Below are 288358 nucleotides of genomic sequence, written 5' to 3'. Positions count from 1 at the left end.
TACTATAATACTGCTCCTATGTACAAGAATATAACTACTATAATACTGCCCCCTATGTACAAGAATATAACTACTATAATACTGTGCAGTGTTTAGGGGAAGGATGTGACACCAAGAGATGTATTTATGTTGATTATAAAGTAGATGTTAAGAAAATTAGAAAATATAATAGAAGTGGGACGTGCTGAGACCCCATGGCGGTTTCCTTCAAGATGGATTTATGTGATCATTACCTTAGTTCTACTCATACGGTATAAAATTCATCGTGAGATATTATGTTATGTTAGATGCCATTGCTATGTGTTAGATGTTGAGGGCCTAAAGTCCATCTGGCTGACATGGACCATTCCCGCCCCTTCCCCGGGGTCACCCATGGGCGGTCAGACTTTGCATATTCCATTAATGATCTTCATATGTGTTTACGGTAAGCCCCCCCACAGGTCGGAATAACAAGACCATAACCCCCTACCCCCCATCTCCACCACCACTCCTGTGTTTGCCCCCCAGCTGCCCATACACGTTGAAGAAGACTATTATACATGATACAAGATGGCTCTTTGTCTTCCGTGGAGCCTGGTGTGTTTGAAGTCGGGCCTTAGACAAAAGTATTGTTCTTTTTTTAGATGCCCAGAGGGGCAAATTGACTCTTCTCTATAGAGTGACACACATAGGCATTCTTCACATCTAGCCCGGAGTCTTGGATTTCCTTCCAGGAGACCGGTCCGACCGGTTGTTCCAGGGATCGTATTCCTGAGTGGATTGTAGATTCACAACTCATAGCCTGAGGATTGATGTCTGAAGAAGGTAACACCTTAAAGGGACAGCTGTGGCCGCCTGGCATGTGAGGAGGAATGCTCCTGTGACATGTCGAGAAGCTGCGAGGACTTGTCTTGGAAGGTGGGGTCGCTGGCTGAGGAGCATGACACATCTTCCAACCTATTCTTCTCATTAGCCGTAGCTCTTAATTACGGCTCGGGAAGCACAAGGAGCACTTTCATCTGCTGACGAATTCATGGAGGACATCCTCGCGTCTTAGGTTAAGTCTTGGATTGAGCGAGGAACGTTAATTTCATTAAAAACCTCATAAAAATACTTAGGGGGAGTTGACTTAAGACCGGCGTAAAAAACTCTCTCCTCTGGCATCCGATGTGACCCAATTATTTGGAAGCACACGCCTCTCGTGTGCAGGTCCGTGGGTCAAAGCGGAGACCTACAGGTGTGGATCTGCGCTATAATCTGTGCCAGCTTCCTGCCGTGGGTTATAATATATCTGACGGACCGCCCTTACCGCTCTCCACTTTGGAAAGCGGTGAGTAAAACCTCTAAAAAGTCACCATTTTTGCACAAATGCAGGGTGCGCCAGTTTGCAACTTTTTAGTGACACTTTTCTGTAGCAGAAGGGATGACATCCATGAGATGACATCCAGGCTTCATAAATGATCAAGTCAAAAGTCAGAAAGATACAAAGTCTAAAAAAGGGATTTATAGATGGTAGCGGAGCAGGCTGGTCAGCCATTAATGGTGGTACCGGGTTATTGCTGATCAGGTGTGATACTGTCTGCTGAGATGGTGTATCTGAGCCTATCAGGTGTGATACTGTCTGCTAAGAGAGTGTATCTGAGCCTATTAGGTGTGATACTGTCTGCTGAGATGGTGTATCTGAGCCTATCAGGTGTGATACTGTCTGCTAAGAGAGTGTATCTGAGCCTATTAGGTGTGATACTGTCTGCTGTATCTAAGCCTATAATGTGTGATGCTGTCTGTTGTATCTAAGTCTGCCATGTGTGATACAGTCTGCTAAGCTGCTGTATCTAATCCTATTATGTGTGATACTGTCCGCTGTCTTGTGTATCTAATCCTATCAAGGGTGATACTGTCTTCTGAGCTGTGTACCTAAGCCTTTCATGTGTGAGACTCTTTGCTGAGCCATGTATCTAATCCTATCATGTTTGATACTGTCTGCTGAGCTGTGTACCTAAGCCTATCATGTTTAATACTCTTTGCTGAGCCATGTATCTAATCCTATTGTGTGTGTGATACGGTCTGCTGCGTTGTATCTAATCCTGTCATGTGTAATACTGTCTTCTGAGTGGTGCACCTAAGCCTTTGATGTGTGATACTCTTTGCTGCGCCTTGTATCTAATCCTATCACGTTTGATACTGTCTGCTGAGCTGTGTACCTAAGCCTATCATGTTTGATACTGTCTCCTGAGCCATGCATCTAATCCTATTATGTGTGTGTGATACGGTCTGCTGCGTTGTATCTAATCCTGTCATGTTTGATACTGTCTGCTGAGCTGTGTACCTAAGCCTATCATGTGTGATACTCTTTGCTGAGCCATTTATCTAATCCTATCATGTGTGTGTGATACGGTCTGCTGAGCTGATGTATCTAATCCTATCGTGTGTGTGATGCAGCCTTCTGAGCTGGTGTATCTAAGCCTGTCATGTCTGTTACTGTCTTGTGAACTGGTGTATCTAAGCCTATCATGTGGGATACTGTCAGCATTAACCCTTAAGCATTAGATGATGTCACTCCTATAATACATACATATATGTTCAGGACGGGGCCGTCTGTCTCGGGGGTCACATGACTCACTGAGCCGCCGTCGCCCATATCCAGTGAGTCACCCGGTGCAGGCTACACCTGGGTCTGAGGAGTCTTGTCACGTTATAACCTGTCCATTATAAGGAAAAATCCGTCCTCTTGCTGCGAAGAAGAAGGAATCGGACGACGTCCTGGATTTCAGTATCCTCTGTGGATCCAAACTGCAGCCCAGAGCCTCAGGGTGCCTGTACTTATGCAATCTGTACCCGTTCTACAAAGCAGACCGATGATAGATACAGCAAATTACCTTATCATTGGATGAGGATGAAGCTTCACTTATATAAAACTCCTCTATTAAGAAAGTGTTGATGGAAGTTAGAAAGTACGTATTGTACCTTGCAAATGTAATCAACCCCTAAACATATATATAAGCCAAGGTTACTTACTGTATATAGATTGCTCCAGTCTGTTTTCATTGCAATCCAGTATTTTCTAAAAAATACTTTTTCAAAAACTCATTTCAGTTAAGGGGTTGAATACTTTTGCAACACTTATTTATGAAAATTAGGCATTGTGAACTTCGTCAGTCTGTGCCAGCATATATTCCAGATACTGGCCGGATCCTACTATCGTCAGTTTGGCTGTGCTCCTCTTACAGAACAAACTTCTGGAGTTCACAACCCATATGTGAACTTAGCCTTAGAAGCCTCCTTAGATATTGGCTCTATAAAGGAACCAAAAGGGCTTCTGCCAAGTTTACAACATATCCCCTATCCACAGGAATGGAGGTAAGAGTCTGATCAGTGGAGGTCCAAGCAGTGGAACCCCAACTGATCACGAGAACCGGGGTCCTATGTTGACCTTATATGTGTTACGCTGTATCCTTGGCATGACACTAGTGACAGCTGGAGGTACCTTAAGGGCCACCAAAGGGACTACGCCAAGGGCCCACCCTTCACCCATTAGATCCTCACATGGTGGTCTTGTTACATATATTTGTTACTTTGTATCACTGGCATAACCCTAGTGTCAGCTGGAGGAACTTTGAGGGCCTCCAGAGGGACTACACCCTCTATCCATAATATCTTAACACGTTGACCTTGTTACATATGTTATATGTGTTACATTGTATCACTGGCATGACCCTAGTGTCAGCTGGAGGTACCTTGAGGACCACCAGAGGGACAATACTAAGGGTCTACCCTTACCACAGTCCATATTAATAGAAAAATAACCCAAGTGACCCCATCCTTCTACCAGGAGCTTCAGAAGAAGTGTCTACTCCTGAACCTCTTGGTTCCTATGATCTTGTCAGAACGTTGACCCATCAGAGGTTCCATTTTTGGAAGGGTAGAGAATCGAGCTCACAATGACATAAATCACTTTTATTAAAATCATTTCATTTGTACACAGTGATCCAGAATATACACATTAAAGGTAAACCCCGACCACCCTGAGACCCCAACTCCCCTCCAGTGATAACCTGCACCCCAAATTCTTCCAAATTCCATTTCAAATGGAGACAATGATAAAATATCAATAAATATATATTACAAATGTGGAAATAGAGTCTATAATCTCAAGTCCTTCGGCAGTGGCCACTAAACGTAAGTGTCGCAGATCCAATAAAAGTCCAGAGGTCGGTGCTAACGTCTGGTTGGGTTCTCTTGAGAAGATGGGGAGTCTGCTGCTGCTCGAATTAAGAGCCACCTAGAGCCCAGGGCTTTGGAGAAATGGTCTTCTACTGAGCTGTAAGAGGAATGAGATGGAGGGGAACGGACACTTTGTTGAGTGGTGCAGGAGTTGAGACTTCTTTGGAAATGTTCTTCTACTTCAGGAGAGCATGTCCTGGGTGACCCTAGAGACAGATCAATGTTAGATTTAGGACTAATTCTAATAGTCATACAATGCATTCATTACAAGTGAAGGTCCAAAAACCAGGAACTTACATTGTGTCCGTGAGTCTTGGACAGGGCTTGTTGTCTTGTTGTCTACAGTTGGAGGTGGATTTGTTTTAGGTCTGGATATGCAGGTGATTACAGAAGGTCTCATCTGAAAGTGGAGAAGCAAAATCATATTAGGCATGGCATAAGTGTACCTTAAGAAGACAAGGAAACTTCTGGAGACCATTCTAGGTTAGTCCTGAGGACAGAACCCACCTGTTGCAGCATGGCTGAAGTCAGCATTGGTTGCTCGCTTGGCTTTTCCAATCTTTTGACCAAAGCTAGAGGCTGTTCTTCTTCTGTTTGTTGGTTTTCCTTCCTTTCCAAGAGTCTCTGCTCGGGTATTAACCTTTTCAGAACATTTTTCAGGTCCACATGAGTGGCCAAGACTTTAGGACTCCTGGGTGGTGCTGCTGAAGGCTGTCTTGCTGCACACTTCATAGTCACTGGAGAATGGGAAGACTTTTCCCTGTAACAACATAAGGAAGTCAATATGGTATTTCCTCAAAACAACGGGTTCACAACACTATCGGAACATTCTTGAAAGTACAATGTGACACATATCCAATACAAAAATTTACATTTATCAAGGAACTGCTGGGACAGTTGGGTCTATCCTCTGGAATGTACTATTTGCAAAGAAGTTTTTGGGATCTTCTGCAGATGTTCATGTAGGACAGTGGAGTAACAATCTGCAGATTTTTGGTTAGGTGAGAATATCTTACACAGTAGAACAATGTTTACCTGTTCTGGTGGCCGGAAGAACAAAGTCTCTTCTGAGGTTGTGAAGGATCTGGGCTCAGTTTGCGCTTGATGGGGTAGATGGGTATTCCATGGTTGGTTAATGGACGGTAGCGATCCACGTTGCGTGCGCTGTGCTGCCCTGCAATGATACACTGAAGATTAGTAATGCATGTGGACACCCCCTTGGCGTGTTGCCTGCTGAGACCCTACACAATATGTATGCTCAAAGACAATAAAACATGGGAGGTCCTCAATTCAATGGTCCGATGGCCAAATACATTTAAAAAAAAAATCAACCCACCCCACAAGGTCCACCTAGATTGGAGAGTTGACTCTACATGGTCCACTATTGAATGGTCCGTGTAGGTCAAATGCAACCATCAATAATAAGGGGTAGACCACCAATGCATTCGAATCGGGGAAAGTAGATGGTACCTACCTTCTAGGATGTAGACTTTGAAGCCACTGGAGATGCCCATGGTGTACTGCAGGCTGGAGACGGCCATTGTAAACAGCTGCAGGATTACAGACGATTCTACCTGGAGCTGCACCGTGCTGGTTTTATATTTACCTGGATAAAAGGGCAGCCAATCAGAGGTGGAGTTGCACCTGGCTCCACCCACCCCCTCACCTGGATGATCACCTTTCAGAGCATGCAAACCCCCCTCCATCTCATCACCTGTGTTGTCAGAGCCTACAGTGGGTGCACCTTTGTAAGCAAATGCCATGGGGGGATAAAAGAGGCTTAGGAAGACATGCTAATGTCACATAGGTCACGATGTCCACCCATCGACAGATCTGCACATCTTCAGGCTTCACGTGGCTCGTGCACTATATGATCAAAACATTTGTGGGGGCTTCCTTGTATTTTCTGGAATGAGAAAACTAAATAATAGCGCCATATAGCAGGTCGGCATACTGAGCCCAAATAATATCTTGCACGAGATCACCATAGAGTGTCCCACTAATGCTAATATTCATTGCATAAATAATATCGCCATACAGTGTCCAAGCAGTATCAGTATATGTGCTATGCCCAAATAGTGTCACAACACAATGCTTGCACGAGATCAGAGAGTGCCCCAATAATACCAGTATTCATTGCCTAAAAAATATCGCCATACAATGCTCAAATAATACTAATATACAGTGTTTGCACGAGATCATCCTACACAGCCCCAATAATAGAAAATAATATTACCAGCCAGTGCCCAAATAATACCACACAGCGCTCATTTATGCCACTATTCATTGCCACAATAATATTGCCACCATACAGTGCCTAAGCAATACTACCATACAGTGCCCAAATAATACCACAGTACAGTGCTGGCATGAGATCACCATGCAGTACCCAGATAATATTACCATATAGTGTCCAAATAAAACTACCACACATTGCCCACATGAAACTAGATTACAGTGCCTACATAGATCACCCTACAGCACCCGAATAATACTACCATACAGTGCTTGCATAAGATCACCCTACAGCACCCGAATAATACTACCATACAGTGCTTGCATGAGATCAGCATACAGTGCCCAAGCAATGCTACCATACAGTGCTCAAATAATACTCCTGTACAGTGCTGGCATGAGATCACCATGCAATACCCAGATAATATTACCATATGGTGCTCACATAATACTGCCATACAGTGCTTTAATAAGATCACCATACAGTATCCAAATAATACTGCCATACAGTGCTTGCAAAAGATCACTATACAGTATCCAAATAATACTACCATACCGTGCTTGAATAAGATCACCATACAGTATCCAAATAATACCACCATACGGTGCCTGAATAGGATCAGAATACAGTATCCAAATAATACCACCATACCGTGCTTGCAAAAGATCACTATACAGTATCCAAATAATACCACCATACGGTGCCTGAATAAGATCAGAATACAGTATCCAAATAATACCACCATACCGTGCTTGCAAAAGATCACTATACAGTATCCAAATAATACCACCATACGGTGCCTGAATAAGATCAGAATACAGTATCCAAATAATACCACCATACAGTGCTTGCAAAAGATCACTATACAGTATCCAAATAATACTACCATACGGTGCCTGAATAAGATCAGAATACAGTATCCAAATAATACCACCATACCGTGCTTGAATAAGATCACCATACAGTATCCAAATAATACTACCATGCGGTGCCTGAATAAGATCACCATACAATATCCAAATAATACCACCATATAGTGCTATACAGTACCCATAAAATAGCAGCAAGCTACCATGATTTACTGCCCGAATCTGTACACCGCGCCTCTATGTGGCGGATGATTGTCCCAGCAGATATGACCCACGGGGGCTGCAGATCTGATCTGCCCTGAATCTACCTGCCCCTCCTAGTCCAGATATTGGGCGGTATGTGCCCCATTACCTCCGAAATTCATGACCTCTAATCTATTGCTCTCTGTTATCACCCACATCCATCTGGGGGCGGAGGCCCGACCGCAGTGATCCTCCATGAGGTGAGGGTCAGGCGAGGGGGTGGGGTGGGGGGGGGGGGTAAAGCATGCACCTGCCACATATCTGCCATTTGTTACAATGTATCAGCGCAGGTTAAGTGATGAAATTCCCAGATTCCAAGAAACCTGTTGCAGGAGACTCACAATCCCAAATGTAAAACCAAAAATGTTTCCCTTCACTGCCAGCAAGCAGAGATCTTGCAAACGGTGAAGAATCGGAATGGCGAGTCTGTTCGAAAAAGTTTTTAAACTTTTTCGTTATACCACGATGTGTCTGTTTGGCCGGGGCGGGGGGGCGGGGGGGAAGGGGGGTTGTGACAGCGGTGAGGGGCATGATATGATGGCGGGCAGACAGAAGCAAGCGCTGGTAGTGGCTGCGTGGTGTGGCACAGGCCCGCACAAGTACGAGGCAGGCAGCGGGCGCATTCCCTCATACAATCCAGTCGGTTTACATACTTGTCATTCCTCCATAGGATCACAAGGTATGCGCAGGAACATGTTGCGGCACAGCAGGCATTGTTTGGCCGTATTACTGATCCAGCACATGACACAGAGCCCCCGAGGTGGTGGCAGCGGTTGGGGGGGGGGGGGGGGGGAGTGCGCAGGAGCGGCTGTCGTCCTCATGATCGACCACCCCGTTGTACTGTGTGACCCTATTGCAGTGCGGTGGCCACTTGACCACCGTCGGGGCGTTGCAAAAGTATTCAACCCCCTATAAAAACCATTACCAGATATGGAAAAATGACGCATGACGCTGGCGCCCACCATACCCGGTCCGCTCACGGCTGGGCCCTCGCTTGGGTCACTGCCGGATCCCCGCTTCATTTTCTGAAAAATTGCGCCATGGGAGTACGACAGCACGACGTTGGCACTTGTATTATTGGGTTAATTATCAAAAAACAATGAATTTGATAAAAAAAAATGGGGGTTAAATACTTATGCAATACGCCATAATGGGGTTAACAATTACCGGTTTGCAATGAATAGACTCGTGGGGTTTTAGAAATTATGTCCGTCCCTTCAAAGCCCATTAGGATCCGCCGTGGCCAAAGGGACCCCAGGAGGGTTATACGGCGGCCATATATATACCGCCAGACCGTGTCCGCCAGGGCCTCTTTTCGCAGTAGGCCTTGGGGGAAGGGGGGATCTCCTGGAATGCCGTTCTCCTAGCTGAGGCGCAAAGCATCATGGTCCTGAGTTGTGGCACCAGGAATCGTGCCCTAAGGGGGCGCTTTTTTTTCTTTTCTTTTCTTTTCTAAAAATGACCCTTTTATGCATCAAGTTAGATTGTATCCAAGTTCTGTAGGTGAGATACTTCTTAAAGGGGACCTGCCTGATTTACAATATGGGATGGATGCCGATTTATATTAGCCCCCCCCCCCCCTTTAATATAAAGTAGTGATCCCGGGGGCAGTGATTTTTTGGGACTAATCCCATTGAAGTAGTTGTACTGTCCCTTTAAATAGCTATATCCTGCAGCGGGATAAACCTGTAATTTCCAGCTATGGAAGGGAACGCCCGTTGTTGTTGTTGGAGGGTGATGGAGAAAGGGAAGCGTTCCGGAGTAGTCATCAGGGCTGGAGCGTGACGGGCATGGCGCTCAGTATGTAATCACCAGTTACCCCGTGTGGGGCATCATGCCCCCGGGCTACGGATTGAAGTGCGTTGTTATGAACTGATATTTCCTGATCTGCCCCCCCCCGACATAAGGCCAGGCATAACGCTGACATACCTTCCCCAACCTCACCCTGCCCCGAGGGCGCCGCAGCGAGCCAGACTCTGCACACTTCCAGGGAGCGGCACAAGCCTGATCCGTGCCTCGTTCCCTGCCCCTCCGAGAGCTGTCAGCGAGGGACGAGCCCATGTTTACTTAACCGTCACTCACTAAATGCGGAGTCGAGATCAGAAGGAAGAAGAGTTGACACTTCGCCGCCTACCTCCTCTTACACACCAGCATCCCTCATCATCTCATCTTCCATCCATTGGAGAGAAAAAAACGGAAGGCGTCTGGAGATGTTGAGGGTTATACTTCAGTTTTTATTTTGCGCGCGTGAAAACTGCATCAAAAACACTGAACACAGTCATAGACAAAACTGATATAACCTGCGCGCAAAACCATCAGTTTTTACACCTAACAGATCCTGACTCGCCTTAAAGGGGTTCTCCGCTTTAGACGAATCCCTTTTTTTATTTTTTTTTAGCTAGGAAGGGTCCTGCTTCTGGGACCCCCAACTATCAGCTGCAGAGGTGCAGACCTAGGAGAGCCCCTCACAGGGTAGGACACCAGCAGTGGGCCGCGACAAGATGAGAGAGGCCTTTTCAAAGGGTGTGGGATCAGACGGCCAGAACAGACTCCTATATTAATATCAGACCAGACCCCCTATATTAATATCAGACCCCAGTATTAATATCAGACCCCAGACCAGACCCCCTATATTAATATCAGACCCCAGACCAGACCCCCTATATTAATATCAGACCCCAGTATTAATATCAGACCCCAGACCCCAATATTAATATCAGACCCCAGACCAGACCCCAGTATTAATATCAGACCCCAGACCAGACCCCAGTATTATTATCAGACCCCAGACAAGACCCCTATATTAATATCTGACCCCAATATTAATATCAGACCCCAGACCAGACCCCAGTATTAATATAAGACCCCAGACAAGACCCCTATATTAATATCAGACCCCAATATTAATATCAGACCCCAGTATTAATATCACACACCAGACCAGACCCCAGCATTAATATCACATCCCAGACCAGACCCCAGCATTAATATCAGACCCCAGACAAGACCCCGATATTAATATCAGACCCCAGTATTAATATCAGACCCCAGTATTAATATCACACCTCAGACCAGAACCCCTATATTAATATCAGACCCCAGACCAAACCCCAGTATTAATATCAGACCCCAGTATTAATATCAGACCCCAGACCAGACCCCAGTATTAACATCAGACCCTAGACCAGACCCCAGTATTAATATAAGACCCCAGACAAGACCCCTAAATTAATATCAGACCAGACCCCAGTATTAATATCAGACCCCAGTATTAATATCAGACCCCAGACCAGACCCCCTATATTAATATCAGACCCCAGTATTAATATCAGACCCCAGACCAGACCCCCTATATTAATATCAGACCCCAGTATTAATATCAGACCCCAGACCAGACACCCTATATTAATATCAGACCCCAGTATTAATATCAGACCCCAGACCAGACCCCCTATATTAATATCAGACCCCAGTATTAATATCAGACCCCAGACCAGACCCCAGTATTAATATCAGACCCCAGACCAGACCCCAATATTAATATCAGACCCCAGTATTTACATCAGACCCTAGACCAGACCCCAGTATTAATATCAGACCCCAATATTAATATCAGACCCCAGACCAGACCCCAGCATTAATATCACACCCCAGACAAGGCCCCAATATTAATATCAGACCCCAGACAAGACCCCAATATTAATATCAGACCCCAGTATTAATATCAGACCCCAGCATTAAAATCAGACCCCAGTATTAATAGCACACCCCAGACCAGACCCCAGCTAATATCACACCCCAGACAAGACCCCCTATATTAATACCAGACCCCAATATTAATATCAGACCCAGACCAGACCCCAGTATTAAAATCAGACCCCAGACAAGACCCCAAACCAGACCCCCTATATTAATCAGACGGCCAGACCAGACCCCCTATATTAATACCAGACCCCACTAATAATATCAGACCCCAGACAAGACCCCAATATTAATATCAGACCCCAGACCAGACTCCCTATTTTAATATCAGACGCCTACATTCAGTGTAAGACTGGGGTTGTTGCTTGGGCCCACCAGAGGAAAAATTCTTGGGGGTCTAATAATGTCTAGGTTTTGATTGGCTCAAAAGGCAGCTCCCAAAGAGGTTTTATCTACTGGACCTTTGGGGCCCTCAATGGTATCAGACCTTGGGCCCCTCTGGTGGGCCAGTCCGACACTGCCTATATTAATGTCAGATCCCAGACCTTCTATATTAGACCCCAGACCAGACCCCCTACATATATATGTAGATTAATCAGACCCCAGATCATGCCCCTTCTATGTTAGACCCCAGACCCCTCTACTAATACCAGATGCCACTCCAGCCCCCCCTTCCCCACGTATCACTTTATCGCCTACCATACATGTCTGAAAACAAGGGTCCCCGAGGGCCCTGTGTAAATGGCGAGGTGGTACCCATGTGTGAGCACCCCTCCGTTCACTTCTATGGTACTACTGAGTAGATGGAGCGGTGGCCACACCTGCGCACTACTACTCCATTCACACAGGTCACCCCCTTTCTCATGATCAGTGGGGTCCTATCAGTCGGACCCCCAGTCGCCTATCCAGTTGACAAACCTGCAGCTATAATCTGTGGGGTATCCAAGCAACAAGTGTTCAATTCCCATGCAGCGCCCCCACAGGAGAAACGAAGAATGACACTGTGACCATAAAAACCAATAGACTGCACTGCCTTGATGTGTTGGGTCCTCCACAGACGGAGGCCATCTTTGTAGGTGCTGCCCGGAGTGCTCCTTTAATTGCAGTGTATCCTAGTAGAGATCTGTCCTTCATAGTCATGCCACAATTTCTGGAAAAACCAAGGCAAAAAAAAAGGCCTGGACCGCGACCCTTACGCTAGGGCTACACGGCATACGTTTTTTTCTTCTGCGCTCTCTCCGGCTCCACCTGCAGGACACAGGCGCAAATTACAACCCCTATATCAAAGGCTCCCCCAACCTGCGGCTCTCCAGCTGTTGCAAAACTACAACTCCCATTCTGCGCTGACGGCGGTATTATCCGCCAGGGGGATTTCCACGTCGAATAATGTGATACGGGAGCGTGCGCGGCGACAAGTCTTTTCACATCCGCGAGGGAAAAAATAGAATTAGGTCAACAGGTGAACAAGTTGTGACGGCGCGTTGTTCCAATATGGCGAGGGGGGGGGGGGGGGTGTCGTGACTTGTGCACATAATGATCCTTTCACAAGAAGCACACACTCCTCCATTGTCTGATGAGGCAGATTAAAGCGGACAGAAGGGGGGGGCCCGGCCTCCCCGCCCCCGACCTCACCCCCCCACCACTCATCTGCTCACTTGTTGAGTGAAGGCTTGTGCCAGCCATCTGCCTCTGTTTACTTTGCAGGGTGTTTGCTCAGGAATGTCAGCCCCCAGGGCACTTGTGTGGGGAGGGGTCAGCGGGAAGGAGGGGAAGGAGGGGCGGATGGGGATTTTGGAAAGATAAAGATCCCCCCCCAGGGAGGGTGGACATTGGGTCAGAGATGCTTCCTGTGAAGAGGGAACAGAAAGATGACAAATCATAGAGGTGGCGGCAACATCTGGGCGATCGCTGTGATCAGTGGTGATCTATGGGACAAAGCGGACAGAGAGGGGCCCATAATACAGAGAGGGGCCCATAATACAGAGAGGGGCCCATAATACAGAGAGGAGGCCCATAATACAGAGAGGTGCCCATAATACAGAGAGGGGGCTGATAATACAGAGAGGAGCCCATAATACAGAGAGGGGCCCATAATACAGAGAGGTGCCCATAATACAGAGAGGTGCCCATAATACAGAGAGGGGCCCATAATACAGAGAGGGGCCCATAATACAGAGAGGAGGCCCATAATACAGAGAGGGGGCTCATAATACAGAGAGGAGCCCATAATACAGAGAGGGGCCCATAATACAGAGAAGGGCCCATAATACAGAGAGGGGGCTCATAATACAGAGAGGTGCCCATAATACAGAGAGGGGGCTGATAATACAGAGAGGAGCCCATAATACAGAGAGGGGCCCATAATACAGAGAGGTGCCCATAATACAGAGAGGGGCCCATAATACAGAAAGGGGCCCATAATACAGAGAGGTGCCCATAATACAGAGAGGGGCCCATAATACAGAGAGGGGCCCATAATACAGAGAGGGGCCCATAATACAGAGAGGTGCCCATAATACAGAGAGGGGCCCATAATACAGAGAGGGGCCCATAATACAGAGAGGTGCCCATAATACAGAGAGGGGGCTGATAATACAGAGAGGAGCCCATAATACAGAGAGGGGCCCATAATACAGAGAGGTGCCCATAATACAGAGAGGTGCCCATAATACAGAGAGGGGCCCATAATACAGAGAGGGGCCCATAATACAGAGAGGAGGCCCATAATACAGAGAGGGGGCTCATAATACAGAGAGGAGCCCATAATACAGAGAGGGGCCCATAATACAGAGAAGGGCCCATAATACAGAGAGGGGGCTCATAATACAGAGAGGTGCCCATAATACAGAGAGGGGGCTGATAATACAGAGAGGAGCCCATAATACAGAGAGGGGCCCATAATACAGAGAGGGGCCCATAATACAGAGAGGGGCCCATAATACAGAAAGGGGCCCATAATACAGAGAGGTGCCCATAATACAGAGAGGGGCCCATAATACAGAGAGGGGCCCATAATACAGAGAGGGGCCCATAATACAGAGAGGTGCCCATAATACAGAGAGGGGCCCATAATACAGAGAGGGGCCCATAATACAGAGAGGAGGCCCATAATACAGAGAGGTGCCCATAATACAGAGAGGGGGCTGATAATACAGAGAGGAGCCCATAATACAGAGAGGGGCCCATAATACAGAGAGGTGCCCATAATACAGAGAGGTGCCCATAATACAGAGAGGGGCCCATAATACAGAGAGGGGCCCATAATACAGAGAGGAGGCCCATAATACAGAGAGGGGGCTCATAATACAGAGAGGAGCCCATAATACAGAGAGGGGCCCATAATACAGAGAAGGGCCCATAATACAGAGAGGGGGCTCATAATACAGAGAGGTGCCCATAATACAGAGAGGGGGCTGATAATACAGAGAGGAGCCCATAATACAGAGAGGGGCCCATAATACAGAGAGGTGCCCATAATACAGAGAGGGGCCCATAATACAGAAAGGGGCCCATAATACAGAGAGGTGCCCATAATACAGAGAGGGGCCCATAATACAGAGAGGGGCCCATAATACAGAGAGGGGCCCATAATACAGAGAGGTGCCCATAATACAGAGAGGGGCCCATAATACAGAGAGGTGCCCATAATACAGAGAGGTGCCCATAATACAGAGAGGGGCCCATAATACAGAGAGGTGCCCATAATACAGAGAGGGGGCTGATAATACAGAGAGGGGCCCATAATACAGAGAGGGGCCCATAATACAGAGAGGGGCCCATAATACAGAGAGGGGCCCATAATACAGAGAGGTGCCCATAATACAGAGAGGTGCCCATAATACAGAGAGGGCCCATAATACAGAGAGGTGCCCATAATACAGAGAGGGGGCTGATAATACAGAGAGGGGCCCATAATACAGAGAGGGGCCCATAATACAGAGAGGGGCCCATAATACAGAGAGGGGGCTGATAATACAGAGAGGGGCCCATAATACAGAGAGGGGCCCATAATACAGGGAGGCGCCCATAATACAGAGAGGAGGCCCATAATACAGAGAGGGGGCTCATAATACAGAGAGGAGCCCATAATACAGAGAGGGGCCCATAATACAGAGAAGGGCCCATAATACAGAGAGGGGGCTCATAATACAGAGAGGAGCCCATAATACAGAGAGGGGCCCATAATACAGAGAAGGGCCCATAATACAGAGAGGGGGCTCATAATACAGAGAGGTGCCCATAATACAGAGAGGGGGCTGATAATACAGAGAGGAGGCCCATAATACAGAGAGGGAGCTCATAATACAGAGAGGAGCCCATAATACAGAGAGGGGCCCATAATACAGAGAAGGGCCCATAATACAGAGAGGGGGCTCATAATACAGAGAGGAGCCCATAATACAGAGAGGGGTCCATATTACAGAGAAGGGCCCATAATACAGAGAGGGGGCTCATAATACAGAGAGGTGCCCATAATACAGAGAGGGGGCTGATAATACAGAGAGGGGCCCATAATACAGAGAGGGGCCCATAATACAGAGAGGGGCCCATAATACAGAGAGGTGCCCATAATACAGAGAGGGGGCTGATAATACAGAGAGGGGCCCATAATACAGAGAGGGGCCCATAATACAGAGAGGGGGCTCATAATACAGAGAGGGGGCTCATAATACAGAGAGGGGCCCATAATACAGAGAGGGGCCCATAATACAGAGAGGGGCTCATAATACAGAGAGGGGCTCATAATACAGAGAGGGGCCCATAATACAGAGAGGGGCTCATAATACAGAGAGGGGCCCATAATACAGAAAGGACCCCATAATACAAAGAGGGGCCCATAATACAGAGAGGGGCCCATAATACAGAAAAGGGCTCATAATACAGAGAGGGGCCCATAATACAGAGAGGGGCCCATAATACAGAGAGGGGGCTCATAATAGAGAGAGGGGCCCATAATACAGAGAGGGGGCTCATAATACAGAGAGGGGCCCATAATACAGAGAGGGGCCCATAATACAGAGAGGGGCCCATAATACAGAGAGGGGCTCATAATACAGAGAGGAGCTCATAATACAGTGAGGGGCCCATAATACAGAGAGGGGCCCATAATACAGAGAGGAGCTCATAATACAGAGAGGAGCTCATAATACAGAGAGGGGCCCATAATACAGAGAGGGGCCCATAATACAGAGAGGGGCCCATAATAGAGAAAGGAGCCCATAATACAGAGAGGGGCTGATAATACAGAGAGGGGCCCATAATACAGAGAGGGGGCTCATAATACAGGGAGGGGCCCATAATACAGAGAGGGGCCCATAATACAGAGAGGGGCCCATAATACAGAGAGGGGGCTCATAATACAGGGAGGGGCTCATAATACAGAGAGGGGCTCATAATACAGAGAGGGGCCCATAATACAGAGAGGGGCCCATAATACAGAGAGGGGCTCATAATACAGAGAGGGGCTCATAATACAGAGAGGGGCCCATAATACAGAGAGGGGCTCATAATACAGAGAGGGGCCCATTATACAGAGAGGGGCCCATAATACAGAAAGGGGCCCATAATACAGAGAGGGGCCCATAATACAGAGAGGGGCCCATAATACAGAGAGGGGGCTCATAATAGAGAGAGGGGCCCATAATACAGAGAGGGGGCTCATAATACAGAGAGGGGCCCATAAACCAGAGAGGGGCCCATAATACAGAGAGGAGCTCATAATACAGAGAGGAGCTCATAATACAGAGAGGGGCCCATAATACAGAGAGGGGCCCATAATACAGAGAGGGGCCCATAATAGAGAAAGGAGCCCATAATACAGAGAGGGGGCTGATAATACAGAGAGGGGTCCATAATACAGAGAGGGGCCCATAATACAGAGAGGGGCTCATAATACAAAACGGGGCCCATAATAAAGAGAGGGGGCTAATTATACAGAGAGGGGCCCATAATACAGAGAGGGGGCTCATAATACAGAGAAGGGCCCATAATACAGAGAGAGGCTGATAATACAGAGAGGAGCCCATAATACAGAGAGGGGGCTCATTATACAGAGAGGGGCCCATAATACAGAGAGGGGCCCATAATACAGAGAAGGCTCATAATACAGAGAGGGGCCCATAATACAGAGAGGGGCCCATAATACAGAGAGGGACACATAATACAGAGAGGACTCAAAATACAGAGAGGGGCCCATAATACAGAGAGGAGCCATTCATTTAGAGAGGGGCCCATAATACAGAGAGGGGCTCATAATACAGAGAGGGGGTTCATAATACAGAGAGGGGCTCATAATACAGAGAGGGGCCCATAATACAGAGTAGGGGCTCATAATACAGAGAGGGGCTCATAATACAGAGAGGGGCCCATAATACAGAGAGGGGCCCATAATACAGAGAGGGCTCATAATACAGAGAGGGGCTGATAATACAGAGAGGGCCCATAATACAGAGAGGAGGCTCATAATACAGAGAGGGGCCCATAATACAGAGAGGGGCCCATAATACAGAGAGGGGGCTCATAATACAGAGAGGGGGCTCATAATACAGAGAGGGGGATGATAATACAGAGAGGGTCCCATAATACAGAGAGGGGCCCATAACACAGAGAGGGGCCCATAATACAGAGAGGGGCCCATAATACAGAGAGGGCTCATAATACAGAGAGGGGCTGATAATACAGAGAGGGGCCCATAATACAGAGAGGGGCCCATAATACAGAGAGGGGCTGATAATACAGCGAGGGGGCTGATAATACAGAGAGCGGCTCATAATACGGAGAGGGGGCTGATAATACAGAGAGGGGCCCAAAATACAGAGAGGGGCTCATAATACAGAGAGGGGCTGATAATACAGAGAGGGGCTCATAATACAGAGAGGGGGCTCATAATACAGAGAGGGGCCCATAATATGGAGAGGGGCCCATAATACAGAGAGGGGGCTCATAATACAGAAAGGGGCTGATAATACAGAGAGGGGCCCATAATACAGAAAGGGGGCTCAAAATACAGAGAGGGGCCCATAATACAGAGAGGGGCCCATAATACAGAGAGGGGGCTCATAATACAGGGAGGGGCTCATAATACAGAGAGGGGGCTGATAATACAGAGAGGGGCCCATAATACAGAGAGGGGCTCATAATACAGGGAGGGGCTCATAATACAGAGAGGGGGCTCATAATACAGGGAGGGGCCCATAATACAGAGAGGGGCCCATAATACAGAGAGGGGCCCATAATACAGAGAGGGGGCTCATAATACAGGGAGGGGCTCATAATACAGAGAGGGGCTCATAATACAGAGAGGGGCCCATAATAAAGAGAGGGGCCCATAATACAGAGAGGGGCCCATAATACAGAGAGGGGGCTCATAATACAGAGAGGGGCCCATAATACAGAGAGGGGCCCATAATACAGAGAGGGGCTCATAATACAGAGAGGGGCCCATAATACAGAGAGGGGCCCATAATACAGAGAAGGGCCCATAATACAGAGAGGGGCCCATAATACAGTGAGGGGGCTCATAATACAGAAAGGGGCCCATAATACAGAGAGGGGCCCATAATACAGAGAGGGGCCCAAAATACAGAGAGGGGCTCATAATACAGAGAGGGGCCCATAATACAGAGAGGGGCCCATAATACAGAGAGGGGCCCATAATACAGAGAAGGGCCCATAATACAGAGAGGGGCCCATAATACAGAGAGGGGGCTCATAATACAGAGAGGGGACCATAATACAGAGAGGGGGCTCAATACAGAAAGGGGCCCATAATACAGAGAGGGGCCCATAATACAGAGAGGGGCCCAAAATACAGAGAGGGGCTCATAATACAGAGAAGGGCCCATAATACAGAGAGGGGCCCATAATACAGAGAGGGGGCTCATAATACAGAGAGGGGGCTCATAATACAGAGAGGGGCCCATAATACAGAGAGGGGCTCATAATACAGAGAGGGGCCCATAATACAGAGAGAGGCCCATAATACAGAGAGGGGCTCATAATACAGAGAGGGGCCCATAATACATAGAGGGGCTCATAATACAGAGAGGGGACCATAATACAGAGAGGAGACCATAATACAAAGAGGGGCCCATAATACAGAGAAGGGCTCATAATACAGAGAGGGGCCCATAATACAGAGAGGGGCTCATAATACAGAGAGCGGCCCATAATACAGAGAGGGGGCTCATAATACAGAGAGGGGCTCATAATACAGAGAGGGGCCAATAATACAGAGAGGGGCCCATAATACAGAGAGGGCTGATAATACAGAGAGGGGCTGATAATACAGAGAGGGGCCCATAATACAGAGAGGAGGCTCATAATACAGAGAGGGGCCCATAATACAGAGAGGGGCCCATAATACAGAGAGGGGGCTCATAATACAGAGAGAGGGCTCATAATACAGAGAGAGGGATGATAATACAGAGAGGGTCCCATAATACAGAGAGGGGCCCATAACACAGAGAGGGGCCCATAATACAGAGAGGGGCCCATAATACAGAGAGGGCTCATAATACAGAGAGGGGCTGATAATACAGAGAGGGGCCCATAATACAGAGAGGGGCCCATAATACAGAGAGGGGCTCATAATACGGAGAGGGGGCTGATAATACAGAGAGGGGCCCATAATACAGAGAGGGGCTCATAATACAGAGAGGGGCTGATAATACAGAGAGGGGCTCATAATACAGAGAGGGGGCTCATAATACAGAGAGGGGGCCATAATACGGAGAGGGGCCCAGAATACAGAGAGGGGGCTCATAATACAGAGAGGGGCCCATAATACGGAGAGGGGCCCATAATACAGAGAGGGGGCTCATAATACAGAAAGGGGCTGATAATACAGAGAGGGGCCCATAATACAGAAAGGGGGCTCAAAATACAGAGAGGGGCCCATAATACAGAGAGGGGCCCATAATACAGAGAGGGGGCTCATAATACAGGGAGGGGCTCAGAATACAGAGAGGGGCCCATAATACAGAAAGGGGGCTGAAAATACAGAGAGGGGCCCATAATACAGAGAGGGGCCCATAATACAGAGAGGGGGCTCATAATACAGGGAGGGGCATATAATACAGAGAGGGGCTCATAATACAGAGAGGGGCCCATAATAGAGAGAGGGGCCCATAATACAGAGAGGGGCCCATAATACAGGGAGAGGATCATAATACAGAGAGGGGCCCATAATACAGAGAGGGGCCAATAATACAGAGAGTGGCCCATAATACAGAGAGGGGCCCATAATACAGGGAGGGGCTCATAATACAGAGAGGGGGCTCATAATACAGGGAGGGGCCCATAATACAGAGAAGGGCCCATAATACAGAGAGGGGCCCATAATACAGAGAGGGGGCTCATAATACAGGGAGCAGCTCATAATACAGAGAGGGGCTCATAATACAGAGAGGGGCCCATAATACAGAGAGGGGCCCACAATACAGAGAGGGGCCCATAATACAGGGAGGGGATCATAATACAGAGAGGGGCCCATAATACAGAGAGGGGCCAATAATACAGAGAGGGGCCCATAATACAGAGAGGGGGCTCATAATACAGAGAAGGGGGCCCATAATACAGAGTGGGGCCCATAATACAGATAGGGGCCCATAATATAGAGAGGGCTCATAATACAGAGAGGGGCTGATAATACAGAGAGGGGCCCATAATACAGAGAGGGGGCTAATAATACAGAGAGGGGCCCATAATACAGAGAGGGGCCCATAATACAGAGAGGGGGCTCATAATACAGAAAGGGGCCCATAATACAGAGAGAGGCATATAATACAGAGAGGGGCTCATAACACAGAGAGGGGCCCATAACACAGAGAGGGGCCCATAATACAGAGAGGGGCCCATAATACAGAGAGGGCACATAATACGGAGAGGGGCACAAAATACGGAGAGAGGCTCATAATACAGAGAAGGGCCCATAATACAGAGAGGAGCCCATAATACAGAGAGGGGCCCATAATACAGAGAGGGGCCCATAATACAGAGAGGGGGCTCATAATACAGAGAAGGGCCCATAATACAGAGAGGGGCCCATCATACAGAGAGGAGCCCATAATACAGAGAGGGGGCTCATAATACAGAGAGGGGCACATAATACAGAGAGGGAGCCCATAATACAGAGAGGAGCTCATAATACAGAGAGAAGCCCATAATACGGAGAGGGGCCCATAATACAGAGAGGGGTCCATAATACGGAGAGGAGCCCATAATACAGAGAGGAGCCCATAATAAAGAGAGGAACCGATAATACAGAGAGGGGCCCATAATACAGAGAGGGGCTCATAATACAGAGAGGGGCCCATAATAAAGAGAGGGGCCCATAATACAGGGAGGGGATCATAATACAGAGAGGGGTCCATAATATACAGAGAGGGGCCCATAATACAGAGAGGGGCCCATAATACAGAGAGGGCCCATAATACAGAGAGGGGGCTCATAATACAGAGGGGGGGCCCATAATACAGAGAGGGGCCCATAATACAGAGAGGGGGCTCATAATACAGAGAGGGGCCCATAATACAGAGAGGGGCCCATAATACAGAGAGGGGCTCATAATACAGAGAGGGCCCATAATACAGAGAGGGGCCCATTATACAGAGAAGGGCCCATAATACAGAGAGGGGCCCATAATACAGAGAGGGGGCTCATAATACAGAAAGGGGCCCATAATACAGAGAGGGGCCCATAATACAGAGAGGGGCCCAAAATACAGAGAGGGGCTCATAATACAGAGAGGGGCCCATAATACAGAGAGGGGCCCATAATACAGAGAGGGGCCCATAATACAGAGAAGGGCCCATAATACAGAGAGGGGCCCATAATACAGAGAGGGGGCTCATAATACAGAGAGGGGCCCATAATACAGAGAGGGGGCTCAATACAGAAAGGGGCCCATAATACAGAGAGGGGCCCATAATACAGAGAGGGGCTCAAAATACAGAGATGGGCTCATAATACAGAGAGGGGCCCATAATACAGAGAGCGGCCCATAATACAGAGAGGGGGCTCATAATACAGAGAGGGGGCTCATAATACAGAGAGGGGCCCATAATACAGAGAGGGGCTCATAATACAGAGAGGGGCCCATAATACAGAGAGAGGCCCATAATACAGAGAGGGGCTCATAATACAGAGAGGGGCCCATAATACAGAGAGGGGCTCATAATACAGAGAGGGGACCATAATACAGAGAGGAGCCCATAATACAAAGAGGGGCCCATAATACAGAGAAGGGCTCATAATACAGAGAGGGGCCCATAATACAGAGAGCGGCCCATAATACAGAGAGGGGGCTCATAATACAGAGAGGGGCTCATAATACAGAGAGGGGCCAATAATACAGAGAGGGGCCCATAATACAGAGAGGGGCCAATAATACAGAGAGGGGCCCATAATACAGAGAGGGGCCCATAATACAGAGAGGGCTGATAATACAGAGAGGGGCTGATAATACAGAGAGGGGCCCATAATACAGAGAGGAGGCTCATAATACAGAGAGGGGCCCATAATACAGAGAGGGGCCCATAATACAGAGAGGGGGCTCATAATACAGAGAGAGGGCTCATAATACAGAGAGAGGGATGATAATACAGAGAGGGTCCCATAATACAGAGAGGGGCCCATAACACAGAGAGGGGCCCATAATACAGAGAGGGGCCCATAATACAGAGAGGGCTCATAATACAGAGAGGGGCTGATAATACAGAGAGGGGGTCCCATAATACAGAGAGGGGCCCATAATACAGAGAGGGGCTCATAATACGGAGAGGGGGCTGATAATACAGAGAGGGGCCCATAATACAGAGAGGGGCTCATAATACAGAGAGGGGCTGATAATACAGAGAGGGGCTCATAATACAGAGAGGGGGCTCATAATACAGAGAGGGGGCCATAATACGGAGAGGGGCCCAGAATACAGAGAGGGGGCTCATAATACAGAGAGGGGCCCATAATACGGAGAGGGGCCCATAATACAGAGAGGGGGCTCATAATACAGAAAGGGGCTGATAATACAGAGAGGGGCCCATAATACAGAAAGGGGGCTCAAAATACAGAGAGGTGCCCATAATACAGAGAGGGGCCCATAATACAGAGAGGGGGCTCATAATACAGGGAGGGGCTCAGAATACAGAGAGGGGCCCATAATACAGAAAGGGGGCTGAAAATACAGAGAGGGGCCCATAATACAGAGAGGGGCCCATAATACAGAGAGGGGGCTCATAATACAGGGAGGGGCATATAATACAGAGAGGGGCTCATAATACAGAGAGGGGCCCATAATACAGAGAGGGGCCCATAATACAGGGAGAGGATCATAATACAGAGAGGGGCCCATAATACAGAGAGGGGCCCATAATACAGAGAAGGGCCCATAATACAGAGAGGGGGCTCATAATACAGGGAGGGGCTCATAATACAGAGAGGGGCCCATAATACAGTGAGGGGCACATAATACAGAAAGGGGGCTCATAATACAGAGAGGGGGGCTCATAATACAGAGAGGGGCCCATAATACAGAGAGGGGCCCATAAGACAGAGAGGGGCCCATAAGACAGAGAGGGGCCCATAATACAGAGAGGGGCTAATAATACAGAGAGGGGACCATAATACAGAGAGGGGCCAATAATACAGAGAGTGGCCCATAATACAGAGAGGGGCCCATAATACAGGGAGGGGCTCATAATACAGAGAGGGGGCTCATAATACAGGGAGGGGCCCATAATACAGAGATGGGCCCATAATACAGAGAGGGGCCCATAATACAGAGAGGGGGCTCATAATACAGGGAGCAGCTCATAATACAGAGAGGGGCTCATAATACAGAGAGGGGCCCATAATACAGAGAGGGGCCCACAATACAGAGAGGGGCCCATAATACAGGGAGGGGATCATAATACAGAGAGGGGCCCATAATACAGAGAGGGGCCCATAATACAGAGAGGGGCCCATAATACAGAGAGGGGCTCATAATACAGAAAAGGGGGCCCATAATACAGAGAGGGGCCCATAATACAGATAGGGGCCCATAATATAGAGAGGGCTCATAATACAGAGAGGGGCTGATAATACAGAGAGGGGCCCATAATACAGAGAGGGGGCTAATAATACAGAGAGGGGCCCATAATACAGAGAGGGGCCCATAATACAGAGAGGGGGCTCATAATACAGAAAGGGGCCCATAATACAGAGAGAGGCATATAATACAGAGAGGGGCTCATAACACAGAGAGGGGCCCATAACACAGAGAGGGGCCCATAATACAGAGAGGGGCCCATAATACAGAGAGGGCTCATAATACGGAGAGGGGCACATAATACGGAGAGGGGCACAAAATACGGAGAGAGGCTCATAATACAGAGAAGGGCCCATAATACAGAGAGGAGCCCATAATACAGAGAGGGGCCCATAATACAGAGAGGGGCCCATAATACAGAGAGGGGGCTCATAATACAGAGAAGGGCCCATAATACAGAGAGGGGCCCATCATACAGAGAGGAGCCCATAATACAGAGAGGGGGCTCATAATACAGAGAGGGGCACATAATACAGAGAGGGAGCCCATAATACAGAGAGGAGCTCATAATACAGAGAGGGGCCCATAATACGGAGAGGGGCCCATAATACAGAGAGGGGTCCATAATACGGAGAGGAGCCCATAATACAGAGAGGAGCCCATAATAAAGAGAGGAACCGATAATACAGAGAGGGGCCCATAATACAGAGAGGGGGCTCTTAATACAGGGAGGGGCCCATAATACAGAGAGGGGCCCATAATACAGAGAGGGGCCCATAATACAGAGAAGGGGCTCATAATACAGTGAGGGGCTCATAATACAGAGAGGGGCTCATAATACAGAGAGGGGCCCATAATAAAGAGAGGGGCCCATAATACAGAGAGGGGCCCATAATACAGAGAGGGGGCTCAAAATACAGAGAGGGGCCCATAATACAGAGAGGGGCCCATAATACAGAGAGGGGCTCATAATACAGAGAGGGGCCCATAATACAGAGAGGGGCCCATAATACAGAGAAGGGCCCATAATACAGAGAGGGGCCCATAATACAGTGAGGGGGCTCATAATACAGAAAGGGGCCCATAATACAGAGAGGGGCCCATAATACAGAGAAGGGCCCAAAATACAGAGAGGGGCTCATAATACAGAGAGGGGCCCATAATACAGAGAGGGGCCCATAATACAGAGAGGGGCCCATAATACAGAGATGGGCCCATAATACAGAGAGGGGCCCATAATACAGAGAGGGGGCTCATAATACAGAGAGGGGCCCATAATACAGAGAGGGGGCTCAATACAGAAAGGGGCCCATAATACAGAGAGGGGCCCATAATACAGAGAGGGGCCCAAAATACAGAGAGGGGCTCATAATACAGAGAGGGGCCCATAATACAGAGAGGGGCCCATAATACAGAGAGGGGGCTCATAATACAGAGAGGGGGCTCATAATACAGAGAGGGGCCCATAATACAGAGAGGGGCTCATAATACAGAGAGGGGCCCATAATACAGAGAGAGGCCCATAATACAAAGAGGGGCTCATAATACAGAGAGGGGCCCATAATACATAGAGGGGCTCATAATACTGAGAGGGGACCATAATACAGAGAGGAGACCATAATACAAAGAGGGGCCCATAATACAGAGAAGGGCTCATAATACAGAGAGGGGCCCATAATACAGAGAGGGGCCCATAATACAGAGAGCGGCCCATAATACAGAGAGGGGGCTCATAATACAGAGAGGGGCTCATAATACAGAGAGGGGCCAATAATACAGAGAGGGGCCCATAATACAGAGAGGGGCCCATAATACAGAGAGGGCTGATAATACAGAGAGGGGCTGATAATACAGAGAGGGGCCCATAATACAGGGAGGAGGCTCATAATACAGAGAGGGGCCCATAATACAGAGAGGGGCCCATAATACAGAGAGGGGGCTCATAATACAGAGAGAGGGCTCATAATACAGAGAGAGGGATGATAATACAGAGAGGGTCCCATAATACAGAGAGGGGCCCATAACACAGAGAGGGGCCCATAATACAGAGAGGGGCCCATAATACAGAGAGGGCTCATAATACAGAGAGGGGCTGATAATACAGAGAGGGGCCCATAATACAGAGAGGGGCCCATAATACAGAGAGGGGCTCATAATACGGAGAGGGGGCTGATAATACAGAGAGGGGCCCATAATACAGAGAGGGGCTCATAATACAGAGAGGGGCTGATAATACAGAGAGGGGCTCATAATACAGAGAGGGGCTCATAATACAGAGAGGGGGCCATAATACGGAGAGGGGCCCAGAATACAGAGAGGGGGCTCATAATACAGAGAGGGGCCCATAATACGGAGAGGGGCCCATAATACAGAGAGGGGGCTCATAATACAGAAAGGGGCTGATAATACAGAGAGGGGCCCATAATACAGAAAGGGGGCTCAAAATACAGAGAGGGGCCCATAATACAGAGAGGGGCCCATAATACAGAGAGGGGGCTCATAATACAGGGAGGGGCTCAGAATACAGAGAGGGGCCCATAATACAGAAAGGGGGCTGAAAATACAGAGAGGGGCCCATAATACAGAGAGGGGCCCATAATACAGAGAGGGGGCTCATAATACAGGGAGGGGCATATAATACAGAGAGGGGCTCATAATACAGAGAGGGGCCCATAATACAGAGAGGGGCCCATAATACAGAGAGGGGCCCATAATACAGAGAGGGGGCTCATAATACAGAGAGGGGCCCATAATACAGAGAGGGGCCCATAAGACAGAGAGGGGCCCATAAGACAGAGAGGGGCCCATAATACAGAGAGGGGCTCATAATACAGAGAGGGGACCATAATACAGAGAGGGGCCAATAATACATAGAGTGGCCCATAATACAGAGAGGGGCCCATAATACAGGGAGGGGCTCATAATACAGAGAGGGGGCTCATAATACAGGGAGGGGCCCATAATACAGAGAAGGGCCCATAATACAGAGAGGGGCCCATAATACAGAGAGGGGGCTCATAATACAGGGAGCAGCTCATAATACAGAGAGGGGCTCATAATACAGAGAGGGGCCCATAATACAGAGAGGGGCCCACAATACAGAGAGGGGCCCATAATACAGGGAGGGGATCATAATACAGAGAGGGGCCCATAATACAGAGAGGAGCCCATAATACAGAGAGGGGCCCATAATACAGAGAGGGGCCCATAATACAGAGAGGGGCCCATCATACAGAGAGGAGCCCATAATACAGAGAGGGGGCTCATAATACAGAGAGGGGCACATAATACAGAGAGGGAGCCCATAATACAGAGAGGAGCTCATAATACAGAGAGGGGCCCATAATACGGAGAGGGGCCCATAATACAGAGAGGGGTCCATAATACGGAGAGGAGCCCATAATACAGAGAGGAGCCCATAATAAAGAGAGGAACCGATAATACAGAGAGGGGCCCATAATACAGAGAGGGGGCTCTTAATACAGGGAGGGGCCCATAATACAGAGAGGGGCCCATAATACAGAGAGGGGCCCATAATACAGAGAGGAGCCCATAATACAGAGAGGGGCCCATAATACAGAGAGGGGCCCATAATACAGAGAGGGGCTCATAATACAGAGAAGGGCCCATAATACAGAGAGGGGCCCATCATACAGAGAGGAGCCCATAATACAGAGAGGGGGCTCATAATACAGAGAGGGGCCCATAATACAGAGAGGGAGCCCATAATACAGAGAGGAGCTCATAATACAGAGAGGGGCCCATAATACGGAGAGGGGCCCATAATACAGAGAGGGGCCCATAATACAGTGATCCCTTCCATACACATGCATTCTCGGCTTAGCAGAAGGTGCCTGCATTGTGATTGGTGGAGGGGAGAAAGCCACTACCCGATGCCTCTTTTGGCAGCTTATACCCCAAGAACAATTCGGGAGACCTCCATACCCTTCAGATGGTCCGACGATCACACCTGCATGCATGTAAGTTGATGAGATTTCCAGGACGGGATCTAGTCTCATTACATAGAGGTATAGGACAGTCTAGAGGTGAGGAGTGCAATATGGAGATCAGTCTGGAGGAAAAGGGATCCATAATCAGACGGATGCCAAATATACAGAGATCCAGAGTCGCAGTACAGAGGATCCAGTCATGGTACAGAGGATCCAATCACAGTACAGAGCATCTAGTCACATCGTTTTCGATGAGGACCTTAAATCTAATAGATCTTCGGCCACTAGCGATGGATCCTTAGATAATAAGGCCTATGTTAGCATTAATTGTTTTGTTACTGAACAGACAAATATGGATGTTTTTGTCTAAGCATTTGCAGCTTTGTGTTTACGAAGTGCAGGCTTCTCCTGTGCTAGGATTAAAGTGCACGCTTCTCCTGTGCTAGGAATGAAGTGCAGGCTTCTCCTGTGCTAGGATTAAAGTGCACGCTTCTCCTGTGCTAGGAATGAAGTGCACGCTTCTCCTGTGCTAGGAATGAAGTGCACGCTTCTCCTGTGCTAGGAATGAAGTGCAAGCTTCTCCTGTGCTAGGAATGAAGTGCACGCTTCTCCTGTGCTAGGATTGAAGTGCACGCTTCTCCTGTGCTAGGATTGAAGTGCACGCTTCTCCTGTGCTAGGATTGAAGTGCACGCTTCTCCTGTGCTAGGAATGAAGTGCACGCTTCTCCTGTGCTAGGAATGAAGTGCACGCTTCTCCTGTGCTAGAATTGAAGTGCACGCTTCTCCTGTGCTAGAATTGAAGTGCACGCTTCTCCTGTGCTAGGAATGAAGTGCAGGCTTCTCCTGTGCTAGGAATGAAGTGCACGCTTCTCCTGTGCTAGGATTGAAGTGCACGCTTCTCCTGTGCTAGGAATGAAGTGCACGCTTCTCCTGTGCTAGGAATGAATTGCACGCTTCTCCTGTGCTAGAATTGAAGTGCACGCTTCTCCTGTGCTAGAATTGAAGTGCACGCTTCTCCTGTGCTAGGATTGAAGTGCACGCTTCTCCTGTGCTATGAATGAAGTGCACGCTTCTCCTGTGCTAGGAATGAAGTGCACGCTTCTCCTGTGCTAGGAATGAAGTGCACGCTTCTCCTGTGCTAGGATTAAAGTGCACGCTTCTCCTGTGCTAGGAATGAAGTGCACGCTTCTCCTGTGCTAGGAATGAAGTGCACGCTTCTCCTGTGCTAGGACTGAAGTGCACGCTTCTCCTGTGCTAGGAATGAAGTGCACGCTTCTCCTGTGCTAGGATTGAAGTGCACGCTTCTCCTGTGCTAGGATTGAAGTGCACGCTTCTCCTGTGCTAGGATTGAAGTGCACGCTTCTCCTGTGCTAGGACTGAAGTGCATGCTTCTCCTGTGCTAGGATTGAAGTGCACGCTTCTCCTGTGCTAGAAGATCCAGTCACATACATAAGATCCAGGCACAATACAAAGGATTCAGGCACATACAGAGGATCCAGTCACAGTACAGAGGATCCAGTCACATACAGAGGATCCAGTCACATACATAAGATCCAGGCACAATACAAAGGATTCAGGCACATACAGAGGATCCAGTCACAGTACAGAGGATCCATTTATACTTATAGTAGGAGACAGCGCACCGATGGATTTATTTGATTGCTTCTTTTATTTAATTAAATTCAGTTATTCTCAACACCAGTGGTAACAAGTAAGTATTAGTACAAAATACTGGATCAGTGCAGATGTAATATTTAGTACTAATACCGCCTTGTTACCACGGCAGGCTGTCTCCTACTATAAGTATAAAGGTGCACACGGTGCAACAGGTGGAGGGACACCGACCCGGGGACGGGCACCCACAGAAGCCATTCGGCAGAGTGTCTCACTGAATACTAAGGATCCAGTCACAATGCAGAAGATCCAGTCATGGGGATCTGGAGACATTATAGAGGATCCAGTCACAGTAATAAAGTTCTGAAGCCATGATCCACGCTGATGTTACTGGGGAGTTACACATAATAAAGGGGGGGACATTTATTTCGGGAGTTTATAAAAATGGCGGGGTGAAGATGGAGGGACACAGGCAACAGGTGGAGCAGGGCAGGGACCCAGGAGCCGGCGTGCAGGTAGTTTTTCCAGAATTTCCCTATTTTCAAGATCACTGCTTGCTGTCAGTAAATGAAAGCATTCCTGTTTGCACCCAGAGGCTGATATCCTGTCCGACAGCTGCACGAGCAGGACAAGATGCGCCCCAACCACTGCATACACCTGGATTCTCTCCGGATCACTGCAAGCCCTACATTAAAGGGGCACCCCAAGTAAAACTGTCTGGTCCTGGGCCCAAGCATGACTCTGTGCTCTTCCAAGTACTGTGCCATGCTCTGCACTACACATAACGCAGTGTTCCCGGAGTGTTCCCTTAAGTTGCTTCCAGTTTAGCTCCACTGAAGTGAATGAGCCTCGGCTGCAGTACCACATGCAGCCCACAGACAGGAGTGGCGCTGTTTTTGGAAGAAAGCAGCCATGTTTTTATAGTCCTGGAGAGCCCCTTTAAATTTCCTCTGCAGGCTGCAGTGTTATATTGCGCTATAGCCAAGCTTTGGCGTTATGTAAAAAAAGGTTATAATGACTGCGGTTCTGCTTGGAGTAAGACTGCTGCCAATGGACAGGTGACAGGTCGCCATCTAGGGGTACTGCGTGGGAACTGCAAGCCTCCAGTCCTGCAGTGCTTCACAAAGCTCATGAATGGTTACGCAGTGGTCGGCTCTGCTTCATGTAATCATTTATTCATAACGAGCACGGCCGCCGGGGCGACAACATAATACCGTAATATTGAACAGATGTAGACTGATATCACGGCTCCTGATTTATGTGATGTGTGGAGCTGCGTGCATAGGGTCCTGTCCTCTGAAAGATGTGGATATAATATACGGCATATTATATGGCGCCATTAACAGCGCTTGTATCTGCCATCATCAGCGACTATCACATAACCACCGCGCCCTCCACTACGTCCACTACAAATACCAGTACATTCCAGTTATAGGATATCTGAGCTGCTGGTAAGATCTGCAGCTGTCAGGCAGTATGATCTGTAGTCATCAGGCGGTATGATGTGTAGTTATCAAGCGGTATGATGTGTAGTTATCAGGCGGTATGATCTGTAGTTATCAGGCGGTATGATGTGTAGTTATCAGGCGGTATGATCTGTAGTTATCAGGCGGTATGATGTGTAGTTATCAGGCGGTATGATCTGTACTTATTAGGCGGTATGATCTATAGTTATCAGGCGGTATGATCTGTACTTATTAGGCGGTATGATCTGTAGTTATCAGGCGGTATGATCTGTACTTATTAGGCGGTATGATCTGTAGTTATCAGGCGGTATGATCTGTACTTATTAGGCGGTATGATCTGTACTTATTAGGCGGTATGATCTGTACTTATCAGGCGGTATGATCTGTAGTTATCAGGCGGTATGATCTGTAGTTATCAGGCGGTATGATCTGTACTTATCAGGCGGTATGATCTGCAGTTATCAGGCAGTATGATCTGTACTTAGGCGGTATGATGTATAGTTATCAAGCGGTATGATGTGTAGTTATCAGGCGGTATGATCTATAGTTATCAGGCGGTATGATGTGTAGTTATCAGGCGGTATGATCTGTAGTTATCAGGCGGTATGATGTGTAGTTATCAGGCGGTATGATCTGTACTTATTAGGCGGTATGATCTGTAGTTATCAGGCGGTATGATCTGTACTTATTAGGCGGTATGATCTGTAGTTATCAGGCGGTATGATCTGTACTTATTAGGCGGTATGATCTGTAGTTATCAGGCGGTATGATCTGTACTTATTAGGCGGTATGATCTGTACTTATTAGGCGGTATGATCTGTACTTATCAGGCGGTATGATCTGTAGTTATCAGGCGGTATGATCTGCAGTTATCAGGCAGTATGATCTGTACTTAGGCGGTATGATGTATAGTTATCAAGCGGTATGATGTGTAGTTATCAGGCGGTATGATCTATAGTTATCAGGCGGTATGATCTGTACTTATCAGGCGGTATGATCTGTAGTTATCAGGCGGTATGATCTGTAGTTATCAGGCGGTATGATCTGAAGTTATCAGGCGGTATGATCTGTAGTTATCAGGCGGTATGATCTGTACTTATCAGGCGGTATGATCTGTAGTTATCAGGCGGTATGATCTGTAGTTATCAGGCGGTATGATCTGAAGTTATCAGGCGGTATGATCTGTAGTTATCAGGCGGTATGATCTGTACTTATTAGGCGGTATGATCTGTAGCTATCAGGCGGTATGATCTGTAGTTATCAGGCGGTATGATCTGTAGTTATCAGGCGGTATGATCTGTACTTATTAGGCAGTATGATCTGTAGTTATCAGGCGGTATGATCTGCAGTTATCATGCGGTATGATCTGTAGTTATATGGCGGTATGATCTGTAGTTATCAGGCGGTATGATCTGCAGTTATCAGGCGGTATGATCTGTAGTTATCAGGCGGTATGATCTGCAGTTATCAGGCGGTATGATCTGTAGTTTTTAGGCGGTATGATGTGTAGTTATCAGGCGGTATGATCTGCAGTTATCAGGCGGTATGATCTGTAGTTATCAGGCGGTATGATGTGTAGTTATCAGGCGGTATGATCTGCAGTTATCAGGCGGTATGATCTGTAGTTATCAGGCGGTATGATGTATAGTTATCAAGCGGTATGATGTGTTGTTATTAGGCGGTATGATGTATAGTTATCAGGCGGTATGATGTGTAGTTATCAGGCGGTATGATCTGTAGTTATCAAGCGGTATGATCTGTAGTTATCAGGCGGTATGATGTGTAGTTATCAGGCGGTATGATCTGTAGTTATCAGGCGGTATGATGTGTAGTTATCAGGCGGTATGATGTGTAGTTATCAGGTGGTATGATGTGTAGTTATAAGGCGGTATGATCTGTAGTTATCAGGCGGTATGATCTGCAGTTATCAGGCGGTATGATCTGTAGTTTTTAGGCGGTATGATGTGTAGTTATCAGGCGGTATGATCTGCAGTTATCAGGCGGTATGATCTGTAGTTATCAGGCGGTATGATGTGTAGTTATCAGGCGGTATGATCTGCAGTTATCAGGCGGTATGATCTGTAGTTATCAGGCGGTATGATGTATAGTTATCAAGCGGTATGATGTGTTGTTATTAGGCGGTATGATGTATAGTTATCAGGCGGTATGATGTGTAGTTATCAGGCGGTATGATCTGTAGTTATCAAGCGGTATGATCTGTAGTTATCAGGCGGTATGATGTGTAGTTATCAGGCGGTATGATCTGTAGTTATCAGGCGGTATGATGTGTAGTTATCAGGCGGTATGATGTGTAGTTATCAGGTGGTATGATGTGTAGTTATAAGGCGGTATGATCTGTAGTTATCAGGCGGTATGATGTGTAGTTATCAGGCGGTATGATGTGTAGTTATTAGGCGGTATGATCTATAGTTATCAGGCGGTGTAATCTATAGTTATCAGGCGGTATAATGTGTAGTTATCAGGCGGTATGATCTATAGTTATCAGGCGGTATGATGTGTAGTTATTAGGCGGTATAATCTATAGTTATCAGGCGGTATGATGTGTAGTTATTAGGCGGTATGATGTGTAGTTATCAGGCGGTATGATGTATAGTTATCAAGCGGTATGATGTGTAGTTATCAGGCGGTATGATCTGTAGTTAACAGGCGGTATGATGTGTAGTTATCAGGCGGTATGATGTGTAGTTATCAGGCGGTATGATCTGCAGCTGTCAGGCGGTATGATGTGTAGTTATCAGGCGGTATGATCTGTAGTCATCAGGCGGTGAGATGTGTAGTTATCAGGCGGTATGATGTGTAGTTATCAGGCGGTATGATGTGCAGTTATCAGGTGGTCTGATGTGTAGTTATTAGGCGGCCTGATGTGTAGTTATCAGGCGGTATGATCTGTAGTCATCAGGCGGTATGATCTGTAGTCATCAGGCGGTATGATCTGTACTTATCAGGCGGTATGATCTGTAGTCATCAGGCGGTGAGATGTGTAGTTATCAGGCGGTATGATGTGTAGTTATCAGGCGGTATGATGTGCAGTTATCAGGTGGTCTGATGTGTAGTTATTAGGCGGCATGATGTGTAGTTATCAGGCGGTATGATGTGTAGTCATCAGGCGGTATGATCTGTAGTCATCAGGCGGTATGATGTGTAGTCATCAGGCGGTATGTGTAGTCATCAGGCGGTATGATGTGTAGTCATCAGGCGGTATGATGTGTAGTCATCAGGCGGTATGATGTGTAGTCATTAGGCGTATGATGTGTAGTCATAAGGCGGTGTGATGTGTAGTTATCAGGCGGTATGATCTGTACTTATCAGGCGGTATGATCTGTAGTCATCAGGCGGTGAGATGTGTAGTTATCAGGCGGTATGATGTGCAGTTATCAGGTGGTCTGATGTGTAGTTATTAGGCGGCATGATGTGTAGTTATCAGGCGGTATGATGTGTAGTCATCAGGCGGTATGATCTGTAGTCATCAGGCGGTATGATGTGTAGTCATCAGGCGGTATGTGTAGTCATCAGGCGGTATGATGTGTAGTCATCAGGCGGTATGATGTGTAGTCATTAGGCGTATGATGTGTAGTCATAAGGCGGTGTGATGTGTAGTTATCAGGCGGTATGATGTGTAGTTATCAGGCGGTATGATCTGTAGTCATCAGGCGGTATGATGTGTAGTCATCAGGCGATATGATGTGTAGTCATTAGGCGGTATGATGTGTAGTCATCAGGCGGTATGATGTGTAGTCATCAGGCAATATGATGTGTAGTCATCAGGCGGTATGATGTGTAGTCATCAGGCGGTATGATGTGTAGTCATCAGGCGGTATGATGTGTAGTCATCAGGCGATATGATGTGTAGTCATCAGGCGGTATGATGTGTAGTCATCAGGCGGTATGATGTGTAGTCATCAGGCGGTATGATGTGTAGTTATTAGGCGATATGATGTGTAGTCATCAGGCGGTATGATGTGTAGTCATCAGGCGGTATGATGTGTAGTCATCAGGCGGTATGATCTGTAGTCATCAGGCGATATGATGTGTAGTCATCAGGCGGTATGATGTGTAGTTATCAGGCGGTATGATGTGTAGTCATCAGGCGGTATGATGTGTAGTTATTAGGCGGTTTGATCTGTAGTCATCAGGCGATATGATGTGTAGTCATTAGGCGGTATGATGTGTAGTCATTAGTCGGTATGATGTGTAGTCATCAGGCGGTATGATCTGTAGTCATCAGGCGGTATGCTCTATAGTTATCAGGCGGTATGATGTGTAGTCATCAGGCGGTATGATCTGTAGTCATCAGGCGGTATGCTCTATAGTTATCAGGCGGTATGATGTGTAGTCATCAGGCGGTATGCTCTATAGTTATCAGGCGGTATGATGTGTAGTCATTAGGCGGTATGATGTGTAGTCATTAGGCGGTATGATGTGTAGTCATCAGGCGGTATGATGTGTAGTCATCAGGTGGTATGATGTGTAGTTATCAGGCGGTATAATGTGTAGTCATAAGGCGGTATGATCTGTAGTCATCAGGCGGTATGATCTGTAGTCATCAGGCGGTATGATGTGTAGTCATCAGGCGGTATGCTCTATAGTTATCAGGCGGTATGATGTGTAGTAATAGCACTGACAGCTCGGTCCCTGTACGCTCCTCGTATTCCGATGTCTTCTTTATCCCCGTATGTCTGGATGCAAATATTTGTCAGACGAGCTCCACAGGAACCTCCTTCCAGATATCTCCAGCAGATTACCGCTGTCACTGCAGACCCCGCACGTCACCAGACACCTGTCCCTCCATCTGTAGCAGGGTTTTTGTTTGTCCGTCTCTCCCAGTTTTCCGGTTTATGTCCTCATCAGACGCGGATTGTCTGTCTGTCCACACGGAGGTCGCGGGGAGGAGGTCGTCTTCTCTCCAGATTAAGTCTTCTTCATATAGACGAGCCACTCCTCAAAAGCTTTTATGGCTGCCAACTCCCCTGCAACATTATGTGGAGCATTCCAAGATCAGACAAAGTCCAATGCAGACAGAACCAATCTTGGGCTTGGTAGGGGTGCTAGTTGTGGAAGCCCCACGACCATACTTTTGCAGCAGGACAACCCCCATTGACAGGTCCACATCCACTTATCTTGGTGTGAAGATGGTGGAGACCTGAGGCCTGAAGCATACTGTCCAAGTCTTCTGGAAAGTCCGAGACTCCCAGAAAGCGGGGAAATATCTGGAAGATCAGGCAAATCTCTTGGGCTCGGCCTCCCCTCTCTGGGTGAACATTAGACCTTCCATTGATCCCACCGCCGACAACAACTCATCAGTGATCAGCCCCCCGCCCACATCAACAAGCTTTATTGATGTAAGTGGTGTCACAGAGGACATAGGGGAAGGGCTGCTCTTCATGGCTGACGTCTCTACCTCCTGCAACCCAGAGCGTCCCCCTAAGGAGGCTTATATATAGCTGTCTCCTACGAAGGTGTGTGTCTCATCTGCTGTCTCTCCCGAGAGTGGGGGAGGGGGGTGCTGCTATCTCAGGGGGTCATAGAATCCACCTATATAATGTGCAGTATATAACACGTCAAGGTTCCTGCCCATGCATTTCATTTTAAAGAGGAACTCCACCCTAAAACCATGGATCGAAATTATTAGCAAGTGGTCATTAAGTCGGGCCGAGGTCTGACAACTCTGTTCCATGAGAAATCTAGGTGTCAAGAGGACAGTTTCCAGCAGAACCTATACAGGACTCCCAATGTGATATCACTGTGGTCCAGGACGCTGAGACGTGGTCAGTGCACCAGAGACGTGGTCAGTGCACCAGAGACGTGGTCAGTGCACCAGAGACATGGTCAGTGCACCAGAGACGTGGTCAGTGCACCAGACACGTGGTCAGTGCACCAGAGTTGTGGTCAGTGCACCAGAGACGTGGTCAGTGCACCAGAGACGTGGTCAGTGCACCAGAGATGTGGTCAGTGCACCAGACACGTGGTCAGTGCACCAGAGTCGTGGTCAGTGCACCAGAGACGTGGTCAGTGCACCAGAGACGTGGTCAGTGCACCAGAGACGTGGTCAGTGCACCAGAGACGTGGTCAGTGCACCAGAGACATGGTCAGTGCACCAGAGATGTGGTCAGTGCACCAGAGACATGGTCAGTGCACCAGAGATGTGGTCAGTGCACCAGAGACGTGGTCAGTGCACCAGAGACGTGGTCAGTGCACCAGAGACATGGTCAGTGCACCAGAGATGTGGTCAGTGCACCAGAGACGTGGTCAGTGCACCAGAGATGTGGTCAGTGCACCAGAGACATGGTCAGTGCATCAAAAACATGGTCAGTGCACCAGAGACATGGTCCTCTGTATACCCCCAGACCCCCTCTCTCTGCAGTCTCTTCTCTCTACATACCCCCAGTCTCTCTTTCTGTGCAGTCTCTCCTCTCTCTCTGTGCACTCTCCTCTCTATGAGCAGTCTCTCCTCTCTGAATACCCCTAGTCCAGTGATGGTGAACCTCTTAGAGACCGAGTGCCCAAACTGCGACCCAAACCCCACTTATTTATCGCAAAGTGCCAACACAGCAATTTACCCTGAATACCAATACAGTATATCTTCCATGTACTTTATCATTTAGCTATAATAGCCTGCCTACATTCAGTGCGCTGCCTGCGCTGTACATGGTGCGCCTGCGCTGATGAATGGCAGGAAAAGTCATAGACCTTCTCCAGGGTGCGGGTGCCCACAGAGAGGCCTCTGGCACCCGTGCCATAGGTTCGCCACCACTGCTCTAGTCCTTCTCTATCTGCAGTCTCTCCTCTCTGTATACCCCCAGTCTCTTCTCTCTATGTGCAGTCTCTCCTCTCTATATACCCCCAGTCTCTTCCCTCTGCAGTCTCTCCTCTCTGTATACCCCCAGTCTCTTCTCTCTCTGTGCAGTCTCTCTTCTCTGTATACCCCCAGTCTCTTCTCTCTATGTGCAGTCTCTCCTCTCTGTATACCCCCAGTCTCTTCTCTATGTGCAGTCTCTCCTCTCTGTATACCCCCAGTCTCTTCTCTCTCTGTGCAGTCTCTCCTCTCTGTATACCCCCAGTCTCTTCTCTCTATGTGCAGTCTCTCCTCTCTGTATACCCCCAGTCTCTTCTCTATCTGCAGTCTCTCCTCTCTGTATACCCCCAGTCTCTTCTCTCTGTGTGCAGTCTCTCCTCTCTGTATACCCCCAGTCTCTTCCCTCTGCAGTCTCTCCTCTCTGTATACCCCCAGTCTCTTCTCTCTCTGTGCAGTCTCTCTTCTCTGTATACCCCCAGTCTCTTCTCTCTATGTGCAGTCTCTCCTCTCTGTATACCCCCAGTCTCTTCTCTATGTGCAGTCTCTCCTCTCTGTATACCCCCAGTCTCTTCTCTCTCTGCAGTCTCTCCTCTCTGTATACCCCCAGTCTCTTCTCTCTGTGCAGTCTCTCCTCTCTGTATACCCCCAGTCTCTTCTCTCTATGTGCAGTCTCTCCTCTCTGTATACCCCCAGTCTCTTCTCTCTGTGCAGTCTCTGCTCTCTCTATACCCCCAGTCTCTTCGCTCTGTGCAGTCTCTCCTCTCTGTATACCCTCAGTCTCTCCTCTCTGTATACCCTCAGTCTCTCCTCTCTGTATACCCCCAGTCTCTTCTCTCTATGTGCAGTCTCTCCTCTCTGTATACCCCCAGTCTCTTCTCTCTCTGCAGTCTCTCCTCTCTGTATACCCCCAGTCTCTTCTCTCTATGTGCAGTCTCTCCTCTCTGTATACCCCCAGTCTCTTCTCTCTATGTGCAGTCTCTCCTCTCTGTATACCCCCAGTCTCCTCTCTCTGTGCAGTCTCTCCTCTCTGTATACCCCCAGTCTCTCCTCTCTATGTGCAGTCTCTCCTCTCTGTATACCCCCAGTCTCCTCTCTCTGTGCAGTCTCTCCTCTCTGTATACCCCCAGTCTCTCCTCTCTATGTGCAGTCTCTCCTCTCTGTATACCCCCAGTCTCTTCTCTCTATGTGCAGTCTCTCCTCTCTGTATACCCCCAGTCTCTTCTCTCTCTGCAGTCTCTCCTCTCTGTATACCCCCAGTCTCTTCTCTCTATGTGCAGTCTCTCCTCTCTGTATACCCCCAGTCTCTTCTCTCTATGTGCAGTCTCTCCTCTCTGTATACCCCCAGTCTCCTCTCTCTGTGCAGTCTCTCCTCTCTGTATACCCCCAGTCTCTCCTCTCTATGTGCAGTCTCTCCTCTCTGTATACCCCCAGTCTCCTCTCTCTGTGCAGTCTCTCCTCTCTGTATACCCCCAGTCTCTCCTCTCTATGTGCAGTCTCTCCTCTCTGTATACCCTCAGTCTCTCCTCTCTGTATACCCTCAGTCTCTCCTCTCTGTATACCCCCAGTCTCTTCTCTCTATGTGCAGTCTCTCCTCTCTGTATACCCCCAGTCTCTTCTCTCTCTGCAGTCTCTCCTCTCTGTATACCCCCAGTCTCTCCTCTCTCTGTGCAGTCTCTCCTCTCTGTATACCCCCAGTCTCTCCTCTCTATGTGCAGTCTCTCCTCTCTGTATACCCCCAGTCTATCTATTTGAAGTCTCTCCTCTCTGAATACCCCAGTCTCTTCTCTTTCTGTGCAGTCTCTCCTCTCTGTATACCCCTGGTCTCTCTGCAGTCTCTTCTCTCTGTGCAGTCTCTCCTCTCTGTATACCCCCAGTCTCTTCTCTCTATGTGCAGTCTCTCCTCTCTGTATACCCCCAGTCTATCTATTTGAAGTCTCTCCTCTCTGAATACCCCAGTCTCTTCTCTTTCTGTGCAGTCTCTCCTCTATGTATACCCCTGGTCTCTCTGCAGTCTCTTCTCTCTGTGCAGTCTCTCCTCTCTGTATACCCCCAGTCTCTTCTCTCTGTGTGCAGTCTCTCCTCTCTGTATACCCCAGTCTCTTCTCTTTCTGCGCAGTCTCTCCTCTCTGTATACCCCTGGTCTCTCTGCAGTCTCTTCTCTCTGCGCAGTCTCTCCTCTCTGTATACCCCTGGTCTCTCTGCAGTCTCTTCTCTCTGTGCAGTCTCTCCTCTATGTATACCCCTGGTCTCTCTGCAGTCTCTTCTCTCTCTGTGCAGTCTCTCCTCTCTGTATACCCCTGGTCTCTCTGCAGTCTCTTCTCTCTGTGCAGTCTCTCCTCTCTGTATACCCCTGGTCTCTCTGCAGTCTCTTCTCTCTGTGCAGTCTCTCCTCTATGCATACTTACCAACATTATAGGTCACATGTCAACAACCTTCAGCAGTCCAGCTGCTATGACACTACAACTCCCAGCATGCACACTTGCCTGGCAGTTCCTGTAACTCCCACAGAAGTGAAAGGAGGATTCTGGGAGTTGTAGTTCAGACCAGCTGGTAAAGTCGGCAACGCTCGTTTATTGGGTGAAACAATCCTTCATGCCGACACCTAACTCGTCCTGTCTAATCACCCTCTGATGCCCAAAAACAATTACTCCCCATGAGGACAAGTCAGCACTCTTCCCATACAGTGGAGGGGATCTCTGCATGTAAATGCAGTTTTATCCTCCACTGACGAGCAGAACCCTTCCTTCCCGCCTTTAGCCACATGTTCTCATTGCCTTACTGGCCGCTGCGGCTCTCAGCTCCGTGGCGACTGCAGCCAACGTCTGGCGGCAGCAGTGACGTCTCACCCATATATCGGGAGACCCCAGAGCTGCAGTGTCCAGAGGGCAGTGAAGGAGCCGAAACCCAGCGGCAGGGATCAGATAAGCCTGATTCTAAGGAGTGGCCCCCGGGGGTGAACAACCCCCAGATTAGTAGTGAGAGGTTCGCAACATATTGTCATTCTATGATTGTCCAGCAGGCGGCGCTGTGTTAACATGTCACTTGGTTGTAGAAGGTGTCGGCAATCAGATGTCATTTGTGCATTGGATCGTCGGCCCATTTCGAGCAGACACTTAGGGGGTCATTTATTAAGACCAGCGCTGGCAGTAGATCCGCTGAAGTTATGTAAAAGGGCGGCCTGTTCATGACTTTGGCGCATCCACCGCCGCTTCTAAATCTACGCCAGCTCCCTTTGCTGGACTAGATTTAGACCATCTTCTATGCAGGTGTAGAAAATGATGAATGACAGGGTCCTGCCGGCTCGTCCCCCTTTCTTGCCCACTTTTGGGGAAAAGACGCAATCTGCACCAGAAATACGTCTAATATAGACGTTTTCTGTTAGTAAATCACCCCCTTACCCCTTTTTCCAGGCAGTCTCTCCTCATCAGGGTCAAGGTCCTCCGAATTTTTGGATCCTGCAAGAGAAAGGAAACGTCTTTGATGAGAAGACCAGAACATGCGGGTTATGCTCTACATGGCAGCGACACGCGTCGTACACACCCGAAGATCGTCGCAGATTTCATCGAAAAAACTAAACTGGAAACAACTCATGGAAGTCGTGTGGATCCACAGCTAGTGTGAAGGGCAGGCGGGGGCCCTGTTACAGATTTGGCACTGGGGCCCAGGAGCTTCACATTATGGCTCTGGTGGTCTAGGGCATAAAAGGGGTTGTGCCAAGTTAATGTTATCCCCTTATCCTGTGGACCGATCGCCTGGTGGTCTACAGCAGTGAGAGGAGTTACCTAAGCATCCCAAGTGATCTAGGGTAGTAAGGTGTCAAGGTGAGCATCCCTAGTGGTCTAGGGCAGTAAGGGGTTAATGTGAGCATCCCTAGTGGTCTAGGGCAGTAAGGGGTTAATGTGAGCATCCCTGGTCAGTAAATGCTTTCAATGGCCTCCCATGTTCTTGGACAATGAGAGAAAAGGAAGGAAAACACTATGATCCTCATTATAAGGTTGCTTGCTCAAAACCAAGTGCTGTTTTTCGCCTTTTTATAGGGGGTGGGCATTGTGACATCATCGGTGGCCATTCGACTCGGGTCCTCTGATTGGCTGCAGCAGTCACATGGTGTGACCACTTCGGCCAGCAGGCTGAAGTAGACATACAATGTAACTGCCGATGTCCGGCTTCTCAGCCTGCCTCTCATCTCCCTACTAATAGAGTCCATGGAGGGAGATGAGAGGCAGGCTGAGAAGCCGGACATCGGCAGTTACAAGCTTTATTGCAGCCTGCAGCCCATACGTCTGCAGCCCATACGAATGTCGCTGTATCCATGAAGATTAGTGACCCATGCTTTGGTCATGTGTGTGGCGCCCTCTGCAGGTTCATAACTGTCAGGATGCAGCAGGAGCCTCAGGTGACTCCTCTGAGAGCAGTGGCCGGCCTCTGCAGTCGCTAGTTCTTTCTGGGAGTGAGAAACACTAATGACACTTCAGTGGGCTGCCTCATAACTACCCCTGTCCATAGGCTCTATTTATGGACATCATAGAGGGTGGTCCGCACTCAAGACTCCCCCCCCCCATGAGCCAAAAAGTGGTGGACCTGGCCAATCCATCGAAAACTAAATGTCCGCCATCACATGGACTGGATTTCCTGCACCGTGCGGACGTGCCATACATGTCTCAGTGGGTAAAACTCTCTTACGTTTTATTGTGGCCCTTGGGATTGATTCAGTCTGAAAATGTGGCCCCTGGACCAGAAAAAGTCGGGGGCGTCACTGGCAGAGGGCTTCAAAATTTACGGTGTAAATGGGATTTATTACTAAAAACACAGAAAGCGATAATTCCACTAATCAGCGGCACATGGTGTGCGGATCACCAGACTTTCCTCATTACTGGATGGAGGAGTCAATAACGTTTTATGAAATATATGATGTCCAGTGTACGTCCAGTCTCTGCTCTCTCTGTGCAGTCTCTGCTCTCTCTGTGCAGTCTCTGCTCTCTCTGTGCAGTCTCTCCTCTCTCTCTGTGCAGTCTCTCCTCACTCTGTGCAGTCTCTCCTCTCTCTGTGCAGTCTCTCCTCTCTCTGTGCAGTCTCTGCTCTCTGTGCAGTCTCTGCTCTCTCTGTCCAGTCTCTGCTCTCTCTGTGCAGTCTCTGCTCTCTCTGTGCAGTCTCTGCTCTCTCTGTGCAGTCTCTCCTCACTCTGTGCAGTCTCTCCTCTCTCTGTGCAGTCTCTCCTCTCTCTGTGCAGTCTCTGCTCTCTCTGTGCAGTCTCTGCTCTCTGTGCAGTCTCTCCTCACTCTGTACAGTCTCTGCTTTCCCTGTGCAGTCTCTCCTCTCTCTGTGCAGTCTCTGCTCTCTGTGCAGTCTCTGCTCTCTCTGTGCAGTCTCTCCTCTCTCTGTGCAGTCTCTGCTCTCTCTGTGCAGTCTCTCCTCACTCTGTGCAGTCTCTCCTCTCTCTGTGCAGTCTCTGCTCTCTCTGTGCAGTCCCTGCTCTCTGTGCAGTCTCTCCTCACTCTGTACAGTCTCTCCTCACTCTGTACAGTCTCTCCTCTCTCTGTGCAGTCTCTGCTCTCTCTGTGCAGTCTCTGCTCTCTCTGTGCAGTTTCTCCTCTCTCTGTGCAGTCTCTCCTCACTCTGTGCAGTCTCTGCTCTCTGTGCAGTCTCTGCTCTCTCTGTGCAGTCTCTGCTCTCTCTGTGCAGTCTCTGCTCTCTCTGTGCAGTCTCTGCTCTCTGTGCAGTCTCCCCTCACTCTGTACAGTCTCTCCTCACTCTGTACAGTCTCTCCTCTCTCTGTGCAGTCTCTGCTCTCTCTGTGCAGTCTCTCCTCTCTCTGTGCAGTCTCTGCTCTCTCTGTGCAGTCTCTCCTCACTCTGTGCAGTCTCTCCTCTCTCTGTGCAGTCTCTGCTCTCTCTCTTTGCAGTCTCTGCTCTCTCTCTGTGCAGTCTCTCCTCTCGCTGTGCAGTCTCTCCTCTCTGTGTGCAGTCTCTCCTCTCTGTGTGCAGTCTCTCCTCTCTCTGTGCAGTCTCTCCTCTCTCTGTGCAGTCTCTCCTCTCTCTGTGCAGTCTCTTCTTTCTTTGTGCAGTCTCTTCTCTCTCTGTGCAGCCTCTCCTCTCTCTGTGCAGTCTCTCCTCTCTGTGTGCAGTCTCTCCTCTCTCTGTGCAGTCTCTCCTCTCTCTATGCAGTCTCTCCTCTCTCTATGCAGTCTCTCCTCTCTCTGTCCAGTCTCTGCTCTCTCTGTGCAGTCTCTCCTATCTCTGTGCAGTCTCTGCTCTCTCTGTGCAGTCTCTGCTCTCTCTGTGCAGTCTCTGCTCTCTCTGTGCAGTCTCTTCTCTCTCTGTACAGTCTCTCCTCACTCTGTGCAGTCTCTCCTCTCTCTGTGCAGTCTCTCCTCACTCTGTGCAGTCTCTGCTCTCTCTGTGCAGTCTCTTCTCTCTCTGTACAGTCTCTCCTCACTCTGTGCAGTCTCTGCTCTCTCTGTGCAGTCTCTGCTCTCTCTGTGCAGCCTCTTCTCTCTCTGTGCACTCCCCCCACTCTCTACAGTCTCTCCTCGCTCTGTGCAGTCTTTACTCTCTCTGTGCAGTCTCTACTCTCTGTGCAGTCTTTACTCTCTCTGTGCACTCTGCTCTCTCTGTGCAGTCTCTACTCTCTCTATACAGTCTCTCTTCTCTCTGTGCAGTCTCTGCTCTCTCTGTGCAGTCTCTCCTCTCTCTGTGCAGTCTCTCCTCTCTCTGTGCAGTCTCTTCTTTCTTTGTGCAGTCTCTTCTCTCTCTGTGCAGCCTCTCCTCTCTCTGTGCAGTCTCTCCTCTCTGTGTGCAGTCTCTCCTCTCTATGCAGTCTCTCCTCTCTCTATGCAGTCTCTCCTCTCTTTGTCCAGTCTCTGCTCTCTCTGTGCAGTCTCTCCTATCTCTGTGCAGTCTCTGCTCTCTCTGTGCAGTCTCTGCTCTCTCTGTGCAGTCTCTGCTCTCTCTGTGCAGTCTCTTCTCTCTCTGTACAGTCTCTCCTCACTCTGTGCAGTCTCTCCTCTCTCTGTGCAGTCTCTCCTCACTCTGTGCAGTCTCTGCTCTCTCTGTGCAGTCTCTTCTCTCTCTGTACAGTCTCTCCTCACTCTGTGCAGTCTCTGCTCTCTCTGTGCAGTCTCTGCTCTCTCTGTGCAGCCTCTTCTCTCTCTGTGCACTCCCCCCACTCTCTACAGTCTCTCCTCGCTCTGTGCAGTCTTTACTCTCTCTGTGCAGTCTCTACTCTCTGTGCAGTCTTTACTCTCTCTGTGCACTCTGCTCTCTCTGTGCAGTCTCTACTCTCTCTATACAGTCTCTCTTCTCTCTGTGCAGTCTCTGCTCTCTCTGTGCAGTCTCTCTGCTCTCTCTGTGCAGTCTCTCTCTCCTCTCTATGTGCAGTCTCTGCTCTCTCTGTGCAGTCTCTCCTCTCTCTCTGTGCAGTCTCTGCTCTCTGTGTGCAGTCTCTCCTGTCTCTGTGCAGTCTCTCCTCTCTCTGTGTAGTCTCTGCTCTCTCTGTGCAGTCTCTCTCCTCTCTGTGCAGTCTTGTCTCTCTCCGTGCAGTTTCTGCTCTCTCTGTACAGTCTCTCCTCACTCTGTGCAGTCTTTACTCTCTCTGTGCAGTCTCTCCTCTCTCTGTGTAGTCTCTGCTCTCTCTGTGTAGTCTCTGCTCTCTCTGTACAGTCTCTCCTCACTCTGTGCAGTCTCTCCTCTCTCTGTCCAGTCTTTACTCTCTCTGTGCATTCTTTACTCTCTCTGTAGTCTCTCCTCACTCTGTCCATTCTTTACTCTCTCTGTGCAGTCTCTCCTCTTTCTCTGTGCAGTCTCTCCTCTTTCTCTGTGCAGTCTCTTCTCTCTCTGTGCAGTCTCTCCTCTCTCTCTCTGCAGTCTCTGCTCTCTCTGTACAGTCTCTCCTCTCTCTCTGTGCAGTCTTTACTCGCTCTGTGCAGTCTCTGCTCTCTGTACAGTCTCTCCTCTCTCTCTGTGCAGTCTCTGCTCTCTGTACAGTCTCTCCTCTCTCTCTGTGCAGTCTCTGCTCTCTGTGCAGTCTCTCCTCTCTCTCTCTGCAGTCTCTGCTCTCTGTACAGTCTCTCCTCTCTCTCTGTGCAGTCTTTACTCGCTCTGTGCAGTCTCTGCTCTCTGTACAGTCTCTCCTCACTATGTGCAGTCTCTGCTCTCTCTGTGCAGTCTCTCCTCTCTCTGCGCAGTCTCTCCTCACTCTGTGCAGTCTCTCCTCACTCTGTGCAGTCTCTCCTCTCTCTGCGCAGTCTCTCCTTACTATGTGCAGTCTCTGCTCTCTCTGCGCAGTCTCTGCTCTCTCTGTGCAGTCTCTCCTCACTCTGTGCAGTCTCTCCTCTCTGTGTGCAGTCTCTCCTCTCTCTGTACAGTCTCTCCTCTCTCTGTACAGTCTCTCCTCTCTCTGTGCAGTCTCTGCTCTCTCTGCGCAGTCTCTCCTCTCTCGGTGCAGTCTCTGCTCTCTCTGTACAGTCTCTCCTCTCTCTGCGCAGTCTCTCCTTTATATGTGAAGCCTCTATTCTTTCCATGCAGTCTCTTGTCTCTCTGCAGTCTCTCCTCTCCCCGGTCCCCGCTCTCCTCAGACCCGTGCCCGCTCTCCTCTCCCCGGTGCCCGCTCCCCCGGTGCCCGCTCTCCTCTCCCCGGTGCCCGCTCTCCTCTCCCCAGTGCCCGCTCTCCTCTCCCCGGTCCCCGCTCTCCTCAGACCCGTGCCCGCTCCCCCGGTGCCCGCTCTCCTCAGACCCGTGCCCGCTCTCCGCTCCCCCGGTGCCCGCTCTCCTCTCCCCGGTGCCCGCTCTCCTCTCCCCGCTCCCCACTCTCCGCTCCCCCGGTCCCCGCTCTCCTCTCCCCGGTCCCCGCTCTCCTCTCCCCGGTGCCCGCTCCCCGCTCCCCCGGTGCCGCTCCGTCAGGCTCTCCCTTCTCTCCATCACTACTGCTTTGCTCCTCTCCTTTGGGTACCGGACTGCACCATTTCCCGCAGCACAGAGGGAGGGATGCAGGTGATTCACGATCACCGCCCCGCAGCCCTTTTTTTTCGCTTGGTACATTCTAGCTCTGCGTCTTTCATTGCAGGGAAGGACTATTCCATGGTCGCACACAGGGGAGTCCGATGGACAGACCAAGTGGCGGGGGGCAGGGAAGAAGATGCTCATCACGCTTGGTCGTCGAGGAGACAGATAGAAGAGCAGCGAGCGGAGCGGCCGGAGCAGCTGGCGGTTCCCCGGTCTCACGGCTCCGTCCCTAGCTGCCTCTGGGTAACGGGTCTGTGAGCGACCTTACCGTCTACCGGACCGGTCACAGTCTATAGCAGGAGCGGGTCTGTGACAGGAGCAGCCCAGGCCGTGACACCGGCTCCCTACCGAGCGCTCCCCGGTGACGGACCGGCCGTCTCTAGCGGAGAGTCCCCGACAAGCAGCAGCCCCGGCCGCGACACATGATGAATTACCTGCGGCGCCGCCTCTCGGACAGTAACTTCATGGCCAACCTGCCCAACGGCTACATGAGCGACCTGCAGCGGCCGGACCCCCCCGCCCCGCCGCCCGCCGTGTCCCCGGTGCCGCCGGCCGTGTCTCCGGAGCCCAGCGCCGGGGGCGGCGGCGGCTTCTTCTCATCCCTCTCCAATGCGGTGAAGCAGACGACGGCCGCCCTCAGCGAGCAGGTGTCCACGGCGGCCGGGGGGGTGTCCGGGGCGGCGGCCAGAGGGGCCAAGGTGCTGCTGGTGGTGGACGAGCCGCACTCCGACTGGTGAGGAGGATGGGGGTGGTGGGAGCGGAGGATGGGGGTGGTGGGAGAGGGCAGGGGATGATGAGGGTGATGGGAGAGGGCAGGGGATGATGTGGGTGATGGGAAAGGGCAGGGGATGATGAGGGTGATGGGAGAGGGCAGGGGATGATGAGGGTGATGGGAGAGGGCAGGGGATGATGTGGGTGATGGGAGAGGGCAGGGGATGATGAGGGTGATGGGAGAGGGCAGGGGATGATGAGGGTGATGGGAGAGGGCAGCGAATGATGAGGGTGATGGGAGAGGGCAGCGAATGATGAGGGTGATGGGAGAGGGCAGGGGATGATGAGGGTGATGGGAGAGGGCAGGGGATGATGAGGGTGATGGGAGAGGGCAGGGGATGATGAGGGTGATGGGAGAGGGCAGGGGATGATGAGGGTGATGGGAGAGGGCAGGGGATGATGAGGGTGATGGGAGAGGGCAGCGAATGATGAGGGTGATGGGAGAGGGCAGCGAATGATGAGGGTGATGGGAGAGGGCAGGGGATGATGAGGGTGATGGGAGAGGGCAGGGGATGATGAGGGTGATGGGAGAGGGCAGGGGATGATGGGGGTGATGGGAGAGGGCAGGGGATGATGGGGGTGATGGGAGAGGGCAGGGGATGATGAGGGTGGTGGGAGAGGGCAGGGGATGATGAGGGTGGTGGGAGAGGGCAGGGGATGATGAGGGTGATGGGAAAGGGCAGGGGATGATGTGGGTGATGGGAAAGGGCAGGGGATGATGAGGGTGGTGGGAGAGGGCAGGGGATGATGTGGGTGATGGGAGAGGACAGTGGATGATGAGGGTGATGGGAGAGGACAGTGGATGATGAGGGTGATGGAAGAGGACAGGGGATGATGTGGGTGATGGGAGAGGGCAGGGGATGATGAGGGTGATGGGAAAGGACAGGGGATGATGAGGGTGATGGGAGAGGGCAGGGGATGATGAGGGTGATGGGAGAGGGCAGGGGATGATGAGGGTGATGGGAGAGGACAGGGAATGATGAGGGTGATGGATGAGGGCTGGGGATGATGAGGGTGATGGAAGAGGACAGGGGATGATGAGGGTGATGGGAAAGGACAGGGGATGATGAGGGTGATGGGAAAGGGCAGGGAATGATGAGGGTGATGGGAGAGGGCAGGGGATGATGAGGGTGGTGGGAGAGGGCAGGGGATGATGAGGGTGATGGAAGAGGACAGGGGATGATGAGGGTGATGGGAGAGGGCAGGGAATGATGAGGGTGATGGGAGAGGGCAGGGAATGATGAGGGTGATGGGAGAGGACAGGGGATGATGAGGGTGATGGGAGAGGACAGGGAATGATGAGGGTGATGAGAGAGGACAGGGGATGATGAGGGTGATGGGAGAGGGCAGGGAATGATGAGGGTGATGGGAGAGGGCAGGGAATGATGAGGGTGATGGGAGAGGGCAGGGAATGATGAGGGTGATGGAAGAGGACAGGGGATGATGAGGGTGATGTGAGAGGGCAGGGGATGATGAGGGTGATGGGAAAGGGCAGGAGATGATGAGGGTGATGGATGAGGGCTGGGGATGATGAGGGTGATGGAAGAGGACAGGGGATGATGAGGGTGATGGAAGAGGACAGGTGAGAGGATGTTAAGATGGAAATGGGCTTAGGAAGGACAGGATATAGGGGTGACTCGTGGAAGGACAGGATATAGGGGTGACTTGGGGAAGGACAGGATATAGGGGTGACTTGGGGAAGAACAGGATATAGGGGTGACTTGAGGAAGGACAGGATATAGGGGTGACTTGGGGAAGGACAGGATATAGGGGTGACTTGGGGAAGGACAGGATATAAGGGTGACTTGGGGAAGAACAGGATATGGGGGTGACTTGGGGAAGGACAGGATATGGGGGTGACTTGGGGAAGGACAGGATATAGGGTTGACTTGAGGAACGACAGGATATAGGGGTGACTAGGGGAAGGACAGGATATAGGGGTGACTCGGGGAAGGACAGGGTATAGGGGTGACTTGTGGAAGGACAGGATATAGGGGTGACTCGGGGAAGGACAGGGTATAGGGGTGACTTGTGGAAGGACAGGATATAGGGGTGACTCGGGGAAGGACAGGATATAGGGGTGACTTGTGGAAGGACAGGATATAGGGGTGACTTGGGGAAGGACAGGATATAGGGGTGACATGAGGAAGGACAGGATATAGGGGTGACTTGGGGAAGGACAGGATATAGGGGTGACTTGGGGAAGGACAGGATATAGGGGTGACTTGGGGAAGGACAGGGTATAGGGGTGACTTGTGGAAGGACAGGATATAGGGGTGACTTGTGGAAGGACAGGATATAGGGGTGACTTGGGGAAGGACAGGATATAGGGGTGACTTGGGGAAGGACAGGATATAGGGGTGACTTGGGGAAGGACAGGATATAGGGGTGACTTGTGGAAGGACAGGATATAGGGGTGACTTGGGGAAGGACAGGATATAGGGGTGACTTGGGGAAGGACAGGATATAGGGGTGACTTGGGGAAGGACAGGATATGGGGGTGACTTGTGGAAGGACAGGATATGGGGGTGACTTGGGGAAGGACAGGATATGGGGGTGACTTGTGGAAGGACAGGATATAGGGGTGACTTGGGGAAGGACAGGGTATAGGGGTGACTTGTGGAAGAACAGGGTATAGGGGTGACTTGTGGAAGGACAGGATATAGGGGTGACTTGAGGAAGGACAGGATATAGGGGTGACTTGTGGAAGGACAGGATATAGGGGTGACTTGGGGAAGGACAGGGTATAGGGGTGACTTGTGGAAGAACAGGGTATAGGGGTGACTTGTGGAAGGACAGGATATAGGGGTGACTTGAGGAAGGACAGGATATAGGGTTGACTTGTGGAAGGACAGGATATAGGGGTGACTTGGGGAAGGACAGGATATAGGGGTGACTTGGGGAAGGACAGGATATAAGGGTGACTTGGGGAAGAACAGGATATGGGGGTGACTTGGGGAAGGACAGAATATAGGGGTGACTTGGGGAAGGACAGGATATAGGGGTGACTTGGGGAAGGACAGGGTATAGGGGTGACTTGGGGAAGGACAGGATATAGGGGTGACTTGGGGAAGGACAGGGTATAGGGGTGACTTGGGGAAGGACAGGATATAGGGGTGACTTGTGTAAGGACAGGATAGAGGGGTGACTTGTGGAAGAACAGGATATGGGGGTGACTTGGGGAAGGACAGGATATAGGGGTGACTTGGGGAAGAACAGGATATAGGGGTGACTTGTGGAAGGACAGGATATAGGGGTGACTTGGGGAAGTACAGGATATAGGGGTGACTTGGGGAAGGACAGGATATAGGGGTGACTTGGGGAAGGACAGGATATGGGGGTGACTTGGGGAAGGACAGGATATAGGGGTGACTTGGGGAAGGACAGGATATAGGGGTGACTTGTGGAAGGACAGGATATAGGGGTGACTTGTGGAAGGACAGGATATAGGGGTGACTTGGGGAAGAACAGGATATAGGGGTGACTTGTGGAAGAACAGGGTATAGGGGTGACTTGGGGAAGGACAGGATATAGGGGTGACTTGAGGAAGGACAGGATATAGGGGTGACTTGTGGAAGGACAGGATATAGGGGTGACTTGTGGAAGGACAGGATATAGGGGTGACTTGGGGAAGAACAGGATATAGGGGTGACTTGGGGAAGGACAGGATATAGGGTTGACTTGAGGAACGACAGGATATAGGGGTGACTAGGGGAAGGACAGGATATAGGGGTGACTCGGGGAAGGACAGGGTATAGGGGTGACTTGTGGAAGGACAGGATATAGGGGTGACTTGGGGAAGGACAGGATATAGGGGTGACTTGGGGAAGGACAGGATATAGGGGTGACTTGTGGAAGAACAGGATATAGGGGTGACTTGTGGAAGGACAGGATATAGGGGTGACTTGAGGAAGGACAGGATATAGGGGTGACTTGAGGAATGACAGGATATAGGGGTGACTAGGGGAAGGACAGGATATAGGGATGGTTTGGGGAAGGACAGGATATGGGGGTGACTTGGGGAAGGACAGGATATAGAGATGGTTTGGGGAAGGACAGGATATAGGGATAGTTTGGGGAAGGACAGGATATAGGGATGGTTTGGGGAAGGACAGGATATAGGGGTGACTAGGGAAAGGACAGGATATAGGGGTGACTAGGGCAAGGACAGGATATAGGGATGGTTTGGGGAAGGACAGGATATAGGGGTGACTAGGGAAAGGACAGGATATAGGGGTGACTTGGGTAAGGACAGGATATAGGGATGGTTTGGGGAAGGACAGGATTCAGGGGTGACTAGGGAAAGGACAGGATATAGGGGTGACTTGGGGAAGGACAGGATATAGAGATAGTTTGGGGAAGGACAGGGTATAGGGATAGTTTGGGGAAGGACAGGATATAGGGGTGACTAGGTGAAGGACAGGGTATAGGAGTGACTTGGGGAAGGACAGGATATAGGGATTATTTGGGGAAGGACAGGATATAGGAATGACTTGGGGAACGACAGGATATAGGGGTGACTTGGAGGAAGGACAGGATATAGGGATGGTTTGGGGAAGGACAGGATATAGAGATGGTTTGGGGAAGGACAGGATATAGGGATAGTTTGGGGTAGGACAGGATATAGGGATGGTTTGGGGAAGGACAGGATATAGGGATAGTTTGGGGAAGGACAGGATATAGGGATGGTTTGGGGAAGGACAGGATATAGGGATGGTTTGGGGAAGGACAGGATATAGGGATAGTTTGGGGAAGGACAGGATATAGGGATGGTTTGGGGAAGGACAGGATATAGGGATAGTTTGGGGAAGGACAGGATATAGGGATGGTTTGGGGAAGGACAGGATATAGGGATAGTTTGGGGAAGGACAGGATATAGGGATGGTTTGGGGAAGGACAGGATATAGGGATGGTTTGGGGAAGGACAGGATATAGGGATGGTTTGGGGAAGGACAGGATATAGGGATAGTTTGGGGAAGGACAGGATATAGGGATGGTTTGGGGAAGGACAGGATATAGGGATAGTTTGGGGAAGGACAGGATATAGGGATGGTTTGGGGAAGGACAGGATATAGGGATAGTTTGGGGAAGGACAGGATATAGGGATAGTTTGGGGAAGGACAGGATATAGGGATGGTTTGGGGAAGGACAGGATATAGGGATGGTTTGGGGAAGGACAGGGTGTAGATAGGAGATGCTGGTGAGTTAAGAGGAAGTGACGGGAGGTTGATTTGTAGATGTTGGGGGGACATAGGCAGTAAATTAGGGTTCAGGGGTGATATGAAGTAGACTAGGAGATGAGGAGAGATGAGTAGGGGCTCTGAACAATAGTTAGGGTTATGGGGAGCTCACTAGCGCCCCTGCTGGTCCTACAATGTACATTTTCTGGGGAATTTTATTATAAGATTGAATTTTACTCATTTTAGGCTAACAAGCATTATTTTCAATTAGTCTTTAGTAAAATGTTCAGCTGTTTTTGAGATACAAAGTTAAAAAATCAGTCTGCTTGCACAGTATCACTTCTCAGTCCCTTCATCTGTCGGGTCCTGTGAAGCCTTATCTCTGATCTCCTGACCTCATAAACACTCATTTAAGCCTTATTCTTATTACTTTAATGAATTTACCTGTAATAAGTGTTTGACCAGGTCCTGTAGCGCCCCCCTTGGGCAGTTTACTGGACGTTGCTGCAGATATTTGATCGGAGGGGTTGGTAGGGTCGGGGTCCACCGTGGACATGGTTATATGGTTGGGGCCCAGTCACACATTCCTTGGTTACGAGCAGTTGCGCTGATTTCGACCTTCTTTCTACTGAACCCCTTGAACGTACACGATTTACCATAAAACACTTGGAGTATTACTCCCATCGTCCGCGGCATGTGGTCAAGTTGCAGCCATAGGCATGATCTGGAGCTGTAAGCCTTGCAGCTAATAACCTTTGAGGCTGAGCAGATGGCCTCCTGTAATTTGGCCAACGATGTGCATGAACTAATTGCAGCAACCTGGTTCTCTTTCTGAGGTCCAGTGTCCGTCACAGGCCGGGGGCAGAGATACGTACCGTCCTGGTGGGGGGTATGTTAATGGTGTGTGACTAGAGGGGTCTTCAGCCTAGTCCTCAATGTCTTTGTCTACTACTACTCCCAGTCAAGACTATCAGAAGATCTATCTGGAGTCTATAAAGGTTTGTTCACACATAGGTATCATGCAGTTGTTTTTTTTTTTACAGGTGAATCTTGTCCATTAAATGTTTCACCTCAAATTACGATTATGTTTTATCTGCCCCTCAACCGCTACGTGTGAACATACCCTTACGTTTTTGGTGGCGGCTCCTCTTATTTTAGCCTACATCATTGAGGAGGTTGTCTGTGGAGGCAGCAGAGGATCACCATGGATCTTGGTCCTGGGGTCTCCAGCGATGGAGAGCATAATCCATGGGGGGGTGGGGGTGGGGAAATCCCAATAGAAGAAAAATGAGCGATTTGCCGCTCGTCTTTGAATCGTTCATACTTATTACATCACATGGTTCTTGGTCGTTTTTGCCCGCATGCATCAGAATCTGTACGATATTCGCTCCATGTAATAGGGTCTTAAAGATCTAAGGTCAGGAGTAAAGGTTAGTTATTGGACAGAGGAGTAATGGGAGATTGAGGAAGGTCAGTGACAAACAGGAGATGACATCTGTGAAAGAGGAAGACAGATTGTTATCAGAGCTGAACTGCAGGATACATGGAAAAGGAGGAAAGAAATACAAGAATAAACTACTATAATACTGCTCCTATGTGCAAGAATATAACTACTATAATACTGCTCCTATGTACAAGCATATAACTACTATAATACTACTCCTATGTACAAGAATATATCTACTATAATACTGCCTCCTATGTACAGGAATATAACTACTATAATACTGCTCCTATGTACAAGGATATAACTACTATAATACTGCTCCTATATACAAGCATATAACTACTATAATACTACTCCTATGTACAAGAATATATCTACTATAATACTGCCTCCTATGTACAGGAATATAACTACTATAATACTGCTCCTATGTACAAGGATATAACTACTATAATACTGCCTCCTATGTACAAGAATATAACTACTATAATACTGCTCCTATGTACAAGAATACAACTACTATAATACTGCCTCCTATGTACAAGAATATAACTACTATAATACTGCTCCTATGTACAAGAATATATCTACTATAATACTGCTCCTATGTGCAAGAATATAACTACTATAATACTGCTCCTATGTACAAGAATATAACAACTATAATACTGCTCCTATGTACAAGAATATATCTACTATAATACTGCTCCTATGTGCAAGAATATAACTACTATAATACTGCCTCCTATGTACAAGAATATAACTACTATAATACTGCTCCTATGTACAAGAATATAACAACTATAATACTGCTCCTATGTACAAGAATATAACTACTATAATACTGTATCCTATGTACAAGAATATAACTACTATAATACTGCCTCCTATGTACAAGAATATAACTACTATAATACTGCTCCTATGTACAGGAATATAACTACTATAATACTGCTCCTATGTACAGGATATCACTACTATAATACTGCTCCTATGTACAAGAATATAACTACTATAATACTGCTCCTATGTACAAGAATATATCTACTATAATACTGCTCCTATGTACAAGAATATAACTACTATAATACTGCCTCCTATGTACAGGAATATAACTACTATAATACTGCTCCTATGTACAAGAATACAACTACTATAATACTGCTCCTATGTACAAGAATATAACAACTATAATACTGCTCCTATGTACAAGAATATATCTACTATAATACTGCTCCTATGTACAAGAATATAACTACTATAATACTGCTATATACAGGAATATAACTACTATAATACTGCTCCTGTGTACAAGAATATAACTACTATAATACTGCTCCTATGTACAAGAATATAACTACTATAATACTGCCCCCTATGTACAAGAATATAACTACTATAATACTGCTCCTATGTACAAGAATATAACTACTATAATACTGCTCCTATGTACAAGAATATAACTACTATAATACTGCCCTATGTACAAGAATATAACTACTATAATACTGCTCCTATGTACAAGAATATAACTACTATAATACTGCTCCTATGTACAAGAATATAACTACTATAATACTGCTCCTATGTACAAGAATATAACTACTATAATACTGCTTCTATGTACAGGAATATAACTACTATAATACTGCTCCTATGTACAAGAATATAACTACTATAACACTGCTCCTATGTACAAGAATATAACTACTATAATACTGCTCCTATGTACAAGAATATCACTACTATAATACTGCTCCTATGTACAAGAATATAACTACTATAATACTGCTCCTATGTACAGGAATATAACTACTATAATGCTGCTCCTATGTACAAGAATATAACTACTATAATACTGCCTCCTATGTACAACAATATAACTACTATAATACTGCCTCCTATGTACAAGAATATAACTACTATAATACTGCTTCTATGTACAAGAATATAACTGCTATAATACTGCCTCCTATGTACAAGAATATAACTACTATAATACTGCCTCCTACGTACAAGAATATAACTACTATAATACTGCTCCTACGTACAAGAATATAACTACTATAATACTGCCTCCTATGTACAAGAATATAACTACTATAATACTGCCTCCTATGTACAAGAATATAACTACTATAATACTGCTCCTATGTACAAGAATATAACTACTATAATACTGCTCCTATGTACAAGAATATAACTACTATAATACTGCTCCTATGTACAAGAATATAACTACTATAATACTGCTCCTATGTACAAGACTATAACTACTATAATACTGCTCCTATGTACAAGAATATAACTACTATAATACTGCCTCCTATGTACAAGAATATAACTACTATAATACTGCTCCTATGTACAAGAATATAACTACTATAATACTGCTCCTATGTACAAGAATATAACTACTATAATACTGCCTCCTATGTACAGAATATAACTACTATAATACTGCACCTATGTACAAGAATATAACTACTATAATACTGCTCCTATGTACAAGAATATAACTACTATAATACTGCTCCTATGTACAGGAATATAACTACTATAATACTGCTCCTATGTACAAGAATATAACTACTATAATACTGCTCCTATGTACAAGAATATAACTACTATAATACTGCCTCCTATGTACTAAAATATAACTACTATAATACTGCTCCTATGTACAAGAATATAACTGCTATAATACTGCTCCTATGTACAAGAATATAACTACTATAATACTGCTCCTATGTACAAGAATACAACTACTATAATACTGCTCCTATGTACAAGATTATAACTACTATAATACTGCTCCTATGTACAAGAATATAACTACTATAATACTGCCTCCTATGTACAAGAGTATAACTACTATAATACTGCCTCCTATGTACAGGAATATAACTACTATAATACTGCTCCTATGTACAAGAATATAACTACTATAATACTGCTCCTATGTATAAGAATATAACTACTATAATACTGCTCCTATGTACAGGAATATAACTACTATAATACTGTATCCTATGTACAAGAATATAACTACTATAATACTGCCTCCTATGTACAAGAATATAACTACTATAATACTGCCTCCTATGTACAAGAATATAACTACTATAATACTGCTCCTATGTACAAGAATATAACTACTATAATACTGCTCCTATGTACAAGAATATAACTACTCTAATACTGCTCCTATGTACAAGAATATAACTACTATAATACTGCTCCTATGTACAGGAATATAACTACTATAATACTGCTCCTATGTACAAGAATATAACTACTATAATACTGCCTCCTATGTACAAGAATATAACTACTATAATACTGCTTCTATGTACAAGAATATAACTACTATAATACTGCTCCTATGTACAGGAATATAACTACTATAATACTGTATCCTATGTACAAGAATATAACTACTATAATACTGCTCCTATGTACAAGAATATAACTACTATAATACTGCTCCTATGTACAAGAATATAACTACTATAATACTGCTCCTATGTACAAGAATATAACTACTATAATACTGCTCCTATGTACAAGAATATAACTACTATAATACTGCTCCTGTGTACAAGAATATTACTACTACAATACTGCTCCTATGTACAAGAATATAACTACTATAATACTGCTCCTATGTACAAGAATATAACTACTATAATACTGCTCCTATGTACAAGAATATAACTACTATAATACCGCTCCTATGTACAAGAATATAACTACTATAATACTGCTCCTATGTACAAGAATATAACTACTATAATACTGCTCCTATGTACAAGAATATAACTACTATAATACTGCCTCCTATGTACAAGAATATAACTACTATAATACTGCTCCTATGTACAAGAGTATAACTACTATAATACTGCTCCTATGTACAAGAATATAACTACTATAATACCGCTCCTATGTACAAGAATATAACTACTATAATACTGCTCCTATGTACAAGAATATAACTACTATAATACTGCTCCTATGTACAAGAATATAACTACTATAATACTGCCTCCTATGTACAAGAATATAACTACTATAATACTGCTCCTATGTACAAGAATATAACTACTATAATACTGCTCCTATGTACAAGAATATAACTACTATAATACCGCTCCTATGTACAAGAATATAACTACTATAATACTGCTCCTATGTACAAGAATATAACTACTATAATACTGCTCCTATGTACAAGAATATAACTACTATAATACTGCCTCCTATGTACAAGAATATAACTACTATAATACTGCTTCTATGTACAAGAATATAACTACTATAATACTGCTCCCATGTACAGGAATATAACTACTATAATACTGTATCCTATGTACAAGAATATAACTACTATAATACTGCCTCCTATGTACAAGAATATAACTACTATAATACTGCCTCCTATGTACAAGAATATAACTACTATAATACTGCTCCTATGTACAAGAATATAACTACTCTAATACTGCTCCTATGTACAAGAATATAACTACTATAATACTGCCTCCTATGTACAAGAATATAACTACTATAATACTGCCTCCTATGTACAAGAATATAACTACTATAATACTGCTCCTATGTACAAGAATATAACTACTATAATACTGCTCCTATGTACAAGAATATAACTACTATAATACTGCTCCTATGTACAAGAATATAACTACTATAATACTGCCTCCTATGTACAAGAATATAACTACTATAATACTGCTCCTATGTACAGGAATATAACTACTATAATACTACCTCCTATGTACAATAATATAACTACTATAATACTGCTCCTATGTACAAGAATATAACTACTATAATACTGTATCCTATGTACAAGAATATAACTGCTATAATACTGCTCCTATGTACAGGAATATAACTACTATAATACTGTATCCTATGTACAAGAATATAACTACTATAATACTGCTCCTATGTACAAGAATATAACTGCTATAATACTGCTGCTATGTACAAGAATATAACTACTATAATACTGTTTCCTATGTACAAGAATATAACTACTATAATACTGCTCCTATGTACAGGAATATAACTACTATAATACTGCCTCCTATGTACAAGAATATAACTACTATAATACTGTATCCTATGTACAAGAATATAACTACTATAATACTGCTCCTATGTACAGGAATATAACTACTATAATACTGCCTCCTATGTACAAGAATATAACTACTATAATACTGCTCCTATGTACAAGAATATAACTACTATAATACTGCCCCTATGTACAAGAATATAACTACTATAATACTGCCTCCTATGTACAGGAATATAACTACTATAATACTGCCTCCTATGTACAAGAATATAGAGAAGGACAGTGAAGTGTAGAGATGTGAATGTCGTAAGGGGGTTTATGTTTTACATATGTGAAGGAGTTGGGGGTATTGATCTTGACTATGGCTTTTGTGAGGTGGATGTTGTATAGCGGTGGTATCAGTTTTGCACTTTTTGAGGTATGTGCGGTCTGTCCAGCATTGGGTTATATGTGTCGTTTTTGAGACACTTACCGCACAGTGATGCTCATGTTGGTTTGTCAGATGTTATAGTCCTGTTATACTGCACCTGTATTAGCTGGGGGGGGGGGGGGGTCATTTTTCTGGAGTCAGGTCAGTTTTCTCAGATACAGCCTATCAATTTTAAGGGGTCCTTTTCCCGCTTGATGTTCGGCGCTGGTTCCTCCTTTCTCTCCTTGGTTTAGATCCCCCGCTTCCTCCCACCACAATGCCTGTGCCCGTAGAAAAGTCCCCTGATAACGCCGCTGTGGAGCTCTGTGCCCTGGGCAGTCAACAACTGAGGTATACCTATATATTCAAAGGGTTAATTACTTCTGACAACTCCTGTATGTTAGAATGTCCCCCGTGCTGAGACCCCCCCGTGATCCAATGTATTTTATTGCTCTGCAGCGCCACCGCTGGGGAAATGAAGCATTGCACATTCAATTTAGTGAGCCGTTCTCGGAAGACTAGGCTCGCGGCGTAGACATCAAACCTATCCATTTGTCTGTATTCACTTGGCAGAGGGCTGCAGTGTAAAGCATGGGGCAGGAAGAAAGTGACAGCTGAAATCTGTGCTGAGACAGGAGGTCTGAACAGGCTCGTAGCTGATCAGTTCTGATCTGGTGGTCCCAGAGACCCTTAAAGGTCATGTCCACCCAGGGGGAGGGGTAGCGACAACGGCTCATCCCAGGGTCGTGTCAGCGGTTGTCATGGTGACCTCGCCCAGATTCCCCTCACATCTCAGGGTCCAGCGCCGTTGTGCCGGATGCTTAGGTGAATGTCAATATAAGACCGATTTGCATCTGCAGCCTGATCACATGACGGGGGGGGGGGGGGGGGGGGGGGCAGAAAAGAGCAATTTAATAGCTTTACTCATTGCCACGTTATATAAGGCTCTGATTTATTTATACCTCTGTTTTTCCGGTCTGCTGCCATCCCCTCCCCCGCCCGCTAGCAGCAGCATTGCAGATTATAACCTCAATGACCACTATAAGAGTCGAGCTATAAAGCTGCTGCCTTCCCCCCCTTCCCCCGAGTGCCTGTCGGTCTTCATTGGCGCGGTAATCAGGAAGCGCCGCAGCAGCAGGTACAGCAGACCCCAGAGTACCATTGCTAAAGTGAGAAGCGCGCACCTCGATTGCACGTCGTCAGTGCAGAGCGTATACCGACTCAAGCTGACTGCAGGGCTAAGCCGCCCCGTTGGTTTCCTCCTCTGGTAATTGCACCCTATTTCCGAGTGGAGGGGGAGGAGGGAGGGGGGCGCCGGCGTGATTACATCGCTATCTCACAGCTCTGGGGGGGGGGGGGGGGGGGGCAGAGATCTGCAGGATGAGACGTCTTCAGACTTCCCCCTGCTCTGCCTGCGTACAGAGGCTGCGAACGTCCACCGGGCTAGGACAAGTGATGTCATAGTGCCCAACCAGTGATGTCACTTCAGGGGATTCTGTGCAGGAGCATCCGGTGACGGCCATCGCGTCTTCTTCCGCAAACAACACATCATTGACTCCTGTAATGAGAGAGGAGTCAGAAGCTAGCAGTGATGTGGGGGCGTCCATCCTTGAGCCATGTCAGTTAGGACCCCTCAGCTCGTCAGGTCCTTGCCTCAGTCTCCGCCAGGGACATCCACAGGCTGTTTTATGGCGGTAGATTCATATGTAGCCTATGAAATCCAGACCTGCCACCATCTCCGGCCTCCCCCGTTACACTCGCCTTCTGCAGCCTCCATCACAGGGTATACGGCTCGTTTTTTAAGGGAAAAGTGCTAAGTAATTCCACAGTCTCGCCCCCTCACTCCAGAAATATGTGCCGCACAGATAATAGACAGCCGAGCCATCCGCTCCAGAATTATGGGCAGGGATTCACATTGTGCAAGGAGCAGAGGGATGATAAGACGCAGAGACAGAGATAAATAGGCTTAAAGACTGCAATTCTCCAGTGCGGAGGGATTGAGAAGCCTCGGGGAAGGAGGGCGGCAGCCATTCGTTGCATTTCTGCAGTCAGGGATTCATCTGCTTTCTGAATTTAGCACCAAGATCTCCTGGCCTCCTTATGTACGTTTAGCCAAGATCTCCAGGGCAGTGAGGTCTACAGAACCCTGGTCCCCACCAAAGATAGAAGGAACCGGTGTCCCCCTCCTTACTATCACTTGTGTCACTGATAACCTTCCACTATCACTTGGGTCAGTGATAACCTTGCCTTGTCTGGGTGGAGAAAGCGCCCTTACACCACCCATGGACACAGGGTTTAGGGACCACCAGAATTTAGGGTGCCCTCACACGCCAATATCGCCATGACTCTCGCCATCACCTGGATAGTTATCACTTCCCTAGACGGTGTGTTGCATTCACATACTGGAGATATGGATTCTCCAAACCATAATCCATTTGGCTCTGGTTTACACTGGATTGTGTAGATCCCAGGTTTTCACCCCTGGACTCTTCTGCCAGAGCAAGCTCGGATTGCAGACCCCAGAATTGTCAGCACTGGTGTAGTAGTAGCATAGTCAGGAATGGAGCCAAGGGTAGTCACCGGAAAGACAGGCTGAAGGACAAGGTGGAAACGTAGTCGAGAACAGAGTCAAGGGTCAGTGCCAGGTGCAGAACAACAAGTACTGGACAAATAATCCAAGGGTGAGGCAATATCCAGGAACAGCGTCAATCAGGAGTCAAACTAGGAACACCAGGACACAGCATTGGAACCAGACGAGGTAGAAAGGCACAGTGAAGAAGACCTTGTAGAAAACCAATCCCAGGCTAGCATACGTTTTAATGATCCAAAGCATTATGGGTCTGAAATCTGAGCCCGTGAAACTCCCCTTAGCTGTGTTTTCTGGTGTTGTATATACAGACCTGCTGATCTATAAGGGTGGAAGGGTCCTTTAAGGCCAGAGCTTTGCTACCTCTCTGCCTGGTCGAGTAACCTAATTGCATCTCCAGTGGAACAGGATTTATAGCGGAGATGTCGGCCTGAGGTCAGGTAGCTGGAAATTCTCCAATTTCATCTTTTGGTGCTGCCAATACATATTGAAGCGTCTGCAAACTGACGCCCCAGAGCCGGGCAGGATGCGTGAAGAGCGCCGCAGTGACTTTCTCATGCTCTCTGTTTCCACGTGACGTGAGCAGAGTCTGGAAGAATTGACTGCCGCAGTAACATCTGCATCTGCCGTAGCCGGTTAGTTACTGGAGTCTGTGAGATCCAGCAAAGCAAGAGCTGAGGGACCTTGTTATGGAGGAAGAATGTCATTGTGACCACATAGATGTGATGTGAATCCAATAGGTCCCCAGCTAGAATATCTCCGGGCATCCTTATGGTGGCCTTAGCTTGCTATACCTCCTGATACGTGTAGACCAGGCAAGGCAGAACATGCATGTATTATTAGTTGGGAGGAGGTAATAATCAGTCATGAATGAAGCCAAGTCAGCTTTTAAGTCAATTAGGTCAAACATCGACTAAATGAAGCAAGAATGCAGGCAGACCCCCACCCTGATGGCTTTGGTTCCTGTAGTTTTCCCCCATGTGCTCATATTTATGTATGGTCAGATAGAGATGGTCATACTGAAGCCAGATCTCCAATGCTTGTGATGTCAGTTTGAGAGATTTCAGAATGCTCTTCATAAAAATTTTAGGAGCAGCGTGAAAACCTCAAGCTGAACAGGAACCTACTCATGGTGCTCAGGAGGTCCAAGAAGGTCCAAAAACAGGCAGAGGTGGCTTCCCATACTTCTCCATCTTCGTGGGGATTGTGATGCTTTGTGAGCAGGCGTCGGATTGAGACATCTACCATTGACGTCAAGGAAGTAGAGCATCTTGTTTGGGCTCCTCTAACTCCCTCCCGATGCACAGGCCATTACTCCAGAGATTAGGGAGACTCCAGCAGAGCATGAGTCATCTTGTGGTGTAGATCCTACGGTGGTGAGGATTTTCTTTATTAGGATGGAATTGCTTTTTAATTTCTCGACTCGCTCCCTCCAGCGTCAGCATTTTTATAACCACCGGCCTTATTTCAACCCGGCTTGTTACAGTGGCAGAGCCGGTATTCTGCTAATCACAAAGTACGGCCGGTCCACTGTCAGACTACAAGGGTCTGGCCACCGGGAACCTCATTGATAACGAGAGTGGAGGTCCTGAGTCCCCTTCGAATGGAGCCAAATACAGAGTGGAGTGGCCTTCAAGGCTTCGTGACTTGTCGTTTTAGATGTATGTAAAAAAAAAAGGTGAACTAAACACCTTAAGAAAACATGGGTGGTCGCCCCCAGCACCCAGTGTAGATCTTGTGCAGTCAGGGCTCTTAGGGAGGAGAGGACGAATGGCGTTTTCTCTATTGTCATGTACATCAGGACACATTGTCTGGTACATTGCATTGATCAACGGCGCGGAGAAGGCTCTGGATTCACACAGCAGCAGGATAAGGATTACGACTCTCTAAATTGACTCTCTTCAAACCATTCAGCTGTATGTAGCTCTTAGAGCGGGGGAAGGTCAGCTCGGCACCTATGTTGCATGGTGGACAGAGATTATTTGGGCCTACCCCTCACTTTTCAGGCAGGCCCACTTGAATGGGGATTTCTGACGTCTGGAGGTTAAAAGCCTCCGATTTAGGGGTGTAAATTAGGGAATTCTGAGTTAATGGTGGGGGGGGGGGGGGAGAGGTACCTCATCTCCATTATTAACATGTCAGTGCATTACATGGACAGGCTTTTTTATTGAACATTATGTAATCCTTCATTTCCCCTGCGGGGGCGCTGTCTGGAAATGAAACACTACACTGGAGCTTGCTTTAGTAAATGGAATGACTCACCAATAGGCAGTGGCTGCACCTAAACAGCATGGCCATTGGTGATGTCATCTCAATCAGTTATGTTCCCCTAGTACCCAAGGGCAGTAGTGCAGCACAGGTTTTGGATGATGCAGCTCGCCTTGTGCTCCAGTCACACCGAGAGCTGCATTCCAAATGCTGCTGGTTTCAGCAGTGTTAAGACCTCTTACCACAGATCAGTACAGACACTGAACCATCAGGGCACAACAGTGAGATGCCAGCAGAAGAACAGAGGGATGGATTTTTTGAATGCTGCTCTAGCTGTGACTGGAGCGTTAGACATGCTTTATGATGGCTTACTAAGTCATTTCTATTTCATTAATCTCACAGGGTGAAGATTTTTAAAGGGAAGAAAATCAGTGGAGAGTTTGACATCAAGGTTGAACAAGTAAGTGGAGACAATCCATCTACACCTGTCATATCAATATGGAGTCTGAAGATTTCCCCAACCATATACAGACCCCAGGCCAGAACCCCTTGTATACAGACCCCAGAACAGACCCCCCTTTTTATACAGACCGCAGACCAGACTCCATTGTGAACTGACCCCAGGACCATACACCCTGTATACAGACATAATAGCAGCCCTGTTGTATACATACCCCAGAGACAGATCCCCTCGGTACGCACTAGCACTGAGTCACTTTGGCCAGATCTTCCCTGTATACAGACCCTAGACATCACCTCTGTATTCACACCCCAGGCACAATCACCCCGTATGCAGACTCCAGACATATATAGACCCAAGATCAGAACTCCCCCCCTATATACATGTTCAAGGCCAGAATCTCCCTCTATACACAGCGCAGACCAAAATGTCTCTGTATACAGACCCCAGACCAAAAGCCCATGTATACAGACCCTAACGCATAGACATTCCAGGCCAAACCCCCTGTATACAGACCCCAGACCAGACCCCTCTGTGGACAGATCTCAGACCAGACTCCTCTGTGAAGAGAACCCAAACCAGACCCCTCCGTTAACAAACCCGAGACCAAACCCCTCTGTTGACAGACCCCAGACCAGACCCCTCAGTGGACAGATTTCAGACCAGACCCCTCTGTGAAGAGAGCCCAGACCAGACCCCTCTGTGAACAGACCCAAGACCTGACCCATCTATGAACACACCCGAGACCAGACCCCTCTGTGGACAAACCCCAAACCAGACCCCAGACCAGACCCCACTGTGGACAAACCCCAAACCAGACCCCTCTGTGAAGAGACTGCAGACCAGAATACCCTGTATACATACCCCAGACCAGACCCCTCTGTGAAGTCTCGAGACCAGACCCCTCTCTGAACAGACCAAAGACCTAACCCCTCTGTGGATAGACCCCAGACCATACCCTTCTGTGAAGAGACCCCAGAACACCCTGTATACAGACCCCAGACCAGACCCTTCTGTGAACAGTCCTTTCCCAGGCCAGAACCTTCTCTGAACAGACCAAAGACCTAACCCCTCTGTGGATAGACCCCAGACCATACCCTTCTGTGAAGAGACCCCAGAACACCCTGTATACAGACCCCAGACCAGACCCTTCTGTGAACAGTCCTTTCCCAGGCCAGAACCTTCTCTGAACAGACCAAAGACCTAACCCCTCTGTGGATAGACCCCAAACCATACCCTTCTGTGAAGAGACCCAAGAACACCCTGTATACAGACCCCTCTGTGAACGGACCAAGACCAGAACATCCTGTGAACAGACCCCTTTATGAACATACCCCAGACCAGACCGCTGTGTGAGCAGACCCCAGACCACACCTGTTTGTGAACTGACCCCAGATCAGAACCCCCATATAAAGACCCCAGACCAAACCCCCTGTATACAAACCCCAGACCAGAACCCTTCTGTTTCAGACACACAAGACCAACCCCCCTGTATGAAGGCCCCATACCTGACCCCTCTATGAACAGACCCCAGACCATACCCTTCTGTGAAGAGACCCCAGAACACCCTGTATACAGACCCCAGACCAGACCCCCTGTATACAAACCCCAGACCAGAACCCTTCTGTTTCAGACACACAAGACCAACCCCCCTGTATGAAGGCCCCATACCTGACCCCTCTATGAACAGACCCCAGACCATACCCTTCTGTGAAGAGACCCCAGAACACCCTGTATACAGACCCCAGACCAGACCCTTCTGTGAACAGTCCTTTCCCAGGCCAGAACCTTCTCTGAACAGACCAAAGACCTAACCCCTCTGTGGATAGACCCCAAACCATACCCTTCTGTGAAGAGACCCAAGAACACCCTGTATACAGACCCCTCTGTGAACGGACCAAGACCAGAACATCCTGTGAACAGACCCCTTTATGAACATACCCCAGACCAGACCGCTGTGTGAGCAGACCCCAGACCACACCTGTTCGTGAACTGACCCCAGATCAGAACCCCCATATAAAGACCCCAGACCAAACCCCCTGTATACAAACCCCAGACCAGAACCCTTCTGTATGGACACACAAGACCAACCCCCCTGTATGAAGGCCCCATACCTGACCCCTCTATGAACAGACCCCAGGCCAGAGCCCTCCTGTATAGACACTGTAGGCCATCCCCCGTGTAAGAAGACCCCATACCAGATCCCTCTGTGAACGGACCCCCATGTATACAGACTCCAGGCCAGACCCTCCTTGTTTACAGACCTCAGACCAGCCGCTCAGCTATTGACCTCTCCCAGCTATTCTGCCTCCCTCCATTCCCAGACGGCGCCGCATTCATTGCCCCCTGGCATCAGGACACTGTGGCAGTGCAGGACGGGGAGAAGCGAGTATGTGGGGGACCTGGGGGATTTTCTGGCTCTTCTAGGAGTCCAGGAGATCTCCCCTTTTACTGGGAGAGTTGACAAATATGCCCTAACTACCCCTTCATGTATACAGTGGGACGGCCATATTGATCGCCTCTGCATCTTGCTGTTACCGTCAGCCGTCAGTGCTGGAAATCATCCAGTCCTTTCTCTAATTCATCCTCGCCGGCAGCCATTACCAGCTCCTGCGGGACGAGTGTGCGGAGTTTTATGGGTCGAAATAGAAATAGCTGGTTTTATAAAGGATCCATAAAATGCGTTTAAAGCTGGAGATTAAACGTCGCTTCTTCCAGCCGCAGATGATGACGGCAGAACCTCTGCGGGAAGCATAAAATCATAGCATTCACACCGAGCAGTCAGCGCTCGCTCGTGTAGCTGTCCGATTTCACAGCGGTCGTCATCCACAGGCAGGCTTCCTTATGATGTCCCTTTATATCCTCTCCGTAGGCCGAGTTCTCGGATCTGAACCTGGTGGCCCATTCTAATGGAACCTTCTCCGTGGACCTAGAGGTCATGAGAAACGGCGTGAAGGTGGTCAGGTGAGTTACCATTTACATTGCTTACCCCGTGTGGCGGTTAAAGGGGTTGTCCAAGTGTTTTATCCTGCTGACCTATCCTCAGGGTAGGTCATCTGTATGTGATCGGTGGGGGTCCAACTTCCAGCACCCCCACAATCAGCTGTTTGAAGAGACCACCGCGTTCACCGGAGCTTACCACGTCGCCCATTGGATAGCGGCTGTGCTTGGTATCACAGCTCAGCCCCATTCACTTGTATGGGACGGAACGCTGCGTAGGTCATGTGACCAATGAACGTGACGTCACTGGCAAATCAATCAAACGGCTGATCTGTTGGGATGTTGGGAGTTAGACCTCCGATGATCACATACAGATGGACAAGGACCCGATTGGAGCTGCTGAAAGGGTTTGGAGGAGGAGACCATTACATGATGACTACTTACCTGTCCCTTAAAGGGGTCGTTCACATTTATAAAGGGATGGCATATATCATTTTATAATAATGAGGGGGGAGTCTGACCTCTGATTCTGAGAATGAAGGGTCGGCCGTGTTGGTGTAGTGCACCAGCCAGGGAACAGCAGCACAACGCTGACACTACACCAGCACTGCCACCCCTTCATTCTCAAGATGAACGGGGGTCTCACAGGTCAGACCCCCTCCAATCATAAATTGATATATATACCATCATTTTATACGATATGCCTAATATAAGCCTATATCTGGATAGTAAATGACCCCCATAGTTTCTCCTGAGATAAGCGGTGGCAGGGCTATCTGGCAGCCTCTTGTCTGGACAGTTGACGAGAGAGAACGTTTCGATAGCTTACTTACATTGGTTTATACTGCGATTCCAGGAGGCCTCACGATTTCATGCTCTCAGCACTGGTTCATAAATATAAAGCCAAAATGACAGTGAAGACTGACACAGGTAGAGCAGCAGGATTTAGCTGTCACTCAGGGTCTGTAAAAAGTTGGGTGACAGACTATAGGGTCACCGTAGTCACAGCCCCTAGTGGTTGTTACCAGTCATTGCAGAACATATGAACACCAGGGTAATGTTGGGGCTTGTCTGTAATTTTAGTAAGGTCTGTCCGCCATCAGTGCTTGTATATACGCGGTAGTAACTCCCTCAGTGGTAGCGTACCGCCATATACGTCACACGTGTATCGCCGATGCCCAGGACGGTGGGCGACGGCTGCTCTGAAGGTTATATGAGGTGAAGATGGGGCGTCGTTCACACACAGCAGCTGCATTCATGTCACTCATTTACTAATAGCAGCTCGTGCTGCTACCGCTGAGCTCGGCTCATTGTGAAGGGAGCCCCCCTGTGGAGATAATGGAGTACTGCAATATAGTAACCACTCATTTAGCCGTTTGTGTTTGGCAGAAAAGCCTCAGGTATTTTCTAACCATCGTAGGAAGCTTTGTGCTTTAACGACATTTGACGTGAGAACCCTCGTCAGCAACATGAAGCAGGCGGCATGGGCATAGTGATTGTAGATGAGGCAGGCGGCATGGGCATAGTGATTGTAGATGAGGCAGACGACATGGGCATAGTGATTGTAGATGAGGCAGGCGGCATGGGCATAGTGATTGTAGATGAGGCAGGCGGCATGGGCATAGTGATTGTAGATGAGGCAGGCGACATGGGCATAGTGATTGTAGATGAGGCAGGCGGCATGGGCATAGTGATTGTAGATGAGGCAGGCGGCATGGGCATAGTGATTGTAGATGAGGCAGGCGGCATGGGCATAGTGATTGTAGATGAGGCAGGCGGCATGGACATAGTGATTGTAGATGAGGCAGGCGGCATGGGCATAGTGATTGTAGATGAGGCAGGCGGCATGGGCATAGTGATTGTAGATGAAGCAGGCAGCATGGGCATAGTGATTGTAGATGAGGCAGGCGGCATGGGCATAGTGATTGTAGATGAGGCAGGCGGCATGGACATAGTGATTGTAGATGAGGCAGGCGGCATGGGCATAGTGATTGTAGATGAGGCAGGCGGCATGGGCATAGTGATTGTAGATGAGGCAGGCGGCATGGGCATAGTGATTGTAGATGAGGCAGGCAACATGGGCATAGTGATTGTAGATGAGGCAGGCGACATTGGCATAGTGATTGTAGATGAGGCAGGCGGCATGGGCATAGTGATTGTAGATGAGGCAGGTGGCATGGGCATAGTGATTGTAGATGAGGCAGGCGGCATGGGCATAGTGATTGTAGATGAGGCAGGCGGCATGGACATAGTGATTGTAGATGAGGCAGGCGACATGGGCATAGTGATTGTAGATGAGGCAGGCGGCATGGGCATAGTGATTGTAGATGAGGCAGGCGGCATGGGCATAGTGATTGTAGATGAGGCAGGCAACATGGGCATAGTGATTGTAGATGAGGCAGGCGACATTGGCATAGTGATTGTAGATGAGGCAGGCGGCATGGGCATAGTGATTGTAGATGAGGCAGGTGGCATGGGCATAGTGATTGTAGATGAGGCAGGCGGCATGGGCATAGTGATTGTAGATGAGGCAGGCGACATGGGCATAGTGATTGTAGATGAGGCAGGCGGCATGGGCATAGTGATTGTAGATGAGGCAGGCGGCATGGGCATAGTGATTGTAGATGAGGCAGGCGGCATGGCCATAGTGATTGTAGATGAGGCAGGCGACATGGGCATAGTGATTGTAGAGGAGGCAGGCGGCATGGGCATAGTGATTGTAGATGAGACAGGCATGGGCATAGTGATTGTAGATGAGGCAGGCGGTGTGGACATAGTGATTGTAGATGAGGCAGGCGGCATGGGCATAGTGATTGTAGATGAGGCAGGCGGCATGGGCATAGTGATTGTAGATGAGGCAGGCGACATGGGCATAGTGATTGTAGATGAGGCAGGCGGCATGGGCATAGTGATTGTAGATGAGGCAGGCGGCATGGACATAGTGATTGTAGATGAGGCAGGCGGCATGGGCATAGTGATTGTAGATGAGGCAGGCGACATGGGAATAGTGATTGTAGATGAGGCAGGCGGCATGGGCATAGTGATTGTAGACGAGGCAGGCGGCATGGGCATAGTGATTGTAGATGAGGCAGGCGGCATGGGCATAGTGATTGTAGATGAGACAGGCATGGGCATAGTGATTGTAGATGAGGCAGGCGGCATGGGCATAGTGATTGTAGATGAGGCAGGCGACATGGACATAGTGATTGTAGATGAGGCAGGCGGCATGGACATAGTGATTGTAGATGAGGCAGGCGGCATAGGCATAGTGATTGTAGATGAGGCAGGCGGCATGGGCATAGTGATTGTAGATGAGGCAGGTGGCATAGACATTGATTGTAGATGAGGCAGGCGACATGGGCATAGTGATTGTAGATGAGGCAGGCGACATGGGCATAGTGATTGTAGAGGAGGCAGGCGGCATGGACATAGTGATTGTAGATGAAGCAGGCGACATGGGCATAGTGATTGTAGATGAGGCAGGCGACATGGGCATAGTGATTGTAGATGAGGCAGGCGGCATGGGCATAGTGATTGTAGATGAGGCAGGCGACATGGGCATAGTGATTGTAGATGAGGCAGGCGGCATGGGCATAGTGATTGTAGATGAGGCAGGCGGCATGGGCATAGTGATTGTAGATGAGGCAGGCGACATTGGCATAGTGATTGTAGATGAGGCAGGCGGCATGGGCATAGTGATTGTAGACGAGGCAGGCGGCATGGCCATAGTGATTGTAGATGAGGCAGGCGACATGGGCATAGTGATTGTAGAGGAGGCAGGCGGCATGGACATAGTGATTGTAGATGAGGCAGGCGACATGGCCATAGTGATTGTAGATGAAGCAGGCAGCATGGGCATAGTGATTGTAGATGAGGCAGGCGACATGGGCATAGTGATTGTAGACGAGGCAGGCGGCATGGGCATAGTGATTGTAGATGAGGCAGGCGGCATGGGCATAGTGATTGTAGATGAGGCAGGCGGCATGGGCATAGTGATTGTAGACGAGGCAGGCGGCATGGGCATAGTGATTGTAGATGAGGCAGGCGGCATGGGCATAGTGATTGTAGATGAGACAGGCATGGGCATAGTGATTGTAGATGAGGCAGGCGGCATGGGCATAGTGATTGTAGATGAGGCAGGCGACATGGACATAGTGATTGTAGATGAGGCAGGCGACATGGGCATAGTGATTGTAGATGAGGCAGGCGGCATGGGCATAGTGATTGTAGATGAGGCAGGCGGCATGGGCATAGTGATTGTAGATGAGGCAGGCGGCATGGCCATAGTGATTGTAGATGAGGCAGGCGACATGGGCATAGTGATTGTAGAGGAGGCTGGCGGCATGGACATAGTGATTGTAGATGAGGCAGGCGACATGGCCATAGTGATTGTAGATAAAGCAGGCAGCATGGGCATAGTGATTGTAGATGAGGCAGGCGGCATGGGCATAGTGATTGTAGATGAGGCAGGCGGCATGGGCATAGTGATTGTAGATGAGGCAGGCGGCATGGGCATAGTGATTGTAGATGAGGCAGGCGGCATGGGCATAGTGATTGTAGATGAGGCAGGCGGCATGGGCATAGTGATTGTAGATGAAGCAGGCAGCATGGGCATAGTGATTGTAGATGAGGCAGGCGACATGGCCATAGTGATTGTAGGTGAGGCAGGCGACATTGGCATAGTGATTGTAGATGAGGCAGGCGGCATGGGCATAGTGATTGTAGATGAAGCAGGCGGCATAGGCATAGTGATTGTAGATGAGGCAGGCGACATGGCCATAGTGATTGTAGATGAGGCAGGCGACATTGGCATAGTGATTGTAGATGAGGCAGGCGACATGGGCATAGTGATTGTAGATGAGGCAGGCATGGGCATAGTGATTGTAGATGAGGCAGGCATGGGCATAGTGATTGTAGATGAGGCAGGCATGGGCATAGTGATTGTAGATGAGGCAGGCATGGGCATAGTGATTGTAGATGAGGCAGGCATGGGCATAGTGATTGTAGATGAGGCAGGCGACATGGGCATAGTGATTGTAGATGAGGCAGGGGGCATGGACATAGTGATTGTAGATAAGACAGGCATGGGCATAGTGATTGTAGATGAGGCAGGCATGGCCATAGTGATTGTAGATGAAGCAGACAGCATGGACATAGTGATTGTAGATGAAGCAGGCAGCATGGGCATAGTGATTGTAGATGAGGCAGGCGACATGGGCATAGGTATTGTAGATGAGGCAGGCGGCATGGGCATAGTGATTGTAGATGAGGCAGGCGGCATGGGCATAGTGATAGTAGACGAGGCAGGCGGCATGGGCATAGTGATTGTAGATGAGGCAGGCGGCATGGGCATAGTGATTGTAGATGAGACAGGCATGGGCATAGTGATTGTAGATGAGGCAGGCGGCATGGGCATAGTGATTGTAGATGAGGCAGGCGACATGGGCATAGTGATTGTAGATGAGGCAGGCGGCATGGGCATAGTGATTGTAGATGAGGCAGGCGGCATGGGCATAGTGATTGTAGATGAGGCAGGCGGCATGGGCATAGTGATTGTAGATGAGGCAGGCGGCATGGGCATAGTGATTGTAGAGGAGACAGGCATGGGCATAGTGATTGTAGATGAGGCAGGTGGCATGGGCATAGTGATTGTAGAGGAGACAGGCATGGGCATAGTGATTGTAGATGAGGCAGGCGGCATGGGCATAGTGATTGTAGATGAGGCAGACGGCATGGACATAGTGATTGTAGATGAGGCAGGCGGCATTAACATAGTGATTGTAGATGAGGTCGGCGGCATGGGCATAGTGATTGTAGATGAGGCAGGCGGCATGGGCATAGTGATTGTAGATGAGGCAGGCGGCATTGGCATAGTGATTGTAGATGCGGTTGTCACCCTTACAGTGTGGCACGACATAGCCGGGTATGTGGCCGTACTTCGTCCAGCTGCCATATCTCTACATAAATAACTAGATTTGCCATTCAGGCCTCCTATACGTCTGGGTGACAACTCCTATGGGGTTGTAATGGCGGCCATATCTCCCCTAGCTTTTCCAAAAACAGACCACTTGACAGACGTGTGCAGCTCATCCTTGATAAGAATATCTGATATTGTGGTGATATGTTTTAACCCCTCAGTGCTGGGACTGATCGCCTCTGATTTATAATTGCTTGTTCCACCCTATTGGTTCTCATAGGTCTCTGAAGCCAGACTTTGTCCTCATCCGTCAGCACGCTTTCAGCATGGCACGGAATGGAGATTTCCGCAGCTTGGTGATCGGCCTGCAATATGCCGGCGTACCGAGCCTGAACTCCTTGCACTCAGTATATAACTTCTGTGATAAGCCCTGGGTGGTGAGTACTATTATTTTTTAGCTCCCCAGTGAAAAACATCCTGCTGTTCTCGGCCCCAGAAAACTTGAGGCGATAGGATGAAAATAACAGAGCTCAGTTTCACAGCAGGCTGTAAAACGAGTGGTTTCTTAGTGAAATCTCCTTTGCTGACATCTAGTGGTCAGTATGAAAACTGCAGTATTTTATAATACAAGATGCCAACTAGTTGTCTTTATTAGTTCTGTTCTTTGGGATAATCTTTTGTCATTTATCTTTCAGTTTTCTCATCTCGTTCGCCTGCATAGGAAGCTTGGGCCCGAGGAATTCCCTCTAATTGAGCAAACTTACTACCCTAATCACAAAGAGATGGTGAGTCAGAGACCACTGATATCTGTTTGATGTCCTGCACAGGTCTTCACTTCACATACTTCCACCTACAGGACTATATTCCGGAGCTGATATCATGAATAACACCTGGTTTGGGGTCCTGTGTCCTGTAGTGACCCCCCAGACAGAAGCAGCAGGGCTCACACTGTACTTTCCATGTTATGTGTCCCTCCAGTCCGGAAGCAGGTTACGTGCCAAGCAATAGGTTTTTAAATCTGCAGTCGGAAAACCACTGATGTAAAACAGATGTTTATCTATAGAGAGCTGTGTGTATCCGCTGGTTCACTTTCAGTGTCACATTGAGATCTGTGCTACTACTATAATACTGCCTCCTATGTACAAGAATATAACTACTATAATACTGCCTCCTATGTACAAGAATATAACTACTATAATACTGCTCCTATGTACAAGAATATAACTACTATAATACTGCTCCTATGTACAGGAATATAACTACTATAATACTGCCTCCTATGTACAAGAATATAACTACTATAATACTGCTCCTATGTACAAGAATATAACTGCTATAATACTGCTCCTATGTACAAGAATATAACTACTATAATACTGCCTCCTATGTACAAGAATATATCTACTATAATACTGCCTCCTATGTACAAGAATATAACTACTATAATACTGCCTCCTATGTACAATAATATAACTACTATAATACTGCCCCCTATGTACAAGAATATAACTACTATAATACTGCCTCCTATGTACAAGAATATAACTACTATAATACTGCCCCCTATGTACAAGAATATAACTACTATAATACTGCCTCCTATGTACAAGAATATAACTACTATAATACTGCCTCCTATGTACAAGAATATAACTACTATAATACTGCTCCTATGTACAAGAATATAACTACTATAATACTGCTCCTATGTACAAGAATATAACTACTATAATACTGCTCCTATGTACAAGAATATAACTACTATAATACTGCTCCTATGTACAAGAATATAACTACTATAATACTGCTCCTATGTACAAGAATATAACTACTATAATACTGCCTCCTATGTACAAGAATATAACGACTATAATACTGCCTCCTATGTACAGAATAGAACTGCTATAATACTGCCTCCTATGTACAAGAATATAACTACTATAATACTGCCTCCTATGTACAAGAATATAACTACTATAATACTGCCTCCTATGTACAAGAATATAACTACTATAATACTGCTCCTATGTACAAGAATATAACTACTATAATACTGCTCCTATGTACAAGAATATAACTACTATAATACTCCCCCTATGTACAAGAATATAACTACTATAATACTGCCCCTATGTACAAGAATATAACTACTATAATACTGCTCCTATGTACAAGAATATAACTACTATAATACTGCTCCTATGTACAAGAATATAACTACTATAATACTGCTCCTATGTACAAGAATATAACTACTATAATACTGCTCCTATGTACAAGAATATAACTAGTATAATACTGCTCCTATGTACAGGAATATAACTACTATAATACTGCTCCTATGTGCAAGAATATAACTACTATAATACTGCTTCTATGTACAAGAATATAACTAGTATAATACTGCCTCCTATGTACAAGAATATAACTACTATAATACTGCCTCCTATGTACAAGAATATAACTACTATAGGGGGGCGGAGCCTGACCTTGGAGCTGAATGGTTGCTTGTTCCTGAGCTCCTCTCCCTGGCAGCTATTATAGCCCCTTTTATTAGCTATTTACTCAGTGCCAATGGGGAAACCAGGCAAGAACCGTCACCCTGAGACTCCAGAGCCGACTGGGGCCCGTTCCAGGCAACCGGAGATGGATAAATACCTCAAGAAACAGTCCAGGACTCCTGCTGCTGAAACAACCAGAAGGGCGCGGCAGCTCTCAGAAGCAGAGGAAGGTTCAGAGGCAGGAAGCACTTCTGATGTATCAGATTGCAGACCACTGCGAACAAACTCCTCACTCTCCAAAACAGATCTCAGGGACATCCTGGAATCTGCTCTTGCACCTCTTAAAAAGGACTTGGAGGAGATAAAAGGAGACCTGCGGCAAATTGGGAATCGTGTGGAGTCCCTGGAGCTAGCACAGGAAGCCATCCTGGTGCATGAGGGTAAGACCCGTGCAGCCCTGCAAACCCACAGAGACTTGCTAAACGACGCGCTGATGCGCATAGAGGATCAGGAGAACCGGAGCCGGCGGCGAAATATTCGCATCCGCGGCCTACCCGAAAATATTGCGATTGACGCGCTTCATTCAGTCGCATGCGAAATTTTCTCCTCCCTGCTGGGAGCTGAGAGAGCAGCTCCGATTGTGATCGAGCGCATCCACAGGGCCTTAAGGCCCAAGCCAAAACCTGGTGAGCCACCGCGGGATGTTGTTTGCGGCATATTAAGCTACGTGGACACTGCTGCACTGCTCAAGGCGGGAAGGGAGGCCGACCGCATCATGTACGGCGAGACCCCAGTCCTATTCTTTCAGGATCTGGCCCCCTCCACCTTAGCCAAGAGGCGCATCGTGAAGCCGCTCCTAGAGGCCCTTAAAGCCACAGCTACGCCATTCCGATGGCTCTATCCCTTCGGTCTGGCCATCTTGAAAAACGGGAGGCAGTATACGGTGCGGACCCCGAGTGACCTGAAAGCTATTTGGGGCCCTCTTGGGATTGAACCCATCACAGTTCCCTCGTGGATGCCGGCTGATCAAGGGGATCCCCTGCCTACCCCTCCGGGTATAGATTCGTGGCAGCAAGTTTCACCTTCCAGAGCTGGGAAACAAGGAAAAGGACGGTCGCAAGTACCTGTTACCTGACTCTGTTCCGGGAGGCGCTGAAGGCGCTTTTGTTCACTCTTCACTGAGTTCAATGTTCTGTGACTTTGCTGGGTCCCAGGACGTAGGAACTCTGTCTGGCTCTGTCTGAGCTGAATTTCCATAGTTTGTCCATAGGTTTTGGACTTATTTTAGGTCTTGGCCCACTGCCCCGTTCTCATGGGTTTTGGGCCTGACCCTATGCTTTACTACCTTGCCTGCATGAGATGCGGGTTACGAGCTGTGCATTAGAGCACTGAATGCAATGTTAGTTATGCGGGGGTTATATGTCTGCACTGTTGTCAGTTATGTTACTGATTATGTCCTCTCCCTCACCCCCGGTGGCCCCACAGGAGCCCCCCTCTGATAGATCCCGGCTGTCCGCCGCTATGAAAAAGGATCTCCATCATATCAGATGCTGGGTGGGGCCACGTGCTCCCTGTCCATGGGGAGACATTCTTTGTTATTTGGGTTGTGTTACTGTCTCATTTGTTATGTCTTTTATTTTTCTTTTGACTTTCCCTTTGTCCTCATTCCTCCCTTTCTTCTCCTTACTCCGTCCGTGGCTTTCCAGACTGGATGTCCTCTTGCTCTGGGCCGACAGGCCTCCTCTGTCTTCACTATGGCCTCTGTTATAGTTGCCTCACTGAATGCCAAGGGTCTGAACGAGCCATGTAAGCGGTCTCAGGTGCTCTCCTTGTTACTGAAAGATGAAGCCTCCGTTGTATTCCTCCAAGAAACTCATTTTAAATCAGGGAAGATCCCGAAGTTGTCCCAAAACGCATTCTCACAATGGTTCCATAGCTCTTTTGCCTCGGCTAGCAGGGGTGTCAGCGTGGCCGTCCACAAGCGCCTACCCTTCAAACACTCCGCTGTCCTTGCGGACACTGATGGTCGCTTCTTATTCGTTAAGGGGCACATCGCTGACGCGCCTGTTACCCTGGCTAATTTATATGCCCCCAATAGGGGTCAGATCCCCTGGCTCGTTCGGACTCTTGAGCAATTACAGGCTTTTAGTGAGGGCATGCTTATACTAGGAGGTGACTTTAATGTGACTATGGAGCCTGACCTTGACTCGTCCTCTCAGAGATCTGAGTTATCCCACAAACTTCTGCGACGTCTGAAGACTGCGCTGAAGAAGTTGCGGGTTATTGATGTGTGGCGCACTATGCATCCCTCTGGTAGGGATTATACGTTTTATTCAAACGCTAAAAAATCCTTCCATAGGTTGGACTACTTGTTTTTATCCTCCCCCCATATTTCTCAGGTGGTAGATACGAGGATTGGGAACATTACGCTTTCTGATCACGCCCCAGTATTTCTCCGAGTGTCTATGACAGCTCTTCCTAAACGAGAGAAAATATGGCGTCTTAATGACACATTGATCTCCGACCCTACCAATGCAGCTAGAATCTCCCGGATTATGTCTGAATTCTTCTCTCTTAATGCAGTGGGCGACCCTCCTCCCTCCCCCTCCATCTTGTGGGAGACTCATAAGGCAGTGGTTAGAGGAGAATTAATTTCCCTGGGCTCGCATGTTAAAAGACTGCGCTCCAAGGCTGTAGACGACCTGTTGTCCCGCATAGCGAGTCTTGAACTGACCCATAAGCAAACCCAGGCTCAGGCTGTGGCTGCTGAATTAGCGGAGGCCAGGACGGGACTGAAAAACTTGCTCAACGCCAAATCAGCGAAACTTATATTCCGCTCCAGGTTTAAAGCTTATGCTCATGGGAACAAAGGGAATAAACTGATGTCTGCCATGGCTAAGCAACGCCACGCGGATTCATTTATCCCTGCTATTTTAGATGCGAAAGGCAATAAGCACAAGTCGACTCACGATATAGCGAAAGCGTTTAGTGCTTTTTATGCGGATCTATATAACCTCCCCACTCCAGACCGTCCTGGTTCAGCCTCTATTGAGCAAGCCACAGATGAGTTCCTGTCCACTCTGATGCTGCCCTCTGTTAGTCCCCTACAAGCTTCCCAACTAGTCGCCCCTGTATCAAGAGAGGAAATTGGCAAGGTCCTTTCCTCCATTCCTTCAGGTAAAAGTCCAGGCCCGGATGGGCTCCCTATATCGTATTACAAGACCTTCAAAGACGTTTTGACTCCTCACTTTCAGGCACTCTGTAATTTCCTCCTGTCTGGAGGTTCTCTACCCCCCCAAACGTTAGAGGCCCACATAACTATAATCCATAAAGAAAACAAAGACCCCCTCCACTGTGGCAGTTATCGCCCGATTTCACTGCTAAATGCGGATGTCAAGTGGTGGGCCAAGATTCTGGCGCAGCGAATACAGCTGATCCTGCCGGATCTTATTGATAGCGAGCAAGTGGGGTTTGTGCGTGGCAGACAGGGCTGTGAAAACACAATACGTTTGCTCCACCTTATGGATTGGGCTAGAAGCTCCTCTACGCCTCTGGCTTTGCTGAGCACGGACGCGGAGAAGGCCTTCGACAGGGTCGGTTGGCATTATATGTCGCGGACCCTGTCGAGGTTTGGTTTCCCAGATTCGTTTATATCTGCGATCTTCACTCTGTACTCAGCCCCGTCTGCCAAACTCAAAATAAATGGTACGCTTTCTCCCTCCTTTTCCATATCCAATGGGACGAGGCAGGGTTGCCCCCTCTCCCCATCTCTGTTTGTCATAGTGATGGAGACTTTGCTGTGTAAGATCCGGCAGGATCCTGCGGTTAGGGGCTTGACCATTGATTCTCGGACCCACTTGACAGCCGCATTTGCAGATGACCTACTTATCATGACCTCCAATCCCGAAACATCCTTCCCTAGGCTTTTGTCTCTTTTTGAGGAGTTTGGCTATGTGTCAAACTTTAAAATCAACTATAGCAAGTCAATGGCCCTAAATGTTACTTGTCCAGAATCGGTTAAAGAGGCCCTTCAGAATACTACCCCCTTTCACTGGGCTACAAAAGACATAGTATTTTTGGGAGTGCACGTCCCGGCTCAGGCGAAGGACTTATTTGCTCTGAATTATGCCCCCTTATTGTCCTCAGTTAGGAGGCAGCTGCACTCTATTAGACTGCCGTTTATTTCCTGGTGTGGCAAGAGAAACTACCTCAAGACCTTTATAGCTCCTAAATTTTTGTACCTTCTGCAGGTGTTGCCTATCTGGCTGCCGCACTCATTTTTTGTAGACATCCGCAGAGTTTTTTCCCTCTTTTTGTGGGGAAGTAAACCCTCCAGAATTGCTTATTCGGTGCTGACCAGAGAGAGGAGGTTTGGCGGCTTTGGTCTGCCCGACATACGTTCCTACTATGTGGCCTTTCAACTATTTAGAGATCTATCCCTCCTCAATAGCACTTAAGGTGCTCCATATGTGTGTCTTGAGCGCTCTCTGCTCTCCACTAGAATGAAGCGGATTCTCTGGGGGCTGTCCCCTTGTTCTCCGGGTGGTTCCTCTTTGCCACTCCTATGGAAGGGTATGTTTGTTGAGTGGGCCAAGCAGTTTAAGGATAGAACACTTGAGTTTCCCATACCGGGTACTCCGCTTTCCTCTTTACAGTTTTATGTCCATCCGGAAGCCGAGAAGCCCTCAGGTATCTGGCCTCTTTTGGCCGAGATCCCTTTAAGTGAGATTAGATCCCTGGATGGGTCCCTGGATTGGTCCACGGTCTTGAATAACCCTATAGTCAAAAAAGCTTCCTTCCTACAGAGTTTTGCCCTGCAGAAGGAGATTAAGATGATTAAGCTACCACCCCCCACCACCTCTGGAACCCCCTCTTGGCTGTCTAAGAGACTATCAGATGCCCGTAGGATCCCTAAACCGCTGTCTACCCTTTATAAGGAGTTACTCTCAGCCTCCCCTCCTGAGCTACATTTCCTTTCTTCATGGGAAAGGGAATTGTCCATCCACCTTACAGACCCGGAAAGGGCTTTTGTCCTTACACACTCTCACGGCTTTAGCCGCTGTATTAAGGTACAAGAAAACTCGTATAAGCTGCTCACGAGATGGTACAAGTCCCCGGAGTTCTTGCATAGGCTTAATGCAGATTTCCCAAGTGAGTGCTGGAGGTGTAGAAAAGACGTAGGCTCTCTGTCACACATTTGGTGGCACTGTGAAAAGATTAAAGCATTCTGGACCAGTATAGAAGCTCTGATAAATGAGGTGTGTGCTAAGCAGGTTAAGCTGGATCCTAAACTGATTCTGCTTTGGTGCCCTAATGACTCGCTTTCCCCCTGTAGATCTGATCTTCCTACTATGCTCATCACGGCGGCGAGACTGCTCATCCCGCTGCTTTGGAAGGATACTGAACCTCCCACTGTTTCGATGTGGAGGGATAAGGTGGATCAGATCTACAGGTTTGAAGAGCTGGCCCACTGGGAATCTTTCACGCGTTCCCGCTTTCTGAAAATCTGGTCGCCCTGGAAGACATATAGAAAGTTCCCCTGACGGAGTTGGGGAAAACTCCCCTACCCCCCCCCCCCCCTCCCCTTTCCTTTCCCTTCCTTTCCCTCTCTTTTCCTCTTATTTGTGTTATATTTGATTTTTATTGTCTGTCACATTTGATGTATCATTTTGTACAACATGTGTTGCACTGACATGCATTTGTGGTCACTTCCATGACCGATTTGTGACTTTGCCTTACCAGTGATGCTACGATGGTTTGTGATCGATTGATATGCCTTACTTACTTTGAATAAAAATACATTTGGTTAAGAATATAACTACTATAATACTGCTCTTATGTACAAGAATATAACTACTATAATACTGCTCCTATGTACAAGAATATAACTACTATAATACTGCCTCCTATGTACAAGAATATAACTACTATAATACTGCTCCTATGTACAAGAATATAACTACTATAATACTGCTCCTATGTACAAGAATATAACTACTATAATACTGCCTCCTATGTACACGAATATAACTACTATAATACTGCCTCCTATGTACAAGAATATAACTACTATAATACTGCTCCTATGTACAAGAATATAACTATTATAATACTGCCTCCTATGTACAAGAATATAACTACTATAATACTGCCTCCTATATACAAGAATATAACTGCTATAATACTGCTCCTATGTACAAGAATATAACTACTATAATACTGCCTCCTATGTACAAGAATATAACTACTATAATACTGCTCCTATGTACAAGAATATAACTACTATAATACTGCTCCTATGTACAAGAATATACCTACTATAATACTGCTCCTATGTACAGGAATATAACTACTATAATACTGCTCCTATGTACAAGAATATAACTACTATAATACTGCTCCTATGTACAAGAATATAACTACTATAATACTGCTCCTATGTACAAGAATATAACTAGTATAATACTGCTCCTATGTACAAGAATATAACTACTATAATACTGCTCCTATGTACGGGAATATAACTACTATAATACTGCTCCTATGTACAAGAATATAACTACTATAATACTGCCTCCTATGTACAAGAATATAACTACTATAATACTGCTCCTATGTACAAGAATATAACTATTATAATACTGCCTCCTATGTACAAGAATATAACTACTATAATACTGCTCCTATGTACAGGAATATAACTACTATAATACTGCTCCTATGTACAAGAATATAACTACTATAATACTGCTCCTATGTACAAGAATATAACTACTATAATACTGCTCCTATGTACAAGAATATAACTACTATAATACTGCTCCTATGTACAAGAATATAACTACTATAATACTGCTCCTATGTACAAGAATATAACTACTATAATACTGCCCTATGTACAAGAATATAACTACTATAATACTGCTCCTATGTACAAGAATATAACTACTATAATACTGCCCTATGTACAAGAATATAACTACTATAATACTGCTCCTATGTACAAGAATATAACTACTATAATACTGCTCCTATGTACAAGAATATAACTACTATAATACTGCTCCTATGTACAAGAATATATCTACTATAATACTGCCCTATGTACAAGAATATAACTACTATAATACTGCCTCCTATGTACAAGAATATAACTACTATAATACTGCTCCTATGTACAAGAATATAACTACTATAATACTGCCCCTATGTACAAGAATATAACTACTATAATACTGCTCCTATGTACAAGAATATAACTACTATAATACTGCCTCCTATGTACAAGAATATAACTACTATAATACTGCTCCTATGTACAAGAATATAACTACTATAATACTGCCTCCTATGTACAAGAATATAACTACTATAATACTGCCTCCTATGTACAAGAATATAACTACTATAATACTGCCTCCTATGTACAAGAATATAACTACTATAATACTGCTCCTATGTACAAGAATATAACTACTATAATACTGCCCCTATGTACAAGAATATAACTACTATAATACTGCTCCCATGTACAAGAATATAACTACTATAATACTGCCTCCTATGTACAAGAATATAACTACTATAATACTGCTCCTATGTACAAGAATATAACTACTATAATACTGCCTCCTATGTACAAGAATATAACTACTATAATACTGCTCCTATGTACAAGAATATAACTACTATAATACTGCCCCTATGTACAAGAATATAACTACTATAATACTGCTCCCATGTACAAGAATATAACTACTATAATACTGCTCCTATGTACAGGAATATAACTACTATAATACTGCTCCTATGTACAAGAATATAACTACTATAATACTGCCTCCTATGTACAAGAATATAACTACTATAATACTGCCTCCTATGTACAAGAATATAACTACTATAATACTGCCTCCTATGTACAAGAATATAACTACTATAATACTGCCTCCTATGTACAAGAATATAACTACTATAATACTGCTCCTATGTACAAGAATATAACTACTATAATACTGCCCCTATGTACAAGAATATAACTACTATAATACTGCTCCTATGTACGGGAATATAACTACTATAATACTGCTCCTATGTACAAGAATATAACTACTATAATACTGCTCCTATGTACAAGAATATAACTACTATAATACTGCTCCTATGTACAAGAATATAACTATTATAATACTGCCTCCTATGTACAAGAATATAACTACTATAATACTGCCTCCTATATACAAGAATATAACTGCTATAATACTGCTCCTATGTACAAGAATATAACTACTATAATACTGCTCCTATGTACAAGAATATAACTACTATAATACTGCTCCTATGTACAAGAATATAACTAGTATAATACTGCTCCTATGTACAAGAATATAACTACTATAATACTGCTCCTATGTACAAGAATATAACTACTATAATACTGCTCCTATGTACAAGAATATAACTACTATAATACTGCTCCTATGTACAAGAATATAACTAGTATAATACTGCTCCTATGTACAAGAATATAACTACTATAATACTGCTCCTATGTACAAGAATATAACTACTATAATACTGCCTCCTATGTACAAGAATATAACTACTATAATACTGCCTCCTATGTACAAGAATATAACTACTATAATACTGCTCCTATGTACAAGAATATAACTACTATAATACTGCCTCCTATGTACAAGAATATAACTACTATAATACTGCTCCTATGTACAAGAATATAACTAGTATAATACTGCTCCTATGTACAAGAATATAACTACTATAATACTGCTCCTATGTACAAGAATATAACTACTATAATACTGCCTCCTATGTACAAGAATATAACTACTATAATACTGCCTCCTATGTACAAGAATATAACTACTATAATACTGCCCCTATGTACAAGAATATAACTACTATAATACTGCTCCCATGTACAAGAATATAACTACTATAATACTGCCTCCTATGTACAAGAATATAACTACTATAATACTGCTCCTATGTACAAGAATATAACTACTATAATACTGCCTCCTATGTACAAGAATATAACTACTATAATACTGCTCCTATGTACAAGAATATAACTACTATAATACTGCCCCTATGTACAAGAATATAACTACTATAATACTGCTCCCATGTACAAGAATATAACTACTATAATACTGCTCCTATGTACAGGAATATAACTACTATAATACTGCTCCTATGTACAAGAATATAACTACTATAATACTGCCTCCTATGTACAAGAATATAACTACTATAATACTGCCTCCTATGTACAAGAATATAACTACAATAATACTGCCTCCTATGTACAAGAATATAACTACTATAATACTGCCTCCTATGTACAAGAATATAACTACTATAATACTGCTCCTATGTACAAGAATATAACTACTATAATACTGCCCCTATGTACAAGAATATAACTACTATAATACTGCTCCCATGTACAAGAATATAACTACTATAATACTGCCTCCTATGTACAAGAATATAACTACTATAATACTGCCCCTATGTACAAGAATATAACTACTATAATACTGCCTCCTATGTACAAGAATATAACTACTATAATACTGCTCCTATGTACAAGAATATAACTACTATAATACTGCTCCTATGTACAAGAATATAACTACTATAATACTGCTCCTATGTACAAGAATATAACTACTATAATACTGCTCCTATGTGCAAGAATATAACTACTATAATACTGCCCTATGTACAAGAATATAACTACTATAATACTGCTCCTATGTACAAGAATATAACTACTATAATACTGCTCCTATGTACAAGAATATAACTACTATAATACTGCCTCCTATGTACAAGAATATAACTACTATAATACTGCTCCTATGTACAAGAATATAACTACTATAATACTGCCCCTATGTACAAGAATATAACTACTATAATACTGCTCCTATGTACAAGAATATAACTACTATAATACTGCTCCTATGTACAAGAATATAACTACTATAATACTGCTCCTATGTACAAGAATATAACTACTATAATACTGCTCCTATGTACAAGAATATAACTACTATAATACTGCTCCTATGTACAAGAATATAACTACTATAATACTGCCTCCTATGTACAAGAATATAACTACTATAATACTGCCCTATGTACAGGTGGACGCAATATTTTGGGTATTTGGTGAAATAATTCCAGACGTTCGTACAAAAATCCTATAAACATTTATTAAACAGTATAATACATATAAAGCAGTGAGATCCGGTGACGGTAGCACTTGGTGCACAGGGTGGCGCTCACTAACAGCAGAGGTTCTGCTCCTCGGTCGCTCTGTGCGGTTTAGCGCCCTGGTTGGGTCCGGTGAGCTACAGGGATGTCATGTGACTTGGTGGGGGCCAGGAGTGGTGGTCGGCGCCCCGGTGACGCAGTCGTTCTCAGGCCGCGGTGTTGCTGCTGGTGGTTGTGTCGTACGTGCGAGACTTCAAGCTGTTCCAGATGCACAGACCTTCGCCCTTGTTCACACAGGCCCAGGTCGCGGCCTGATGACTGGCGTACAGAGACTTCTTCCTCATCAAGGGGTCGGTCCAGAGACACTGGAGGTCGTTGTCCACCTGGCACGGCAGGCCGAAGCACTGCTTAATCTGCAGGGGAACAGAGTCTCATTTAGGACCATAAAATGGAATGCATCTAGTGGGGGGCTTGTGCTTACACGTGGCAGCCAGTCTAAGAAAACAGAGCTGCAGTGTAAAGCATGTGGGCAGAGGAGCAGCCTGGTTTGACAAGGCAGGGAGTGGATATTGGACAACCTCAGACGGCAATAGGCAATGTAGTTCAGCCAGAGCCACTGATTATAATTGTGGAGTATACCTGCAGTGTAAAGTATGGGGGAAGGTAGAGCAGCAGCCTGAGGCTCTGTTGGGACAGGAAGTGAATTTCAGACTCCGGTAGACAATGCAGTCGAGCTGGAGCCACTGATCATAGCTGTAACCTGATGAGGTATAGCTGCAGTGTAAAGTATGGGGGGCAAATTAAGCAGTAGCCAGAGGCTCTGTTGGGACAGGAAGTGAATTTCAGACTCTGATAGACTATGCATACTGCAGCCTCTGATCATAGCTGTACCCTGATGGGTTATAGCTGCAGTGTAAAGTATGGGGGCTGAATCAACAGCAGCCTAGCAGACAATGCAGTCAAGCTGCAGCCGCTGATCATAGCTGTACCCTAATCAGGCCACCTCTGACTCCGGTAAGACAAGGCAGCCAAGCTATCCTCAGTGTGCCCAAAATGTAACAAAACTGCAGTATAAAGTATGGGGGAAAGTCAGTTGAAAAGGTGGCGCCTCCGGGAGGGGTGATCTTACCTTGCAGTCGCAGTGCTTGGCATACACCTGCAGGAATCCCCTCTTCTGGCCCATGGTCAGGGTGGCCCATGGCACCACGAAGCTGCAGCTGGTGATGTACGCCTTGCCATCTACGATGGTCGCTGTGTGGAGAGGAAGAAGAGGAAGGTTACCCTTGAGGAAAAGGCAGCAGGGCGCAGCATGGTGGACGACAGTGGAGGATAGATAGATGGATGATGGGGATGGTAGCTATGGAGTCTGATTGGGACTACAGAGAGATGATGGGTGTACTGGTGGTTACCATAGAGGGATGATAGGAGTTGGTGTACATATTGGTGGTTAGTATAGAAGGAGGATCAGCAGTGGGCAGTAGGGGGCAACATGTCGATCATACTGACCGGCGACCAGGAACTCCTCGCTCTTGTTGGTGGAGGGGTGCTCGTAGCCGCACAGGCCGTCCGACTTGGGGCTGTACAAGAACTGGATGTCGTCGAATTCTTTAGGAGCCTTGAAAATCTGTTGATAAAGGATGAAGACATACATGATATGTCGTCACATGGCGCTGTCAGATTACCGGCCCTTTAAATACCGCTGGCACATTTCTGGTTGGGTGTCGCTATGGTATAACACAGCATGGTGAACGAAAAGCCAAAATGTGTGCCTGTGCCTTTAAGACTGTGCAGTCTGTAATGCAGAATGCCTCGTGTTGCATGGGTATGGCGCCATGTTCGGCTGCCTGGACCTTGCAGGAATTGTATTGTAGTGCAGCACCTCGCTGGTTAATTGAGCAGAGAGTGGAGAGGTCTGCGGGCAGGGATTACCCAGCATGCCGAGTTCTGATCCTGCGCCTGCACTGTGTGGTCAGACCGCAGACAGAGCAAGAGAGAAAGATATTTCGGCTGCAGCTGGAGGGCACAGAGCGGCCTGGCACTCGGGAGAGGGTCCTACCTTGGTGGCTTTCACCTCGAACTCCCTCCAGTGCTCCCGCACCACGCTGTCTTTCTGCCCGACGAACTTTGCCCGAAACACTGCAGAGAAACAAACACTGAATTAGACAATGCCACCTGCTTCGGAACTACAACCCCCAGCATGTACCACAGGCCAGCAGGGAGAGCTGGGAGCGGCGGTTTCATAGCAGATCACTGGCGTGCGGCCCCAGGTGTCAGTGGCAGATCGGTACCGAGCCCATGTGACACACATCTGAAACCCGAGGTCACCTGCCCAATTACAGGTATCACCCAGTAAGCACATCATACACCCACTCATCAGAGCTGTGGCACGTGCGCCCGTCTACGGGAGGGTGTGCTCTCAGGTGTGGGCGCACAGTAGCCGTGCCCTTACAGGAGCAATCTGCAGAAGTCGGGTGTCACTCGGTGACATCTCCTGTTCTGTCCGGGTTCCCAGTGCATGAATAATTAATAGAATATCAGGAGATGTCCGAAATCATAGATCCATCTCTCCTATGGACTCCGTACTGGAATGTCCTCTGCAGATTCCTCACTGCCTGTCTATTCACGGAGTACAGACTACCAGAAACGCCAAGGTGTAGCCTAAGGTGGTCATGCATTACCCTTCCTATATTATACTCCAGAGCTCCACTCACTATTCTGCTAGTCGAGTCACTGTGTACATACATTACTTATCCTGTACTGATCCTGAGTTACATCCTGTATTATACTCCAGAGCTGCACTCACTATTCTGCTGGTGGAGTCACTGTGCACATACATTACATTACTTATCCTGTACTGATCCTCAGTTACATCCTGTATTATACTCCAGAGCTGCACTCACTATTCTGCTGGTGCAGTCACTGCGTACATACATTACTTATCCTGTACTGATCCTGAGTTACATCCTGTATTATACTCCAGAGCTGCACTCACTATTCTGCTGGTGCAGTCACTGTGTACATACATTACTTATCCTGTACTGATCCTGAGTTACATAATGTATTATACTCCAGAGTTGTACTCACTATTCTGCTGGTGCAGTCACTGTGTACATACATTACATTACTTATCCTGTACTGATCCTGAGTTACATCCTGTATTATACTCCAGAGCTGCACTCACTATTCTGCTGGTGCAGTCACTGTGTACATACATTACTTATTCTGTACTGATCCTGAGTTACATCCTGTATTATACTCCAGAGCTGCACTCACTATTCTGCTGGTGCAGTCACTGTGTACATACATTACTTATCCTGTACTGACCCTGAGTTACATCCTGTATTATACTCCAGAGCTGCACTCACTATTCTGCTGGTGGAGTCACTGTGTATATACATTACTTATCCTGTACTGATCCTGAGTTACATCCTGTGTTATACTCCAGAGCTGTACTCACTATTCTGCTGGTGCAGTCACTGTATACATACATTACATTACTCATCCTGTACTGATCCTGAGTTACATCCTGTGTTATACTCCAGAGCTGCACTCACTATTCTGCTGGTGCAGTCACTGTGTACATACATTACTTATCCTGTACTGATCCTCAGTTACATCCTGTATTATACTCCAGAGCTGCACTCACTATTCTGCTGGTGCAGTCACTGCGTACATACATTACTTATCCTGTACTGATCCTGAGTTACATCCTGTATTATACTCCAGAGCTGCACTCACTATTCTGCTGGTGCAGTCACTGTGTACATACATTACTTATCCTGTACTGATCCTGAGTTACATAATGTATTATACTCCAGAGCTGTACTCACTATTCTGCTGGTGCAGTCACTGTGTACATACATTACTTATCCTGTACTGATCCTGAGTTACATCCTGTATTATACTCCAGAGCTGCACTCACTATTCTGCTGGTGCAGTCACTGTGTACATACATTACTTATCCTGTACTGATCCTGAGTTACATCCTGTATTATACTCCAGAGCTGCACTCACTATTCTGCTGGTGCAGTCACTGTGTACATACATTACTTATTCTGTACTGATCCTGAGTTACATCCTGTATTATACTCCAGAGCTGCACTCACTATTCCGCTGGTGCAGTCACTGTGTACATACATTACTTATCCTGTACTGACCCTGAGTTACATTCTGTATTATACTCCAGAGCTGCACTCACTATTCTGCTGGTGCAGTCACTGTGCACATACATTACTTATCCTGTACTGATCCTGAGTTACATCCTGTATTATACTCCAGAGCTGTACTCACTATTCTGCTGGTGCAGTCACTGTGTACATACATTACTTATCCCGTACTGATCCTGAGTTGCCTCCTGTATTATACTCCAGAGCTGCACTCACTATTCTGCTGGTGCAGTCACTGTGTACATACATTACTTATCCTGTACTGACCCTGAGTTACATCCTGTATTATACTCCAGAGCTGCACTCACTATTCTGCTGGTGCAGTCACTGTGTACATACATTACTTATCCTGTACTGATCCTGAGTTACATCCTGTATTATACTTCAGAGCTGCACTCATAACTCTGTCTTGAGAGATCTTTGCACCAGGCTCTTTACAGGAATCTAAGGTAGGATACAGTAAGTGCCCCCGGCCTTTTAGGTGCTGAGCTGTTAGTGACTTATCTGACTATAATCTTGCTGACTGTTTCCAGACTGCATATTCAGTCCTCATTGGTTGTGGATCAGCCGTATAGAGCCACTGAATGTGTGTGCTGTGTAGTCTGCGGTGGGTGGTCAGGGTGGCACACCCCCTCTTTGGGCACACTCTGCAGACTCCAGGCGGTAGCAAGGCGCTGTGATGTGGTCTCACTATCTCGCTAACTTCTCCGAGAGGTGTGAATGAGCGCTACTGTTCCCCCTCCGCCTGCACCCAGTGCTTTGGCACACAGGATATTTCTCCTTATGAGAGACCCTTTGTGCGAAATATCACGTGGCCTTACCGATTGGTGAGTCACAGTAGACGGTCTGGGGGTGACGGGGGCCGCATACACACGACCAGGCTTCTTTGCTCAGGGACCCCAAAATCATCAGCACCACCAGGGAGAACATTGTGGAAGCCGGGTACTGGTCCAGTCTGTAAAAACAAAGGCGGATGTTACACAGGGGTCCCTAGGATGGCATACATGTGGGGGGGGGGGAGGGTGCGTGCCATCAGGCAGGAAAGGACTTGAAATGTGCTGAGGATCTTGCACATCGAATGACAGTCCGTGTGGTTTGGGCAGGAAATGGGTTGACGCCTTGACACGGTGGAGTGTAAACAGTGTTATTTCGGGCGCTGGGAGTGAAAGTGTGCATTACTGGTACGAGATGGGATGCATTGATGATGAGTTTAGCTACGCAGGGATGATGGGTGTAGTGGTTGCGTTGGGTTTTTGGCATAAAAAAAGGTGCAGATCTCCAGTGGAAAGTGGGGGGTGGCAGATAATGGGTTTGTGTCTAGGATTCAAAGGCATTAAAAAAAAGTTGAGCCAAAAAGTTAGAAGCCATTGAGAAACCTCTAGAGTCACCGGGCCCCTGCGCTGTGTGAAGCCCTGGGCTACCTGCGGTGGTGCAGGGTTGCAGCAGAGATCGAGTGCCATGGAGGATCCTGGCTGATAATTGGTTAAGTGACTGTGCAAGGTTTTGGGAAACAAGGGGTGAAGTGAAATTTTGCAGCCCCCAATTGGAAGTTGTGAGGGTCGGCGGCAGATAAAGGGTTAACGGTCCCTGATTGGAAGGGGTTAAGCCATGCAAAGAGAGAGTCGGGTAGTGGCAGAGGTGCCGAGAGGCGAGCGGCTGCTTACCTGGATCTCAAGAGTTGTCAGCGGGTCTGAAGCTCAGCTCTGCATCTCTCCCCATTCCACGTCTGGAATTTAAAGCGTCCCCGTCCCCCCAACCCCTCCCTCCCACCCGTGATGTGATTGGCCAAGAGCCCAGCTCCAGACGCCTTGCCTATTAGTCAGAAATTTCAAAACAGGAAGAGATCATACGGGAGAGCTTGGGAAATTATTCATGTCATGCAGAGTGACCCCGGCCAGGGCACTCCGGGGGTAGGGTTACCGGACTGACAACCTACTGTAGGCTTTATTCCATCAGGTTGTAGCGGGGATGGCGTGCATGTTGGGCAATCTATAAGTTTGCACAGTTAGCCAGGACATGGAACGTCTAAAGCAGGCATGCTCAACCTGCGGCCCTCCAGCTGTTGCAAAACTACAACTCCCAGCATGCCCGAACAGCCTACAGCAATCAGCCTACAGCAGAGCATTGTGGGAGTTGTAGTTTTACAACAGCTGTAGGGCCGCAGGTTGAGCATGCCTGGTCTAAAGGGTTCTGGGTGGGATCGGCAGTGAAAACCTCCTGTGCGTCCCAAACGGTTCATACATGTACAGTGCAAGCAAAGATGGAGGTCCTTGTTGAGGCCTTCCCACTTTGGGTTGGCATGGACTTTTAAGGATGGCAGTGGAGATCCTTGACCACATAAATCCAGAAGTAGGCCATGGAAGTAAGATTTGTGGTGGTACCACCTTCTTAGTCCATGAAAGTAGGACAAATACATCCATGTTTGCCCTGGTGACCGTCACCATAGACCCACCAGAACATGATATTAATTGTATGGGTATCCCATAGAAGTCTGCTGGATACATAGACAAGTAGCCAGGTTGACTCCCCATTTGACACATGTTTCGGGCTGCAGTCTTCATTTGTTCATGCCGGACGTGTGTGCCCAGGATGCTGCTGCCTTCCTCCTGCCTAGTGTGTGCATTGCTCTATCCTCAGCCTATGTGATCTGCCCTCTTTATATGCTTTTCTCCCCTCTCCACACTCTGATCTTCTGTGTACAGCCTCCTCCCCTTCCCTGCCGGTAACACTGAGAGAAGGGAGACCAGAGAGAGCCATCAGAAACAGGAGCCGAGCTCTGATGGATTTGTCAGATTCAGCAGCACCTAGGTGAAGGACTGACATGCACGCTGCAGAAGCACAGTAGTAGAGGGAGAACAGCAACCAGAAGCGCCATGAAGATGACATTGAGATGCCTGAAGATCCAGTGGAAGATGGGACATCCTGGAGAAACCATACATATGTGGTCACCAGAAGACAAAGCAAATTAGTAGGAAAGAAACTATGGTCCAGGAGTCATATTAGCCTTCTCCATTTAGTAGGTGCTGTCACACCCGGGGCTCGGTTCCTGTGGTTCACCAGTATTATCAATGGCGCATGGAAGGTGGCGGCAGTGTTACAGACTTTGCATTAGACCCCAGGAGCTTCACGTTACACCTCTGCCTTCACATACTTCAAAGGTTCCTTGCTCCACTAACAAAGCCATGAGGGACACCCGCTCAGTACCCTGCATCCATTCGTGAAGGTCTGGTCCTCGTTAGCACATTTCAGTAGTTCAGATCCTCAGGTTCTCCTCTGGGGGTTTTATTTTTAGACGGCGATCCGAAGCCATTACGATGCAATATCTGCACTGCAAATCCCCTATTGTGTGAAAGCCTTATGGTCCTAATGTACGACATCTGTCACTGCGAGCCCCCAGGCTTCCCTCCAACTGCAGAAAAACGACGACCGGTTTCCAACCTTGTCAGAGTCGGAGAATGTGTAAACACGGCTCAGAGGAGATGAAGCCACAACCATAAACCTGGCCCAAAGCAATGTGCATGAGGATGTAGGAAGACTGCTCATAAGGAGACTGTGTCTTCATTGTCTCAGTGGTCCTATAGCCATGGTGCTGGCGTTTTGGGGTCTGGATTGTGGTTCTAGAGGGCAACCCAAAGACCAGAACCAGGATGGAGTAACTTCCAATGACTGAAGATGTAGTAGGAAGCCATGTCCCACAGACTGGTGCTCTCCAGAGGAGGTGCCAGCAGTATAACATGGGGCCTCAACATGTTCAAGACATCTCCTGACCAGAGCTTCGTTTGCAGTGGCCAAAGTGATGGTAGATACGTCCAGGTCTCAAGTGGAATCAAATAGTAAAGCCGGGAAGTGGTCCGCAAGCATTTCACCATGAAAACGCGTTTCGGAACCGGGCTGCTTTCTTAATTGGGTCACAGTCATTAGATCGCCATGACCTGGTGAAGATGCCTACTGTTCTGAAGAAACGTGTTGTCCTGGACTAAAGCTGGCCATGCATCTTCAGTAGCTGGTGGTCGACTCCCCTATGCGGGAGATACTTCTACCTTTTTCTGCCCCAACATCTGCCGAACAAACATTGGCCGGACATCTAGCGCACATTTGATGGTCGGACCGTCCTGCTTGGAGTAATCTTAGTCTAATGTGTATGGCCAGATTAATCTTGGGTACAGATGGTCCACCATTATAGCAACTAAACCTACTACTATCGGCCTGGTATTCATGGAAGCAGACGCTGAGGTCCAGAGCTGACCCCTCCACATCTGAGGAGATGGATTTTCCAGCAGAGGTGACACCACCCTGCAGTAATTCAGGCCTTGCATTCATGCACCAGGATGAGCTTAGGGCCTTCTTTCAGGTCCGATACCCTTTAGGCGCTGGAAGTACTGGACAGAACTGGTTACTACAGCATTCACTTCAATGCAAGCAGCCCAAGACAACGGCCGGAGGTAGCACCGAACAGCTGATTGGCAGCGGTGCAGGGTGTCGGACCGATCAGATATTGATGGCGTATCCTGATTGACATTAGTATGACTAGTATGGCCACTTACCTTTATGATTCACCATAGAAATTAGGGCTATCGTCAACAAGGGTCCTAAAGACCCTGTTGTCCAGCTGGCTTATGACATGTAAAACCAGTAAAAACCAGTTTACAGTAATGTGGATTTTTTTTCTTTTGCTGAGGTCATAGGTGGAAGGAGAAAGTGAAATGTACACAACAAGGCAGCGGTGACGTCAGCCGCATTCTTGCCAGTAATGCAGAGCCGTTCGTCATTCCCTGGGGTTTCCCCCCTCACTATCTGTCTCTTCTGTACTGTTCCTCTCTGCCGCACATTGCTGATAAACGCCTCTGTGCTGGAACTCACCCAAATCTCTCACAGGCGTCCTCTGTCTGGACTTCAAGGCAGTCACGTGCCTTCCTGAAAACACCACACCAATGGCTTCATAGTCAGGGACTCCGCTCAGCAGCACCAAAAGCATAAGTCCTTGTATTCAGCTGTCTGGGAAAGCTGGATGACATCCAATATGGCCTCCTAGACAGCTTAAAGAGTTGCCGTCCAGATTCCCTACAGAGGTGCACAGTATAACTGGGTGGGTTTGCCTTTCATTTGGGTGGAAACAACCCTTGTAGGACCTGGATTGGTGGCCATATCGGCACCCAACTTCTCCTGAGGGGGGGGGGGGGGCTGAATAGGATTTGTGACAACAGACGGGGACGAAGGACTCATCTTTAATGGTCACTTCCGTGACTGTAACCCCACGACTGGAAAAGCAATTTATTTTTCCATAGAAAACTCCAGGTCTGTAGACCACAGGATGATGATCCTCGATCCCCTCGAGACCACGTCTGCTAAAAATAAACCACCAGGTAATGATATAATTATAATAGCCGGTCAGGAAGCGGTGACGTGAGGGTTTTAAGTCCAGATCCTTCTCAGTTCTACCATGTCCTTTCTTGACCACAGTTCCCTCAGGCTCCTGTAATCCAATCTAAACAAAAAACAAGGTGACTGTAGACAACCGCCATATCTTCCACCGCTTTTGGGGGACAGGAATGTTTTGACATAAGGTGGAAGCTTTCCGGCTGTGGCCTGACATTGAGCACACACGTCATTGTTGATTCTGCATCGCTCAAGAAGTTAATTACCGGCAGCTCTCGAGAAGAACAGCGGAGGAGCTCCATGATCTGAAGGATTACGTCAAGTTTGAGGAATGTAGGTGAAAGTCAGGGATAAGAAAGTTGGAAGCTACGTCAACAGTGAAATCCATACATGTTTTCTCAGGAAGATGGCTTTGAAGTTTCTACCCCCCATCATAGGAAATTGGGAAGAGCTTGACATGCAATGTCAGTGACAGGAGCTACATGTAAAGTCAAGGAGGATCACGTGTTTTCATTTCACCTATCGAGGTGCCAGTTACCTGCTGCCAGATACCATTATCTCCTGTATATTGGGGGCATATTGAAATCCAACAGCCCAGTCCTTCTTTCCCCCAGCATTGGCCATCCGAGGAGAGTCTGCACAACCCCATACTTATTAGGTGGTTGTCCAGCCCCACTGAAATTGGTGGGTTTGGACAACATTCATCTAACACAGGGAGGCACAACCTGCGGCCCATACAGCCACCCTGTCCCTAATGCTTCCTCTATTGGACCCCGCGATTACATGATCACTTGGCATCTTGGGGGCAGAGCAGAGCTGCAAGGTCTTGGCAGACCCTGATCAGCTCTGTCTTGTACAAAGCCCCCATAGGGAGACAGTGGAGAAATACAAAATTCAAAAAGAAAGTTTCAGAGAGACATTGAAAGACGGTTTTTAAAATATATTTTTGCTACATAAGTAAAAATATTTAAAAAAGATAAAAACATAAAATACACATAAAAGAAACGGACAAAAGGTGCATAAAAATCTCAGCTGTTGTCACGTTCGTCAGCTAAACCGCTAACTGTTTCCAAGGGAATCCAGAATTCTTGGAGGCTGTCCAGATCGTTTGGAGATCCCATTGAAATTTGCTGAGTCCAGCTGCAGGTCTGTGGTCAGTGGTGGCATTGTGACCATCGAACAGGCGAATGGGGCACAGCAGCAGTGTTATTAAGGTGGCCATGCCTGTCGATTTTGCTCCTTCTGACTCTCCCTTGATGGCAGTGAACCATCGGAGAGTTGGATTTCAACATGCTCGACCATTTGGCTTCCAAGGAGGAAAGCCACCTGCCAGAGGACTCCCGCCAAAACCAAGAATGCCAAACCAAGAATGCATGTGTACAGGGGGAAGAGTGGATCGGCTGACAGCTAGCTAATGGGTTTCGTTGCTGTCAGTCCGTATGTGTTTCAGTACGTATGGTCTGTAGTACAGGGGGGACCTTTCACCTACAGTCAGTCTGACAGGGCTGATAACAGGGAACAGTAGATGCCCCTTTAAATGTTCTGCCAGCCCTGAGACTGAAGCTCTCTGTACTCATCTCAAGATGGGGGTTGCGTTACTTGATTTCTGTACCAGCGGTGGTGGAATGCTCCTGTCAGAATATACTGCACTTTCCGTGACCACAAAAGAGAGTGTAAAACCGCAGGAGACGGAGAGACGCACGGGGAGGAGGGGGCCACTGCCAGGACCACGCACCCTCTACTCACCTCCCCTCCCTTCCTGTATTTCCTCACTTTGCCAGCTTACACTGAACTCTCTCACCCCTCAGTCCGGGCGAGGATTAGGAGAAGTGACTGCGGACGACGAGAGATGGACGTCACATTGTTGATTGTTCTGGGCAGGAAAATAAACACAAAGTCTGGGCTGATCTCAATCTTTTGTCTTCTGGTGTGACCGCAGACTTCTAAAATGAGACCACCCAGTCATCCTGTACAGATAGAGGGTTCCACTTGCAGGCTGAGCTGGCCCACCGGTCATTCTGGACAGATAGAAGGTCTTACTTGTGGACTGAGCTGGCCCACCCGGTCATCCTGGACAGATAGAGGGTCTCACACGCGGGTTGAGCTGGTCCACTTGGTCATTTTGGACAGATAAAGGGGTCCCACATGCGGGCTGAGCTGGCCCACCTGGTCATACTGCACAGATAGAAGGTCCCACACATAGGCTGTGCTGGCCCAACCAGTTTTCTTGGACAGATAGAGGGTCCCACATGCGGACTGAGCTGGCCCACCCGGTCATCCCTGACACACAGAGGGTCTCACACGCGGGCTGATCTGGCCCATCCGGTCATTCTGGACAGAAAGAGGGTCCCACATGTGGGCTGAGCTGGCCCACCAGGTCATTTTGGACAGATAGAGGGTCTCACACGCGGGTTGAGCTGGCCCACCTGGTCACCCTGGACAGAGATAGAAGGTCCCACACATAGGCTGAGCTGGCCCAACCAGTCGTCATCTTGGACAGATAGAGGGTCCCACATGTGGGCTGAGCTGGCCCACCTGGTCATCCTGGACAGATAGAAGGTCCCACACATGGGCTGAGCTGGCCCAACCAGTCATCTTGGACAGATAGAGGGTCCCACATGCGGACTGAGCTGGCCCATCCAGTAATCCTGGACAGATGGAGGGTCCCACACATGGGCAGTGCTGGCCCCACCCAGTCATCGTGGACAGATAGAGGGTCCCACACATGGGCTGAGCTGGCCCACCCGGTCGTGGTGGACAGATAGGGGGTCCCACATGCGGGTTGAGCTGGCCCACTTGGTCATCCTGGACAGATAGAAGGTCCTGTACATGGGTTGAGCTGGACCACCTGGTTATCCCGGACAGATGGAGGATCCCACACATGGGCTGAGCTGGCCATCCACATGAAGAAAAGTGGAGATGCCATGTTGTAATATATATGAGCTCTCTGTTGGCATCTGTGCCAATGTTAGGGTTGGTATAGACCCCTATAGTGGAGAACTCCACATGCAAGGCTGGTATATGATCTGAGGGCCATAGGCAGCTATGTGGCCCAGCAGACACTTAGCATGATCAAACTGGTATATAGTTTGTTTGTAGGGGGTAAGCGGCTGCTAGATACCTAAAAGCCGCTTGTCTCAGGGGTGGGGGAGACTCCTCAACAATAGGAAAGAGATTGCCACCTTAGACATTGTATCATTGGTGGATCCTGTTGTGACTGGTGCCATTTAAGGTCCATGGTGCCCACACGCTGGCCTTTATCAATGACAGGGCTCTGGAGGTCCTCAGCACATAGTGGTCATGGGGGCAGTCATTCTCTCCCCAGGCTGACAACAGAGAGCAATAGATTGTATTTAACCGCTGTTGGGATGATGATGCTTGTAGTACTATAATGACCTCCATCTCTTTTCTCTTACAGCTGACCGCCTCCAAGTTTCCAGTGGTGATCAAGATGGGCCACGCTCATTCTGGTATGGGCAAGGTAAGTAACGATCAGAGGTTCACCCCAGGGCAGAGAGCAGAAGGACATACGGGTCACCGGTCGGCCATACATTACACAATGCAACTTGTCTTTATGGGGATTCACCCTAGAGGTGTCACCCGCAGGTCACCTGCTTCCTCTTGCACTTAATCTCTATTCAACTCCTCTATTTCCTCTAAGCACCGGGGCATTGCACTTGGTTAGTTTTGGCTTTTGATTGCATCTTGTCTTGTGTCATTACCCTGAGTCATTTAGATTACATACAATGAGTAGTAGTATTTCAGTTGCACCATATGTCCCATTGACTTGCGTGGAGAGGAGGATGAGGGCCAGCTACCAGAAGTGGTTCTTTTAATAGCACTATAATAGTACTAAAACTCTCTCCTGGTCAATTTCTTAATATATCATTCTAGCAATCTTAGCTTTGTCTGTTATCCAGCTCCACATCCTCAGCATAGTTCCTAATAAAATTGTACAGCCTGCAGCCACCACTAGGGGGAGCTCAGGAGCATACTGCAGACTATGTTGTAATCATTGTGCAGTGAGCTCCCCCTAGTGGTGGCTGCAGGCAGACCGAATTTTCTAGATTGTAATTTGTAGCTGCGAAGTCTATCCTCACCGTTGAGTAGATAAGCCATGAGTCTGATCAGTAGAGGTCTGACCACCAAGATCTTAGATGGGAAAGGGTTGGTCATCATTACTATTCAAAAACATGCCCTGACTGGGGCTCTGTTATGGAGGAAGTGTGGTACCGGTAGTCCGATGGTCATTTAGGTCATCTCTAGTTCGGACTGTCCGAGGAAGGCTCCAGTGATAACTTCATGCCTTGCTTTCTTATTCCAGGTGAAGGTGGACAACCAGTATGACTTCCAGGACATCGCTAGCGTGGTTGCCCTAACTAAAACCTACGCCACTTCTGAACCGTTTATTGACGCCAAGTATGATGTCCGCATTCAGAAAATTGGAAATAATTACAAAGCCTACATGTAAGTGCCTAGCACCCTGAAACCATAAACCTTAATCACATATGGACCATGTCAGCTCCTCATGGGAGGAATCGTGTAAAACCTTATTAAACAGCAGCTAAAACCTAAGGAGGACCGCCATGATGGAAAGTTTTGCCGCAGCATTGACTCCGCCCATTGACCACGCCCTTTGACCCGCCCCTTTTTTCTCGGCCACCTATTTAATGGTTGTTGCATGCAACATTTTACTTGACCAGCTAATTTTAGATATTCTGCAGCAGTCCTATTACAATCCCCCCTCCCCCCAAACAGCCTTTCGACCAAATAATAAAAATAGTAAAATAGAACATTTAATTAAAACATTTTCTCATATGCAAAACATAAAATAGCAGCATTGCACATATACAGCAGCACGTACCTGTCCCATCCAGGGCCTCCAGGTGACGTCTATTCTGTCATCATCCCCCAACCTGGAGCCCCCACAGTGTTATCCTGCTGCTCGCTGTGCCCCGGCCCCAATACCACAAATACTATCCTGAAGAAATAATAGTGCCGCCATAGTAATAGTGCTCCTCATAGTCCCACCAATAGTAATTCCCTTCTAGAGTGCCCTCATTAGTACTACTGCCCCCTACACTGCCCCACATTAAGTAACATGCCCCCCACACTGCCCCACATTAAGTTATATGCCCCCCACACTGCCCCACATTAAGTAATTTGCCCCCCACACTGCCCCACATTAGGTAATATGCCCCCCACACTGCCCCACATTAGGTAATATGCCCCCCACACTGCCCCACATTAGGTAATATGCCCCCCACACTGCCCCACATTAGGTAATATGCCCCCCACACTGTTCCACATTATGTGATTTGCCCCCCACACTGCCCCACATTAAGTAATATGCCCCCCACACTGCCCCACATTAAGTAATTTGCCACCCACACTGCCCCACATTATGTAATTTGCCCCCACACTGCCCCACATTAAGTAATTTGCCCCCCACACTGCCCCACATTATGTAATTTGCCCCCACACTGCCCCACATTATGTAATTTGCCCCCACACTGCCCCAGATTATGTAATTTGCCCCCACACTGCCCCACATTATGTAATTTGCCCCCCACACTGCCTCACATTATGTAATTTGCCCCCACACTGCCCCACATTATGTAATTTGCCCCCCACACTGCCCCACATTATGTAATTTGCCCCCACACTGCCCCACATTATGTAATTTGCCCCCCACACTGCCCCACATTATGTAATTTGCCCCCTACACTGCCCCACATTATGTAATTTGCCCCCACACTGCCCCACATTATGTAATTTGCCCCCCACACTGCCCCACATTATGTAATTTGCCCCCACACTGCCCCACATTAAGTAATATGCCCCCCACACTGCCCCACATTATGCAATTTGCCCCCACATTATGCAATTTGCCCCCACATTAAGTAATATCCCCCCCACACTGCCCCACATTATGTAATTTGCCCCCATACTGCCCCACATTATGTAATTTGCCCCCCACACTGCCCCATATTAAGTAATTTGCCCCCCACACTGCCCCACATTAAGTAATATGCCCCCAACACTGCCCCACATTAAGTAATTTGCCCCCCACACTGCCCCACATTAGGTAATATGCCCCCCACACTGCCCCACATTAGGTAATTTGCCCCCCACACTGCCCCACATTAAGTAATATGCCCCCCACACTGCCACACATTAAGTAATTTGCCCCCACACTGCCCCACATTATGTAATTTGCCCCCACACTGCCCCACATTATGTAATTTGCCCCCCACACTGCCCCACATTATGTAATTTGCCCCCCACACTGCCCCACATTATGTAATTTGCCCCCACACTGCCCCACATTATGTGATTTGCCCCCACACTGCCCCACATTATGTTGTTTGCCCCCCACACTGCCCCACATTATGTCATTTGCCCCCCCACACTGCCCCACATTATGTCATTTGCCCCCACACTGCCCCACATTAAGTAATTTGCCCCCCACACTGCCCCACATTATGTAATTTGCCACCCACACTGCCCCACATTATGTGATTTTCCCCCACACTACCCCACATTATGTGATTTGCCCCCGCACTGCGCCACATTATGTGATTTGCCCCCCACACTGCCTCACATTATGTAATTTGCCCCCCACACTGCCCCACATTATGTGGTTTGCCCCCACACTGCCTCACATTATGTAATTTGCCCCCCACACTGCCCCACATTATGTAATTTGCCCCCACACTGCCCCACATTATGTGATTTGCCCCCACACTGCACCACATTATGTAATTTGCCCCCCACACAAGTTAATTTTACCCCCAGACCACCCTGCATTATGTAGTTTGTCCCCCCCTCCCCCGTACTTGTGTCGCTGATCCTGTACAGTCTGTACTTGAGCTCAGTTAAGTTCAGTGTCTTTGGCGCGCAATCCCGAGGTGGGTCTCGCGGGATTACGGGCCGAAGTGACTGAACTCATGCCCGCACAAGTACAGGATCAGATCAGCGACACAAGTACAAGGGGGCGGGTGCTAGTGTTGTTGGGAGCTTGGGTCCGGCGGGTGACACTCCATCAGACTGGTGTCACCCGGTGCGGTCCGCATCCGCCACACCCACCTAGCAACGCTACTGGCGGCCAGACGCCAGAGCGCCGGCACCCCCAGCAAGAGTGGCGCTCTACGCTGTGGCCTACTCTGCTTATGGGTGGCGCCAGCCCTGGGTGTGTAGAGAACCAGGAAGCCAAACTGACACTTGGGGTACAGGATAATGACACTGACACTCGGGGTGCAGGATAATGACGCTGACACTCGGGGTACAGGATAATGACGCTGACACTCGGGGTACAGGATAATGACGCTGACACTCGGGGTACAGGATAATGACGCTGACACTCGGGGTACAGGATAATGACGCTGACACTCGGGGTACAGGATAATGACGCTGACACTCGGGGTACAGGATAATGACGCTGACACTCGGGGTACAGGATAATGACGCTGACACTCGGGGTACAGGATAATGACGCTGACACTCGGGGTACAGGATAATGACGCTGACACTCGGGGTACAGGATAATGACGCTGACACTCGGGGTACAGGATAATGACGCTGACACTCGGGGTACAGGATAATGACGCTGACACTCGGGGTACAGGATAATGACGCTGACACTCGGGGTACAGGATAATGACGCTGACACTCGGGGTACAGGATAATGACACTGACACTCGGGGTACAGGATAACGACGCTGACACTCGGGATACAGGATAACGACGCTGACACTCGGGGTACAGGTTAATGACGCTGACACTTGGGGTACAGGATAATGACGCTGACACTCGGGGTACAGGATAATGACACTGACACTCGGGGTACAGGATAATGACACTGACACTCGGGGTACAGGATAATGACACTTGGGGTACAGGATAATGACACTTGGGGTACAGGATAATGACACTGACACTTGGGGTACAGGATAATGACACTGACACTTGGGTTGCAGGATAATGACGCTGACATTTGGGGTACATGATAATAACACTGACCCTTGGGGTACAGGATAATGACGCTAATTCTCGGGGTACAGGATAATGACGCTGACACTCGGGGTACAGGATAATGACGCTGACACTCGGGGTACAGGATAATGACGCTGACACTCGGGGTACAGGATAATGACGCTGACACTCGGGGTACAGGATAGTGACGCTGACACTCGGGGTACAGGATAGTGACGCTGACACTCGGGGTACAGGATAGTGACGCTGACACTCGGGGTACAGGATAGTGACGCTGACACTTGGGGTACAGGATAGTGACGCTGACACTTGGGGTACAGGATAGTGACGCTGACACTTTGGGTACAGGATAATGACGCTGACACTCGGGGTACAGGACAATGACACTGACACTCGGGGTACAGGATAATGACACTTGGGGTACAGGATAATGACACTGACACTCGGGGTACAGGATAATGACGCTGACACTCGGGGTACAGGATAATGACGCTGACACTTGGGGTACAGGATAATGACACTGACACTTGGGGTACAGGATAATGACGCTGACATTTGGGGTACATGATAATAACACTGACCCTTGGGGTACAGGATAATGACGCTAATTCTCGGGGTACAGGATAATGACGCTGACACTCGGGGTACAGGATAATGACGCTGACACTTGGGGTACAGGATAATGACACTGACACTTGGGGTACAGGATAATGACGCTGACATTTGGGGTACATGATAATAACACTGACCCTTGGGGTACAGGATAATGACGCTAATTCTCGGGGTACAGGATAATGACGCTGACACTCGGGGTACAGGATAATGACGCTGACACTCGGGGTACAGGATAATGACGCTGACACTCGGGGTACAGGATAATGACGCTGACACTCGGGGTACAGGATAGTGACGCTGACACTTGGGGTACAGGATGATGACACTGACACCTGGGGTACAGGATAGTGACGCTGACACTCGGGGTACAGGATAGTGACACTGACATTTGGGGTACATGATAATAACACTGACCCTTGGGGTACAGGATAATGACGCTAATTCTCGGGGTACAGGATAATGACGCTGACACTCGGGGTACAGGATAATGACGCTGACACTCGGGGTACAGGATAATGACGCTGACACTCGGGGTACAGGATAATGACGCTGACACTCGGGGTACAGGATAGTGACGCTGACACTTGGGGTACAGGATGATGACACTGACACCTGGGGTACAGGATAGTGACGCTGACACTCGGGGTACAGGATAGTGACGCTGACACTCGGGGTACAGGATAGTGACGCTGACACTCGGGGTACAGGATAATGACACTGACACTCGGGGTACAGGATAGTGACGCTGACACTCGGGGTACAGGATAGTGACGCTGACACTCGGGGTACAGGATAGTGACGCTGACACTTTGGGTACAGGATAATGACGCTGACACTCGGGGTACAGGACAATGACGCTGACACTTGGGGTACAGGATAATGACACTGACACTTGGGGTACAGGATAATGACGCTGACACTTGGGGTACAGGATAATGACGCTGACACTTGGGGTACAGGATAATGACACTGACACTTTGGGTACAGGATAATGACACTGACACTTTGGGTACAGGATAGTGACGCTGACACTTTGGGTACAGGATAGTGACGCTGACACTTTGGGTACACACTGACACCACTGATCTTACACATCATGGTGCCCTTATCCCATCCCAGAACGAACTGCTGGAATTGCGTTCCTGGTTGTCAGGACCATTTCCCTGGGATCGGGGGAGGGGCGGCTGATAACCACGGCTCTTGTGCTGTTTCTTCAGCAGTTGCTGCTGTTTTTATGACTCTTTCTTCCCATGAAGCTGGAAATAGATTTCTCAGTTTACCTCAAGCTAAAAATACCCTGGTATTGGTCTCAGTCATACTTTGGGTCTGTCTCCCTCCCTGTCTGCCATGCGGGTTTTTCTGGTTCCGTACAGCCTAATCTCAGCCTCTCCCTTCTCTCTTCTCTGTCTGACATGACCTGGCATGAGTCTTTGAAACACCTAGATCCTGATCAGCCCTTCTCTGAGAACACACTGATCCGTGAAAGTAAAGCGCCTGCAATCTCATTATATCAGGCTGGCAGGGATTTGGGGGTTATTAGTGGTCACAACTGCCCATAATTCTGTTTATGAGACCCATGGTAGGAAGCCGCCGTTCAGCAGGAAGGATTTTATCACCGTCAGATGAAAAGAGAGAAAGGAAAATTCCCAGAAAGCCGACATTCCTAAAAATCCCACATTCAGAAAAATGCAGAATCATCTGGTCATGATTAACTAACCATTCAGTACCTGAGAGCACTTCAGAAGATGAAAGAGCAGGAGAAACATGAAGAACATGCCCTAGAGTCTGTCTCCTGGAAACTTGAGGCATGTGAACTGGCGTCCTAGAACTTTAGAGCAGGCGTGATAAGAACCTTGAAGTTGTAACCTGAAAACAATAGAACCAGTCACACTCCTGTCCTAGTAAGGATATAGACGAGAACTAGTGAGGCGTCTGAACATGTGGCTTCAGACCAGTGAGGAGAAAATCAGCCAAGTGCTAGACCTTGTGTCCTACAAGAGATGTAGAAATGATAAGATATTCGATCTGGTATTCTGGACCCATTCTGTACCAGGACCAGTCATAGAAAAGAACTTGTGTCCTAGATATAGGTCACAAAGTAATAAAATAGCGCATGGTCTAGAACAGGCATGCTCAAGCTGCGGCCCTCCAGCTGTGGCAAAACTACAACTCCCAGCATGCCCTAACAGCCTACAGCAGGGCATTGTGGGAGTTGTAGTTTTACAACAGCTGGAGGGCCACAGGTTGAGCATGCCTGGTCTAGAACAAGTGTTTTGTAGGCCAACTATGGACATGGGCTTGAGCTGAAGAAATGAGATGACTTGTGGTCTAGAACACGTATACACTAGGACCACTCATGGACAAGGATTTGAACCCTAGGAGTGGTATAGAATAGAAATGGTCTAGAACAAGTATACAACGGGACCAATGAGGAGACAATTTATGATCTGGAAGAAATGTACAGTAGGATCACTCATGAACGTGAACTTTGGTAACAGAAGACGTGTAGAGCTGAGGCAAGAGAACTTTTGAAACAAGTATACAGCAATCAGGGACAAGATCTAGCTCCTAGAGGAGGTATAGAACAAAAGTAAAAAGACAACTTGTGGTCTAGAACATTTATATAATAGGATCAGTTATAGACAAGTATTGAGTCCTAAAGCTGACGTGATAAGACAATGTGTGGTCTAGATCAAGTATACAGTAGGATCAATGATGGACATGACCTTTAGTCCAAGAATTTTAGCGCACAAGTGATGAGAAGCGTTAATTTTAACGTAAATTTGTTTTCCCTTAGTCCTAACAGCAGCACAAGTGGGGAGTTATCCCCTGTGAAACTAGTAGGACAGGTGGAATTTTTATTGATTAAAATTGCTACCAAGACAATTAAACAATTAACCCACCCCTGATAAAGGGACGCCCGCCCTTAAACCAGTGCTTTATCAGCAAGTACACAAACAAAAATAGGGTGGAAAATTTGTGTGCTGCTGTTAGGACTAAGGGAAAACAAATTTCCGTTAAAATTAACGCTTCCCTTACGTCCTAACCAGCAGCACAAGTGGGGACCTAGGAAGGAGCAACAGACGAATTGGGAGGGTTCCCCTTTTTTTTTTAATGAGAGGGCGGCACTGAGAATGGTACGTCCAAATGCCACTCCCTCAGAGCGTCTAGAATCTAGGCGGTAATGCTTCATAAAGGTGCTGTGGGAGCTCCAAGAGGCTGCAGCACAGATTTGTTCTAGCGGGACCAAACTTTTCTCCGCGTACGAAGTAGATACTGCCCTTGTAGAGTGGGCAGTGACAAAGGATGGAGGAGCCAACCCCTGGGCTAGAAAAGCTTCATGGATTGCCTCTTTTAACCATCTACTCAAAGAGGGTTTAGAGGCCTTTAGACCTTTGTTTTTCCCCGACAAGGACAGCAGGTGGTGTTCGGATCTTCTGAAGTCCGCAGTTCTGTTCAGATAGATTCGGAGATTTCTTGAAATGTCCAAGGAATGGAGGGCTTCTTCCTCTGGAGATGAGGGAGAGGGACATAAAACCGGTAAGGTGATGGTCTGATTAGTATTTCTAAATGATGGTACCTTGGGGACAAAGGTCGGTAGGAACCTCAACAGAACTCTGTCCTGGAGGAAGACGGTACAAGGCTCAGCGGCCGCTAAGGCCTGCAGTTCTCCAATCCTCTTGGCCGAAGTTATGGCCAGTAGAAATGTGACCTTCAAAGATAAAAATATAAGGTCCACATTTTCCAAGGATTCAAAGGGGGGAGAGGATAGCCTCTTCAGAACCACAGATAAATCCCATTCAGGGATAGGTCTCAGGATTCTAGGTTTTAGTCTTTCGGCTCCTTTGAGGAACCTCCTGAGTAGGGGGTCTTGAGCTAAAGGTCTACCTAAACAGGCAGAAAGCGCACTGGTATGAACTCTGAGCGTTGACGGGCTTAGACCCTTGTCCAGGCCGTCCTGTAGAATCGCTGAAAGAGGAGGATCTGAGGGTACAACCTCTTTATCAGCACACCACTGAAGGAAGATCTTGTATATCCTTGAGTAAGCTTTGTTTGTAGACTCCGCCCTGGAGTGTGAAATGGTTCTCAAGACCTCCGCAGAAAGCCCTCTAGCTTCTAGTAGGGACCTGTCAATCTCCAGGCTGTCAGGTTGAGTTTCCTCAGATCTAGGCAGGGGTCTGTGTCCTGATACACAAGGTTCTGCGTTAGGGGAAGTCTCCAATATGTGCCCTGACTCATCTTCATGAGCTGGGTGACCCAAGACCTCTTGGGCCAGAATGGTATTATCGCAATGACCGGGGTCTGGTCTTGCTTGATTTTCGTCAATACCCTTGGTATCATGGAAATTGGAGGGAATATGTAAGCCAGCCTGAACCTCCATGTTATGGACAGAGCATCTATCGCCAGAGGATTGTCCTCCTTGTAGAGGGAGCAGAATCTGTCCACCCTGGCGTTCAAACGGGTCGCCATCAAGTCGTTCTCTGGAACACCCCACCGGAGTGTGATCTGGGTGAAAACATCTCTGTTCAATGACCATTCGCCTAGAACTGGCAGAGCCCGACTCAGCCAATCTGCAACTACGTTGAGATTCCCTCTGATGTGAACAGCCGAAAGGTGGGATAGACTGGTTTCTGCCCAAGCAAGAATTAAACCAACTTCCTGGAGGAGAGGTTGAGATCTTGTGCCTCCCTGTCTGTTGATGTAAGCGACTACCGTCGTATTGTCCGAGCGGACTCTTACAGCCTTCCCGCGGATAAGAGGAGCAAAGTGGTAGAGAGCGAGACAAACTGCTCTTCATTCTCTCAGTTTGAATGAGAGAAGCCTCTCCTGTGGACTCCAGGTACCTTGTACTGGATTCTCCTCCAGATGGGCTCCCCAACCTAGAAGGGAGGCGTCTGTGGTCAACGTGATCCAACAAGGTTGAATCAAGGACCTCCCATCTGATAGGTTCCTCCACCACCTGAGGGAGGAACGGACTTCGACTGACAGGGACTGAGTCTTGTTCAACCCCTTGGGGTTGCGATTCCAGACTGCTAACACTTCTTTCTGAAGTGGACGTAGGTGCCATAGGGCCCAAGGAACTGCTTCCGCAGATGCTGACATGTGGCCTAACATCTTCATGAGAGGTGCCATGAGGAACTGCGCGGCTCTTATCACTGGATCCTTCCTCTCTGGAGAGAGGGAAAGGGTCATCCGTTTGGAGTCTACAAGAAAGCCCAGAACATCCTGGAAGTAGATGGAATGATCTCCGATTTTTCCCAATTTATGAGCCAGCCTAAGCGCAGGAGAGACTGAAGAGCCAGCTGAAGATGAGATAAAAGAACGTCTAGGTATGGCACGATTTCTAGCCCTTGAAGCCTGAGTTGGGCAACAACCGGAGCCACAACTTTTGTGAAAGTGTGGGGAGCGGAAGAAATGCCAAAAGGCAGCACAGCAAACTGGTAATGTTTTACCACCCCTCTTATGGAGACCGCAATTCTTAAAAATCTCCTGTGAGCTGGATAAATGGGGATATGAAGGTAAGCATCCTACAGATCTAAGGTGATCATTAGATCGCCGGGGTTTAGGATGCTAATGAGTGATCGAATGGTCTCCATTCTGAAGCGCTTTGGTCTCATGAACCGATTTAGGTAACGCAGGTCTATGATCATGCGCCAATCGCCTGACGGCTTCGGGACTAGAAAAACAGGGGGAGTATACTCCCAGCCCTTGTTCGCGAGGAGGAACTTCCTCTAGGGCCATTTTTTGAACATAAAGGAGAACAGAATCCTCTAAGATAGACTGTTTGGTCTGGTTTAGGGTTCCGGTTAAAACAAATTTCTCTTGGGGAGGGGACAGAAAATCTATTTTGTACCCCAACATAATTATTTCTAGGACCCACCTGGTCCGGAATATTTTGCAGCCAGGCCTGCTGAAATAAACTTAGACGACCTCCAACCAGAGGGGAACTGAAATTCTGAGCATCGCACAGACGATTTGGAGGGGAAGGGGGAAGGTAAGCGGGAGAGTCATAGATCCGCTTTACGGTCCTTTCCACGACCGCGACCCCGTCCGCGTCTGGACGACTACTGACGTCTCTGAGACCTTGAGGGGCCCTCTGTTCTAGAACTTCTGGGCCTACTCCGGCCCCGAAAGGTTTGTTGGGGGAGGGACTTCCCCTTTTTATCCGCCAGGCTCTCCATTATCTTATCTAATTCTGAACCAAAGAGTCTTCCTGGTTCATATGGTAAGCCACACAGATTGAATTTGGAGGCGTTATCGGCAACCCAGGGACGCAACCATAAGGGCCGCCGACTGGCGGAAGAGAGAGCCATGCCTTTGACGGCTAATTTCAGGTGCTGTGTGGAAGCGTCACACAAAAAGTCAGTTCCAAGGAGCAAGGTCTTGAACTGGTCTAGCACGTCAGTTCTGGGGACTCCAGATCCGACTGAATTCTGAGAACGCGGGAGCGAACAAACTCTGCGACTTCTGAGGAAGCAACTGCAACTGAAGCAGAGGCTGCAGCTGCGGAATAGCTGCGCCTCAGAGTGCACTCGGCCCTCCGATCTAATGGATCCTGAAGGTTGCTTCCGTCATCAGAAGGAACTAAGGTCCTCTTAGACAACTTGGAGATCGCCATATCGACCTTCGGAGGCGGTACCCACAGTTCTGATTCCGACTCCTGGAGACAAACATCAGTTTAAATCTCTTCGTGAGAACTGGACCTTTTTCAGGATACTTCCATTCAGTTAACATAAGCTTTTTTTTTTTTATCTTTGTCCACTTTAAAGGCCCTTGGCCCCCTAGAGGTGGACGGTGGATCTTCCCCTCGCTCAACATCATGATCCCTTGATCGGATGGAGCGTAGAAGTCTTTGCGTCTTCTCAGCAGGAAAAAGATAGGTGGCATCATCTTCATCAGAAGAGGAGGTGGAACGGTCTTCAACCGAAATAATGTCTTCAGCCATAGGCACAGGACCTGGCGATAAAGCTCTAGGCCTCTTAGAAGAAAGGGCACTCTTGAGCTCCATAATGGAATTACCCATGAATTCCTTCATCCAGCCAAACATGTCACCCATCGTGGGTTGGGTCGGAGGAGGACGGCATAAAGGACACCTATTGTATTCATAGGAGTCCGGCATCGGCATCTCGCAGTTGGAACAAGTTAGGTGCTTCTGTTTATGGGAGGATTTCCCATGCTGGTCACCATTGGGAGACGCCATCTGAAAAAACAACTTGGAAAGTAGTTTAGAATAGACTCACTGCAGGCAGAGAGAGAGAGTCTGGCGTCTGCTGAGCTTTTATAGCTAACATACCCTCCCCCTAGCGTAAAAACACAAGGACCAAGAACTTGGCAGCAAACGAATCAAAAAGGTAACAGGCAGCGCCTGAACCTGTCCTCAGTCCACAGGACAGATAAAAAAGCACTGGTTTAAAGGCAGGCGTCCCTTTATAGGGGGTGGGTTAATTGTTTATTTGTCTTGGTAGCAATTTTTATCAATAAAAATTCCACCTGTCCTACCAGTTTCACAGGGGAGAACTCCCCACTTGTGCTGCTGGTTAGGACGTAAGGGAAGCTTGAGGTCTGGAATAATTATACAGTAGGCCATTCATGGACATGAACTTGAAGCCTAGAAGTGGTATAGATCACAGGTGATAAAACAACCTATGGGCTAGAACAAGGACATAGTACTGCAGGTCAATCAGGGACAAGAACCTTAGAACTTAAATTATGTCAAGCTATGATCTAGAATAAATATGTAGTAGACTACCAAGGACTTGAACTATAAGCCTAGAAGAGGTATAGAGCACAAGTGATAAAATCAGCCTATGGTCTAGAAAAAGGACACAATTAAACCATAGACAAGTATACAGTAGGCCAGTGAAGGACAAGAACTATCTCCTAGAAGAGGTGGGGACCGGTGGCCTATAAAAAAATATACAGTAGGCCAGTCATGGATAAGATCTAGCTCATAGAGCACAAGTGAAAGGACAACTTGAGGTCTAGAACAAGTTGAGAGTAAGACTATTGGATATGATCTTTGGTCTGAGATGAAGTATAGAACAGATAACTTACAGGTCTAGAACAAGTGTACGACAGAACCAATCATGGACATGAACTTTGGTGTTAGAAGAGGCTTAGAGCTGGGCTATGTTTGCTGCAACTTTTAGACAGGTATACAGTAGGATCAATTATGAACAAGAACTGGAGTCCCAGAGCAGATGTGACGAGACGTTTGAGTTGCCACGGGTATGCTAAATCCTAGGACCAAGTAGGCAAAGGTCACCTAGAAATTGCTCTTGGCCCCTAACCTTTTGGGCTGTTTTCTTGCTCGTGACTCCTCAAGTCTAGAGTAAGAACCTATAGTTTGGTGCCAGTATACAGTAGGACCAGTAATGTTCATCGATTTGGCCCCTAAAAGGTCTGTACAGCATGACTGAGCGGACGCAAGTTTTGGGTGAACTCTAAGACCAGAACATGAACTCGTCTGCATTTCGCGAAACGCCTTAGTTTCCCGACCAAGAATCCGACTTGAAGTTCTTAAGACTAGATTACTGTTCTGGGCAGCACCCCCAACGTTCCCACCCTGAGCCTGACTTCTCTATTGTCTCCGGCGCAGTATGAGCGGTGTGGGCGGCTGCCGTCTGCTCATGCTGTGTTATGGCCAAGATATATGATCTGTTCGTGCAGCGCGAGTACGAAAAGTGGGCAGCATTGTTCTTTAACTGTTAAAGGGACCTTACACCAGCAATCTATCTTCTCTAGGATAGGCCTTCACTTTATGTTTGGTGGGACCCCCACAATCCTGAGAAGGAGGGACCACCGCTGCACTGACTTAGTGCCTCACTCTGTGTGTAGGGAACGGCAACTATTTACTGGAATGGCCCATAAAGGGTCACATATCAAAGGTTTAGATCGGTGGTGGTCTGAGCGCTGAGACCTCCAATGACCTCTAGAATGAGGGAAGAGAAGCTTGCGCTTAGCACGTTCTCTCTCCTCGCTGCAGGACGGGAGTGAGACGGACTCAATAGAAAGTCTTTGTGCCCGTCTGGTTGCAGCAAGTAAAGAGAGCGAACTAAGCGAGGGCTTCTCTCCACTTGTTGTAGAGATCTTGAGGGTCTCAGCACTCAGACCCCCACCCTTTTAACATATCAAACGTTTTCCAAAAGCACGGTGACCCTTTAAGGGGTCAACCAACGCTTAGTCAATAATTACTACCCGGCGCTCTTTCCTCACGATAGAGTTATAACGCGAGCCTCCTGGGTGGAGGAGGAGGTCGGCCCTGTGCGGTTCTAGATGATGACGTCACATAAATGGCCTCATGGAGATCAGTGTCTAGTGGATGGGGATGCTGGAACCCTGAGGGCCGAGGGGCCCACCAACATCCGAGCACCTGCCACAAGGACATGTTCTAGATGCTGGTGCAAGTTGGCACTGGCATCTAGAACACGCGATCTTCACTGCTCTCCAACCGTGACCAATGCAAGGCTCTGTGCACACGACGCTCGAGCCTTTCGCCGGAGGTATACGTCCGGAAGATTTCCCAATGTACTAAAGGAGGAATCCAAATGGACCCCCTGGGTGAAAGGGGCCCTATTCCTACGCTTTACATCTTGCCCCCCACCCATTGCTGGAGACCATGGCACCTACTGCCTGGCACCTTCTATAGTCGTGCCCGATGTAACTGCTCTCATAGATTACAGCAGAGGCAGGGCAGATCTCATCTGTCGGTCTATGGGGGGGGGGCGTACAATTCCAGTAATCCGGTACTTGCTGTACTGATCCGGTCTCCTGTTTTCTGGATTACTGAACAGATCTACAGCCGGGCTCCCTGCATCTAGCAATAAGGGGCCTCCAGGTTTGTCAGTCTCCAGCCGACTACTCAGCCCTGAGTCACTCATTACAACAGAACATGGCAGACAGCTGGGGGGCAGGGTGGGAGTGACTGCGCTGTAAGTCAGGGGGGTCATGATTAATGGGAGGTTATAGGGTTTAAAGCCAAGGTCTTGCCGGTGATGGCCACTAGATGGCGTGGTGCCAGCACGGGCAGAATAATGTAATATGTATATTGCACAAGGCCGGTGTACACATGTGGTGAATCAGCGCTGCACCACTGACACCTGCCCATTGTAATGATCAGCAGCACAGCCGAGGGCGCTGTTCCATTGGTGTCTATGGAAGGTTTGTGGTGGTGAAAAGTGGTACTGCAGCCTGTCATTGTAAAAGCTTGTGATGTGTATGAACTGTCTATAGGGGAAGGGAGTCCACCTAATGTGACGCTTCTCTGTCCTTGTACATTGCAGGAGAACATCCATTTCTGGGAACTGGAAAACCAACACGGGGTCGGCCATGTTGGAGCAGATCGCTGTGTCTGACAGGTACCGTATACACATTTATTCTATCGACGGAGGTCTATAATGTTAGAAAAATCGGATTAATACGGCAGCTCTCCTTCTCATGTCTGACAGTCTGGTTGCTATACAGACGCTGCCTAACAACCACAGTCTTAATGGAGTTGTCAGGCAGCAGATGCCTTCCGTTGTCAGATTATTTCAGGTCTTCAGCTCCAGGACTGAGGGCAGAGAAGGGGACGGGGGATTCTCGTGGCCTAAAGCTGTAGACAGTCTTCAGGCTGTGAGACCCGGCCCTGGTCTCATCATGGACGACCACCTTCCCATAGTCCGGCACTGCAGAACGTCCAATACTCCAGACATTGAAGGAATTCATCAAGGACATGGTGTGACACTGCCCCCTACTGGCTGTCCTGATCTTCATTTTAACATAAGAGTAACACTGGGGTGCACCCAATGATGGCACCCACTAGCAGATGCATGGGTGCCCCTGGCGAGCCCCGGTTCAATCTATGGCCGCCTGTCTTGCAGGTACAAGCTCTGGGTGGACTCCTGTGCGGAAATATTTGGGGGTCTGGACATCTGCGCCGTGGAAGCCCTGCACGGGAAAGACGGCAAGGACCATATCATAGAGGTGAGACAGGACCCCAACAGGCGCTGGTTGGTGGTGGCATGGGAGCTGGGGCATGATGTGGTGGTATTGTGATCTTTTCTTCTCCTCCTCGCTCCATCAGGTCGTTGGCTGCTCCATGCCTTTAATCGGTGACCAGCAGGAAGAAGATCGGCACCTGATCGCTGACCTGGTGGTTTGTAAGATGGCCCAGACTCTTCAGTGCAGCTCCTCCTCCCCGAGCCGCTCCGTGCATGCACAGCAGCCCCAGGTAAGACAGAAGGGTCATTACTTCCCATGAGATCTTCAGTTCCTTCTCACTACAGGCTAGACACTTGCCAGCAGGTTGTGGTCAGTTGCTGAGGAGCAAATAAAAGGGCAACCGATGGACCTTCTAAAGGTATCAGTAGTAGAAATCTCTGAGCTGTGTCCAAGGGGCCCGAGTCCTATATTCAGCCCTGTCATTTTGGGATCAGTGGTGGTCTGATTGGCGTCTGCGATCTGGCACCTCCGCTGACTCCCAGAAGGATCGGACTCTGTAGAGCGCACCCCAGGGATTTCTATTACTGAAAATACCAAGACGAAGGGAAATTCAATTATAGGATGGGATCCGAGCTCTGTAGAGCGGCTCCAGCCATCCACTGAGTGATGCCAAACCTGTTGTCTAAGGGCGGTGGTATTTCTTAAAGGGTAAATCCACTTTTCTCAAGATTTCCCTAAATTAACATAAGGTGGCATCATAGATGTTTTGCTTTGCCCATCTTGAAGCATTCACTTTCTTCTTTTCTCCATTCTTATGGAAACAGTCAGTAGTCAGGCTCCACCGACCCTCTTCAGCTGTGATTTGCTTTGTATTGCAGGTTCAACCTGCTCACTCCTGGTCTGGGACTCCGGTCCAGCAGCAGAGGCCTTCTCCACAAGGTATTCTTCTAGTGGCTGGAGCATTATGGGAAATAGTCGGTCACGTTAGACTTCCACATGACATGCCTCTCTTCTGTTACAGGGGGTCCTCCAGCGGCACAGGGTCCTCCACGACAGGGACCTCCCTCCCAGCAGAGGCCTCCACCTCAAGGACAGCAGCTTCAAGGTTTAGGTCCTCAGCCATCACCACATCCACCAAATCTGCCCAGCCCTGGGGCGCAGCAGCGGCAAATGATACCCCCGCAGCAGCAGCAGCAGCAGCAGCAGCAGCAGCAACCGCAACCGTCCCCCCAGCAGATGAGGCCCCAACAGCAGCCATCACCCCGCCAATCTCAATCTCCCCAAAGGCAGCCCAGCCCACAATCACCCCAACGTCAGCAGCAGACCCCCCCTATGCCAGCAGGCCCAAAGCCAATGGGCGTCCAGCCCCCTCCACCTCGGCAACCTGGACCTCCGAGGCAACCAGTTCCTGCAGGACCCCAGCAGAAGCCTCCACCTCCCGTCCTTCAACAGCAGCACGGCATCCGCCAGCCGGGACAACAGCAGCCACCACCGCAGCAGCAGCGGCAGTCCTCTCCAGGGGGGCCCCAGCAACAGCCGCCCCAGCAGCAGCCGCCACAACCGCAGCAGCAGCCGCCGCCGCCGCAACGACCTATGACCCAGCAGCCCAGGCCTAACCCTCAAGGACCCGGGCAGGGTTCACGTCCTGGTGGTCCCCAAAAGCCTCAAGTGGCTCAGAAGCCGGGCCAAGAGCTGCCCCCACCCCAGCCGCAGCTGAAGTAAGAGCCCTCGAGGTTCTGGGTGGGCCACACAGGTTTCAGCTTCCTATACTACCTATTGCATCCCTTTTATTGCATGCCGCTTAGGTGAGGTAGGCACTGGGTCACCTTCTCTTTTTGTATGGTACCAATAGCATGGACCCGGGTGGGTTTTGGTGACTGGGGCTGCAGTGGGTTCCTGGGAGTGTCCACCCCCTGGCAGCGCCCAGTGTAGAAGGTGGTGGCTAGCTTAGCAGGAATGAGTAATATTGCATGACTTTAACTGATCATTATTTTTCTTTCCTCCTCCCCCTACCTCCAACATATATAACACATCCCCCCCCCCTTCCCGACAACCATTCTGCACATTTCCCCCCTGTAAAAAAAAAACTCGCCCCCCCCCCCCCACACCATCTTCTCCCATCATCGGCCATCACCTCACATCGTCCTCCAGTAAGTCCCAGTCCCTCACCAACTCCTTCACCCTTGCAGACTCGCCAGCTCCACGTTCCAGTCTTAGTCACGACGAGGTGAAAGCCGAAACGATCCGCAACCTGAGGAAATCCTTCGCCAGTCTCTTCTCAGACTGAAGGGGATCCCGTCTCTCCCACCGGCTCTGTGTAGTGTCCCGCTCCCTTCACCTGTGTGCACGGCTTAACTCCTTGAAAACAAAAAAAAAAACAACAAAAACTGAAAAAAATTAAAAAAGCAGAGGAAGAGGTAGATATGGAGATCACGAGAGGAAGACCCCTTCCCCGCCACCTAGAAATACCGTCGTATGGAACAGCAGAGCCGAGAGAGCTCCTGCAGCGGTACCACCCTTAGGACCTTCGTAGAGAATGCATGACGAGACGAGGGTGCGGGCACAGGGCGTGCCAGTCCTCCGTGTACATACGTGTATACAGACGCGGCGACGCTCCTTTTTTGTATATGTTGTGTGTTTCTCCCGCGCTCTCCTGCCGGCCGCTCTCCGTATCTATCCCTCCCGGTTCCGTCAGTTCTTTTGAAACGTGGTGTGTTGCGGTGTTCCTGCCTGTGACCCCCCCCCCCCCCCCTCCTCCCACAAATATTCTGTTGACCTCCCCCCTCAAAAATGGCCTAATTTTGTCCTCCCACCCCCTTTTCATGGCTGTACCCCCCCCCCCCCCCACGCTGTGTTCCCCCCCATCCCCGGTCTACTTTTCGTGTGACGGTAACACTGTTGTGATGTGCGTGCTCTGCAGCTTGCCGTACCGTTACTATCGTGATATGATCGTCCTAAGTATTCAGAGTAATATATTATATCATGACTATATTAAAGAACTTATTCCATGGCCCGCACGGAGCGGGCGCCATGACATGTGCGTGTAACGTGTGTCAGCGTTTGTGTGCAAAAGTGAAACAGCCGCCCCCCAAGGGGGGCACGAAAATGTGATTTGTCCGAATTAAATTATTCTCTGAAAGCAAAACCCGTCTGGCGTGCAAGTTCCTGAAACACTCTGTTCTGCTGTCAACATGTGTCTGAAATACTCAGTGCTGCGGGGGGAACCCTGCTTCTCTCAATATCATGTAATGACCTCCCATCAGTCTCCATTCCCCTCCTAACTTCATTATATCCCATATATTCAGCAGAGCCCGCTCCTGAAATACTCTGTTCTGCTGTCAATATTTGACCTACCTCTTGTCTCATCCTAAAAATGCTCTGTGCTGCTGGGGGCTCAATATTAGCCAATGACCTTCTATCAGTCTCCATTCCTCTCCTGACCACTATATCCCACAAGATCAGCAGGCTTTGCTCCTGAAATACTCTGTGCTCCTCTCCCATCTGTCAGTGACTTCCCGCCGGTCTCCAATTTCCACCCCTGAAATACTCTGTGCTGCTGTGGGACCCTGCTCCTGACCAGTCAGTGTGCCCTCTTCCCATTGTGATGCTGCCCAGTCACATACAGCCCTGCCCTGAGCTCACTGACCACAAGATCAGCACAGGCCGCTGCTGAAATACTCTGTGCCGCTGGGGGCTCTATACCTTGTTTGTGATCACACCTCTTAGTTCTCCCCCTGAACCATCATCCCACGAAAGAAAAACTCACAGCCAGCTGGCAAGATCTGCACACCCCCTCTTCTGAAAATGCTCTGTGCTGCTGTGGGATCCCTTGACTTTCTGCCATCAAACCTTCCTGATCAGCACACGCCTTTCCTGTAATACTCTGTGCTGCTGGGGACCCCCCGTTCCTCCATGGTTAAGGGGGCGCTCTGGTCTTATTCACAGGAATCCCCATCTGGACACATAGGCAGCAGTGGTAATGCTAAGGAATTACATGGCTTACTGCCCCCTCTAGTGGTGAAATGCAACATTACGCCCACTGACCATACAGGCCGTCAGCGAGGATTCGGGGATTTTTACCTATTAACAGGTTTGGTTTATTGAAATTTTAATCTGGAGGATCCTGTATCTCCTTATGGAGTCTTATAGGCCAGGCGACGCTCCACTGGAATTCTGGGAAGACGGTATGCAAATGAGCTCTTAGCAAGATCTAAGGCGAGAGTCGTCCTGAGCTTGAATCCAAAGACCCCGGATCTGTACAAATCGTTTAGGGGACCCCCGAACAGCGTACGTTGCCTTACGGAATGATAGTAGAGTATTAATTGCACCCATTGGGATACAGAAGGATATTTTAAGGGAGTTTCGATTTAAAGGGGTAGTCTCATGTGAGACATTGGTGGCAGATCGCTAGGATCAGGTCCCACCTTTGGGACTCGTACCTATGTCTAGAACGGGACCCCCTTAAGTGAGCGGATAGCGGCTGCCCTCCATTCATTTCTATGGGACTGAGTAAAATAGTCGAGCGCTGGCTTCGCTATCTCCACCCGTCCTATAGAAGTGAAGAGATCGGTGGCGGTGCGCTCTCCACTCTTTTCTATGGGACTGCTGAACATAGCCGAGCACGCTCGCTTGGCTATTTTCAGAACTGCCATAGAAATGAGTGGAGGGAACGCCGCGCATGTTTCGGAAAGCCGTCCGGACCACCTCAACTTCTGTGGACCTCAGCCGGCCCCTTGGGCAATCACCACCCAAATAATAGCCCAGACCCTCCCTCGAAAAAGATAGTCTAGAGCAGGGATCAGCAACCCCCGGCAGTCCAGCTGTGGGGAAACTACCACTCCCAGCATGCACACTTGCTTGACTGTTGTCAGAACTCCCATAGAAGTGAATGGAGCATGCTGGGAGTTGTAGTTTCTCCACAGCTGGAGTGCCGCAGGTTGCTGATCCCTGGTCTAGAGGCAGAGATTAGAGTAATGGCTTACAGACTGATCACAGATATCGTTAGGCTCGGTTACCCTTTCCCCTTCCGATCCTGCAATCTGAGGGGTCTCTCTTCTAGCCAAGGAAGCCAAAGCCCTCCCGTTACACATGTAACCGATCCGATATCGATGACCTATCCTGAGCCTAGGCCATCAGTGTAGGACACCGGACAACCCCTTTAAGGCATTAGACGTTCCCTCATTGTCGTGCCAGTATTCGTCTGTGTTCTGTCGGTTTACACTTGCTGTGGGTAAGACATCAAGCCACACAGGATTGAGGCGCCACCATTAACGGTGCATGGTCCGAGATACCTCTCTGCCGATATACCACACAGCAGCAGATCCATATTAATAAAGGCCAGGTCTGTTCTGGACAAGGAGTCCGCCGACACAGAGTAACGAGAACTGCTGCAAATTAAGGTCAAAACGTCTCCGCATATCTACTAAGTTAAGCGCTCCAGCCCGATGCCCCAAAGGTCTGGTCGTAATTTATCCATAAAAGGATCTAGGGTAGCACTGAAATAAAATCGATATCCCCATTATTAAGGATTCCCCTGTGCAGGAGGAATATAGACACCCACTATTAACCCTTTCAGATGGCTGCCATACATCTACGGCAGAAGTTGGGTCTTTACAAGCAGTAGAGCTGCCGGGTTTCTGCTATTTCAAACAGCAAATACCTGGGGCTAATGCCTGCAATCGGCGATAACTCCAATCACAGACATTTAACGTTTCAATAGTGACCACTGCATCTGAGGCAGCTTTCTTCTCCCGGGGCCAAAGCTGCTTCCCCGCCTTGAGATCGGGGAAGCCATTACTTGATGGTGATAGGCCAGAGCCTGTACAAGGCTTCCAGGCCTTTCACAGGTATTGCTGAAAAGAATGATGTTTGAATATATGCATGACGACATTTACTTCCTGGCCCTGTCAAAATGCAGAGGTCGGGAAGATGCAGAGAGAGCAGAGCCTCTAGGTGTAATGGTAACGCCCCCGTTGCTCCTAGAGGCTCATTTGCATATATTAAAACATAATTTTTCTCAGCAATGCGGGCACATATGAACATGGGACCAACACAGATGTCTTCAGCTGCCAAGTGCACATGTAACCGGTCAGCCAGTGTCATAGGAACAAAACTGCTGACAGATGCCCCTTCATATCTGATTGTACTTGGTCAATGAACCGCTTGACAAGAGGCTATAGTGGCCATGATTTTTCAGCCTCTGCCCAGCAGAGTAAGAGAGGAGCATAACCAAAGGAGAGTTTGTGTACTAGGCTTAGAGGCTGCCCTGTGTTGCTCCATCTATTAACACCAGGAGGATCAACCAATGGAGATCCAGGGGAGGCGGCAGGATCGCGGAGCCGAGCAGCCTGAGGCAAGATGGCTCCGGGTCCCTGTGGGGCGCTGCTGGTAGGAGATAACCGTACCAAGAAACTCCTTTCTGCTGTGGCCACTGCTGACCCTGTCCGGTCCTTCCGTTCCCAATCTCAGCAGTCCGGGCCAGCTAACCCCGCGCTGCTCAGGGAGACAGAGGAAGACTAAGCCGGGGGGGATAAGGATCAAGATATTTTAACTGATGGCCTCTCCATAGGATAGGCCATCAGTATCTGATCAGTGGGGGTCCGACGCCATCGGCGCTTGCAGTAGCTCCATGGCCTTCTCACGTCAAGTTCAACGGTCACATGACCTAGGCGCAGCTCAGCACCATTGAAATAAACAGGACTGAGCTGCAATACCAAACACGGCCTCTATACAATGTACGGCGCTGTGCTGATTGTGAGAGGTCCCGGGTGTCAGACCCCCCACCCATTAGATACAGATGATCATCCGTTAAAATATCTCAGAAATGCCCTTTAAATCAGACATCCTTGTATCAGTATTACCTTGAGTGCGCTCTATGTGATGCAGAGGGTCCTCCAAAGAAACGGTAAACACTTGTAGGGGGGCTCTACTTTGGTCAATGGGGGGGGGGGGGGTGATTATACAGAATAGAGAAGTGTTTTTTATTTTATTTTTTTACACCAAACTTATTTTATTTAAAACTATATATATATATTACACGTCCTTATATTCAATGCATTTCTGATTTGTATTCACGTCCCTCACCGTACAGTTTTAATTTATGGGTTCTCAAGCATGACCAGGCGAAATTTAACCCCCTCCTCCCCACCCACAACTGCCATCCTCGCACCAGAAGATGGGAAACTTAACACATAAACGAAGCGGGGATGATGCTAGAAAAAAAAAAAAAAAAAAAAAAAAAACCTTAAATCTCATTTTTACAAACGATTCTCCCCAGTTAACGGAAACGGAACCTCTGCAGAAGAATCAGACCTGTGTAGAAATAAATATCTTCCTCCCTCGGATTCACGGCTGGCGACAGACAGGAGGCAGGTCCTGGCGAGCAGCTAAACCACATGTGCCCGGGGTTGGGGGGCGTACAGGCGTCGGGTCGCCTGAACCGTTCATGGAAAATAATTAAACAGTAAACCGTTGACTTCAATGGTTCTCGACGACCCAGAAGCCACTGTCCTACGTACCGCCCCGTAATGGCGAACAAATAACCAGGCTCCGATAATCAGGTTCCTCCACTACCTTAAAGGGGAGCTCCAATCAAGACTGAGAAATTGGCTCTCGTGATGTTTGCAGGTTACAGTACGATTTCAACATGGTAGCAGCTTGTGGCTGTTATCCCCACGACACACATTTTTGAACTCTTTGCGGGTGCGTTCCTCTTGGGAGAAAAAAATAAAATAACCGGCTCACCCAGTAAATCTTGTAGATCACTGGAGGATGGCCAGAAAGAGAAGCCGCTTGGAGGAAGAGTCAAGTGAAGACGCAGACGAGAAGTTAGGAGAAAAGAGAAGTGTGAAGTGAGAGCGAGCACAGGACAGCTACTGCGGCCCCCGGGATCAGACACTGCCACCTGGGGGGGACCGATCACTGAGGCACAAGGCGCAGGGTGGTAATCAGGAAGGGGTTGAGGTCCTCAGCGTTGACCGCTCTGTGGAGTGAAGGTTCGGACGCGCTGCGCTCTATCTTTGGGAGAGCTCGCTGCAGCAGCTCAATAGAAGAAAGGATCTAAAGGAGAGAAACAGAAAGTCTATGAATGTGTGAACCCCGTACGAAAGGTTACAGAACGACTACAACGTGTTACATCCTGTATTATACTCCAGAGCTGCACTCACTATTCTGCTGGTGCAGTCACTGTGCACATACATTACTTATCCTGTACTGATCCTGAGTTACCTCCTGTATTATACTCCAGAGCTGCAGTCACTATTCTGCTGGTGCAGTCACTGTGTACATACATTACTTATCCTGTACTGATTCTGAGTTACATCCTGTATTATACTCCAGAGCTGCACTCACTATTCTGCTGGTGCAGTCACTGTGTACATACATTACTTATCCTGTACTGATCCCGAGTTACATCCTGTATTATACTCCAGAGCTGCACTCACTATTCTGCTGGTGCAGTCACTGTGCACATACATTACTTATCCTGTACTGATCCTGAGTTACCTCCTGTATTATACTCCAGAGCTGTACTCACTATTCTGCTGGTGCAGTCACTGTGCACATACATTACTTATCCTGTACTGATCCTGAGTTACATCCTGTATTATACCCCAGAGCTGCACTCACTATTCTGCTGGTGCAGTCACTGTGTACATACATTACTTATCCTGTACTGATCCTGAGTTACATCCTGTATTATACTCCGGAGCTGCACTCGCTATTCTGCTGGTGCAGTCACTGTGTACATACTAGGGCTGCAGTAAACAATTATTTCAGTAATAGAGTATTCTACCGATTATTTTTACAATTAATCGAGTAATCTAATAGGAAAAAATGAATTAATAGACTGTTTTCCTTTATAAAAACTCAGACCCAAACACCCTTCGTTCCCCCCAGTGCCTTCAGCTCTCCACTATCCCCCAGTGCCTTCAGCTCTCCACTATCCCCCAGTGCCTTCAGCTCTCCACTATCCCCCAGTGCCTTCAGCTCTCCACTATCCCCCAGTGCCTTCAGCTCTCCACTATCCCCCAGTGCCTTCAGCTCTCCACTATCCCCCAGTGCCTTCAGCTCTCCACTATCCCCCAGTGCCTTCAGCTCTCCACTATCCCCCAGTGCCTTCAGCTCTCCACTATCCCCCAGTGCCTTCAGCTCTCCACTATCCCCCAGTGCCTTCAGCTCTCCACTATCCCCCAGTGCCTTCAGCTCTCCACTATCCCCCAGTGCCTTCAGCTCTCCACTATCCCCCAGTGCCTTCAGCTCTCCACTATCCCCCAGTGCCTTCAGCTCTCCACTATCCCCCAGTGCCTTCAGCTCTCCACTATCCCCCAGTGCCTTCAGCTCTCCACCATCCCCCAGTGCCTTCAGCTCTCCACTATCCCCCAGTGCCTTCAGCTCTCCACTATCCCCCAGTGCCTTCAGCTCTCCACTATCCCCCAGTGCCTTCAGCTCTCCACTATCCCCCAGTGCCTTCAGCTCTCCACTATCCCCCAGTGCCTTCAGCTCTCCACCATCCCCCAGTGCCTTCAGCTCTCCACCATCCCCCAGTGCCTTCAGCTCTCCACCATCCCCCAGTGCCTTCAGCTCTCCACCATCCCCCAGTGCCTTCAGCTCTCCACTATCCCCCAGTGCCTTCAGCTCTCCACCATCCCCCAGTGCCTTCAGCTCTCCACCATCCCCCAGTGCCTTCAGCTCTCCACCATCCCCCAGTGCCTTCAGCTCTCCACCATCCCCCAGTGCCTTCAGCTCTCCACCATCCCCCAGTGCCTTCAGCTCTCCACCATCCCCCAGTGCCTTCAGCTCTCCACCATCCCCCAGTGCCTTCAGCTCTCCACCATCCCCCAGTGCCTTCAGCTCTCCACCATCCCCCAGTGCCTTCAGCTCTCCACTATCCCCCAGTGCCTTCAGCTCTCCACTATCCCCCAGTGCCTTCAGCTCTCCACTATCCCCCAGTGCCTTCAGCTCTCCACTATCCCCCAGTGCCTTCAGCTCTCCACTATCCCCCAGTGCCTTCAGCTCTCCACTATCCCCCAGTGCCTTCAGCTCTCCACTATCCCCCAGTGCCTTCAGCTCTCCACTATCCCCCAGTGCCTTCAGCTCTCCACTATCCCCCAGTGCCTTCAGCTCTCCACTATCCCCCAGTGCCTTCAGCTCTCCACTATCCCCCAGTGCCTTCAGCTCTCCACTATCCCCCAGTGCCTTCAGCTCTCCACTATCCCCCAGTGCCTTCAGCTCTCCACTATCCCCCAGTGCCTTCAGCTCTCCACTATCCCCCAGTGCCTTCAGCTCTCCACCATCCCCCAGTGCCTTCAGCTCTCCACTATCCCCCAGTGCCTTCAGCTCTCCACTATCCCCCAGTGCCTTCAGCTCTCCACCATCCCCCAGTGCCTTCAGCTCTCCACCATCCCCCAGTGCCTTCAGCTCTCCCCCATCCCCCAGTGCCTTCAGCTCTCCACTATCCCCCAGTGCCTTCAGCTCTCCCCCACCCCAGTGCCTTCAGCTCTCCCCAGTTGTTACTCTATAGGGGTGATATAATGTCTCCCCTCTGTGTACGGGGCTTCTCCCCTCTCCAGCACCCTAAGCTGTATTTGCTGCAGCAGTAAATGTTGGGGTAATATATAAAGCGCAGCGTTACCGTGGAGGAGTGGGTGCCAGTGCCTGTCTTGGCTGTTCTACCGTCTTCCTTTATTCAGCCTGTGTGCGATCCCCGGCCTGTCTTACTGGGGTTTGGATGCTGTTCACACGCTTGACCTCCTGAGAGCAATTAAAGGGGCCTGATACGTGATGAAAACTCAGCTCCCCATCTATTCGCACAGTCTGTAATTAGCTGTGATAATTAGCTGCGTGGGAAGTGGCTGTCAGACTTACGTTTCCAGCAGGGGAGCCGCCGACACTCCATCGATCCGCGGGACCATGGACATGCTGTGGAGTGTCCTGAGGCCCCCTGCTGGAAAGATGAGTATTCCGAGCGCATTGCGGGCCAGCGGGAGACCAGGGAGCGGGAGTAATAGCAAGAGCTTATTTGCATCGAGGATTTTTTTGTGTCAAATTATTTGATTTAATCGAGTACTCGTTGCAGCCCTAGTGCATACATTACATTACTTATCCTGGACTGATCCTGAGTTACATCCTGTATTATACTCCAGAGCTGCACTCACTATTCTGCTGGTGGAGTCACTGTGTACATACATTACTTATCCTGGACTGATCTGGAGTTACATCCTATATTATACTCCAGAGCTGCACTCACTATTCTGCTGGTGCAGTCACTATGTACATACATTACTTATCCTGTACTGATCCTGAGTTACATCCTGTATTATACTCCAGAGCTGTACTCACTATTCTGCTGGTGCAGTCACTGTGTACATACATTACTTATCCTGTACTGATCCTGAGTTACATCCTGTATTATCCTCCAGAGCTGCACTCACTATTCTGATGGTGGAGTCACTGTGTACATACATTACTTATCCTGTACTGATCCTGAGTTACATCCTGTATAATACTCCAGAGCTGCACTCACTATTCTGCTGGTGGAGTCACTGTGTACATACATTACATATCCTGCACTGATCCTCAGTTACATCCTGTATTATACTCCAGAGCTGCACTCACTATTCTGCTGGTGGAGTCACTGTGTACATACATTACTTCTCCTGTACTGATCCTGAGTTACATCCTGTATTATACCCCAGAGCTGCACTCACTATTCTGATGGTGGAGTCACTGTGTACATACATTACTGATCCTGAGTTACATCCTGTATTATACTCCAGAGCTGCACTCACTATTCTGCTGGTGCAGTCACTGTGTACATACATTACTTATCCTGTACTGATCCTGAGTTACATCCTGTATTATACTCCAGAGCTGCACTCACTATTCTGCTGGTGAAGTCACTGTGTACATACATTACTTATCCTGTACTGATCCTGAGTTACATCCTGTATTATACTCCAGAGCTGCACTCGCTATTCTGTTGGTGCAGTCACTGTGTACATACATTACTTATCCTGTACTGATCCTGAGTTACATCCTGTATTATACCCCAGAGCTGCACTCACAATTCTGATGGTGGAGTCACTGTGTACATACATTACTGATCCTCAGTTACATCCTGTATTACACTCCAGAGCTGCACTCGCTTAGTTGCTAGGGGTTACCAGTCGCGCTGCAGCTCACCTGTGGGAACAGAGGCCTCTCCTCTTTTTTGAACTTTAGGCAATTTGCTAGAAGTCTTTTCATGGCTTTGGGGCAGCTGTTAGAGACTTGAGTGAGGTCAGGGCTGAGGTATCCGCGGCCAACCATGAAAATGATCTGAATAGGGATGAAGAGAAGTTATTAATGCTGCCGCGCTTTAGACAAAGGGTTCTGCAAAACTACAACTCCCATCAGGACCTGAAACCCACAGGTTGGCAATGAAACCATGGCACTTGAAGACCCAATGACCTTCTAAAGAAGGACTACTAGTCCCAGAAGCCCCTGCTGGTCACCTGGTCTCTGTTGTTGATATTTGCATATGGTAGTAGTCCGGCCATCAGCTCGTACAGCACCACCCCGTAGGCGTAGACGTCGGACTGGAAGCTGTACGGACTGTGCTCCTGCATCCTTATCACTTCTGGGGCCTGGAAAATAAAAGGCAATGATCGGCACCAGAGCGAGGGATTATCCCGGGCCACAACGCGGACCGCAGAACTCACCATCCATAGGATGGAACCACTCGGCTGCTCCACCTGCTGAGATCCGCTCCACCTGGTCTTCACCGTGGCCAACCCGAAATCACCAATCTTCACAGTCAGCCCCTCGTGCAGGAAGATGTCTTAGTGTTCGGTTAAGGAAGAAACTTGAGTAAATAGAGGAGGGGTCCTCATTCAGGATCGAGCTATAAAGAGCGTCTCTCTCTCTGGAGGACCCAACCCGACCATACTTTACACAGACATGTAGATTTTTTTTTACCCCGTTAATCCATATGGCATAAATATCTTTATATTTTAATAATACTGGCTTTATCGGATGTGCTGATGCCCATGGGGCAATTAGAATTTTTATACTTTTTTATATTTAAAAAAAATTGTATATTTTTTTAACTTCTTTAACCACCTCAGCCCCCAGTGCTTAAACACCCTGAAAGACCAGGCCACTTTTTACACTTCTGACCTACACTACTTTCACCGTTTATTGCTCGGTCATGCAACTTACCACCCAAATGAATTTTACCTCCTTTTCTTCTCACTAATAGAGCTTTCATTTGGTGGTATTTTATTGCTGCTGACATTTTTACTTTTTTTGTTATTAATCGAAATGTAACGATTTTTTTGCAAAAAAATTACATTTTTCAGTTGTAAAATTTTGCAAAAAAAACGAGATCCATATATTAATTTTGCTCAAAATTTATTGTTCTACATGTCTTTGACAAAAAAAAAAATGTTTGGGTAAAAAAAAAAATGGTTTGGGTAAAAGTTATAGCGTTTACAAACTATGGTACAAAAATGTGAATTTCCGCTTTTTGAAGCAGCTCTGACTTTCTGAGCACCTGTCATGTTTCCTGAGGTTCTTCAATGGCCAGACAGTACAAACACCCCACAAATGACCCCATTTCGGAAAGTACACACCCTAAGGTATTCGCTGATGGGCATAGTGAGTTCATAGAACTTTTTATTTTTTGTCACAAGTTAGCGGAAAATGATGATTTTTTTTTTTTTCTTACAAAGTCTCATATTCCACTAACTTGTGACAAAAAATAAAAAGTTCTATGAACTCACTATGCCCATCACGAAATACCTTGGGGTCTCTTCTTTCCAAAATGGGGTCACTTGTGGGGTAGTTATACTGCCCTGGCATTCTAGGGGCCCAAATGTGTGGTAAGGAGTTTGAAATCAAATTCTGTAAAAAATGACCTGTGAAATCCGAAAGGTGCTCTTTGGAATATGGGCCCCTTTGCCCACCTAGGCTGCAAAAAAAGTGTCACACATGTGGTATCTCCGTACTCAGGAGAAGTTGGGGAATGTGTTTTGGGGTGTCATTTTACATATACCCATGCTGGGTGAGAGAAATATCTTGGCAAAAGACAACTTTTCCCATTTTTTTATACAAAGTTGTCTTTTGCCAAGATATTTCTCTCACCCAGCATGGGTATATGTAAAATGAAACCCCAAAACACATTCCCCAACTTCTCCTGAGTACGGAGATACCACATGTGTGACACTTTTTTGCAGCCTAGGTGGGCAAAGGGGCCCATATTCCAAAGAGCACCTTTCGGATTTCACTGGTCATTTTTTACAGAATTTGATTTCAAACTCCTTACCACACATTTGGGCCCCTAGAATGCCAGGGCAGTATAACTACCCCGCAAGTGACCCCATTTTGGAAAGAAGAGACCCCAAGGTATTCGCTGATGGGCATAGTGAGTTCATGGAAGTTTTTATTTTTTGTCACAAGTTAGTGGAATATGAGACTTTGTAGGAAAAAAAAAAAATAAAAATCATCATTTTCCACTAACTTGTGACAAAAAATAAAAAATTCTAGGAACTTGCCATGCCCCTCACGGAATACCTTGGGGTGTCTTCTTTCCAAAATGGGGTCACTTGTGGGGTAGTTATACTGCCCTGGCATTTTCCAGGGGCCCTAATGTGTGGTAAGTAGGTAAATGACCTGTGAAATCCGAAAGGTGCTCTTTGGAATATGGGCCCCTTTGCCCACCTAGGCTGCAAAAAAGTGTCACACATGTGGTATCGCCGTATTCAGGAGAAGTTGGGGAATGTGTTTTGTGGTGTCATTTTACATATACCCATGCTGGGTGAGAGAAATATCTTGGCAACAGACAACTTTTCCCATTTTTTTCCCAACAAAGTTGGCATTTGACCAAGATATTTATCTCACCCAGCATGGGTATATGTAAAATGACACCCCAAAACATATTCCCCAACTTCTCCTGAATACGGAGATATAACATGTGTGACACTTTTCTGCAGCCTAGGTGGGCAAAGGTGCCCAAATTCCTTTTAGGAGGGCATTTTTAGACATTTTGATACCAGACTTCTTCTCACGCTTTGGGGCCCCTAAAATGCCAAAGCAGTATAAATACCCCACATGTGACCCCATTTTGGAAAGAAGACACCCCAAGGTATTCAATGAGGGGCATGGCGAGTTCATATAAAAAAAAAAATTTTGGCACAAGTTAGCGGAAATTGATTTTTTTCTCACAAAGTCTCCCTTTCCGCTAACTTGGGACAAAAATTTCAATCTTTCATGGACTCAATATGCCCCTCAGCGAATACCTTGGGGTGTCTTCTTTCCAAAATGGTGTTATTTGTGGGGTGTTTGTACTGCCCTGGCATTTGAGGGTCTCCGCAATCATTACATGTATGCCCAGCATTAGGAGTTTCTGCTATTCTCCTTATATTGAGCATACGGGTAATGAGATTTTTTTTTTCCGTTCAGCCTCTGGGCTGAAAGAAAAAAATGAACGGCACAGATTTCTTCATTCGCATCGATCAATGTGGATGAAAAAATCTCTGCCAAAAAAAGAAAAAGGAGGGGAAAGGCGTCTGCCAGGACATAGGAGCTCCGCCCAACATCCATACCCACTTAGCTCGTATGCCCTGGCAAACCAGATTTCTCCATTCACATCAATCGATGTGGATGAATAAATCATTGCCGGGATTTTTTTTTTTATATATACAAAGAGTTTGCCAAAGTATATGAACACCGCCACCTCCTCAGCTCATATGCCTCGACTTGCGTGTAATCTGACAGCAGCGCAATGCTTCTGTCCGAATGCACATCAGTGCTGCAGCTGGTCGATCGGTTGGTCCACCTGGAAGGTAAAAAAAAAAAAAAAAAAAAAAAAAAAAAAAAAAAAGAAAAAACCAGGCCGCAACGCAATAAATTTATTAACTTTAGAACAGAACATATTAACTTTTTTTTTGCTTTTCTAACTTTTTTACTTACTGGTAATTTTTTTTTTGTTTAGTTTTTTTTACCTTTATAGAACAAACCTCTCCTTCCCCATGGGACAATGTGCAAAGCGCAAATCGCCCAAAGATGTGGCGAAGTACGTTATGCACTTTATCCCAGGTGAAAGGAGAGGTTTGCAGCAGCTGTGAGTGAAAGGGCCCTAATAGCCCTGTGTGCCTGTCCTGGTGAGATGTGATCCCTATGCTAGGTGTACCTGTGTGTGGTACTTCCGGAAACACTCTCCATAGCATAGGGCAGGGTGGTCAGCACAGTCAGGACAGAAATAGCGGGTGTCACGCCTTATTCCACTCCTGCTACAGACACGACATCTTTTTCGGGGTGACGGTTGGGTTGAGGTACCAGGAACGACACTGGGGAAATGTCGCTCGTGTAGACGGCTAACTACACTGGGGGATGGGGCCACGGTACCTCCTGGGTAAAGGAGGTTCTCGATGATCTCTTCCTGGAATTTGAGGAAGGATCCCGTTCTCCCAGCCTTACTGTAGAGAACAAAACTATTGCACAGCGCCAATTGAATTAAATATACAGACACCTTCTTATACCAGCGTCTGGTTCTGCGGGAAACTAAATACGGAGACAACATCTGGTCATTGAAGTCCACCCCTCCCATGAGCGCATTATAGTCGTGGACACAGAGGGGCTTTTCAATGACACGGGTTGCCCTTTCAATTTGTATTGTCGTGTCTGCGTGAATGGAGGAGAGCATGTAAACGTCACGCTTGTCTCTCCATTTCACCGCGAGCAGTTCTTCGTTACACAAGGCAGCCCTCTCCCCCCTTGCAAGACGGGTGGTTACAAGCCGTTGGGGGAAGCCCACGCGACTAGTTCGCGCGGTGCCACAGGCGCAAATCCGTTCTAGAAACAAATGCCTAAAGAGGGCCACACTTGTGTAGAAATTGTCCACATAAAGATGGTACCCCTTGCAGAATAAGGGTGACACCAAGTCCCAGACCGTCTTCCCACTACTCCCCAGGTAGTCAGGGCAACCGACCGGCTCCAGGGTCTGATCTTTTCCCTCATAGATCCGAAATTTGTGGGTATAGCCTGTGGCCCTTTCACAGAGCTTATACAATTTGACCCCATACCGGGCACGCTTGCTTGGGATGTATTGTTTGAAGCCAAGGCGCCCGGTAAAATGTATTAGGGACTCGTCTACGCAGATGTTTTGCTCGGGGGTATACAAATCTGCAAATTTCTGGTTGAAGTGGTCTATGAGGGGCCGAATTTTGTGGAGCCGGTCAAAAGCTGGGTGGCCTCTGGGACGGGAGGTGGTGTTGTCGCTAAAATGCAGGAAACGGAGGATGGCCTCAAATCGTGCCCTGGACATAGCAGCAGAGAACATGGGCATGTGATGAATCGGATTCGTGGACCAATATGACCGCAATTCATGCTTTTTTGTCAGGCCCATGTTGAGGAGAAGGCCCAGAAAAATTTAAGTTCGGTGGCGGATATAAATTGTGTGGCATACTGGTTGGTCTCTGCCACGACTAAGTCCAAGAGTTCCGCAGTCAAGAACAGCTCAAAAAATCCCAGGGCCGAACCGATTTGAGCCGTCTCAACCCGAACTCCAGACTGGGCGGTGAAAGGGGGAACTACAGGTGCGGCTGAAGTTGGTGACTGCCAATCAGGGTTTGCCAGCACCTCAGGGATTCTAGGGGCTCTACGGGCCTGTCTGTGCGGTGGCTGCGACGGGGTAACTATTGCACGTGCCACCGTACCAGCTTCAACTGCCCTTCTGGTGCTCGCCACGTCACCATGTTGTACGGCAGTGCTGGTACTAGGTCCAGGAAGGGCTGCGCTGCTGGTGTATGCCTCACCACGTGATCCGGCAGCGACAGCCCCACTCTGCTGCTCTTGAAACGGATCCTGTGGTCTAGCGACACGGGGCCGGGTACGCCTGGTGCTGCCAGGGACCTCAACCTCCTCGTCCGAACTTTGGGTCAGAGAGCCACTGCTTTCTACAGGTTCATATTCTGACCCGCTAGATTCATCAGATGAGGGTTCCCACTCCTCATCCGACTGGGTCAGAATCCTGTAGGCCTCTTCAGAAGAATACCCCCTGTTTGACATTTTGGACTACTAAATTTAGGGGTATTCCCTGAGACTACCCAAGAAAAAAAGCAAGCCTGTCTTACAAAGGGGAGGCTAGCGAAGTACCGGAGGCCGCTGCGGTTGATAAAAAATATCAAAACTGATTTTTTTTATCGCCGCAGAGCGTGTAAAGTGAATGTGCAGTGATCAAAAAAAAAAATATTTTTTGTCACTGCGGTGGGGCGGGCGTGGGTGAACGCACGTGTGGGCGACCGATCAGGCCTGATCGGGCAAACACTGCGTTTTGGGTGGAGGGCGAACTAAAGTGACACTAATACTATTATAGATCTGACCGTGATCAGTTTTGATCACTTACAGATACTATAAAAGTACAAATGCTGATTAGCGATACGCTATTCAGCGAATAAAAGTGACTGCGGTGCGGTGGGGTGGGCGCTAACTGACGCTAACTACCTAACCAAGGGGCCTAAACTATCCCTAAAACCTAACAGCCAATACCAGTGGAAAAAAAAAGTGTCAGTTTACACTGATCACTTTTTTTCCTTTCACTAGTGATTGACAGGGGGCGATCAAAGGGTTAATTGGGGTGCAGGGGGGTGATCAGGGGCTACAGTGAAGTGTTTGGTGCTACTCACAGTTCAGTCTGCTTCTCTGCTGGATCCAACCGACGAAAAGGACCAGCAGAGGAGCAGAGAAGCCATATAACAGATCATATTTACTAATATGATCTGTTATATGGCTTGTGATTGGATTTTTTGAAAATCGCCAGCCTGCCAGCCAATGATCGTTGCTGGCAGGCTGGTGACGAAATACTTCTTTAACTTTTGCCGGCCCGCGATGCGCATGCGCGGGCCGGCTTGGAGCGAAATCTTGCGTCTCGCGAGATGACGCGTATATGTGTGATTGTGCGCAGCGCTGCCACCTCCGGAACGCGAATCTGCGTTAGGCGGTCCGGAGGTGGTTAAAGTCACCCTAGGAGACTATAACATGCAATTACTAGATTGCCATTCGTATTCTGCAATGCATTTCTATCCATTAGAGCAGTGGGGGGGGAGTTCTGGGGCGGGGCTTAGGGGGTGGGCGGGACCGACTGATTCACGCGCATAACAAAACACAAATGTGCATATTAAAATATATAACACTATATTATGACTATATAAACTGGCACTGGTCTCTGCTGCACTGGTCTCTGCTGCACTGGTCTCTGCTGCACTGGTCTCTGCTGCACTGGTCTCTGCTGCACTGGTCTCTGCTGCACTGGTCTCTGCTGCACTGGTCTCTGCTGCACTGGTCTCTGCTGCACTGGTCTCTGCTGCACTGTACCGTATTTTTCGCCCTATAAGATGCACCTAGGTTTTAGAGGAGAACAATAAGAAAAAAATATTTTTCATTACACCTCAGGTCAGACCAGCAATCAGACCCCCAATGTTAATCAGACCTCAGATTAGACCCCCAATGGCTCAGATCAACCACCAAACCTTTAGCCATCTATCAGCCCCCAATGTCAGCCATACACCCCCCCAATGTCAGCCATAAGCCCCCCATTAGCCCCTCATGTCAGCCATAAGCCCCCCATTAGCCCCTCATGTCAGCCATAAGCCCCCCATTAGCCCCTCATGTCAGCCATAAGCCCCCCATGTCAGCCATAAGCCCCCCCCCATTAGCTCCCCATGTCAGCCAGCCCATAAGCCCCCCATGTCAGCCAGCCCATAAGCCCCCCATGTCAGCCAGCCCATAAGCCCCCCATGTCAGCCAGCCCTTAAGCCCCCCATGTCAGCCAGCCCTTAAGCCCCCCATGTCAGCCAGCCCTTAAGCCCCCCATGTCAGCCAGCCCATAAGCCCCCCATGTCAGCCAGCCCATAAGCCCCCCATGTCAGCCAGCCCATAAGCCCCCCATGTCAGCCAGCCCATAAGCCCCCCATGTCAGCCAGCCCATAAGCCCCCCATGTCAGCCAGCCCATAAGCCCCCCATGTCAGCCAGCCCATAAGCCCCCCATGTCAGCCAGCCCATAAGCCCCCCATGTCAGCCAGCCCATAAGCCCCCCATGTCAGCCAGCCCATAAGCCCCCCATGTCAGCCAGCCCATAAGCCCCCCATGTCAGCCAGCCCATAAGCCCCCCATGTCAGCCAGCCCATAAGCCCCCCATGTCAGCCAGCCCATAAGCCCCCCATGTCAGCCAGCCCATAAGCCCCCCATGTCAGCCAGCCCATAAGCCCCCCATGTCAGCCAGCCCATAAGCCCCCCATGTCAGCCAGCCCATAAGCCCCCCCTGTCAGCCAGCCCATAAGCCCCCCAGGTCAGCCAGCCCATAAGCCCCCCAGGTCAGCCATCAGTGCAAATCAAATAAAATAAAATAAAAAAACACTTACCTCTCCTGCTCCTGGTCACCATCGCGATCCCCTTCATTCTGCTGTCGGCTGTGTATAGCGGCGCACAGCGTGAGGTCACAGAGAGACCTCACGCTGTGCGCAGCCCTGCACAGCCGATAGCCGAGCCGAGGACCAGGAAGCGGTGAGTACAGATCCTTCACCGCTCCCTGGTCCTTCTGTACTAATGAAGTGCTTCCATAATGGAAGCGCTTCATTAGTACAGAGTTAAAGACTGCCCTGATCGCCGCGGCCCGGCTAACAATCCTCCACGGCCCGGTCCTGGGCCGCGGCCCGGCGGTTGGGGACCGCTGCATTAGAGAATACTGAATTCTGCACAGTATATTCCAATGCAGCGCTGCCACCTTTAGGCCAGCACTGGGATATGCTAGTAATCGGAGGCTCCGGCCTATTACTACTGTGGAATGCATTCCCCGATCTCAGCCAGGGGAAGGCGTCCTGGGATGGGAAGCGCGCAGCCTCCGGTTTTAGTGCTACCTTATGCAGCGGTCACCTTTGACCACAGCATCTAAGGGGGTTAAAATGTCTACGATCGGCATTATTGCCGATCGCAGACATTAGCCCCGGGGTCTCTGCTGTTTAAACGAGCAGAAACCCGGCGGTTATGGCTCCATCTTTAAAGACCCGACCCGGAAGGGGCTAAGAATAATGTGCAGAAAAGTAAAAAAATTATTTTTGTGGTGGAAGGATACTATTGGATTTCAGATCACGATGTATGATATTCTTGGCATGGAGGTAGCTAAAAATAATAATAAAGAGCAAAATAGTGAAAAATGACTGCCAAATATGCAAAAAAGCCACAGATAATCCAAAAAGAACCACAAATAAAAACATATAAACTCTCAGACCCAGATCAGCTCTGCAAGGTAACACTAATTTTAAAAGCTGTTATAATTACAACCAGCCACCAGGTGGTGCTGCGTCACCCAAATCAACGCCACTCAGTCTTCTCTATACACTGACGGGTGAAGGGAAGTTTATCACCTGGATCTAGAGGAGGAATTGGGGGGGGGGGGGGAAGGGGGTGCACATCTTTAGGTCAGACTGTGCTGAGGGGGTCGTTACTTACTCCATCCCCTGCGCCGTTTGACGCGAGATGTCAATCAGCTGGAAAACATCAAACTGTGTCTCGATGACGTGTAGATGGCGGTAGAGGCTGCTCCCCTCGCACCACTGCGTGATTATGGCGAAGGTGGGTTTTGTCATGAAGCCCATGAAGAGCAGGATGTTGACATGACGTGTTTTCCTGTAAGGAGGGGGAGGAAGGGCAGTTAGCCGTGTAGACAGACGCCGTTACTTTTGGGGGTCTCTCCCGGGCAGCGCCCCCTGCCCTTACCTAAGAACCTGCATCTCGTTCTTGAAGGCCTGGATTTGTTCTGCGGTGGGACTGGTCACCTTGAGGATCTTGACTGCCACGTCGCCGTGCCACTTGCCTCTGTACACCGTGCCGAAGGATCCCGCGCCGATGCGTTTCAGTATCACCACCTCGCTGGAGTTGACCTCCCAGTAGTAGCTGGAGTCCCGGTAGCCCAGGTGTTTCTACAAGAAAACGGACGGAACCGGTGTCATGACGGGTGAAGCCCAGACATAACGGAAGTCGCCAGTTCCCAGTGTCGTGGTCCAAGCTGCCCCCCCACCAAGATGGGCCAAACCCTTTAAGTGGTGGCAGTGCTCGCCCGGGAGCCTCGTCCCCTTAAGCAGCTAAAGGGTGAGGGGGGCCAAGAGTTAGACCCCAACTGGTCTGATATTCGTGGCCTAAGCTATGATGAATATCAATAGGTCTGATGGAAAATAAGGGCCAGTAACCCCCTGGGCACAGTGGCCCTGACTGCCTCCGGGCCCCCAAATCTTCAGGAGGCCCTCATCAATCACTCACCACTTTCTTCTTATCATCAGAAGACGACGTCCTCCGGTCTCTCGGGGTCTCCACAGGTGACTTCGCCGGTGGCGACTTGCTACCAACGATGGAGGCGGTTTGGGCCGTTCCCTCCTTGGCTGAAAACACAAGACGTAATGTTATACATCGGCAGAAGGGGGCGCCGGCGAGGCCTACAGGACAGGTAGTAGAAGACGGGCAACTCACGTGAGGTGGTGGCAGCGATCCTTAAGGCCTCCTGTCGGAGAAGAAGAGCCGGGTTACACTGAAGGGTCTTACAATATACCTTGGGGGGGGTCTGCTCCTTGTATGGGGGGGGGGGGGGGGGGGAGGAGCAGGGGGATATTACAGGACGCCCCAAAACATTTCAGTATAATTCATCACTTCTGTTGCTTTTTAGAAATAGATGAGTCACAGGAGGAGGACAATGAAGTCTGAGAATGGATGTATATGGCTGACGGGGGTCGATGTCTGTCAGATATGGGGGTATACCCTCCCCACCCCCCCCCCCCCAACCCGCGTCCTGGTAACTTATAGCACAAAATACCCTTTACAGACAACCTAACTACACCGTCCCACAAGACAGGCCATAGACATCCACCAGTCCCGGATGTGGTTCCTCAGCTCCGCTGCCATCCTGGAGCACAGCGCACCGCTCTACTACTGTCCTGAATACAACCGCGGATCGGCAGTTAGCCCCTCCCCTTGTGCCAGCTCCCGCCTGAACCAACCAATCACAAAGCTCCATATTGTCCCGAGCTCTGCTATTGGTTGTTTCTCTCTGTTCTGAGGACTGAGGTACGGCAGGGAGAAGTCTGAGGCGTGTTGGTGCACCTAGGCTTTGTCCTGAGGGTAACATGGCCTGTAGAGGCGTCTATGACCCACGTCCAGACGTTACTGCGACCTCAAACCCCCAGCCATCATCACGGAGGGAACCACAGAAAGCGCACAGTTCTCCTGCAGCGGCCACTACAGGAGGCGTGTGGTATTACATGTATTATTGGCACCATCTACCCCTTCCCCAGGCCTACTGGTCTATCGCCATCTACGCCGCTCACTTCATGACCGGGTACCTCAATAATGCTGTTATCCACGGGACCAGTGGTGCTGTCAATATGAACGTTGGGGGTGGAGGTGGAGCGATGCCGCTGCAGGGGTTGCCCCTCGCTGGGGAATGAAAAGGAAGCAGCTCCAGGGTGCTGTGTCCGGGCGCTGCTGGAGGGAGAGATGGAATGGGGTGGGAACCAGGGACCTTAACACAAAGTGGCAGAGAGGACGGGGCGGCGGTGCCGTTACCTGGATGGCTGCGGGGTGTAGGGTCCATGGATAATGCCGGGGGAAGGATCGGGATACACGTAATAATCCTGATAGCTGATTACAGATCTGAGGGACGAGAAACGACAAGCATTAGGAACCCAGAGAGCCGAGCCCTGGGCGCCGTCTGTGTGCCCAACGTGCCACTTTACTAAATAGGTGCCAAATTCTGTTCTTATGACAATCCCAATATTTCTTTATAGCATTGCATGATAAAATCCTAGCTACCTGCGGCCTCCACTAGAGGGAGCTCATTGTATGCAGATCTATACAGCTCCCATAAATACAGTAACCACTATGGGGGCGCACCCCTGTCATCAGGGGTCCGACACTGTTCGGGAGTAGCACCGACGCCAAGAAGGACACACATCCATCCTCTGTGCAGTGGACAGAGCTGGTTACTGCCGCACCCCTCCCCCATGGGTTCAGCACCATCCACTACATAACTGGTGGGGCTGGGTAGTTCCTGAGCCTGTTTCCAGCCCCTGAGGTGTGCTGGACCCCCGCCCATCCTGGAAATAAGTCAGAAACTGTTAAATTCTGGAGAACCCCTTTAATGACAAATACAGGCACCACTAGGGGGAGCTGCCACGGAATTTAAAGGGAGACTGTCACAGGAATAAAACAGAACCTGATGTATTTGTCCCATGTAGAGAAGCTGCAATAATGAGGTTATAAACGTACGCAGATTAGGTCTCGCAAGCGCCCAGGGGCGGCGTTCTGGCTGTAAGAGCCCAGGCCCCCCGCCGATCTGTACGCCTAACCCCTCCCCATGGTGTCCTCTGGTCCGCCCGGTAATGATCTTACATCATCCTCTTCTGTTCTCGCCTGCACACTTCACCGCCAGGCATGGCCGGCGAGAACCCCCAGTGGTGGCTGCATTTATTACTACATTCCATAGGAGCTGTATAATCTGTATGCAGAGAGCTCCCCCTAGTGGTGGCTGCATTTATTACTACATTCCATAGGAGCTGTATAATCTGTATGCAGAGAGCTCCCCCTAGTGGTGGCTGCATTTATTATTACATTCCATAGGAGCTGTATAATCTGTATGCAGTGAGCTCCCCCCAGTGGTGGCTGCATTATTACATTCCATAGGAGCTGTATAATCTGTATGCAGTGAGCTCCCCCTAGTGGTGGCTGCATTTATTACTACATTCCATAGGAGCTGTATAATCTGTATGCAGTGAGCTCCCCCTAGTGGTGGCTGCATTTATTATTATATTCAATAGGAGCTGTATAATCTGTATGCAGTGAGCTCCCCCCAGTGGTGGCTGCATTTATTATTACATTCCATTGGAGCTGTATAATCTGTATGCAGAGAGCTCCCCCTAGTGGTGGCTGCATTTAGTATTACATTCCATAGGAGCTGTATAATCTGTATACAGTGAGCTCCCCCTAGTGGTGGCTGCATTTATTATTACATTCAATAGGAGCTGTATAATCTGTATGCAGTGAGCTCCCCCTAGTGGTGGCTGCATTTATTATTACATTCAATAGGAGCTGTATAATCTGTATGCAGTGAGCTCCCCCTAGTGGTGGCTGCATTTATTATTACATTCCATAGGAGCTGTATAATCTGTATGCAGTGAGCTCCCCCTAGTGGTGACTGCATTTATTATTACATTCCATAGGAGCTGTATAATCTGTATGCAGTGAGCTCCCCCTAGTGGTGACTGCATTTATTATTACATTCCATAGGAGCTGTATAATCTGTATGCAGTGAGCTCCCCCTAGTGGTGGCTGCATTTATTATTACATTCCATAGGAGCTGTATAATCTGTATGCAGTGAGCTCCCCCTAGTGGTGGCTGCATTTATTATTACATTCCATAGGAGCTGTATAATCTGTATGCAGTGAGATCCCCCTAGTGGTGACTGCATTTATTATTACATTCCATAGGAGCTGTATAATCTGTATGCAGTGAGCTCCCCCTAGTGGTGACTGCATTTATTATTACATTCCATAGGAGCTGTATAATCTGTATACAGTGAGCTCCCCCTAGTGGTGGCTGCATTTATTATTACATTCCATAGGAGCTGTATAATCTGTATGCAGTGAGCTCCCCCTAGTGGTGGCTGCATTTATTATTACATTCAATAGGTGCTGTATATTCTGTATGCAGTGAGCTCCCCCTAGTGGTGGCTGCATATATTATTACATTCCATAGGTGCTGTATATTCTGTATGCAGTGAGCTCCCCCTAGTGGTGGCTGCATATATTACTACATTCAATAGGAGCTGTATAATCTGAATGCAGAGAGCTCCCCCTAGTGGTGGCTGCAGTCTGACAGAATTTTATCATCATGTAACTGTCTATGCAGAAAAAGCTCCAATCGCTATAAAGATACATTTAGAAATTGCTCAGAACAGAATTTTAAACCTAAAACTGAAACGCTGTTAAAAATTGGTAAATAATCTAATAAACTTTGTGTAAAAAAATTAAAATAAAAAAAATAATATTTCTACTTGCTGTCAGTGAATGGAATAAGTCTTACATGCACATGCTGAAAAGCCCTCCGGATGCCGTTTCGCTCGCTGCATGTGTTTGTTACAGTGTATCAGGGATCTTCCTTTGGTAACAAGCCCCAACTTGTGATCAGGATGGGTTTTCAGTCTCGATATAAACAGAGCGTGCCCCCCTCCACTGACAGCAAGCAGAGATCTTGACAGTGGTGAGGAAGTATACTAGAAAGCGACAGAGCTCTCCTTTAAGACGGGTGATCCGGGGGCACTTACTTGGGCAGCTTGGTCATGTCCACACAGGCCGTGGGCACCTTGCTGCTGCAGTGTTGGTGAAACTTGTAGCCGCAGGTCTGGCAGCGAAAACCGTGAAATAGGAACTTCAGGCAGAAGTCGCAGAACGCCAGGTTAAAGTGGGTCTTCCGCACCTACAGCAAAGGATTGTTGGAAAATGACCAGGGGGGGTGGGTAGGCGGCTTCGAGGCGGAACATGGGGGAGGACTACTTACGAAATTGTGCATGGACAGAGGGACGTCGGCCAGGACTTCAACCATCAGCTCCTCCCCCACCAGCGGCGTGATGTCCGTCTCCCAGTCTGTGAGGGCTTTCCGTCTGCAGTGGGAATAGGAGGTAGGTTTAGGATGACGTTACCAGCCACAGAGCGCTCCCGTGTGGGGGAGGGGGAAATGACAACCTCTGAGCACCACAAGGTGGTTCCCAAACTGGTTGTCATTTCTCAGCAGCAGACGGGAGGTACAGGTGACGACCCTCCAAGCTACATCCCTACAACTGCTCCTCCTGCCAGGAGGGGGCGTCACGCACTTCTCTGGCAGGGACGGCGCCTCCGAGAAAACAGATGAATGTCTGCAGCAGCATGGCGTTACATAATCGAGAGGGGTGTTAGGGGATGGTTGTGCCAAGCTGCCAACATGCTGGGAAGAGTGACACAAGCCCATCTGGTGAGAGACAATCTCTCCGGGTACGCAGATGTAGCAGAGCCGAATGTGTCATTAAATCCTTTTGGGAACTGCGCTATTTGTGCATCATAACACGGTAAAAAGCAGGTTCCCCGGCAGTCCTATGTACAGCTCTGCTAAACTACAAGCTCGGCTCTGCTGCATCCGACAGACGCCGCTCCTAGCACACACGTCCGGTCCAGAATCAGCTCAGTGTACTCAATGTCCTGATGCTGTCTGTAAAGCTTCAGCACCACCACTCACCGCTACCTACCCGTGTAAGAGACGATACACCGCACAGCACTGCTGGTTCAGACCGCGCACCTTCAGCGCTTTATCCAGAGAGTCGTAGACGGTCATACCGGGGCGGACATTCACCTAGAGAGAGGGAGAGGACGAAGGTGAAATATAAGATGGGTCTGATCCATCCATCCAGCCATCCCTCTCTCCATATCTCTCCATCCATCCATCCATCCAGCCATCCCTCTCTCCCCATCCATCCAGCCATCCCTCTCTCCCCATCCATCCATCCCTCTCTCCCCATCCAGCCATCCCTCTCTCCCCATCCATCCATCCCTCTCTCCCCATCCATCCATCCATCCAGCCATCCCTCTCTCCCCATCCATCCATCCAGCCATCCCTCTCTCCCCATCCATCCATCCAGCCATCCCTCTCTCCCCATCCATCCATCCAGCCATCCCTCTCTCCCCATCCATCCAGCCATCCCTCTCTCCCCATCCATCCAGCCATCCCTCTCTCCCCATCCATCCAGCCATCCCTCTCTCCCCATCCATCCATTCAGCCATCCCTCTCTCCCCATCCATCCAGCCATCCCTCTCTCCCCATCCATCCAGCCATCCCTCTCTCCCCATCCATCCAGCCATCCCTCTCTCCCCATCCATCCAGCCATCCCTCTCTCTCCATCCATCCAGCCATCCCTCTCTCTCCATCCATCCAGCCATCCCTCTCTCTCCATCCATCCCTCCCTCTCCCTCTCTCCATCCATCCCTCCCTCTCTCCATCCATCCCCCTCTCTCCATCCATCCCTCTCTCCATCCATCCATCCATCCCTCTCTCCATCCATCCATCTCTCCATCCATCCATCCCTCTCTCCATCCATCCATCCCTCTCTCCATCCATCCATCCCTCTCTCCATCCATCCATCCCTCTCTCCATCCATCCATCCCTCTCTCCATCCATCCATCCATCCCTCTATCTATCCATCCATCCCTCCCTCTCCCTCTATCTATCCATCCATCCATCCCTCTCCCTCTATCTATCCATCCATCCATCCCTCTCCCTCTATCCATCCATCCATCCCTCTCCCTCTATCTATCCATCCCTCTCCCTCTATCTATCCATCCATCCCTCTCCCTCTATCTATCCATCCATCCCTCTCCCTCTATCTATCCATCCATCCATCCCTCTCCCTCTATCTATCCATCCATCCATCCCTCTCCCTCTATCTATCCATCCATCCATCCCTCTCCCTCTATCTATCCATCCATCCATCCCTCTCCCTCTATCTATCCATCCATCCATCCCTCTCCCTCTATCTATCCATCCATCCATCCCTCTCCCTCTATCTATCCATCCATCCCTCTCCCTCTATCCATCCATCCATCCCTCTCCCTCTATCCATCCATCCATCCCTCTCCCTCTATCTATCCATCCATCTCTCTCCATCCATCCCTCTCTCTCTCTCTCTCTCCATCCATCCATCCCTCTCTCTCTCCATCCATCCCTCTCTCCCTCCCTCGATCCATCCATCCCTCTCTCCCTCCCTCCATCTCCATCCATCCATCCATCCATCTCCATCCATTCATCCCTCTCCATCCATCCATCCCTCTCCATCCATCCATCCATCCCTCTCCATCCATCCATCCATCCATCCCTCTCCATCCATCCATCCATCCCTCTCCATCCATCCATCCCTCTCCATCCATCCATCCCTCTCCATCCATCCATCCCTCTCTCCCTCCATCCATCCATCCCTCTCTCCCTCCATCCATCCATCCCTCTCCCTCCATATAACACCTATCAGACTCACCACTGTCCTCTGCTGGTTGGGCAGATAGACTTTGACGGTTCCCCCGGACTTGCCCTCCGTAGACGGGGCTTCGCTCTGCGATCCTCTGGGTCGGTCGTGGTGAACCAGTCCACGCCCCCCAGGACTGGGCAGCTCGAGGACGGGAGCTGACAACATGACCGCGCTCCCCTTGCCAAGCTCTTGGGACAGAAAGCGTAAGGCACTATTGGTAATGTTGCCCGGGGGGGTATGAGATCGCTTCATTGGTGCTCTGCAAGCAAACGAGCGCTGTTTAGAGACGGAGCGGCGAACGGAGCGCCTTCTCTCCCCCAGAAATGAGGTCCTCCGCCTGCTCTCTCCTTCTCCCCGCCGCCTGCTCTCTCCTTCTCCCCGCCGCCTGCTACCCAGCTGCATCTCTCGCCCGGGAAAGAGAAAAAGGCTTGTTTGTGCCATTTGGTGGAACAATACTGCGGCAGATGGGAAGGAGAAGGGAGTCATAAAACAAGCCGAGAGAAAGTGGGAGGTGGGGGAGCTGCTTAAAGGGGCCCCACACAGCGACCAGAAATAGACAGGGGTGTCGGCCATGCAAGCCAGTAGTCTGCCAGCAGGACTGGAGAGCCAAAGGGTGCACGCCTCCGAGAAATGATCCCGCCAAGTCGTCCAGAGCCTGTCACTTACATATATGCGCCCCAATAATACCTATGGATTATCAGATAAACCCTCTGGCAATCCGTATTGTGCCTCGTGCAGGGACTGAAGAGGTGGAGCATGACACAGAGAGCCTATGCTTGGTGTCACGCTCTGCCCTTTAGGCACTGACCTTGGGTGTCCCCCAATATAAAGGGATCGGAGCTGCCCTCCCTGATACAGATCCTCTGTATAGTGACAAAGGAACTTTATAAAATTTTCAGTGCCTACAGGCACCACTAGAGGGAGCTCACCGAACAACATTCTTACTACCTACAGACACCACTAGAGGGAGCTCACCGAACAACATTCTTACTACCTACAGACACCACTAGAGGGAGCTCATCGAACAACATTCTTACTACCTACAGACACCACTAGAGGGAGCTCATCGAACAACATTCTTACTACCTACAGACACCACTAGAGGGAGCTCACCGGACAATATTCTTACTACCTACAGGCACCACTAGAGGGAGCTCACCGGACAACATTCTTACTACCTACAGGCACCACTAGAGGGAGCTCACCGAACAACATTCTTACTACCTACAGACACCACTAGAGGGAGCTCATCGAACAACATTCTTACTACCTACAGACACCACTAGAGGGAGCTCACCGGACAACATTCATACCACCTACAGCCACCACTAGAGGGAGCTCACCGGACAATATTCTTACCACCTACAGACACCACTAGAGGAAGCTCACCGAACAACATTCTTACCACCTACAGACACCACTAGAGGGAGCTCACCGAACAACATTCTTACCACCTACAGACACCACTAGAGGGAGCTCACCGAACAACATTCTTACCACCTACAGACACCACTAGAGGGAGCTCACTGGACAATATTCTTACCACCTACAGACACCACTAGAGGGAGCTCACTGGACAACATTCTTACTACCTACAGACACCACTAGAGGGAGCTCACCGGACAATATTCTTACTACCTACAGACACCACTAGAGGGAGCTCACCGAACAACATTTTTACTACCTACAGACACCACTAGAGGGAGCTCACTGGACAATAATCTTACCGCCTACAGACACCACTAGAGGGCACTCACTGGACAATATTCTTACCGCCTACAGACACCACTAGAGGGAGCTCACCGGACAATATTCTTACTACCTACAGACACCACTAGAGGGAGCTCACTGGACAATAATCTTACCGCCTACAGACACCACTAGAGGGCACTCACTGGACAATATTCTTACCGCCTACAGACACCACTAGAGGGAGCTCACCGGACAACATTCTTACTACCTACAGACACCACTAGAGGGAGCTCACTGGACAATATTCTTATTACTTACAGACCCCACTAGAGGGAGCAATTTTACACTGAACACAAAAGACAATATTCACTGGACAATATTCTTACTACCTACAGACACCACTAGAGGGCACTCACTGGACAATATTCTTACCGCCTACAGACACCACTAGAGGGAGCTCACTGGACAATATTCTTACTACCTACAGACACCACTAGAGGGAGCTCACCGGACAACATTCTGACTACCTACAGACACCACTAGAGGGAGCTCACCGGACAACATTCTTACTACCTACAGACACCACTAGAGGGAGCTCACTGGACAACATTCTTACCACCTACAGACACCACTAGAGGGAGCTCACTGGACAACATTCTTACTACCTACAGACACCACTAGAGGGAGCTCACTGGACAACATTCTTACCACCTACAGACACCACTAGAGGGAGCTCACTGGACAATATTCTTATTACTTACAGACCCCACTAGAGGGAGCAATTTTACACTGAACACAAAGACAAAATTCACTGGACAATATTCTAACTGCCTACAGACACCACTAGAGGGAGCTCACCGGACAACATTCTTACCACCTACAGACACCACTAGAGGGAGCTCACTGGACAACATTCTTACCACCTACAGACACCACTAGAGGGAGCTCACTGGACAATATTCTTACCGCCTACAGACACCACTAGAGGGAGCTCACTGGACAATATTCTTACTACCTACAGACACCACTAGAGGGAGCTCACCGGACAACATTCTGACTACCTACAGACACCACTAGAGGGAGCTCACCGGACAACATTCTGACTACCTACAGCCACCACTAGAGGGAGCTCACTGGACAAAATTCTTACTACCTACAGACACCACTAGAGGGAGCTCACTGGACAATATTCTTACCGCCTACAGACACCACTAGAGGGAGCTCACTGGACAATATTCTTACTACCTACAGACACCACTAGAGGGAGCTCACCGGACAATATTCTAACCGCCTACAGACACCACTAGAGGGAGCTCACCGGACAATATTCTTACTACCTACAGACACCACTAGAGGGAGCTCACCGGACAATATTCTAACCGCCTACAGACACCACTAGAGGGAGCTCACCGGACAATATTCTTACCACCTACAGACACCACTAGAGGGAGCTCACCGAACAACATTCTTACCACCTACAGACACCACTAGAGGGAGCTCACCGGACAATATTCTTACTACCTACAGACACCACTAGAGGGAGCTCACCGGACAATATTCTTACTACCTACAGACACCACTAGAGGGAGCTCACCGGACAATATTCTAACCGCCTACAGACACCACTAGAGGGAGCTCACCGGACAATATTCTTACCACCTACAGACACCACTAGAGGGAGCTCACCGAACAACATTCTTACCACCTACAGACACCACTAGAGGGAGCAATTTTACACTGAACACAAAGATAACATTGAACACGCGCTGAGCTCCCTCTAGTGGTGGCTGCAGGCAGTAATAATTTTATCATGTTCATTGCAGAAGATTTGGAGCTTTGTATCAGGAAAGTGAAGCTCTGATCCCTATATATTAATAAAGCACAATGTTCGATCTAAAAAACAAACAAAAAAAAACTTACTGATAACAAAACAGTCTAAATATTATCTCCGTCCCCCGGCCCAATCACCACCTACATGACCTCGGAGGATCGGGCCTTCCAGCAAGCTGAAAATGGCCCATATGACGAGCTATGCTCTCACCTCTCTGGGCTCCTAACCTCAGGGTCCACGTGGTGCACTATCTGCAAGAGACAGGAGAGGAAAGAGTTAACAGGCCAAATACCAATCCTCTGACAGCTCCCAGTTTATAAACTGTAGAGTTCCCCTTTAAATTCAGTGTCGACCGCAGTATACGGGAGGACAGAACACAGCACTCGTCTGCAACCGACGGCTCTCCAGCAAAACTACAACTCCTAGCATGCAATGAGCACAACTACGAGCAGACCTAGGCAAATACGGAACCGAGAATGTTTACGTACACTGACAGCAAGCAGGGTCATGGTGTGGAATAGCACTGCATTTCATCGCCCGTTTCCCCTATCTGATAAATCATCTGCGTGACGGAAAGACAAACCTCCGACCTAAATAAATTCTGCACTAAAGCATCGTCACATTATAAGGTTATTACAGCCGCTGTATACAGTCAGTACAGGACCTACCATTACTGTATACAGAGGTAAGTCGTTATATACAGGAGGCTGCAGCACATTACATGTATCCGGCCTCTACCTGTATATAACACTCAGCACTGGACTATTATAAGGGTATTACAGCCGCTGTATACAGTCAGTACAGGACCTGCCATTACTGTATACAGAGGTAAGTCGCTATATACAGGAGGCTGCAGCACATTACATGTATCCGGCCTCTACCTGTATATAACACTCAGCACTGGACTATTATAAGGGTATTACAGCCGCTGTATACAGTCAGTACAGGACCTGCCATTACTGTATACAGAGGTAAGTCGCTATATACAGGAGGCTGCAGCACATTACATGTATCCGGCCTCTACCTGTATATAACACTCAGCACTGGACTATTATAAGGGTATTACAGCCGCTGTATACAGTCAGTACAGGACCTACCATTACTGTATACAGAGGTAAGTCGCTATATACAGGAGGCTGCAGCACATTACATGTATCCGGCCTCTACCTGTATATAACACTCAGCACTGGACTATTATAAGGGTATTACAGCCGCTGTATACAGTCAGTACAGGACCTACCATTACTGTATACAGAGGTAAGTCGCTATATACAGGAGGCTGCCGCACATTACATGTATCTGGCCTCTACCTGTATATAACACTCAGCACTGGACTATTATAAGGGTATTACAGCCGCTGTATACAGTCAGTACGGGACCTACCATTACTGTATACAGAGGTAAGTCGCTATATGCAGGAGGCTGCAGCACATTACATGTATCCGGCCTCTACCTGTATATAACACTCAGCACTGGACTATTATAAGGTTATTACAGCCGCTGTATACAGTCAGTACAGGACCTGCCATTACTGTATACAGAGGTAAGTCGCTATATGCAGGAGGCTGCAGCACATTACATGTATCCGGCCTCTACCTGTATATAACACTCAGCACTGGACTATTATAAGGGTATTACAGCCGCTGTATACAGTTAGTACAGGACCTGCCATTACTGTATACAGAGGTAAGTCGCTATATACAGGAGGCTGCAGCACATTACATGTATCCGGCCTCTACCTGTATATAACACTCAGCACTGGACTATTATACGGTTATTACAGCCGCTGTATACAGTCAGTACAGGACCTGCCATTACTGTATACAGAGGTAAGTCGTTATATACAGGAGGCTGCAGCACATTACATGTATCCGGCCTCTACCTGTATATAACACTCAGCACTGGACTATTATACGGTTATTACAGCCGCTGTATACAGTCAGTACAGGACCTACCATTACTGTATACAGAGGTAAGTCGTTATATACAGGAGGCTGCAGCACATTACATGTATCCGGCCTCTACCTGTATATAACACTCAGCACTGGACTATTATAAGGGTATTACATCCGCTGTATACAGTTAGTACAGGACCTACCATTACTGTATACAGAGGTAAGTCGTTATATACAGGAGGCTGCAGCACATTACATGTATCCGGCCTCTACCTGTATATAACACTCAGCACTGGACTATTATAAGGGTATTACAGCCGCTGTATACAGTCAGTACAGGACCTACCATTACTGTATACAGAGGTAAGTCGTTATATACAGGAGGCTGCAGCACATTACATGTATCCGGCCTCTACCTGTATATAACACTCAGCACTGGACTATTATACGGTTATTACAGCCGCTGTACACAGTCAGTACAGGACCTACCATTACTGTATACAGAGGTAAGTCGTTATATACAGGAGGCTGCAGCACATTACATGTATCCGGCCTCTACCTGTATATAACACTCAGCACTGGACTATTATACGGTTATTACAGCCGCTGTATACAGTCAGTACAGGACCTACCATTACTGTATACAGAGGTAAGTCGCTATATACAGGAGGCTGCAGCACATTACATGTATCCGGCCTCTACCTGTATATAACACTCAGCACTGGACTATTATAAGGGTATTACAGACGCTGTATACAGTCAGTACAGGACCTACCATTACTGTATACAGAGGTAAGTCGTTATATACAGGAGGCTGCAGCACATTACATGTATCCGGCCTCTACCTGTATATAACACTCAGCACTGGACTATTATACGGTTATTACAGCCGCTGTATACAGTCAGTACAGGACCTGCCATTACTGTATACAGAGGTAAGTCGTTATATACAGGAGGCTGCAGCACATTACATGTATCCGGCCTCTACCTGTATATAACACTCAGCACTGGACTATTATAAGGTTATTACAGCCGCTGTATACAGTCAGTACAGGACCTGCCATTACTGTATACAGAGGTAAGTCGTTATATACAGGAGGCTGCAGCACATTACAGGTATCCGGCCTCTACCTGTATATAACACTCAGCACTGGACTATTATAAGGTTATTACAGCCGCTGTATACAGTCAGTACAGGACCTACCATTACTGTATACAGAGGTAAGTCGCTATATACAGGAGGCTGCAGCACATTACATGTATCCGGCCTCTACCTGTATATAACACTCAGCACTGGACTATTATAAGGTTATTACAGCCGCTGTATACAGTCAGTACAGGACCTGCCATTACTGTATACAGAGGTAAGTCGTTATATACAGGAGGCTGCAGCACATTACATGTATCCGGCCTCTACCTGTATATAACACTCAGCACTGGACTATTATAAGGGTATTACAGCCGCTGTATACAGTCAGTACAGGACCTGCCATTACTGTATACAGAGGTAAGTCGTTATATACAGGAGGCTGCAGCACATTACATGTATCCGGCCTCTACCTGTATATAACACTCAGCACTGGACTATTATAAGGGTATTACAGCCGCTGTACACAGTCAGTACAGGACCTAACATTACTGTATACAGAGGTAAGTCGTTATATGCAGGAGGCTGCAGCACATTACATGTATCCGGCCTCTACCTGTATATAACACTCAGCACTGGACTATTATAAGGTTATTACAGCCGCTGTATACAGTCAGTACAGGACCTGCCATTACTGTATACAGAGGTAAGTCGCTATACACAGGAGGCTGCAGCACATTACATGTATCCGGCCTCTACCTGTATATAACACTCAGCACTGGACTATTATAAGGGTATTACAGCCGCTGTATACAGTTAGTACAGGACCTACCATTACTGTATACAGAGGTAAGTCGCTATATACAGGAGGCTGCAGCACATTACATGTATCCGGCCTCTACCTGTATATAACACTCAGCACTGGACTATTATACGGTTATTACAGCCGCTGTACACAGTCAGTACAGGACCTGCCATTACTGTATACAGAGGTAAGTCGCTATATACAGGAGGCTGCAGCACATTACATGTATCCGGCCTCTACCTGTATATAACACTCAGCACTGGACTATTATAAGGGTATTACAGCCGCTGTATACAGTCAGTACAGGACCTGCCATTACTGTATACAGAGGTAAGTCGTTATATACAGGAGGCTGCAGCACATTACATGTATCCGGCCTCTACCTGTATATAACACTCAGCACTGGACTATTATAAGGGTATTACAGCCGCTGTATACAGTCAGTACAGGACCTACCATTACTGTATACAGAGGTAAGTCGCTATATACAGGAGGCTGCAGCACATTACATGTATCCGGCCTCTACCTGTATATAACACTCAGCACTGGACTATTATAAGGTTATTACAGCCGCTGTATACAGTCAGTACAGGACCTACCATTACTGTATACAGAGGTAAGTCGTTATATACAGGAGGCTGCAGCACATTACATGTATCCGGCCTCTACCTGTATATAACACTCAGCACTGGACTATTATAAGGGTATTACAGCCGCTGTATACAGTCAGTACAGGACCTACCATTACTGTATACAGAGGTAAGTCGCTATATACAGGAGGCTGCAGCACATTACATGTATCCGGCCTCTACCTGTATATAACACTCAGCACTGGACTATTATAAGGGTATTACAGACGCTGTATACAGTCAGTACAGGACCTGCCATTACTGTATACAGAGGTAAGTCGTTATATACAGGAGGCTGCAGCACATTACATGTATCCGGCCTCTACCTGTATATAACACTCAGCACTGGACTATTATAAGGGTATTACAGCCGCTGTACACAGTCAGTACAGGACCTACCATTACTGTATACAGAGGTAAGTCGCTATATGCAGGAGGCTGCAGCACATTACATGTATCCGGCCTCTACCTGTATATAACACTCAGCACTGGACTATTATAAGGTTATTACAGCCGCTGTATACAGTCAGTACAGGACCTGCCATTACTGTATACAGAGGTAAGTCGTTATATACAGGAGGCTGCAGCACATTACATGTATCCGGCCTCTACCTGTATATAACACTCAGCACTGGACTATTATAAGGTTATTACAGCCGCTGTATACAGTCAGTACAGGACCTACCATTACTGTATACAGAGGTAAGTCGCTATATACAGGAGGCTGCAGCACATTACATGTATCCGGCCTCTACCTGTATATAACACTCAGCACTGGACTATTATAAGGGTATTACAGCCGCTGTATACAGTCAGTACAGGACCTACCATTACTGTATACAGAGGTAAGTCGCTATATACAGGAGGCTGCAGCACATTACATGTATCCGGCCTCTACCTGTATATAACACTCAGCACTGGACTATTATAAGGTTATTACAGCCGCTGTATACAGTCAGTACAGGACCTACCATTACTGTATACAGAGGTAAGTCGTTATACACAGGAGGCTGCAGCACATTACATGTATCCGGCCTCTACCTGTATATAACACTCAGCACTGGACTATTATAAGGTTATTACAGCCGCTGTATACAGTCAGTACAGGACCTGCCATTACTGTATACAGAGGTAAGTCGTTATATACAGGAGGCTGCAGCACATTACATGTATCCGGCCTCTACCTGTATATAACACTCAGCACTGGACTATTATAAGGGTATTACAGCCGCTGTACACAGTCAGTACAGGACCTACCATTACTGTATACAGAGGTAAGTCGCTATATGCAGGAGGCTGCAGCACATTACATGTATCCGGCCTCTACCTGTATATAACACTCAGCACTGGACTATTATAAGGTTATTACAGCCGCTGTATACAGTCAGTACAGGACCTACCATTACTGTATACAGAGGTAAGTCGCTATATACAGGAGGCTGCAGCACATTACATGTATCCGGCCTCTACCTGTATATAACACTCAGCACTGGACTATTATAAGGTTATTACAGCCGCTGTATACAGTCAGTACAGGACCTACCATTACTGTATACAGAGGTAAGTCGTTATATACAGGAGGCTGCAGCACATTACATGTATCCGGCCTCTACCTGTATATAACACTCAGCACTGGACTATTATAAGGTTATTACAGCCGCTGTATACAGTCAGTACAGGACCTGCCATTACTGTATACAGAGGTAAGTCGCTATATACAGGAGGCTGCAGCACATTACATGTATCCGGCCTCTACCTGTATATAACACTCAGCACTGGACTATTATAAGGGTATTACAGCCGCTGTATACAGTCAGGACAGGACCTACCATTACTGTATACAGAGGTAAGTCGTTATATACAGGAGGCTGCAGCACATTACATGTATCCGGCCTCTACCTGTATATAACACTCAGCACTGGACTATTATAAGGGTATTACAGCCGCTGTATACAGTCAGTACAGGACCTGCCATTACTGTATACAGAGGTAAGTCGCTATATACAGGAGGCTGCAGCACATTACATGTATTCGGCCTCTACCTGTATATAACACTCAGCACTGGACTATTATAAGGGTATTACAGCCGCTGTATACAGTCAGTACAGGACCTACCATTACTGTATACAGAGGTAAGTCGTTATATACAGGAGGCTGCAGCACATTACATGTATCCGGCCTCTACCTGTATATAACACTCAGCACTGGACTATTATAAGGGTATTACAGCCGCTGTACACAGTCAGTACAGGACCTACCATTACTGTATACAGAGGTAAGTCGCTATATACAGGAGGCTGCAGCACATTACATGTATCCGGCCTCTACCTGTATATAACACTCAGCACTGGACTATTATAAGGGTATTACAGCCGCTGTATACAGTCAGTACAGGACCTACCATTACTGTATACAGAGGTAAGTCGTTATATACAGGAGGCTGCAGCACATTACATGTATCCGGCCTCTACCTGTATATAACACTCAGCACTGGACTATTATAAGGTTATTACAGCCGCTGTATACAGTCAGTACAGGACCTACCATTACTGTATACAGAGGTAAGTCGCTATATACAGGAGGCTGCAGCACATTACATGTATCCGGCCTCTACCTGTATATAACACTCAGCACTGGACTATTATAAGGTTATTACAGCCGCTGTATACAGTCAGTACAGGACCTGCCATTACTGTATACAGAGGTAAGTCGCTATATACAGGAGGCTGCAGCACATTACATGTATCCGGCCTCTACCTGTATATAACACTCAGCACTGGACTATTATAAGGGTATTACAGCCGCTGTATACAGTCAGTACAGGACCTGCCATTACTGTATACAGAGGTAAGTCGTTATATACAGGAGGCTGCAGCACATTACATGTATCCGGCCTCTACCTGTATATAACACTCAGCACTGGACTATTATAAGGGTATTACAGACGCTGTATACAGTCAGTACAGGACCTACCATTACTGTATACAGAGGTAAGTCGCTATATACAGGAGGCTGCAGCACATTACATGTATCCGGCCTCTACCTGTATATAACACTCAGCACTGGACTATTATAAGGGTATTACAGCCGCTGTATACAGTCAGTACAGGACCTACCATTACTGTATACAGAGGTAAGTCGTTATATACAGGAGGCTGCAGCACATTACATGTATCCGGCCTCTACCTGTATATAACACTCAGCACTGGACTATTATAAGGGTATTACAGACGCTGTATACAGTCAGTACAGGACCTACCATTACTGTATACAGAGGTAAGTCGTTATATACAGGAGGCTGCAGCACATTACATGTATCCGGCCTCTACCTGTATATAACACTCAGCACTGGACTATTATAAGGTTATTACAGCCGCTGTATACAGTCAGTACAGGACCTACCATTACTGTATACAGAGGTAAGTCGCTATATACAGGAGGCTGCAGCACATTACATGTATCCGGCCTCTACCTGTATATAACACTCAGCACTGGACTATTATAAGGTTATTACAGCCGCTGTACACAGTCAGTACAGGACCTACCATTACTGTATACAGAGGTAAGTCGTTATATACAGGAGGCTGCAGCACATTACATGTATCCGGCCTCTACCTGTATATAACACTCAGCACTGGACTATTATAAGGGTATTACAGCCGCTGTATACAGTCAGTACAGGACCTACCATTACTGTATACAGAGGTAAGTCGCTATATGCAGGAGGCTGCAGCACATTACATGTATCCGGCCTCTACCTGTATATAACACTCAGCACTGGACTATTATAAGGTTATTACAGCCGCTGTATACAGTCAGTACAGGACCTACCATTACTGTATACAGAGGTAAGTCGTTATATACAGGAGGCTGCAGCACATTACATGTATCCGGCCTCTACCTGTATATAACACTCAGCACTGGACTATTATAAGGGTATTACAGCCGCTGTATACAGTCAGTACAGGACCTACCATTACTGTATACAGAGGTAAGTCGCTATATACAGGAGGCTGCAGCACATTACATATATCCGGCCTCTACCTGTATATAACACTCAGCACTGGACTATTATAAGGGTATTACAGCCGCTGTATACAGTCAGTACAGGACCTACCATTACTGTATACAGAGGTAAGTCGCTATATACAGGAGGCTGCAGCACATTACATGTATCCGGCCTCTACCTGTATATAACACTCAGCACTGGACTATTATAAGGGTATTACAGCCGCTGTATACAGTCAGTACAGGACCTACCATTACTGTATACAGAGGTAAGTCGCTATATGCAGGAGGCTGCAGCACATTACATGTATCCGGCCTCTACCTGTATATAACACTCAGCACTGGACTATTATAAGGTTATTACAGCCGCTGTATACAGTCAGTACAGGACCTACCATTACTGTATACAGAGGTAAGTCGTTATATGCAGGAGGCTGCAGCACATTACATGTATCCGGCCTCTACCTGTATATAACACTCAGCACTGGACTATTATACGGTTATTACAGCCGCTGTATACAGTCAGTACAGGACCTACCATTACTGTATACAGAGGTAAGTCGTTATATACAGGAGGCTGCAGCACATTACATGTATCCGGCCTCTACCTGTATATAACACTCAGCACTGGACTATTATAAGGGTATTACAGCCGCTGTATACAGTCAGTACAGGACCTACCATTACTGTATACAGAGGTAAGTCGCTATATACAGGAGGCTGCAGCACATTACATGTATCCGGCCTCTACCTGTATATAACACTCAGCACTGGACTATTATAAGGGTATTACAGCCGCTGTATACAGTCAGTACAGGACCTACCATTACTGTATACAGAGGTAAGTCGCTATATACAGGAGGCTGCAGCACATTACATATATCCGGCCTCTACCTGTATATAACACTCAGCACTGGACTATTATAAGGGTATTACAGCCGCTGTACACAGTCAGTACAGGACCTACCATTACTGTATACAGAGGTAAGTCGTTATATACAGGAGGCTGCAGCACATTACATGTATCCGGCCTCTACCTGTATATAACACTCAGCACTGGACTATTATAAGGTTATTACAGCCGCTGTATACAGTCAGTACAGGACCTACCATTACTGTATACAGAGGTAAGTCGTTATATACAGGAGGCTGCAGCACATTACATGTATCCGGCCTCTACCTGTATATAACACTCAGCACTGGACTATTATAAGGGTATTACAGCCGCTGTATACAGTCAGTACAGGACCTACCATTACTGTATACAGAGGTAAGTCGCTATATACAGGAGGCTGCAGCACCGTACATGTATCCGGCCTCTACCTGTATATAACACTCAGCACTGGACTATTATAAGGGTATTACAGCCGCTGTATACAGTCAGTACAGGACCTACCATTACTGTATACAGAGGTAAGTCGCTATATGCAGGAGGCTGCAGCACATTACATGTATCCGGCCTCTACCTGTATATAACACTCAGCACTGGACTATTATAAGGGTATTACAGCCGCTGTATACAGTCAGTACAGGACCTACCATTACTGTATACAGAGGTAAGTCGCTATATACAGGAGGCTGCAGCACATTACATGTATCCGGCCTCTACCTGTATATAACACTCAGCACTGGACTATTATAAGGTTATTACAGCCGCTGTATACAGTCAGTACAGGACCTACCATTACTGTATACAGAGGTAAGTCGCTATACACAGGAGGCTGCAGCACATTACATGTATCCGGCCTCTACCTGTATATAACACTCAGCACTGGACTATTATAAGGGTATTACAGCCGCTGTATACAGTCAGTACAGGACCTGCCATTACTGTATACAGAGGTAAGTCGCTATATGCAGGAGGCTGCAGCACATTACATGTATCCGGCCTCTACCTGTATATAACACTCAGCACTGGACTATTATAAGGGTATTACAGCCGCTGTACACAGTCAGTACAGGACCTACCATTACTGTATACAGAGGTAAGTCGCTATATACAGGAGGCTGCAGCACATTACATGTATCCGGCCTCTACCTGTATATAACACTCAGCACTGGACTATTATAAGGGTATTACAGACGCTGTATACAGTCAGTACAGGACCTACCATTACTGTATACAGAGGTAAGTCGCTATATACAGGAGGCTGCAGCACATTACATGTATCCGGCCTCTACCTGTATATAACACTCAGCACTGGACTATTATAAGGGTATTACAGCCGCTGTATACAGTCAGTACAGGACCTACCATTACTGTATACAGAGGTAAGTCGCTATACACAGGAGGCTGCAGCACATTACATGTATCCGGCCTCTACCTGTATATAACACTCAGCACTGGACTATTATAAGGGTATTACAGCCGCTGTATACAGTCAGTACAGGACCTGCCATTACTGTATACAGAGGTAAGTCGTTATATACAGGAGGCTGCAGCACATTACATGTATCCGGCCTCTACCTGTATATAACACTCAGCACTGGACTATTATAAGGGTATTACAGCCGCTGTATACAGTCAGTACAGGACCTACCATTACTGTATACAGAGGTAAGTCGTTATATACAGGAGGCTGCAGCACCGTACATGTATCCGGCCTCTACCTGTATATAACACTCAGCACTGGACTATTATACGGTTATTACAGCCGCTGTACACAGTCAGTACAGGACCTACCATTACTGTATACAGAGGTAAGTCGTTATATACAGGAGGCTGCAGCACATTACATGTATCCGGCCTCTACCTGTATATAACACTCAGCACTGGACTATTATAAGGGTATTACAGCCGCTGTATACAGTCAGTACAGGACCTACCATTACTGTATACAGAGGTAAGTCGTTATATACAGGAGGCTGCAGCACCGTACATGTATCCGGCCTCTACCTGTATATAACACTCAGCACTGGACTATTATAAGGTTATTACAGCCGCTGTACACAGTCAGTACAGGACCTACCATTACTGTATACAGAGGTAAGTCGTTATATACAGGAGGCTGCAGCACATTACAGGTATCCGGCCTCTACCTGTATATAACACTCAGCACTGGACTATTATAAGGGTATTACAGCCGCTGTATACAGTCAGTACAGGACCTACCATTACTGTATACAGAGGTAAGTCGTTATATACAGGAGGCTGCAGCACATTACATGTATCCGGCCTCTACCTGTATATAACACTCAGCACTGGACTATTATAAGGTTATTACAGCCGCTGTATACAGTCAGTACAGGACCTACCATTACTGTATACAGAGGTAAGTCGCTATATACAGGAGGCTGCAGCACATTACATGTATCCGGCCTCTACCTGTATATAACACTCAGCACTGGACTATTATAAGGTTATTACAGCCGCTGTATACAGTCAGTACAGGACCTACCATTACTGTATACAGAGGTAAGTCGCTATATGCAGGAGGCTGCAGCACATTACATGTATCCAGCCTCTACCTGTATATAACACTCAGCACTGGACTATTATAAGGTTATTACAGCCGCTGTATACAGTCAGTACAGGACCTACCATTACTGTATACAGAGGTAAGTCGCTATATACAGGAGGCTGCAGCACATTACATGTATTCGGCCTCTACCTGTATATAACACTCAGCACTGGACTATTATAAGGTTATTACAGCCGCTGTATACAGTTAGTACAGGACCTGCCATTACTGTATACAGAGGTAAGTCGCTATATACAGGAGGCTGCAGCACATTACATGTATCCGGCCTCTACCTGTATATAACACTCAGCACTGGACTATTATAAGGGTATTACAGCCGCTGTATACAGTCAGTACAGGACCTGCCATTACTGTATACAGAGGTAAGTCGCTATATACAGGAGGCTGCAGCACATTACATGTATCCGGCCTCTACCTGTATATAACACTCAGCACTGGACTATTATAAGGGTATTACAGCCGCTGTATACAGTCAGTACAGGACCTACCATTACTGTATACAGAGGTAAGTCGTTATATACAGGAGGCTGCAGCACATTACATGTATCCGGCCTCTACCTGTATATAACACTCAGCACTGGACTATTATAAGGGTATTACAGCCGCTGTATACAGTCAGTACAGGACCTACCATTACTGTATACAGAGGTAAGTCGCTATATACAGGAGGCTGCAGCACATTACATGTATCCGGCCTCTACCTGTATATAACACTCAGCACTGGACTATTATAAGGGTATTACAGCCGCTGTATACAGTCAGTACAGGACCTACCATTACTGTATACAGAGGTAAGTCGTTATATACAGGAGGCTGCAGCACATTACATGTATCCGGCCTCTACCTGTATATAACACTCAGCACTGGACTATTATAAGGGTATTACAGCCGCTGTATACAGTCAGTACAGGACCTACCATTACTGTATACAGAGGTAAGTCGCTATATACAGGAGGCTGCAGCACATTACATGTATCCGGCCTCTACCTGTATATAACACTCAGCACTGGACTATTATAAGGGTATTACAGACGCTGTATACAGTCAGTACAGGACGTGTCTTCACGCTGCGGGTGTTCTCCGGTACAGCCGCTTCCCGGCAGGCCCGGCTGACGTGACGGAATGTGAGGTGACGTCACGCCGGGGCCGGTTCTCACTCACCCGGTGTCAGGAGCCGCCGCTGCCGCCATGTCACATAGAGAACGTCCCGGTCCCGCCCCCTCCTGCGCCCAGGTCTCTAGGGGGAACAAAGAACCGCCTCTTCCTATTGGAGGAGAGGAACGTCAATCAAACGTCGCCTAGTTCCTCCCAGGGCCAAGGAGAAGGGAGAGGGCGGCAGTGACGTCATGGGAGGGCGGGACCAACCTGGCGGTGACGTATTACGAATAACCTGAGGGTCTGAGGGAGGAATGTTGGTGACGGCGGCGGTTTCGTGTGTGGTGCAAGTGGAGAGTCTGTAGGGGGCGCTGTGGATGAGAAATACCTCAGAAATGGAGACAGGAAATCTTGGGGCCCTCCAAGAGCTAGTTAGGGGCCCAAAACTGTAGTACAACCAGTAAATACATGTATCCTCAACTGTGTCTGCCCTTCGGCCAGTAGGTGGCGCCAAATTTATTTTTAAAAAAATTGAGCATCCTAGCACTTCGCAATGGCGCAATTCTCCAGTTAGACGTTCTCTTTCGCCACCTACTGGCCGGAGTACTTTGGTGTAAAGGAGCACAGGCGCAGTTGCCTATAGCAACCAATCAGATTCTACTTTTCATTTTGGACAGCTCCTTTAGAAAATGAAAGGTAGAATCTGATTGGGCAACTGTGCCTGTTCTACTTTACACCAGTTTGATAAATCTCCCAATTGGTTCGCACCAAAAAATGATGCACTCCCATAGTCGGTTAGGTGTATTTCCTGTCGTTTTACACGCCCCATGCGCCTCGGCTGTGTACATAGATGTATTTGAAAGCTATTAGAACAGCGCCCCCCTCTTTCTACAGGTTGTGTTTGGTATTGCAGCTTGGTTGTATACAATATATGAGGCAAAACTGCAATACCAGATACAACCTAAGGACAGGGGGCGCTGTATCCTGAAGAAAGTCACTGACAGGTATGGATTAGTTATAAAGCAGTGCTCTGCTCACCACATGTGGAGGGACTCCAAACCCTTCATGTGTTTCAGGGAGGAAGAGACCCTCACTGCTGAGATGAGACCCTCCCTGCCGAGATGAGACCCTCCCTGCTGAGAAGAGACCCTCCCTGCTGAGATGAGACCCTCCCTGCCGAGATGAGACCCTCCCTGCCGAGATGAGACCCTCCCTGCCGAGATGAGACCCTCCCTGCTGAGAAGAGACCCTCCCTGCTGAGAAGAGACCCTCCCTGCTGAGATGAGACCCTCCCTGCTGAGATGAGACCCTCCCTGCCGAGAAGAGACCCTCCCTGCCGAGAAGAGACCCTCCCTGCCGAGAAGAGACCCTCCCTGCCGAGAAGAGACCCCCCCTGCTGAGAAGAGACCCTCCCTGCTGAGATGAGACCCTCCCTGCTGAGATGAGACCCTCCCTGCTGAGATGAGACCCTCCCTGCTGAGAAGAGACCCTCCCTGCTGAGATGAGACCCTCCCTGCTGAGAAGAGACCCTCCCTGCAGAGATGAGACCCTCCCTGCTGAGATGAGACCCTCCCTGCCGAGAAGAGACCCTCCCTGCCGAGAAGAGACCCTCCCTGCAGAGATGAGACCCTTCCTGCCGAGAAGAGACCCTCCCTGCCGAGAAGAGACCCTCCCTGCCGAGATGAGACCCTTCCTGCCGAGAAGAGACCCTCCCTGCCGAGAAGAGACCCTCCCTGCCGAGATGAGACCCTCCCTGCCGAGAAGAGACCCTCTCTGCCGAGAAGAGACCCTACCTGCCGAGAAGAGACCCTCCCTGCCGAGAAGAGACCCTCCCTGCCGAGATGAGAACCTCCCTGCCGAGAAGAGACCCTCCCTGCCGAGAAGAGACCCTCCCTGCCGAGAAGAGACCCTCCCTGCCGAGAAGAGACCCTCCCTGCCGAGATTAGACCCTCCCTGCCGAGAAGAGACCCTCCCTGCCGAGAAGAGACCCTCCCTGCTGAGATGAGACCCTCCCTGCTGAGAAGAGACCCTCCCTGCTGAGAAGAGACTCTCCCTGCTGAGATGAGACCCTCCCTGCTGAGATGAGACCCCCCTGCTTAGAAGAGACCCCCCCCTGCTGAGATGAGACCCTCCCTGCCGAGATGAGACCCTCCCTGCCGAGAAGAGACCCTACCTGCCGAGAAGAGACCCTCCCTGCCGAAAAGAGACCCTCCCTGCCGAAAAGAGACCCTCCCTGCCGAGATGAGACCCTCCCTGCCGAGAAGAGACCCTCCCTGCCGAGAAGAGACCCTCCCTGCCGAGATTAGACCCTCCCTGCTGAGAAGAGACCCTCCCTGCTGAGATGAGACCCTCCCTGCTGAGATGAGACCCCCCTGCTTAGAAGAGACCCCCCTGCTTAGAAGAGACCCCCCCTGCTGAGATGAGACCCCCCTGCTTAGAAGAGACCCCCCCTGCTGAGATGAGACCCTCCCTGCTGAGATGAGACCCTCCCTGCTGAGAAGAGACCCTCCCTGCTGAGATGAGACCCTCCCTGCTGAGAAGAGACCCTCCCTGCTGAGAAGAGACCCTCCCTGCTGAGAAGAGACCCTCCCTGCTGAGATGAGACCCTCCCTGCTGAGATGAGACCCTCCCTGCTGAGAAGAGACCCTCCCTGCTGAGATGAGACCCCCCCTGCTTAGAAGAGACCCCCCTGCTGAGATGAGACCCTCCCTGCTGAGAAGAGACCTTCCCTGCTGAGAAGAGACCCTCCCTGCTGAGAAGAGACCCTCCCTGCTGAGAAGATACGGCTGCCAAGGTGAGACGCAGGATGACAGGTGCCAGGGTGCCCACCCCCAAGACATGATAAGCGGTAATAGCCCCCGGATAAGCAGTCACACCTCCAGGATAAGTGGTCACGTCCCCATGATAAGCGGTCACACCCCCATGATAAGCGGTCATCTCTCCATGATAAGCGGTCATCTCTCCATGATAAGCGGTCATCTCTCCATGATAAGCGGTCATCTCTCCATGATAAGCGGTCACACCCCCAGGATAAGCGGTCACATCTAAGCAGTCACATCCTCAGGATGAGCAGTCACAGCCCCATGAAGAGAGGTCACACCCCCAGGATAGGAGGTCACACCCCCCAGGATGGGAGGTCACACCCCCCAGGATAGGAGGTCACACCCCCCAGGATGGGAGGTCACACCCCCCAGGATAAGAGGTCACACCCCCCAGGATAAGAGGTCACACCCCCCAGGATAGGAGGTCACACCCCCCCAGGATAGGAGGTCACACCCCCCCAGGATGGGAGGTCACACCCCCCAGGATAGGCGGTCACACCCCCAGGATAGGAGGTCACACCCCCCAGGATAGGCGGTCACACCCCCCAGGATAGGAGGTCACACACCCCCAGGATAGGAGGTCACACCCCCCAGGATGGGAGGTCACACCCCCTAGGATAGGCGGTCACACCCCCAGGATAGGAGGTCACACCCCCAGGATAGGCGGTCACATAACCCTTTGAGGGGATGAATGATGTCCATGGCTGACGGGGAGCACCAGGACTGTACAGATATCAGGCACATGTATAATGTGTATATTGTGATATTTCTTCTGTTTCTTTCTTTGATCCAACATTTTTAGCCTAAAAAACATGGCAGTTGCAGCCTGCGCAGGAGGCAACTGCAGTACACCTCTGTGGCCACAAGGTGGTGTCTTTATTATGGGAGGGAAATCCAGCCAAGAATAAAATGAAAATGCAAATACCTTTGTGACATTTCTTTCGCCACACGTGTGAAATGTCACGACAAAATTAAAGCTGTAATTAAATCACTTAATTTGCAATTTATTTTTTTACTCAAGCACGGGTAATTTGTGACAAAAAATAAATAAAAAAATAAGCTTTTTGTCATTTTCTTTCATTACTGCACGCTCATGGCCAAATCTAAAATAAAGAAACTGAATAGGAAAAGAAAACTCAGACTTCTCCATTCCTGAACTGCATAACAAGTCTGAAAATGCGATAGGCAGCTAGCTTCTCCTTCTCAACAGTGACATGCTGCAGATGTGACCAAATTCTAATGAAAAACTGGTAAATAAAAGGCAAAGTGACAGTTTAACCCCTTCCCTCCTCTCTATATACGTTCCCCTGATAGCATCCAATCCTCTTTTTGGAGATGATTTTTGGGTATAGTGATGTGATTTTTGTGGTTCTTTTTGGCTCTATACAGATTGGTCCCGGGGCCCGGAGTGCAGGATTCGGACTCTAAGGGCTCATGCACACGGTTACATGCATTGGGGACAGTTAACATAACAAAGCCAAATCACAGTGCCCCCATATCAGAGCCAAATCACAGTGCCCCCATAACAAAGCCACATCACAGTGCTCCCATAACAGAGCTAAATCACAGTGCTCCCATAACAGAGCCAAATCACAGTGCCCCCATATCAGAGCCAAATCACAGTGCTCCCATAACATAGCCAAATCACAGTGCCTCCATATCAGAGCCAAATCACAGTGCCCCCATATCAGAGCCAAATCACAGTGCTCCCATAACATAGCCAAATCACAGTGCCTCCATATCAGAGCCAAATCACAGTGCCCCCATATCAGAGCCAAATCACAGTGCTCCCATAACAGAGCCAAATCACAGTGCCCCCATATCAGAGCCAAATCACAGTGCTCCCATATCAGAGCCAAATCACTGTGCTCCCATAACATAGCCAAATCACAGTGCCCCCATATCAGAGCCAAATCACAGTGCCCCCAAATCAGAGCCAAATCACAGTGCCTCCATATCAGAGCCAAATCACTGTGCTCCCATAACATAGCCAAATCACAGTGCCCCCATATCAGAGCCAAATCACAGTGCCCCCAAATCAGAGCCAAATCACAGTGCCCCCATATCAGAGCCACATCACAGTGCCCCCATATCAGAGCTAAATCACTGTGCTCCCATAACAAAGCCACATCACAGTGCCCCCATATCAGAGCCACATCACAGTGCTCCCATAACATAGCCACATCACAGTGCTCCCATAACAGAGCTAAATCACTGTGCTCCCATAACAAAGCCACATCACAGTGCCCCCATATCAGAGCCAAATCACTGTGCTCCCATAACATAGCCAAATCACAGTGCCCCCATATCAGAGCCAAATCACAGTGCTCCCATAACATAGCCACATCACAGTGCTCCCATAACATAGCCACATCACAGTGCTCCCATAACAGAGCTAAATCACTGTGCTCCCATAACAGAGCCAAATCACAGTGCCCCCATATCAGAGCCAAATCACTGTGCTCCCATAACATAGCCAAATCACAGTGCCCCCATATCAGAGCCAAATCACAGTGCTCCCATAACAAAGCCAAATCACAGTGCCCCCATATCAGAGCTAAATCACAGTGCCCCCATAACAAAGCCAAACACTGTGACCCCATAACAAAGCCAAATCACAGTGCCCCCATATCAGAGCTAAATCACTGTGCCCCCATAACATAGCCAAATCACATTGCCCCCATAACAAAGCCAAACACTGTGACCCCATAACATAGCCAAATCACTGTGCCCCCATAACATAGCCAAATCACATTGCCCCCATAACAAAGCCAAACACTGTGACCCCATAACATAGCCAAATCACATTGCCCCCATAACAAAGCCAAACACTGTGACCCCATAACATAGCCAAATCACTGTGCCCCCATAACATAGCCAAATCACATTGCCCCCATAACAAAGCCAAACACTGTGACCCCATAACATAGCCAAATCACAGTGCGCCCATAACCGAGTCAAATCACATTGCCCCCATAACAAAGCCAAACACTGTGACCCCATAACAGAGCCAAATCACTGTGCCCCCATAACAAAGCCAAATCACAGTGCCACATAAGAGCCAAATCATATTGCCATATAAATATCACAACTACATACTGTACATATCGCACGTTGCCTATACACCGTACATCCCCGATCTATATCATACATATCCCTGCTGTATATCACCCTTCTCCCCAGTATATATCACACATATTCCCTGTATATATCACTCTTCTCCCCGGTATACAGTTGTGTTCAAAATAATAGCAGTCAGACATCACTAACCTGATCAATCACTGTTTTTGGTAGAAATTATATTTCTACATGGCAAATCATTTACTAGCAGGTGTAGTAGAGTAATAGAAACCCAACAGACCCAACAGTCATGACATGCATGCTGCTGATTCTCTGTAATTCAATCACTTATTGAAAGGGACATGTTCAAAATAATAGCAGTGTGGAGTTCAATGAGTGAGGTCATTCATTCTTTGAAAAAACAGGTGGCAATTATTGCCCTTATTTAAGGAAGGAAGGCAGCACATGTTGTACATGCCGGTCAGAGTGCATTTCTCTGAGGAAAATGGGTCGTTCCAGACATTGTTCAGAAGAACAGCGTACCTTGATTAAAAAGTTGATTGGAGAGGGGAAAACATATAAAGAAGTGCAGAAAATGATCGGCTGCTCAGCTAAAATTATCACAAATGCTTTAAAACGGAAACCAAAACCTGAAAGACGTGGAAGAAAGCGAAAAACTACCATTCGAATGGATAGAAGAAAAGCCAAAATGGCGAGGACTCGGCCGACAATCAGCTCCAGGAAGATGAAAGAAGGTGTGAAGTTCCCTGTGAGTCCTGATACAATGAGAAGACGCCCATGTGAAGCCGAGCGATCTGCAGGAAGCCCCCGCAAAGAAGACATGTGCTGAAGAGCTTACAATCTGCCAAAGAGCACATTGACGGCCTGAAGAGACGTTCTGTGGACTGATGGAAGTAAGATTGTTCTTTTTGGGTCTAGTGGCCGGAGACGGTTTGTCAGACGACCCCCAAACACTGAATTCAGCCCCAGTACACTGTGAAGAAAGTAAAGCATGGTGGACAAGTATCATGATATGGGGATGTGTCTCATACTACGGTGTTGGGCCTATTTATCGCAGACCAGGGATCACGGATCAGTCTGAATCCATCAGAAGACATGAAGAGGTCATGCCGCCTTCTGCTGAAGAGGAGATGCCCTTGAAATGGGTGTTCCAACAAGACAACGACCCCAAACCCACCAGTAAACGTCCAACATCTTGGTTCCAGACCAACAAGATTGACGTCATGGAGCGGCCGGCCCGATCCCCGGATCTTAATCTAATGGAAAACTTGTGGGTGACATCAAAAATGCAGTTTCTGAGGCAAAACCAAGAAATAGAGAAGAACTGTGGGATGTAGTCCGATCATCCTGGGCTGGAATACCTGGTCACAGGGGCAGAAGGTGGTGACTCCGAGCAGCACAGACGTCCAGCAGTTCTCAGAGACAGCGGGTATACAACTAAGTATTAGTGACGGGATTCAGAGGGAAGGAAAGCTTCAGACATTTCTCAGTTTATAAAGTGAATGTTTGAGTTTGTAAAGAAGAAGACTGACACTGCTATTTTTTTGAACAGTCTAATATTCACTTTTCTTCAATTTTTTTTAGAGGAACAACACAAACTTGATATATTTTTCTTCATGTTTTGATTTGGAATAGAAGGTGCAGTGTTCCCAGCGCATTTGTGTGGATGGAAATAGAAGCTATTAGAAGGATCTGGAGCTTTATTCACTTTTTGAAACACACTGCTATTATTTTGAACACAACTGTATATCACACATCTCCCCAGTATATCCCTGGTATATATCACTCTTCTCCCCAGTATATATATCACTCTTCTCCACGGTATATATCAATCACACTTCCCCCGGTATATATATCACTCTTCTCCCCAGTATATATATCACACTACTCCCCAGTATATATCAATCACACTTCTCCCCAGTATATATATCACACTACTCCCCGGTATATATCAATCACTCTTCTCCCTGGTATATATATCACACTTTCCCCCGGTATATCAATCCCTCTTCTCCCTGGTATATATATCACTTGTTCCCCGGTATATATCACCTTTCTCCCCGATACATCCCTGGTATACTTGGTATATCACTCTTCTCCCCAGTATATATTACACATATCCCTGGTATATATCACCTTTCTCCCCGGTATGTATCACACATATCCCCGGTACATATCACTCTTCTCCCTGGTATATATATCACACTTCTCCCCGGTATATATATCACTCTTCTCCCTGGTATATATATCACCCTTCTCCCCAGTATATATCACTCTTCTCCCCGGTATATATCACACATATCCCCGGTATATATCACTTTTCTCCCTGGTACATATCCCTCTTCTCCCTGGTATATATATATCACTCTTCTCCCCGGTATATATCACCTTTCTCCCCGATACATCCCTGGTATATCACTCTTCTCCCCAGTATATATTACACATATCCCCAGTATATATCACCTTTCTCCCCGATACATCCCTGGTATACTTGGTATATCACTCTTCTCCCCAGTATATATTACACATATCCCCGGTATATATCACCTTTCTCCCCAGTATATATCACACATATCCCCGGTATATATCACTTTTCTCCCTGGTACATATCCCTCTTCTCCCTGGTACATATCCCTCTTCTCCCTGGTATATATATCACTCTTCTCCCCGGTATATATCACCTTTCTCCCCGATACATCCCTGGTATATCACTCTTCTCCCCAGTATATATTACACATATCCCCAGTATATATCACCTTTCTCCCCAGTATATATCACACATATCCCCGGTATATATCACTTTTCTCCCTGGTACATATCACTCTTCTCCCTGGTATATATATCACTCTTCTCCCCGGTATATATCACCTTTCTCCCCGATACATCCCTGGTATATCACTCTTCTCCCCAGTATATATTACACATATCCCCAGTATATATCACCTTTCTCCCCAGTATATATCACACATATCCCCGGTATATATCACTTTTCTCCCTGGTACATATCACTCTTCTCCCTGGTATATATATCACTCTTCTCCCCGGTATATATCACTCTTATCCCTGGTATACAGTGTCAGACTGGGGTGCCTAGGGTCCACCAGTAAAATTTACTTTGGGGGCCCACCGGACGGATACATTTAAATATTACCAGCTCACACAGCAGCAGGATGCTACCAGATGATTGAATATGGGGGGCCCTGCAGCAACTTTGAGACGGTAGGTCCTGGGGAGAAGAGGACACTGGTGGCTTTCCTCTGTACCTAGAAGTCGTCTCAGCTCTGATCGTGTCTATAGTAATAAACTGAGTAGTTTCTCTAATAATCTATCACGTTTTTATATCGGCTGGTGGAGTAAGTCTACTGTGTTATGTGCCACTTGTGCAGGGGGTGGGAGACTAGGGGCCCACCGGGGGATTCACCTGTACCTCGTGGGCCAGTCTGAGCCTGCTGGTATATATCACCCTTCTCCCCAGTATATACCAATCACTCTTCTCCCCGGTATATATCACTTCTCTCCCCAGTACATCCCCAATATATATCACCCTTCTCCCCAGTATATATCACCCTTCTCCCCGGTATATATCACACTGCTCTCCGGTACATCCCCGGTATATATCACTCCTCTCTCCGGTATATATCACACTGCTCTCCGGTATATATATAACTGCTCCCAGGTACATCCCCGGTATATATCACTCCTCTCTCCGGTATATATCACACTGCTCTCCGGTATATATATAACTGCTCCCAGGTACATATCACACTTCTCCCCGGTATATATCAATCACTCTTCTCCCCGGTATATATCAATCACTCTTCTCCCCGGTATATATCACTTCTCTCCCCAGTACATCCCCAATATATATCACTCTTCTCCCCAGTATATATCAATCACCCTTCTCCCCGATACATCCCCGGTATATATCACTCTTCTCCCCGGTATATATCACTTCTCTCCCCAGTACATCCCCAATATATATCACTCTTCTCCCCAGTATATATCAATCACCCTTCTCCCCGATACATCCCCGGTATATATCACACTTCTCCCCGGTATATATCACTCCTCTCCCGGTATATATCACACTGCTCTCCGGTACATCCCCGGTATATATCACTCCTCTCTCCGGTATATATCACACTGCTCTCCGGTATATATTACTCTGCTCCCCGGTACATATCACACTTCTCCCCGGTATATATCCCTCCTCTCCCTAGTACATCCCCAGTATATATCAATCACTCCTCTCCACAGTATATATCAATCACTCCTCTCCACAGTATATATCAATCACTCTTCTCCCCGGTATATATCAATCACTCCTCTCCCCGGTATATATCATACTGCTCCCTGATATATATCAATCACTCCTCTCCCCGGTACATCCCCAGTATATATCACACTTCTCCCCAGTATATATCAATCACTCTTATCCCCGGTATATATCAATCACTCCTCTCCCCGGTATATATCACTCCTCTCCCCGGTACATCCCCAGTATATATCAATCACTCCTCTCCCCGGTATATATCACTCCTCTCCCCGGTACATCCCCAGTATATATCAATCACTCCTCTCCACAGTATATATCACACTTCTCCCCAGTATATATCACTCCTAGCCCCGGTATGTATCACTCCTAGCCCCGGTATATATCACACTTCTCCCCAGTATATATCACACTTCTCCCCGGTATATATCACTCCTAGCCCCGGTATGTATCACTCCTAGCCCCGGTATATATCACTCCTAGCCCCGGTATGTATCACTCCTAGCCCCGGTATGTATCACTCCTAGCCCCGGTATGTATCACTCCTAGCCCCGGTATGTATCACTCCTAGCCCCGGTATGTATCACTCCTAGCCCCGGTATGTATCACTCCTAGCCCCGGTATATATCACTCCTAGCCCCGGTATGTATCACTCCTAGCCCCGGTATATATCACACTTCTCCCCGGTATGTATCACTCCTAGCCCCGGTATGTATCACTCCTAGCACCGGTATCTATCACTCCTAGCCCCGGTATGTATCACTCCTAGCCCCGGTATGTATCACTCCTAGCCCCGGTATGTATCACTCCTAGCCCCGGTATGTATCACTCCTAGCCCCGGTATATATCACTCCTAGCCCCGGTATATATCACTCCTAGCCCCGGTATGTATCACTCCTAGCCCCGGTATATATCACACTTCTCCCCGGTATATATCACACTTCTCCCCGGTATATATCACTCCTAGCCCCGGTATGTATCACTCCTAGCCCCGGTATATATCACTCCTAGCCCCGGTATGTATCACTCCTAGCCCCGGTATGTATCACTCCTAGCCCCGGTATGTATCACTCCTAGCCCCGGTATGTATCACTCCTATCCCCGGTATATATCACTCCTAGCCCCGGTGTGTATCACTCCTAGCCCCGGTATATATCACACTTCTCCCCGGTATATATCACACTTCTCCCCAGTATATATCACACTTCTCCCCAGTATATATCACACTTCTCCCTGGTATATATCACACTTCTCCCCGGTATATATCACTCCTAGCCCCGGTATGTATCACTCCTAGCCCCGGTATATATCACTCCTAGCCCCGGTATGTATCACTCCTAGCCCCGGTATGTATCACTCCTAGCCCCGGTATGTATCACTCCTAGTCCCGGTATGTATCACTCCTAGCCCCGGTATGTATCACTCCTAGCCCCGGTATGTATCACTCCTAGCCCCGGTATGTATCACTCCTAGCCCCGGTATATATCACTCCTAGCCCCGGTATGTATCACTCCTAGCCCCGGTATATATCACACTTCTCCCCAGTATATATCACACTTCTCCCCGGTATATATCACACTTCTCCCCGGTATGTATCACTCCTAGCCCCGGTATATATCACTCCTAGCCCCGGTATGTATCACTCCTAGCCCCGGTATATATCACTCCTAGCCCCGGTATGTATCACTCCTAGCCCCGGTATGTATCACTCTTCTCCCCAGTATATATCACACTTCTCCCCGGTATATATCAATCACTCTTCTCCCCAGTATATATCAATCACCCTTCTCCCCGATACATCCCCAGGATATATCACACTTCTCCCCGGTATATATCACTCCGCTCCCGGTATATATCACACTGCTCTCCGGTACATCCCCGGTATATATCACTCCTCTCTCTGGTATATATCACACTGCTCTCCGGTATATATTACTCTGCTCCCCGGTACATATCACACTTCTCCCCGGTATATATCCCTCCTCTCCCTAGTACATCCCCAGTATATATCACACTTCTCCCCAGTATATATCAATCACTCCTCTCCACAGTATATATCAATCACTCTTCTCCCCGGTATATATCAATCACTCCTCTCCCCGGTATATATCATACTGCTCCCTGATATATATCAATCACTCCTCTCCCCGGTACATCCCCAGTATATATCACACTTCTCCCCAGTATATATCAATCACTCTTCTCCCCGGTATATATCAATCACTCCTCTCCCCGGTATATATTACTCCTCTCCCCGGTACATCCCCAGTATTTTTCAATCACTCCTCTCCACAGTATATATCAATCACTCTTCTCCCCGGTATATATCACACTTCTCCCCAGTATATATCACTCCTAGCCCCGGTATGTATCACTCCTAGCCCCGGTATATATCACACTTCTCCCCAGTATATATCACACTTCTCCCCGGTATATATCACTCCTAGCACCGGTATCTATCACTCCTAGCCCTGGTATGTATCACTCCTAGCCCCGGTATGTATCACTCCTAGCCCCGGTATGTATCACTCCTAGCCCCGGTATGTATCACTCCTAGCCCCGGTATATATCACTCCTAGCCCCGGTATGTATCACTCCTAGCCCCGGTATGTATCACTCCTAGCCCCGGTATGTATCACTCCTAGCCCCGGTATGTATCACTCCTAGCCCCGGTATGTATCACTCCTAGCCCCGGTATGTATCACTCCTAGCCCCGGTATGTATCACTCCTAGCCCCGGTATATATCACTCCTAGCCCCGGTATGTATCACACTTCTCCCCGGTATATATCACACTTCTCCCCGGTATATATCACACTTCTCCCCGGTATATATCACACTTCTCCCCGGTATATATCACACTTCTCCCCGGTATATATCACTCCTAGCCCCGGTATTTATCACTCCTAGCCCCGGTATGTATCACTCCTAGCCCCGGTATGTATCACTCCTAGCCCCGGTATGTATCACTCCTAGCCCCGGTATGTATCACTCCTAGCCCCGGTATGTATCACTCCTAGCCCCGGTATGTATCACTCCTAGCCCCGGTATGTATCACTCCTAGCCCCGGTATATATCACTCCTAGCCCCGGTATATATCACTCCTAGCCCCGGTATATATCACTCCTAGCCCCGGTATATATCACTCCTAGCCCCGGTATGTATCACTCCTAGCCCCGGTATGTATCACTCCTAGCCCCGGTATGTATCACTCCTAGCCCCGGTATATATCACACTTCTCACCGGTATATATCACTCCTAGCACCGGTATCTATCACTCCTAGCCCCGGTATGTATCACTCCTAGCCCCGGTATGTATCACTCCTAGCCCCGGTATATATCACTCCTAGCCCCGGTATGTATCACTCCTAGCCCCGGTATATATCACTCCTAGCCCCGGTATGTATCACTCCTAGCCCCGGTATCTATCACTCCTAGCCCCGGTATGTATCACTCCTAGCCCCGGTATGTATCACTCCTAGCCCCGGTATATATCACTCCTAGCCCCGGTATGTATCACTCCTAGCCCCGGTATATATCACTCCTAGCCCCGGTATGTATCACTCCTAGCCCCCGGTATGTATCACTCCTAGCCCCGGTATGTATCACTCCTAGCCCCGGTATGTATCACTCCTAGCCCCGGTATGTATCACTCCTAGCCCCGGTATGTATCACTCCTAGCCCCGGTATATATCACACTTCTCACCGGTATATATCACTCCTAGCACCGGTATCTATCACTCCTAGCCCCGGTATGTATCACTCCTAGCCCCGGTATGTATCACTCCTAGCCCCGGTATATATCACTCCTAGCCCCGGTATGTATCACTCCTAGCCCCGGTATATATCACTCCTAGCCCCGGTATGTATCACTCCTAGCCCCGGTATATATCACTCCTAGCCCCGGTATGTATCACTCCTAGCCCCCGGTATGTATCACTCCTAGCCCCCGGTATGTATCACTCCTAGCCCCCGGTATATATCACTCCTAGCCCCGGTATGTATCACTCTTCTCCCCAGTATATATCACACTTCTCCCCGGTATATATCACACTTCTCCCCGGTATATATCACTCCTAGCACCGGTATCTATCACTCCTAGCCCCGGTATGTATCACTCCTAGCCCCGGTATGTATCACTCCTAGCCCCGGTATCTATCACTCCTAGCCCCGGTATGTATCACTCCTAGCCCCGGTATATATCACTCCTAGCCCCGGTATATATCACTCCTAGCCCCGGTATGTATCACTCCTAGCCCCGGTATGTATCACTCCTAGCCCCGGTATGTATCACTCCTAGCCCCGGTATGTATCACTCCTAGCCCCGGTATATATCACTCCTAGCCCCGGTATGTATCACTCCTAGCCCCGGTATATATCACTCCTAGCCCCGGTATGTATCACTCCTAGCCCTGGTATGTATCACTCCTAGCCCCCGGTAGGTATCACTCCTAGCCCCGGTATGTATCACTCTTCTCCCCAGTATATATCACACTTCTCCCCGGTATATATCACACTTCTCCCCGGTATATATCACTCCTAGCACCGGTATCTATCACTCCTAGCCCCGGTATGTATCACTCCTAGCCCCGGTATATATCACTCCTAGCCCCGGTATGTATCACTCCTAGCCCCCGGTATGTATCACTCCTAGCCCCAGTATATATCACACTTCTCCCCGATATGTATCACTCCTAGCCCCGGTATGTATCACTCCTAGCCCCCGGTATGTATCACTCCTAGCCCCGGTATGTATCACTCCTAGCCCCGGTATGTATCACTCCTAGCCCCGGTATGTATCACTCCTAGCCCCGGTATATATCACTCCTAGCCCCGGTATATATCACTCCTAGCCCCGGTATATATCACTCCTAGCCCCGGTATGTATCACTCCTAGCCCCGGTATGTATCACTCCTAGCCCCGGTATGTATCACTCCTATCCCCGGTATATATCACTCCTAGCCCCGGTGTGTATCACTCCTAGCCCCGGTATATATCACACTTCTCCCCGGTATATATCACACTTCTCCCCAGTATATATCACACTTCTCCCCAGTATATATCACACTTCTCCCTGGTATATATCACACTTCTCCCCGGTATATATCACTCCTAGCCCCGGTATGTATCACTCCTAGCCCCGGTATATATCACTCCTAGCCCCGGTATGTATCACTCCTAGCCCCGGTATGTATCACTCCTAGCCCCGGTATGTATCACTCCTAGCCCCGGTATGTATCACTCCTAGCCCCGGTATATATCACTCCTAGCCCCGGTATGTATCACTCCTAGCCCCGGTATGTATCACTCCTAGTCCCGGTATGTATCACTCCTAGCCCCGGTATGTATCACTCCTAGCCCCGGTATGTATCACTCCTAGCCCCGGTATGTATCACTCCTAGCCCCGGTATATATCACACTTCTCCCCGGTATATATCACTCCTATCCCCGGTATATATCACACTTCTCCCCAGTATATATCACACTTCTCCCCAGTATATTTCACACTTCTCCCCGGTATATATCACACTTCTCCCCGGTATGTATCACTCCTAGCCCCGGTATATATCACACTTCTCCCCAGTATATATCACACTTCTCCCCAGTATATATCACACTTCTCCCCGGTATATATCACACTTCTCCCCGGTATGTATCACTCCTAGCCCCGGTATATATCACACTTCTCCCCAGTATATATCACACTTCTCCCCGGTATATATCACACTTCTCCCCGGTATGTATCACTCCTAGCCCCGGTATATATCACACTTCTCCCCAGTATATATCACACTTCTCCCCAGTATATATCACACTTCTCCCCGGTATGTATCACTCCTAGCCCCGGTATATATCACTCCTAGCCCCGGTATATATCACAGTTCTCCCCAGTATATATCACACTTCTCCCCAGTATATATCACACTTCTCCCCGGTATATATCACACTTCTCCCCAGTATATATCACTCTTCTCCCCGGTATGTATCACTCCTAGCCCCGGTATGTATCACTCCTAGCCCCGGTATGTATCACTCCTAGCCCCGGTATGTATCACTCCTAGCCCCGGTATCTATCACTCCTAGCCCCGGTATGTATCACTCCTAGCCCCGGTATGTATCACTCCTAGCCCCGGTATATATCACTCCTAGCCCCGGTATGTATCACTCCTAGCCCCGGTATATATCACTCCTAGCCCCGGTATGTATCACTCCTAGCCCCGGTATCTATCACTCCTAGCCCCGGTATGTATCACTCCTAGCCCCGGTATGTATCACTCCTAGCCCCGGTATATATCACTCCTAGCCCCGGTATGTATCACTCCTAGCCCCGGTATATATCACTCCTAGCCCCGGTATGTATCACTCCTAGCCCTGGTATGTATCACTCCTAGCCCCCGGTATGTATCACTCCTAGCCCCGGTATGTATCACTCCTAGCCCCGGTATGTATCACTCCTAGCCCCGGTATGTATCACTCCTAGCCCCGGTATGTATCACTCCTAGCCCCGGTATATATCACACTTCTCCCCGGTATATATCACTCCTAGCACCGGTATCTATCACTCCTAGCCCCGGTATGTATCACTCCTAGCCCCGGTATGTATCACTCCTAGCCCCGGTATATATCACTCCTAGCCCCGGTATGTATCACTCCTAGCCCCGGTATATATCACTCCTAGCCCCGGTATGTATCACTCCTAGCCCCGGTATATATCACTCCTAGCCCCGGTATGTATCACTCCTAGCCCCCGGTATGTATCACTCCTAGCCCCCGGTATGTATCACTCCTAGCCCCCGGTATATATCACTCCTAGCCCCGGTATGTATCACTCTTCTCCCCAGTATATATCACACTTCTCCCCGGTATATATCACACTTCTCCCCGGTATATATCACTCCTAGCACCGGTATCTATCACTCCTAGCCCCGGTATGTATCACTCCTAGCCCCGGTATGTATCACTCCTAGCCCCGGTATCTATCACTCCTAGCCCCGGTATGTATCACTCCTAGCCCCGGTATATATCACTCCTAGCCCCGGTATATATCACTCCTAGCCCCGGTATGTATCACTCCTAGCCCCGGTATGTATCACTCCTAGCCCCGGTATGTATCACTCCTAGCCCCGGTATGTATCACTCCTAGCCCCGGTATATATCACTCCTAGCCCCGGTATGTATCACTCCTAGCCCCGGTATATATCACTCCTAGCCCCGGTATGTATCACTCCTAGCCCTGGTATGTATCACTCCTAGCCCCCGGTAGGTATCACTCCTAGCCCCGGTATGTATCACTCTTCTCCCCAGTATATATCACACTTCTCCCCGGTATATATCACACTTCTCCCCGGTATATATCACTCCTAGCACCGGTATCTATCACTCCTAGCCCCGGTATGTATCACTCCTAGCCCCGGTATATATCACTCCTAGCCCCGGTATGTATCACTCCTAGCCCCCGGTATGTATCACTCCTAGCCCCAGTATATATCACACTTCTCCCCGATATGTATCACTCCTAGCCCCGGTATGTATCACTCCTAGCCCCCGGTATGTATCACTCCTAGCCCCGGTATGTATCACTCCTAGCCCCGGTATGTATCACTCCTAGCCCCGGTATGTATCACTCCTAGCCCCGGTATATATCACTCCTAGCCCCGGTATATATCACTCCTAGCCCCGGTATATATCACTCCTAGCCCCGGTATGTATCACTCCTAGCCCCGGTATGTATCACTCCTAGCCCCGGTATGTATCACTCCTATCCCCGGTATATATCACTCCTAGCCCCGGTGTGTATCACTCCTAGCCCCGGTATATATCACACTTCTCCCCGGTATATATCACACTTCTCCCCAGTATATATCACACTTCTCCCCAGTATATATCACACTTCTCCCCGGTATATATCACACTTCTCCCCGGTATATATCACTCCTAGCCCCGGTATGTATCACTCCTAGCCCCGGTATATATCACTCCTAGCCCCGGTATGTATCACTCCTAGCCCCGGTATGTATCACTCCTAGCCCCGGTATGTATCACTCCTAGCCCCGGTATGTATCACTCCTAGCCCCGGTATATATCACTCCTAGCCCCGGTATGTATCACTCCTAGCCCCGGTATGTATCACTCCTAGTCCCGGTATGTATCACTCCTAGCCCCGGTATGTATCACTCCTAGCCCCGGTATGTATCACTCCTAGCCCCGGTATGTATCACTCCTAGCCCCGGTATATATCACACTTCTCCCCAGTATATATCACTCCTATCCCCGGTATATATCACACTTCTCCCCAGTATATATCACACTTCTCCCCAGTATATTTCACACTTCTCCCCGGTATATATCACACTTCTCCCCGGTATGTATCACTCCTAGCCCCGGTATATATCACACTTCTCCCCAGTATATATCACACTTCTCCCCAGTATATATCACACTTCTCCCCGGTATATATCACACTTCTCCCCGGTATGTATCACTCCTAGCCCCGGTATATATCACACTTCTCCCCAGTATATATCACACTTCTCCCCGGTATATATCACACTTCTCCCCGGTATGTATCACTCCTAGCCCCGGTATATATCACACTTCTCCCCAGTATATATCACACTTCTCCCCAGTATATATCACACTTCTCCCCGGTATGTATCACTCCTAGCCCCGGTATATATCACTCCTAGCCCCGGTATATATCACAGTTCTCCCCAGTATATATCACACTTCTCCCCAGTATATATCACACTTCTCCCCGGTATATATCACACTTCTCCCCAGTATATATCACTCTTCTCCCCGGTATGTATCACTCCTAGCCCCGGTATGTATCACTCCTAGCCCCGGTATGTATCACTCCTAGCCCCGGTATGTATCACTCCTAGCCCCGGTATCTATCACTCCTAGCCCCGGTATCTATCACTCCTAGCCCCGGTATGTATCACTCCTAGCCCCGGTATGTATCACTCTTCTCCCCGGTATGTATCACTCCTCTCCCCGGTATGTATCACTCTTCTCCCCGGTATGTATCACTCCTAGCCCCGGTATGTATCACTCCTAGCCCCGGTATGTATCACTCCTAGCCCCGGTATGTATCACTCCTAGCCCCGGTATGTATCACTCCTAGCCCCGGTATCTATCACTCCTAGCCCCGGTATGTATCACTCCTAGCCCCGGTATGTATCACTCTTCTCCCCGGTATGTATCACTCTTCTCCCCGGTATGTATCACTCTTCTCCCCGGTATGTATCACTCCTAGCCCCGGTATGTATCACTCCTAGCCCCGGTATGTATCACTCCTAGCCCCGGTATGTATCACTCCTAGCCCCGGTATATATCACTCCTAGCCCTGGTATATATCACTCCTAGCTCCCGGTATATATCACTCCTAGCCCCGGTATATATCACTCCCAGCCCCCGGTATATATCACTCTTCTCCCCGGTATATATCACTCCTAGCCCCCGGTATATATCACACTTCTCCCCAGTATATATCACTCTTCTCCCCGGTATGTATCACTCCTAGCCCCGGTATGTATCACTCCTAGCCCCCGGTATATATCACTCCTAGCCCCGGTATATATCACTCCTAGCCCCGGTATATATCACTCCTAGCCCCCGGTATATATCACTCCTAGCCCCCGGTATATATCACTCCTAGCCTCCGGTATATATCACTCCTAGCCCCCGGTATATATCACTCCTAGCCCCCGGTATATATCACTCCTAGCCCCCGGTATATATCACTCCTAGCCTCCGGTATATATCACTCCTAGCCCCGGTATATATCACTCCTAGCCCCCGGTATATATCACTCCTAGCCCCCGGTATATATCACTCCTAGCCTCGGTATATATCACACTTCTCCCCAGTATATATCACACTTCTCCCCAGTATATATCACACTTCTCCCCAGTATATATCACTCCTAGCCCCGGTATATATCACTCCTAGCCCCGGTATATATCACACTTCTCCCCGGTATATATCACACTTCTCCCCGGTATGTATCACTCTTCTCCCCGGTACATGTGACATCTCCGGTGCAGTTGCCGGTGACATTCTCCAGGCTCCGCCCCCTGCTCGCCCCTCCCACCGCCTCTCCGCCTCCTCCCCTCCAGCCGATCCGCTGAACTCTCCCGGGCCGAGGCTTCCAGGGAGCCGGGGACTGATCGCATCCAGCCGGGCAGGAGAGCCGCCAGCAAGGTAGGTCCGGAGGCCTGTGCCCGCTTGTCTGCCGGGGCCCCGACCCTCCATCCCGTGTGGGAGATCGTGCCCGTCTGGAGGGGGTGGATGTGCGGGAGGGGGGCTCCGGACTGCTCCCCGCCGGGAGGAGAGCCGGGGTGTGCGGGGTCGGTATCCCCGGTGCGCCCCCCCCTGTGTTCCGGGGCGGGGGTCTCTGCAGTAAAACAATGCCGCCCCCTGTAATGTCTCCCCCGAATGTGCCTGACCCCCTCAACGGCATGGCACCGGGTAAATACTGCTCCAGTGTGTCCCAGATTTATAACGGGAGCCTGCACGGGCCCCCACACCCGCAGGGGCCCCTCCTCTCCGGCTCAGGCCTCACATTTCTCTCTCAATTTTTTTCCAATTTTTTTTTTCTAATTTCATTTAAACAGCGCCACCTGCAGGAGCTCCGCGGCAGCGCAGCCCTCCACCGGCCCCAATTACCACAATTCTCAAACTTTAATTCTACCAATTTTTATGTTTTGTTTTTTTTTTATTGTTTTTTTTTTTTGGGGGGGGGGGGAGGGGTTCCTGTATTTGAAATCTTTCCATTATCTCTTTTCTAGCAGTCCAAAAAATCTCATTAAAGATTAATTGATTTAAATTCTTTCCATGAAATATCTTTAGTTTATTTTTAATATTTTTTTTTTTAATGTTTTTTTCTTTAATTCAATTTTTATTTTTATGAAGCCGACCATTTCCATTCCGGCTGTCAGTGCAGAGAGAGGTGTGTGCAGTGCAGGCTGCTTGTGATTTTTTTTTTTTTCTGGCTGTGGAAGGGAAATCTGAAATTTCAATTATTATTATTTTATTTTTTTGCCAAGATGAAGACGAGCTGCTGAACGCTGACATATCCTGATGTAGCCGAAGACCACCGCCGATCGGATCCCGGGCAGCGAGGGGTCGGAGACATTGGAGGTACGGAGCCTTTCATTCTGTTCACAGGGCAACACCCGGAAAATGAAAAATTGAAAATGATTTCATTTCATTTTTTTTTTTTTTTTTAAATATTTTTTGTAAAGTGGAATAGGATTGTGCAGACTATATGTTGTATTTTTTATTGTGAATATTGAATGTTTGCAATAAGTGGTGATATGGATTTCAAAATGTTGACAGATTTTAATATTTTATTTAATTTTTTTTTTATTTTTTTATGCAATTCTCTCTCCTTCATGTGCTGCCAGAAAATCTCTCCTTTCACCTGACCCCGCCTCGGCCATATTGAATTAAGTTTTAATTTATTGATTTGCTCAAAGAATGTGCAGTAGTCGAATTTTATTTTAAACTTTTTTTTGTTTTTTTAGCAATTTTTAATTTTCTTTTTAGGTTTTATTTTGTTATGAGTTTTGGGACCAGTTGATTACCTATTCCTGAGATGCTTGCTGCGTTTGAACGAAGTCCATGTTGGTGCACTAGGGGCTTTTTTTTATGTGGTTTTGGTTGAGATTTTGGATTTTATGGCAATTGATTAGGACTTTATTTGATTTTTTTTTTTTTTTAAGTTGCTGCTTAGTCTGCACGTGGCGTCCGGCCTCTGCTACTATCGGTCAGGATTTGATTGTGATGTGCCACTTTTTGGAAAAAAAAATAAATGTAAAAATTTTTCTGCTGATGAATTTTTTTTCTTCAGTTTAAAAAATAAAATAAAAAATTTCCAATGTTTATCCTTTCCTGCGTCGCTGTCAGCCTCCTGATTGATCGCCCCTCCGGGAGGCCTGACAAGTCAGGACCCGCCATCTGCCATTTTCTACGTTTATTGGTTTGCGTTCAATCAATTTGACCTCGGCGTGACTTTCTCTTGAAATTTAATTGGATAAATTTCTATAGTGTGTGTGTGTGTTTTTTTTTTTTTTTTTGTTTTTTTTCATATTGCATTTTATTTGAAGGTTTTAGTTTTTTTCTTATTCAGATGTTTTGTAAGTTGTTGAATTTTTAGTTATGTTTTATTATAATTATAGTCCCCTGTGTATTCTCATATTTTTGGCTGTGATTTTTATTTTATTTTTATAATTAAAAAAAAATATTTTTATATTTTCTTTTATTAATATCTTTTATCCTTTTGATAACACTTTTACGATTTATGTAAAATAAAAAATAAATATATATTTCGTAGGCCTTTTCCCCCGATCATTTAATACAGTTCAGACTCCTGACAACATATTGTGCAAAATCTTCCGTCCCGCAGAAGCTTTTGACCGCTCTCCAGTGACCACCAGGACCTTTCCAACATAGGGGCTGCCGCTCGGCCGTGAAATCTTTATTACTATCTTTTTATGTCATTTTTAGGCTGAAATTTGTTCAAATATTCTCTGATATAAATACAGTTCAGCAATTGCAGCTTAAAAAATTTCTGGAAGTTGCTTCACTTTGTGCGCTGGAATTCCACGCTGATTTCACGCTAACTTCCTCGCTGGAGTAGGAAAGTTAAAAATCCCACCCCTCCCCCATCCTCTTGAAGAATTTAGGCCTTTTTTCCCACTAAATTTTTTATTTAATTAATTCTCGATTGTTAGACCACTAGGGGCTTCTTTTTTCCTGGAAATGCTTTAACCACTGGGGGCGCTAGTTTCTAGATGTAGTTATCAGACCACTGGGGGCGCCAGGTTCTAGATGTAGTTATTAGACCACTGGGGGCGCTAGTTTCTAGGTGTAGTTATTAGACCACTGGGGGCGCTAGTTTCTAGATGTAGTTATTAGACCACTGGGGGCGCTAGTTTCTAGATGTAGTTATTAGACCACTGGGGGCGCTAGTTTCTAGGTGTAGTTATTAGACCACTGGGGGCGCCAGGTTCTAGATGTAGTTATTAGACCACTGGGGGCGCCAGGTTCTAGATGTAGTTATCAGACCACTGGGGGCGCCAGGTTCTAGATGTAGTTATTAGACCACTGGGGGCGCCAGGTTCTAGATGTAGTTATTAGACCACTGGGGGCGCCAGGTTCTAGGTGTAGTTATTAGACCACTGGGGGCGCCAGGTTCTAGGTGTAGTTATTAGACCACTGGGGGCGCCAGGTTCTAGGTGTAGTTATTAGACCACTGGGGGCGCCAGGTTCTAGATGTAGTTATCAGACCACTGGGGGCGCTAGGTTCTAGATGTAGTTATTAGACCACTGGGGGCGCCAGGTTCTAGATGTAGTTATCAGACCACTGGGGGCGCTAGTTTCTAGATGTAGTTATTAGACCACTGGGGGCGCTAGTTTCTAGATGTAGTTATTAGACCACTGGGGGCGCCAGGTTCTAGATGTAGTTATTAGACCACTGGGGGCCCTAGGTTCTAGGTGTAGTTATTAGACCACTGGGGGCCCTAGGTTCTAGGTGTAGTTATTAGACCACTGGGGGCGCCAGGTTCTAGGTGTAGTTATTAGACCACTGGGGGCGCTAGTTTCTAGATGTAGTTATTAGACCACTGGGGGCGCCAGGTTCTAGGTGTAGTTATTAGACCACTGGGGGCGCCAGGTTCTAGGTGTAGTTATTAGACCACTGGGGGCCCTAGGTTCTAGATGTAGTTATTAGACCACTGGGGGCGCTAGTTTCTAGATGTAGTTATTAGACCACTGGGGGCGCCAGGTTCTAGATGTAGTTATTAGACCACTGGGGGCGCCGTATTAGTTAGTGTTTCCAAGACTTAATATGTATATATTTTTTTACAATTTGTCACATTAAAAGTAGTGCCTTTTCTAGAGTTTGCGCCATGGAGCGGTCGGCAGATAACGGGGAGCAATAGATTGTCCTCCCCTGTCCAGTAGAGGATAACCTCTGTTTCCGTCGGCCTCAGTAGGGGATTTATCATCGGGGGAATTCTGAGGTTCCTTTTTCTTGACCCAGGGCCGACCCTGTTTGGTAGATTTCTGTGCAAAGAAGCGCCCCAAAAAAATCCTTATTTTGCAACTTTTTGAAGCCAGAATTCCAGTGTGCAGGGCCTGATAAAATAGTCCCCCCCCCCCCCTCCAGCCCCCATATTGCATGCAGTGTGACCACTGCTCCATTCAAACCCCCCTCACTGTGATTATTATTATTATTTTGTAGTTCTGCTAAATTTCTACATCATTCATATAAATGAATATTTAATCTGGTAGCTAAATTCTGGTATTTGATCAACTCTGGGGAAAAACATTGAAAAAAGGAAGTTCATTTTTTTTTTTTTATTCGCAATTTATTTATAACACTTTAAGCCACGCCCATTCATGCTAAGCCACACCCCTTGAAGTCTAAGCTGCAAAAAGTGACTGAAGCCAATAAACGTGGCGCAGGATTATCTGTGCCGAATTTTTCCGACTTTAGCTTAGTAAATCTCCCCCAGTAGGTCTGCATTGAAGAGTTTATTTTATTTTTTTTTATCTTCATTTTGCCTCAAAGTTCTGGCGGTGTTGCCCATAGTCACTTTTTTTTTATTTAATATATTATTATTATTATATATTTTTTTTTTTATGCTATAGTTTTGGTATCTTTTGAGCCCTTGGCTTTAGAGGGGTATTCACTATTTGGAAATGTATGGCCTATCGCTAGAATGGGCCATAAATCCCTGACAGGTCCCGTTCACCACTATGGGACTTTTGAAAATAGCAAAATGAGTGCATTTGGCTATTTTTGGAAGTCTCATGGCAGTGGATCGCGGGCAAGCGGCACGCCGCCCCCCACTCCGTTCACCCCTATGGGACCTCTGAAAATGGTTGAGCCGCCGCCCAGTGAACGGATGGAGGCTGGGCGTGCCTCTCTCCACTCTTGGCTCCCGTTTTTTACATTGGGGCGTGTCCCAGAGGTGACGTCATGATACGCCGTAAAACGTCTCAGATGCGCGTAGCCCTTTAAGACATTTTGGGTGATCCCATAGGATGTCCCTGGCGGCAAGTGCTCAGTTTCCCCACAGTGCCCCTGCAGGCGAGATGAGGAATTGCACAGCTCTTATTGAAATCAATGGTCTGTCCATATAATACATGCCTCACTCCTTCTAGCTGATAGATGAGGGGGGTCTCAAACGCGGCCCCTCCATTTACTCACAATTCCCTAATATTATTGGACAGTAGCTTCTGTAAACTAACCCTCCGCGCGCTGGAAAAGCAGAGCCGATGAAACCTGAAGGTGCAGAGCGCCGCGCCGCGCCACCGTCGTGGTTTAGGTCCCCTTTAAATCTGCAGCATTTCAGTTTACGCTGTGGTTTTCCGCCATGGATCTGAAATGCAGAATCGTGAAACCCGCAGCGGCAATACGTGGAAAAAATAAATAAATAAAATTCCGCTGAGATTGAATATGCCCCATGCGGACGTGCGCTAAATGCTCCCGTTCTCGCCCTCGTTTTCGTCCTTGTAGCCGGATCTTGCGCGCCACGTCGGCCGGCCTGGTATTACGTGGATTTAATCCGCGATGAAGTCTTCTCATTGTGTTCACCGGACGAGGATGTTATGGTTGGAGCTTTTCAAGATTAGAACTTCAGTTTATTTTGTGCTTTTTTTTTTTTTTTTTTTTTTTTTTCTCTGCCAAATCCCGGGCGGCTGCTCCCGGGGCCAAGTCGCTCTGTAAAGTTTTATTAATTTTATAAATTAAAATCTTCCCATCGCTGAACACCCCTCCCCCACTTCTACCCATTCACCCCCTGGGAATAATTATTTATTTATTTATTTTTTTTTAATTCTGCATTCTAAAATAAAAATTTAATTTTGTTTTATTCTAAAATTGATTCTCTCCCCCCTCCAGTCGTCCCGCCGGTGCGGCTAAATGCAGACTATAGGGCGGTGAAGTTAAAGGGGGATCCTCACCTTGGACACTAGGGTTCCGCAAAGTGCCGGAGGACGCACCGTGCACGCGCAGCGGCCCTCCATTCATTTCTATGGTGCGCCCGGCTATTTTCGGAAGCCCCATTAAAATGAATGGGAAGCGCACTGCTCTTTTTACTTCTATGGGCCTTACGGAAATTGGAGGGGCCCCCCTCAGGCCCTCTGTGGGCTCCGTTCTAAGGATAGGTGGGACCCCCACACCTAGCGATATGACCCCAATGTCCAAGATGGGACCATTTTTGACCTCATACTTGGGTTTCTGAAGAGCCCGTCCGCAACGATGTAAAATTGTACGGAACGATGCGGGGCATCAAAAATACATGTAGGGTTAACGGCCCAAAAACACACCAGTGACCCGAGATGCAGCAAAAGAACCGCGTGGGATGTAGCTAGGGTTACGGAAGGCCCTTCTGTGGGGTCGGCAGTCTTTTTGCCAGGCTTACCGCGGCGTACACCACGGATCATGGACCTGCGTCCTATAGGCTCGGAGGGTTTGTGTTTCTCCTCTTGCCTGCTTTCTTCTAGAAGCGGCACCACGCTCGCCCATGGGTTGAATCCCGTTCCGTTGAGGTCAGTTGAGCTGAACTGCAGTACCGCACACAACCCGTGGACAGGCGTGGTGCCCTTTTTGGGAGAAAGCGGCCATGTTCTCCTAAACCTGGGTGACCCCCTTTAATCAAAGCAGAAAGTTCTCGAAGGGAGCCCCCATCTTACTATTTATTGAGTGACGGAACAAAAATGTACTTGTGACCCCCCCCCCCCACCAAACCCCAAATCGGGAGGCACTTTAGGGGCCACTTCCTATGTGCACCCTAACCCGGTGCAATCAATATAGGCCATCGGTATCAGATCGGATAGTGCGTTTTTGTTTTTTGTTTTTTTAATTTTTTCATTTTCTTTTTTATGCATTTTTGTGGAGAAATGATCGTTAACTTCAACAAACAAAGACTTTCCAGTTTTGTTGGTCCTAAGAAATTCCAAATCTGAGCGGCAAACTTTGGACTACATTCCTGTCATTTCTGTTCATAACTGTTATTTTATTGGGATTTTTCTGCTTTGTTTTTATTGGAATTCCTTCTGGGTCAGAAACATTTCTAAATGATTAGATTGAAGATCGTCGGCTCCTCCGGTAACGAGGAGACCAGGACAGTTTTACAACTTTCTCGAGAATTCCTTAAAGGGGTTGTGCAAGAATGGGGGTGGGGAGGGAGGTCGGCAAAGCACTCGCTAGTCCAGAGGAAATCAAAAAAATAAAAAAATCTGATTCTACAGAATAACATTAATAAATTCTGATCCAGTTTCTGCGACCGACAGACGTGGGGTGTTTTAACATAAAGCAATGTTCAAAAACGGCCAAAAGGTATAAACAGTATAAAAAAATATATATATATATATAAAAACACACATGTTTTCCTGGATACAAAAATGATCATTATAGAGTCATTTTACACAAATTTTCAGGCGTTCTAGAGACCTGTGAGAAGTTTTGATCAGTCCAGGCGCGGAGAATACCATCGAAGTCCGTGTGAGCCCTTCAGCCGCTAGAAGAGCCACCAGTCCAATCTTCTCAATGACCTTTCAAAAAGTTTACGCTTCAAAATTTAGAAGTAAAATGTAAATTTTTGAAACATTTAATGGTAGAATTTGCAGCTTATTTTGGGGCTAGAACCAGGCTTTTTTTTTTTTTTTTTTTTAGGCTCCCATGGTGACCTAGGCCAAGTAAGGCTCGGGTGAAGGCGTACGTCACCGATGAGGTCAGAAATACCAATCCTGTTGGTAACAGTCCATTTATTCATTACTATAGTCTTTAACGTTTTTTGAGGTTTTTGTCAACTTTTATTTTTTTAAAGTTCTGTCTAATGACCGGTCAGTTCTCTCCAGTGGTCACATAAAGCTCAATTTTGGCCTTATTTTTTTGTAAATTGTATTTATACTATATACGATATATATATATATTTTTTTTAATGTTAGTTATTTTTGGCAACTTTTTCCCCATTAGTGGCCATTTTTCACCAAACTGTTCTGTGAACCCTTTTGAGTGGCTTCTCTATGGTAGTTGAAAAACACCTTTAAAAAAACACATTGAAATAAATAAAAAAAAATGCAAAAACAGCACAAAAGAACAATTTGAAAAACGAAAAAATGCAAACAAAAACCTGTGTGTGAGGGAAGCCTTGAAGGGGTTGTCCGACCCCCAACACCAATTTGTAACCAGGATCCAGCAGCGATTCGCAGTGTGATGTAAAGCCCCTAGTCAGACGCGCTTCTGCAGCCATTCACTGGCCTCAGCTGTGACACTTGGGGAGAGACACGAGGTAGAAATTGACAAAAAGTAGTTCAGACTGCGCAGAATTTTTGAAAAATGCTAACCTATTGCAGTTCTGATCTGGAAGTTGACCCATTGCGTCTGCCGGTTCTTCTCCTCCTCGCTCTTGGGCGACTCGGAACAGTTAGAGGCCAAAAATAGATGCCGTCGAGTGCAATGCGGGGGCGTCTCAGAGGCTTCATTGTGCCGCACTCTCTGGATTAATGTACAAAATTGTCATGGAAAATAAAAATGTTAAATTTGGAATATGTGTAAACTTGGCCGCAGCCCAAGACGCTCGAACATGTTCTCCACGAGCTGCTAAGCCTCCCCTGGTCCCTGCATGGAAGCGAAACCGGATCTGCTCGAGAAATCCCAGATTATATTGGCTCTTAGATCATTGATGGATCGGAGGTGTTTATGGCGGGCCTTGGTCACACGGGTGCGGGCGCTTAAGAGGATGGGCGTAAAAAACATCTGTAACCATCACTTCAGTCCAGCACCTTTGTGATATCTTACCTCTTTCTCTTTTCCGTCCAATTTTGGTGGTGGTGTGAACGCAGCCAAAACTTTTTGACTTTATTTTTTATATATATATATATTTTTTTGGCAGTACTCTGCAATTTAATATCAAATAGAAAATATTAGACTCTTCTAGCACAAAGGGTTAATACTCCTGAACGGTAGGGCTAGCCTCCGTTTACAGAAAAGGTTATCTGCAAGGTAATCTTATTATTATAGTAGCAGTTTTTTGTTTTTTGTCTTTATTTTTTTTCCTAGTTGATTTTTAGTTTATTTTTTGGTCTTACGGTGGATATGTTTTCCAGGCCGCCAGGTAATTCTGTATTTTCTTGCCGCCGCAGACTGATTGGAACATAGCTTGACCCTGTCACAGACAATTATATTTCTAATTTTATGCTGGGGGGAGGGGATTACTTGTGAAGACGAACTGATCTTCTGGCCCTTTAATCACGGCGTCGAGGATTGTGGGGAATAACTTGGAAATTCATTTATGCAGTTGTGCGTTCTGCCGCAGCGCAAAGCATGGCAACCGCACGAGATCCAGTTACTGCGGGACTGCAAGGGCTCGTCCAGTTCGTTATTTTTTTAATATATTATTATTTTTTTGGTTAAAATTAGCCTGAAAATATAATAAAATAATAAAACAAGTCCTAATCGCCTGCCGGTTTCTGTTTCCCCGTTTTCCAATATGTAGAAAATGAGTACTCGGCCAATGGCGGACGGCTGGATGGTCATGTTGCGCGCGTCGCAGGAGTCCAGGAGGCGGGGGGGACTGTAGAAGAGGGGCGGGGCTTAGTATTGGAGGTGAAACATTCGGACCTGCTATGGTTGAAAAGGCTTTCTGAGAGGGATCGTGCTATGATGATGTCATCGGGTGGTGTCATCACAATGATGTCATCAAGAAGCGGGTTGTTGAAACCTTTTCTGAATTCATTACCTGAGCCTCGGCCTTGGGCTACCCCGCTGCTCCGTTCAAATCGGGGGCACAGGACCCCCCAGCGTTCGGACATTTATCACCCATCCACAGGATTGGCGTTCCTCTTGGGACCCCTTGGGGATCGTTCAGTGTGAATTGAGCCGTTTTATTATTTCCTTCCGAAGTCTGATTTCGACAGGTTTGATTTATCTTCCCTGACCCCGGGGAGGCTCACCCAGTAATGGGCGGCATCCCTGTGGCCCTTTCCCACTCCTCGTCCATCTGTGCGCAGGATAGCAGAGCGGAAACTGTTATAATATCGTAGTCGGACCCCTGGGGTCAAATTGGCCCCTTTGTGGGCTTTTCCCATAGTAATCTGACTCCTTCTTCTTCTCTTTTTGAGGAGAGGAGTCCCATTTTCCCCGTGGAAACCACAAGGCACGCGAACGCAAAGGGTTTTTTCGATTGTTTAATACTGATGACCTATCCTAACAGGTCTCGTATTAATGGCTTATACTGCGGATAGACCATCAGTGTTAAACACTCGGCAACCCCTTTAGGCTGAGTTCACACAAATGTTTTTTTTTGCGAGTGTACGGGCCGTTTTTTTGTGTTCCGTATAGGGAACCATTCATTTCAATGGTTCTGCAAAAAAAACGGAATGTGTTCCGTATGCATTCCGTTTCCGTTTTTCCGTTCCGTTGAAAGATAGAACATGTCCTATATTTGGCCGCAAATCACGTTCCGTGGCTCCAAGTCAATGGGTCCGCAAAAAAAAACGGAACACATACGGAAATGCATCCATATGTCTTCCGTATCCGTTCCGTTTTTGCTGAACCATCTATTGAAAATGTTACGCCCAGCCCAATTTTTTTTAATGTAATTACTGTATACTGTATATGCCATACGGAAAAACGGAACGGAGAAACAGAAACGCAACGGAAACAATAAACGGAACACTGAAAAAGCCATATGTTCGTGTGAACTAGGCCTTAGGCCTCTTTCACACGACCGTTTTTTCCCCCCGTTTACGGGCCGTTTTTTGCGTTCCGTATACGGAACCATTGATTTCAATGGTTCCGCTAAAAAAACGGAATGTACTCCGTATGCATTCAGTTTCCGTTTTTCCGTTCTGTTAAAAGATAGAACATGTCCTATTATTGCCCGCAAATCACGTTCCGTGGCTCCATTCAAGTCAATGGGTCCGCAAAAAAACGGAACACATACGGAAATGCATCCATATGTCTTCTGTATCCGTTCCGTTTTTTGCGGAACCATCTATTGAAAATGTTACGCCCAGCCCAATTTTTTTAAATGTAATTACTGTATATGCGGAGAAACGGAAACAAAAAACGGAACAACGGATCAGTGAAAAACGGACCGCAAAACACTGAAAAAGCCATAAGTTTGTGTGTTACTAGGCCTTAGGCTGAGTTCACACAGGCGAGATTTCCGCGCGGGTGCGATGCGTGAGGTGAACGCATTGCACCTGCACTGAATCCGGACCCATTCATTTCTATGGGGCTGTGCACATGAGCTGTGATTTTCACGCAGCATGTTCTATATTGTGCGTTTATCACGCAACGCAGGCCCAATAGAAGTGAATGGGGCTGCGTGAAAATCGCAAGCAAGTGCGGATGCGGTGCGATTTTCACGCACGGTTGCTAAGATGACAGTCTATTCACTGTTTTATTTTCCCTTATAACGTGTTTATAACGGAAAATAATAGCATTCTTTAATACCGAATGCTTAGTAGGTGGTCAATTGAGGGTTAAAAAATAAAATAAAATCATGAGCTGCCGGCTAAAGGACCTGTGGTGATGGACCATGTGATGTGACCATGTGATCTGACCTCACCACAGGTCCTTTAGCCGGCAGCTCATGATTAAAGAAGTAAGAAGAGATCGGCAACTACGCGATCAAGAGGAGAAGGTGAGTTAATTATTTTTTAACCCTCAATTGACCACCTACTAAGGATTCTGGATCAAAGAATGCTATTATTTTCCCTTATAAACATGTTATAAGGGAAAATAATAACATCTACAGAACACCGAACCCAAACCTGAACTTCTGTGAAGAAGTTCGGGTCTGGGTACCACAGTCAGTTTTTATCACGCGCGTGCAAAACACATTGCACCCGCGCGATAAAAACTGAACAACGGAACACAATCGCAGTCAAAACTGACTGCAATTGGGTACCTACTCGCGCGGGTTTGCCGCAACGCATCCGGACCTTAATCCTGACACGCTTGTGTGAACTCAGCCTTAAGGTTCCATTTTTTTTTTTCCATAGACTGTAGTGGTAAGCGACCAAGGGTAATGTGTGGCCCTCAGGTAAACAGAGGTCCCCTACTGCTCTAGTCAAGAGCCCCCATCTTGCAGTGTTCAGCTCATGGAAAGCAGTTGCCCAAAATTGGATTTTCAAAAAGATTTTCAAAATAAGACCGCCATATTTTTTTTTAAATTGCATTTTTGTTCTATTCCATGTAGCCGCCTCACGTTCTCTTAAATCTTCCCTGGAAATACAGAGGAAGATGGCGGTGGCGGAGAAGAGAGACCGTCTTCTGTGGAGAAGGATCTATGGCCTTTAACCAGTTACTAGAAACCAAGGAAGATGGTCCCTGTAGCGAGGACTGATGGCGCCGCCTCTTCAGCTTTATCGATGGCGCTTTTAATTTATATTGATACCATTGATTTTAAAGCGCTCGGCCAAAGGAGTCGGAAACTTTTCAGTTAATTGTTGGAGATTTGCACGTGGGACTTCCTCCTTATAGATTTAATTAGCGTTTGTCATTGATTTCAGTCACTGTCTTGCCTTTTGGGTAAAAAAAAATAATAAAAATCCATATGATGGGTCATATATCTGAAAATCCAACCCATCTGCAGAGCTAACGGGCCACGCTTGCTGGCATGTCGCAATCCCTTCAGCGACGTGGCATCATCCATGTATGCAGGGCCATTTCTTCTATTTGCATTCCCCTTAAAGGGTATGTCCACCATTTTTTTAATTTTTTTTATTTTATTTTTTTATTGTGGCAGTGCATGTAAAATGAAAAAAATAATTCTGCCTTGCCAATGGTCTTTGATAAAAAACAATAATAAATCCCACCGTTGTGCATCTACAGTGCTATGCAGGTTTGTATCTCCATGGTAACAGACTACAAGTGCATCCGGTGTAGTCTGTGCAGGTTTGTATCTCCATAGTAACAGACAAGTACATCCGGTGTAGTCTGAGCAGGTTTGTATCTCCATAGTAACAGACTACAAGTTCATCCGGTGTAGTCTGTGCAGGTTTGTATCTCCATGGTAACAGACTACAAGTACATCCGGTGTAGTCTGAGCAGGTTTGTATCTCCATAGTAACAGACTACAAGTTCATCCGGTGTAGTCTGTGCAGGTTTGTGTCTCCATGGTAACAGACTACAAGTACATCCGGTGTAGTCTGTGCAGGTTTGTATCTCCATAGTAACAGACTACAAGTTCATCCGGTGTAGTCTGTGCAGGTTTGTATCTCCATGGTAACAGACTACAAGTACATCCGGTGTAGTCTGTGCAGGTTTGTGTCTCCATGGTAACAGACAAGTACATCCGGTGTAGTCTGTGCAGGTTTGTATCTCCATGGTAACAGACTACAAGTGCATCCGGTGTAGTCTGTGCAGGTTTGTATCTCCATGGTAACAGACTACAAGTACATCCGGTGTAGTCTGAGCAGGTTTGTATCTCCATGGTAACAGACTACAAGTACATCCGGTGTAGTCTGAGCCTGCAGTCATACTGCCTGCTAACTGTCCCCTACTTTCTACTCATTTACCAAATGTATGTGAGGAAGAAGTGATAGCAACTGGAAGCGAGTGGGACTGCTGGTTTGTTTGTAGTCTGTTACCATGGAGACGCATAAGTCTGCATGCACATGAGCAAAAAAAAAGGCTGGTTATCTCCTCTCGCATGACGATTGAAAGCCCATCCGCAAGATGTCACAATGTAGATGATGTGGATCCTCTGGGTTGGTATTGATTTGGCATTGGGCTAAGGGATTGTGAGTCCTTTAGCCTAGAATCCTGTGTGGACTTAGCAGTGGCCAACGTGTGTAGAGACTGAAGATGTGGTTAAAATAAAGGGCTGAGTCAGTACCAGAACAGATGAACACCTTTACACCTCTCGGGAACTAAAAGGACCTTATTGCTCAGGCCTTGGGCAGTGGAGGGAGGACCCTTTTAAGAAGCTTGTAACCATTAGGGATTGGCTTGGGTGAATTGGTGTGCGCAGGCTCCTTAAGAAGTCAAGTGTCGGCATGTGCCGGAGAGTGGAGGTCCCAGCTGGAGAGTGGAGGTCCCAGCTGGAGAGTGGAGGTCCCAGCTGGAGAGTGGAGGTCCCAGCTGGAGAGTGGAGGTCCCAGCTGGAGAGTGGAGGTCCCAGCTGGAGAGTGGAGGTCCCAGCTGGAGAGTGGTACCGGTGAGCCAAAGGAGGAGCAGAAGGTCAGGAGGATGACGCCACTGAGTTGCAGTGAGAGGGCCAGGAGGAGAAATCCACAGTGTTGCATACAAAGATATATTCTCGAGCGTCGGACTCCCCCCTTTAAAGTGGCCATACATATGAATTTAGTGGGGGCTGTACACTTTCATAGAACGATGTCCTAGAGTATTTCCATACTGCCACGAGATATTATTCATCCTGTCCACCGGCCTCAAAGTCGCCGATCAGGCTTCAGATCAGAGAAGGTTTTTTAAAAAAAAAATTCTTTGTATAAAATTTCTATTTGTGGGATGATGCACGGAGTGTTTTCTGCAGCGTTAAACGAGAAGATCTGATTTCCCGTTGACAGGTGCACTTTTAAAAGCCGCATCTCAGGATTACCTTTGAGGTTTCCTCGTAGCGGCAGCGAGCCGTGACTGCCATTCAGCGCTCTTCTTACAAAGATCCTTAATTATTTTTTCAGCCCAAGAATAAAGCGGCCGGACACAAATATCATTACCACAGAAGCACAAATGCAAATTGACGCCCCAGGAACAAAGCAACAATCTCCAGTCATAGCGAGATGAGGCCAAGTAGGAGTCAGATGACTGTATTCTGGTGTATGGGCCGACGCCTCGCACCCGAGTGCGGTATCTGGTGGTGATGTAGAAGGCCACATCAGATATAAAGTAGCGAAAAATATATGAAAAAATAACACTCGGCAGTCAATGAATGTATTTTACATTTTTTCAGAAGTTGTGGGGGGGAATGGGGGTGATGTTCTCAATAAGCCATCTAACATGATGACTGCTGGATCGGTAGTTTGTCGCTGAGGCTCGGTGTGGACTTTCTGGTGGCATGGGTGATTTCCTGATGCCCGATAGCCTGTTGCTTGTCGGGTTCAATAGAATGTGTAAATTGGAATGGATGAGAGACTGGCCCAGATTTTTTTAATGTCCCTGCGCCAAAAATCTGTCTCTTAAAAAGTGGTGGGACTTGGCGCATCCAGGGTTTCAACTTTTTTTATTTTTTTCTCTGACCTACTCAAAAGAGGTAGGGCTCAGCATGAAAGTTGGCAGAGCCTGCCAAAATTTTGGCATGATTCTGACGTAAAAAATGTCAAAATAGGCGAACCAATAGCTGGTATAGAGTCATTGCAGAGGGTCTGTCCATGCACCAGATTTATCATCCACCCGGAGCCCCTGTGATATATCTGGTGCAGGTCTAGACAGTTGGGCTAAGTTTATGCCATCTACAGGCGTAGTAAAACTGGACCCATTAGTGGTGGCACATTTGGCTGGGAGTAAAAATGGTCCCTGGTGGCCCATTAGGATGCATGGAGAGAGTTACTGGTGTCTTGTTGGGCTGAATAGGGGACAATAACTTGTATCTCATTGGGCTGCATGATGTTTAGCCACTGATGGTCCATTGGGCTGAATGGGACAGTCACTGGTGGTTGATTAAGATGCATATGGTAGAGGCATTGATGACCCATTGGACGAGTTGGGACACAATAACTGGATGTATACTTCCATCCGTGGCAGACAGCCACTGGTAGTCCAGTGGGCTGGATGGGGTAGTCACTGGTGGCCATCTAGGATTCATGGAGGAGAGGCACTGGCATCCGGTTGGGCTAGTTAAGGGGCAGTAACTGGTTGTCAATTAGTCTTCATGGGGTTGGCCACAGGTGCTCCATTGGGCTGGACCAAGCTCGGCCACAGGTGCTCCATTGGGCTGGACCAAGCTCTGCCACAGGTGTTCCACTGGGCTGGACCAAGCTCGGCCACAGGTTCTCCATTGGGCTGGATGGGGTACAGTCACTGTTGGCCAATCAGGATTGTAGGGGAGAGGCCCTGCTAGCCCATTGGACTAGTTGAGGGGCAAAACCTAATTGTCTAATGGCCTCCATGGGTGACAGCCACTGGTGGGGCATTGTACTGCATGTGGGATGGTGATAGAGGTCCAGGCTAGATAACGAGCCTCATCACTGATGAAATATACAACTTGCTGCCTACAGCTTGTAGTTGAGGTTCATGTTCCACCCCAGATGACTGTATGAGGCTCCTGTCCATCTCATGGCATCATCTACAGAGGATCGGACCTCCTTGTTGTATATTCACTGTATCCGGAGCCGTGCCCCTCCCATCGGAGGTGGGGGCGGGGGGTCGCTCTAGAAGCTGATTAGTTTCTCACTCTGAATAATTTTGTCACCGTCTCCACCGGCCGCGGTATTACTGTGTCTATTCCTGTGTTGCAACTCGGAACACTTGTGACAAAAGAGACATCAGTAACGTGGATCTGGGAACGTACTTGACAGCTGTTGTGTAAAGCGCGCCGCGGCTATCCGTGCGCTGCAATCTCGCACATTTGGAAATTGTTTACAAATGATTTGGCAACACTCAGAATATTCCTGTCTTGTCCTTTACAAGCTCTTTATTTGCATATAAATGAGTTTTCTCAGCTGCACATTAGTGACATTACAGGAACAAGTACAATTAGAATTCCTCCATTTTTCTCCCCCTCTTACGTTCTGCGCTCCTGTTTTCACGTCTTAGATCCATCAAGTTTCGAAACAAATCATTTTAATCTCGTTAGACAAAAGGGACTTAGAGGGCCTGTCCACTTTCTCATCTTCGTCGCTTGCTTTGTATTTTTTTGTAGGTGGCTTTTATAAACAGTCTGTAGGACTGTCATAGGAGCACAGTATGGCCGCCTTATGTTTTTGGAAAGCTGGATCACCACAATCACTAGAACGAGGGGTTCTGAGTTCCCAGTTCCAGAGGAGCTTGAATGGAGAGGAGGTCACACATTCAACTTTGCCGCTCCATTAGAAGTCTGTGGGACCGATGAAGATGACCACGTACAGCAATCGCCTTTCCTCCCATAGATATTGAACGGAGTGGCAGGGGAAGTGTTTGACCACTGCTCTGTTTTGAGACCAGACCATTCTTACGATCAGTGGGTGTATGTTCGAAACCCCAGCAATGATATGTTTATGACCTATCCTTGATGGTGCAGTCAAGACGGACACATGGTTGAGTTGAGACTGATGGTCCAGTATGGGAGATCTGTGGTGGCTCTCTACTGGTGATGACCCAGTAGATGCTTTCTCACCAGCTCTACTCGTGTTGGGTTTGGGACCGTTTCAGCCACCTGTCCAGTAGAGTTCTCTGACCAGTGGTGTAGCTTTTGTAGGATCTACTAGTTGTCGAATGTTACCAGCTTTGTGTCTCCTGTGAATTTCTCCCGATGCATTGGCAATACATCCACAACCGGGAATCGCTGCCAAGTTTCCTTCCAATTAGATTTTTTTTTTGTTACCGGCTACCGTTGGTTTGCAAGCCAGCTTTGTGATCAGGAAAATGTGTACTCTGTCTCCGCCAGGGTAAGTGGTGGACGTCCCCGTGCCAAGCTGCACGTTTATACATGGTCCTGTAGCATGGGTCCTAGAAGATGTCTCCACCTGTAGAACTTGGTAGATTTAATCGGTTCCTCGATCTGGTTTACATCTGCATCATTTCACTTACGCCAGTGATCACACGGGGTTCTGATTAGCAGATCTTCTAGCAGGTAGCTAGTCAACCCTATAGACGACACACTGGCCCACTGAGGTACTGCTGCATGCAAGAGGAGTACTTCACTGCTAGTCTCCTGGGGGAATTATGGGGAAACTCCTTAGACTGTACATATTGGGGTTTATGGATCTTTGTAGAGGGGCTGTCCTGTTCAGTCCCCCTCTGTGAGCCATGGGTGAGGCTTTCCCCCTGGTGGACTCAACATGACTATGGTTGCTCATTCATGTTCCCTTTCATTACTACTTGAGTGTGTGTAGATGCCTTGGCGAGAGCTTTCGGAAAGATCTCTTTTGATGACTGAATTAATGTTCCCATTCAGTACTACATAAAAGAGTGGGGTAGTAGGGCCTAGAAAGTATGATACCCCTTCTGTGAACCAGATCAGGAAGCTCTCTCCCCAGCAGACTCAACGCGACCATGTTTACCTGTTTGTTCCCATTCAGTTTCACGCAAACGTTGGGGGGCAGTAATGTTTGAATCCTTCCCCAAAGCCGTCCACCAACATTATATCTGAGGATGGAGTCTGGATGACCTGATGGAGATAAATTATTTCCTTCTTATGCCCAAAGACCCCTAAAATTGTTTGACACCTTTTATGTTTTGAGTTGGTTGGACTATTCTTGGTTTTTAATTGGGATGAAAATCTGTCTCTCTTTTGGTCAAATGGAAAAATTTTCTGTCCGTCTGTATGGACAATGCAGTCCTCGTTTGTTTTGGTGATAGCAGAGTGAAGTCAAGAGTCACGGCATGGCCGGCTGGGGGAAGTCAGGAGATTTGTCGTGGCCGGCGGGGGGGTAGTCTTGCATTCCATCGTGGCCGGCTTGGGGGGGGGGGTGGATTCTGGAATTATGTCGTGGCCGGGAATTCGGACGGGAGGTCAGGAGTTGTGTCGTGGCCGGACGGACGGGAGGTCAGGAGTTGTGTCGTGGCCGGACGGACGGGAGGTCAGGAGTTGTGTCGTGGCCGGACGGACGGGAGGTCAGGAGTTGTGTCGTGGCCGGACGGACGGGAGGTCAGGAGTTGTGTCGTGGCCGGACGGACGGGAGGTCAGGAGTTGTGTCGTGGCCGGACGGACGGGAGGTCAGGAGTTGTGTCGTGGCCGGACGGACGGGAGGTCAGGAGTTGTGTCGTGGCCGGACGGACGGGAGGTCAGGAGTTGTGTCGTGGCCGGACGGACGGGAGGTCAGGAGTTGTGTCGTGGCCGGACGGACGGGAGGTCAGGAGTTGTGTCGTGGCCGGACGGACGGGAGGTCAGGAGTTGTGTCGTGGCCGGACGGACGGGAGGTCAGGAGTTGTGTCGTGGCCGGACGGACGGGAGGTCAGGAGTTGTGTCGTGGACGGACGGGAGGTCAGGAGTTGTGTCGTGGCTGGACGGACGGGAGGTCAGGAGTTGTGTCGTGGCCGGACGGACGGGAGGTCAGGAGTTGTGTCGTGGCCGGACGGACGGGAGGTCAGGAGTTGTCGTGGCCGGACGGACGGGAGGTCAGGAGTTGGCGTGGCCGGACGGACGGGAGGTCAGGAGTTGTGTCGTGGCCGGACGGACGGGAGGTCAGGAGTTGTGTCGTGGCCGGACGGACGGGAGGTCAGGAGTTGTGTCGTGGCCGGACGGACGGGAGGTCAGGAGTTGTGTCGTGGCCGGACGGACGGGAGGTCAGGAGTTGTGTCGTGGCCGGACGGAGGGGGGGTGAGGGAGTCCGGAGCTCTGTTGTGGCCGGCTGGGGGAAGTCCGGAGTTTCATCGTGGCAGCCCTTGTGCTGAATGCAGAGTAATCTCCGCTCCTAAGACTCTAGGGCTAAGTTTGGAGCGTGAGGTGAAGAGTTCATCTATTCTGGTGTCACAGTAAGAAGACCTGATAGGTCAGGATGTTCTGAGGCCACTTCACAAGCCCGTCTTATGTGCAAGGAGAAAGAAACGCAGCCGAGAAATAATTCTAAGCCCAGGTGATTGTAGACGGCTAATAAAGCATCGAAGCATAAAACCACCTAATAAATACATGACACAGGGTAACTCACTCTGTACCCATTGGTGTTTTTTTTTTTTTTTTTTTTTTTTTATATATATATTTTTTAGTTTTATTTTAGCAATTTTTGATTGTTGCATGTACGTGCTGATCAATGAGTTTGGATGGTTGGATAGAGGTATTAGCATGGAATGGGTGCTCCCCCTAAAAAAGATATCCCCAATCTTTCAAAGAGGTTTAGTTGTCTGAATAAATAGATGAGGGGCACACCAACAACTAGAATCACATTGGACACCAGCCAGTACGTAAGTATAACTATTTATTAGTAACACAATAAAATAGGGTGAGGGTCCTCAAAAAATCGGTGTTCCGATCCGCTTGATTATACAGGTGAGTAGATCTCCAAGACAAGGCAAACAATAGGATTAGACGCCGGGGTCAAGTAGTAGTCAGGACCCAATACGTTGTTCGGCGTTACTGTGTGTCTTTTAATCCCGACACTGGAGGTCCTATGTTTCTTCTTGTCCGTTGTGTAGAAGCGCTTCTGAAAATTCAAAGGTGGTGCGCAGATGGTAGCCTGCGGTTTCTTTCTTTACTCGAGACTTGTGTACACCAGACGCGTTTCGGAGTTGGCAGTGACTCCTTCCTCAGTGCTGATCAATGCTTGAAGTGACAGCCCTGTACGCTGAGCTGCAGTGTTGTCATAGGGACATCGCTTGCATCCACGTCAATATACTGTCCGCTCCAATACACAACACTGTGCCAGCCGCTTACAATGGAGGCATTGATGGCGGTTTGGTTCGGCACAATGCCAGTGTGGCAAGTCTAAAGCCCAAGGATTGTGGGTATAGGGATTTAGGAAGGGAGAAGCTGCAACTTCAGGCCTGGAACGTCAGAGACTGTTTTACACAATTCTGACCACGTCGCTAGAAATTTGGCCTTGCTGGACATCCCCTTTAAGTGAGACCTATGGGGTGTAACTGTTTGTATATTAAAGGCTATGGGCACTTTCAGGGCAATTTTTGTTTTACTCCGTTTGTTTTAAAAATCATTATTTCAATTAGTCTTTATTAAAAATGTTCAACCATTTCTGAGATGCAGGGGTTAAAAATCAGTCTATCACTTTCTGTTTTCTTTGAATTGTGTTATCTGACGTCTCATGTGTAGCTCTTTGATTTCCTGACCTTATAAACTCTCATTATAGCTTAATTCTTATCAAACTGATCAAATATGGCTTGAATAAGTGTCGGTGTCAGCAGTCAGGTGACAGGATTCAAAGAAAACAGAAACTGGCAGCCTGCAAACAGACTGGTTTTTAACCCCTGCACCTCAGAAATGGCTGAACATTTGGAAAAAGTGAGATTATATATATATATATATATATATATAATCTCACTTTTTCCAAATGTTCAGCCATTTCTGAGGTGCAGGGGTTAAAAATCAGTCTGTTTTCTTTATCATCTCCCTAAAATGCCTGTCCTAAGCCTTTAAAGGGGTCAATAACCACTTGTTGGAAGGTCTCTTGACTACAGGGCGCCTCTGCTGACCGACCAACTGCTGTGGGGAAACCTGGCGGTAAGGGATTGATTTCCCTGCAGCGCCCCCACAGGGGAGACTAAGCATTACACAGATCAGTGGGTGGTCTATGTAAGCCAGGTCCTCCAGAGCAAAACTTTCTTAATTTTGTAATCGGACCGGAGTCGGCCTCGGTGATGGCGGTGAAATCCTGCGCCGGCGTTCTGCTCGGTCAGTAGTGACAACAGGTAGCGGGCTGAGCTGGTGTACATGGATGGCGGTAAAGTGGATGCCGAGGCCTATGCTAAAAATAACGCAGGTATCATTGCTATTAAAATAGCAGCGATGAGCCCGGGGGACGAGCTGACCCACATTTCACTCTGACGGCGGAGATTTAGGTGTTTGACAGGCGGCTGTTTGCACAGCGATTAGGTGGATCCAAGTCAAACAGTAAAAAGTAAAAAAAAAAAAAAAGGGTCTTGTCTGCACCGCTCACGGCTTGTTTTACAGATTTTTGCATTAAAGGGGTTTTCCCGAGACCTAGACATATGCCATTCACAGGATAAGGGTCTGATCGGTGGGGTCCTAACAGCAAGGACCCCCCCCCCCCCCCACTGATCGCGAGAATGCGGGCCCCATGAATGGAGCGGCCATAACGCGTGTCCACCTCTATCGGACTGCTCAGCTGGTTTACCAGGCACAGCACACACCTTTGGTAGTGGCTGCGCCTGGTATTGCACCCTCTTCCTGTAGGCTGTCTTAAAGGGGTTTTCCCATCCGTGCCTCCACGACCCCCATAGAGGTGAATGGGAACTACGGCAATGGCATAGCTTACCATTAGCTCAGCTGTTTCGGTGACCCCTCCCACAGCGCCAATTTTGACACAGCAGGTGGCGGCCATGAGCACCTGAGGAAGCTCCTCCCACAATCATTCACGATTTAATAAATTGGGAGCAAGTTTGCTGGAGCGAATAAATTTGGCAGCAACTTTGCGCCTAAGCGTTACTTTATTTGGTAGGGATGATGGGGGAGTAGTCCTCGTTTCAGTAAGCAGCCATAGCTCCTACGCTCTGGTCTGTTTTAACTTGTCGGTTTCTGGCCCTTTTTTTTTTTTTTTTTTTGTACCCTTTGGCTTCCAAAGCTTAAATTCCTATCATTCTTCTTACTGGGAGAACTGGGAGGCGCGATTAAAAGTCGTAAAAATTTTGTAATTAAAATGTTTTTCAGTTTAGTTTTATGCTTATTGTGTTTTATCTCATAAACTGGGTCCAGGTCTAGGGGCAGCTCCCCGAACGTTCGGACCCAGGTTTTAGTGGTCCCCAGTTGTTCCACTTCAGTGGTGTCCGCCCTTCGGCTGTTGCGAAACTACAATTCCCAGCATGCTCAGGCTGTGGAATGTGACACAATCGGCAATGGAGGCTTCAAATAGAGCGTTAACCCAGTAGTGACACTTCCAGAAACAGCGCCACTCTTGTATATTGGCTGTCTGCGGTACTGCAGCTCAGCCTTGTTAAAGGGGTGTTTCCATCTTGAGGGCTCATGCACACGACCGTATGTAGTTTGTGGTCCGCCCAAAAATAGATCCGCAAAAAATATGGATGACGTCCGTGTGCATTCCGTATTTTACGGAACAGCTGGCCCCTCATAGAACAGTACTATCCTTGTCTGTAATCCGTAATTTTTTGGGCGGAACGGCCATACAGAAATGGAATGCACACGGAGTAAGTTCGTTTTTTTTTGCGGACCCATTGAAATAAATGGTTCGGCATACGGTCCGCAAAAAAAAACGGAAGAGACACGGAAAGCAAATATGTTTGTGTGCATGAGGCCTAAGTATGCGTAAATGCCTAAGAAGGGCACTGACCCCCGAATGTCCCTTTAGAGTGAAGACCGCCGAGATGAGACCTATGGACCGGGGCGGCGCTGCTCCTGGAAGAAATCGGCCATGTTTATCTAATTATTCGCCTCCTTGAGGGTATGTTCACACCTATCTACTAGACCCCGACCTCCGGGGTGGGCAGCGTGACGTGCTGTGGACCCACCGGGGGATCAGCCCCAATTCAGTAGGAAATCTCGAAATGCGCTACACGGTTTTTGTCTTCTTACAGTAAGGCCTCTGTCAGGCGTCCGTAAATCATGGACGTGTGCGGTCGGCGGTCTCCACACTCGCCGACGTATATCCATGCTCACGACCATATGTATTTATCGGTCCGCAAAAAAACGGATCAGGTCGTGTTACATCCGTATTTTTTGCGCATCCGTTGTGAACATACGGATGCAGAATGCACACGCAGTCATTTCCGTTTTTTTATGTGGCCCCATTGAAATGAAAGGGTTGCAAAAAAAAAAAAAAGGAAAAAACGTAACGGACACGGAGGAGAAAGCTGCTGTCTTCCTGAGGCGTATTAAAGTACAGCTGCCCGATCCTTGTGCCCCAATGTCTGCCGTGGATGGATTGACAAGAGGGCTATAATGATGGGGGTTGTTGTTGGAAGCATCTACTGCAGGGCTCCTCCCGTGCAGCATGTCCGATGGGGCGGCTTTGATGTTTTTTTCCTGGATCCATGCACCAGAATCGGTCATTTTGACGTAATTTTCCAAAAAAAACTGAATTCTGCATATTTTTGTTTTTTGTAATAAAATGCAAAAAAATAAAAAAGAACCTGTTGGATGCGGTAGGCCGTCGCGAAGCTTTGGAATAATTTGACTATTTTGTCTCAAACCCGACGCTCGTCTTTTGATATCCAAAATGGATATTTTCTAATGATTTTTTTTGCCGTTCTGCCGGAGATCCCTTTAATATCTGTGAATTTCGCGAGTACATTAAACGCGACCTCCATAACTCTAAATTAAGAATTTATGCCGTCCTGAAATTTATGAAATATTTCAACATGAAAGAGAGGCCTGTTCCCCCGGGAAGGGCGTCTAATAAATCACCGCTCTGTGGATTTAATACTCCCGAGTCAGCAAGAGCCGATTTTTTATTTATTTATTTTTTTCCTTCCCCCTTCTTCTTCTTCTTCTTCTGCTTTCAAAAATGAAAAAAATGTAATCCTATAAAATAGCTTAACGGCCATCATCCCACATAGTAGAATTTTTAATTTCTGCTGTTTCTGCCTGGATTTATTTCCAATATTCCTGCTCAGCTTTTCAATTTCCTCCGTTATTAAAATTTAATTCAGCGCATTAGCATTTAAATTAAAAAAAGGTTTTATTTTGTAAGAATCACGGGCGAGGAGGAAAAATTGTAGCAGACCTGTTCTTACGTTACACGGACCGGCGATGAGGTTACAGGGCTTGTTCGCTGTAAAAGGCAGAATTTTTATTTTTTTATTTTTTTTATTGTTACCTTTTGCCTGTCGTCCTTGAATTTTAATTTAGAGAAAAAATTCTTATTGTTGGGGATGAAAAGAGAAGAAAACAAGAAATTATAATATATTTTAAGTTTATTTCTTTTATCTTATACTTTAGAAAATACTATATAAAATATGATCATTATAACATTTTTTTAAAAATAACAAAAAAAAAATATAAAACATGACAGTTATAACATATTCAAAAAATTACTATATAAATATTATACTATATAAAAATATATTACCATTATAACATAAAAAAAATATTAATTACTATATAAAATATATTACCATTATAACATATAAAAAATAAATAAATTACTGTATAAAATATATTACCGTTATAACCTTTAAAAAATTATAAAATACTAGAAATTCCTGGAGATTTTTTTTTTAAATCTTTATAATTTTTATTTTTATTTTTTTTTTAATAAGGGCTCATCCACACAATTTTTTTTTTCTCAGTGTCCGTTTCTTTTTCTTTTTTTTTTTTTTTTGCACCTCCGTATGCGCAATCATTCACTTCAATGGGTCCTCAGAGAAAAAGGAAATGACTCCGTGTGCGTTCCGTTTCCGTATGCTCGCATGGCCGATCCACCAAAAAAGATAGAGCATGTCCTATTCTTGTCCATTTTGCAGACAAGGATCCGGGAGAAAAAAAAAACGGATTCAACACAAATATCATCTGTATTTTTTGGGGACCGCGAAATACGTACGTTTGTGTGCATGAGCCCTAAAAATGATGCCTCAGAGACGTCCCCTTTCAGAAAGTGGCCGCCTTGGTGATTTGCTGGCGCTTTTGGCAAACTGCCGATTTTGCAACGGCAAGCTGACCATGCATTTCCTCTACGGCGGCCACTACAGGGGAAGTGCGGTATTACGTGGCGGCCATTAAGGCTACTTTCACGCTGGTGTTTTGAATTCCGTTTGTGAGATCCGTTTCAAGTCTCTCGCAAACGGTTTGAAACGGATCCGTTCAGAATGCATCAGTTTGGCTCCATTCCGCCTCCATTCCGCTCTGGGTGCGGACACAAAAAAACGCTGCTTGGATCCGTCCCGACTTACAATATAAGTCAATGGGGGACTGATCCGTTTTCACTGACGCAATATGGCGCAATTGAAAACGGATCCGCCTCCCATTGACTTTTTCAATCTAAGTCAGGACGGATCCGTTTTGACTTAGACTTTTATTTTACATAATAATGCAAGCGGATCGGTTCTGAACGGATACAAGCGTTTGCATTATCGGTGCGGATAGTGGCGGCGACCAGGCCACGCCCCTCAGTGCACTGAAACCCATATTTGCATAAAAAGTATATTATTATTTTTCCCCCCACTCAGGAATGCTGCAGCTAATTTTCACAAGGTAAGCAGCATTTTAATCAGCAGGATCAACCCTACCAGAATTCATATAGGGTTGATCCTGCTAAATAGGTGCCTTTTTAGGACTGTTATTTCAAGAATATTCCAAGAGTGTTTTCTTGCCCGTACCCTCTTGAGTCAAATCATAGTTGGGACGCGCGATCGGACAGCAGGGCTACGGAGCTGTTAAGCCAAACTTTCCGACGCCTCCTTAAAGGTTTGATGAGGGTTGTAGTTGTGCAACCGCTGAAGGGTCACAGACTGCAGACCGCCACTTTTAGGGATAAGCAGGAGTGGTAACGAGCGCTTCAGTTCATGCTGCCTCCAGATTGGCTGGGATAGGGCACCAGGGGGTGGAGCATGACAAATATCCCAGGAATCGCTGTGGACATGACTCGGAGGGCGTGTCCTTTCTTCTAACAGAAGATATGGCTGGTGACGGTTGAAGATTTAAACTGAGCGCGTGCGACCACCTCGGTGAGAAACAAGAAATTAGGAACCAGGCGCTAGGCTGAAAAGTGTAGAATTGTTATTTTTTATTTTTTTGCACCACCCCTTTAAGTGCACCTAATTTCTGACAATTCCAGAATTTTTTTTTTATTTTTTTTAGTAGGTCGGGCGTTTTTGTGTTCGCAGCACTTCCTGCAGAGTTGGCAAAACCGTCACATCTTATCGTCAGGGCATTTTTCTTCATTTAGTGAATTTTTGTTTCAAATTAGCTTTTTTTTTTTTTTTTTTTACCTGAAATCGCGGCCGCGCATTTGTGTTTAATTTTTTTATTTTTTTTTCCAGCCTTTCATGCCGAGTTTTTTCTTATCGTTTCTCCATAGGGTTGTAATAAATATTCATGCTGTGGAAATAATGATATATTCTAATTTGAATTAATTAGGATTATTAAAATGAGCAAAGAGAATCGGCGACCTTTCCACCCCGCGCCTCACACCGCGCATATATTATCACTTGTATAAATTAGCGGACAATGGGGGGGGGGCTTCTAGAAATGACATAGAAATGACACCACCTTTATGATGCACCTCTTATTGTACTGTTTGATTTTTTTAATTTTTTTATTTACGGTACTTATTTTTTGAGGTGTTTACTTTTCAAATCATATTTTTTTTTTTTTCTCTTTGACCCCCCCAAAAAAAACAAAAAAAAAACAGTATATCATAATTATACAGTATTAGAAATCACATTCTTGTGGGGGAGTTTATATTTGAAATTTATTTTTGGGGGGGAGGTTATGTTAGAATTTTTTTTTATTTTTTTATTTTTTTTTGTGAGCGCTATATTTAGGGCCCAAACACGACTTTTTTTTTGGTGCTGTTTTTCATGCATTTTCCACGTCAAAAAAGCCTCCCGTTCATTTCAGTCGGAGGCGGAACTTGCTTTTCATTTCTACGCTGGAAAAAAACGAGCGGCGGTCTCTATCCTGGAGCGCTGATTCTCCTATTGAAATGAATGAATTTGTATTTTTCTATTGGGGGGTTGTATTAGAGTTTTTTGGGGGTATTGGATCTCAGAAATTAGATTTTTTGTGGGTGGCGTTATATTGGAAATCCGATTTTTTTGGGGGGGGGGGTGGGTGGGGTTATATTAGAAATCCGATTTTTTTTTTTTTGGGGGGGGGTGGAGTTATATTAGAAATTAGATTATTATTTTTTTTTTTTAGGGGGGTGGGCTTATATTAGAAAATATATTTTTATTTTTTGGGCGGTGGGGTTATATTAGAAATTATATATTTTTTTTAGGGGGTTGGGTTATACTAGACCAGTGGGGCCCACGGAGTGCAGAGGTGGAGTGCGATGGGATGACCCATTTAAATTGTAATTTATGGTTTTAATTTACCTTCATTCATCATTAAAAGGGTTATCCAATTCAGAAAACTGCCCCCCATGTGCCGGGCCCCTCACAGGGAATATACTTACCCCGCGCCGCTCCTGGTCCACGCGCCGCCGCCGCTGCTTCTCCCTGTACACGGATGAAAACATCCAATGTTTGGTGGGGAGGGGCAGCCAATGGCAGGTGGGCACAGGGACTAACCTCCCAGTGGTGCTAGGGGGGCTCGTCCCCATCCCTGCCTTGCCATTGGCTGCTCCCTTCCCCCCCTCTCCCCGACACCGGATGTTTTCATCCACGCACGGGGGAGAAGCAACAGCAGTGGCGCGTGGACCAGGAGCGGAGCGGGGTAAGTATATTCCCGGGCATATGGGGGGCAGTTTCTTAGAATTGGATAACCCTTTTAATGATGAATGAAGGTAAATTAAAACAATAAATTACAATTTAAATGGGTCTCTACTTCCTGGTTCCCCTTGACACACAGGAAATATACATCTCAGCCAATCACAGGGCACAGCGATGACCGGCCTCAATCGGCGATTGACTGGGCGGCCACACGTGCTATATGAGAGACCAGCGAGGAGTGTCGGGGGATTTGTGCGGTGAACGTCTGTTCTTTTATTTTGACCCTTTTTTTTAATCATCATCCGGACAACCCCTTTTTTTTGCCAGTTTTTTTTTTTTTTAAATTTAGTTTTTTCTATGTTGTGTGAAACATTTTAATGTATTTTTGAGCAAAGCCTTTGCATGGTTACTTTTTTATTTTGCACATGGGGTCATCTTCACTGGGTGTTTTTTTTTTTTTTTTTTTTTTTTTAGCAATTTTCCATTAAGTGAGGATAGCCCTTCTTCTTTTTTTTTTTTTTTTTTAGAGCAAATTCTCAATTAGACCGGCTGCACCCCTGTCATATTTTCCATGTCCTACTTTACATTTGAGTAAACTGCCCCTGGCTCGTCTATAACCGAGAAAAAATAAAATGAACCTGATATTTTCTTTGCAATTCTTTTTGTATGATTTGCATACTATTTTCCTAACCACAAATTTTTTTTCTCTTGGCTCATGCAAAATATTTCATACAAATTTCCCTGCTGCTCACTGATGCAGTCAAAGCTTTTTTTTTTTTTTTTTTTTCGTTTTGCCTTTGACGTGTTTTGTAATTTTATAGAAATGGAAAAAAAAAAAAAAGAAAAAATTGACAGAAATATACATCAGTGGAAAATTCCCCCTGGCTCTTGAAATTTTTCCACTAGAAATCTTTGGCTGCGGTCTAAACCGTGTCTGAATGTTCTATTGTGTAAGGGATAATGACTGGACTCCCAGAGCAAATGTCACCTCGAGACTGGATCTAGAAATCTAGATCGCGTTCCAGCACTAACACACTTTTTTTTATTTTTTATTATAGCAATATTGTATAGATGAGATTATTTCCCGCACCAGTGATTGGACCCTACACCTTTAAGGGGTTTGTCTTCTGTGGACACTCCTTTTTGTTAGAAGGTTTTTTCCAAAAATAAGCCGATCACAGGGACCTCCACTGATCTGGGGGGAATCGGCACCAGTGTTCATCTTCCCTGCAGCGCCTCCGCAGGGCAAATGAAGCATTACACGTGTCTGGACCTCCAGACTTGAAAAATAGTCTTTGTACCGTCTGTCCACTTCTCTAACCCAGTTGCAGCAACCATTACCCATAAAACCAGTAACACATCTCGCATGAATGATGATCATCTCTCCAAATGCTGATCTTGTTTCCGGTGCGTTGGGGTCAGAAGGGTCATAATCACAGACGTTGCCGCTTATTGAACGTAAAGGGGGTGTATAGGCATATCGCTAGGGACCCATGCCTATTGCGAGAACGAACCCACGTGCGGAGCTGCCTACCATTAATTGGTATGGGAGCGCCGAAAAAAACTGAGCGCCGAGCTTGGCTATTTTTGGAAGGGCCATAGAATTGAATGGAGAGGACACCACTGCTGGTGCTTGGCTTTTTTTGGCGGCTGCACATGCGCTGTGCGCCCCCGTTCTCTTTGGGAGTTTCTTTCTAGAACAGCAATGCTCAACCTGCAAAACTACAACCCCCCAACATGCCCTGATAGCTGTAAACTGTCCAGGCATGAGGGAAGTTGTAGTTTTGCGACAGCTGGAGGGCTGCAGGTTGGGCATCCCTGTTCTAGAGAGAGGTTTGGGTTCCACCTCTGGCACTGGTGGCGCATCCTAGCGATATGCCACCAATGTTCAAGGTGAGACAATCTCTTTAAAGTGGTTGTCCACTCCTTGATTATTGATGGTATCCTCAGGTCTGATCGGTGGGGGTTCGACACCCTGCCCCCTGCTGACCACCTGTGGGGAGCAGCTCTGCAATTACAAGATCCGTCCACTACATGGAGCTGTGCGGATCCAGAGCAACTGTGAAGCAGCTGATCGGCGGATATGGCAGACCCCCATCAATCAGATATTGATGGCCTATCCTGAGGAGCGAACAGTTCCTTTAAATCATATTGTAGCACCCAAATCGCCACAAGCGTTCTACAAAAATATGCAATGACCAAAAAATATACAAAAACTTCACGAGTGAAGCTATAGATTGACCCACTCCTCTAGAAGACCATTATTTCCTGTAGTATTGGGTGGTGGTCTCCAAGAGGTTTCTTTGTACTGTTTTGGTACAGACCCCCGGGCCTAGTAATTATGCGATTATAGGAACTTGCCTGGGTGGATGTACTAATGCGTCCTGCCATAGAGAGCCAAACCACAGAAAACACGACCCGCATTAAACCTTCGTCTTAATACCAGATCCGTGATCGTTGGACAAGACCAACCTGTAGAGGTTTTACTGCAACTCCTGCTGATATTTCAGCAATTAAATGCGAACCACATAAGGAAATGAGGTCAGAGCTGGTTGAGGATCTCAAATCCTACATTGTGCACCTAGGGCACAGGAGGCCAGACTCCTACCCATCTCTGGTTGGGCCTGGTGGTTTGTTAGCATAAAATAGTTTGGGCCTATACAGGTAGGCTGTTGTGCATACCTGCTTCAGTTGATGTGCTGTTTATGGGTGGCCTGTCATCTTGATTCATTCTTCTCCTCAAATATGGTTCCCCTAATGCAGCCTACATTTCCCATCATGCATCTGGCTTTGCAGAGTAAGAGGAGGCGGAGTCTAATAGGACTTCATCAGTGATGTAGAACTGTTGTCCCCTAACTCTCGTTGCAGAGTTTCAGAGCTGTGGAGTCAAAGCTAATATTGCGTGGAGTCTGAGTCAGTAGAAATGTACCGACTCCAGCTTAAAAAATATCTGTTAGTAATATTGTGCCATTTATGAAATTTCATCGAAATTTAGAAAAGTTTACAATTGTTAATCATAAATATATTTTGTTCTATTAATCTAAGCCCCTGTCACGGATGGTGTACAGGAAACAAGACAATACAATATAAACAATGACTCTCTGGATCCACAACTAAGGAACAAAAGGGAGACCCCTGCAAGAGACCTGCCGCTCTCCCTTATTGCTCAGCCTATGCGACCACCCCAAAGGTGGATGGGCGCATATCCACGTACCTCGACTATCTTACACCTGAAGACCCTACAATAGTGAAGGGACACGACCACCAGCTCCCTACACAGACACGGAGGGAGTCAGGGTCACCTGGATCCAGAACAGAAAATCATAAATACATAAACAGAACTTATCTTGCAGACGACTGGGGACTGTGGACTGGGAACAAGGAACAGCATGCACACACACTCCAGGAAGTTGTATAAGCCGCCCACTACTGCATTCTGGGGAGGAACTTAAAGGGCAGCAATCAGTCCAACTGCATGACAGCTGAGATAGACCAACGAGATGAGGAACCAAACCAAAACAAAGAAATTCAAGGAGGAGGATCTGAAAGGCTCCTGTCAGAGCTTCTCAACTGTCTGGCTGTGACAGCCCCTTATTTATCAAAATCAGCAGGGTGTTCTAGTGATGATGGATAATCAGTTCTCACCTCTCCTGTGTTCCCTTCTGTCCTTTTACTATACACAGTGATAAGCAGGGTGTTCTAGTGGTGATAGATAACCAGTTCTCACCTTTCCTGTCCTTATACTATACACAGTGATAAGCAGGGTGTTCTAGTGGTGATAGATAATCAGTTCTCACCTCTCATGTCCTTATACTATACACAGTGATAAGCAGGGTGGTCTAGTGGTGATAGATAATCCATTCTCACTTGTCCTTATACTATACACAGTGATGTACAGGGTGTTCTAGTGGTGATAGATAATCAGTTCTCACCTCTCCTGTGTTCCCTTCTGTCCTTTTATACTATACACAGTGATATGCAGGGTGTTCTAGTGATGATAGATAATCAGTTCTCACCTCTCCTGTGTTCCCTTCTGTCGTTATACTATACACAGTGATTTGCAGGGTGTTCTAGTGGTGATAGATAACCAGTTCTCACCTCTTCTGTCCTTATACTATACACAGTGATATGCAGGGTGTTCTAGTGGTGATAGATAATCAGTTCTCACCTCTCCTGTGTTCTCCCCTGTCCTTTATCCTATATACAGTGATATACAGGGTGTTCTAGTGGTGATAGATCAGTCCTCAGCTCTCCCGTGTTCTCTTATGTCCTTATACTATAAACCAGGGATGCTCAATATGCGGCCCTCCAGCTGTTGTAAAACTACCTGTTCATACCTACCTGCTGTCGGCAGATCTGGTCCTGCGCATTGACCCCCACGTATCTGTCTGCGGCTTGTTTACTTCTTCTCTGCCATGGGCATGATCATCTGCTCTGCTGCAGCCAATAACTGGTTTCAGTGTGGATGTGTTTCTCGTGAACACCACTCATCGGCTGCAGCGGAGCACATGATCATGCCCATGGCGGAGAGGAAGTAAACAAGCCGCAGACAGATACGTGGGAGCCAGTGCGCAGGACCAGAGCTGCCGACAGCAGGAATCTATGAATCTTCCCATAATTTGGCTTACCGACTCCACAGCTTCAGCCCGTCTCCCTGTGAGAGGTAAATGCGGACAAAAATAAAATGAAAATGAAAAAAATGAAATAACTTTTTTATTTTATTTATCTTTTACATTTGTTTTGCCGCTCATGTGTGAAAACTTCATTCCAAAATTAAAAATAAAATGAAATAATTTAATTTGCAATAACATTTTTCTCTCTTGCATGGGTGATTTGTGAGAAAATTAAAATAGCTTTTTCTTATTTAATTTTCATTACCTAAACTGGTATTTTATGGTCACATTTTTTTATTTTATTTGAAATGCGAAATGTATAAATGAAAGGCAGTGTGACAAGATTACGTTTCTTCTCCCTGAAGGCGGTTTCAGTGCCAAAATGAAAATGAACAGCGCCACCTGCTGCTGATTTACGTTTTACACTTTTCATTTTTATTTGACACTTTTTTCATTTTCAATCTGTCCAATACTCGCCATCCTGCTCAGATTACAGCACAAAAACAATTCGTACAGAACATTGAAGGGACTGCACAGGATTAGAAAAACATGGCTGCTGTATTCCTAAAACAGTGCCACACCTGCCCACAGGTAGTGCATGGTATTGCAGCTTAGCCACATTCACTTCAATGACGTGGAGCTGCAATACCGGTCCCGGCCCATGGACAGGCGTGGCTACAAGAAGGCAGCCATGTTTTTCTAATCTTGTACTACCCCTTGAGGCCTTCACCCCAGTAAGTAGTGTTTTGGGCGTAGGACTTTGTTATGCTTAATCCCAAACCTCCTCTGTGTTTTTTAGGGAGAGCGCAGTCCAGGGGGAGAGCGAGACGCTTAGTTAATTCATTCCAAAGAGTGTGGACAATGAGTGCGCAAGATGTGACTGTCAAGACAGAAAAAACGGAAGAAGTCCTCCAGCCTGTGCTCTGGAAACAGAAGGCCAAAAATTCTGCCAAAAACAAAATGGAAGATGGCGCCGAGGAGGTGCCGGCCGAAATCTGCGTGGTTATCGGAGAAAACCGCAATCAGCAGAATATCGGTGAGTGGCTGACCGCCTGTGGCGTAACGTGCACCCCCCCCCCCCTAATGTTTTTATAGAGTAAGCGGCCAGTACGTTGGGTCCTTGTGGCCCCCAATGGCAGGGGTCGTCTCCAGGGCCAGCGTTACGCCTAGTCTTGTATATTTAGGCTACAGGCACACAGTGAAGAAAACGGACTCGCTGTCAGTTTTTCATGACCGTTTTTTAACCATTTGTGCTTCCGTTTTCTGTCCGTCTGTCCGTTTTTCATGGCCATTAAAAATTGATGAATTTCAGTGGCTTTTTAATAAAATCCCAACCCTGCAGTATATGAAGTGGCCCCCAGCGGTAATAGTGGCCCCCAGCGGTAATAATGTCCCCCAGAGTGGCCCCCAGCGGTAATAGTGGCCCCCAGAGTGGCCCCCAGCAGGAATTATGTCCCCAAGAGTGGCCCCCAGCAGTAATAGTGGCCCCCAGCAGTAATAGTGGCCCCCAGCAGTAATAGTGGCCCCCAGCGGTAATAGTGGCCCCCAGCGGTAATAGTGGCCCCCAGCGGTAATAGTGGCCCCCAGCGATAATAGTGGCCCCCAGCGGTAATAATGTCCCCCAGCGGTAATAATGTCCCCAAGAGTGTCCCCCAGCGGTAATAGTGGCCCCAGCGGTAATAATGTCCCCCAGAGTGGCCCCCAGCGGTAATAATGTCCCCCAGAGTGGCCCCCAACGGTAATAATGTCCCCAAGAGTGTCCCCCAGCGGTAATAGTGGCCCCAGCGGTAATAATGTCCCCCAGAGTGGCCCCCAGCGGTAATAATGTCCCCCAGAGTGTCCCCCAACGGTAATAATGTCCCCAAGAGTGTCCCCCAGCGGTAATAGTGGCCCCAGCGGTAATAGTGTCCCCCAGAGTGGCCCCCAGCGGTAATAGTGGCCCCCATCGGTAATAATGTCCCCCAGAGTGGCCCCCAGCGGTAATAATGTCCCCCAGAGTGGCCCCCAGCAGTAATAATGTCTCCCAGAGTGGCCCCCAGCGGTAATAGTGGCCCCCAGCGGTAATAATGTCCCCAAGAGTGTCCCCCAGCGGTAATAATGTCCCCCAGAGTGTCCCCCAACGGTAATAATGTCCCCAAGAGTGTCCCCCAGCGGTAATAGTGGCCCCAGCGGTAATAGTGTCCCCCAGAGTGGCCCCCAGCGGTAATAGTGGCCCCCATCGGTAATAATGTCCCCCAGAGTGGCCCCCAGCGGTAATAATGTCCCCCAGAGTGGCCCCCAGCGGTAATAATGTCCCCCAGAGTGGCCCCCAGCAGTAATAATGTCTCCCAGAGTGGCCCCCAGCGGTAATAGTGGCCCCCAGCGGTAATAATGTCCCCAAGAGTGTCCCCCAGCGGTAATAATGTCCCCCAGAGTGGCCCCCAACGGTAATAATGTCCCCAAGAGTGTCCCCCAGCGGTAATAGTGGCCCCAGCGGTAATAGTGGCCCCAGCGGTAATAATGTCCCCCAGAGTGGCCCCCAGCGGTAATAATGTCCCCCAGAGTGGCCCCCAACGGTAATAGTGGCCCCAGCGGTAATAGTGGCCCCAGCGGTAATAATGTCCCCCAGAGTGGCCCCCAGCGGTAATAATGTCCCCAAGAGTGTCCCCCAGCGGTAATAGTGGCCCCAGCGGTAATAGTGGCCCCAGCGGTAATAATGTCCCCCAGAGTGGCCCCCAGCGGTAATAATGTCCCCCAGAGTGGCCCCCAACGGTAATAATGTCCCCAAGAGTGTCCCCCAGCGGTAATAGTGGCCCCAGCGGTAATAGTGTCCCCCAGAGTGGCCCCCAGCGGTAATAGTGGCCCCCATCGGTAATAATGTCCCCCAGAGTGGCCCCCAGCGGTAATAATGTCCCCCAGAGTGGCCCCCAGCGGTAATAATGTCCCCCAGAGTGGCCCCCAGCAGTAATAATGTCTCCCAGAGTGGCCCCCAGCGGTAATAGTGGCCCCCAGCGGTAATAATGTCCCCAAGAGTGTCCCCCAGCGGTAATAGTGGCCCCCAGCGGTAATAATGTCCCCCAGAGTGGCCCCCAGCGGTAATAGTGGCCCCCAGCGGTAATAGTGGCCCCCAGCGGTAATAGTGGCCCCCAGCAATAATAGTGGCCCCCAGCGGCAATAGTGGCCCCCAGCGGTAATAGTGGCCCCCATGGTGGCCCCAGCAGTAATAATGTCCCCCATGGTGGCCATAGCAGTAATAATGTCCCCCATGGTGGCCCCATGGCGTGTGCCAGTACATAAACTGCCGTTGCGCGACCATTTATGATGTTTGCGTTCGTGTAGTCTTAGACCTCTCCCCCAATTTCATGGCTGAGTGGGGGCAGGGAATTGACACTCGGACTGACCACATTTCTCTTGTCTCTTCGCTTGTCCTCCGTCCAGGTGGAGACTCTCCGGACAGACACACAGCAGCCATGAGCAGGGAGACGTCTTGGAGCGGGGGCAGCCGTCCACGGAACATCCCTCCAAGAATCAGCACATCTTCTCCAGGTGAGCAGCAGAAAACGCCGCCATGTTGGTCGTCACATCAGCAGGTGCAACATTGCCGCTATAGGGCGGCGATCTCCAGCCGCAAGCTGTCAGAGCCTGCTGGGAGTTGTAGTTACTGCTGCGGAGATGATGTCACTTAAAGGAGCAAATTACCTTTAAAGGCTCCAATTTCTGGCAGATTTTTCGCCTTCGCTTGTGTCGCGCCGACCTTTACTCGTCTTTTGCTTTCTGTTTCCCAGGGTCTTACGAATGTGGAATTTGTCGGAAAAAGTACACGTATTACAACTGCTTCCAGACTCACGTCCGAGCGCACATAGGTAAACACCTCCTCTGTACCTGCATCAGTCTGATCACATGAAAGGGCGCTCGCCTGCGCGACTGCGGATAGAGGCCCTCGGAAAAGAAAGAACTTCATCTAATACCCATCATACAGGGCACTCGTCACAAAGGTTTCACCCGGCAGTGTAATCCGAAAGATTCAGGCGCTTATACCCTAGACGAGGAGCAGCTCGGCCCCATTGAAGTGAATGGAGCTGAGCTGCAATACCAAGCACAGCCACTGTACAATGTGCGGCGCTGTGCTTGCCCATTGAAGTGAATGGAGCTGAGCTGCAATACCAAGCACGGCCACTGTACAATGTGCGGCGCTGTGCTTGGTGAGCAGAGAGAAGGCCGTGGCGCTCACAGGAGCGCCGATGCCCTCTCAAAAAGCTGATCGGCGGGAGTCCCGCTTGTCTGACCCCCACCAATCAGATACTGATGACCGATCCTGAGGATAGGTCATCAATTATAAAGTCTTGGAAAACCCTTTTAATGTCTTATCTTGTGGGAATACCCCAAGTCTCGCAGACCCAGCCCGTCCACGTATGTGTATGACCACAATGTACGGCTGGCTGCATCTTCCGGAATAGTAAACAGCGCCATCCATCGCTCAGATGGGGCCGCGCCCCGCGCCCTCGCTGTGTTTTTGAAGGCGCGCAGTACACAGTGATTAAAATGTGTAATTAAATCCTATCTCCCCATAATGAGATAAAAGCCTGAGAAAACGAATGGGTTGTGGGAGATATTGTAATTAGAGGAGCGGATCCGGCCCGAGAATTCATCAGGATGAGAGGGAGACGCTTTATTGGAATCTCTTAGATTATTAATGGACATCGCTACATCAAAAAGATTATCTTCAAACCCCGCTAATATATCGCTTAAAGATGAAGAACTGAGCAGCTTCTTAACCACTTCACGCCCAGCGCCGTACATGTACAGACCCCCAAAAGTTGAAGTCCCAGAGTGGAACAAAAAAGTAAAGTGAAAAAAAAAGTTAAAAAAGAAAGTTTAACAAAAAAAAATTTTAAGTTTCAAGTAAAAAAAAAAAAAAAAGGGTCCTTTTCCAAAAATAAAGTAAAAAAAAAATTAGGGGAAAAAAGAAAAGTAGACATATTAGGTATCACCGCGTCCGTATCGACCTGCTCTATAAAAATATCACATGACCTAATCCCTCAGGTGAACACCGTCCAAAAATAATAAAAACGGCGCTAAAAAAACCCCAGTTTTTTTGTCACTTTACAACAGCACAAGCGATCAAAAAGGAGTATGCCCCCCAAAATAGTACCAATCTAACCGTCGCCTCATCCCGCCAAAAATTAGCCCCTACCTAAGACAATCGCCCAAAAAATAAAAAAAATATGGCTCTCAGACTATGGAGACACTAAAACATGATTTGTTTTGTTTCAAAAATGATATTATTGTGTTAAATGTAAAAAAATAAAATAAAGTAGACAGATTCGATATCGCCGCGTCCGTAACGGCCTGCTCTAAAAAAAAAAATATCACATGACCTAACCCTTTAAGTGAACACCGTAAAAAAGATAAAATAAAAACTGTGTAAAAAAAAGCCACCTTACGTCACAAAAAGTGTAATAGCAAGCGATCAAAAAGTCATATCAATGAAACCGTCATCTCATCCTGCAAAAAAATGATACCCTACCTAAGACAATCGCCTAAAAACTGAAAAAACTATGGCGCTCAGAATATGAAGACACTAAAACATGATTTTTTTTTGTTTCAAAAAGGATATTATTGTGTAAAACGTAACTAAATAAAAAAAATATTAGGTATTGCCACGTCCGTAAGAACCTGCTCTATAAAAATACCACATGACCTAACCCCTCAGTTGAACACCGTAAAAAAAAAAATAATAAAGTGTCCTAAAAGCCATTTTTTCACAAAAAGTGTAATACTAAGCGATCAAAAAGTCATACACACTCCAAAATAGTACCAAACTGTCATCACATCCCGCAAAAATTGAGACCCTACCTAAGACAATCGCCCAAAAAATATAAAAAAAATATGGCGCTCAGAATATGGAGACACTAAGGGCACTTTCACACTAGCGTTTTTCTTTTCTGGCACTGAGTTCCGTCCTAGGGGCTTTATACCAGAAAAGAACGGATCAGTTTTATCCCCATGCATTCTGAATGGAGAGCGATCCGTTCAGGATGTCTTCAGTTCAGTCTTTTGAACACTTGCCTGAATGCCGGCATTTTTTTCGATAGGAATGTATTAGTGCCGGATCCGGCATTCAAATGGCCGCATTGACGGATCCGGTATTCCGCTCTGCGCATGCGCTGACCTTTAAAAATGTGAAAAAAATAAATACCGGATCCGTTTTGCCTGATGACACCGGAAAAACGGATGTGCCATTGCAATGCATTTTTCTAAATGAACAGACATTTTTCAGACTGATCAGGATCCTGATCAGTCTGAAAAATGCCTGATCAGTCAGAAAAAATGAAATTAAATGCATACAGTTTGCCTGATCAGGAAGGCAGTTCAGGCAACGGAACTGCCTGCCGGAATCAAACAACGCACATGTGAAAGTACCCTAAAACATGATTTTTTTTAAAAATTAAAAAATGCTGTTATTTTGTAAGGCCTCATGCAAACAACCGTTGTGTTCTGTTTCGCAAAATGGGGTTCCGTTGTTCCGTGATCCGTTTCCGTGTGTCGTCCTTTATTTTTGGAGGACCACCAGACCTAAAGGAATGTAAAAAAAAATCTAAGACCGGTTCGCCATGCAAAAGATAGGAATAAAGCGGACACGCGGACGACAATCTTGTGTGCCTCCGCGTTTTTTAGCGGTCCCATTGACTTGAATGGGTCCGCGAACCGCTTTCCGCAGAAATAATATGACAGGTTATATTTTTTTGACGTGGATGGCAAACGGTGCACTATCCGCATTTTCAACGGCTCCATAGAAATGAATGGGTCCTCACCTGAAAAACGCTAAAACCGGCGGAATGGACGCGGAAGCAGACAACGGTCGTGTGCATAAGGCCTAAGGCTACTTTCACACTTGCGGCAGAGAGATCCGGCAAGCAGTTCCGTCGCCGGAACTGCCTGCAGGATCCGGCAAAACGTATGCCAACTGATGGCATTAGTAAGACTGATCAGGATCATGATCAGTCAAAAAAATGCATTGAAATGCCGGATCCGTCTTTCCGGTGTCATCCGGCAAAACTGATCCGGCATTTACTTTTTTCACCTTTTTTTCGGATCCGGCATTCCGGTATTTTGAATGCCGGATCCGGCACTAATACATTCCTATGGGAAAAAATGCCGGATCCGGCATTCAGGCAAGTCTTCAGTTTTTTCCGCCGGAGATAAAACCGTAGCATGCTGCGGTTTTCTCTTTTGCCTGATCAGTCAAAATGACTGAACTGAAGACGTCCTGAATGGATTGCTCTCCTTTCAGAATGCATGGGGATATGCTTGATCAGTTCTTTTCCGGTATAGAGCCCCTGTGACGGAACTCTATGCCGGAAAAGAAAAACGCTAGTGTGAAAGTACCCTAAAACATAAATAAAGAAAAAAAGTATACATATTAGGTATCGCCGCGTCCGTAAGAACCTGCTGTATAAAAATATCACATGACCTAATCCCTCAGGTGAACACCGTAAAGAAAAGAAAAACGGTGTAAAAAAAGAATTTTTTTTTGTCACCTTACATTAAAAAAAGTGTAATAGCAAGCGATCAAAAAAGTCATACTCACCCTAAAATAGTAGCAATCAAACCGTCATCTCATACCAAAAAAAATGAGCCCCTACAAAGGACAGTTGCCCTAAAAAATAAAAAATAATATGGCTTTCAGAGTATGGAGACACTAAAAAAATCATTTTTTTCAAAAATGCTTTATTATGTAAAACTGAAACCTATTTGGTATTGTCGCGTCCGTAACAACCTGCTCTATAAAAATATCACATGATCTAACCTGTCAGATGAACATTGTAAATAACAAAAAATCTAAACTTTGCCAAAACAGCTATTTACCTTGCCTCACAAAAAGTGTAATATAGAGCAACCAAAAATCATATGTACCCTAAAATAGTAGCAATAAAACTGCCACCCTATCCCGTAGTTTGCAAAATGGGGTCATTTTTTTGGGGAGTTTCTACTCTAGGGGTGCATCAAATGTGACACAGCAGCTTAAAATTATCCCAGTGAAATCTGCTTTCCAAAAACCGTATGGCGTTCCTTTCTTTCTACGCCCCGCCGTGTGCCCGTACAGCAGTTTATGACCACATATGGGGTGTTTCTGTAAACTACAGAATCGGGGCCATAAATATTGAGTTTTGTTTGGCTGTTAACCCTTGCTTTGTTAGTGGGAAGAAAATGGATTAAAACTGAAAATCTGCCAAAAAAGTGAAATTCAGAAATTTCATCTTCTTTTTATCATTAATTCTTGTGGAACACCTAAAGGGTTAACAGTTTGTAAAATCTGTTTTGAATACCTTGAGGGGTGTAGTTTCTAAAATGGGGTCATTTCTGGTCAGATTTGCTTACAAATGGCCCGGTCCTGAAAGGGTTCAAGCCGTTTTCCTGTCGGCACCTATAGCAGCCGTTCCCAGGGTCCCATCTGTCGCGGCTGCGAGCGGAATGTGTATGACGGCGTGAGACCGAAACGATGACTGCCTTCACAGCAGGCCTAAGTAGAGCAGCGCCCCAAATGGTGAATTGCAGTAGTGCAGCCATATCTTCTTCTTCTTTATTCTTTTTCTTCTTTTCTTCTTTTTTTTTTATATATAGTCAGTTTAGCTGCTTCTTAAAGGGCATCTGTCAGCAGTTTTCTACCTATGACACTGGCTGACCTGTTGTACAAAACTGCTGACAGATGCCGTCTAAGAGTGCTGCTCTGCAGGGGAAACCTGTGACGGGATTGTGGATGCTGATCAGTAAGAAATGGCGAAGCCTGGTGATTTTCTTATTGTCACTTACTGGGCAACCAAGAATTTAAAAAATTCCAAAAATATTGTGAAAAACATACCCAGCCTCTGTATTTTTCTTACTTTGTCCTTCATTTCTTTGAGAATTACGCAGCATTGAATTGTTTCATGTAAAATTAGTTTGATATATATTTTTTTTAAAGCTTTTAACTGTAGATGTCCTTTCTGTTCCCCCAGACAATAAAGCTGCATCTGTAGAAGGAGTGTCGTCGCAGGGAAGTAAGTATGCCCTTCTGTGAAATGTGTGACATAATGAATGCGCTGTAACACAGTAACGAGGCCCCCCCCCCTCCGACTCCCTAATTATTGATCGCTGTGGCTGCTCTGTTCCTGCCTGATGGTTTCTGAATATGTGGCCTCCGCAGTGTACGGCACGAAACCAAGCCGGCCAACCCCGTCACGTGTTCCTTTTCGACAGAAATTGACATCGTTCAGTGGTCACTCGATGGTTCTGAATTATATCTGAATCTTCTATGCTGATTATATATAATACACATAAAAATTTTAAAAAATCTGCATTTAGAGAGTTTTCCGTTACTGGGATGTTCTGTAGGTAAGTGAGGTAAGTGCAAACATCCCTTATTTTACAAATGGGCACTAAAACAGGACACAATTAGAATTTGGCTGAATTAGAAAATATAATAATGTATATATTTTTTTCAGTTTTATATTTTGCTCATTTTAGTGCTTCAGAGCTGCATTCACAATTCTGCTGGTTATCATTGGACGCAGTCAGCAAGCTTGTCATGGGGCACAGTGGTCCTACAAGGAGGAAGGCGGGGGGGGCAGTTTTTCCTGCATTAGCAGACTGTATACAGTAACGCTTCCTAGAATGTAGAGGATGCAGGTAGATTTTTAGCTCCGAAGCCCGCAGTATAGTGAATGTATCTCAGCCTTTCAAAGGGGGGCCCCAAACCATGAGCCGGTGCTGATCCTCTCCATTGAACTGAACCGGAACTGTTGCAAGGGATCGCTTGGTGATCGGGGAAGATCTGACCCTCAGAGTTAAGGGATGCTGCTAGGTTTTTTCCCACCCACTCGGAGGGTCCCATAAGTCAGACTCCCACCGACCATAATATCCTGGTTGCGTCATCTCATAGGAGTCGTGCCCCCCCCCAGATGGTGACATTTTAATACTAAAGGGGTCGTCCAGTCTCAGATGCTGGTGACGTGCCGCTATAGGATATGCCATAAATGTAAGATAGGTGCAGGTTCCAACTCTCCAGAATGGGGGCCCCAAAGGGAAGCAAGAGCAGACGCACATGCGTGGCCACCTTCCATTCACCACAAGATCCAGCGGGGTCCTGCACTAAGGGGCTGTGGATATTATTGGGGACCATCAAGGCATAACCGGGGGGGGGGGTTCCTTCTTTATATTAAATTTCCAGTTTTGGGATCTTTTGCCTCTCGTCCGGCGCCCCTTCTTGCCTTCAAGTGCTTATTATTAGGACAAGCCCTTAGAAATGATGCAGTGAACCATCCTCCACGCGTCCGAGCCCAGAGATATACTGTATATACAGCACGTAAGCCGTCCCCGGAGCCGTGGCCCCCAGGGGCCGAGAAATCATAGGCCTCGAGCTTTAGATTTTGGGAGATCCGAGACGCGCCCTGGCAGTGGGATCTGGCTTGGGCGCCTGTGGGCCACGGCTTTGTGTCTCTGGTTTCTCTTGCGTGTACGCTGCACACAGAATGGCCGCTTCGTGATCTCGCTGCGGGCCGCACAGAGGAGGGTGCAGGTTGTCGCCAGTAGCAAATAACGGAATTACGTAAATGGTGCCACCGTGTCTACTATTGTGTACTGTATCTGTTCCCGCCATGTCTGCTTCATGTCATTCCATGTCTAGTCCTGATGTATCCCATTTATTTCAGAAATTAATAACCTCCCCCTCCCCCAAGGGCCACCACAAGGTTTCTTTCTCTTAGGGCTCATGTGCCGGCCGGGACCGTATTGTGGGCAAACAGCGGGTCCGGGCCGTTTTTGCAGCGCATCACGGATATGGACCCATTCACTTGAATGGGTCTGCAGTCAGGAAGGTCCGTTGCGGAACAGAGGCACGGAACCCCTCAGAGGCACTACGGAGTGCTTCCGTGGGGTTTCTCTCCTGCCTCCGCGCCTCAAAAAAAAAATGCATGCAAGTGAATAGGTCCGCGTCTGCCTGCAGCGTGCCCGTGCATTGCGGTCTGCCGTATGGGTCCGGCCGGCACATGGTCGTGTGCATAAGCCCTTAGGCTATATTCATTAGACCGCATTTTCACTCCGCGCACCGACCGCAGAATGGATGCGCTCGTGTGAATGTAGCCTTACTGAGACGAATTTATGAACCGGCCCACGGCCATTTAGTAGAATGAGAAGGCTGGGCGACCGCTGCCGTGACGGCCATATTGGCTTCCAGACCAAGGCCGGTTGCAGAGCAGGCGGTAAGGTGTCCGGACTTTTGGTGTCTATTTCTTTTGGGATTTTGGAGTTTCTGTGACTCCCCTTTAAATCCCACGAGGGGGGAGGGGTGCTGGGTGAGCCCTGCCAGGTCCTCCCATCCGCCTGTCGCGTGTTGTCGGCCTGTCCGCTCATTCATCTGAACGTGCTAGCATACATATTTTCATTCTTGCAGACAATTTTCGCTACACGTGCGACGTCTGTGGCAAAAAGTACAAATATTACAGCTGTTTCCAGGAGCACAGAGACTTACATGCCGTGGATGGTAAGTATCCATCTCTGAGGTAGGAACCCTGTGCTAGAGACCTGCAGAGAGGGGAGCCCGTCAGCAGGGGGAATACTGACAGCCTCCCTCGTTAGAGTCAAGAGTTTACCCTGAAACTCAGTAAATCTGCCCCATGGGGAGACCTATTTCATGCTGCCCTTGCTGACAGGTTCCATTTATTGGCATTATTAAAGGGGCCCTCTGGTCCTAAGACCTCAGTATCACACTCCTGGCCCCCCGCCGATCAGAGGATCAGACTGGAACGCACTGCATTGATTAGTCCCATGCACTTCAATGCTGTAATACCAGGAACAGCCACTACTCAGTGTATGGCGCTGTCCCAGGTTTTGTAGGACCAGGGAATCCCTTTAATAATCATCAGTCATGTCTTAAAGGTGATTTCTTCTAAATACACATTCTCCGAATAGTACGACTGCCTTACCAGTGTTTACAGTGTTTCTTCTTGCCTACGGCCATTGGTCGTTACACATGGGGCGCCTTGTCTGGTTCAGGCCCGAAAACTGCATCCGATCACTGGCTCTACATGTATACACGAGCCCCACCTCACCTCACATCCACATTATCTCCTGGATATATAAAATTAGACCCCTCTGACCCAGATATAGAATGACATTTTAGGGACGTGTTCACACAGCAGATTCCACACGCCATCGTGCCTCAGTGGCGGCCCACGCTGCCGCTCATACGGCTGAAGGCGGAGAATGTTTAGCGAGTTATTCAGGTTTGGCGTTTCTCTGGATATTCTTGGAATATTGTTCTCCCAGTGGTGGGTTCTCACCTCCCTGAGCAGAGACCACTTTAGAAATGTTAAAATTTAGCAAAAATTTAACTTGGAATTAAAAAAATTTAATTAAGAAAAAAAATCCCTGTTCACTGCAGTAAAAGGCGACCCCCCCCCCCCCCCCGGCCCCCAGAAGGTAGGAATGTAGGGAAGCGGATAGGACGTCTGGCAGGGCAGCATCGGAGGTCCAGGGGAAGGTGGGAGCGTTCCCTCATTTCTTCTGCATAACTCGTAGTAACACTTGGCACATATTCAGATAATGTGCCGTCAGCTTTCAGCCCACATGACTGCCTAGATGGCGACATTTATTTATTTATTTGCATTTTATTTTAATTTTAGTTATTTTTACAGTGAATTCCTACTGTGCAACTTTATTTTAATATTTTACATTCCTGGAGATTTTTTTTATTTTGTCAGTTTTACAACTTCTTCATCTTTTTTTATTTTTTATTCCTCTTTATTACTTTTTTTTTTTTTCAGTGCATTTTTGTCAATTGTATAACTTTTTATGCATTATTTTTCAGTGCATTGTTTTGTCAGTTGTATGAATTATTGGTTCCTTATTTTTTATTTTTATTCATTTTTTGTTTATTTTTAAGTGCATTACTACCAACTTTTTGTCAGTTGTACAACTTTATTCACTATTATTTTGTTTACTGTATTATTTTCAGAGCATTCCTATTTTGTCTATTGTACGACTTATTCTATTCACTTTATTTATTTTCATTTTTTTAATGCAGTCTTACAGATTTTTTTTTAACTTGTCAACTACTCTACTTTTATTTTTTTGTTTTATTGTATATTTTTTTATTTCTTTTCAGTGCATTGTGACTTTTTTCCATCTTTTTTTATTGTATATTTTTTGTTATAAACGGTTGCTCATTTCTTCATCCCATATTATCTTGTTTCCCATAAGATCTTCTATCCCTTGTAGGTTTCGGGTTGATAGTTTAGGTGCCTCTAGGGTCTATCCACATGCGGCAGAAGCGCCTCCATTCAGATGCATGGTGCCGATACATTTCTGCCTCGTGTGAACATACCCGCACCTCGGAAGTCAGCCGTCTGTTACCTTGTTACAAAAAAACTGGTTGTATTAATTGCATGAAATAGGTGGGGCCGTGTCTCGGAGACCAGGCAGAGGCGGTTATTAATAAATTGTAATGTAAATGAAGAAAAAAATTCTAATATCAGTAAGTGCAGAAAACGCAAACTCCTGACATCTTGTGGCCGTAAGTAGTAGTGCATGCAGTGAAGATGTACAGTGGCACAGCGCGTCCTTACGCTTCCCTGTTATGTGGGCGCTCCGTGTATATCTACAAGCCACCATGTTCTCTCCTAGGGATAAGGCAACCCCTTAATGTTAGGCGGCGTGGCTCTCCGAGGTGCCTCCCATTATTCTGTGCAGTTATAATCCGCCTGCTGTTGAGAGCGGGAGGGTCAGTCTGACTTTGTGATTGTTCAGTTCGTTCTGTTTTGTTTTTTGTTTTTTTTACTTCAGAACATATGACATCAATTTTCTTTTTGTATTTTTTTATGGTTGTTTTTTTTTTTTTTTGCCTTTTTAGACACCTATATCCATATGATGGTAACGTCAGGGGACATAAAAGAAGAGGACTTAGAATCATGTGTCAAACTTGGTCCAAGTATGATTCACAGAAGTGGGGTATCCCCAGCATATCTCACGCCTTCCATCCTCATTTACACACTTTGGGTTCTTGCTGGTTTTTAATTATTTTTTTTCTTTTACTTTAGGATGTTTTCCCTTTTTTACTGTCTACAGAGGGTTTTTCAGTTTGTTGGGGGAGGAGGAGGTGTCTCTCGGGAGGGGGGGGGGTAGAGAAAAGAGATAGAGGTACAGGTAGAGAGAGATGTATGGAGCGAGGGGTACGGAGAGGGAGGGAGCGAGGGGTACGGAGATGGAGGGAGCGAGGGGTACGGAGATGGAGGGAGCGAGGGGTACGGAGATGGAGGGAGCGAGGGGTACGGAGAGGGAGGGAGCGAGGGGTACGGAGAGGGAGGGAGCGAGGGGTACGGAGAGGGAGGGAGCGAGGGGTACGGGGAGGGAGGGAGCGAGGGGTACGGAGAAGGAGGGAGCGAGGGGTACGGAGAGGGAGGGAGCGAGGGGTACGGAGAGGGAGGGAGCGAGGGGTACGGAGAGGGAGGGAGCGAGGGGTACGGAGAGGGAGGGAGCGAGGGGTACGGAGAGGGAGGGAGCGAGGGGTACGGGGAAGGAGGGAGCGAGGGGTACGGAGAGGGAGGGAGCGAGGGGTACGGGGAGCGAGGGGTACGGAGAAGGAGGGAGCGAGGGGTACGGAGAGGGAGGGAGCGAGGGGTACGGAGAGGGAGGGAGCGAGGGGTACGGAGAGGGAGGGAGCGAGGGGTACGGAGAGGGAGGGAGCGAGGGGTACGGAGAGGGAGGGAGCGAGGGGTAGGGAGGGAGCGAGGGGTACGGAGAGGGAGGGAGCGAGGGGTACGGAGAGGGAGGGAGCGAGGGGTAGGGAGGGAGCGAGGGGTAGGGAGGGAGCGAGGGGTAGGGAGAGAGCGAGGGGTACGGAGAGGGAGGGAGCGAGGGGTACGGAGAGGGAGGGAGCGAGGGGTACGGAGAGGGAGGGAGCGAGGGGTACGGAGAGAGCGAGGGGTACGGAGAGGGAGGGAGCGAGGGGTACGGAGAGAGCGAGGGGTACGGAGAGGGAGGGAGCGAGGGGTACGTAGAGGGAGGGAGCGAGGGGTACGTAGAGGGAGGGAGCGAGGGGTACGGAGAGGGAGGGAGCGAGGGGTACGGAGAGGGAGGGAGCGAGGGGTACGGAGAGGGAGGGAGGGAGCGAGGGGTACGGAGAGGGAGGGAGCGAGGGGTACGGAGAGGGAGGGAGCGAGGGGTAGGGAGGGAGCAAGGGGTACGGAGAGGGAGGGAGCGAGGGGTACGGAGAGGGAGGGAGCGAGGGGTACGGAGAGGGAGCGAGGGGTAGGGCGAGAGCGACGGGTACGGAGAGGGAGGGAGCGAGGGGTATGGAGAGGGAGGGAGCGAGGGGTACGGAGAGGGAGGGAGCGAGGGGTAGGGAGAGGGATGGAGCGAGGGGTAGGGAGAGGGATGGAGCGAGGGGTACGGAGAGGGAGAGAGCGAGGGGTACGGAGAAGGAGGGAGCGAGGGGTAGGGCGAGAGCGACGGGTACGGAGGGGGAGAGAGTGAGGGGTACGGAGAGGGAGGGAGCGAGGGGTACGGAGAGGGAGGGAGCGAGGGGTACGGAGAGGGAGGGAGCGAGGGGTACGGAGAGGGAGAGCGAGGGGTAGGGAGAGGGAGGGAGCGAGGGGTAGGGAGAGGGAGGGAGCGAGGGGTAGGGAGAGGGAGGGAGCGAGGGGTAGGGAGAGGGAGGGAGCGAGGGGTAGGGAGAGGGAGGGAGCGAGGGGTAGGGAGAGGGAGGGAGCGAGGGGTAGGGAGAGGGAGGGAGCGAGGGGTAGGGAGAGGGAGGGAGCGAGGGGTAGGGAGAGGGAGGGAGCGAGGGGTAGGGAGAGGGAGCGAGGGGTAGGGCGAGAGCGACGGGTACGGAGGGGGAGAGAGCGAGGGGTACGGAGAGGGAGGGAGCGAGGGGTACGGAGAGGGAGGGAGCGAGGGGTACGGAGAGGGAGGGAGCGAGGGGTAGGGAGAGGGAGGGAGCGAGGGAGAGGGAGGGAGCGAGGGGTACGGAGAGGGGAGGGAGGGAGCGAGGGGTAGGGAGGGAGCGAGGGGTACGGAGAGGGGTAGGGAGGGAGCGAGGGGTACGGAGAGGGGAGGGAGGGAGCGAGGGGTAGGGAGAGAGCGAGGGGTACGGAGAGGGAGGGAGCGAGGGGTAGGGAGGTACAGAGCAAGTAATCTAGCTAGAGAGATTAGAGATAAAAAGCATTAGTGATTGGTGCACTGTAATTATCATCATGTGATATGTAATCAGTGAAATGTGAAACCTATTCTGTTAGGAGAAGGTGGCGTCTTCCTCCCCTTTCTTAGTATCCACAGGAAAGCCATCTAGTGTAAAACAGAGGATAGAAGGGGAGGAGGGGGACGCAGCTGCAGTTTGTGCCTGTGACGCACTGTGATGGGGAGGAGGGAGACATCTCATTGGCTCTGAGCGCACGGCACGGCTCTGACATCACACCTGGAAGAGACCACCCGCTGGAGAGTGAAAATGCTTATTTTCAGAAAGGGGATGGGGGGACGGGGGCGGAAGACCCCAAACCACACAGATTGCACTTTTCAGATGGTCTCAGCCTATTTCTGTCAGATTCAGATTGTGTCCTAGTTTGCCCATCGCCAGTTCTGTAAAATGAGGGGTTCAGCTCTGAATATTCTATATATCAGCGGTTTTATCTGTGCCCCACTATAGCGGTAGAATACTGGAGGAGAGGCGCTGATATTACACTTTGAGTACTGCTGACTTCTCGGGGTTCCCCGTGTTTATCTGCCTTTAATTAAAGGGGTTCTCCGGAATTGATTTTAAAATAGTCGCCAGCATCCTCTCCTAGAACATGAGCAGGACTGGTTTCCTCCATTTACAGAGCCGCCTGCAGGGGCGAGGCCTCGCTACACATTACGGTCTGGCTCTAGCATATACTACATATTGGTGAGCGTTGCTGTCAGGCTGCTCAGCCATGATGGCAGATTGTAGGCAGGATCGTACCATCTATTATAGAGCAGTGTAGTGAGGCCTTGCTCCCTCTCCCCCCTAGGCAGCTGCAAGTGGTGGCAACCAGCCCTGCTCTTATTCTAGGACAGGTTGCTGGCAGCCATTATAAATCTTTTCCGGAGAACCCCTTTAAATTCAGTGAGTGGCCTTGTAACACATAGGAGGGGGCGTCCTCAGGAGCCAGAGATGCCCTTAGCAGCCACTCGCTGGCTAATAGAGCGAGGGGGGTTCCGACTGCGTGCAGCCTTAGTCTCCGGAGGACCCCGCTCTTTCATGTGTTACACAGAGCCTATCCATTTTAAAGAGAGCAGTTGTAATACTCCACTTCCCCTGTGGGGGTGCTGCAGTGGAACTGAGCGCTGCAGAGGAGGGTTCATTCCTGGGGTTCCAGCAGCCTATTTTCAGGGGACCCTTCCCACAATAAGGTATCGTCCAAGTCGTCCATTAGAATCCACTTTTTGGGGAGGTTTATGCACGTGCAGCGCTGATTGTGGCAGTACAGTATATAGTCGTTGTGGAAGTGACAGCGCCAGGACCTCCTCGCCCCAGATATTTATTTTTATTTAAAAAAAATTATTGTAATAAAAATAAAAAGTGCCGTGAAATAATTACCTTTTCTTTTATATTATTTTATTTTTTCTTCTTTTAGAAACCGGTAATTATATGTGCGAGTTCTGTGGCAAGCAGTACAAGTATTACACCCCGTACCAGGAGCACGTCGCTCTGCACACCCCTCTCAGTGAGTATAAGGATTAACCCGTTCTCCGCTGACAGCACTGCCTTATGTAATGTGCGGTCGTTCCACGGATCAGCCGCAGCCCCTAGCACCAGGTGTCCCCTGCAGTGCATCCAGCCGCTGTGCTCTGAATCTGCGCTGCAGGATCTGTGGTGGTGGTCCCAGTGGTCGGAACCCCACCCATCCTATTCTATTGATATGCCGTCATTTTACAAGATGGCCGTAGACGTGAGACTTCTTTCAACCGACAGTCTGTGATGAATGGCAGTCCAAGCGTTTGTTTCCAATGAAATAAGCAGCATTGGAGGTGTTTGGTAGCCGCTTACCTCCCCCTCCAATTCCCCAATTTAAAGTGCACCGCCAACTGCGTAAAAAAACATGAAATTCTGTTCCGAAGCATTTCCTGAAATACATAAAAAAAAATAAAAAAAATAATGGCTGCCCGCAGCCACCACTAGGTGGAGCTCCAGAGCTTACTGCATTCAGAGCTGTGTAATCTGGCTGCAGTGAGCTCCCCCTAGTGGCAAAATGAAACCATAGCACTATGGACAAGTTATTTAAAGTTACAGGTAACTTCTAATGTTTAAACAGTCTCTTCGTTTCTAAAGGGGGGCCTCTTACACGGACCTGCGCCAGGCCAATAACAAGCACTGGTCCGTAAATATTCAAGTCAATCGGCGCTCTATTAAAAGACCTTTCACAAGGTCCCCTTCATTTTACATGTTGGCGGCACGTCCACCGGGCGATGTGCTGCCAGCAAATGGCGGTTTTAGGTGTCTCATGAAAAATGCACTCACCCAACAAATGAGTTTCCCTCATTTGTCAGATGGTCACCGACCCCTTTTGGGAATAAAGTCTTGTTCCCGATAATTGACCCAACTCTCGCCCAGTGTGAAAAGGCCCCGAGGGGGTGGAGGGGGGCGTGAAAAAGGTTACCAAGCAGAGCACACCTTCCCGAATAATAAGGTCATGTGAGGATGTCTCTTGTGAGACGTCTCCAATTTCCTCAATTTTCTGTCGAAGAGAACTTTTTTCCAAGAATATAATGGCCGCTCTCGGTTCGGAGAGATAGTGATAACCCCCCCCCCCATCTGCTTCCTCGTCTTAGAAACTGCATTCAACCAAGACCTGGAAGCCAAGCAGCCCAACAACTACGAGGAGACCAACAGCAATTCTCAGCACTCCAGCGGTGAGTAGCTACACGTGCAGGTAGGTCATGTCTCATGCAGAGCTGCATTCACAGTGCAGCTGGAACTTTCCTCTTTCGACACGTCGGTCCATTGCACTGCATTGTGGAGACGTAGGATAGTGCCTGCTCCCATCCAGCTCATGATATATCAGTAGCAATAAGTCGAAGCAAATGGCTTATTGTATTGTCATTAGGATAACTTGTACAAAGAATCACTGGCATTAAATACTGGTTCAAGAGGAGGCGTTAAAAGAACTTCTTTATGTCAAAATGGAGAATCGGAGCTTGACTAGAGGTGCAGGGGTGTCTGCCACTCACAATGCTGTTCTAACACCTCCCCGAGGCAGTTTAATCACAACTAATGGCTTCAGTCTAACCCTAACTCCGCGAGGTTCTCGGCCTCACGATAAATAAGCTGTGCTGACTGAAACATGAGTCACCGGTATTTAATGCCCGAGGTTCTTTGTATAAATGACTCAGATGACTAGACAGGAGGGAGAAAAAATAATCTGCGTCGTGTGTGGGAATTGCCCACGTTCCGGGGCAGTGCTGGGTTATAAATGATCCTGTTCCTGGATTAACGGGAGATTTGACAGCAGAGATCTCCCACCATTCATAGCATGTTCCGTCCAGATAATGAACCAGCAGGGACGGCGCTCGGAGCAGAACTCTGAATGGAGCCGTGACGCGAGAGATTGGCACATTTGGGGGCCACTAGAATATTTTATGAGTCCTTTCACTAGGAGAACACAGAACAGGTCTGATCTGATTGGTGGGCTTCTGACTGCTGGGGACCTCCACAATCATGGGACCCCAGAAGTGAAGGCGCCACAGCAGCACATGAGGGCGTCGGCTCCATTCACCTCTGTGGGACAAAGATAGCCAAGAGCGGCGCTCCTTTTCAGTAGTCCCATACAGCTGAATGGAGAGGTGAGCTCCGCCTTCCCTCCAGGACCCCATTCTTGAGATCGGAGTCAGACCCCCACCAGCCAGAAACGTGTCACCGATTCTGTGGATGGCTGGTAAGTTCTTATCATAGGACGGCCCCTTTAAGGGCAACTCTGCGTTGTAACGCGCATTTCTGTACTTCTTGTAGCCGGCTCAAGTCGGACACATGCAGGGATGTCAGACATGTTGGGTGGAAGTGGAGGAGGCAGCAGCATGACCAACTGGCAGAAGGGTGAGTTGCCTGATTCTACCCCAGCAGGTGGCGCTCTGCCAATGGGGATCATTGTGTAAGTGCAGTCACCTGTCCCAGCGCAGATGACCACCACCCCTCTCTGCATTCTTAGTCCACTTCCTCAGACATGAGGCGGAGGGGCTTTCCGAGACTTTATTACTGATGACCTATCCGCTGGGTAGGTCACCAGTATCTGATCGGTGGGGGTCCGACACCCGGGAACCCTGCTGATCAACTGTCTGAGAGGGCACCCAAACCCGCAGCCTTCTCTCGTTCATCGGCCACCTGACCTACGTGCGGCTCAGCCCCATAGAAGTGAATGGAGAGGTCATCAGTATAAAAGTCTCGGAAAACCCGTGACCCAGATTCATGTGGGGGGAGGGGCCCCAGCTGACCCCACATCTGCCCACGTGTCCATATAGAAGACCCTCGTAATGACAGAGTTGTTTCTGCTTTGTACATTAGGATTTACAGCTCAGTTTAGATTGTAAGCTCTTGTCAGGTGAACTTAAAGGGGTCACGCCCACGGCCGTAGTTTTTTGCGGATCGGATGTGGACCCATTCATCTCAATGGGGCCGCAAAAGATGCGGACAGCACACCCATGGCCCCGTAAATAAAATAGAACATGTCCTTTTCTTGTTCGTTTTGCGGACCAGGATAGGACATTTTTTTTGCAGAAGTAAAAAAAAAAATTTAAAATGGTGGCTCGCGCACGGCCGGGATCCTTGCTTTGTGGATCCATGATTGTCGGACCGCGAAACACTTGTGGCCATGTGCATGAGCCCTGACCCTCAAGACGTGAACTGAGGGCCGTTTTATCTTGTCATTTCAGAAGCCGCCAGTCCGATGACCTCCAGCTCGTTCCCGCTCATGCAAGGTTTGTTTCCACGATGTCCTGTGCCTCCCGTATCCGTCTCCTGCATCACTGAGGCTGCACTACTGAGAGCTTCTGGTGACGACATGTCTCCTGTCAGGTGCACTGTATATGAGACCTCTGGCCTAGATGTCACTTCCCTTCTATCCGGAGTCCTGTCATGTCTGCTATATCAGGGGTGAAACTACAACTCTCAGCATGCTCCATGCACTTCTATGTCAGTTTATAGAACGGCATCCAAGGCATGCATGCTGGGAGTTGGAGTTTCACCACCGCCGAAGGTTGCTGATCCCTGTGCTGTATCTTCATTCGTCTCAAAGCTCAACATGGAGAAAATGGAATTCATCATCTTTCCACCGCCGTCCATGACCATGCCCAGCACCGCGCTTTCTCTGGTCTCGCAGGTCCGCTTCTCCGGGATCACATTTCATTCTGCCCTGTCCTTCACACTACACATCCAAACCCTCACCTCCACCTGTTCATATTCGCTTCTTTCTCGCCTCATGCCCTCATCATCTCCCACCTGGACTATTGCAATATTTTCCTGTGTCGCACTCCTCCAATCTATTCTCCACTCTGCTGCCCGATGAATCCTCCTCTCCCCTCGTTTCTCCTCTGCCGATCCCGTCACTGGCTCCCCATTGCCCAGCGAATTCAGTTCAAGATACGAAATACATACAAGGTTGTCCACAACCAGTCCCCTCCTTCCATCTCTGACCTACTTTCCAGATACATCCCCACATGTCACCTCCGATCCTCACAGGGCCTCCTCCTGTTCCTTGCACCATCATCTACAAGATTTCTCCCGTGCATCCCCCATACTCTGGAACTCACTACCCCGACACATCAGACTCTCCCCCAACATCCAAACCTTCAAAAGTAACCTGAAAGCCCACCTCTTCAGGAAAACCTACCACCTGCAATGAGCATGCTGCCACCACAAGGCCTGAGGAGCAGCCTACACCCTCACCTACTGTGTCCTCCTCCTTCCCTTGTAGATTCTAAGCTCTTGGGGGCAGAGTCCTCTCTCCTCCAGCTGATTGTGCCTGTGGTGTTGTATATTATGTGTGTGAACCCCTCTTAGATGTACAGCACCATGGTGTTAATGGCGCCTTCAGAAGTGACCCCCGCGCCATGGTCAGGGCCTCCTAACCTTCTGACGCTTTGACCGATCTGTGAACATTTGTCTGAGATATCCGAGTCACAGACGTCCCGTTTCTTGTTTTCAAGGCAAAGGATGGAAGAAGAAGATGAAAAGAAAGGAGGAAACAAACAACAAGTCTGTGAAAGAAGACAAAAGTGGTAAAGTAGAAGGTAGGTCTAGTGTGAGGGAGCAGCTCTGCCCGGGGCGTCACCCATCTACGTGAAGTCTATCTCACATTTTCCTTTTATGTCCTGGCACAACCCATATAGTGGCCCGTGTCACCCGTAGACCCAAATGTGAGAGGGGTTGTCCACTCCTTTACTACTGATGGCTTATCTGCAGGTCAGGTCATCAGTATCTGATGGGTGGAGGTCCGACACTCCGCACCCCCACCCATCAGCTGTTCTGCAGTAGTCAGATATAACTGAGGATCCGCTTACTGCAGCGCTGCGCCCATGGAAATGAATGAGAGCAGAGCTGCGACGACAATGTCTGTCCACTACACGATAGATGGCGCTGTTTAGTTCTGTCGCAGAACATCTGGTCGGCGAGGGCGTGAGTCACATATAGGGCAAAACTAGTCCTGTCCCTTTAAAACGTAAAGAGGCAGCCATTGCCAGTATCTGAGGAGGAGATCGTATCTCCAGGCTGCTCGGTTAATTAAGTTGCTGCTGAACGCTGTTCCTAAAATTGGCAGATAGGATCGACCTGCGAGATCGCCGCCAGGAGCCAAGTATAATATTGCATCACGTGTATGTATGTGCCAGGCACGACCCACACCTCCTTGTTACAGCTTTCCTGATTTTCCCATTAGTCTTCTCCTGGTATACGGGTCGTGCTCCAAACGTCAGTCGCATTGCATCATCAAGGGGTTCTCTGGCGGGATACATTTTTTTATATACAGGACAGAATGGGTTAAAAAAAAAATATTATTATTCGCCCTCATCAACTGCTGGTGTTCTGACGCTTACTGGGTCCCCACTGGTCCCATAGACACCCAGTCACTGCTGTGGAGCAGGAAGCGGAGACCCGCGGGCCAATCGTCAGAACAGCGGCGACGGGGGATCGGCGAGGTGAGGAGTGCTTATTCATTTTTAACTCATTCTGGCCCTTTAAGCAGAAGGATTGAAGTATGTGTTCCAAGCGCTACACTCTGCTTCTTCCGGGCTGAGCTCCGTTGACCCATATAAAGGGGTATTCCGGTTTTGCAATTTTCACTTACTACTAGTGATAGTTTATCTGTAATTCTCCATTCTGGTCACGTGATGTCTTCCACTGTGTCGGTTCCCTATCCTGATGACATCACGTCTACGTCTGAGGTGTGGTAAGGCTCTGTCCTGTAGACACATCTTCTCAGAGCGGTCTTCTGCTCCTTCTCCCGTAGACGTGATGTCAGTAATCGGGCCGTGTCTTAGGGCAGGGTTTATCAAGCAGGTTGGATCCATCAACAGGGGGCCGCCTTCATGTTTGTTCACGCGGTTTACCACTTGCCATAAATAATATGTTCGCTATATTGTGCTGGTTATTATCATTACAGGGAAACCAAATACTATTTTGTGATAATTAATAAAAAAAAACTGTAAATCTATGAGGCATACAAAATGCAGAGCTTTTGATTAGAGTAGTGGGTACGGCAGCTGCTCGCCGTACAGAAGGTCCGCGGTTCAAAGTTTCATATAAAATAATCCTTATAGTAAAAGTTATGCCAGAAAATCTGCCAAGGCAAAAGTTACAATTTTCTGCAAAAATAACAAAGCGCCCGACCTTTTCCGTTTTACTTTCCTAATGTATATTCGCTCTGTCTATGTCTGCATAGATTGGATTTCTATTTGCCTTTGTTCTTGCTGATCCGTCTATTCGCGCTCAGTACGTGATTATAAATGCAGACGGCTTCAATGAAAACTATTGGACCTAAAGAAAATAACAAAGCAAAAACCATTGAAGCTTTTCCAGCGTCCTTAGTATGAAATATCACAAGAGAGTATTTACATAGTGGTTAAAGGGGTCGTCTCATCTCAGACAATGCCCATTGTCTTATAGGTGCGGGTCGCACCACCTATATCGGGAATGAAGCCCCCCCCCACTCCAAGGTGGTGGTGGCTGGAAGACTACATTCTGGCCACCACCAAGCACGCTCCCCATAGAAATGAATGGGAGCACACAGCGCATGACCGGCCACTGCCCCCATTCATTTCTACAGGCCCATTGGAAATTTGCTGCGGCCCCATAGAAAATGAATGGAGGGCAGCTGCGCATGCGCAGTGCGCCCTCCACTACTTTCCGAGCTCCATTTTCAGTTCTGTGTTTGCTGTGACCAGCTCCTTCGGCTATTCCAGAGATGTCTCCTCTTTTTACTGAATGTTTTTTTATCTCCAGGCGCAGGGAGTGGCCCCTTGTTTTTTGAGGGGGTTTAACCCAGAATAATCTCCCTTGATATTTTCAGCACGGTCAGTTTATATATTCAGACAGGTTAATCATGTGCCCCCTTAGACGTCTTTTTTTTTAAGGCTAAGCAAATTCAGTTAGTTTAATCTTTGCTCATAGCGGAGATCGTCCCGGCTCCTTTGCACTTTTTCTAACTCCAGGGCGTCCTTTTTATGGACTGGTGCCCGGAAATGAACCGCGCACTCCAGTGGAGCCCGCACCAATGCTTTGTATAGTGGCAATATTACATCCCTGTCCCGCAAGTCCAGGCCTCGTCTCATACAAGACAACATTCTGTTGGCCTTCGAGGCAGCGGACTGATATTTGGTGTTCATAATAACCCGTGCAATATAGTGAACCCATTATTTGGTAAACGGTGCAACTTTGTTTCCCCTTCATTTCAGTAACGCTCTTATTTATTTAGTTTTTATGCCTGTGAAAAAACCCCTGAAAATTCAGCTCTTCCAACAGATCAGGTCTGTAGTATAAGGATAACTGTTCTGCCTGCTGTACAGAAGGTCTGGGGTTCAGATCCTAATGAAGCAAGGGTTAATGGGCGGAAATAGGGGCCCTTATCACACACAGCTTTATTAGTATTTATCGTGCTGAAGTGAATACTAATGAGGCCACCGGCCCGGCCTGATGGTCCAAGGGGAAGTAGAGGCAGAGTCTACAGACACTCGCTGGGCTGCAAACACAGGGTCCGGGTCACAGAAAGCTATTAAGCTGAAGGAGTCAAAATGCACTCAGAACTTCATCGTCTTATATATATATATATATATATATATATATATATATATATATATATATACACTGCTCAAAAAAATAAAGGGAACACTTAAACAACACAATGTAACTCCAAGTCAATCGCACTTCTGTGAAATCAAACTGTCCACTTAGGAAGCAACACTGAGTGACAATCAATTTCACATGCTGTTGTGCAAATGGGATAGACAACAGGTGGAAATTTTAGGCAATTAGCAAGACACCCCCAATATAGAAGTGGTTCTGCAGGTGGTGACCACAGACCACTTCTCAGTTCCTATGCTTCCTGGCTGATGTTTTGGTCACTTTTGAATGCTGGCGGTGCTTTCACTCTAGTGGAAGCATGAGACGGAGTCTACAACCCACACAAGTGGCTCAGGTAGTGCAGCTTATCCAGGATGGCACATCAATGCGAGCTGTGGCAAGAAGGTTTGCTGTGTCTGTCAGCGTAGTGTCCAGAGCATGGAGGCGCTACCAGGAGACAGGCCAGTACATCAGGAGATGTGGAGGAGGCCGTAGGAGGGCAACAACCCAGCAGCAGGACCGCTACCTCCGCCTTTGTGCAAGGAGGAACAGGAGGAGCACTGCCAGAGCCCTGCAAAATGACCTCCAGCAGGCCACAAATGTGCATGTGTCTGCTCAAACGGTCAGAAACAGACTCCATGAGGGTGATATGAGGGCCCGACGTCCACAGGTGGGGGTTGTGCTTACAGCCCAACACCGTGCAGGACGTTTGGCATTTGCCAGAGAACACCAAGATTGGCAAATTCGCCACTGGCGCCCTGTGCTCTTCACAGATGAAAGCAGGTTCACACTGAGCACATGTGACAGACGAGACAGAGTCTGGAGACGCCGTGGAGAACGTTCTGCTGCCTGCAACATCCTCCAGCATGACCGGTTTGGCATTAGGTCAGTAATGGTGTGGGGTGGCATTTCTTTGGAGGGCCGCACAGCCCTCCATGTGTTCGCCAGAGGTAGCCTGACTGCCATTAGGTACCGAGATGAGATCCTCAGACCCCTTGTGAGACCATATGCTGGTGCGGTTGGCCCTGGGTTCCTCTTAATGCAAGACAATGCTAGACCTCATGTGGCTGGAGTGTGTCAGCAGTTCCTGCAAGACGAAGGCATTGATGCTATGGACTGGCCCTCCCGTTCCCCAGACCTGAATCCAATTGAGCACATCTGGGACATCATGTCTCGCTCTATCCACCAACGTCACATTGCACCACAGACTGTCCAGGAGTTGGCAGATGCTTTAGTCCAGGTCTGGGAGGAGATCCCTCAGGAGACCGTCCGCCACCTCATCAGGAGCATGCACAGGCGTTGTAGGGAGGTCATACAGGCACGTGGAGGCCACACCCATCATTTTGACTTGTTTTAAGGACATTACATCAAAGTTGGATCAGCCTGTAGTGTGTTTTTCCACTTTAATTTTGAGTGTGACTCCAAATCCAGACCTCCATGGGTTAAAAAATTTGATTTCCATTTTTTTATTTTTGTGTGATTTTGTTGTCAGCACATTCAACTATGTAAAGAACAAAGTATTTCAGAAGAATATTTAATTAACTCAGATCTAGGATGTGTTATTTTTGTGTTCCCTTTATTTTTTTTGAGCAGTGTATATATAAAGCAGTAAGGTTCAATGCTGGTGTTTTTTATTTTTTTGTGTAACCGGAAAAACCCCTTTAAGAAATAATGTCTCTGCTTTAAGCCTTTTATCAAAAATGGATCCTGTTCATGTCACATCACGGCTTGTACAGGGTTAGAGACAGGAAGACAATAGTGTTGATCGAGCACCAAAGTGCTTGTGTGCTCTGGCTAAACACATCGGGATGCTCGCGTGCTCTACCAAGCACAATGGAAGTCAATGGGAGAACCCCAGGCACCCCCTGCTCGGAAAAGAAGAGGGTGTCTGGTTCACAAAAAAAGGTTAGAAATTGATAGAAACACCATCAAAATGGTTTGGAAACAGCATTAAGAGGATGGCTGGATGCGTTTTGGACTCCTATTATCTATGACCTACAATAGACAACCACACAAAGGCTATATGCCAAAAGCCAGGTATGTGGAAGCCAACAATCTATCCATGAGACAGATAGCAGCCAGCATACCTTACCATGGCAGCCTTGTGCACTATGAGATATTCCAAACCAGCTCTCATCTGACTGAGAGCCAAAAAGCCTCAAAGTTGCTTCACATCTGTTGGATGGCTTGGGTGGACCTGCGCACCTAGATCAATATCATTAGGGTGACAAAAAGTTTTCTGATTGTCCTAACATAATATTCAATAACCTTTCTATACAGTTTTGTCATGTAAAAACGAATTTGCATAAACATGGGCATATGGGAAAAACATTTTCAGCTGAAAAACCATTTGCATGGAAAATTTGCAATCTACACTACTCATGAACAGCGCCATCTATTGGTTTCATAGTCTTATTACAAAAATATTAGTCTTGTCATAAGACTATGAAACCAATAGATGGCGCTGTTCATATTGTTGGCGGAACTAGTAAGTGGGGCACCCTGCTCAACAAAGTCCACACACCGTGTAGCACTCAGCCTTTTGCAAAATTCGGGATAAAAATTTGCAATTAGAATATTCGCGATCTACACTACTCATGAACACTCATAATTCTGTTGGAATTATAGTCTTGTCAATAGACTATGAAAGTATGAGTCATTACAAGCAGGGCAATAGTCCTCAGATACACCCTAGCAAGCTTATATTACCGCAGATAAAGTGATAGAAGATGTGTGAATGATGCCAGCAATCCGATATACACCTCAGTGTTAGCGCAGGCTATGATAGGCCGAGTGCTACACTGTGTGTGGACTCTGTTGAGCAGGGTGCCCCACTTACTAGAGCCTCAAGATGAACAGCACCATCTATTGGTTTTATAGCCATATGACAAGACTAATAATCTTGTCATAAGACTATGAAACCTGTAGATGGCGCTGTTCATGAGTAGTGTAGATCGCGAATTTTCCATGCAAATGGTTTTTCAGCTGAAAAACAAGGCAGATTCTGCTCATTTTAATGTTTTTCCCATATGCCCATGTTCATGCAAATTAGTTTTTACATGACAAAACTGTATAGAAAGATTATTGAATATTATGTTAGGACAATCAGAAAACTTTTTGTCACCCTAATGATATTGATCTAGGTGCGCAGGTCCACCCAAGCCATCCAACAGATGTGAAGAAACTTTGAGGCTTTCTGGCTCTCAGTCAGATGACAGCTGGTTTGGAATGTCTCATAGTGCACAAGGCTGCCATTGTAAGGTATGCTGGCTGCTATCTGTCTCATGGATAGTTTGTTGGCTTCCACATACCTGGCTTTTGGCATATAGCCTTTGTGTGGTTGTCTATTGTAGGTCATAGATAATAGGAGTCCAAAACGCATCCAGCCATCCTCTTAACGCTGTTTCCAAACCATTTTGATGGGGTTTCTATCAATTTCTAACCTTTTTTGGTGAACCAGACACCCTCTCTTCTTCACAGCAGGGGGTACCTGGTTTGATGCTCAGGTCTCCCATTGACTTTCATTGTATTTAATTGTACTCGAGCACCCGCAGTATTCGGCCGAGCACTGCAATGTGCCGAGCATAGCGATGCTCGAGGTGAACAGCAGTTCGGCCGAGCATGCTCGCTCAACACTAGTAGACAAGCAAGCTGACCACCCCCCGGCTGAGAAGAGACGTAAAAACACGCCATACACCTGGCACCATGCCCACTGCGCGCAGGCGTAGACTGCCTGCTCCTGCCGGGCGGCTGGTGACCAGTGTTGCATGTAGTCGTCCTGTAACGATCTAGATCCCAGCTAGGTCTCCAAATGACCTCCCAAGTGTCTTCCACATCCTGGAGTCTTCAGAGAAACAAGGGCGTTTCAAGGGGCCTTCCCACCGTGTCTAATAGCGAAATAATGGTCATGGGAGACTCTCGTCTGTGACGCCTAGAAGAGCATTGCATTGTGAGAACTCTTTTTGAAACCCCCAAATTGTTTTCTCGCAGAACCGTACACTTGTGGGGCATGCGGGATTCAGTTCCAGTTTTACAACAATCTCCTGGAGCACATGCAGTCACACGCCGGTGAGAATACTTGCAAATTCATTGTCATTTGCTTGTAAATGAATTCTGATTTTTATTACATTTTTTCATTGGTTTATTCCCCGCCTTAATGTATTAGAAAATCTGATTATTATGGCCGTGTGAGCGGGAGAAAAGCCACCGTGCCCCCCCTACCATTGTGTCTGAAATGCCCTGCTCAAGCCTGGACTGGCATTGCGTTGACGGCAGACTACGACAAGATGGCAGCCGTCAGGCTGGGGTATTATCCATCTCAGCCGGCTTTATTAATCAGATTTTTTCAACCTACATTTTGATGGAAAAAATCGAATATAGCGAGGTTAGCTTGTGGCAAGACTGCTCTGTAGACCCATCTCACACACCTTCCCGTGGAGGCCTTTATATATTAGGGTGGTCTTCCTTTGATCTGTTCGCTCTGAAGTTGACTCGTTGGGTCTAATTTTTTTCCTTTTTCCTCCAGCTGACAATGAGAACAACATGACCACCAGCCAGCCCAGGTCGCTGCCACCTGCAGAGGAGAACTGGAAGTCTCAGCCCCAAAGAAACAACACAAATAACAGTATGTGTGCACACAGGTCTTAGGGAACTTTTACACGGGATGAGCGATCGTTAGTACGATCGTTTGTCCCCATTCGATTTGCATAGGGTCCAGGGATGTACTGCCGGCACAATAGATCCGATCACCCAAAAAATGATCGTTGTCGGCTGATTGGTGGGATGGGTCGAATTAATATTTTTATACGTTTGTTCTTTGCTATCTGTAGAAGGGAGGGCATCAAGCACCCACCTAGAGTGCCAAAGCCTTGCACGAATGTCGCACAGACCTGTTGCGTTTTAAAGGAATTGTCCAACATTAGAGAAACAGCGCTGCTCCCTTCCATAGGTTGTGTCTCGTATTGGCGGACATGGGTTTGAGCTGCAATATTACCCACAACCTGTAGATGTGGTGCATCCATGATCCTGGTAAAACCCCTTCAGACGAGCGTGATTTCCCATAGTGTACTCTGCTTCTGTGACAGGATGATTTATAATGCTGTGTGTCTCTGCCCGACCTCCGCTGTAATGATTGCCAGGGACGGCATTATGAGTACAGATCTTTATAGCGGGCAGAGACACACAGCGTTATAAATCATATATATTTGGGATTTTTGTAACTGAATCAGGCAGAGGTTGGTACATGGGCAGACCAACAGTGCAAGTTTGCACGATCTAGCAAGCTAGTAAACCTATTGCTCAGGCACCATCCCATAAGGGAAGATGCTTTAAAAGGGTTTTTCGATATTTTTATACTGATTGGTGGGGGTCCGACACCTGGGACCCCTGCCGATAAGCAGAGAAGAAACCAGTGCTCTTAGTAGCAGCTTTTCCTAGGCCGCGTGGCATCACGTTCATCGGTCACATGGCCTGGGCACAGCTTAGCTCCATTGAAGTGAATGGGACTGCGCTGCGATACCAAAACCCCATTGGGTTGTGAAGCTGATGGGCTTGTACCCTCAGGTGCCGAGAGACACTACTACCTCCCCTTTGGCTGACAGCTGTCTCTCCCGAACCCCCCATATTACATGCACCCTTGGCCCAGCCAAGCATGCATGTCTTGTGAAGGGAAGCCGGCACCCACCTCTGTTCTCCCCGAAAACAAAAGGATTAGGCAATGTGAAATCCAACATGCCAGACCCTTCCCTATTCCGACATCAGAAGACAGTCGGGAGGCCCCCATACACATTAAATGTCCCGATGAAATCTGTGGGTTCGGCCGACATACATGTAATGTGTTTAGCCATCTTTTCTGACTTGCTTGAGGTGTCGTTATTTGCTGAGCTATTAGGACATACATTTCCATGGGTTTGTGTTGCATGATATTCGGTAACACGTCTGAGCACAGCCCGAGATCCTAATCATGTAAATCTTATCTTGTTCTTGTCCCGTCTCTTGCTTTTTCAGCAGCTGCAGCGTCTTCTGTACCAGTGCCAGCTGCCAACAACTCTGTCCCTGAAAAGGAGCGCCAACACATTGCAGAAAGGCTTCTGAGGGTAATGTGCGCCGACCTGGGAGCTCTGAGCGTGGTCAACGGCAAAGACTTCCTGAAGCTGGCACAGACCCTCGTAGACACTGGAGCTCGCTACGGGTCCTTCTCAGTCAACGAAATTCTGGGTAACATGAACACGCTAGCATTGAAGCATCTACCACGAATGTACAACCAAGTCAAAGTCAAGGTGACCTGCGCCCTGGGCAGCAACATCTGCTTGGGGATCGGGGTCACCTGTCATTCGCAAAGCGTCGGTTCGGACTCTTGTTACATCCTCATCGCATATCAGGCGGAAGGAAATCAGATAAAACGCTACGTGTTGGGCATTAAAGACATGGACAGTAGAGACAGCGGCGAATTCATCCACCAGTGGGTGCAGAACGTCCTCTCGGAGTTTGTCATGTCGGAGATTAGGACGGTGTACGTAACGGACTGCAAAGTTAACTCTTCCGCTTTCTCCAAGGTCGGGACGTGCTTACGCTGTTCCGCATGCTCCTTGAACTCTGTGGTACAAAGCGTATTGAACAAGCGCACGTTGCAGGCCCGTAACATGCACGATGTCATAGAACTATTGAATGTCACCGAGGAGCTGGCAGGGTCGAGCGGTATCGCCAGGGAGACGTTCGGTTCCTTGGAAGAAAGCTCTCCTCCTCCTTGCTGGAACTCTGTCACAGACTCCCTTTTGCTTGTCCACGAGCGATACGAGCAAATCTGTGAATTTTACAGCCGGGCAAAGAAACTGAACATCATCCAAAACCTCAACAAACATCTACTGAGTAATTTAGCTGCCATATTGGCCCCAGTGAAGAAAGCCGTCATCGAGCTCAGCAACGAGCGCAGACCAACCCTACAGCTTGTTCTTCCCACCTACGTCAAGCTGGAGAAGCTCTTCACCTCCAAGGCCAACGACGCCGGGGTCATCAGCAAGCTCTGCCACCTGTTCCTCGAAGCTTTGAAGGAGAACTTCAAGGTCGAGTCTGCACACAAAGTCGCCATGATTTTGGACCCTCAGCAGAAACTGCGGCCCGTTCCTCCCTATCAGCACGAAGAGATCATCAGTAAAGTGTGTGAACTGATCCACGAGGTCAGAGACGGGGCAGAGGAGACCGAGTTTGAAGCTCCAACCAAAAAACCTAGACAATCCACCGAGACGACCAAAGTTCAAGAAGATGATCGGCTGGGGAAGAACGAAGTCTACGACTATCTACAGGAACCTCTTTTTCAAGTGACTCCGGACCTTTTCCAGTACTGGTCATCGGTTTCCCAAAAACACACGCACCTCTCCAAACTGGCTTTTTGGCTGTTGGCCGTCCCGGCGGTCGGGGCGCGCAGCGAGTGTGTAAATATGTGCGAACAGACATTACTGATCAAAAGGAGGAGACTTCTCAGCCCCGAGGACATGAACAAAGTCATGTTTCTGAAGTCCAATATGCTTTGAACTCGGTCGTGTTTTTTTTGGGGGGGGTGGGGGGGGGGGGGGTTTGGACTTCTTCTAAAAACACTGTTCCAAAAATTGAAGTGAATGACAAAGGATTTTATGCTGAAAACACTGTGGACCTCAACAAAACGAAACGCTAGGAACCAAGTGCATTTTATTTTTTTAGGTTTTAGGTTTTTTTCCGTTTTTCTTAGACTCAAGAAAGACAAGGGCGAGTGTTTGTTTTTAGGATTACCCGCGAACGATGGCGACTGTTCTTTACGCTACAGGCAGCTGACTTCCAAAGTCACTTGAAGATAGTTGTTTTTTGTTTCTTTTTCTCGTTCCTCGAATTAGTTTTTTCTCTACATATAGTAAGTATTTATTTTTCACGATTTTTGGCAGGGCCTTATCTTATACAGTGTATTTGTTCAATTGAAATATTGGGGGACGGAGATAAAAAAAAATAGTGAAGGAGCCTCCAACCAACCGTGAGGATGAGGGACTGACAACTATCTCCATTTCCCACTTTCGTTGAGTGTTTTTTGTTCTACAGGAAACCGCCCTGTTGTATTTTTTTATGTCCGCTCTTTAAACTACTGTATACTGACTGTACTGTTAGAACCCACGTTACTGGTCCCGAAGAACGTACATGGTGAATGTATGTGCAATATCTGGCACAAGAGCATGCCCACACCAGAACTGTAGCACAACTGTAACGCAGCGCGCTCACTCAGGCCTAGCCTAAGGCTTCAGAAACTGTGGTTTTATTTAAAGGGGTTTTCCAAGAGCACATAAAATAGTTTGTGGGGGGGGGGGGGTTTAATTCAGAAACAGCGCCACCGTCGGTTGTGTTTGGTAACGCAACCTAAGAGTGTCATTGTTTTTGGAATAAAAAATAAAAAAAAGATTAGAAAAACATGGCTCCTCCATTCCGCCGTCCATGGTTTTTGGCCGGTATTGCAGCTCGGCTCCATTGAAGTAAATGAGACTGAACAGCAGTACCGCCTACAACCTGTGGACAGGAAAGAAAACCGCCATTTTTTTTCTAATTTTAGACGACCCCTTTAAGACCTCGTCCATGGATTCAGTACCCTATTCTTTCACTGTTGACCCCGCCCCTGCTGTACCACTTCCATAATTCTACTCTACCTCTAGTAGCCCCCATCATTTGTTTTTGTCCCCCGTGGGCGGCCCATGCACACAGAGGGTCCTGCACCGTGTCTGGGCTGATTCCCACATACCGCGTGGGTCACAGGTTAATGTTTGGTGCAGAGAGAAGTTATTCAGACCCCAGTGGAGGGGGACACTTTATTTAAAATGTTTTAAAGATGAACCAAAAAAAGTGGGAATGCTCTTTAAAGGGGTGATTTTTTTTATAAGATTTTTTTTTTATTATTATTCCGACTTGCACCCCTAAATGCCCCCCCCCTTCCCCCCTCATGGGCAGACTGGAAGTGGTAATCATACTGCCACTGATACCCGCCACTGGATGCCGGTTCTGCGTCTGTCTCCACACGTCAAAATCCGTTTTCATGTGACCACTGCAGCCAATGACTGGCCACAATGGTCACATGCCACCCATGCAGCACAACAGGCTATAGTGTATATAGAAGTTCTCCTTCAATGTGTATTATAGGATCCAGGTCAGTAAAGACAAAATAAAATCGTTAAAGTGGTAATAGTCGCCTTGCCGATCGCCCACGGCTCCCGTTCTAATGTTTGGCTGCAGCGGTCACTTCTCTGCTGGGGAGCAAGAAGCGACCCGGTGGGAAGTGTCGGAACGGGAGCCGCAGGGGATCAGTGAGGTGAATATTACCTTTTTTTTTTTTTTTTTTATGTACATGATTCTGCTTTTAAAAAACAAAACAAACAAAAAGAAATTGTGGCCAAACAACCCCTTTTATATGCTCCAATTTTTTTTATTTTTGTTGCCTTTTTTTACATTTTAGGCAAGTTTTAACTTTTCCTGACGGAACCAAAGCCTCTTAAGATTACATTTAACCAAAGGGGAAATTGGGTCTTTTTTTTAGGAAAGAAAAAAAAGAATCGGAATAGATTATAATTTTTTTTTTTTTTTTAACTGCGCACTGACTCCACACCGGCCGCCGCGTCACCACCGATTCCCTGTCTCCATCTACCGGCTCCTAGAAATATACAGATATACGGAAACGCTCCAGTACATTATAAAAAAAAAATATATATATATATATATATATATATATATATATAAATACATTAAAATGATCAATACGAACAAAGGCACAAAAATATACACTAGAATATGTAAAAAAATGATAGAAATTAAACACTAACTTCTATGTACCCAGACTCGTCCTCCTCACTGTTTTCAATAATTGTTTTAAAGGGGTTGCGTTGACTCGGCGGGACCCGTAATGGGAACGCCGGCTCCCTCTTCCTTTTCCGGGCCTGCGATGCTCCGCCGGGCTCCTCTGCTGTAAACATCCGGTTTGACATCGCAGCAGCCAATCACTGGCCGCGACGGTGACCGGCTTCCCATACGTCACGACTAATGGTCACAAGGGGATGCGGTTTCTGATTGGCTGCAGAGGTTTACAGTGAGGGGGCCCAGCGGCGCATCACGGGTCTGGAGGAGAAGGACTTGAAGAAAGCTTCCATTTCCGGGTCTGGCCAAGTGGGGGGGTTGACGGGGGGGTGACACATTCTTGCACAACCCCTTTAATCCCCACCCAAAAAAATGCCTTAATGTATACATTTAGTTCAGACACAGGCAGCCAAGAAGTGATGTCACCCCGACCCCAGTGATGTCATCAGTCACATTCTGTTGCTACATCCCACACCGCCTCTGTCTGAGGCGGCGGGTACTTTACAGGGCACTGGAATATTAAGTGACCAGGTAAGGGAAGCCAAAAAATAAATAAAAAAAATTCCAAAACTTCAGGACTGGTGAGCTTTAACTTTAAAATTAACCAAATTTTTGACGGTTGAACTACGCCTTCCGATAACCAGGGTGCAGAATATACGATACATGGATCCATCCCTTTTATATAACGTATGTGGTTTTTTTTGTTTTTATTTAAAAACTCTGACTCTCCTCTGCCAGAATAACCCTTACCTCCTGTATACATGACCCTGTAAATATTTTAGTCCGCCGGACAGGAAATCGCGCGCAACTTGGATGTTTTTTATTTTATTTTTTGTCTTGGTTATGGACTTTGCACTGTGTTGAGACTAAGCCGGATGGGGAGAATACTCAACGGAATTGTGCGTGTGGAAAATGAAGGGGGGGGGGGGGGGTAAAAAAAAAAAGTTTTTTATTTTTTTACTTTCGTCTTGTAAATCTTATCCAAATGTTTAATGTGAAGGAACGTCTCACGGGAAGGAAAAGTGAAGAAGTAGAGCGTTAATGGCAATACTACACGTTCACTACACGGGGGTCCGGGCAAAAAAAACAAGACTCACACACTAGATTTTCTAGGCCGGGTTTTCTACAGGTATTTTTCTTAATCCTTTTCCGTTTGGCGTCTGATATATTTCGTAATACCGGTGGCGTGTGTTCCTTTTTACCTTTTTTAGTAACACTATTTTTCTACAGATGACCTATGCCTGTGCGGCGCTGATGGGTGCGACGTGCGGTACGCCGGCTGCGTGTACCGTATGTTCTGTCTGCTGATCGCTCTGAAAACTTCCTGTTTTACAAAAAAAAATATAAAAAAAAAATACCTGGTACTCAGTGCAGATCCAGAATCTCACACACGAGCAATACTGCACTACCGAGGTGTCCGCTTCTGTTTCTGTAAGTTTTTGGCTGTTTTTTTTTTTTTTTTTTTTTTTTATTGATGTGCAGCCATGAGGTGGATTTGGGGGGGATTTTTGAAAAAAAAATTTAAAAAAAATTTACAAAAGTGATAAAATGTGTACAACAAAAATATTCACACCAAACGAGATATTAGGACTGTGCCAATGTCTCGTACTTCAGCACTGATATCTACAACTTTTATTTTTGCGGAGAAATTTGTACTCTCAACTTTTACCAATCCGTGGCAGAACGTGGTTTATCCAGGCACAGATTTGTACCGTTCAAGGCCGTAACAAACTGTAAATCCGCTAAAGATTATCACAGGCCAACACCAAATTTTTTTTTTTAAATCCTCCCTCCTTCCCGCATGGATGGTGCAGCTATTTACTGTATAGATGTGAAGCCACTTCGCGGTTGTTTTTGTGATTTTTTGACTTTTTTTTTTTTTCCCACTTTACGGACATTAGAAATAAAATTCTATATATAAAAAAAAGGAGAGTTCTATAAATATTTATATACAAACTGAACGGTTTTGCTGTTTTACCAGTTTGGATAGGTCCCAGACCGATGCGGGACAGTCCGGTAATGGAGGGCGATCACTAGGAAATCGGGTTACGTGTTACTATTTTCTGATAACGGATGCCAGGACGGGCGGCGCATTGTAACTGTGAGGATGACCCAGTTGCTTGAGGACTTTGTGATGTATTTATGGTTTTACAATAAAATTCATTCAAAAATTAAAAAAATCTGCGCCTCAGAGGTCGTGTTTTATGAGAAGTTGGGACTGTGGCGGCGCATCTCGGAGACCTCCATCCATGGCTAAAATAAGGGTTTGTAGCGGCCGTGAGCCATTTGGGGTGCGACCAGTTAGGCCACAGCTGCCTCTTATTTAAAAGGGATTTTCAAGATTTTGATACTGATGACTTATCTTCTGGATAGGTCTCCAGTATCTGATGGGTGGGGGTCCAACATCCAGGACCCCCGCCGATCATCTGTTTGAGAAGACACCGGTGCTCCTGTGAGTGCTTTTCCTAGGACAGCGATGTCACATTTAAAGTTCCCATAGAAGTGAATGGGCCCGAGTGCAGTGCCAAGCACGGCCACTATACAATGTACGGCGCTGTGAGAAGGCCACGGCGCTCACAGGAGCCTTCACTTCAGCTGATCAGTGGGGGTCCCAGATGTCAGACCCCCAATGATCAGATACTGATGACCTCTCCAGAGGATAGGTCATCAATATAAGGGCTCATGCACATAAATGTATTTTCTTTCCGCTTCCGTTCCGCTTTTTTTTTTTTTTTCGCGGACCTTATGTAGAACCATTCACTTCAATGGGGCTGTTGAAAATACAGAAGTCACTCCGTGTGCATTCCATTTGTCCACATGACCGTTCCGCAAAAAAGTAGTGCATGTCCTATTATTGTCCGCAAATCATGGTCCAAGGCCCCAAGTCAATGGGTCCACAAAAAATACGGAACGCATCCGTATGTCATCTGTATTTTGCCCAGTCCATATTGCCCATGTGTTTGGTGATTAATAAGGTAGTGTTTCCTATCAGCAAAAAACAGAAACCATACGGATAGGTTTTGTGGACTAACGGAACGGAAGAGGACTTAAATCAGAGGGAAAAAAACTTCAGATACGAAACAACGGATCCGTGAAAAACGGACTGCAGAACAAACAACGTTCGTGTGCATGTAGCCTTAGTCTCGGAAAACCCCTTTAACAAACGAAAACCGCATTGTATAGCCAGGCTGCATGGTTATCGGCTGTGCTGCACCTTCAATAAGACCAGCTATACAGTCTTGGTTAACTAAATACTCAATGCGCGCTGTGTGGTCACACCTGAGGGGGCAGGCGCGCTGGGCGCTGTGCTCCTTCACTTCTGTCAGTCTCTTCGAGAGAGTCAGAGGAATCCCATCCAGAAATGAAGTGTCCTCAGCTGAACGCTTCAGCTATTTTATTTTAGAGACCCCCCACCAGGCAACACTTCAGCAGTTTGTGATGATGGGTATCCTCTAAGACTGCCCTCCAGTGGTGATGCAGCCCTGCAGGGTCAGGATTAGGCCTCGTGCACACTCAGCAGATTACCGTATTACAGACACACAAACCCTTCAGTGGAGGTCACCCCCACACCCCATGCTTTTCTAATCTTGGACATCCCCTTTAAGTATTTACACACACTTCTATACCAAGTGATCACAAGAACGCCACACTCCAGAACCATTTTCACCACTGTTCTAGAATAAGAGCCCTCTTTTGGTCAGCGACTAATGCGTTATATGACGATACAGTGATGGCACCAGGACTGAGGTAAAGTCTGCGGACTGTAGTGGAAGGGAAAGGTCACACAGCAAACGTACAGTCGTTCATCAGATCGCTCTACGATCCATCATACCAGGATGTTGGGTCTGTACCCCAAGAAGTGAGGTGCCCACAGCTAAACCTCTGCACTGATCCCCAATTCATGGATGGACAAAGCTGTAATTACTGATACGCGTCATTAGACACCCACAACAGTGATGTGCATTGTGGGCGAGCTAGTGTACCTCTGCAGAGGGACAAGACATCGGTCAGCAAGGAAATGCAGTGCAATCTGTTATGTGGAGCAGAGATCATTTTATAGGAGGAGATTTAGTAAAACCTCCTTGGTCAGAGAGGTAGCTTTAAGAGGACGGCCCACTCACTCCTAAGCATAGAAATGACAAGTTTTACAGACCATATACATGCTGCCTGCACTGCATTTTCATGGTGGAAAGTTCCCATTAAATGTGCAGAGCCGGGGAAAAATACATTTATTACTCTGACCGGTAATCTGTTTTCCATGAGCCCATGACGGCCCCTGTGAGAGATCCTCCCCCTGCCGGACAGGAACTTACCAGATCTTTAAATAGGGTTCTCCCTACTCCATCCTCAGTTTGTGACAAGAGTCCTAGGACCGTCCATTTTCTAAATACAGTGTAACTTAACATACTATACATAAAGAAATCATCTTAAATATGACTGCATATTTCTTCTTTAAGACCATTTTTAACACTATAAACATATGTATTTTTTTATATTTTTATTATATTATTATTATTATATATGGTGGGAATAATGTCGGTGCTGGCATGGGCTCATGGAAAACAGATTACCGGTAAGAGTAATAAATGTATTTCCATTACGCCCACCTGTGAGAGAATAGACTAGATAATGTTTAGGGTGGGACTACTGCCTGTAAGACTTTTCTCCCAAAGGCTAAGTCCTGAGCAGAAGATGGATCCCATCTATAATGTTTATAAAACGTTCTCCAGGTAGCTGCTCTACAAATTTGGTCAATCGTGGCACAGCCTTTTTCTGCCCAGGAAGCCGCTGTAGCCCTTGTGGAGTGGGCCGAGAACCCTGAAGGTCTGCTGAAGAGTAGGCTAGACTTCTAGTTCCCATTATCCATCGAGCAGTCGTACGGTTAGTAACTTTAAGACCCTTGTTTGGTCCCTGGAACTGAACAATGAACTGAGGGGCTTTTCTCCACTCTTTCGTTAAGTCTAAGTATTTACACTCTCATCTTCTTACATCTAGTGTATGGAATTTTTCCTCGCCTTCATTTTTGGGATTCTGGCAGAAGGAGGGCAAAATGATTTCTTGGGACCTTTGGAAATCGGAAACCACCTTCGGTAGAAAGGCAGGGTCCGGTCTCAACACATTTCTGTCCTCCAAGATCAAGGTATAAGGAGGGGAAGCGGATAAGGCCGAAATCTCCCCTACCCGCCTGGCTGATGTAATGGCTACAAGAAAGGCTGTCTTGTAAGACAGCATTTTCAAGGAGATGGAGTCTAATGGTTGAAAAGGACTTTGTGTGAGCATGGAAAGGACAATATTTAAATCCCAGGGAGACCATCTTGGTTTAGAGGAGGGATTTAATCTAATTGACGCCTTTTATGAATCGTTTGATCCATGGATGAGATGCCAAAGTACAGTCGAACAATACACTAAGGGCAGAAATCTGAACGTTAAGTGTACTAGGTCTTAATTTCTTATTGCGGCCTTCCTGTAAGAAACTTAAGATCAGTGGGATCTGTGGTGGAGCTGACAGATCCAGATCCGAGGGCACAAACCTAATAAAGGTTTTCCAGACTCAAATAAAGGTCAGTGGTAACTCTTTTCCTACTGGCCAGTAGCGTTTCTACTACCCCTGGCTTTAAGGAATTTCCTTTCAATATCCACGCTGTTAAGTGTAGGTTCCCTATCTCGGGATGATGAAGGGGCCCCTGGAACAACAAATCCTCCCTCTCTGGAAGTATCCAGGGGTCCAAAAGAAACAGCGTCCTTAACTAAGTAAACCATACTCTCTTCGGCTATTACGATTACCGTTGCCTCCTCCCTCCTTATTTTCTGGATCACTCTGGGCGAAAGCGTAAGAGGTGGAAATGTGTAAACTAGATCCTTGCCCCAAGGTTGTGACAGTGCATCGATCCCCTGGGCCTGATCCCTTGGGTTGAAGGAGAAAAACTTTTAGCATTTCTTGTTTTTTCGGGAAGCAAACAGGTCTATCGATGGGGATGCCCAGAGATGTACTATTTGTTTGACCTGACTGACCTTGTGCCTGCTCAGGAAGCCTGAGAGTTCTCTGACCCCTTTAGATGTACTGCTAAAAGAGAACAGACTCCCCCTTCTAGCGACTGGAAGATCTTGGATGACAAATTTAGTAATTGAGGAGACCTTGTCCGTCCATCCGTCCAACCCCGCCGCCTGTTGATGTAGGCTACCGCTGTCGCACTGTCTGATAGAATCCTTACATGCCTGTTTTTTTAGGGAGGGAACGCATTCCTTCAGAGCACCGTATATCGCCCTTAGCTCTCTGTAGTTTTGAGATTGTTGGAAATACTGACCACAGTCCCTGGAAAAAAAAGTTAAATGGGGATGAACAGTAAAGTAGGAAAACAGTAAATAGGAGTTAGAATTAGACCCTGTCTGCTGTAGTATGGAGAACCCGATTTAAAGATCTGGGAAGTTCCTGTCCAGAAGGGGGAGGATCTCTCACAGGGGCGGTCATGGAAAAAGAAGCAAACATTTAAGAAAGACCAGATTTAAAAACTGGGTTTATTGTTGGGTGAAGTAGTGGTGCCAACATCACCATGTCCTGAACCTGGATACAGCGGCGTACATTCCAGGCTGGCAGGCATTTATAGGCACGTGATCCGGTGTGCAAGGCAATAAAAACAGGACAATGGTCCTCAGAATCCAAGCAAACATATAACAAGGTCTGAAGAGAGATCCGATCACTCAGACGGATTTCTGTCTCCTCTCCGGCACCCAGTAATGACAGTCCATATACCACAAGGCCGGGTTCACACGTAGCAGTACTGTCGCCAATAACAGCAGGAAGTTTTCGCAGGTTGCACCCATTTTACTATCTCATTTGGCACAGTTATTGCGGTGTTACCTACCGGCCATGATACGGTACATGTTAACCTAGCCTCGGTCCTTGCATACCATGATTTATCAAGTATATACAACATATAAAAAGACAAGGCACATTACCCCTTACTTCTATGGCAGTATAGTTCCTCAGGGGTGTGACCTCCAGGCTCCACCCACTGCAAGGAACAGTCATCTGAACTGAATTTTTTTTGTTTTTAACTACTTGAGAATGTCCATTACCCAGAGTCCTTCAGTGACAACTTGGTGATCTACTAGTCCTGTCTGTCCACTAAGATTTTCAGCACAAAATCCTGGAAGGTCTCTTTGGCACATTTAAGGGAAGACCCAGTCCAAGTCTTCACCATACCAATCCGTCCTGTTGAAAATTAAGTTTGGGGCTGTTTTCGCTGTAAAACTGAGAATACCAGCGGCGGTGTTTCTGGATGGCAGCGTCTTCCTGCACCAGAAGAGGCTTGGAGATGTATTTCTTGTTGTTCCAGATCATCACGTCCCGCTCAAACTGAAACAGACACGACAGGAGTTAGGGCTGGTTTATACGAACGGGTTTTTTTGCATTCCGTATAAGGGCCGTTTTTACATTCCGTATACGGAACCACTTATTTCAATGGGTCCGCAAAAGATGCGGACAGCACTCCATCAGTTGCTCCGTTCCGTGACCCCGCAAAATTTGAGACATGTCCTATTCTTGTCCATTTTGCGAACAAGAATGGGCATCTCTATAATAGGCCTCCTGTTCCGTAAACTGCGGAAGGCACACGGGCGGCATCTCTAATTTGCGGACCACAAAAAACGGCATGGTCATGTGAACGAGCCCTAATAGTCACAAGGGTAGACCTAGAACCCGCTGGGGGAATCTCTACCTATCTAGTATAAGGAGTCTGTAGGATGCCAGTACCACTCTGCATGGGACGTCACACGTCACCTACCTGGATGCACGATGCCTTCAGAATAAACTTGGGGACAATGGCAGGAATGTTCCTCTGGTAGTAGATACTGTGGGATACTTTCTGCAGCAGAGGCTCGATGGGCGTCACGCAGTGAAGACTCATCCCTTTGCCCAGGAAGGCGTGCGAGAAGTGCAGGAACGCGACACCGGGGCCGACCTGTGGAGACAAAGCACAGGCTGTCAGTGAGGTGAAACAAGTCCACCAGGGGGCACTGTGGAGACAAACTGTGTCATAGAAGAGAAGTGCATTGCGTAACCACCATCACCCCAGCACATTCTAAGAATGGTAAGTGACACAGTACAGTCGTGCCCAAAAGTTTTGAGAATGACAAATATTGGAAATTGGAAAAGTTGCTGCTTAAGTTTTTATAATAGCAATTTGCATATACTCCAGAATGTTATGAAGAATGATGAGATGAATTGCATAGTCCTTCTTTGCCATGAAAATTAACTTAATCCCCAAAAAACCTTTCCACTGCATTTCATTGCTGTCATTAAAGGACCTGCTGAGATCATTTCAGTAATCGTCTTGTTAACTCAGGTGACAATGTTGACGAGCACAAGGCTGGAGATCATTATGTCAGGCTGCTTGGGTTAAAATGGCAGACTTGACATGTTAAAAGGAGGTTGATGCTTGAAATCATTGTTCTTCCATTGTTAACCATGGTGACCTGCAAAGAAACGCGTGCAGCCATCGTTGCGTTGCATAAAAATGGCTTCACAGGCAAGGATATTGTGGCTACTAAGATTGCACCTCAATCAACAATTTATAGGATCATCAAGAACTTCAAGGAAAGAGGTTCAATTCTTGTTAAGAAGGCTTCAGGGCGTCCAAGAAAGTCCAGGAAGCGCCAGGATCGTCTCCTAAAGAGGATTCAGCTGCGGGATCGGAGTGCCACCAGTGCAGAGCTTGCTCAGGAATGGCAGCAAGCAGGTGTGAGCGCATCTGCACGCACAGTGAGGTGAAGACTTTTGGAAGATGGCCTGGTGTCAAGAAGGGCAGCAAAGAAGCCACTTCTCTCCAAAAAAAACATCAGGGACAGATTGATCTTCTGCAGAAAGTCTGGTGAATGGACTGCTGAGGACTGGGGCAAAGTCATATCCTCCGATGAATCCTCTTTCCGATTGTTTGGGGCATCTGGAAAAAGGCTTGTCCGGAGAAGAAAAGATGAGCGCTACCATCAGTCCTGTGTCATGCCAACAGTAAAGCATCCTGAGACCATTCATGTGTGGGGTTGCTTCTCATACAAGGGAGTGGGCTCACTCACAATTTTGCCCAAAAACACAGCCATGAATAAAGAATGGCACCAAAACACCCTCCAACAGCAACTTCTTCCAACAATCCAACAACAGTTTGGTGAAGAACAATGCATTTTCCAGCACGATGGAGCACCGTGCCATAAGGCAAAAGTGATAACTAAGTGGCTCGGGGACCAAAACTTTGACATTTTGGGTCCATGGCCTGGAAACTCTGAACTTGTGGTCAATCCTCAAGAGGCGGGTGGACAAACAAAAACCCACTAATTCTGACAAACTCCAAGAAGTGATTATGAAAGAATGGGTTGCTATCAGTCAGGAATTGGCCCAGAAGTTGATTGAGAGCATGCCCAGTCGGATTGCAGAGGTCCTGAAAAAGAAGGGCCAACACTGCAAATACTGACTCTTTGCATAAATGTCATGTAATTGTCGATAAAAGCCTTTGAAACTTATGAAGTGCGTGTAATTATATTTCACTACATCACAGAAACAACTGAAACAAAGATCTAAAAGCTGTTAAGCAGCAAACTTTGTGAAAACTAATATTTGTGTCATTCTCAAAACTTTTGGCCACGACTGTAGGTCTCCAAGATTCTGGTTGGTCCCAAGAAGCAGTCTGGAGGAAGCTTTTCTGTAGCGAGTTTGCACAAGGCGCAGTTTGCCACCTCTCCTGTTCCAGAGACAACCATCCATAGCTCTCCAGTATCCTGCTCAGTTTAGTATGATGTATACAACTACAGCCACTGCTGCTAGCCAGCCCCACCACCTTTGTGATGCCCAGGCATCATGGCACATGTAGCTTCCAGAGCCAGGTTTTGGGTAATGTCAGGTAACATGCACTTTTTAAACAGTAGCCAAGTGCTATCAGTTCTCCAGATTTTGCTGTAACCCTGCGACCACTACCCTCAGTAGTGCAGCCATTGTAGGGTCTGAGGGAGGCGACCAGAGGGACCGTGCTCTATTGTGAACCGGGGGGGGGGGGGGGGGGGTGACTGATATAACTGCCCCCTTTAACCACAGCTTCCTGACCCGGGAACAAGGAAAAGGATGTGGTTGGGAGCAGAACCGCGCAGAGGTCGGGTAATGTGGAGGAATGTGCAGATACCAACAGGATGGGGCTCATGTCTTTAGGACCCCCGTCCCATGCTGGGTTTTTGATATTTGGTGCCACTGGCTGATCTGGAAACTCTTCCTCTTAAAAGCCTGTGGAAAGGGTCACGTTCTCTGAATGTTACTGGTGCCAAATGGACCTTCCAGGTCCTTGGGGCACCTTCAGGATGGCTTTCGCCATCAGTATTCTTTACGGTTAGAGCAGTCGCTCGGGAAGATGAGAGAAGAGGAATTCTGCCGCATGGGGTTGTCCTTCCTTCTTCTGTGTCAACAATGCAGGATTACAGGCTGAGCTTGATGGCCTCGGCATGGACTGGAGTAGGGCTGGAACATGTAGTAATTAGGGTAGGAAGATTGGCAAGTGGCCATACAAATTAGGGAAGTGGGGCAGCACGACTATCCCAACATCTGCTGTGCAAAACCAAGGATCTGCCGATTCAAGTCCATATTCTGACCTTATCTGTAGGCATCTGCAGCAGCTTATCTCCTGGCAGTAAACGCACATGATCAGCAGATCCAAAAGTACACGGAGTACAGCCAAGCTACTGCCGCCCAGAGCAACAAGCAGAATTTTACATGCAGCTTTGGATGTGAACGCAGTAAGTAATATCTGCACCGTTCCTCCTGCTTCCCATCTGGTCCTTTGCTGCTCATCTTTAAAAAACAGCCTCATCCGACCAACCACGAGAGCCATTCTGAAACACCGCTGATCTCCAGTTACATCAAGTCTATGGTCTTACCTGAAGAGCGACGACGTCCACATCAAGCAGGGAGAACTGCTTCCCGAAGAGCAGGCAGGAATGCTGCACAAACATCTGAGAGCAGTGCTCGTTGGGGGCTGGTTCTGGCTCCCACCGGACCTGAAATCAAACACATGGAGTTACTATTGGTGACTGGGCAAACACGTTCTGGACATCAGTCTGTACACTCCGGCTCCCATCTAGCATCTGCCGTTCTGTGGATCATAACCATCATCATCCATGTCAGCACCGGGCGACTGGAGCACATGGTGGGTGGTGTCACCATTACAATTCTAGCAGAGCCCGGAAGTGATCTCTCAGCCCAGTGCTCCCAACAACCCAGAAGATTCTTACCTTCCAAGTGTGCCTGAGAAAGTCCCAAATCCTTGACTTTATGTATCGGAGGTCAACCCCACTCAGTAGGCCGGGTTCATGTAGGCAAGCAATGTGAGCGATGTCTGCGGTGTTCTCCGGGAGCTCCTGGAATCAGAGAATACGATGGATGTAATCTGGAGGGCAGATCATACAAGCGCCTACATGGGGGCCACTGCCACCTCAAATGGAGAGCAAGGGACCTGCATACAGTTTTTGCCCAACCCCTTACTGAAGATGCGCAATATAAAGTAGTGATCTTTAAAGGGCATCTGTCAGCAGTTTTGTACCTATGACACTGGTTGACCTGTTACATGTGCACTTGGCAGCTGAAGGCGTCTGTGTTGGTCTCCCCTCCCCCACGAGCAGTGCCTAGAAGACTCCCCCCTCCCCTCTCCATATACTGCTGGGTGCCTCCTCACCTCTATATGAGCATTGACGTAATGCTCGGTGCGCCCCCTGTAGATCCACTTCTTGCTGGTGATCTCTTCCTGCTCCGGGATGTTCCACGTCGGCTCGATCTGGTCGCAGTGATACCAGATGAACACCATCCCATTGATTTCGCAGCACGGCCACGTCTTAAGCTTGGCGAACTCTGGAGCTGCATGTAAGAGAGGAGATCTCGTCAGCGCTTCACCTTATCCAGAAACAGCGCCACCCCTGTCTGTTTGTGTCCGGTATTGCAGGGCTGGACACGCGTCGCACAGATTCTGAAACAGAAAACCATGCTTTCCTTATCCTAGACAATCCCTTTAAGACACATCTCCTCCGCAGGAGGGATAACCTACACTCTGCACCGCTGCAGAGTGTGGATTAGGTCCCGTCTTGTTGCTCCCCCATGTATTCTGCAGGCCGTCTCTAGTTCAGGTTGCTCAGCAGCCTCTCAGCTTCCTGTCTGGGTGACCACCTCTTGGGCTCATGTGCTGAAGTGGTCACAAGACGGTTGGGTGCAGGGAATGTGGCAGGCGCAGCACTATGAAGTGCCTTTTGCGCTGTGGCATTTGAAGAATTTTGATATCTCTGACTTTTAGTCTAACCAGACTGTCTGTTACTCTGTAATTCCTCTAGCGCCGTTCTATGGAAACAGGTTTAAAGAGCACACCAAATGCTTGAAATAACTTCTTTATTAACTTCAACTTTTCTTCATGTATAACAACACTGCCGCCTCCGCAGCAGATAGTCCATGTACATAACACGTGTTGAAAAGATATCACAAAATGGCGGTATGATTAAGATGATGGTTCAACTGTTCAATCTTGTCATTCAACATAAAATGGTGGATATATTTCCCTCTTCAGTATCTGTACTCTCACTTTAAGTTATTTAAGCACTTTATGATCTCTGAGAGGCACATCTGAGGTTAACCAATAGTTCACTTGCTCTACTTGGTTTGCAGTTTGCTCTATACAATTGCTTATGATCTGGTATGAGCAGTTCGCATTTGTATGCAATTTGCTTGGATTGTATGGCTCAGTAGTTCGTTTGTATGGTTTGAAATTTACAATTGAATTTGGTGGAACTGTAAGTAAAAACACAACTAGTTCAGTATACAAGAGAGAAATAAGGCGGCTCAACTGTTCAATAGAATGGTAGAGGTGCTGAGCTGCTGGTTTGACTCACCCAGTCAAGGAAGGAGCAGTTAAAATAGGAAAATAGCAGGCACACTCATAAATGGGATTGAATAAAATGGTTTTATTATAAAATACTAATTTAAAATTGGCAGGGATAGTTTTTAGAGCATAGGTGAGGAAATCTGGACACTGGTGGTGTGTACCAGATAAAGTGTGGCTGGTACCAGATATTTAGTGAGAAAAATAATGAATCTAGTCCATTTAGATAAATGGTCTATAGAATTGTGATTGGGAGTAGAAAAAATTTGTGATTGGGAGTTGATATTTTTTTTTTTTTAAAAAGGTTCCACTGGACAGGAAAGTTCCAATACATTTTTTTTTATTGGAACTTTCCTGTCCAGTGGAACCTTTTTTTTTTTTTTTTTTTGGGAGTTGAAATTTAAAAAAAAAAAAAAAAAAAAAAGTTCCACTGGACAGGAAAGTTCCAATAAAAAAAAATGTATTGGAACTTTCCTGTCCAGTGGAACCTTTTTTAAAAAAAAAAATATCAACTCCCAATCACAAATTTTTTCTACTCCCAATCACAATTCTATAGACCATTTATCTAAATGGACTAGATTCATTATTTTTCTCACTAAATATCTGGTACCAGCCACACTTTATCTGGTACACACCACCAGTGTCCAGATTTCCTCACCTATGCTCTAAAAACTATCCCTGCCAATTTTAAATTAGTATTTTATAATAAAACTATTTTATTCAATCCCATTTATGAGTGTGCCTGCTATTTTCCTATTTTAACTAGTTCAGTATACACTTCTAATCACTATATTAACAGTAGGGACATTATATAAAACAGTTTTAAATACCTATTTTGGCCTCTCTGATTCCATAAAACACAGCTCTTAGTGGTGGGGGGGGGGGGTCTGTTCAGCTCCTCTCTAGTGAATAATGACTCCAGCAGCTCCCGCTAGGGGAATTTCCCACACAGGCTGTAATTGGTCAAAACTCCTGGGCTGTGTGAGGCTAGCTGGGATTGGTCAAGACTCCTGCCAGCAACAACAGTTTAACTCTATTCTTTGTTTCTGCTGTGTCATTGAGCTTACCTTACATTATATAATGAATATTAAAGGCATTATCTTTTCTGCTTCTGTGAACACAAAATATAACAGTTATATGACTTCCAAACATGAAGTCACTGCAAATAACTCTGCTTTTGTCTTTAACATACAAATATAGGAACTGTATTAGGTTATTGGCAGGTCTAGCTGTATAAACATATAAGCTATACTAGCAACCTAGGACAGGTCTTAGCTGGCCAGCTACACTCCCACCAAAAATACCTATAAAATACTATGTTCTTAGTGGTAGGACTTGAACATGAATTTGAGGAATTTTCCATCATGTTCTCAACTTCCAAGTGTCTTATCACTCAAGTAAAACAACTAACTTCTGTATAGGACGTTCCAACTTGAGTGGAGTAGTGAGACGTTTTCCCTTTGTCAAGTTTTGAGTCTCCTATTTGTAACAACACTCTTCTCACTAATTTGTCTTCATTCTTTTGAACTTCTAGAACTTTGGCCAATTTCCATTGACTTCTAGGTAAATCTTCTTATTTTACTAACACTATGTCACCAACTTGGACATTTCTTCTGGGTGTTAGCCAATCTTATGCTAAGAAGTAAATGGAAAAGTACTCTTTCCTCCATCTATTCCAAAACTGATCTGATAGATATTGAACTCTTCGCCATCTCCTTTTAGCATATAAATCCTCTTTGGTGAACTTGCCAGGTGGCGGCTGTATGTAATCAGACTTAAGGTGAAGTAGATGGTTGGGAGTTAAAGGGTCCAAACTTGTTGAAGCGTTGCAGTTATCAACTGTAAGTGGACGACTGTTAATAAACATTACTCCATAGAACAGGGTCCTAAGTGAAGCATCATCTATTCTTCCGGAGTTCTTTTTCAACACTAAATTTAACACATTTCTTACAGTTCTGATTTGTCTTTCCCAAACTCCTTCTGTATGGCTTGTATGTGGAGCATTCATGTGAAAAATCACACGGTTTCTCTAACACAGTGTTGCCTAACCAGCGTGCCTCCAGCTGTTGCAAAACTACACCTCCCAGCATGCCCGCACAGCCAAAGGCTGTCCGGGCATGCTGGGAGTTGTAGTTTTGCAACAGCTGGAGGCACGCTGGTTGGGAAACACTGCTCTAACAAATACTCTGTTACCTTTTCTTTAATCGATCTCTTTTAAAGCTTTCTTCAATTCATTCTTTGCTCTGACAACATTAGATCCTTGGTCAGATCTAAGCTCTGAAAGTACCTCTAATGGTTATGAAACATCTCAAGGCGTTGATAAATGCGTCGGAACTATCTTCGAACATTTCCAGGTGAATTGCTCTGGAGCTCAGACATGTAAATATTAGTCCATACCTCTTGTACTCCTTGCGGTTCTGTTTGGTGATGAATGGGCCAAAACAATCCATTCCGCTATAAAGAAATGGTGGTGATGGGTTTACACAATCTGCCGGTAAATCTGCCATTCTTTGTTCTTCTGTAGGCCTACGTGCCTTTCTGCAGACTACACATTTACTTATAGACTTTGCTTCCTTTCACAATCCAGTAACCACCTTCTCTCAAACAGCTTTAGGTAAAGCTTCTTCCTTGATGCAAGGATATGTTGTGGTAGTGATCAATAATCAATCTTGTGAAGGTAGAGTTTTTGGGTAGAATTGCTGGATGCTTCACTCTGCTAGGTAACAATGTATTTTCCAGTCTCCCTCCCACCTTCAGTATACCATCCTGCAGAACAAGATTAAGCTTGTACAATGGGTGGTTGGTTGGAAGCCTTTTAGGTTCTTGTCTAAGTCTCTTCAACTCTTCACTGTAGAATCTCTGTTGAATGAGTCTTATAACAGTTTCTTCAGCTTTCATTCTTTCTTCTACATTCAATGGATTCCTTCTTTCTGATTCCCTTTGCCAAACGTTGAATTCAAGCTACTACATTTATGACTGTATTCCATTTTGAACATCTGGCTAGTCTTTCAAGTAGGTCATCTTGACACTTGGCAGCAGTGCTCAATGTTTGTACAACTTTTACTTCTGGATCACCCATAGACAATTCCGCGTAACCTTTACTGGGCGTAATTTCCTTTTCCCAAAGGAACTCTGGACCAGTGAACCAATTAGAATTTTTCAATTCTGTTACATTCGGGCCTCTTGAAGCATGATCTGCTGGGTTATGCTCTGTGTCAATGTGATGCTAAATGTTCTGGATTTGTTATTTCCCGAATTTTCTCAACTCTGTTGGCGATAAAGATATGGAAGCTTTGTTTATGTATCCTAGGACAACTTGAGAGTCTGTCCAAAAATATTCTTCATCTATTTTAAATTCCAATTCTTCTCTCAGAAACTTGCTTACTGATGCTGAAACAGCTGCTGTCAGTTCAAGTCTTGGTATTGTCTGAATACTGGTAGATGCGACTCTGGCCTTCTCCATAACCAGGGCACAGTATCTTTTCTTCAATTACTCTGATGTAGGAGCACTGACCATAACCATAACTACCGGCATCTGTAAAATGATGAAGTTCTACTTTCTTGTACTTTCCAAAATCATGAGGTACAAAACATCTGGGTATCCGAACCTCTCTCAAGCTTTGCAGGTTTCTTATCCAACTCTGCCACCTTGGCCTCAAATTTTCAGGTATGGGCTCGTCCCATCCGAACTTCTGTCTGCATAATTCTTGTAGTATTTATTTTGCTCTGAGGATTACTGGGGCCAGGAATCCCAATGGATCAAATATAGAAGCCACTGCGGAAAGAATGGTATGTCTAGTTGCAACTTTCTCTTCAATAGATACTTCAAAGAAGAACTTGTAATTCTCTACATTCCATCCCAATCCAAGTACGTTTTGGACTGGAAGATGATCATAATTGAGATCTACATACTTCATTGTTGCTGCACGTTCACTGATGGATTCCAGTACCTCTGAGATAAACTTGTGAAGGTGCAGGTTTCCTCTTGCACATAACTCTTGGCTTTCTTTCACTAGTTTGATTGCAGATTCTGTGAACTCTAGACTTAAGACCATCATCTACATAAAAGTTTTTCTTCAGAAAATTTGCTGCTGATGGGCAATCCTTTTTATTCTGATTGGCCAGGTACTTCATACCATAATTGGCGCAACCTGGAGAAGATGCTGCTCCAAACAAGTGTACTTTCATTCTGTATTCTGCTGAATCTGTATCTCTGTCCTCCCTCCATAGAAACCTCAGGAAGTCTCTATCTTCATTCTTCACATGGAACATCTTTTCAATGTCACACATGACTGCTACAGGATACTTTCTCTAATCTACAGAGTACTCTAGGCAGAGTGTTTGTAAGATCTGGTCCTTTTAGTAGATGATCGTTCAATGCAACACCATTGTACTTTGCTGAGCAATCAAATACTACTCTAATCTTATCTGGTTTCTTTGAGGTGTAAACACCTTGATGTTGGATATACCACACCTCTCCTTCTTTAGGTTTGTTATTAACTTTCTCTGCATGTCCTTCGAGGATACCTTCCATGAATTTCAAATAATCATTCTCGAATTTGGGATCTTTTCCCATCCTTTTCTTCAAACATTTCAATCTTGCTAGGGCAAGATTTCTGTTATTTGGCAGACGAGGTCGTTCTCTAAAAAGGCAAGGGCATTTCAAGATGACCTTGTTGATTCTGCTGAATACTTTCCTCTAGAGTGTGTACGAACTTTATGTCTTCTTGGGATACACTCTTTTCTTTACAACTTATGTCTGCAAAGTTGGATTCAAGAATCTTGATTACTTTTGCTGGACTTACAGTTTGTAACTCTTGGACAGATATTCAATGACACAATCCTGTCACCTGTCTTGAGTTTGCGATCTTCTGCTTTCCTCCAAAAACACCCCATCCTAGATCAGTTTGAACAGTGTAATGTTCACCCTTTATTCCTCTGATTACCTTGTGGTACCAAGGCTTCGGGACAATCGTAGCCTATCAACAGTCCAACACCAAACTCCTTCAGCGGAGACATTTCATGAGAAATGACAGATAGGTGCTCCCATTTATTGGCTGTTTCACAGGTAGGTATGAGATCTTTATCTAGATTCTAGAAGTATATCCTCTTTTGTATAAGCTGGAGGTAGATCTAATGTGCAGTTTGAATAAAGTCCTCTAACTCTCAGTCCTTTGACTATTCACTACTGTGTCTCTTCCCGTCATTGTGGTGAGTTTGAGCTTCACTGGTTCGTAGCCACTTGTAATTTCTTGCAGATTCCTTTATCAATGAAGATGACGTCACTCTGGGCATCCAGTAGCACATAGGTGTATACCTTCTTGTTCCTCTTTTAAGGATTTTAAATGCACACGGGTACAACCATTGATGTGCCGTTGCTTTCTCCTTCCCTCACTCTGCAAGAGAATACCGATACTTTCTTTCCTTCCTCAGTATCTTTAGGTATTGAGGATTTATCTTTCTTTGGACGTTTTTCATATAGGGGTGTAGGATGGCGTCCTTTGCAAACGCTGCATGTAGCCTTTTTTCTTGCACTCCTTAGTAACATGGCCTTTTCTTAGACAACCGAAACACAGTTGATTCTCAAGTACAAACCTTTTATTTTCATCTGGGGACTTCTCCTTTAATTGTTGGCACTTGTGTATGGAGTGGTTCTCTCCACAGAACACACATTTGAAGGTAGTCTAAAGACTTGTTGGTTTTGTCTCTCTATGGATCCCAGTAGTGACTTTGAACTTGCTCTCGTCGGTATCTGGACCTTTAGCTGCTGTGTTGGTTGCAAAGCTAGTTGCTCTTGCATGTCTTATCTCTCTTGAAGGCTAAGGATTTTAAGACGTACAATGCTGTTACTTGATTACATGCTATCCGTGCTTCCTCATTGATGAACTCAGAGCACTCTTTAAAACTTGGGAAGTTCTTACCTAGATCTAACTGTTTAGTCACATAGCGATTCCATCTAGAAGCCACTTCTTCAGGTAGCTTAGTTAGCATCCTGTGGTTTTCTAGATAGTCGTTCAGTACTTCCAGTTCTTGAACATGTGTGATATCATTGCTGCATGCTTGCAGGAAGTCACCATACTTTTGGAGTCTGAAGTGTTCTTTAGGACCTATTTTAGGCCAGTTATTCAGTTTCTCTCTAAAGGCTCTTTGTACTAAGAAAGGATGACCATATATTGCATTCAATTTTCCCAAGCTTGCTTGTAGGCTTCTTCGTCTCTTCTATAAAAGCTACCTTCAAGAACTTCCTTGGCTTCTCCACCAACATCTCTGAAGGTAGAATAACTTGTCAACTGGACTGAAGCAATGATGCTCAATGATCATTTCAAAGCTTTCCTTCCACTCTATGAACTTCCGTAAGTCTCCTGAAAATACAGGGGGTCCAGGAACGGGAAGTCTAGCGAGGACTTTGTTGTCTTACTGGGACAATAGTTGTAACATTTTCTTGACCGTTGTAGTGACATCTAGGGATAGAATTACCCGCTTCTATTTTCTCAGTTCTGAATTAGGAGAGTCCCTTTTTTCATCTTTTCCGGTAGAGATAGAGGGTAAATTCGCACACCTTTTTCCTAACACTGTACTAGGTCTCTCTTTGTCTTTCTGAGCAGGGATGGAACTAAGTGCTGGAGATTTCCTTCCATTCTCCTGGTAGTATGTAGGAAAGTAGGAGTCTGCTTTTTCACTTAGTACAGATTTGAACCTATGACTACTCTGATTCATATCCTCTTTGTGTACTCTGAGTCTGGCTTCTATGATCTTAACTTCTTTCTGCCTTTCCAGACTTTTCAATTCAGCTTCCATTTGATGGCGCTGTGCCTCGATGACAGCTTCCATTTTAATTTCTGCTCTCTTGACAGCAAGTTGTTCAGCTAATTCCTTTCTTTTGGCTGAAGTATTTGAGGACTCTGATATATTTTACTTTCAATGCTATCACAATCAATACAAATAATAAGATGCCTTTCATTTTAAATGCAATACTGACAAATGCAGAAATAAATGACTTTCACTTTAAATACTTTAGAGTCCATATACTACAAACTGTCCTTTGTTTTTACTTCAAAGTCTTTCTGAACACAAAAAAAATGTCTCTTTATGCAATGATAAGTAATAAAAGGAAAGCTGACCTTATTCTGAAGAGCAGGAACAAATGTCAGTCTTAAAGGAGACGTGTCTTTTATCGATATGATGCGATGATCTGCACAGACTTGCGATGATGCTCTGCTTGCAGACCTTGGGCCTACTGGCGGGAAAGTAGCTGGCTGCAGTACGTGGTCTCTCCGTGGATAGCGGTGCGGGCACTCTAGCTCTGGACTTTGGACTTGCGTCTCTTTCTTTCTCTAGGGATCGCAGGAGGGTTGGCGCTTTCTCTCTGACTATTTTGCCTTTGCCGTTCTGCCACTAAGAGTCGGCTGCAGTTTGACTAATGCACACGTTCTATGACCTCTATGGTAGCTCCGCTGAGGTGTCTTTGTTTGCGCACTCAGGGAACAGTGGCTGCTCGGTGGTATATGCTGGCGCTCTGCTGCTCTAATGCGCTTTTTACTGTGCAAGTTGAGGAGCGCTGTCATTTCGCCCTCTGAGGGTAATAGTTCCACTGTGGCAGGCGCAGCACTATAAAGTGCCTTTTGCGCTGTGGCATTAGAAGAATTTTGGTATCTCTGCCTTGTGGTCTAACCAGACTGTCTATTACTCTGTAATTCCTCTAGCGCCGTTCTATGGAAACAGTAGGTTTAAAGAGCACATCAAATGCTTGAAATAACTTCTTTATTAACTTCAACTTTTCTTCATATAACAACACTGCCGCCTCCGCAGCAGATAGTTCATGTACATAACACGTGTTGAAAAGATATCACAAAATGGCGGTATGCATAAGATGGTGGTTTAACTGTTCAATCTTGTCATTAAACATAAATGGTGGATATATTTCTCTCTTCAGTATCTGTACTCTCACTTTAAGTTATTTAAGCACTTTATGATCTCTCTGAGAGGTATATCTGAGGTTTAACCAATAGTTATACTTGCTCTACTTGGTTTGCAGCTATCTCTATACAATTGCTTATGATCTGGTATGAGCAGTTTGCATTTGTATGCAATTTGTTTGATTGTATGGCTCAGTAGTTAGTTTGAAAATTCAAATTAAATTTTAGTGGAACTGTAAGTAAACACACATAAAACTGGTTCAGTATACAGGTCTAATTACTATATTAACAGTAGGAACATTATATAACTGTTTTAAATACCTATTTTGGCCTCTCTGCTTCCATAAAACACAGCTCTTAGTGGAGTGAATGTCTGTTCAGCTTCTCTCTCTGGTGAATAATGATTCCAGCAGCTCCTGCTAGGGGAACTTCCCACACAAGATGTGTGTGAGGCTGGCTGTAATTGGTCAAAACTCCTGGGCTGTGTGAGGCTAGCTGGGATTGGTCAAGACTCCTGCTTAGTAACAGTTTAACTCTATGCTTTCTGTTGTTTCTGCTGTGTCATTGAGCTTATATCACATCCATATAATGAATCTTAAAGGCACATTATCTTTTCTGCTTCTGTGAACACAATATATAACAGTTATATGACATCCAAACACGAAGTCACTGTAAAGAACTCTGCTTTTGTCTTTAACATACAAACATAGGAACTGTAAAACAAAACATACAATGCAACAGCTCTCTGCAAACCAAATAAAGTACAAAAATGCATAATAATTGCTAGTGCTATACTTATAAATTAGAGATGCTTGGCAAATCATTTTGTACAAAACATAGGAACTGTATTAACGTTATTGGCAGGTTTAGCTTTATAAACATATAAGCTATATTAGCAACCTAGGACAGGTTTTTGCTGGCCAGCTACAGGGAATTTCCTACCTTTTTCAGCATAGGGTATCCTGGTACATTTGCCATCCTCGCCGCGAAACTGCCATCCGTGGAAAGGACATTCGATGCAGTCGCCGACCACTCTACCGCCCACGGCAAGATTTGCACCGAGGTGAGGGCAGTAGGCATCTACAGCGTACACTTTACCATCCATGGTACGGTACACGGCGACCTGTTCACCTGCAAGACAAAGAAAACGCCATGAAATCCACCACCTGCGGGGACTACTCAGAACACGTGGGGCCCGCGGGAGCTGCCTGACCACCACGTGAGGGTATATGATTGGTACTGTGCCCTCTACTTGCCGCCAGCGCCATGCGAGGGAAAGTCTTTTTAAGGCTCCCATTAATGCAGCCAAATTTTTTACCACACGAGTCCTAATTATTCCCAGAAACCATCAGCTTAGGCTGATTACTGATCCCGGAGCCAAGTATAGTCAAGGTGCAGAGCGGAGGAGTTACATAACCGAGGAGATAAGATCTGTGGCGCACTCCACAAGCCCCGACATCTTCACATCCATCTCCTCATCTGCCTGGTAAGTAGATCACGGGGAGCGCTGCTCCTACAGGAACCGCCACTGCCTGGAAACCGTCAGCAAGCAGGATGGATCCTGTTAAAGATCTGTCTTTTACGGTTTTTAGCATATGGTCCAAGATACTGCAGGTAGATTGAAAGGGTACCCCCCCCCAGATATATGGCAGCATCATCATGGAAACGGGACGCAAAGTGATGGCGCTAATCTAAACAGTCCCTACGTTTGGACTCCACCTCATCTACTGGTGCCTATTGCAAGGATATGATGTCAGAAAAGCGCCACCAGGTACAAGTCTGAGCGATCATGTGGTTTAATGCGCGGTTGTAACCATGACACCAGAAAAACGTGTTTTCAAGGACGATTCTTGTCTTCAGTCATGCCGATAGAAGACGCTTAAACCGCGATTATACATGACAAGACGCACGTTAGCGCTCAGTCATACGGTAGTGAAATACACAACACGCTATTACAACTAACCGTATAGTTAGGGCTTTAAATCACGCAGTCCGAGAAAAAATCTGGAATGAGAAGTGTTACTAACGACGGCTCCATCTGTAGGAAAGTGTCTGAAGGCACAAGACGGGCGGGAATTAAAAAACGGAAGGCAGACCCTCATTTTTTGCGAAAAGGATGTGGAATCCGCGTCAAGAACGGACAGGACACAGTTTCTACAGTGCAGTGAAATCAATGCACGCGCCCAAAATGCTGCATGTGAACCTAGCCTTAAAGCCATAACAGTCAGGTCTGAACTCTTCACACTGGTCACCAGTAAAAAACTATAAACCAGTATTAATGACACAAGCACAATGGCGAATTCAAACAAAGGCGCGGAATGTGAAGCCCTCAGGACGGCGGCCGGACTCGGCAGGGCGTGCGTTCTCAGCGGGGAGTGGACTGTTGTCAGACAGAGAGAAGTCTCTGCCAGGCTGGTGTCACTGCCTGCCCTATGAGAGATCTGAGAAGATCGGATAGACTTGCAGCACGTGAGTCTATCTGACAGGTCTTTCTGTGTTTCCTTTCTGTTTGTTGTTGTGGGCAGGATCCCACCTCTCCACAGGTTCTGCTCGTTAGCTGTTTAAGAGGCTCTATTTAAGTCCACCTCTTACTGCTGACTTTGCGGTTGATATTTTCCTTCTGGAGTTCTATACAGGTTGTTTGTGGATCCTCTACTTCCCTCTCGTCTCAAGTTAAGTCCTCCTGTTTTCTCCTTTGTGCGTGTGTTGCTGCTAGGTCTCAGGGAGACGCTGGTCCCTTCACTGTGGAAGGTACCGGCTGTCTAATTTCCCTCTCCCTAAGTTAGGGTTTGCCCAGTGTCAGCAGGGCTTAGGTTCCAGCCTATGAGTTCGTTCACCATCAGGACTTGCTCATACAGTCAGCAGTCAGGGAGAGGCTCAGGGATTGTTAGGAGGTTACCATTCCCTCCTCCCTAGCTTTGGGGCCTAGTCTGTTTACCTGTTGCTGTTTTTTTACTTGGTGTTCCTCTTATCCCCACTTGCCGTGACATTATCAACCGCCCCTACCGTCATTATTTTCCTTGCTTTGTGCAGATATGGATACTGTTAATGCACTGGTGGATCGCATGCAGGGATTATCTTTGGAGGTAGCTGACCTCTGTAATTCAGTTGCACAGTTTCAGAATTCTGAGGCGTCTGGTTCCGTCAGTAGGAACCAGAGCAGCCTTGAACCTAAAGTTGCCTTCCCAGATAGGTTTATGGGGAGAGTGATAATTTTGCTTGGTTCAGAGAATCTTGTAAAGTGTATTTTCGACTGCATCCGCTCTCCTCTGGGGACGAAAATCAAAAAGAGTGGGGATTATTATTTCTCTGCTGAAAGGTGATGCTAAGTCCTGAGCCTTTTCTCTACCGATCGGTTCCAAATCCCTCCGATCGGTGGATGAATTTTTCAGAGCCCTGGGCCTTATTTATGATGACCCAGACCGGGTTTTTCTGGCCGAATCTAAGCTGCGTAGTTTGAGTCAGGGAGAACGTTCTGCAGGAGATGGAGATGAATATAGGAGATGGGCGACTTATTCTGAGCACTCCATAGTCAATTCTGTCAAGGGCTGTCTGAGAGACTAAAAGACGCATCAGCGCTGATGCGGTTTTTGGAGTTTACTAATTAATACAGAAAATGTATCCTGCATTATTCTACTGTTGTTAAGCCTTTGACTGATGACCAAGAAAGGTGTGGATTTCTCAGTCTGGTCTAAAGAGACATTACATGCTTTTTCTGCAATAAAGAAATGTTTCACTTCTGCTCCCATTCTAGTGCAACCTGATGTGTCTCAGCCTTTCATTGTGGAGGTTGACGCGTCAGAAGTGGGAGTCGGAGCAGTTTTGTCGCAGGGTCCTTCTCCTTTTTTTAAAACTCTTCTGCCGAAAGAAATTATGATGTTGGTAATAAAGAGTTCCAAAGAATGGAGTCATTGATTAGAAGGAGCGATTCATCCCATTACAGTGATTAATGATCATAAGAATCTGGCTGAAGCGTCTAAATGCAAGACAGGGCAGATGGTCATTGTTTTTTACCAGATTTAATTTTGTGGTCACTTATTGCCCTGGGGGGTATTCGGAGGATCCTGCTCCGATTTTGGCTGATGGGGTGGTGGTTTCCACCCTTTATCCCAAACTTGAGGCGGAGGTGTTGGAAGCTCAGGGCGAGGCATCCGATTCCTGTCCTCCAGGGAGGTTGTTTGTTCCTTCTGGGCTTCGGCACAAGGTGTTCAAGGATTATCATACTGTCCTTGCGGGACACCCTGGGAGCAGATCTACTGTGGATCTTATTTCCCGGAGATTCTGGTGGCCAAGTTTATGTAAAGGTGTGGAGGGTTATGTGGCAGCCTGTGAGACCTGTGCACGTGCCAAGGTGACTCATACTCGGCCTTCAGGATCTCTTCTTCATTTATCCATCCCATCCCGTCCCTGGACACATTTGTCCATGGTCTTCATCACTGATCTGCCTAGTTCCTCTGGGAAGACTGATTTTGGTGGTGGTGGACCGCTTCAGTAAGATGGCGCACTTTATACCATTATCAGGTTTGCCCAATGCCAAAACTCTCGCTCAAGTGTTTATTGATAACATCGTGAAATTACACGGCATTCCCTCTGATGTGGTGTCTGATAGGGGGACGCAATTTGTTTTCAGGTTCTGGACGGCACTCGTCTGGGAGTTCAGTTGTCCTTCTCTTCGGCTTTCCACCCGAAGAGAATCAGGAAGAGTGGTCTTCATTTTTGTCTTTGGCTGAAATAACCTGCCTTAAATAACCGTAGACAGGAGTCCACTGATAAGTCACCATTTTTTGGTGCAAGATATAAACTAGAGGTGGGACGACGAATCCGTCGAATCTTGCTGGATTCGTGGACTCTAATCCCGACCTCATTTACAAAATTCAAATCCAACAAATCCTCAGGACAGCGATACAGATGCCTTGCCTGTGCTGCAGCAGATGAGTGTCTGCTGGGACTCAAACCCACGACCTTCTGTATCAGAGGCAAGGCACTTACCCACACAGCTATAAGAGCTGCATAGCCACTGACTGAAAAAATATGAGACTTCTACTGTAGACTCTGTTCTAGCCAGTGTACATCTATACACATGACCGCTGCCCCAACACACCCAACTCTGCTATATCTCTATATAACAGCTGCCCTAGCACACTCAGCTCTGCTATATCTCTATATATGATAGCTGCCCCAGCACACCCAGCTCTGCTACATCTATACACATGACAGCTGTCCCTGCACACTCAGCTCTGCTATATATATCTGTAAGTATTACTATACAGTAGATATATAGAGATATAGCAGAGCTGAGTGTGCTGGGCAGCTGTCATGTGTATAGATGTAACAGGTGGGTGTGCTGGGGTAGCTGTTATGTGTATAGATGTAGCAAAGCTGGGTGTGCTGGGGCAGCTATCATACATGGCAATATAGCATAGCTGAGTGTTGGGGCAGCTGTCATGTGTATAGATGTAGCAGAGCTGGGTGTGCTGGGGCAGCTGTTATGTGTATAGATGTAGTAGTGCTGAGTGTGCTGGGGCAGCTGTCATATAGAGATATAGCAGAGCTGAGTGTGCTGGGGCAGCTGTCGTGTATGAATGTACACTGGCTATCAAAGCTATGACAGAGTCTACAGTAGAAGTCTCATTTTTTCAGTCAGTGGCTATGCAGCTCTTATAGCTGTGTGGTTAGGTTCCTTGCCTCTGACACAGAAGGTCGCGGGTTCGTGTCCCGGCAGAAATTTTTCTGAAATACACAAGCACTGACTCCATATATGGACATCGCTGACATGGAGGTAAGTGTTTTTTTTTGTTTTCTTTTTAAATACCGGACTGTTACTGCCACATGGGGGGAGCAGGAGGCACTTGATACTCGCACATGGGGGGGTAGGGGGTGGGAAAGAGAGAGGCACTTGATACTGGGACATTGGGAGGGGGGGGGGGGGAGATGGCACTATGATACTGGTACATTGGGGGGGCACTATATTACCGGCATATGGGGGGGGGGGGGCACTTGATACTGGCACATGGGGAGCTGGGTGGACAGGAGAGAGGCACTTGATACTAGCACATGGGGGGGGGGGGATGGCACTATGATACTGGCACATGTGGGGGGTTGGCACTTGATACTGGCACATGGGTTGGCATCTATGGGGACACTTACTGGCACATTATTGGGGGGCATTATGGGGGTCCCTTTTTACTGGCACAATTATTGGGGGGCACGATGGGGGCATCTACTGAGGCCACAAAGAAGGGGTATTTTATATGGGGGGGGCTCTGTGTGGTACTATTATCAGGGGGTTTATCTGTTTCTGCAGTATTGAATTGGGGAGCACAGCGGCACAGTATTGTGGTAGGATGATTTGTCCAAAAGATGCGAGAATGATGGAAAAGTAGTAAACTAAGATTTATTTATTTTCTCAAACTGCAGAGACGAAAAATGGCTGAAAACTGGTGGTCTGATCTGAAGGTCTGAAAGGAGAAGATGAGGAAAGAGAACATCTACTTCAAAGAGACATCACTGGATGTAAGAGGTATGAGGCGCTGTATTACCCTGTATGCAAGAGGTATGAGGCGCTGTATTACCCTGTATGTAAGAGGTATGAGGCGCTGTATTACCCTGTATGTAAGAGGTATGAGGCGCTGTATTACCCTGTATGCAAGAGGTATGGGGCGCTGTATTACCCTGGATGTAAGAGGCCTGAGGCGCTGTATTACCCTGTATGTAAGAGGTATGAGGCGCTGTATTACCCTGTATGTAAGAGGTATGGGGCGCTGTATTACCCTGGATGTAAGAGGCCTGAGGCGCTGTATTACCCTGGATGTAAGAGGTATGAGGCGCTGTATTACCCTGTATGTAAGAGGTATGGGGCTGTATTACCCTGGATGTAAGAGGTATGAGGCGCTGTATTACCCTGGATGTAAGAGGTATGGGGCCCTGTATTACCCTGGATGTAAGAGGTATGTGCGCTGTATTACCCTGGATGTAAGAGGCATGAGGCGCTGTATTACCCTGGATGTAAGAGGCATGAGGCGCTGTATTACCCTGTATGTAAGAGGTATGAGGCGCTGTATTACCCTGGATGTAAGAGGTATGGGGCTATATTACCCTGGATGTAAGAGGTATGGGGCTGTATTACCCTGGATGTAAGAGGTATGAGGCGCTGTATTACCCTGTATGTAAGAGGTATGGGGCTGTATTACCCTGGATGTAAGAGGTATGAGGCGCTGTATTACCCTGGATGTAAGAGGTATGGGGCCCTGTATTACCCTGGATGTAAGAGGTATGTGCGCTGTATTACCCTGGATGTAAGAGGCATGAGGCGCTGTATTACCCTGGATGTAAGAGGCATGAGGCGCTGTATTACCCTGTATGTAAGAGGTATGAGGCGCTGTATTACCCTGGATGTAAGAGGTATGGGGCTATATTACCCTGGATGTAAGAGGTATGGGGCTGTATTACCCTGGATGTAAGAGGTATGGCGCTGTATTACCTTGGATGTAAGAGGTATGGGGCTGTATTACCTTGGATGTAAGAGGTATGGGGCTGTATTACCCTGGATGTAAGAGGTATGAGGCTGTATTACCTTGGATGTAAGAGGTATGGGGCTGTATTACCCTGGATGTAAGAGGTATGAGGCTGTATTACCTTGGATGTAAGAGGTATGGGGCTGTATTACCCTGTATGTAAGAGGTATGGGGCTGTATTACCCTGTATGTAAGAGGTATGAGGCGCTGTATCACACTGGATGTAAGAGGTACGGGGCTGTATTACCCTGGATGTAAGAGGTATGAGGCGCTGTATTACCCTGTATGTAAGAGGTATGAGGCGCTGTATCACACTGGATGTAAGAGGTACGGGGCTGTATTACCCTGGATGTAAGAGGTATGAGGCGCTGTATCACACTGGATGTAAGAGGTATGGGGCTGTATTACACTCGATGTAAGAGGTATGGGGCTGTATTACACTCGATGTAAGAGGTATGGGGCTGTATTACACTCGATGTAAGAGGTATGGGGCTGTATTACACTCGATGTAAGAGGTATGGGGCTGTATTACACTCGATGTAAGAGGTATGGGGCGCTGTATCACACTGGATGTAAGAGGTATGAGGCGCTGTATTACACTCGATGTAAGAGGTATGGGGCGCTGTATTAGGCTACTTTCACACTACCGTTCAGAGCGGGTCCGTCTGATGTCTGCACAGACGGATCCGCTCCTATAATGCAGACGTTTGTATCCGTTCAGAACGGATCCGTCTGCATTATAGTTTGAAAAAAACTAAGTCTGAAAGTAGCCTGAACGGATCCGTCCAGACTTTACATTGAAAGTCAATGGGGGACGGATCCGTTTGAAGATTGAGCCATATTGTGTCATTTTCAAACGGATCCGTCCCCATTGACTTACATTGTAAGTCTGGACGGATCCGCTTGCCTCCGCACGGCCAGGCGGACACCCGAACGCTGCAAGCAGCGTTCAGGTGTCCGCTTGCTGAGCGGAGGCTGAACGCCGCCAGACTGATGCATTCTCAGCGGATCCGCGTCCACTCAGAATGCATTAGGGCTGGACGGATGCGTTCGGGGCCGCTTGTGAGCCCCTTCAAACGGAGCTCACAAGCGGACACCCGAACGCTAGTGTGAAAGTAGCCTAACCCTGTATTTCCAATTTTTTTATAATCCAAATCCGAATACTTTGTTAAAAAAGGACTCTTTATTTTTTCATATTAAAAGAATAATTGTTTGGATCACTGTTTCTTACGCCGTTCACACAATTCTTATGTACAGGATTCGTAGGACTCGAGAACCTTTTCGCATTCGGATTCTAAAAAAATTGGGATTCGTCCCACCTCTAATATAAACGTATGGCTGACAAGAGACGTATGAGTGGTCCGGACCTGTGTGTGGATGATTTGGTGTGGTTGTCCACTACGTACATCAAGTTGAAGGTACCCTTTTGGAAGTTGGGCCCAAGACTTATTGGTCCTTACAAGATCTCTGCCGTTATTAATCTGGTTGCGTTTCGTCTCGAACTTCCGCAGGCTTGGAAGATCCATAATCTGTTTCACAGGTCTTTGTTGAAAAACTATGTGGAACCTGCTGAACCATCGCCCTTGCCGCCACCTCCTCCTGTCTTGGTAGATGGTAATCTGGAGTTTCAGATCTCCAGAATAATTCACTCGCGTATTCTTCGTGGTTCCCTTCAGTACCTCGTACATTGGAAGGGTTACGGGTCAGAAGAAAGAATGTGGGTTCCGGCGACTGATGTCAGTGCCAGTCGCCTTCGAAGGCTTTTCACAGGGCGCACCCGGATAAGGTCGGTCCTGGGTGCCCGGAAGTGACCTGTAGATGGGGGGGTACTGTCTGTGCCTGCCCTGTGAGAGATCTGAGAAGATCAGATAGACTTGCAGCACGTGAGTCTATCTGACAGGTCTTTCTGTGTTTCCTTTCTGTTTGTTGTTGTGGGCAGGTTCCCACCTCTCCACAGGTTCTGCTCGTTAGCTGTTTAAGAGGCTCTATTTAAGTCCACCTCTTACTGCTGACTTTGCGGTTAAAATTTTCCTTCTGGAGTTCTATACAGGTTGTTTGTGGATCCTCTACTTCCGGCTCGTTTCAGGTTAAGTCCTCCTGTTTTCTCCTTTGTGTGTGTGTTGCTGCTAGGTCTCAGGGAGACGCTGGTCCCTTCACGCTGTCTCATTCCCCTCTCCCTAAGGCCTCTTTCACACGGGCGTCATGTTTTTGGCCCGGATAAGAAGCGAGTGCAAAACATTGTAATGCGTTTTGCACGCACGTGAGAAAAATCGCCATGTTTGGTACCCAGACCCGAACCCGGACTTCTTCACAGAAGTTCGGGTTTGGGTTAGGTGTTGTGTAGATTGTATTATTTCCTCTTATAACATGGTTATAAGGGAAAATAATAGTATTCTTAATACAGAATGCTTAGTACAATAGGGCTGGAGGGGTTAAAAAAAATATATATATAATAATTTAACTCACCTTAGTCCACTTGTTCGCGCAGCCGGCTTCTCTTCTGTCTTCATCTTTGCTGTGCACAGGAAAAGGACCTATGATGACATCACTGCGCTCATCACATGGTCTATCACATGACCCATCACCATGGTGATGGATCATGTGACGGACCATGTGATGACCGCAGTGACATTACCACAGGTCCTTTTCCTGTGCACAGCAAAGATGAAGACAGAAGAGAAGATGGGCTGCGCGAACAAGTGGATTAAGGCAAGTTAAATTATTTTTTAATTTAACGTGCTCATATGGTCAGCAGTCAGGGAGAGGCTCAGGGACTGTTAGGAGGTTACCATTCCCTCCTCCCTAGCTTTGGGGCCTAGTCTGGTTACCTGTTGCTGTTTTTTTCCTTGGCGTTCCTCTTATCCCCACCTGCCGTGACTGCTAGAGAGGTTAAAGGATTGGGCATATTGAAAATCCAACATGCCCGATCCTTCAATGCACGAGCCAAATGTAAGAGTCCAGGTGTGCCAGGCTCAGGTACATGTGGGGGTCCACAGACTACAGGCAGTATACACCGGTATATCACAGGTAATGGGGGGCCACAATAAACTACTGGGGCATGTTAACATGATGGAGGGAGTGTGTCCCCCCCCCCCCCCCACCTGCCCGAGGGGTGTATGGTCAGTGCAGACAGTGCCCACTAAATGCAGAGACACTGGGTAAGACTGGTGCACTCCTGTCTACTGCCGGCCGGGTACATAACCCACCAGAGGACGCAGCCAAGGCATCTGTTGACCGTGTCCAGTACAGGAGGTGCCAGCTCACACATCTGTGTCCTTGGCACCTGTGGAGCAGCCGATGGCCAGGTGCACCGGGCATGAGATATTATAGCAGACATTGGGAAGGGGGGGGAAGCTAAAGTTCACTTTGCATCACTGTGGATTTTACCGTGTGAGACGGCAAACTGGCAGAGCGCCCGCCGCCGCGTGAAGGAGTCAGTCATGAACACTTCAAGGTTTACAGTTTACATGATGCATAATTTCTGCCGGGCAGAGTCTAGTGCGCCGGCCGAAGGCGGGAACAAAGAGCCCCAAAATCTCCTGGAGATGGCAAACCCCACTCTGCTGCACTGCGCCCACCTCCCTAAACCCTGCAAACCCCACTCTGCTGCACTGGGCCCACCTGCCCCATCCCTACAAACACCACTCTGCTACATGGTGCCCACCTCCCCACAAACCCAACTCTGCTGCACTGTGTCCACCTCTTGCAAACCCTACACAGCTACATCATGCCCACCTTCACAAAGTCCACTGAGCTACACAGTGCCCGCCTCCCCAAAACCCAGCAAACTCCACTCTGCTGCACTGTGCTGCCTCCCCAAAACCCACTCTGCTGCACCGTGCCCGCCACTCAAACTCCAGCAAACTCCACTCTGCTGCACCGTGCCCGCCTCCCCAATCCCAGCAAACTCCACTCTGCTGCACTGTGCCCGCCTCCCCAATCCCAGCAAACTCCACTCTGCTGCACCGCAGTCCTATTCCAGACATGCCCAGGACCAATGTGCCCATGTCACTGATGGATGCCAGTGTGCCGACCCCTCAGCTGGGGGCACTTACCGCAGACGGTGAGGTTGTGCACGGCCCCGGGCTCCAGCAGGTGCGAGTCCAGCACCTGGAACCAGCCATTGGGATAGACCGGGGGCAGGTCTCCCTTCTTCCGCCTCCTCCGGACCAGGTTGGCGGTCTGGGCCCGGCTCCGGCCCCGCTCCGGGATGTAGCCCACATCGTCCGGGCCCCGCAGCAGCTCCAGCGGGCGGCTCAGCACCCTCCAGCCCCACAAGCCGAGCGGCAGCAGGAGCAGCAGGGAGCCGGCCAGCAGTGGGCTCCGGGCGGGGACGCTGGCGGCGGAGGAGCGGGGCAGGTCCGGCAGCAGGTGGGCGCTGAGGAGCAGGCTCCCGGCACTGGCCAGCAGCACAGCGCCCAGGACACACAGGACGGAGAGCCACAGCAACGACCGCGGGACCGACTCCATCACACCTGTGTGACAGCCCCGCCCCCGCTCCGCCCTCTTATACCTGCCGTCTCCATGCAACCAGCGCGACGCCGTCTCCATGGCCGCGGCCCGGTCACATGACCCACGCGCTGTAGTAATGGTCTAACATGGGGCATGGAGATAAGCGGCAGATCTACAGCTGCAGTAAAGGTTTAACATGGGGCATGGAGATAAGCGGCAGATCTACAGCTGCAGTAATGGTCTAAGATGGGGAATAGAGATAAGCGGCAGATCTACAGCTGCAGTAATGCTCTAACATGGGGCATAGAGATAAGCGGCAGATCTACAGCTGCAGTAATGGTCTAACATGGGACATAGAGATAAGCGGCAGATCTACAGCTGCAGTAATGGTCTAACATGGGACATAGAGATAAGCGGCAGATCTACAGCTGCAGTAATGGTCTAACATGGTGCATGGAGATAAGCGGCAGATCTACAGCTGCAGTAAAGGTCTAACATGGGGCATAGAGATAAGCGGCAGATCTACAGCCGCAGTAATGGTCTAACATGGGACATAGAGATAAGCGGCAGATCTATAGCTGCAGTAATGGTCTAACATGGGACATAGAGATAAGCGGCAGATCTACAGCTGCAGTAATGGTCTAACATGGTGCATGGAGATAAGCGGCAGATCTACAGCTGCAGTAATGGTCTAACATGGGGCATAGAGATAAGCGGCAGATCTACAGCTGCAGCAATGGTCTAACATGGGACATAGAGATAAGCGGCAGATCTACAGCTGCAGTAATGGTCTAACATGGGGAATGGAGATAAGCGGCAGATCTACAGCTGCAGTAATGGTCTAACATGGAACAGAGATAAGCGGCAGATCTACAGCTGCAGTAATGGTCTAACATGGGGAATAGAGATAAGTGGCAGATCTACAGCTGCAGTAATGGTCTAACATGGGACATAGAGATAAGCGGCAGATCTACAGCTGCAGTAATGGTCTAACATTGGGCATGGAGATGAGCGGCAGATCTACAGCTGCAGTAATGGTCTAACATGGGGAATGGAGATAAGCGGCAGATCTACAGCTGCAGTAATGGTCTAACATGGGGAATGGAGATAAGCGGCAGATCTACAGCTGCAGTAATGGTCTAACATTGGGCATGGAGATGAGCGGCAGATCTACAGCTGCAGTAATGGTCTAACATGGGGAATGGAGATAAGCGGCAGATCTACAGCTGCAGTAATGCTCTAACATGGGACATAGAGATAAGCGGCAGATCTACAGCTGCAGTAATGGTCTAACATGGGGAATGGAGATAAGCGGCAGATCTACAGCTGCAGTAATGGTCTAACATTGGGCATGGAGATGAGCGGCAGATCTACAGCTGCAGTAATGGTCTAACATGGGGAATGGAGATAAGCGGCAGATCTACAGCTGCAGTAATGGTCTAACATGGGGAATGGAGATAAGCGGCAGATCTACAGCTGCAGTAATAGTCTAACATGGGGAATGGAGATAAGCGGCAGATCTACAGCTGCAGTAATGGTCTAACATTGGGCATGGAGATGAGCGGCAGATCTACAGCTGCAGTAATGGTCTAACATGGGGAATGGAGATAAGCGGCAGATCTACAGCTGCAGTAATGGTCTAACATGGGACATAGAGATAAGCGGCAGATCTACAGCTGCAGTAATGCTCTAACATGGGGAATGGAGATAAGCGGCAGATCTACAGCTGCAGTAATGGTCTAACATGGGGAATGGAGATAAGCGGCAGATCTACAGCTGCAGTAATGGTCTAACATGGGGCATAGAGATAAGCGGCAGATCTACAGCTGCAGTAATGGTCTAACATGGGGCATAGAGATAAGCGGCAGATCTACAGCTGCAGTAATGGTCTAACATGGGACATAGAGATAAGCGGCAGATCTACAGCTGCAGTAATGGTCTAACATGGGACATAGAGATAAGCGGCAGATCTACAGCTGCAGTAATGCTCTAACATGGGGAATGGAGATAAGCGGCAGATCTACAGCTGCAGTAATGGTCTAACATGGGACATAGAGATAAGCGGCAGATCTACAGCTGCAGTAATGCTCTAACATGGGACATAGAGATAAGCGGCAGATCTACAGCTGCAGTAATGCTCTAACATGGGACATAGAGATAAGCGGCAGATCTACAGCTGCAGTAATGGTCTAACATGGGGAATAGAGATAAGCGGCAGATCTACAGCTGCAGTAATGGTCTAACATGGGACATAGAGATAAGCGGCAGATCTACAGCTGCAGTAATGCTCTAACATGGGGAATGGAGATAAGCGGCAGATCTACAGCTGCAGTAATGGTCTAACATGGGACATAGAGATAAGCGGCAGATCTACAGCTGCAGTAATGCTCTAACATGGGACATAGAGATAAGCGGCAGATCTACAGCTGCAGTAATGCTCTAACATGGGACATAGAGATAAGCGGCAGATCTACAGCTGCAGTAATGCTCTAACATGGGACATAGAGATAAGCGGCAGATCTACAGCTGCAGTAATGGTCTAACATGGGGAATAGAGATAAGCGGCAGATCTACAGCTGCAGTAATGGTCTAACATGGGGAATGGAGATAAGCGGCAGATCTACAGCTGCAGTAATGGTCTAACATGGGGAATGGAGATAAGCGGCAGATCTACAGCTGCAGTAATGGTCTAACATGGGGAATGGAGATAAGCGGCAGATCTACAGCTGCAGTAATGGTCTAACATGGGGAATGGAGATAAGCGGCAGATCTACAGCTGCAGTAATAGTCTAACATGGGGAATGGAGATAAGCGGCAGATCTACAGCTGCAGTAATGGTCTAACATTGGGCATGGAGATGAGCGGCAGATCTACAGCTGCAGTAATGGTCTAACATGGGGAATGGAGATAAGCGGCAGATCTACAGCTGCAGTAATGGTCTAACATGGGACATAGAGATAAGCGGCAGATCTACAGCTGCAGTAATGCTCTAACATGGGGAATGGAAATAAGCGGCAGATCTACAGCTGCAGTAATGGTCTAACATGGGGAATGGAGATAAGCGGCAGATCTACAGCTGCAGTAATGGTCTAACATGGGGCATAGAGATAAGCGGCAGATCTACAGCTGCAGTAATGGTCTAACATGGGGCATAGAGATAAGCGGCAGATCTACAGCTGCAGTAATGGTCTAACATGGGACATAGAGATAAGCGGCAGATCTACAGCTGCAGTAATGGTCTAACATGGGACATAGAGATAAGCGGCAGATCTACAGCTGCAGTAATGCTCTAACATGGGGAATGGAGATAAGCGGCAGATCTACAGCTGCAGTAATGGTCTAACATGGGACATAGAGATAAGCGGCAGATCTACAGCTGCAGTAATGCTCTAACATGGGACATAGAGATAAGCGGCAGATCTACAGCTGCAGTAATGCTCTAACATGGGACATAGAGATAAGCGGCAGATCTACAGCTGCAGTAATGCTCTAACATGGGACATAGAGATAAGCGGCAGATCTACAGCTGCAGTAATGGTCTAACATGGTGCATGGAGATAAGCGGCAGATCTACAGCTGCAGTAATGGTCTAACATGGGGAATGGAGATAAGCGGCAGATCTACAGCTGCAGTAATGGTCTAACATGGGGCATAGAGATAAGCGGCAGATCTACAGCTGCAGTAATGGTCTAACATGGGGCATAGAGATAAGCGGCAGATCTACAGCTGCAGTAATGGTCTAACATGGGGCATGGAGATAAGCGGCAGATCTACAGCTGCAGTAATGCTCTAACATGGGGCATAGAGATAAGCGGCAGATCTACAGCTGCAGTAATGGTCTAACATGGGACATAGAGATAAGCGGCAGATCTACAGCTGCAGTAATGGTCTAACATGGGGCATGGAGATAAGCGGCGGATCTACAGCTGCAGTAATGGTCTAACATGGGGCATAGAGATAAGCGGCAGATCTACAGCTGCAGTAATGGTCTAACATGGTGCATGGAGATAAGCGGCAGATCAACAGCTGCAGTAATGGTCTAACATGGGGAATGGAGATAAGCGGCAGATCTACAGCTGCAGTAATGGTCTAACATGGTGCATGGAGATAAGCGGCAGATCTACAGCTGCAGTAATGGTCTAACATGGGACATAGAGATAAGCGGCAGATTTACAGCTGCAGTAATGGTCTAACATGGGGCATGGAGATAAGCGGCGGATCTACAGCTGCAGTAATGGTCTAACATGGTGCATGGAGATAAGCGGCAGATCTACAGCTGCAGTAATGGTCTAACATGGGGCATGGAGATAAGCGGCAGATCTACAGCTGCAGCAATGGTCTAACATGGGACATAGAGATAAGCGGCAGATCTACAGCTGCAGTAATGGTCTAACATGGGACATAGAGATAAGCGGCAGATCTACAGCTGCAGTAATGGTCTAACATGGGGAATAGAGATAAGCGGCAGAACTACAGCTGCAGTAATGCTCTAACATGGGGAATGGAGATAAGCGGCAGATCTACAGCTGCAGTAATGGTCTAACATGGGACATAGAGATAAGCGGCAGATCTACAGCTGCAGTAATGGTCTAACATGGGGAATAGAGATAAGCGGCAGATCTACAGCTGCAGTAATGGTCTAACATGGTGCATGGAGATAAGCGGCAGATCTACAGCTGCAGTAATGGTCTAACATGGGGAATGGAGATAAGCGGCAGATCTACAGCTGCAGTAATGCTCTAACATGGGGAATGGAGATAAGCGGCAGATCTACAGCTGCAGTAATGGTCTAACATGGGACATAGAGATAAGCGGCAGATCTACAGCTGCAGTAATGGTCTAACATGGGGCATGAAGATAAGCGGCAGATCTACAGCTGCAGTAATGGTCTAACATGGGACATAGAGATAAGCGGCAGATCTACAGCTGCAGTAATGGTCTAACATGGGGCATGGAGATAAGCGGCGGATCTACAGCTGCAGTAATGGTCTAACATGGTGCATGGAGATAAGCGGCAGATCAACAGCTGCAGTAATGGTCTAACATGGGGAATGGAGATAAGCGGCAGATTTACAGCTGCAGTAATGGTCTAACATGGTGCATGGAGATAAGCGGCAGATCTACAGCTGCAGTAATGGTCTAACATGGGACATAGAGATAAGCGGCAGATCTACAGCTGCAGTAATGGTCTAACATGGGGCATGGAGATAAGCGGCGGATCTACAGCTGCAGTAATGGTCTAACATGGTGCATGGAGATAAGCGGCAGATCTACAGCTGCAGTAATGGTCTAACATGGGGCATGGAGATAAGCGGCAGATCTACAGCTGCAGCAATGGTCTAACATGGGACATAGAGATAAGCGGCAGATCTACAGCTGCAGTAATGGTCTAACATGGGACATAGAGATAAGCGGCAGATCTACAGCTGCAGTAATGGTCTAACATGGGGAATAGAGATAAGCGGCAGAACTACAGCTGCAGTAATGCTCTAACATGGGGAATGGAGATAAGCGGCAGATCTACAGCTGCAGTAATGGTCTAACATGGGACATAGAGATAAGCGGCAGATCTACAGCTGCAGTAATGGTCTAACATGGGGAATAGAGATAAGCGGCAGATCTACAGCTGCAGTAATGGTCTAACATGGTGCATGGAGATAAGCGGCAGATCTACAGCTGCAGTAATGGTCTAACATGGGGAATGGAGATAAGCGGCAGATCTACAGCTGCAGTAATGCTCTAACATGGGGAATGGAGATAAGCGACAGATCTACAGCTGCAGTAATGGTCTAACATGGGACATAGAGATAAGCGGCAGATCTACAGCTGCAGTAATGGTCTAACATGGGGAATAGAGATAAGCGGCAGATCTACAGCTGCAGTAATGGTCTAACATGGGGAATGGAGATAAGTGGCAGATCTACAGCTGCAGTAATAGTCT

The 288358-nt window shown here is 47.5% G+C and overlaps 6 protein-coding genes across 12 annotated transcripts; 2 read left to right on the top strand and 4 right to left on the bottom strand.

Annotated features, from left to right (window-relative positions):
• Nucleotides 1-3957: 3957 nt before the first annotated feature.
• On the bottom strand, nucleotides 3958-5795 carry LOC121009246 (transcription cofactor vestigial-like protein 4). Its single transcript, XM_040442233.1, has 5 exons — nucleotides 5675-5795; nucleotides 5236-5374; nucleotides 4708-4960; nucleotides 4498-4600; nucleotides 3958-4406 (listed from the first exon to the last, which is right to left on the bottom strand). Exons 1-5 carry the CDS (start codon nucleotides 5739-5741, stop codon nucleotides 4195-4197), a joined length of 774 nt encoding a protein of 257 aa, XP_040298167.1. The 5' UTR covers nucleotides 5742-5795; the 3' UTR covers nucleotides 3958-4194.
• Nucleotides 5796-47212: 41417 nt separating this feature from the next.
• Nucleotides 47213-118404, top strand: SYN1 (synapsin I). 2 transcript variants are annotated; one of them, XM_040442231.1, is made up of 13 exons: nucleotides 47213-47853; nucleotides 65232-65289; nucleotides 68162-68253; nucleotides 74427-74583; nucleotides 74842-74931; nucleotides 99859-99921; nucleotides 100765-100907; nucleotides 115334-115408; nucleotides 115913-116015; nucleotides 116116-116262; nucleotides 116852-116912; nucleotides 116995-117691; nucleotides 118125-118404. In XM_040442231.1, the coding sequence occupies exons 1-13, from the start codon at nucleotides 47543-47545 to the stop codon at nucleotides 118258-118260; spliced, it is 2133 nt and encodes a 710-aa protein (XP_040298165.1). In that variant the 5' UTR covers nucleotides 47213-47542; the 3' UTR covers nucleotides 118261-118404. The 2 variants fall into 2 exon arrangements, with proteins under 2 accessions (XP_040298165.1, XP_040298164.1); XM_040442230.1 differs by having other exon boundaries at nucleotides 116995-118404.
• Nucleotides 86876-92822, bottom strand: TIMP1 (TIMP metallopeptidase inhibitor 1). The gene is made up of 6 exons (XM_040442232.1): nucleotides 92729-92822; nucleotides 91886-92019; nucleotides 88955-89034; nucleotides 88405-88522; nucleotides 88028-88149; nucleotides 86876-87311 (listed from the first exon to the last, which is right to left on the bottom strand). Exons 2-6 carry the CDS (start codon nucleotides 91992-91994, stop codon nucleotides 87105-87107), a joined length of 636 nt encoding a protein of 211 aa, XP_040298166.1. The 5' UTR covers nucleotides 91995-92019; nucleotides 92729-92822; the 3' UTR covers nucleotides 86876-87104.
• A 4557-nt stretch (nucleotides 118405-122961) lies between the features above and the next one.
• ARAF (A-Raf proto-oncogene, serine/threonine kinase) lies at nucleotides 122962-161711 on the bottom strand. 3 transcript variants are annotated; one of them, XM_040406455.1, is made up of 17 exons: nucleotides 161628-161711; nucleotides 148771-148811; nucleotides 145047-145225; nucleotides 143271-143374; nucleotides 142550-142652; nucleotides 142317-142468; nucleotides 139561-139647; nucleotides 139338-139479; nucleotides 138472-138502; nucleotides 138265-138383; nucleotides 137725-137927; nucleotides 137458-137634; nucleotides 137081-137127; nucleotides 128672-128790; nucleotides 128465-128596; nucleotides 128154-128288; nucleotides 122962-124031 (listed from the first exon to the last, which is right to left on the bottom strand). In XM_040406455.1, exons 3-17 carry the CDS (start codon nucleotides 145200-145202, stop codon nucleotides 123891-123893), a joined length of 1848 nt encoding a protein of 615 aa, XP_040262389.1. In that variant the 5' UTR covers nucleotides 145203-145225; nucleotides 148771-148811; nucleotides 161628-161711; the 3' UTR covers nucleotides 122962-123890. The 3 variants fall into 3 exon arrangements, with proteins under 3 accessions (XP_040262389.1, XP_040262387.1, XP_040262388.1); XM_040406453.1 differs by having other exon boundaries at nucleotides 145047-145296; nucleotides 161628-161704; XM_040406454.1 differs by having other exon boundaries at nucleotides 139338-139476; nucleotides 145047-145296; nucleotides 161628-161704.
• A 20104-nt stretch (nucleotides 161712-181815) lies between these two features.
• Nucleotides 181816-249460, top strand: ZNF618 (zinc finger protein 618). 4 transcript variants are annotated; one of them, XM_040405353.1, is made up of 16 exons: nucleotides 181816-181943; nucleotides 182789-182882; nucleotides 215293-215529; nucleotides 217911-218018; nucleotides 218258-218335; nucleotides 223472-223513; nucleotides 225904-225993; nucleotides 228361-228438; nucleotides 232100-232189; nucleotides 233295-233375; nucleotides 234472-234555; nucleotides 235389-235433; nucleotides 236661-236744; nucleotides 243778-243855; nucleotides 244313-244411; nucleotides 245794-249459. In XM_040405353.1, the coding sequence occupies exons 3-16, from the start codon at nucleotides 215355-215357 to the stop codon at nucleotides 247314-247316; spliced, it is 2655 nt and encodes an 884-aa protein (XP_040261287.1). In that variant the 5' UTR covers nucleotides 181816-181943; nucleotides 182789-182882; nucleotides 215293-215354; the 3' UTR covers nucleotides 247317-249459. The 4 variants fall into 4 exon arrangements, with proteins under 4 accessions (XP_040261287.1, XP_040261289.1, XP_040261288.1 ...); XM_040405355.1 differs by lacking the exon at nucleotides 234472-234555; XM_040405354.1 differs by lacking the exon at nucleotides 243778-243855.
• Nucleotides 249461-256218: 6758 nt separating this feature from the next.
• Nucleotides 256219-282534, bottom strand: LOC120977409 (cholesterol 7-desaturase nvd-like). The gene is made up of 7 exons (XM_040405363.1): nucleotides 282021-282534; nucleotides 271394-271582; nucleotides 261348-261526; nucleotides 260908-261033; nucleotides 260554-260673; nucleotides 257427-257603; nucleotides 256219-256999 (listed from the first exon to the last, which is right to left on the bottom strand). Exons 1-7 carry the CDS (start codon nucleotides 282514-282516, stop codon nucleotides 256838-256840), a joined length of 1449 nt encoding a protein of 482 aa, XP_040261297.1. The 5' UTR covers nucleotides 282517-282534; the 3' UTR covers nucleotides 256219-256837.
• Nucleotides 282535-288358: the final 5824 nt, after the last annotated feature.

This window comes from Bufo bufo, chromosome 8 (genome assembly GCF_905171765.1).
Source record: "Bufo bufo chromosome 8, aBufBuf1.1, whole genome shotgun sequence".
Classification (NCBI taxonomy): Eukaryota; Metazoa; Chordata; class Amphibia; order Anura; family Bufonidae; genus Bufo; species Bufo bufo.
The sequence above is the reverse complement of the archived record's forward strand: the minus strand, read 5'-3'. Positions and strand labels throughout refer to the sequence as shown.

Bases quoted from the DNA above. Each gene is read 5' to 3' on its own strand.
- LOC121009246 (XM_040442233.1), bottom strand. From the start codon at position 5,741: ATGGCCGTCTCCAGCCTGCAGTACACCATGGGCATCTCCAGTGGCTTC. The intron at 5,375-5,674 runs GTAGGTACCATC...GTATCATTGCAG, and splicing joins CAAAGTCTACATCCTAGAAG to GGCAGCACAGCGCACGCAAC. The intron at 4,407-4,497 runs GTAAGTTCCTGG...ATCTGTCTCTAG, and splicing joins CCAAGACTCACGGACACAAT to GGTCACCCAGGACATGCTCT.
- SYN1 (XM_040442231.1), top strand. From the start codon at position 47,543: ATGATGAATTACCTGCGGCGCCGCCTCTCGGACAGTAACTTCATGGCC. The intron at 100,908-115,333 runs GTAAGTGCCTAG...TGTACATTGCAG, and splicing joins AATAATTACAAAGCCTACAT to GAGAACATCCATTTCTGGGA. The intron at 116,016-116,115 runs GTGAGACAGGAC...TCGCTCCATCAG, and splicing joins GCAAGGACCATATCATAGAG to GTCGTTGGCTGCTCCATGCC.
- TIMP1 (XM_040442232.1), bottom strand. From the start codon at position 91,994: ATGTTCTCCCTGGTGGTGCTGATGATTTTGGGGTCCCTGAGCAAAGAA. The intron at 89,035-91,885 runs GTAAGGCCACGT...GTTTCTCTGCAG, and splicing joins CTACTGTGACTCACCAATCG to TGTTTCGGGCAAAGTTCGTC. The intron at 88,150-88,404 runs GTCAGTATGATC...CTCTCCACACAG, and splicing joins CGAGGAGTTCCTGGTCGCCG to CGACCATCGTAGATGGCAAG.
- ARAF (XM_040406453.1), bottom strand. From the start codon at position 145,289: ATGAAGCGATCTCATACCCCCCCGGGCAACATTACCAATAGTGCCTTA. The intron at 142,469-142,549 runs GTAAGTAGTCCT...CCTTTGCTGTAG, and splicing joins CTCTGTCCATGCACAATTTC to GTGCGGAAGACCCACTTTAA. The intron at 138,384-138,471 runs GTGAGTTGCCCG...TTGTGTTTTCAG, and splicing joins GATCGCTGCCACCACCTCAC to CCAAGGAGGGAACGGCCCAA.
- ZNF618 (XM_040405353.1), top strand. From the start codon at position 215,355: ATGAGTGCGCAAGATGTGACTGTCAAGACAGAAAAAACGGAAGAAGTC. The intron at 223,514-225,903 runs GTAAGTATGCCC...TCATTCTTGCAG, and splicing joins AGGAGTGTCGTCGCAGGGAA to ACAATTTTCGCTACACGTGC. The intron at 235,434-236,660 runs GTTTGTTTCCAC...CTTGTTTTCAAG, and splicing joins CTCGTTCCCGCTCATGCAAG to GCAAAGGATGGAAGAAGAAG.
- LOC120977409 (XM_040405363.1), bottom strand. From the start codon at position 282,516: ATGGAGACGGCGTCGCGCTGGTTGCATGGAGACGGCAGGTATAAGAGG. The intron at 261,527-271,393 runs GTAGGAAATTCC...TCTTACATGCAG, and splicing joins GATACCCTATGCTGAAAAAG to CTCCAGAGTTCGCCAAGCTT. The intron at 261,034-261,347 runs GTGAGGAGGCAC...CTCTGATTCCAG, and splicing joins ACGTCAATGCTCATATAGAG to GAGCTCCCGGAGAACACCGC.